General features: G+C 32.7%; 21 protein-coding genes, 2 long non-coding RNA genes and 1 other non-coding gene across 41 annotated transcripts; 15 read left to right on the top strand and 9 right to left on the bottom strand.

Annotated features, from left to right (window-relative positions):
• Nucleotides 1-8,122: 8,122 nt before the first annotated feature.
• LOC135843386 (uncharacterized protein K02A2.6-like) lies at nt 8,123-12,504 on the top strand. Its single transcript, XM_065361253.1, has one exon. It carries the CDS (start codon nt 8,617-8,619, stop codon nt 12,502-12,504), a length of 3,888 nt encoding a protein of 1,295 aa, XP_065217325.1. The 5' UTR covers nt 8,123-8,616.
• A 29,991-nt stretch (nt 12,505-42,495) lies between these two features.
• Nucleotides 42,496-45,631, bottom strand: LOC135844306 (uncharacterized). 2 transcript variants are annotated; one of them, XR_010558494.1, is made up of 4 exons: nt 44,089-45,631; nt 43,902-43,979; nt 43,549-43,723; nt 42,496-43,324 (listed from the first exon to the last, which is right to left on the bottom strand). It is a non-coding gene; the product is annotated as an uncharacterized LOC135844306 (long non-coding RNA). The 2 variants fall into 2 exon arrangements; XR_010558493.1 differs by having other exon boundaries at nt 42,496-43,723.
• Nucleotides 45,632-47,109: 1,478 nt separating this feature from the next.
• LOC135844009 (uncharacterized) lies at nt 47,110-68,575 on the bottom strand. Its single transcript, XM_065362079.1, has 3 exons — nt 68,341-68,575; nt 48,836-48,948; nt 47,110-47,935 (listed from the first exon to the last, which is right to left on the bottom strand). Exons 2-3 carry the CDS (start codon nt 48,922-48,924, stop codon nt 47,689-47,691), a joined length of 336 nt encoding a protein of 111 aa, XP_065218151.1. The 5' UTR covers nt 48,925-48,948; nt 68,341-68,575; the 3' UTR covers nt 47,110-47,688.
• Nucleotides 68,576-69,900: 1,325 nt separating this feature from the next.
• On the bottom strand, nt 69,901-72,070 carry LOC135844180 (uncharacterized). The gene is made up of 3 exons (XM_065362322.1): nt 71,701-72,070; nt 71,073-71,127; nt 69,901-70,388 (listed from the first exon to the last, which is right to left on the bottom strand). Exons 1-3 carry the CDS (start codon nt 71,752-71,754, stop codon nt 70,189-70,191), a joined length of 309 nt encoding a protein of 102 aa, XP_065218394.1. The 5' UTR covers nt 71,755-72,070; the 3' UTR covers nt 69,901-70,188.
• Nucleotides 72,071-74,174: 2,104 nt separating this feature from the next.
• Nucleotides 74,175-78,885, bottom strand: LOC135843434 (uncharacterized). Of its 5 annotated transcripts, none has more exons than XM_065361319.1 (8): nt 78,411-78,885; nt 78,256-78,311; nt 77,977-78,173; nt 76,927-77,129; nt 76,769-76,824; nt 76,515-76,694; nt 74,563-74,862; nt 74,175-74,469 (listed from the first exon to the last, which is right to left on the bottom strand). In XM_065361319.1, exons 6-8 carry the CDS (start codon nt 76,669-76,671, stop codon nt 74,420-74,422), a joined length of 507 nt encoding a protein of 168 aa, XP_065217391.1. In that variant the 5' UTR covers nt 76,672-76,694; nt 76,769-76,824; nt 76,927-77,129; nt 77,977-78,173; nt 78,256-78,311; nt 78,411-78,885; the 3' UTR covers nt 74,175-74,419. The 5 variants fall into 5 exon arrangements, with proteins under 5 accessions (XP_065217391.1, XP_065217389.1, XP_065217388.1 ...); XM_065361317.1 differs by having other exon boundaries at nt 74,554-74,862; nt 78,407-78,872; XM_065361316.1 differs by having other exon boundaries at nt 74,554-74,862; nt 76,927-77,854; nt 78,411-78,872.
• A 2,274-nt stretch (nt 78,886-81,159) lies between these two features.
• On the top strand, nt 81,160-82,545 carry LOC135843431 (transcriptional regulator ATRX homolog). Its single transcript, XM_065361313.1, has 3 exons — nt 81,160-81,307; nt 81,442-81,543; nt 81,759-82,545. Exons 1-3 carry the CDS (start codon nt 81,294-81,296, stop codon nt 82,471-82,473), a joined length of 831 nt encoding a protein of 276 aa, XP_065217385.1. The 5' UTR covers nt 81,160-81,293; the 3' UTR covers nt 82,474-82,545.
• On the bottom strand, nt 82,496-84,655 carry LOC135843432 (protein CREG1-like). Its single transcript, XM_065361314.1, has 5 exons — nt 84,143-84,655; nt 83,882-84,039; nt 83,077-83,196; nt 82,901-82,991; nt 82,496-82,808 (listed from the first exon to the last, which is right to left on the bottom strand). The coding sequence occupies exons 1-5, from the start codon at nt 84,285-84,287 to the stop codon at nt 82,636-82,638; spliced, it is 687 nt and encodes a 228-aa protein (XP_065217386.1). The 5' UTR covers nt 84,288-84,655; the 3' UTR covers nt 82,496-82,635.
• A 172-nt stretch (nt 84,656-84,827) lies between these two features.
• Nucleotides 84,828-90,659, bottom strand: LOC135843429 (pyruvate kinase-like). 3 transcript variants are annotated; one of them, XR_010558317.1, is made up of 11 exons: nt 89,993-90,165; nt 89,824-89,923; nt 89,530-89,753; nt 89,222-89,408; nt 88,936-89,145; nt 88,679-88,860; nt 88,039-88,284; nt 87,710-87,932; nt 87,484-87,640; nt 85,190-85,295; nt 84,828-84,987 (listed from the first exon to the last, which is right to left on the bottom strand). XR_010558317.1 is itself a non-coding variant. In XM_065361310.1 (10 exons), exons 1-10 carry the CDS (start codon nt 90,077-90,079, stop codon nt 84,960-84,962), a joined length of 1,644 nt encoding a protein of 547 aa, XP_065217382.1. In that variant the 5' UTR covers nt 90,080-90,164; the 3' UTR covers nt 84,828-84,959. The 3 variants fall into 3 exon arrangements, 2 of the variants coding, with proteins under 2 accessions (XP_065217382.1, XP_065217383.1); XM_065361310.1 differs by lacking the exon at nt 85,190-85,295 and having other exon boundaries at nt 89,993-90,164; XM_065361311.1 differs by lacking the exons at nt 84,828-84,987; nt 85,190-85,295; nt 89,993-90,165 and adding an exon at nt 90,499-90,659 and having other exon boundaries at nt 86,378-87,640.
• Nucleotides 90,660-93,236: 2,577 nt separating this feature from the next.
• Nucleotides 93,237-95,909, top strand: LOC135843430 (WD40 repeat-containing protein SMU1-like). Its single transcript, XM_065361312.1, has 11 exons — nt 93,237-93,462; nt 93,597-93,663; nt 93,744-93,887; nt 93,953-94,067; nt 94,146-94,334; nt 94,422-94,651; nt 94,732-94,955; nt 95,032-95,133; nt 95,199-95,382; nt 95,472-95,624; nt 95,720-95,909. The coding sequence occupies exons 1-11, from the start codon at nt 93,437-93,439 to the stop codon at nt 95,816-95,818; spliced, it is 1,533 nt and encodes a 510-aa protein (XP_065217384.1). The 5' UTR covers nt 93,237-93,436; the 3' UTR covers nt 95,819-95,909.
• Nucleotides 95,910-96,332: 423 nt separating this feature from the next.
• Nucleotides 96,333-117,103, top strand: LOC135843428 (uncharacterized). The gene is made up of 12 exons (XM_065361309.1): nt 96,333-96,527; nt 96,648-96,765; nt 97,928-98,084; nt 108,627-108,814; nt 108,916-109,036; nt 109,134-109,384; nt 111,613-111,726; nt 113,216-113,376; nt 113,857-114,062; nt 114,159-114,396; nt 114,707-115,096; nt 115,177-117,103. Exons 3-12 carry the CDS (start codon nt 97,945-97,947, stop codon nt 115,273-115,275), a joined length of 1,908 nt encoding a protein of 635 aa, XP_065217381.1. The 5' UTR covers nt 96,333-96,527; nt 96,648-96,765; nt 97,928-97,944; the 3' UTR covers nt 115,276-117,103.
• Nucleotides 117,104-120,319: 3,216 nt separating this feature from the next.
• Nucleotides 120,320-124,847, top strand: LOC135845852 (invertebrate-type lysozyme 3-like). The gene is made up of 4 exons (XM_065364700.1): nt 120,320-120,569; nt 120,654-120,848; nt 120,963-121,036; nt 124,587-124,847. The coding sequence occupies exons 1-4, from the start codon at nt 120,503-120,505 to the stop codon at nt 124,752-124,754; spliced, it is 504 nt and encodes a 167-aa protein (XP_065220772.1). The 5' UTR covers nt 120,320-120,502; the 3' UTR covers nt 124,755-124,847.
• Nucleotides 124,848-125,555: 708 nt separating this feature from the next.
• Nucleotides 125,556-129,668, top strand: LOC135845853 (uncharacterized). Its single transcript, XM_065364701.1, has 5 exons — nt 125,556-125,774; nt 126,581-126,769; nt 126,866-126,939; nt 129,018-129,174; nt 129,259-129,668. Coding segments are annotated over exons 1-5 (489 nt in total). The 5' UTR covers nt 125,556-125,707; the 3' UTR covers nt 129,261-129,668.
• LOC135845854 (uncharacterized) lies at nt 129,050-139,081 on the bottom strand. The gene is made up of 5 exons (XR_010558846.1): nt 138,586-139,081; nt 137,335-137,636; nt 137,038-137,218; nt 136,459-136,726; nt 129,050-130,224 (listed from the first exon to the last, which is right to left on the bottom strand). It is a non-coding gene; the product is annotated as an uncharacterized LOC135845854 (long non-coding RNA).
• LOC135845851 (putative fatty acyl-CoA reductase CG5065) lies at nt 131,914-137,910 on the top strand. Its single transcript, XM_065364698.1, has 8 exons — nt 131,914-132,160; nt 132,286-132,534; nt 132,664-132,809; nt 136,304-136,413; nt 136,544-136,742; nt 137,067-137,306; nt 137,395-137,661; nt 137,744-137,910. The coding sequence occupies exons 1-8, from the start codon at nt 131,963-131,965 to the stop codon at nt 137,823-137,825; spliced, it is 1,491 nt and encodes a 496-aa protein (XP_065220770.1). The 5' UTR covers nt 131,914-131,962; the 3' UTR covers nt 137,826-137,910.
• A 19-nt stretch (nt 139,082-139,100) lies between the features above and the next one.
• On the top strand, nt 139,101-145,450 carry LOC135845850 (putative fatty acyl-CoA reductase CG5065). Its single transcript, XM_065364697.1, has 8 exons — nt 139,101-139,548; nt 139,638-139,886; nt 142,612-142,757; nt 142,834-142,943; nt 143,481-143,676; nt 143,781-144,023; nt 144,106-144,366; nt 144,446-145,450. The coding sequence occupies exons 1-8, from the start codon at nt 139,351-139,353 to the stop codon at nt 144,561-144,563; spliced, it is 1,521 nt and encodes a 506-aa protein (XP_065220769.1). The 5' UTR covers nt 139,101-139,350; the 3' UTR covers nt 144,564-145,450.
• Nucleotides 145,451-148,743: 3,293 nt separating this feature from the next.
• Nucleotides 148,744-154,265, top strand: LOC135842730 (putative fatty acyl-CoA reductase CG5065). 3 transcript variants are annotated; one of them, XR_010558176.1, is made up of 10 exons: nt 148,744-149,155; nt 149,243-149,491; nt 150,162-150,307; nt 150,458-150,567; nt 151,005-151,200; nt 151,288-151,530; nt 151,626-151,886; nt 151,976-152,126; nt 153,016-153,156; nt 153,673-154,265. XR_010558176.1 is itself a non-coding variant. In XM_065360326.1 (9 exons), exons 1-8 carry the CDS (start codon nt 148,958-148,960, stop codon nt 152,082-152,084), a joined length of 1,512 nt encoding a protein of 503 aa, XP_065216398.1. In that variant the 5' UTR covers nt 148,744-148,957; the 3' UTR covers nt 152,085-152,126; nt 153,016-153,206. The 3 variants fall into 3 exon arrangements, 2 of the variants coding, with proteins under 2 accessions (XP_065216398.1, XP_065216397.1); XM_065360326.1 differs by lacking the exon at nt 153,673-154,265 and having other exon boundaries at nt 153,016-153,206; XM_065360325.1 differs by lacking the exons at nt 153,016-153,156; nt 153,673-154,265 and having other exon boundaries at nt 151,976-152,256.
• On the top strand, nt 153,731-153,841 carry LOC135846136 (U6atac minor spliceosomal RNA). Its single transcript, XR_010558913.1, has one exon. It is a non-coding gene; the product is annotated as a U6atac minor spliceosomal RNA (small nuclear RNA).
• A 429-nt stretch (nt 154,266-154,694) lies between the features above and the next one.
• LOC135842729 (putative fatty acyl-CoA reductase CG5065) lies at nt 154,695-160,641 on the top strand. Of its 2 annotated transcripts, XR_010558175.1 has the most exons (9): nt 154,695-155,176; nt 157,677-157,925; nt 158,141-158,286; nt 158,419-158,528; nt 159,175-159,373; nt 159,467-159,709; nt 159,800-160,060; nt 160,210-160,380; nt 160,459-160,641. XR_010558175.1 is itself a non-coding variant. In XM_065360323.1 (8 exons), exons 1-8 carry the CDS (start codon nt 154,979-154,981, stop codon nt 160,328-160,330), a joined length of 1,527 nt encoding a protein of 508 aa, XP_065216395.1. In that variant the 5' UTR covers nt 154,695-154,978; the 3' UTR covers nt 160,331-160,641. The 2 variants fall into 2 exon arrangements, 1 of the variants encoding a protein (XP_065216395.1); XM_065360323.1 differs by having other exon boundaries at nt 160,210-160,641.
• Nucleotides 160,642-163,227: 2,586 nt separating this feature from the next.
• Nucleotides 163,228-169,005, top strand: LOC135842731 (putative fatty acyl-CoA reductase CG5065). The gene is made up of 8 exons (XM_065360327.1): nt 163,228-163,601; nt 163,674-163,922; nt 167,080-167,225; nt 167,312-167,421; nt 167,505-167,700; nt 167,805-168,047; nt 168,135-168,395; nt 168,511-169,005. The coding sequence occupies exons 1-8, from the start codon at nt 163,404-163,406 to the stop codon at nt 168,614-168,616; spliced, it is 1,509 nt and encodes a 502-aa protein (XP_065216399.1). The 5' UTR covers nt 163,228-163,403; the 3' UTR covers nt 168,617-169,005.
• Nucleotides 169,006-170,566: 1,561 nt separating this feature from the next.
• LOC135845190 (fatty acyl-CoA reductase wat-like) lies at nt 170,567-177,043 on the top strand. The gene is made up of 11 exons (XM_065363656.1): nt 170,567-171,479; nt 172,433-172,569; nt 173,086-173,179; nt 174,350-174,598; nt 174,888-175,036; nt 175,152-175,261; nt 175,406-175,584; nt 175,650-175,878; nt 176,000-176,126; nt 176,228-176,485; nt 176,669-177,043. Exons 2-11 carry the CDS (start codon nt 172,445-172,447, stop codon nt 176,745-176,747), a joined length of 1,599 nt encoding a protein of 532 aa, XP_065219728.1. The 5' UTR covers nt 170,567-171,479; nt 172,433-172,444; the 3' UTR covers nt 176,748-177,043.
• Nucleotides 177,044-180,555: 3,512 nt separating this feature from the next.
• Nucleotides 180,556-183,578, bottom strand: LOC135846004 (uncharacterized). The gene is made up of 4 exons (XM_065364924.1): nt 183,251-183,578; nt 183,028-183,164; nt 182,786-182,932; nt 180,556-182,680 (listed from the first exon to the last, which is right to left on the bottom strand). Exons 1-4 carry the CDS (start codon nt 183,423-183,425, stop codon nt 180,671-180,673), a joined length of 2,469 nt encoding a protein of 822 aa, XP_065220996.1. The 5' UTR covers nt 183,426-183,578; the 3' UTR covers nt 180,556-180,670.
• Nucleotides 183,579-193,587: 10,009 nt separating this feature from the next.
• LOC135846005 (fatty acyl-CoA reductase wat-like) lies at nt 193,588-210,821 on the top strand. 5 transcript variants are annotated; one of them, XM_065364928.1, is made up of 11 exons: nt 193,588-193,829; nt 200,702-200,831; nt 200,939-201,032; nt 204,100-204,348; nt 204,462-204,610; nt 205,078-205,187; nt 205,572-205,764; nt 209,445-209,604; nt 209,907-210,031; nt 210,156-210,413; nt 210,532-210,821. In XM_065364928.1, the coding sequence occupies exons 1-11, from the start codon at nt 193,808-193,810 to the stop codon at nt 210,620-210,622; spliced, it is 1,581 nt and encodes a 526-aa protein (XP_065221000.1). In that variant the 5' UTR covers nt 193,588-193,807; the 3' UTR covers nt 210,623-210,821. The 5 variants fall into 5 exon arrangements, with proteins under 5 accessions (XP_065221000.1, XP_065220997.1, XP_065221002.1 ...); XM_065364925.1 differs by lacking the exon at nt 193,588-193,829 and adding an exon at nt 195,399-195,441; XM_065364930.1 differs by lacking the exon at nt 193,588-193,829 and adding an exon at nt 199,488-199,744.
• Nucleotides 210,822-213,276: 2,455 nt separating this feature from the next.
• Nucleotides 213,277-229,362, top strand: LOC135844718 (uncharacterized). Of its 2 annotated transcripts, none has more exons than XM_065363040.1 (7): nt 213,277-213,460; nt 213,849-214,004; nt 225,117-225,179; nt 225,333-225,717; nt 225,810-225,925; nt 226,014-226,180; nt 228,273-229,362. In XM_065363040.1, the coding sequence occupies exons 2-7, from the start codon at nt 213,849-213,851 to the stop codon at nt 228,577-228,579; spliced, it is 1,194 nt and encodes a 397-aa protein (XP_065219112.1). In that variant the 5' UTR covers nt 213,277-213,460; the 3' UTR covers nt 228,580-229,362. The 2 variants fall into 2 exon arrangements, with proteins under 2 accessions (XP_065219112.1, XP_065219111.1); XM_065363039.1 differs by having other exon boundaries at nt 225,789-225,925.
• On the bottom strand, nt 228,902-262,810 carry LOC135844717 (fatty acyl-CoA reductase wat-like). Of its 3 annotated transcripts, none has more exons than XM_065363038.1 (11): nt 262,677-262,810; nt 255,000-255,133; nt 254,633-254,726; nt 249,298-249,546; nt 233,022-233,170; nt 232,390-232,499; nt 231,971-232,160; nt 231,476-231,671; nt 231,238-231,362; nt 229,676-229,933; nt 228,902-229,574 (listed from the first exon to the last, which is right to left on the bottom strand). In XM_065363038.1, exons 2-11 carry the CDS (start codon nt 255,128-255,130, stop codon nt 229,478-229,480), a joined length of 1,599 nt encoding a protein of 532 aa, XP_065219110.1. In that variant the 5' UTR covers nt 255,131-255,133; nt 262,677-262,810; the 3' UTR covers nt 228,902-229,477. The 3 variants fall into 3 exon arrangements, with proteins under 3 accessions (XP_065219110.1, XP_065219108.1, XP_065219109.1); XM_065363036.1 differs by lacking the exon at nt 262,677-262,810 and adding an exon at nt 258,281-258,425; XM_065363037.1 differs by lacking the exon at nt 262,677-262,810 and adding an exon at nt 258,063-258,265.
• Between the last annotated feature and the right edge of the window lie 595 nt (nt 262,811-263,405).

Below are 263,405 nucleotides of genomic sequence, written 5' to 3'. Positions count from 1 at the left end.
AATCTCAATTTTCGTAAAAGTTCCCCTAAATATGTATGCAAACAAATACCAGAGAATGCTCAAATATTCAAAAATATATGCAGGTTTCTCCACTGAAATATGCTAAAATAAATGCAATTTGGTCAAAAATAAGCAAAATAATTTCAAAATGATGTTGGGTTCATTCGTCAGGAAATTTCAATTAATAATATATTTCAATTTGACCAGATTTTTTTAAAAATAAGAATTGAGGAAAATTTGAATACCAATACCTATTTAAAAATTTGTCAAAAATCGATAAGGAGAAATTCAGTTCCTAAAATTTGACCTGGTAGAATATTTTTGGATATACGTATGTACTTTTTCAATTTTTCTCGGCTTGGTTCTAAAATGATCCCTTCTTTATGTTTATTGTTTAGTAATTTCAATTTCGTTAAAGAAAAATGTTTGATATTTTATTAAAATTGAAATACATATCAAAATACATATGTATCAAATTGTGCTTTTCTGACATCGCCAGAAGAACCAAAAAAATTGAATAAAAGTAGCTACATATAAGTATTCAAAACAAATTTTTTTTATTATTATATTGTTTAAACAGTCAGATTAGGTATCGAGAAAAAAACAAATGAAAAACCCAAATGAAAAAACATAAAAATTAACGATCTTCAGTCTATTTTTAATGTTGATGCTGAAGAAGTAAATTATTAAGTCATCATTCATTGCACAATCGCTTTAAAAAATGGAGACAGACAAGACTTTAATCACAATTTAGAATTTCTCCACGAGGACCGTAAAAATGCAGTTTATTGCACTTACCTGTACGTATAGTTGCCTATGTCAAATCAATGAAGGATTTATAGCGGATTAGCCACGTTCCGAATTACATCTTTGCCATGTAATGGCATCAGCCTCGTGTCACAGAACCATGGGATTGGTATCTCTATCACCTACCAAGGGTTGAGATTTAAAAATTCAAATTTTAATTTCAGAAATCGATATATTATATAAGTGAGTGTTCGTCTTTTCATTATTTTTCAATAATCTGAATAAAAGTCATTAAGAGATGAAAATTTTGCAAAAAATCAGTTTTATTGATGAAAGTTTTTTTTAGAATATCTCACCTTTTTTTTCTCAATGAGACTTTTTTATCGCAAACTCGTCTAAAGCCTGAAAACGTGATAATAAATATTAAAACGACTGGAGAAGTACAACACCCCAACACTCCCTAAGGGTAAAGTACCCATCTAAATCAATTTTTTTCCACTCGAGTCACTTAATTAAACGAAGGCGAGTGCCACGATATTCGCACATTCAACTCTGAACTAAAGTCCTGTCTAAATAAATACGTTGATGAAGTCATTGAAAATGTTTCCAGCGGTCACTCGACCCCTTTTTAATTAGTCTATTTCAAAATCGTATAAACAAGGTGTAGCGCCTACTCCGTTTTAAACAGAATAGAAATTTTAACCCGACAAATAAACAATTCGTGCTCGTCACAATATCGCAACATTTTTTAATTAAGTAAAATAGGTATAGGCAGTTTATAGGTGTATTAGAATTATTTATTGAAAAAATTATGTAAGTACCTGGGTATCTGAAATAATTAAGCCTAATCAAAGTAGAAGATTAATAAAAAAATTTATACCTATCTTCAACTTCCGTGTTCTTCGAAAGATTTCCGGAAATTTGCTATTGTCACTTTTAGTTCAAGAAATTTCTCTAAGCTATGCATGATTCGTTTACTCCAAAATTATTAACCAACTCGCAACACCTCCCTACTCTTTAAAATCAGCTTCCTTTCTGGATTCTACAAGTGGGTATTTCCAAATTTATAAAATAAAAAAGTGTTCTCAAAACACATTTCGTACATTCTAAAATCAAAATAAAACTCAGCCTTTAAGGGAAGAAAATCCTGGCTAAATTTAAGCAAAGAATGAGGTTATGTACTCGTATCGAATACGAAACACATTTAATTGATAAAAAAAAAGTAAACTCCCATAAATCACTCAAAGATGGTTAAAATCCATTAAGCACCGTACACTGGTTGGCTGCTTAAGAGGTTACTGATAAAAACCATGACGCAGCTTTAAAGCTCAAAAAAAAAGAAGGAAAAAAGTACGAGTAGGTATAAATAGGAAAACTGACTTTTTTAATAATTGTCAAAGGAAAAATTTTAATTTCAAAATACATCCGATTTGTTATTTTAGGTTAACGAACCTTTTAATCTTATACCATTGGCGGTTTTTAGTAGCAACGTCGATGTGTATATATTTTTGAAAGCAAACTAATGCAGGCTTCTCGTTTATTGACACACGTATAACCGAAAACACTTCTGCCTGTTTAAAATTCCATATATTTGCCACGACCATCCTAATACAAGCTTATAAATAAAAGAGAAAAAAATTTTAAAATTAATTTCGAATCTGCTTGTTGCTCATAATCTGGGTAACTTGCCTTTATATTATTATTATATGTACAAGTAAGTACATCGATACACTTGCGCGTGCATTCTAATTTAATTCCATCGGTGTTTTTCAACTTGAAATTGTACGATAAGAAATTTTCAATCGGCATTTTTTCTCATTCAAAAATAGGCCGGATTTACATCGATGTTCACGCGACGACAAAATGTAAACAAGAATGGAATTTCTTTAAATAAATTAAACCAATGTATATACTTTCGCAGCGTTAGAAAAAAATAAATAAAAACGGCTTCTGGCATTCGGCATTTGCAAACGATTTCCAACTTTATACATGCAAATATTTTTCACCCTTACGTAACATTCAATAAAACGTTGTAAATCCAACTTTAAACAATAATAAATACTTTATTTTAGCTCAAGTTAGAGTAATCTGTTTTGATACGCACGACTTCTTCCATTTGTCGCGACCAAGTTCAGCAAATAAGTAAACATTCTCTTCGAGTGTAAAATTTGATTTTTACGATTTCCAAAAACTCCATAAGTACCTAACTACTGTTTGCTGCGAGCTGCGATACCTATAATAGGTATTTACCTACGGTTGCAATTCATTAGAACGTTTCATGGTTTACGACAAAAATTATATGTGAAACGAGTCTCCAGGGATGATTACAATTTGAACAAGAATGCAATGAAAGTATTTTCTTAAGTATAGCGAACATTCGTGTGTGAAATAAAATAAATCAGAAAAAACGAAACACACACTAGTACGGTTTGTTTGGTTCTTGTTTCATAAATTGGTAATACATACATAGGTACCTAGTTCAAATAGGTAGATGATAGTGATTTCGTGGTATAATGCTGACATTTTCTATAATGTAATAATAGTACCACAAATTATCATAAAAATTGTGTACGTAAGTGGTACGTTTGTGAAATGATGCAAAAACTGCAATAAAAAAAAAAACAGATTTGAAAATTTAATAAAATTACTGAAGTATTTTGATATAGGGGGGACGAGCGAGACTACCTAAAGTGATATAGGGGGGAACCTATACCTATGGGGGTTAAATTTAGAAATATTCCTTAGGCGGGGAATATTTGCCAATACCTAGATAGCTCAGACGGGTGGTAGTTTGTCTAATCTGCCCTATACATCATTTAAAAGAATATAAGGTAAAGTGGGGTAATTCCGATGGCAAAATTCAAAATTTTAGCAATTTCTCATTTTTTGGATTTCCTGTACATTTTGGGGCAAAAATGAAGTAACAACTTTATTCCTACATCCTTCAGCTACACATTGACTATATTGAAGAGTGATTTGTGTAAAGGCTTCATACATATAATTGAAGAGTGATATTCCAAAACTCGCTTTGTCCATTTTCACAACTTTTCAGGAGAGAGGAAAAACAGTTTCCCTTTAAACGGGTAAATTGGCTTTTTAGGCGAGCTTAGCACTTTATTTGGGTGAATTTATGATGTAGGAGTGTAGGTATACATTTCATCCACTAAATACTGCTGAAAAAAATTTCAATAACAATGGACAAAGCGCGTTTTGAAACATTTTTTTTTTTTTTAATTTTTAGTGAATTGGCTATTTAGGTGCGTTTAACACCTCATTTTCGTAGGTTGATGATGTAGGAATGTGAGTTAATACTTCATCTACCAGGTACCACTGAAACCCCAACTTTGATAAAAATGGACAAAGCGAGTTTTGGAATATCACTCTTCAATTGAAAAAACATTTTGGAAGGTTGAGTTATCAGAATTACCCTAAAAATGGGGTAATTCCGATAACGAATTTTATAAGGAAAGGAATTCTCCCAGGGTAATTTTGAGCCAGTGATGTTGAAATATACCATTTATTGCATATTTAGGTTTTTATTTCATGTAAATTGAATCATTAGAACAAAAATTAAAATTTTTTTACAAATAGGCATTTTTGAGGCATAATTTTTGAAAACTAGACCAACTAGAGAAAAATGCCCCGTTTTGAGGATTTTCTTTGATAATTTCGACCCCCTAAACATATAATACATCAAAACAGAGAAAAAAACATTGCAAGACAATTTTGCTTGGGCTATCGGAATTACCCCGCGGCATGAAAATTGATCTACATGTTTAATAATTCAATGCCACCAAACAAATAATTATAAAAGCAAAATCAAAAGAGGTACTGACACTTTAACACGTATTCATCAAATATCAGCTTCTAAACAGAATTTTCCAACAAGTTTTGAACGATAAAATCGAGTTTCAAAAGTGCACTGTTTCTTGCAGCAAAGGATTTGGGCATTCAGATTTTGAACACTGCACAGACTCGACAAAACAGAGCAGATGAACCATCTGATCATTAATGGGTGTAGGTTAGCACTAAAACTACCTACTTTCTTCATCATTTGTGGCAAAATGTGTTTTGCAACAAAGCTAGGGCTTGCTATCGGAATTACCCCATATCGGAATTACCCCACTTTACCTTACGTAATAAACAAGACACTTTGATGCTTACTAAGTATATTTACAATTTTGTACATAAATTCATCGAATACTCCATAAGCTAAGATTTTGACAGAGAGTAAGAAACCGGATGAATTTAAACATAAGAATGACCTTCACATATTTACGAGATGTGAGTCATTGTGAATAAAGACAATAATCCTAATTACAAGATTTTACCCTAAAAGACACAACAGTTAGGATAGGCGATAATAGACACATGGTAATATATACACGAGAATAATCACATAAATGAAATGTTTACGCAAAAAGCACATGATTTTGGTCACCATAGAGTTCGACACCATAGTCTGCACTTCTATGGGAAAAAAAGGCTTAATAATAAACGAAGTAGGTGCAAGCACCACTTACTTGAACTGTACACGTTTTCCATCTCTTCTATAGCCCACCTAATACTTAAGGGCGTCGATGGAACTTAACTAAAAGATACACTTGTATCACTTTGCGCAATGAGGATATGCCCGGGTGCATTCCCCAATCACCAAACAGGTACACTTGTTATTAATCGATGGAAGATCGATTAATCTAAAATTATTCAGTAGTATTAACCATGCGCGAGATGGCGTTAAATGAAAAGAAGTCATACCATGGCTTATCCCATAAGGGATCGCGTCCATGGTATTATTTAGTTAACACTGACTCAAGAACCGACTATTGCGAATATCCGAAAAAGAGTACCTAATTCTTGGATGCGAAGATCAGTATTATAAAAGCAGCGTAAAATGGTCAATCTCCCACCCCCAAATGTAGTGGACCAATCAGGCACTTGCTAAGTACATTTACTTACACATAAATTGTAGAATTTATGTGACTTTCCTTATTTATGCCCAAAATCCCTATCTTGGGCTATAAATGTCAAAGGCGCCGCGAACCCTTTAATAGAAGGGTGCGCAGCCCTATATGCGCGAGTACATCGCAACTGAATATGTACTTAGCCTATTTCTAAAGTATTTCAGACGTTACCAATATTTTCAATATAAGGGGTTCATAATATAAGCACTACCTTTGGCAGTGGGGGCAATCCGCCCTCTCACAATTTCAAATGCAGAAATTGCCACAAAATATTAAATTAAGCTTTAAAAAAAAAAAAAAAAACAAAAAAAAAAAAAACTTAAAAATGAGTAGTAGGTATTTGGTAAAATAGATGACACAAGATTGAAAAATTCAGAAAAAATTGTACAATATCTATTTATAAATTTGACGATGATAAGTAATGTTCGTGTATTCTTCAAAATTCTATCTTTGAAAATTTTTTCTATAAATTTTTGCCAAGAAATGATGAAATACATAAATTATAATTATGAGAAGTTACACGAAAATCACACAAAAAATATACGTAGAGGTCTTGTCAAATAGAATGAAACTGACATGAAAATCACTCAAAGTTGAGAAAAAAGCGCAAAACATCATTCAAATTCTATAAAATAATGAAAAATAAAATCCCCAAAATACGAAAAATTTTATGAGAAAAAATTTATCAAAATTTTGCGAACAATTGATGATAAAAAAAAATCAAAAAATATAAATAGGTAATGCAAGATTTTCAAAAATCAACAGTAAGATACTAAAATTATTAAATGTGAACAATTAAAATTAGGTAGTTCAGAATTTTGACTGTTCAGAACTGGTCTGATCCAATCATTCCCCCCCCCCCCAATGGAATTCACCAAAAAATCATTTAAAAAATTGAAAATTTTGCAAGTAAAATAATGCGAATTGGGTACCTAACCTACCTAGTACAAGAGTCGCTTCGATCAAAATGAAGATATGGTTAGTGCGAAGTAATCAACTTTTTCCTCGTCAATGTAAGTGATAGGGCCATATATCCTGAAAAATTATCCCCAAGTACGGGGGTTTGTCGTGTTTACTATATAGTGACAGAAGCGTATATATATAGCAAAAAGTTCAATATTTTCGCAGAAGGGTATTTTTTTCTCCCTAAAGTAAATTGTATGGGATCATGTTCGTTATGTTTGATCGGACAGGGCAATTTTTCCAGTAACATCTTTTTAAACGGAAAATCCCGTCCTTTTTTCGATGATGGGTTTTCGCCGAAAAAAAAAACACATACACACATTTCCGGATGACCCAAAATTTCATTATCTGTTGACGTTTGGTAATTTCCTCTACTTTCTCAATAACTTGGATATACGATTAGAAAGGCCGAAGAAGAAGAAAAAAATTATTATCGAGTGATCATCATAGGCTTTATCGTTTCTTTAAATGTCAACTGTGAAAATTAATCGAATGAGGACTGAAAAACATGCCGATGCCGCAAATACGTCGTAGGTAGGTAGGTAAATAATGTAGAATCTTATACGTTTTTGATAGTGTGCGAATTTTCATTAATCTCATTCCTAGTACCTCTACCTACCTACTATAAGAGGTATCATTCACCCGTATTATGTCGTACGACTTTTATTGCTTCAATATCAAAAGAATCTGTGCGTCTTTTTTTTTAATGTTTCATCAATACCTTTACCTACCCATCATTTTATCTTAGGTGTTTGGTTCGGATTTGTGATGGGTGAAAAATAAGGAAATTTAATCAAATTTCGAGAAAAAGAATTCTTTTAAAATTCAACTATATGACACCTAAAAGCAGTTTTTCATTAATAATCCTTACTTTTATTTGAGAATATAAGTTTTCGTGATCTGTTTATGTAATCGTTTTCATTGTACTCGCGAAATACTTGAGAAATTTCCAACAATTGATTTTTTTATCAGGAAATTCAAATTTTCGCGTTCGATTGGAAAAATTAATTATGAATGAAAGAAAACTGACCTGGAAATGGAAAAATATAATGGTATGAAATTTTTTATAGGAATTGTCATTTTTTTTTTTTTGTTATTTTTTTCAAAGGAAATTGGAAGTCTTTCGATATAAGTTCGAGTCAAATAAAAGAATATTATGTACTTTTCAGCAAGTAAACTTCGAAGCCAATGGGTTGCAAAATCAATACACTATTCCATGTTTTGACACTGATACGGTCAGTGTCAATATAGTAGCAATGATGATGGTGTGAAAATAGGTAGGTACATAGGTAGAGAGGTACTGAATTAATGAAGAGCACGTCTCGGACGTGCGCGCGATCCGTTGTCCGGCGAATGATAATAATAGTAATGATTCCAAAATTGTATTCATTCGAGATATGATTTGGATTTTGAAATTAAGTTTTATCGTAGTTAAACTGGATGTGAAAGCAATCTGTCACCTGGTCCACGCCGCCATCAGCAGCTGCTTATTATCAGACTGTTCGGTTCCGGCTGATTTTAGAGGAGTTGCGCCTGCCATACCTAAGAGTAAGAACCCCTACAGCTGCCTTACAACGCTCATTATTTCGTCATTTATTCGACAATTCGACATGAATTTTTTTTAATGCACTTTGACCGTTATGTTGTCTGAGTTGGATAAAAAATTTATGGGAAAGGTAGACCATTTTTTTTTTTGGTCAATAGGTATTCAAAGGTGTGATAGCGCATTTAGGCGCTATTCGTTACGGCAACACTGCCGTACCTCGTTATCGTCAGTTTAGATGATATTTCATCAGATTATGTTTACGTTCGAATAGTTTAAAATGTACGAATGCGTTCGCGTGTTATTTTATTATTTTTTAATGAATAAATATGAATAATCGACGATCTTTTATTGAGTTATAATATTGGCGCAGTCGGTAGTGTAGTTCGCGACGTAATTATGGATGCCCAGACGGCTGCAGCGATTCTACAATCGCTCACCGAACAGAGCAAAGCTCTAACAAATGCTGTGGCAAGATTAGCCGAATCTTCCGTTACCACCAGCGATGTTTTGAACACCACTACGTCCGGTGGCAGCAATTCTTCAGCTCCGATCGTCCGACTAGACAAGTATGATGAACAAAACGAAAGCTTCGAGAATTTTATCTCTAGACTAGAAGTGTATTTCAACGCTTATCATACGGCAACCGACAAGAAAGCTTCAACCTTGTTGAACTCACTGTCACCGAAGATGTTCGCTTTGGTAAAGAATCTAGTCTATCCAGAGGACATTAAAACGGCATCATACGCTACCTTGAAAAAACTCATCGAAGATAAGGTCTGCCCTAAACGACTGAAAATTCTAGCTCGACACGCGTTCTTAAACCGCAAGCAACGTGAAGGTGAATCTGTATCCGACTACATCACCGAGCTGAGAAAATTAGCTGTTGACTGTAAGTACGCCAACGAATTTTTAAACGAAATGCTACGCGATGTATTCGTCAGTGGACTACGTTCAAAACCTATCCTTGATCGTCTTTTCGAAGAAGATGATATTCCGCTTGACAAAACCTTGAGTATCGCTCAAGCGATTGAACGTGCGTTAGCTAGTACCAACGAAATTCTCTCACCGGCAGTATCCGATGCTCCAGTTCACAAGTTACAAAATCAAAACCAGAACCGCAGTCGTTTCAAGAAGAAAACGTATTCGTGTGACAACGGTGGTCAATTTCAAAGTGCGACAACTACTCAGTGTATTCGTTGTGGTTTGAATAATCATACTGCGGCTAATTGTATGAAGAAGAATTTACGTTGTAATTTCTGCAAAGCTCAAGGTCACGTCGCCGAAGTTTGTTTTAAAAAGAAACGCGCCGCTGAAACGAAACCAGCCAACGAGTCTACGTCTACGAAAACAAACTCCAACGCCAAACCGAAAGGTGTGAAATCTGTTTCGAAGTACAACGACGTTAGCGACGACGACGATTACAACGTTTTGACCTTACCTGTTCGAACTGTTCATTCGTGCTCCGTGCAAGATGACGAGTCTCCAGTTATGATCAACGTTAAAATCAACGATAATCCAACCGAAATGGAAGTAGATTGCGGTAGTCTTCGTTCGATTATGAGTAAATCGATTTTCTGCAGTCTTGGTGGCAATTTATCTACGTTACAGCCGACCAACGACGTTTTCAAAGACTATACCGGGCACGTCTTTCATCCAATCGGTGTCGCTCGTGTTCCAGTTAAATACAACGACAAATCTACGAAGCTGACTCTCCACATTATCAACGAAAACTTACCTGCTCTTCTTGGTCGAGATGGTATGCGAGAGTTGGAAATTTATCTCAGCAATATTCATTCCGTTCAGCGCTCCGATCTACCTACACCAGTGGCCCAACGATTAGAAGCCCTGTTAGAGAAGTATTCGTGCGTTTTTGAGCCCACCATCGGTGAAATTAAAGACCACGTCGAATCGTTACACTTCAAACCAGACGCTGAACCGAAATTCCTGAAAGCTCGACCCGTACCGATCGCTCTACGGTCCAAAATTGAGGACGAGTTAGATCGTTTAGTCGCCAACGGAGTTCTCAAAAAAGTTGAAACCAGCGAATGGGCTTCGCCGATCGTACCAGTCGTTAAAAAGAACGCTGTTCGCATTACAGGCGATTATAGTGGAACCGTTAATCCACAAATATTCATCAACCAATACCCGTTTCCTGGCTACGACGAAATTACAACGCAAATGTCCAACGAAGAAGGCTCCGAAGTCCACTCGTCAGTACTCGATGTTTATTCGGCATTTCTGCACATGCCAACTGACGAAAAGACAAGCGACGCTCTCGTTATCAACACGCACCGCGGACTGTATCGCCCGAAACGCATTTTCTTCAGCGTGGGCTCAGCTCCGGCAAAGTTCCAAAAATGGATGGATGGAAAATTCCGCCGTAAAGGTCGCGTAGTTGTGCACGACGATATTCATCTCTCAGCAGCCAGCATCGAAGAACATTTTCGTCTGTTGGAAGACACTCTTCGAATCTGCAAAGAAGCTAATTTACGCTTGAACCGTTCGAAATGCCGTTTCTTTGAACGCAAAGTAAAGTTTGTTGGATACACGATCGACGCGAATGGAGTTCACGAGACCGACGATAAAGTTTTAGCAGTTCTCAACGTTCCTGCACCCACCAACCCAACAGAGGTGAAATCGTTTCTTGGTCTCGTCGGTTTTTACTCGAAGTTTGTCCCTCATCTGGCGACAATAGCAGCTCCGTTACATCGTTTAACTCGTCAAAGCGAAGATTTCATCTGGACAGATGAATGCGAACAAAGTTTCCAGCACGTCAAACAAGAAATCGCATCAGAACGTGTACTCACTCGCTACGATCCGAAAAAACCAATCGTTGCGATTAAATGGGCCGTCACGAAGTTTTTCAACTATCTGTACGGACAACGGTTCGTTTTATACACAGATTCAGAGCCCTTGACTCATATTTTTGGGCCTCACCGAAAGAAGTTGCCAGCGCTTAGCGCTACTCGTATGATGCATTACGCATTATACCTTCAACAGTTCGTTTTCGATATCAAGTACAGACGCTCAGAGAAGAACGGTAACGCCGATGCCCTCTCCAGATTACCTCTTCCTACTTCATCCGACGATCTGTTCGCGAGCAAAGACGACATCGCAGTTTTCCATGTCTCACAGATGGACAAATTACCTGTTACGAAACGCGAACTTGCGAAAGCTACGGTTAAAGATCCGGAAACACGTTCCATTCTCGATGGTCTACGCGCAGGAAAAATCTACAATTCGCCTTACACCTGTGAAGGTGACGTTTTATTCATGGGTATGCGCGTCTACGTTCCGTCTGCTCTGCGCTCATCGGTTCTTCAAGAACTTCATAAAGGCCACATCGGCGCATCGAAAATGAAATCGCTCGCTCGATCTCACTTATATTGGCCTAAAATCGACAAAGACATCGAAAACATCACGAAGAAATGCCAATCTTGCGTCGAAAACGCAAGTGACCCGAAGAAGACTTCTCATTATTCGTGGGAACCAGCGTCCGCGCCTATGGAGCGCGTTCATATTGATTTTGCAACCATCAACGGTAAAATTCTATTTTTGATCGTTGATGCATTCTCGAAGTGGGTCGAAGTCGATATCGTCCCCTCTACGTCATCGAAGTCTGCGATATCAAGCTTGGAATCGTTTTTCACCACGTTTGGTATTGCTCAAACAGTAGTCTCCGATAACGGAACAGCGTTTACAAGTTCCGAGTTCAAGGAATTCGCAGAGAATGTCGGTTTCTGCCATAAAACGAGTGCTCCGTTTCACCCAGCAACCAATGGCCAAGTCGAACGTTTTGTGGCCACTGTAAAAAATTCGTTGAAAAGGTTGCCTGGCACCGACTTGCAGCAGAAGCTGAACGAAGCGTTATTTGCGATCCGCCGAGCTCCGCATACAACAACGGGAATTTCTCCAGCCAAACGTTTCTTGGGCCGTGAGCTAAATTCTCCGTTAAATTTATCCGCCGTTGCCAAGGCAAAGTCGAAGCCAACGCCGATCTCTCGACCTCCAGTCTCGTTTTCCGAGGGGGAAAGAGTAGCGGCTCGTAATTATTCTCGTCACCAAGGGAAAAAGTGGCTGATTGGAAAAATCGTCAGTAAAGACGGCGAAGTTAATTACACGGTATCTGTTAACGATTCGCTTCATCGATTTCATGTCGACCAACTGAGAAAGATCGATCAAAACATATCGCCGACAGGAATCGTTCCTATATTTTTCCCAGCCGAACAAAGCGAGTCGCCGGAACCTCCACAAGATCCAGGAGAATCGCCGGTACCTCAGTGAGAACCTAGAGAACCGCCGAAATCGCCACCGCCTGTCGTCAGAAGATCAAAGCCGCCTGTCGTCAGAAAATCGAAGCCGTCTGTCATCAGGAAATCATCGCGATCTCGACGCCAGCCTAATCGATTAAACCTCTAGTTCTCAAGAGGGGGAAGATGTGATAGCGCATTTAGGCGCTATTCGTTACGGCAACACTGCCGTACCTCGTTATCGTCAGTTTAGATGATATTTCGGTACCACCTCTTGTGTTAGAATGGCCAAGTATTAGAATGGTCAAGTTGTAGAAAAAGAGGGAAAAAAAGGGAAAAATATTTTTGTTGCCAACCCACTTTGTTTGGAGAAGAAAATTTCGTAAAATAATTAAAATGAAAAGTAAAGCCCATGTATTAGAATGGTCAAGTTGTAGAATAGTCAAAAGTAGTAGAATAGTCAAGTATTAGAATGGTCAAGTATTTGAAAAATAGGGGGAAAAGAGCAATCTGTTATAAGAGGATGAGGAAGTGGTACTTAGACTTACTACTTTTTTGGATAATAGGGTACAAGGGTAGCTGTTTTCAGGGTTGGGGGGCGTTGTGTCCGCTCACCTCGGCTTTGCCTCGGTTGCGCGGGTCGCTTTGTTGTTCATACTATGTCTGTTAACTTCCCTCGGCCTTCGGCCTCGGTGAGTACAGTTTTTTAGAAACTACCGCAGGTACTGTCTACATACACGGTAATGTCCAGCCTCCGTCTGAACTCACCAAGGGGAGTAATGCTCATCGAATGAAATATAAATTTTAAACGGCTCGGCTTCGCCTCGCCTAATTCTCACATTCTCCGAGTCCATCCTGATATTTGTATTTTCTAACACTTGTCCATTCTAATACTTAACTATTCTACAACTTGACCATTCTAATACTTGGGCTTTACTTTTCATTTTAATTTACAAAATTTTCTTCTCCAAACAAAGTGGGTTGGCAACAAAAATATTTTTCCCTTTTTTCCCCTCTTTTTCTACCACTTGACCATTCTAATACTTGTCCATTCTAACACATGAGGTGGTCTCGATATTTCATCAGATTATGTTTACGTTCGAATAGTTTAAAATGTACGAATGCGTTCGCGTGTTATTTTATTATTTTTTAATGAATAAATATGAATAATCGACGATCTTTTATTGAGTTATAATAAAAGGGTAGGTGAACGAGGTGCATTTGTTAGTGTTTTTATTGAGTTTTGACTAATTAAATGGCTCAGCTTGTTGAACTTTACACTTTTAGAAAATAATTCAACATTTTGCCACACTTTCATTTTGACTTTTTGAATTTCGTTTTTTGCCAATTTCTTAGCGACTTTTGGCGTCAACATTATCTATAGGTACCTAATATCTACCTGTGTCTATTCCAGTTACAGGTACAACGATGCAAGTACAGGTAGGTACATACTAATTTCAAAGCAAGTTGTTAATATCAAATTAACCTCAGCATAACATTAAATGAGAAGCAAAACAGCAAGATTGTAAAGTTATGTAGGTAAATTAAGTTCAGGATTATTTTATCATCGTCGACCAACGTTATAAGAAGTAAATATTTCATTATCAGATATGAAACCAGAGAGAAGGAAAACTTATTGGAAACTCATAAACTGTTTAACCATAAGTAAGTGATATTCAGATTGAGTAGAGTGGATTTTCTCTATTGATTTGTGCATTCGTACAAACAATAGCTGCGTTGGCAATAATACTAATTCCAATTTTCCACTTTATGTCGAAGTGCTAATTTTCCGCTGGTTACAAGTTTTAGTGTGATATTTCATCTCCTTGTAGTGTGAAATAGATTTTCTCGTTCTTTTAATTAGTGTTTTGGATTGTTCAACTTTACGTTAATTTCATTAGTTGAATTTTATTATCGTTATAAGATTCAAATCTTACAGTAAATCTTGATTTTATTTCGGATATTTTGCCCATAGGCCTATAGGCAAAGTTGATTAAGGAAAACGAAAACCGTGATGAGGGGAGAAGAAATATAATAGTGTTTTAAGTCGATATTTTTTAGGCTAAGGGTTTAAAAAAAAACACATTTTAAAGCAGGAATGTTTTTTTCATACAAAACAACAAATTGTTTTTGAAGAATACTTTTTCATAAGTTCACAAAGTTTAGTGAGAAAAGCACCCATTTAATATCTACATTTGGGCAAAAAAATTCTCAATTTTTTTGATATTTTAGAGCTGGAATGGTTTTTTTATACAAAACAACAAATTGTATTGTTTTAAAGAATACTTCTTTATAAGTTCATAAAGTTCAGTAAAAGAGAAGCACCCACTTAATATCTACATTAATTTGGGAAAAAAAATTCTTAATTTTTTTGATATAATTTCTTAAATTTCTGATACTTTTTAAAAATTTCACACACTTGAAATATTTAAAATTTTTTTTTAAACTTAATGTTTTTGAAAAAATTTGCTTAAATGATAAGAAGTAAAACAAATTGAATTAAAATTAGTTTTTTTTTGTTTTCTGTGAAAAAATAATTTTTTCCATGTTTTTTCTGATTTTTTTTCAGTTTTTTGAACAACAATTTTTAATGCATAAATATTCCAACCTTCTAAGATTTTTTTTTTTTAATTTTGCTAAAATGACAATATAACAAATTGAATTGGAATTGATATTTTTTTTAATGTTTATACTTTTTCTGAGTGTTTTTCCTGATTTTCTCGCAATTTTTTGAAGTAGGTACCTATATATTTTTTGGTGTAGGAAAATTCAACATTGGATGATTTGAAACACTCAAAAATATATTTTTAAATGTTGGACGTTCATTTTAGAGTGATCTCCAATAAATGGCATAGAAAGCAGCAAGAAATAGGGAGGTCTTCTTTGACTTCTTTCTAGATATAAAAATTTTTGGAAGGCGAATCTCAATGACGTAAAGTAGGTATACGAAGTTCCAATTTCAATTTTACTAAGCAATTAATGACAACACACCACAAGTGGGAAAATTTTTGGCATATTATACCTACTTTTTTTTCAAAAGACTGTCAATTTAAAAAAAAAAAAAACGTTTTTTGGGGTAAAAATTTTCAAAGAAAAGTTTTAGATTTTTTATCACTGTAAAATTTTTGCATACAAATATTTTTAAAACAATGTCTCTTATCAGGGGTAACATCCATAACATTAGAAAAATTCTGATGTGAGTTTAACAAAGCGAAATCAAAAGACCATACTTACAAAAAACTCTACCAAAATTTCAAATACTAAAGTGTATTTTTCAATTTTTAGTAATTTTTTGAAAATTTCTAGGTCAAAAATACGAAAAAAAATCAAATTTCATCAAATTAACCTAGAAAGGTAAAATTTGATATGTACTAACCCTGGTTTCAAAGTTACACGCCATTTTCATGTCGAAAATGAAGTACAGACTGAAGTTCAGATTTCTTTGCGATTGGTACGAGTACCTGACAGTAAATTTTTAAAATTTTAAATCATGAAATCGTTGGAAAAATTCACAGTTCCAAAACCAAGAGAGACCTAATCAGTCAAGTGGGTCACTATAGAACAAGCACCAATCGAGAAGTTACATAATTTGGGCAGTTCTAATGACACTTTTTGAGGATCTACAGTTTATCAAAATATAGCTGGAGGCTCCTAATCGGCTGTAAACCAACTTCAATCGACTCGACTACGTGTTGGAATTAAGGTATAAACTTATAAAGTCAATTTTAGATTTCGAACTTCACTGGGCACAATTTCTCAAGTTTCGAAAATTTTCTGGAGATTTCAAAACTGCTCGAAACGGTTCAGAACTATCTTCAATCCATTTCTAGTCGTTGATAAGATTTTTTGTGGAGGAAGAGTAGGAAGGGAGAGGGAGGAGGGGGGGGGGTCAAAAGCAAAAATTCTGAAAATTCAAATAATATATTAAATTAAGCTGGTACTTATAGCAAGACCAAAAACTTCGGAAAGTGAAATTTTGAAAAGTAAAACAACAAGCACCCCCAGACCAAACAGATTTCAATCACTGAATTTCATTTCTTAATTTTTGGCGAATTTGAAAAAATCAAAAATTGCCTTGTTTTTATGAAATAAGTAGGTACCTACCTAACGAATTGAAATTTGATCAAATTAAGATAAAAGGCTGGAATTGGTAAAATTTTGATTTTTTTCGCATTTTCCCCTAAAACATTTTCAAAAATTCGTCCAAAATCAGAAAATGCACTTCAGCACCCAAAAATTTGACTCGTGATGTGTTTTAGCAATCTTTCGATTGGTCTTTTGTCTGATTCAATAATTTTTCTGTTGCAGAAAAAAATAAGGGCTTATTGTTATAAAAAAATGAATCACGCTCTATTGGAGGGAAATTTGTACCTACTTGAATTTTCCCCAAAACCTCTTGTTTTGTTTTTGTTTGTTTTCGTTTTTAAAGAAAAGAAATCCCACATCTCTTCAAAAAGATGCATTTTGGGAACTAGAATTTAATTTGAAACCACAGTAAGGTAAAACATGAATAATTATCATTTATCATAAAAGAAATTGGACTCGGCTCGTCGTATCATTTTCTTGGTACGATACATACATATGTACCGATAGGTAAGCTACTCATGTACCTACTCGTGACATGCACATTGCAACTGCAAAAAATCTATACTCACGCCTCACTTCACCCTAAACCCACACAGTATAGGGCACCTAACATAGTAATACGACGAATTGTACGAGTAGGTAGTCTTGTATTCTATAAATCGAGGCTGAAAACTATCGTACGCATTAGTCGAATCGAAATTTTCACCGATTCAGTAAACTAAGCCATTTACTATTTTCACCGCGAACACCTAATCGGTTTATCCGTAGGAATTTTGATCTTTTAAACCGATGGCCCGATAAACGCCACGACAACAAATTGTTAAACCCGAACAAACAAAACGAGCTCCGTTTATACACTTTACCGCAAGATTTTAAATATCGATTTGTGACTTATCTTTATTGATATCTATAGCCAAGAAGCTATTATATAGTTATTTATCAAGATAATTATCAACAAATGTTGTACCCATCACAGCTGTCTCTTTTATAAAAGCAATCTCAATCTTCATCTATAATATAGTACGTATTAATGGCGTAGGCTAGAAAATTTTTCAAATTATTTTATAGCATTAGTAGGTACCTAGATATATAGGGAGCCTAGCATTAAAAAAATTTTAAAACAATAAAAATAAGATAGTTATTCCGATAATAGTTTATTGTTTTCTAACACCTTAACGTTTAGACGATGTATTCGGTTCGGATAATTTATCGTACATCGTTGTTCCGTGTTAACCTCGTGTAAATTCGACTCGAAACAAATTTTACTTTGAAATTTTCAAAATGTTTTACAACTCGTAAATTACTCTTCTGTTGTGTACCTACCTACTCGTCTTCGCGGAATAGTTAGCAATACTCGTGAGAATAATCATTTAGCTTGTATTACTTCGCCTTTACGCGAACTCTGGGCGCAATCACGTCCAATCATCGAAAGCCTTTAACTTTTATCTACTTTGCGGTATCTAAGGTACAACTTGAAAGTTAGCTACTCAAACAGTCGGCCACAGAATCCGCCAACACGTTAAAAAAAGAAATCAGATTAACGTTGCAATTTACACTTAAACGTGTGTTAAAAACTTGTTTGAAAAAATCTCAATAGCGGAGATGCAAATTTATGCTCGCAAAATAGAGCGCCCGTGATTGCAAAAATGTTATCGTTTTCTGTCAGCCATTATACAAACAAATAAAAAAATATTTGTTAGATTTTTTTTTTCATTTTATTATCTCATCGATGTAAATTTTTCTGCTTCGGGATGCAACTTTATAGGTATTCATCTCCATCTTGACAAAACTTCTACTTGAAAAAACATCCATTATTTCAATATTAATTACAAACTTGCCAAATTAAAAGCGAAAAAATGTAAATGTCTTGCGAATCGTGAAACGTCGTAAAATATTATGCAGTTTTATTTGACCGCGGCTCAGTCGTGCGAATCAATTTTTCTAAACGAACTGGTTCTCTCGATACAATTCAATCTGTGTTCATATAATTTGAAAACATTCGATATGCTTTTTCTTACATACTTTACAAGCAGATACCCAGTTAGGTAGGTACGTAGTGGACCAACTACTCGTTTTTTAAATTTGTTTTTCCATAAAATCAATTAGAATTTTACAATGTATTAAAAGCTTAGATATGGAATGACATTTATGCGTATTTTTTTTTAGGAATACTCGCGTTTAAAAACCAATTACTAGTTTTTTCTATGACATCGTTTATCAAAAACTAGATTTTAATGACGATAACTAAAATCTAAATAAAACAGGTTACTTACGAGGCCTGTTGCGGAGACTTGAAAACGAAATGAAATGATTTATTGTTGCAAAGCAGCTCATCTTTTTTTGTTTTTTTGAAAATTGTTGTTTTTCTTAGAAATCAAATTATGATAGGAACGTCTGCTTTCATAATACCTATGTATGGTACGTTTGTAAATACCTAATTTATTAATTTTTTTCAATACCAACTTACTACCTTATGAGCATATTTATTCAATTTTTTTGCGTTCTTTATGGCTAAACGAATCAGGCGAAAACCCTCGGGAAAGATAGGTACCTACCTAATTTTCAAAGGCTCTCGCAATTTTTTTGAAAAAGTTGAAAACTCACTTGGTGACTTCTGGTGATAGATTCACAAGAAGTCACCAGGATTCACCAAGGAGACACCAAACACTCAAAAAAAATTTCAAAGGCTCTTGTGATTTTTTCAACACATATTCGCCTTTAAAAAAGTTGGAAACTCACTCGGAGACTTCTGGTGAATCTATCACCAGAAGTCACCAAGGAGTCACCAGACGCTCAAACAAAGTTTCAAAGGCTCTAAGGACATTCTCGTGATTTTTTTCAACATAAATTCACTTATAAAAAAGTTGAAGAATCACATGGTGACTTCTGGTCAATCTGTCACCAGGATTCACCAAGTCGAGTCACCAGACACTCAATCTTTTCAAAGGCTCTGAGGACATTCTCGTGATTCTTTCAACATAAATTCACCTTTAAGAAAGTTGAAGAATCACAAGGTGACTTCTGATGAATCTGTCACCAGAAGTCACCAGGGTTCACCAAGGAGTCACCAGACACTCAAGCAAATTTTCAAACGCTCTGAGGACATTCTCGTGATTTTTTCAACATAAATTCACCTTTAAAAATGTTGAAAACTCACTTGGTGATTTCTACCATGATTCACCATGAAGTCACCAGGTATTCAGAAAAAAAATTCTAGATTCACCAGAACACAGAAAAGTCATATATTGTATCCTGGTGACTTTTTGGAGCCAGATTAACCAATCAGAGATCATTTTTGAGTGATTTTGTACACATGGTGACTTCTGGTGAATCTTGGTGACTGATTCACCAAGATTCACCAGAAGTCACCAGGATTCACCAAACATAGAAAAGTCATATTTTATACCCTGGTGATTTTTTGGAGCATGATTAACCAAGCAGTGACCACTTCTGAGCGATTTTGTACAGCTGGTGACTTCTGGTAAATCTTTGTGACTGATTCACCTAAAGTTACCAGAATTCACCAGAACATAGAAAAGTCATATACCTATGTATTATATCCTGGTGACTTTTTGGAGCCAGATTCACCAAGCTGTGACCACATTTGAGCGATTTTTTACACCTGCTGACTTCTGGTGAATTTTGGTGACTGATTCACCAGAATTCACCAGAACATAAAAAAGTCATGTATTTTATATCCTGGTGACTTTTTGTAACCAGATTAACGAAGCAGTGGCCATATTTGAGCGATTTTGTACACCTGGTGATTTCTGGTGAATCTTAGTGACTGATTCACCAGAATTCACCAGAACATAGAAAAGTCATATATTACATCCTGGTGACTTTTTGTAGCCAGATTAACCAAGCAGTGGCCATATTTGAGCGATTTTGTACACCTGGTGACTTCTGGTGAATATTGGTGACTGATTCACCAGAAGTCATCAGGATTCACCAGAACACAGAAAATTCATATTTTATACCCAGGTGACCTTTTGGAGACAGAATCACCAAGCTATGACCACTTTTGAGCGATTTTTTACACCTGGTGACTTCTGGTGAATCTTGGTGACTGATTCGCCAGAAGTCATCAGAAATTCAGAATTCACCCGAACATAGAAAAGTCATATATTATGTCCTGGATTCCTGGTGACTTTTTGGAGCCAGATTAACCAAGCAGTGGCCATTTTTGAGTGATTTCTGATTTTGTACACATGGTGACTTCTGGTGAATCAGTCACCATGACTCACCAGAAGTCACCAGAATTCATCTGGATATTGTGGTGATTTTTTTATCTTAATGTTACCTTTAAAAAAGTCGAGAACTCACTCGGTGACTTCTGGTGAATCTGTCACCAGAAGTCACCAGGATTCACCAAGGAGTCATCAGACACTCAAACAAATTTTCAAAGGCTCTGAGGACATTCTCGTGATTTTTTCAACATAAATTCACCTTTAAAAAAGTCGAGAACTCACTCGGTGACTTGTCACCAGAAGTCACCAGGATTCACCAAGAAGTCATCTGGTATTTAAAAAAAATATTCTAGGTTCAGGAGGTTATTGTGGTGGTTTTTTCATCATATAAAGCCACCTTTAAAAAAGTCGATAACTCACTCGGTGACTTTTAGTGTATCTATCACCAGAAGTCACCGGGATTCACCAAGGAGATACCAGACACTCAAAAAAATTTTCAAAGGCTCTTGTGATTTTTTCAACATAGATTCACTTGAATGTGTCATCAGAAGTCACCAGAGTTCACCAATGAGTCACTAGATGTTCAAACAAAATATCTGGGGTCAGGAGGATATTGTGGTGATTTTTTTCATCATAGAGCCACTCACTTGGCAAGTCACCAGGATTTACCAAGGAGTCACCAGACACTCATAAAAATGTTCAAAAGCTCTCGTGATTGTTTCAACATAAATTCACTTTTAAAAAGCTTTACAGTCATTAAAGATTACCAAAAATTCATAAAATTAGGTACCTATGTATAGCGAAATTTTCGAGAAAAAAGGTGTGTAAAAAAATGCCAAAAACGTGTCAAGATGATTTAAAATACAATATCACAAAATTTAAATGAAATGTGCAAGAAATGCATGAAAAAGTGTTGAAAACATGTTAAAAGAGGAGAGGAAATTGGAGAACATTATTTTTAGAAAAGTAATTAGCTCTGATCAAATCAAACGTATACCTACTTTTTGTACCTACAGCATGTTAGGTACCTATGTAATCAAAAATACCTTTGAAAAAGGAAAGTACGTTTCGAATTTTTTTAGCCAATCCCCCTCCCCACGTTACCCATTCACAGTTTTTATGCGCTGGAATCTGATAGGTACCTATTTAGATGGGAATGAACTTTCTTACTTGAATTTGAAAATTGCATCTTAAAGGGATACAAGATGAAGGTGAGGTGGCACTGGCAAAGAGACCGTCGAAAAACGCTGCGAGCAATTAATTTTCAAAAAAGCAATTAAAATAATAATTTCTTTGTACATATACTTCGAAGAAATCCGCAATCGATACAATAGGTAAATTATAACTCGTCCTTAAGCAATAAATTTAAATTGAAAAGAGTGAAAACTGGGAAATTATAAACACAAAAGCTATACTATGTAATTGCGAGATAGGAGATTCATTTTTTATTGAAATAGTTTTTCTAAAAACATCGACCTTTTTAGTCGTACAAATAGGTACCTACAGTAGATGAGTAAGTACCTATCTGTAATTCTACTCATTCCATGACCTTGCAATACCTTTACTTCTTTTGATCTATAGGTATATGTATAAGCTTAAACCTAGTACCTACTAAAAATCTGTAAAAATGTCCAAACTGGATATTTTTTGTTCGATAAATTTATTGGTCACTTAGATACGCCTGAATAACATTCACGTACGAGCGAATTTATTTTTCTTAAGCAATACGTACGAGACTTGGCGACAAAAAAAAATCCACCGGTGTTACACTACCTACCCACCTACGTGTAATTCACCATTTCGAATTTGGCCAGCAACATAAGACGTCTTCGGGTTCGCCTAAACGTTGTACATTGATATGGTGTTTTGATGCGTTCGAGTGGCTCTTGAAAGTGCAGTCAAGTATGGTAAATAATAGCGGTTTGTCCATTTTGACGCACTCACTGAGACAAATTTTTCCCTTTCAAGTGTGGCTTTTAATTTTCACTTCTCGCGACGGTATAATTTCAATGTTAAACGTTTACAAAGACCACACAGTGCAGATTTTTATTCCATTCATATATCCTGCATTCTTAATATTGACAAAAGTGTGCGACACAACAGAAGGCGTGATTCGGGCTTGATCTAAAATACGACGTGTTATGGAATTCGTGGAGGGCGGGGGAGGGGGCTAGAATTGTTCGTAAACCGGTATGCTGCGATGAGGCGGATTTTAAATCATTTTTGGTCGAGATGTAGACGTTATATGAGTCTGGTCGAGATATATTTTCGACAATAATAAAGGTGAAACATTTTGCATTATTTTTCATATAGGGAAAGGACAATTCGAGCACTTGATATCATATAGAATAAAGGGACATATAAATCCTGTCCTACAATGAATCGATTTTCAGCCGGATCAATTCTTTTTTATGTATTTAAATTGATAGAATCGTGCGTACAAATCTTGCATATACCTACATCGAGGTCCTGCATAGCCTATTGTGGACCAGTTGCATCGATTTTATCGAAATTAAGTTCAGCAAAAAAAAACTTTATTCTTAATTTAGGGACTTTATAGGTTGGAGGGGATGAGTCTACCTACCTACTTACTTATATGTCTACGAAGAATTCAGCATTAGAAAAAAAATCTTCGATCTCAAATTTCAACGTTGTAATAAATTATAGATTTATTGTCATCGTCCATCTTCGCCTCGCAGACTATAAGAAAAAAAATCATCACCAGCATTAAATGAATCACTTCTAAAAAAATAATATGTAATAATTAGGGCTAGGATTTTTATGCAAATGCTTGTCTGAATGCACTGCAGTAGATACCGCATAACAATGTTTCTTTTGCGATTCATGCATTTTTAAGCCGAATTGCAAAATTTTTTAGCGCATAATTTTGCTTTTTTAGACCATAAACGCTTAAAACTGCTTATTTTCAGCAAAAAATGGCCAATAACCGCTTTTTTTAGCGCTTTTTCGAGTACTTTAGCGCATATTTCGAAGAAAAACGACAAAAAATCGTTCTAAAAACTCGAATTTTCGTTGTTTTGTCAAAAAAAATCACTTTCAAACCATTTTAGTTGAAAAAAAAAATGAAAACATTTTGATGATTTTGATCTTTGATTTTGCAAACGAACGTTTGAATTTTGAATCAGTTAGTTTTTATTTACCTAAATCTTGTAATCTGACACTTGTAGGTACATTTAATGTTTTTGTTCAAAAAGTAAATCTAAAATAAATGATTTTTGCTATTTTTCTGATTTAAATAATTCAGTTTAAACTTGATAGGGAATCCAATAGGATTTTTGCATTCTGCTTAAAAATACCTGCATTTTGATATGCCACATGATGCACTTACAAACCGCTTATTTTCGCTTTTTCAGATTTTTTGGCGCATAATTTTGCTTTTTTTGGCCATTTTAACTGCTTTTTTTAAGCGCTTAAAACTGTTTTTTTAGCGCATAAAAATCCTAGCCCTAGTAATAATTAAGAAAAAATTCCTCGAAAAAACCAACGTTCATTTTTAATAATTAAACGCGGGATTACACGACGAAGGAAAATTGCTCCAAAATCATTTATTAAAAATGCATTAAAAACACACGCCGAATAACTTGACCTGTCCTGTCGTTTTGGAACAAGTTTGTATAGTTTTAAAGTTAATAAAACGCCACCTTGTCTTGTATTCTGATAATACCTTGGCCAAAGTTATACCTTTACGTATTAAACTACTTAATTAAAACGAAAATACAATCTTGTCTGTTGAATCGAAATCTATGCATAATTTTCTCCTTCCGAGCAAGATGTTTTAAAACCAATAAGTAACCTGGAATCATACGCATTTCAACATGTAATCGGTTATTCTACTAGGTTTTAGTTTTATGACTGAAATTCAAGATCTTTACAGAAAGAAAAAATAATAATACCCAACAATGGGGTAGAAATTCATACGGAAGATGGTTTTCTTTCAATAAAGGTGGTCTGAAAAAGTTGAAATGCTATCAAGGTACATTTCATATAAGATGTAATCAACATTAGTAACGCTGTGATGGCGTATCATCGTCGTCTGTCGTATGGAATACCAAAAGTATACCTACCTATAAGATGAAAACAGACATTTTTTCATCACTAGAGAGTATGAGATGTCTTCCCTACCTTCACATTATTACGTCTTATTATGAGGATGATTTTTTGTTTTTTTTTTCACAAGTTTTTTTTAGTATGTATACCAAAAATTTTAATATTAGGTAAGTATATTTTTTATTATTCGTCATTATCATCAGGAAAACATAAGGCTAAGTCGAACGGAACAGCCGACAAGATGTAAAGGTGTACCTACCATGTACCTTTTAAATCCTTTGAAAATCCTCGAAAGAATATTGACGATTGTTAAACATACAGCGAATGATTTTGTATCCGAAATATTATAACTAGCACCTGTACGAGGCACGTTCGTCGTTCACCCTTTCGATACTATACAATACTTTTGTATTTATCACGTGCTACCTTTTTATGCATTCAAAATCGATTCATTGATGTAAGGTATAGAATAAAGATACATGTAGATTAGTAAGAACGCGGTTTTTCAATTGAGCAGTCAAAGGAGACCGAGTTCAGCCCTGTAACTGTATAGGTAAGAATAAAATGCATAAAATAAGTAGCGAAACTCTTCCACCGAATATAATACCTATAGCCTACTACCACTATCTACGTTTTTAGAGCTAGATCTAGATCATCAGTTAGCAACTGTACGAACATGTGGAGTTTCTGGAACGTAGAATTCATCTGCACAAGATGAAGACTGAAAAGTTGAATTTTTTCATTTTTCAACTCGATTTGCAAATTAGCATTTGCATGGACCTTAGGCTGGACCAGTGGACCTACCTGTTACAATGTATATAGCGTAATTAATTGACCAAAAAATAACATTCTGTGAGGTCGAACACCTCACATGCAGCGGTTTCTAGATTACCAAGTAATTTATTAAGACGCATGATACGATTAATGCTCTTAATAAGTGTATAAAATTATTTTGAGATGGATATACTTAGTATAGGTAGGTACTATACAAACTTGAAAAATAACTTATCAACCTTTCTACCACTACCAGTCACCGCCGAAGTCATTATATTGAGATATGTGTTGCAAATGAATTGGAATCAACATTTACATAACAAAATCTTTAAAATATAAGGATTATAAAACCGTTGCTGAGACAACAAACGAAAGAATCAGCTGTACGAAATGGTCAACAAGATGTTTTTGTGCGAAATTTTTAAACAACTCGGGTGGAATTTGAATTTATTTACATGAATAATCACTTACATAGTACACCGTGTCGTTTGGTAATTAGTTCAACTGTCATAGCTTCATAAGATTCGGTTAATCTTTTAGCATCCTTTCTTCTGGATAAAAGGAATCCGGAAAAACACAAAGGTTACAAAAATGCAAAAATATTAACGTCGCCAAAATTTGTTCCCAGTTCAATTTTAAAATGAGGAGAAACATGAAAAAATTCAAGAAATACCGCAGTCGATCAATGGTCCTATCAACCTATCGTGTTTTTTCTTTCAAATTAGTTATGCACTTTTTTCATAACGTTAGATTAACAGCTGGGATTTGCTGTCATAAGGGAGGGAGGGGGTCGGTTTTTAATTTGAAATAAAGCTATGTATAAAAATATTTCCTCAATTTTGAAGGTATTATAGGGGAGGGGGGGTCAACATTTTATTTGGTTCAGTCTTTTTTAGAATAGGTATACCGACAAAAAAAATACCTACTAGCTACCCACCTACCTATTTTTAATTCAAATAAAATATTGTGGTGATTTTTAAACAGAGATGTAATTGTCAACAGGCTCAGGAAAATAAAATACCGTCTTAATAAATTAGATAGGTACCTACTAGAAATAAGTTTTTATTGGTTATGAAACCCTTCGAAGAAATGAAATGAGTCACCTTATAAAAATTAGGACCATAAAACTAATTCTTACTTTAGGTTGCAGATACTACAATGTAAATTTTAAACATATTTTGCAAAAGTAGAACGTGTAATGTTTCCATGGTTGGGAGATACTTATCCGTCAAATACAGTAGGCACCTATTTTGACTTGGATATGTTTTTTGAGCAGAGGGGAGGGGGTCTGTCCAAAATTTTCTTCATTCTGACTCACGCAGCGCTGACTTTTGAAAACTTGGAAAAAAATTATGGTAGTCAATTCTTCACAGTGACTGACATTTAAAAGTTTGGGACTAATAATGTGCGATAAACCCCGTCATTACTTATGCAAAACTTTTATACCTAAACAAAAATGAACAATTTCAGGTACCTACCTATTTTAATATCGTGTCATATTCTCTGGTATCTTGATACAGTAAGTCCCGCTTATTAGAATTGTGGATAATAGAATAATTCGGTTAATGGAATGGAATGTGCTGGGACTGAACGTTTGTAAGACTTTTAAAAACTTGAAGAAAAAAATGTATCAATTTGCAGTGCTTACAGCATTTAGGTAGGTAAAACTGATTTTGCAATATTTGATCTGACTTTTAAGAACAGAGAAAATTGCATTCAATTTCAACAGACATTACGTTAGACTTTTGAAAACTTGAAAAAATTAATAATTTTTGGAATTTTTACATTTGTTGAAGTGGATTTTTAGAAAAGTAAGTCTGACTTTCAAGAACTCTAACCTAAATGATTACTAAATTGCTGAGAGGCCCGACAGGTAAACAAACAATCTTGAGAAGCCAGACAGACGACCTTGAGAGACCAGACAGAAAGGCCAATGACCTTAAGTGGCCAGACAGGATGACAGACGACCTAGATAAGCCAGACAGATGGGTTAATGACCTTGAGAGACTAGACAGGACGACAGACAACGACTTTGGGAGGCCAGACAGATGAGTTAATGACCTTAAGTGGCCAGACAGGATGACAGACAACCTAGATAAGCGAGACAGACAGGTTAATGACCTTGAGAGACCAGACAGGAAGGTAGACGACGACTTTGGGGGGCAGACAGATGAGTCAATGACCTTAAGTGGCTAGACAGGATGACAGACGACCTAGAATAAGCCAGACAGACGGGTTAATGACCTTGAGAGACCAGACAGGAAGACAGACGACGACTTTGGGAGGTCAGACAGATGAGTCAACGACCTTAAGAGGACAGACAGGCACACAGACGTTCTTGGGAGGCTCCTACCGGCTACCATGTCTAGACAGGTAGGTCAGTGACCTTGATAGTCCAAACACACGGTCCAATGACTTGAAGAAGTCAGACATGAGAAGGCAATGGACTGAAAACCTGATCCTAATTTTCAAATTTTTTTTTGCTTTTAAAAATTTGGAAAACATTTTAGAAAAATGTTGACCTTATTGTTAGGCCAAACTCAGCCCCGGGTATAATATTTTTTATGAATCTCGCGAACTTGGAACAAAATTCAGATGAATTTCTTGACATTATGTTGGACGTTTAAAAAGTTTGAAAAAGTTGATCTCTTCGACATTTTGGGTAGGTGTAGGTACCTAACATTGGAGTGGATCTTTTAGATGTGAAACTTTCAAAAATGGCATTTTGGCATTTTATTATATTAGACTTTTAAAAACTTGAAAAAAGTAGCAGAGTTCCAATGAAATTTTATCTGAATTTTGACAGCTTGTGAAAAAATCTAAATACCTAATGCTAAGAATAGGCTATGAAAGACTATCAAAAACGACGTTTTCATATTGAGCACAAAACATAATCCACGATTTAAAATCTTCCTTGAAGAGGAGACTTTAAGCCCTTTTTTTATTTTTAAAAAAATCTACTGATAAAACTCAATCTCAAATATGTTTTTTTTTAAATTGTTGGATAGGTCTAATTGTCGGTATAATGTGCGTTCGTTGCTTAGTTTAGAATAGGTATAGATTATTCATCTCTTTATTATAAGTGTAAGTAGGTATGTACTTACCTAGGTTCCGTAATAATTGAAACGTTAAATACTAAAATGAGAACACCATTCCCTTAACCAGTGATTAAAGTATCGATTAAACCATAAATAACGAATAAATAATAAGGGTTGAGAACTCGATAGAGCGGTATATTCGTATGTGCTTTATAATTCTTCGATACTAATTAATCTTAGATGTGGTATAATTATAAACATCACAACGAATAATAAAATGCGATCGATTTATGTATAAATCTGAATCTATAGTTTTGTTATCATTTACCCACCTATCAATGGATGTGAAAATGAACCACCCAACATGTGTGAGATAGATTTTATTCCAGCCAGACGATAATATAGACGGTATGGTTGCAGACAAGTAGGATGATAGGTAACAACATACCTATTTACCTAACATTAACACTCGAGTGCATGAAAGCAACAAGTTCGTCACTTGTTGCTTTTACATTTTATTACAGTTGTCAGTGTTGTGCTTTATAATGAACTTGTAATGAATGAAAATAAACTTTATACATATAACTCAAAAAAGCAAACAGAACGAATGTAATGAATCCTCGTGCAGTTGATTAGACTACCAGCTATTTGTGAATATAAAAAGCTTGTTAACAAGCACTTAAAATACGCGTTGCACTTTTACGATACCAACCTACGATATGTTTGAAGTGCATTTTAATGCAACGATATCTTCTCGAATGCATTCGAGATAGGTATACCATCTGAAATAAGAGCTTATTTAGTATGTTTATTTACATTTAATATAGACGGTCAGGTATAAAAATGACTATTTATGATCCACTACAATAATAAATTTTGACTTTATGTGTGATATAATTTCGCTGAATGCGATTATAAACTATACTTAATTGGGCGGAACTGGTAAGATGTGTACCTGTTGAATAACAGCATACAAATGTTTATCACATAGTAGCCATCGGGATATAATTCAAGGTGATGACAAACAGTGATACAAACAAGCGCGGCACTGTAACATACATAGCAGCAATACGAATACACGCATGCGAACATGCTATAAAAATCCCTTTGGGTACCTTTTCAAAATATTAATTTAGCTATAAATTTTACCATCGATGTATGAATCAAATTTTAATAGGAGTAAGTGATCGGAAACACGACGAATTTATTGCTATAGCTTCGTCTTATACCTACTTAATTTTCATCTTTCATCAAGATCGTGGGCATTTTAGGTAGGTATAACGTGGTTTAAGGGTTTTTTGTGAGGTGTTGTTCGATCCTTTGATGTATGTTTTGATTGTGCGAATGTATATATTGTGAATGGAGTGAATTTATATGCCGAATGTTATAATATAAATTATGATCGAACACCTACTACATCATTTTTTCTGTTTGTATTTTGGCTAGAAGGAAAAAAATGGCCTGTAGGTAGTTGAAAGGAAAAATGTTTGGATCTTAGATACCTACACTCGTGTGAAAAAAATGTAGTAATGAAGTATTGAAAAAATCTCGAAAAGAATTAGTAGCGAACTTTAATGGATACTTTTGGGGTTTTTGAGACTATAAAAAAAAATTATTTTTTTTACAAACTTACATTTTATTTTGAAAATTTTTGATCAAATATTTGCAATTTTCGAACCTTATTTTGTTATTTCAAGCACTTTTTACAGTATTTTAATTTGAATTTCACGATATTTCATCAGTTCCCATTCATTTTCAACTGTTTTCATATCATTTTTTAAAAAATGTTCAAGCATTTTTCGCAGAATTCGTCTTAATGTCTCCGATTTTCAGGTAATTTTATAACTCATATTCGTATTAAAAAAAAAAAAAAAAAAAAAAAAAAAAAAAAATAGAAAATAAGTAAGTAGCTACGAAGTCTAAAAAATTTTATCCTGCAGGAGATTAATTCATCACGTTACTCGTTTAAAATTCTAAACTAACCAAGTCACCATACATTACATGAATATAAGAGAACCACCACGCCCCATCTATTACAGTAAATCAGTCGCAATGCACCCGAATGTGAATTATTACGCATTATTACGGCTGTTTTATGTCATCGTATGGTCTTTTTAAAGAGCCTCAAACAATTTAATTTAATATCGGCACTATATAACTTATAAAAATAATAGTTTATAGTTTTATGGCGTGATAGAGAAATTCAAATGCGCCGGTAAAACCTGATCACGTAACCACCTAAGAATTACTATAAGGTCAAGCGAGGATTGCAGCCACTCGCCAGCTCATCCCGAACACTAAAGGCGGGTTACTTCCCTAAAAAACGATTACATTAAGTTTATATTTTATTAAAAAGTAACTTCATTACCCCTGATCTACATACAAAATTATAGTGGAAATTCAAATCCAGTTTTTTATTACCAAAATATAATTTATAGCTTAATTAAAACGAAAATCTGTTGATTCTCTGCATCTCCTGGTCGCGTAACCGCGTGCTAACCTCATCTAAACTCCTTTATATAAAATATAGGTATTTTTTATATTATTTATTCCCGAAGAAAAAATTTTTTTAACCGCGTAGTGGATTAATTTTTTACTGTTAATTTGGAATTGCATTTTGCTCGCTATATCGAATATAAATTTCACACCATTTTACTGAATATTTTATCTTAATCTGTTATGTTAATTTTTACGCGTCATTTGCATCGAGGAGCAATTAAAAATTTAACTTTTGCTAATTTTTCGAATATTTTGTCTCCGGCGTATATTAAATATTTTAATTTTTGTTTATTTAAATTCTCTTTCGTTGGGTGGATTAAATATGAGGTTGTAATTACATTTTTTCCTATTTTATTATTGATATAGAAAAATAACTCGAATGAGATTCGGTATTCGAAAAATTTCACTGCATTCTGGTTATTACTAAGGGTTTTTAACTTATTGATTCTTGAAATTAAAGATCCGAGATAACGTGTTTGGAAAATTCGTCCTTTTTAGATGAATTTGCTCAGATGAAAGTATAAAACTAGGCTATTGCGATAAACCTAAAGAAGTACATAGGTATGAAGCTATAGTTTCGATTACATGTTCTCCTTGTTAAGATGAGAAAATCAGCCCACACCTCGGATTTTCTAAACATTCCCAACTACCTATCTATGTTAAATCTGAAAATTTCGGACTTTTAGGGCCAGAAAAAATAGTACATACTATGAACATACTTGGTGTCTCAATAAATCCTTCAAACAGGTCGAAGATAAGCCACAACTTGATTTTTACCAGCCCAAGTTTTTTTCTACACCTTCTAGAGAAATGTTATGGAAAAATTAAAAATCTCGATGGAGGCTCCAGAATGGTCAGAAATAGTGGAATTCCATTCATCAGAATTGATATCACTTTCAGGACTAATTTCCATCATTTTTAACCCGTCAATTTTTAATTTTCAAAAATTTGTCAAAAATCGAAAAATCAATTTTTTTTTAATGAGCCATACAGCAACTTATCGGCTAGAGGCTCGTATTTACGAGTGAAAATCTTAAAATTAGGTTATACAATATACACAGGAAATAAAGTTATTCGTAGGTGGACACCTCGAGAGGTTCCCATTTCAGGTGCATTACCTATTTAGTGCATTTTTTAAAATTTTTTGGTGAATTTTATAAAATCGAATTACATCAAAAATGTGAAAAAATCAAAATTTTACTCAATTTACCTACTCGTAGAATGCTAAAATTTGGTATGCACCCAATGTCGGCTATGTCTGACTTCCTAAGTCGATTGAAAACGGGTTCTAAGCTACTAGTATTTTGAGCAATTCTATATACCTAGTCTCCAACAGATCTTTAAATGTTGAGATTTAATCAAAATTTTACCAAAAAAAAAAAAAAAACTCATTACTTACCTAGAAAACGGCTGAACTGATTTCGATGAAACTTGAAATAGTTGAAATTTCACAAAGCCTCCACCATTCCTAAGTCGATCTGTTCTCAGTGAATTGTTCGTGACATCGAGAGAGTATTAATCACTATCAATTCATTTAAGGGAATCATTCATGAACGAATTGATTAATTTTTTGAAAGAACCATTCGCGAACGAATTGATCTATTCTTCAATTTATAAATCAATTCGTTTGCGAAGGATTCGCCAAAAATGATTTAAATCTTTCGCAAATGATTCACCAAAAATGATTTAAATCTTTCGCAAATGATTCACCAAAAATTATTCAATTCGTTCGTGAATGATTCACCAAAAATTATTCAATTCGTTCGTGAATGATTCATAAAAAAATCAAGTAAATGTATCGATTCGTTCGTGAATGATTCACAAACAAAAATTAAGTAAATGAATCGATTCGTTCGCGAACGAGTCACTTATACGAATCAATTCGTTCGTGAATGATTCACCAAAAATTATTCAATTCGTTCACGAATGATTCACCAAAAATTATTCAAATCGTTCGCGACTGATTCACCAAAAATTATTCAATTCGTTTCTGAATGATTCATAAAAAATTATTCAATTCGTTCGCGAATGATTCACCAAAAATTATTCAATTCGTTCGTGAATGATTCACCAAAAATTATTCAATTCGTTCGTGAATGATTCACCAAAAATTATTCAAATCGTTCGCGAATGATTCACCAAAAATTATTCAATTCGTTCGTGAATGATTCATAAAAAATCAAGTAAATGTATCGATTCGTTCGCGAATGATTCACCAAAAATTATTCAATTCATTCGTGAATAATTCACCAAAAAGTATTCAATTCGTTCGTGAATGATTCACAAACAAAAATTAAGTAAATGAATCGATTCGTTCGCGAACGAGTCACCTATACAAATCAAATCGTTCGCGAACGATTCATCAAAAAAGATTCAATTCGTTCGTGAATGATTCACCAAAAAGTATTCAATTTGTTCGTGAATGATTCACAAACAAAAATTAAGTAAATGAATCGATTCGTTCGCGAACGAGTCACTTATACAAATCAAATCGTTCGCGAATGATTCATTAAAAATTATTCAATTCGTTTGCGAATGATTCACTAAAAAATTCAATTTGTTCGCGAATGATTCATCAACTGTTAATCAATTCGTACGCGAGTGATTCACCTAGAAATCAATCAATTTGTTCAATCGCCAATCGGTTGTGAATGATTCGATTCAATTCGATTCACTTCGCTTGAATACAGATCAATTCCTATACAATAGTTTCACAAAAGCCAAATCAATCGCAAATTAATTGATTCGCCAAGCAATCAATCAATTTATTCAATCAACAATCGTTCGTGGATGATTCGATTCGATTATGCACAGATCAATTGCTGTACAAATGTATCAAAAAAAGTGACTCGATTTGTTCGTAAAAGATTTGCATTTGAAAAACGGTCTTCTCACGCATAATGCATTATTTTTTTCTACTTTGAGTTTTATTGGTATAATTTTTTGAAAATTTTTGTTTTCTTTGTGCTCATGGATGATTTATCCTCAACCTAAGGCTATAATAATTACTTCCTCAAAAGTCTTCTGATAAAAAAAAAAAAAAACAAAAAAAAAGAAAATTCGGCTCAAACAGCCAGCCACTGCACTTTTTCTCTCTGTACCAAAAGGCTATTTGAATTTATTATTTATTCCGGCAATTCTCGTAACTTACGAAAATCCGCATATTAGTCTGTCATAAAGAATATTGCGATTTACATTACCGGTATGCTAATATTTAGCTTTCGGCTAATAAATCCGATTCAATTATTAGCAAAAATTTATTTTAAAAAAATTCATTCAATAATAATTAAATATGTACCTAGGTAGTATAGGTACCTACTTATACGCATCGTACAAATTCTTCAACTTATATTAAAATTAAGAAGGAGCCCTTTGTTTTTGGTGTTCGCATGTTAATCTGATCCCTTTGAAAATTAAAATTAAGGTACGATAGGCAGACAGTAGTTCTAGACACCTCCTTTAATTGATTGACTAACACTCGGAGTTAGTGGTCACTGATGTTACATGATCGTTTTAAAAATGGTTACATGTGGACTCATTGGAAATAAAATTATAAGGTTAGAAAGGTGTTAAATGCTAATCAAAAACGAACGTATATATTTTTTGAAACCTTTAGAACGTGTAATTTTTCTGATTTTAAACACGGTTTGATGGGTGTGACTACTTTTTACCGCATTAAGTATACCTAGACTAACGTGTAATGTAGGTAGGTACTGGGGAATGAATTACTGTGTAGCAGTGCTAGAAAACATACATAAAACCGTCTGTCTGAGATACCGCGTTTTGTGTTTCAACTCGGTGAACTACATTTTAAAGTCTGAATAAGTAGAAAAGAAAATTATTTAATTAGGTGAGAATAAACAGATACTAATTTCATGAGGCTGGCGGAGCAACAAACAAAAAGATAAAGTAATAATGTAAACGTTTCTCCAAGTACTGTAATTTTTCAAATTGTAGGTCTTCAAATGCCTACATAGCCTGGGTGCCATTAAAATTAGTTATGTTTAGAGTTTGCGCGTCGAGAACCTAATACAAAATATCGAATCTAATCTTCTTAGAAAAAAAAAATTCATCTAAAATGGGACGGTTTTGAAAAAATTCCCAATAGGTAGGTACTTTAAAAACCAACTGTATTAACGTTGTCTTCAGCCTATAACCCTTTTCATCTTGCTAATATACATAATACGTTGTTTAAAATCGTATTCTGAATATGAAGATGTCAGTCCACCCACAGTTCTTCATTGTTTAACAAATAGACAGAGGAATAATATGTTTATTTGGTACCTATTCCAAAGGCGATTGAAAAGTTTCGCTCCAAGTTTCGGTAGGTAAATATTTAACGAGAAGTGGTATGGATAAGTAATACGTACCTACTACCTACGGTACCTACATTGGTAAAATGAGATATTTATTTAAGAATTCAATATTATTAGTGCTCATTAAAATGACGTATTTCTTATTAACAGATACAATAGGAAACATCCACAGTTCAGGGTATACTGACAAGACGATACGATGTAATGATAGACGAAGACAAATCGAGAAAGCCTCAAGGTACGATGAAAAAATATTATTCTTCGTGCTTTATCGTTTCTTTTTTTGGTAATTTTTTTACCTCAACTCGCGCGTGTGGTCAGGTTTTGTTGAAATTTCCATAAACGATTTAAAATAATAAAAAACCTACCCACCTCACGGGTACGAAAACTTTACCTAAGTACAGGTATTGATCAAGGAGAAAGAAACGTTACAATTTTGAACGAAAATTTGATGAATTATAATATATTAGGAATACCTACATAGGTTCGTGTAAAATGCGTTTAGTTGATATATTTTGAGAAAACAGTATCACCCTGAAGCATGCATCAGTTTGTAGGTAGGTACTTGGCTTCTTATTCTGTTACTGTAGGTACGTGACATGATTGCTTTATCAACTCGTATGGAGAAGAAGCTTGTTCCTTGTTCTTCAGTGTCGCAAACTCGTGTGCTTTATTGTCATTTTGAACGAATTACCTAACTATAAACTTGATGTAAGGACAATATAAAAAACATCATAGAAATTAAAATTCTATATACTTTGCAATTTCATAAATATTGAATTTATAATCACGTTTAATTTTTTTCAACTACCAGTATTGATTTTTGAAAAAAAATTACTTATTATTCTATCATCTTGTAGGAGGATACGTGAATACCATATAAATAAAAAAAAAGCACACGTTTCAGACTATACAGTATTTATCATAGTCTTATGGCTATTTCTTCGGTGTAATAATTTAATAATGCTCAGCTGCGTATTGTGGGTAATTTGAATACCACTCGAGAACAATAGAAAATTAATGAATGGCCAAATTAAACGCGAATAATATCTACCTATATCGTTGGATTTCCTAAAATATGTATTAGCGAGCTAATTATGATTTTTCTCAAAAATTAGTGAGGTATACGTAGTGATCAATGGAACAAATTACCATAATCATTTTCACACAGAGATGAGTATATACCCTACCTATTGGTGTATAAAGTTTACAGTTAAAAGAAAGTTCCAATGTGATATTTGCGAGATCGAATTTTTTCCGAAATTATGACGTGCTTGGAAAATAAAAACTTTTCTCTTTATAATTCTTGTGAAATCTACTCACATAGTCCAACTAATTTCAGGAAATTGTATGACTTGTGTAGTAAATAACTTATCTTAGAAAGACACCTACCCATGTACCTACCTATATTACCTTGTGTTGTGCATCCTACTTATCATGTACCAACTCGAACTTGCAGGTAAATTATTCATACAAACATATACTTACTTATACTATGAAAATTAGCTACTCGTACCTACCTACTCCCTCGATATTTTCAAACCACCTACACTTTTTCTTTTGACGAAATAAAGATTACTTAGGTATATGTATTACATAATGATGAAAATGTCGATGAAAGCTGAAAAGAGCATCGAGCATTGAAAATTAGGTATTTTTTATTCACGTTTTGTAAAATTTTGGAGACCGTGATTTATTCGCGTAGGTAGTTTCCTTTTCCTGTGGGTTTTCATTCGTCACCAACCCAAAGTACTGCAACACTTTTGGAATCTTCTAGAGTTCTAGCATGCTAAAAATCTAATTAAAAATAATATGAAAATTGAGAAGTTTCGATCATGAGGTTTTTGTTGTCGCTAAATGCATTTTTAGTGTCCAATGATTCGACCCTATTCTCAAAATTGGATTCCGGAAGGTGGGAAATATTTCAAAATTGGAAAATTTCGATATGAATATTTAAATAGATATAGATTTTTAAGGTCATTGTATCTGTCTTTAGTGTCCAATTTGACCCTAAACTTCAAATTGAGGTTCTGAAAACGGGTGAAACGATCTAAATTTGAATTTTTTAAAATGTGGGTTTATAGTTGATATGGATTTTTGGAGACACCAAATTGATTTTGTTTCCAGAGTCTAATTTCATTTCAGGCTCCTAATTCGGTTACAGAAACATGAGTGAAATTTTCCATCGATGGTAATTCTCCAAAATAGAACCATTTTTGAGACAGAGATGCCGGAAATGGTTCAATAATATAGCTTTGTGAATCCCTTACCCCCTCCCCCCACCACCACAAATGAAAACCTCGAGAACATTATAAAATCTTCATAATTATTTTTATGGAGGTTTTTCTCATCCTACTGCTCAAAATAATTGAGATTTGAAATTTTGGGTTCCTAAAATCGACCACTCTCTAAAATGCTCAAAATGAAGCCCAAAATACGCAGAAATCAACATTAATATTTTATGTCCTTTTTGGATGTCAAAATTACAATGTAGGAGCAACCATACACGAGATATTGATGAGAAATTTGTTAAATTCGCTTACAATTGACCCAAAAATGTATTAATCTATTTCATTTGTTGGAATTTTCAATTTTATCAACGTGAGTTTTGACTTCGTTGATATTTTTCTTTTATTTGTTTTTTTGGTGAGGAAATCTAAAAAAAATATTTAAATATTTTTAAAAATTTTTAATAGATTTTGTTTTGAATTGTTTATTTTAGTTTTTTATGGATTTAATTTTATTCTACAATCATTTTTTTAATTGGTATTTTGTATGATTTGCTTCACAATCTTAACTAGTCATTCATAAAAAAAAAAGCAATGATTGATTGGGCAATTTGAGCTGGTTGAGGTGAGATAAGAGATCCAAAATGTTTAAATGTTATGAAAATTCTGAAAAAATTATATTTTATTAACAAAACGAAAAAATTTACTGCATCTTTCAGGCTCGTAGTTCAAGTTTTATTTGATGGGGTTTTAAGCCGATAAAATCTTTGCTGTTTTTAATAATGTTATGAAAAATTATGAATTATTAATTGATCGTGACAAATATTTCAATGTGCTAGGTACTTAGACTTACTCATTGTTCAACTTTTTTCAAACCTTTTCTGATCAAAATGCTCAAAAATTGTTTTTCTTTCAACATTTAACAAAATTTTTTATTTTTTATTATTTTTTTGCAAAAGTTTATCTTTAATAATTTTGAAACAATAAGTAACCTAACCACCAGAAAACCTTAAAATTTTGACATTTTTCTAGTGAATTGTTGCATTTCTAAAATGTGAAGTGAAATTTTGTGGCTTATTTTTCTCAGCCTATAACTGTCAGATGGTGAAAAATATATGTATCCTTTTTTTTTCGTTTTTTCAATTTTTTTATCAACATTTTTTTTTTTAAAATAATTTTTCATAGCAAGGAGAATTTTTAAAAAGAACCTCAGTGATGTTTTTCATTTTCTACCCTTGGATTCCAAAAAACCTCAATTTGAACAGACATAAGTGGTCATGTTGAAGGTATTTCCCCTTCTCCCTCTTCCAAAGATTTTGTAGTAAAATATTGCCATTAATTAACTGAAATTTCGTGAATTGAAGTTTATACAATTTTTTTGTATGGAGTTTCAATTTTGTTTCTCGATTTCTTCAATATTTTTATGTTTGTTGAGCTTATATATTTCTTGTAGTGGGCAGATTGGCAGACATTCCATGAGATAACTAATTAACTACTAACATAAATTAGGGAATTTGACATCCTTTGATTACCTACTAGGTACCTAGATTATCTATATGTTACATTATGTTATGACTCGAAAAATAATTCCAGTGTAACTGTGCTGTAAAATACAAACATTATTAGGTAGGTACATAGACATACATACAAATATGTGTGTAGCCTATTTTCAGTAAAAAAAAATATCATAAATTATTTTCACGTTATTAAAATTGGATTAGACCTGGACAATTAATAGGAAAAAGCATGAAAATCATACAAAATTTTTATTCGGGTAGCATTTTATAATTTATGTGCGTGCTTGATTCACGGAATCTCATAATGTCTTACGGTTCACTTTAATTACAACATTTTAACCGAACTGTGTAATCCTCTACCTACGAAAGGATACAAGAATAAGGTTGTATATGTCACGGTTTGTTTTATACGAACATTTGTTTTATATTTTGTGTTTTTTTCTCTCTCGATTCCTGCGGTATACATAGTATGTAGATACATTTATCATGTTACGTACAAAGGTTTTTAGTTTTTAGTCTCCACAGATGGGTAGGTATAAGGTAATTTTTACACGGTTTTTTGGATGAATTTTTTCGTTCAATTAGCTTTGATTATAAAGCATGCATTAGGGAGCATGATGTCCTATCATAATATAGGTGTAAAATACAGTCGCCAAATGTTTTTGAGAGAAAAAAAAGTATTTTTGATAAAAATTTATCTGTCATACGAAAGATCGTTAATCATGAAAAAAAAAAAAGACTACATACAAATACCTGTCTTTCACTTTAAAAGATGTTGAAAGATTTTCTTTTTTTATTGAGAACTATGTACCATAAGACTTACCGATCGTCTTCGATACACCCATACTATACGTATTAATGTTGTGATATATTGCGCACGTTTTGTTGGTATTTTACAATATGCGGCGAAAAAACACGAAATTCGGCTATTTATTTTGTGTACTCGGGCTAGTGTGCAATAACGGACGATGGTCATAATTTCAACGGCTTAAATCTATTCTTCTATTCTAGACGTTTGTTGAAACGCGTTAGATTGGAAATACACGCTTAGATGGGGATTGGGGGTTTTCATACGCGACGATCTTATGTAGGTATTGACGGAATCCACACAATTCATTTATGCCTAGATGGTCTTCATCAGGTATGAAATTAGTTTCTAGAAATCATATCAAAATGTAAGGGGGAAAAATCTATAAGGAATGGTTCCTAGATTCGATAGGATAAATGTAAGTAATGTTGAGAAACATGTGCACTTCAGCTAGTTACTTACTTACGTAATTTTGGATACTAAATTCATCTATGGCTGGAGTAAATATTTTGTTGTGTAGATTTTACGACCATTGATTCACGATTTTTTTTTTTTTTTGAATGCGAGTAAAACATTTTTGTATCTATGTACCTTTTTATTGGTTGGAAATATGTAAATGTTTAATAGGTACCTAATGTTATAAAATTGAGTAAGATTTTTCGCACTAAAAAAATACGGGCTGAGGAAATCACCTTCAGCTAGAAGTTGCAAAATATCATCGTAAAATCGCCAATTGGTCAAATTAGTGATTTTTGGTAAAAGATTTTGCATGTTTATGGAAATATTTTACTAGAAAAGAAACAATAAACGTTTGATAAAAACGTGAGAATTATTTTAGTGTAAATTCAAATACATATACAGGGTGTCCCTTTCAACGCCTATAAAAAACAAAAACTATTAAATAGATTATTCATCTCAACCTATGAAGGGGTACCAATTTTCAAAATTTTTAAGAAACCAAAGCTCCAATATGCATTTTGGTGAAATTATCCAAGACAAACAACAATAAGTAATTCCTCAGTAAAAAAAAAAAAAAAAAAAAATGATACACCTAATACTGTACCTAAGTTGAACGAGTTGCAGTATATAGACCTACCTACAAATGATCAGTGGCCTGGTACTAGCTGTACGACCAAAGATAGGTAATATTTTGTATTATTCGAATACATTGGATTGGATGTATCACGCACCAAAATGATAAAGAAGTTCATATATTAAAATGGGGGCTACTTCAATGATGTCAATATAGCTCTCGATATTATATAGTTTCCGCTTTAGTACTATTAGTTCATATTGAAATAATTTATCGTCCTGAAGGATTTAATATACGCTAATATTATAATGACTGTAATAATTTTAAAATATAGAATTTCTCCGTTACGTGCGTCTAGTTATCTATAAATGAATAATACATTCGGACCGCTATCTTTAGCTGTCATCGTACCGCCAAAATGTTTATTACATAATTACCGGTTGTCAGGTCCCGACCAGCTATACCATATAATAAATCACACCCTTATTATGGAGCAATGTACCCTCTTAAGGTTTTATTAAAAATTCTTCGGTGGTTATATTGTACGAGAGCATGCATGAATTTAAGACAGTAAAGTGTGAAAATGATAGATCACTGGTCACACATGTTGAATATTTTTTATCGTTCGCTCATTCGTTCGTTGAGTCGTGTAGGTACCTACTTATAGTTTACTGGGGTATTTTTTTTTCTATGTGGGTACATTTTGACGAACAAATGCTCGAGATTGCTTAATGGAGATGAACTTTCTGGTCGAGAAGAGTGGGAAAGTTTGAAATTAGAGAGTTTTAAGAGTTTTATACATATGTATATTTTTTCACTATACCTACTCTATTAGTTCTGTATTTTTTCGTTTTTTCCAATAATTGGATAGCTAAACTTTTTTTTTGAAAAATTTTAATTTTACTAAACAATTTAAAAAAATTGTATGTAGGTTCATTTTAAGCAAGTAGTACACACTCAAAATGTCTCAAAGGGGCTGAAACTGTGAAAAAACTGCTACTGCTCAAAGTAGAAATTCTAACATTTTTCAAAACATCACGACGATTTAATTTGAAAATTTCAGTAAAAATTTGTCATTTCTCAAACTCATAATTTCAGTAAATATGCAATATTATGACATTTGATTGGTAATTGATATTTTTATGGTGAAAAAATTGAATGATATTATTATTCTTTTTTTCGTCGAGTTTTTCATAGTTTTCTTAAAAAACAGGCAAAGGAATTGTATCAAAAATAAATTGTTGCCTAATTAATAATCTTTTTCAAGATGTGATCTAGGATTTCAAATTTTGAAGTTTTGAATTGGATTTTTGAATTTTCTTCTGCCTTCCAAGTGGTTTCTATTTTTTTTTTTTTTTTTTTTTTAATTGTTTAGGTACCCAGGTAGGCACATAAGTATTTATATTTTTTCTCCTATTCGTTCAGGTTCAAGTACTATTTTTTAAAAATTGTTAATGCACACAAATAATTATTGAAAAAGAGATAAAATATATTATGCATTCTGTAGGTATGTTCTATTCAACTTTATTTCTTAATCAACAAAAATAGTCGTCGATTTCATAGGTATTCCATCATTTCAGTCATGCCAAGGAATAGCATATGTTTCTCTAATAATTTCTATCACATCGTTCTACCTGATTGATTCCCAATCTGGAATAATTTTTCCACCGAATCTGAATCGGATTTGGATCCCGTTTTCTCACCTTTAAAACAAAAGAAGTGAAAAAAATTTAAATGCATAAAATATTCCAGTCCGTCAGGGTGCTTATGCTCTCATCAAATGGGCGTTTTCCTAGGTTGATTTTAAATTCAGCCTGCAGTAAAGATGGAAAAATTGTTCGACACCAGGTTTAATTGAGATTTATTTTACTATAATGTGTATTCTGTCGTTAGTCTACGTTCACGCAACAAAATACTGCAGGCGAAATGGTTGATGAATCTTCATGGGAGTCGTATTAATTGAAATTTTTACTCTGTAACAGTATCTAAAACAGATAAGGAAACGTTACAGTAAATACATCGATTACGATTTAATGCACCGATAAAAGTTACCTCTCTGTGGTATTTCTCTTGTGCCATTCTTAATGTTTAATCATCAACTAAAACAGCCTAAGTAGTAATTAAAACTATAGCGCGAGATGGTTCGAGCTAAATGAATACTAAAATGCCTTTAATAAGTTTCAAATTAATGGAACTAGTTTCGGAAAATGGTTTATTAGATCGTAGATATGATTTAATTAATGGATCTTAGGTACCTACCTATACTTTAAGGTAGTGTACTCCTTGGATGAAAGAACCTGTTGAAAAAAAAAATAAGTTCGTTCGATGCAATTGTACCCATAGTAATGTCGAATTTACTTTTTAATTAAACTGGAATTATTATCTATGTAATTGATGTCGGTAGATACTAGAAGTTATTTGTAAAAAATTAAGAAAAAAAATTGTTTATTAAATGTCACGGCCTCATGGCCTATGACCATGTACACGTGAGGTTAATTTTTACCATTACAAAAATACTTACTGATCTATACAGGGACCTATTCCATTGAGAAGGAATATTACTAAACGGTTGTACGAGTAGATAAGCTACCTTGCTTGAACAATCTCTAGACTCAGCATAGATTGAGAGGTATAATGATTTATGTTCATCACGTATTTAGTAGCTTGTCGTGATTGAGTTAATGGTCGTTAGTAACCTATAGGAGATTTAAGAACCGAGCTTTATAATCGAAACCTAACTATTATTGCAATTTAATTATTCCTAGTTGGCATCCTTATGATTATCTTGTCGCAATAATTTTTATATCGTTCGGCGCGGTACCCATTTCACATTAATGCATAGATAGGATAGGTAACTATAGCATTATTAGTTACCTGATCGGAGATAATGAGCGTGTTTTCAAAAGCCATTCCGAACAACGTAATAAGGAGAAGTTGCCTGATATTTGAAGTCTGTAAAAAAAATTCATTATTAGGTAGGTAAATTTTTTTTTTTTTTGGAAAAATTACTGGAAATAAATTTATGTAGCCTGATGTGTAGGCACATAGATTTTTTTCTTACTTTTCTTAGACTTGATAAAGGTAAAGATGAATCCACATCAGTGTAAATACTCGTATCTTCGTTTTAATAACTCTCTCGAGTATTTATTTTTATTCCATGTGAACCCTGAATGGAGCACAGAGCATGTAAAACATAACATTGAAAAATAAAACAATGTGAACTCTTATTGAAATTATTCATGATAAATAAATCTTGAATAATTTTCATACCATGAGAAAAATCATTAAACTTGATTTACATGAATCTTGTAGGTATAACGTAGAATTCCTGGTAGTATTAAGATTTAAAAAAATATTCTCACGATCTTCAGAAACTTGCCTATTTTCTTAAAAAATATTAAAATTAAAACCAACGAAAATATTACGTTACCCATAAGCCTATACTATTTGCATTACAAAAATATAATGCTCCTATTCAGCTGGAATGTTGAAATTTAAATCATACGTATGTAGGTAGGTATAGGCAGATTAGATTCGTAATTTGTCAAAAGAAATAATTTACTATGGAAAGTGTTTTCAGTTAAAAACTACCAAACTATTAAAAAGACAATTTTATTTTTATGAATTTGTCAATTTAAAATAGGTACGCAGCATCTAGATCCAATCTTGACTATCTTTTCTGCACGATGAAACCAATACAAATATTTAAATTTAATCATAAAATGACACCTCAATGTTCATTTTAGTCCATATCTTTGTATCATAATTATACTGAAAATCGTTTCTAAAGACTCATTAGAAATCGATTTTTTTTTCTTTCATCTGATGTGTTTATTGAATGCTGCGAGTAAATTCGACTCATTAGTCTGACCAGTTTTTTTTTCTTGCCATTTTATGGAGAATCGATTAAGATATGATTTTTAATATGAACTTTCATTCGCTGCAGTAGATAAATCAACGCAAAACTAGATAAAAAGCCTACCGGAGAGATGTTTATAGAAAGATTTATAGTTTGTAGATGAAATGATAATTTGATGATCGATTTTTTTTTTAGATTTTTCGCTCGTTAAAATTGAACCAATCGTAAACTGCGCATTGATTTATTAACGTTTTGATAATTAAATGTTTGTTTTTTATTTTTTCATCTATTTTTTTTAGAACTCAAGTGTCCCGTAAAACGTTTACCAGAATTAATATTTCAGACAAATCAATAATCAAGAGCAACAGAGCGACAAAAACTTATATGAAGGCTGACGGGTGTCCTAAAACTATTTCAGCGTGTTCAGTGAAATTTCTTGAATGAATTAAGAATTTTTTAGAATTTTTTGCTCGGTCTTTAGCAATGCTTTTAGAACCCTCCTTTTCACTGTCTATCTTGAAAAAAAAATGCAAAAAAATGTAAATTATTTCAATTTTGACACAGATGTTCAAATTAAAAAAATATTTGTTTAGGTAGGTTCGAGTACCTATAGTAAATCACTTTCTGCAAAATATGATAAGAAGATCAAAGAAAAAAGTTTTCAATTAATCATGAAAAAAATTAAAATTTTCTACCGTTTTCTTAATAAAAAAAAAAACAAAACAAAAAACAAACAAAAACAAGAAAAACTCATCAACAACAACAACAGTCGATTTTGAAAACGATTCAGAATAGGAAACACTTGCAGTAAGAAACTTGAAATTTTGGTTTCGATGTTTTGTGTTCCAGGATTCTTAAAATTCCATTTTTTTCCCCCATCACTTAATGTTTCTTTTGAAGTTTGACCATTCAATATTGCAAAAAAGTGAGGGAAGAGTTACCGGTTACCTGAGTTCATTAAAAAGGTGCATAATTTTCACCCAAATTGTACATAGGAAATTTTTTTTTTCAATTCAGATATCACAAAATGATGTCATGTGGTACCCATTTTAAAAATTTTGAAAATTTCAACACCCCTCTCATCCTTTTTGCAGATTTTACAAAAAACAATTTGAAAAAGCAAACGAATCTTGATCGTTTTTTCATAATTTCAAAAAAGTAAATACAAAATGCAGCAGGCTCAAATCATGCTTTAAAAAATAAGAAATTTTGCCTTCACTTGCAAAAATTAAAACTGACAGAAATAATTTAGAAATTGAAAAAAAATGACATCAAACATAGTAGTTCTAAAAGTAATAAGTAATACTGATAAAATTATGTAATATTTCATCAAAATAATATCAAAAAAATACTAAAAAAAAAATTGTATTCTGATAGGATTTTTAAAAAATTCGAAAAAAATTGAAACAAAATGAGAAAACTTGAAAAATTAGAAAAAACTCAGATGTCCTTTCCCTACAGAAATATTGAAACTGTAGAAGAGGGAAACGATTTAAAAGATTTAAAAAAATCAAAAAAAAGTATGTACATTCCATACTAATGTGACAAAATAGAGAAATATTTTGTTGAAATATCAACAAAAAAAAGTAGAGCACAATATTTTTCAAATATTAAAAAAATATCAAAAAATTAAAACCAAACAAAAAATGTTTAAGAAATTGAAAATGATTAGATATTATTTGAAAAAGTTATAAGCAAGTAATTCATCTCTGAGATCAAAATATGTTAGAGAATTGAAAAAATTAAAAACGACACCAAAAAAAGTGAAAAAAATATTTAAGAATTTTTGGAATTGTAATATTAGCAATTATTTTTACGAAATATCGAAAAAACAGCTCAATCATGGATAGTTTTAAAAAATTGAGATAGGTATAATTTCAAAATAAATACTACGCCCGAAAATATCAATTTTTGTCACAAATTATTTTTATTATAATATTTTATTAATAATGTTGGTTTTTCGAATTCTGTTATTAAAATTTTGGAACAGAAGAGAAGGAAGATGAGATCTTATTAATTTTTTTGGTACTTAGAAACTTTTAGAACCACTAACCTTCTGAATTATCTATTTCAGTTTAGGCCTTTATGTATACAAATCAGTGTGATAGATCTGGATAGATATCTCATGGAACACCATGTATAGGTTTATACCTAACAAGTTTTGTGAGTGTTCGATTTTTTTTTCAGATAGACATGAAACTCGCGACAAAATATTGCAAATCATTAAAAGAACGATTAATTAATATATATTAATGCGCATAGGTATATAACATATTCAAGATTTTAAATCTATACAAACTACATAAACATACTTATAACGATCCGATGGACAATCCTTTCATACAGTAATATAAGTATACCTACCTATGAAATTATGCTGATTAAATTCGTACATTTGTTTCGATTTCGTCTTCGGTATTTAATTAAAATTCGATTTACGAGAATATAATTATAATGTAGATATAAACGAACTCAAATTCAAATATAAAAAAATAATAATACATAATAAAACAAATAACGAAATTTTCGTAGCAATAATTCGCTCAAAGGAGGCAAAACGGGGACGTCAAATAAAAAAGTATACATAATAAAAATTAAAAGAGACTAGAACTAATATTGGCACTATGACGTTAACATTGAGATAAAAAATATTTGGTATAACTTATGGATCAACGAATCAGTTCTGATTTATGACACCTTTATTCTCATTCACCTGACGCGAAACATCATTGAAAGTTTTCAGTTGGTTGGATCTCCTCACAGTACAATGTCATGTGACTAGATTGTGCTCGAATATATGATTTAGGAATTCTGTACAGATTCGGCAGCGGGTACCCTTACATGAGGAGCGTAACGTAAATCATTACCTCTAAAATAACTTAAACTAACGCTTCTGGGTACTGCGCTTATATTGATAGGAATAAATTGTTGCATTGCTCTTAGGGCTCGTATCTTGGCTAATTCTTCTTTGGTTACTACTCGTTGTCCGAAATGTTCCGCTGGTATTGGTCGAGCGTTATTTGGTTCCAGTGGATTTCTAGACCTAGATCTGAATATATAATTTGATTAGTATTCATATATAGGTAAAAGGTATCTATCGAACCTTTAAAATAATACGTCATTAAGTTGTTTGGTATTTGCCACCGAGAAGCTATTTGTCACCCTGAAGCCTATGTCTACAAGATCTATACAAACAGGTGTTCACCGAACACCGAAAGGGTTGATAAGGTTTGGTTTGGAGGTTTCAATGAGTTTTTTTTAAAAAGTTTTTATGACATCCCGAGGAAAGATTTGCATCTTTTTTATACCCTTAAAAATTTCAATATTTCTTCGAGTAATGCGATAGATAGATATCATTTTCGTCGTACTACTAGCGCGAAGGGTAGGTATTTTTTTCAATAAGTGCAATCGAACGTGTAATCAAACAGGTGAAGTTGATTCTTTGTCATTCTTGTGCCGAGTTGTAACACTACTTACGTATATAGGCTTTGGGTAAGGATACAGATAGGTATATATTTTACTCGCTCAACAGATACGAAAGCACTCGAAAAAATATCCGTCGATATGAATACATTTTAGCTATACAAGTGAGGTGCTTTTAAACCTTTAAATAAATGTGGTTTTTTATGCGGCTTTTTACGTCAATTGGTATCAGTTTAATGGTCCATAAAAGATTTACTCGGAGTTCGCATACAAGGTATACCGCATTCGCAGGTATACGTACGAGGTTTGATTAAATGAAATGTAGGTATTCGTTGAGTTCATTAACGAAGTGATTGATTTCTCGGCTAAAATTGAATAATTAAAAAATATCGAACCGAATGCCCATTGCCCACCATGGTCGTGCGTATTACATATGTTTTGTTAGATGTAGGTATAGGTATGTGTAAGGTATACAGATAGCATTTCTCAGAAGCCATTTATTATTATTAAAAATAAATAAACTTACGCGTCGATGATAGGTCTCAAGCAAGCAGGTGGCAAAGGAAGATATTCGACATGTGTAGCGCTGATGGCTTCTGGCAATGAAGGTATCATTGTACGACTAGATTCCGTTCCTTTCTGCACACAAAATAAACGAAATAGGCTATACGTAAGTATTTTCAGACAATTTGTCCCACAAAGGTGTATTTTAATTATGCAAGTATTCTAGAGTCGTCGAATGTAGAAACTCTTTTATTTATACACAGAGTAGATAGGTAGTAGATCTATCTACCATCAAGTGTGAGTACAATGCTAGAGCAGGTAGGTTGGAATAAATATTGAAATTTTAAGTATTTCACGTGCCGTTATGTTCGTAAAATTTATTGGCGAATAAAAATATAAACGAATACTTTGTAAGTACTATGCTTTATTTTTGATTTTTGTTTCGTTTGAGTTATTTGCTTGCAAATAGTGAATTGCAAAATTCTATCTGCCATTGAAATTTATGAATTTTAAAGTTTGGCTTTTTTGTGCTCTCAAGTCATTTAGTACAAAGCTTGCGAAATGAGATGAATTTGCATTTATTTTTCATATACTTGGGTAAGATAATTGGACATATCATTGTTATGTATTTCTTGTAGTCGTATAACATTCCAAGGAAAATTGCCGGTGGATATACTATAAAACGTTCCGCGATACCTACATGTTTCTTCATACTTAAGATCTTTTTTGGATATTTTTTACGTTTTTGACCCAATTTACGATTTAAAAAAATAAAACTGCTGTGTGGACATTTTTTTTGTACAAAAGATTGGAATAAGAATAAAACACATTTACCTGAGGTACCTATTTTAATCACAAGATAATTATGACTCATTAAAAAAATTATTGGGGAAAAAATAGTCAATGAAGGTGTGTTTTTCAATTTTTGATTTGAAATATCTCACAAGGGAAGTAAGTATCCCCACCACCACAAAACTTTTTGAACCATGACAAGATGGAATAGATGGAGGACCTCAAATTACACCACTGCACCGGTCAAAATTTTAAGTGCTAAAATTCATTTTTCAATTTTTTGCGAATTTTCTAAAAAAATGTTTGTAAGTTTGAGCCAAAAAAGGGAAAATCCATATTGTCACCAGAGTAACATAGAAAACTGAAATTTGAAGCATACTTAATTCTAGACCTAAAAAATTGATTGAAAATTGGTTCGAATCGTTTCGAGCAATGTTGAACTTCTGGAGCCTCCAGTAGATTTTTGAAACTAGAAATTTCCACAAAATTTTACCAAATGGAATCGAAAAGCCGAAATTCACTCTGCACTGCTATTCTAAGACGCTATTGAGTCAACTGCAAGTGCTTTCAAGTCCTTTTGGACTGATTGGAGTAATTTGAACAGATTTTATGACGTTTTCAGAAAAACTGTTCCCAAAAAACAAGTCGTTGGAGGCTCCAAAACGACCTGCAGTCGACTTAATATCGCGTTGAAATTTGACTGCAAAGTAAATTTCGGTTTTCAAACTTTATTTGGTAAAGTTTTATAGAAATTTCAACTTTTAAATCTGTTGGCGGCTCCAGGAATTACTAAAAAGTCGCTGGAGGCTCCAAAACGACCCGAAACTAGCTGCAATCGACTTGATAGCTCGTTGAAATGAGAGTAAACTGTGAATTTCAACTGTCTAATTTCATTGGGTAAAATTTTATAAAAATTTCAAAATCTGCTGGAACCTCCAGAAAATATCAAAAAGTCGCTGGAGGTTCCAAAACGATTAGAAACCATATGCAGTCCACTTGAAAAACTTGTTTAAATAAGATTGTATGGCGAGTTTCGATTTTCCAAATTATTTGTGTAAATTTAGAGTTTCAAAAATCTGCTGAAGACTCCAGGAATTTCTAAAGAATTGCCCGAGGCTCCAAACGACTTGAAACCACCTGCAATCGACTTGATAGCTTGTTGAAATGAGTGGATTTCGACTTTTAAATTTTATTGGATAAAATTCTATGAAAATTTCAAGTTTCAAAATCTGCTGGAAGCTCCAGGAATTTCTAAAAAGTCGCTGGAGGTTACGAAACGACTTGAAACCACCTGCAATCAACTTAATTAGCTCGTTAAAATGAGAATGTAGAGCGAGTTTCGATTTTTTAGTTTATTTATGGAAATCTCGAGTTTCAAAAATCTGCTGGAGGCTCCAGAAAATTCCAAAAAATCACTGGACACTCCAAAACGACCTGAAACTACTTGCAATCGACTTGATAGCTTGTTAAAATGAGAGTACAAGGTGAATTTCGACATCACTACATTTTATTGGATAAAATTCTATGAAAATTCCAAGTTTCAAAATCTGCTGGAGGCTCCAGGAATTTCTAAAAAATCGGTGGAGATTACAAAACGACTTGAAACCACCTGTAATCAACTTAATTAGCTTGTTGAAATGAGAATGTTGAGCGAGTTTCAATTTTTCAATTTATTTATGGAAATCTCGAGTTTCAAAAATCCGCTGGGGCTCCAGGGCAGGGATTTCTAAAAAATTGCTGAAGGCTCCAAAACGATTTGAAACCACCTGCTATCGACTTGATAGCTTGTTGAAATGAGAGTACAAAGGTCAATTTCGATTTCTAAATTTTATTCGGATAAAATTCTATGAAAATTTCAAGTTTCAAAATCTGCTGGAGGCTCCAGGAATTTCTAAAAGGCCTCTGAAGGTTCCAAAACGACCTGAAACCCCCAGCAGTCGACTGAATCAGCTTGTTGAAACGAGAATGTAAGGCGAGTTTCAATTTTCTAAATTCTTTAATGGAAATTTCAAATTACAAAAATTCGCTGGAGACTCCAAAATCAACTTTAGCACGTATATTTGGACAGTTTTTATGGCACTTTTTGAAAATTTGGAATCCCCAAAATACGGCTGGGGCCCCAAAATGGCTTAAAACTACCTCCCAGTCGATTCAGCTTGTTGAAATTTGAGAATGAAGTACAAGTAAATGTTAGCTGTTCAACTTCAATTGGTAAAATTTTGTGGGAATTTAAACTTTCAAAAATTTTCTGAAGGCTCCAGAATTCTCCAAAATGGTTCAAAATTTTTCCAGTCTATTTGTGATGTTGAAAATTGAGCACATACCAAATTTCAGCTCTCTTAAGTCAATTTGGTAAATTTTTAAATTTTTTTTAGCCTAATTTTATTTTTAAAAATTTGCCAAAAATTGAAATGCTCTTTCAATTATGCTTTGTCTGGTTCAAAAAATTTCTTTCAGTTGGGATGCCTCCCTAGTTACTCGTAGCTCTATTAAATTTCAAAATTTTTCATTGACAATGGATTCCTCATACTCAGTCCCCTTCCCTGCACAACACTCCATTTTTATACCTAATTATTCCAATTTCACAATACCTACGATAAGATCATTATGCATAGCTTACGATTGAAAAATCTTTCGTATTCACAATTTTACATCCAGTAATTAGTCAAAGGCGAAAGTGACTGATCACTACCTAGTTTTACATGGAAGCGGCTCCTTTGATGTGAATTCCACGCCGATTGAGTTATTTTCAAATCGGCCTGGAGATATCGATAGATATGAGAGTGTACAATGACATAATGAATGCTGACAACGCTGCAGGTTCTCAGTACGTGGTTATGATTTCTTATAAAAGCGTCTATTTTTTTTATTTTTTGGTTATCATCCTCGGTTCTTCTTATTTCAAATATTAGTTACGCTAGATGCGTTTAAACCGTAGCGTGAAATTTATGGCATAACAAAATATAATCAGCGAATAAAAAAAGTAAATAAATGATTTTTCTCAGATTTATACCATTTTGCCGTTTCAGCTCATAGTGGGCCAAATTATAGCCATTTTTACAGCTGGAAAGTGGAAACTGCATACGAGATGTGTACTGACAATTGGTTAATTAGCCGGTAGATTTGCTAAGTAGGTACACATTTACCCGCATACCTATACTCATACATCTGCTTTTGTAGATCTCTGTCAAGCTTCCAAATATGAAAAGTTGATTACTTATTTTCCGTTAATATCTATTTACTTTTTTATTAACAGGGTTATTTTTTCATCTTTTAGTTTATCGTCACGTAATCGTAATAAAACGGTAGATCTATAATACGATCGAACGTATCTACCCATTTCCTGATGCTGGCTCTTTTTTTTTTCATCACAGCCTATAGTTAGGTTAGAGCTCTATATATTCAGATATATGGAATATGGCCACATATGTATCGAACATTACATAACACAGTATATCGGTATGTTACCATTTCAAAAGAACGTTTCCGCTTCACTTATTCATGTGGTTTGCCAAAAGAATAGATTTTCGGTAGCCCGCCGGCCGCCAGCATGCAATCGCTACAATGCATTTGCAACTTTGATAGCGAAATAAATTATACAAACCGAAACGATAGATATACCTACATTTGTAATAATAGAAAATGCATTTTTAACGAATCCTGCGGTTTTTCGAGTTTATTTTTACCCTGCTTCGGTTACCACACGTCGTCGTATTCCTATATATAGGTAAGGTATATTAAGTTTACTCGAATAGTTCGCCTAAAAGCTATATTAGCTTATCCATGATACCAATGCTGATGGTTTATTTAGACTCGCGAATCTGACAAGTGGAAATTTTCAGATTTACTTACGCATATGAATTAAAATCGAAAGATTGGAAGTAATGCCTCTTGCCTTGAGTTGTTTCTCGAGTTCGTTTTGTTGTGAAGAGAAGAGAATCGATGGGAAGGGGGAAGACGAGGAGGACAAAAACTGAAAATTGGCAGATTATTTTTCGAATCTGGCTGAATTTTTTTCTAGTGTCTTTACTGTCTGTTTAGCCCTCGGTAGTGACAAAATTGAATGGGCAAGTATTGAAAGGTCGAATCAAACAAATAAATTATTGATACGATTTAAACATTTGTAGGTAACCTCAAATTAGTAAAAACCAACAGATCACACCATATTTTTACGATTTTAATTTTTTTTTTTTCAAAATTAAGGACACAAGTTAAAAGGAATAATGTACTGAAGCGTTGATTATGAACTCGAAGGATATTCGAACTAAACACTCTTGAAAACCTTATGATGAATGATGCATCACACAGCATATTTCATTTTTTGGTCGTCATGATTATTTAATTTTACCAAACTGTCGAAGAAAACTCGTAAAAAATTTGAGTGAATTTTAATGAGTTGAGAGTTGATACATTTGGTTTGAGTCATGCATTTTTAAAGTACATATTCTGAAATCAAAGTTTTAGCTACTTGAAATGATTTTTTGGAGATTTAAAAAAAAGTTGAACGTACAAGGGATGTCTGGAAAGTCAGGTAAGGTGCACCGGGGTAAGTCCGAATTCCTGCTCTAGCGCCTCGCCTAGAGGTTTGCACATTCCGAAGCGCTACCCAGCAATGACTTGAGGGTACTACCCCTTCTTTACCATGACATAAAAATTTTTGAAATTCAATTTGATTTCACATGTTTTTGGTTCAATTGTATTTTGTTGTTGTTTTGAATTTGCTTTCAAATACAGATTTTCCGTCTTTTAGTTTTTCGCATATAGGGGACCCTGCCTTAAGATGATGCAATTTTTTTTCTGAAGCCTGGTACTCCTAAAGTATCCAACCAAAATGGACAAAAATTTGATGGAAGGTCCCTCAGACTATCTACTACTTACCACCAGAAACGTAAAACTTATTCCAGTTTGCATACTTTTTTACCGGTTCTCAGAAAAAAAAATGAAACCGAAATCTACTTTTTCTGTAAAACTGTAAAAAGACCCATGTTATGGTCAAAATTGCCAAAAGATTATTTTTTTTTGACAAAATTACAAAAAAAAAGTTTTTATCACCAAAACCTTTTTTTTTTGTTAAAATTTCCAAAAACTTTTTCTTATTGTTAAAATTGCTGGAATGTCTATATTTATGTACCTAGTTTGCCACTATAATCCCGAAAAGAACTTGGTTTTCTTGTCATAGCCTACCAAAATTTTTTTGGCAAAATTGTAAAAAATAGTACTTATCTGCTCACTTTTCCATCAAAAATTCTAAGGAAGACTCGTTTTTAGTCAAAATTGTGTAAAAGTTTTTTGTTTTATGAGTAATATAGTCACTTTGAAATCTAATGCTGATCATAATAAAAATATGTGTTTTTCCTATAAAATTTTGATTTTGATTTTTTAAATAAATATAAGCCTCCAAATTAATGCCTCCCCCCCCCCCTCTCAAAACTTTCTACATACATAGTTGAAATAGAAATTATTGGTGGTTATCTTAGCAAACTATAGTTAACTATCTAAAGGAAATCATGACAAAAGTTTCAGTAAAATCGAAGACTCAAATTTCACAATTCAGTCTGTAATCATTTTCTCTACTTCTCTGCACTCCCCTTCATGAAAGAGAAATCACTTCAATATCAATTTAAAATCCTAAGTCTCCTCGCTGCCTCGCAGTTGGTAATTTCATTTGAAGCCTCATTTTTAAAATTCTCAATTAATGTACAAAAAAACGTCTATTAAGCCATAAAAAATATCCTCATTAAAGTCATAACCGAAAAAAAAACACCACAGACGAGTACAATGATCCGAACGAGTTGTTCGAAAAACAAATAAAACAACAGGTTAATCCAATAATAGAGAAACCATCAAAGAAGCAAGAGGTAACATCTATCTATACAGCCAAGAATGAAATACGAATAATTTCATTCGAGTAATACGACACAGCTTTTCAAAACCTATAATCCGTAATACGATTTAAAGAAGGGGAAAAAAATAAAACAAAAAAGGGTTCGTGGAAACCTTGACACTGGGAGTTTGTAATGGGCTTAATTTGTCGTTAATTGGTACACGCAGGTATATAAACAGAACAAATAGACGCTCGCAGTCGCAGCGAGCTGCGGACATAAAACAGCTTACTGGAAAATTAAAAATCGCCTCGAGTGGTCCTATGGTCGTAATTTGCCATCAAAAGTCTTTGTTAATCAAGTCAAAATTGATGATCGACGTCAAATATATAAATAGGTACTAAAAATTCTCATTTTATATTCATCCGATCCAATTGTTCATACGGACCATTCGACAAGAATTTTCCTCAACTTCTCTCTTCAAATATAGGAAGAAAAAAACAGGTACAAATTAAACGATTCCTCTGTTTTATGCTGTGCACTACGTCAACGGCGGCGTCTCACGATTAATTTATGGTCTAATGATTTTCGGTTGCTTTGCGGTCGGCAATACAAAGTGTACGTGATGTCCTCGATGGAAAATACTAAACTTCCAATGGTGTAGTATTTATAAAATATCATCTTCTATTAGGTATAGGTATACAATAACATTATCCGATGAGAGTTTTTAAAAACGTTTAAACTAAATTGCCCGTAACAGATTATGTTTGTTTCTTTGGCTCGTTTTTCCAACCACCCTCCACGTCTTTTTCATGATCTAGTCGATTTTTTAAACGCTTTAACAAAATAGTGTACCTATAATACCTAATGTGAAATGCATCTGGGCTTGTATCTATCTATCTGTACTTTGTGTACCTTACCTACTCGTATGAGAATAATGAATTTTTTGTGTTTTGATTTATTGTTTGGATGGAAGGAACGTGATGTAAGAGGTGTTTACCTGTTGCGCCCTTATTAAAAGTACAGAACTACCAACCTACCATTTCCTCATGAAGCGAGAAAATGTTGAAGTGTCCCATTGTGAAGTATATCTACATAGGAACGCTTTTGAATTAGGTATCCAATTAAAAATTTTGTCATATTTTCTCACCTAATTGATAAATAAGTATTGCTGAGGAGCTTCGAATTCATGGTGTCGTTTTCAGCTTCCAATGCACCTGTAGGTATTACATGAATTCAAAAAATTTGATGTTCAAGTCTATTTCCCTCTTTTTGGAACAGAATTAGTTACAATTTCAGATTCAAATTTCAAAGTTGAAATAAAATTCAGAAAAGATTTTTTTAGAAAACTTTAAGCTGATTTTGGCATTTTCCTTCTCTCTGATTTGGGGCTCTTAAAATCAAGATTGGACGTTCCCTATGATTTTCTAGAAGGCAGAATTTGATGAGAGTATTTGATTTTTTTTTTTAAATCAGCTTCCTAGTTATCACATGTAGAAAAATAAGGAAAAAATGTAAAAAAATCAACAATTTTCTGTTTATAATAATTTTGAAACTTGCACGAATGGTTGTAGCGAGTGTAAAAACATCTCCCCTAATCCGGATTTTCTCCATTTCAAGTCATTCTGGATCTGGAGCCTCCACCGAGATTTTAGAATTTTATAGCATTTTAATACAACTTCTCCAGAAGGCGTGAAAATCAATTTGGGTACCTAAAAATAAAGTTGTGCTTATTCTCGACATACTTAACAAGTTTCAAATTATTTCTCACATTTTCAGAAAAAATTTTAAAATTCTGGGGAAATTGAAAAACGTGTTGGAGGTTTTAAAAATTCGGTTCGGCGAGTTGATGAATACGTATTCAGGACTGTTTTCAGTGATAACTGGAAAATGCTGTTCCAAAAAACACCCTTGACTTAAAAGAGTCCGCCCAAAAATCTACTCCCAATGTGTTTCTAAATTAATCTCAACGTCTTCTAGAGAAATTTTAAAATTCTGCAGGAATTGAAATAATTACTTTGAAGGCTCCAGAAAGTCGGTTCGAAAAGTTGATATTCTATGATTCTCATTTTCATCATTTTTGCAATTTATTTGAAAAATTAAAAAAAAAATAGAACCAGGACTTTTTTATAGGTAATTTATTTTCGACCAATTATTTTTCAAAATGGGTTTTCAAAAACCTATGAAGAGGGGAGAGAGGGGCCCTAGGCGAGACTTGGGTGACCTCGAATCGATCGATGATATAGTTTTTAAGCTCTTTTGGAGCCTCCTTCAGCAGATTTTCAGGTTGCCCAGTTTTGGAAAAATTGTCCTAAAAGGAACCAAAATGAAATTCAGTAGGTAGGACTGGCGATTTAAAAACTTTGAGAAAATAGCCAACAACTTATAACTTTTTTTCGATTTTTTGAAATGGACAAAAATGACTATAAAACAATTGGCACCGTGCGTTTGAAAATATTTCCCCACTTTCAGGAACGATACCTTTCAATATTTCGACATAATTAAAGCGAAATTCTTGCGAAGAAGAAATTTTCAAAACACGAATTTTTCATCAGACTTGATCAATAATTTTTTTTTACCAATATGATTGTTAGGTTTTAGAGAATGCTAGTACTTATTTCTTCAATTTTGAAAAAAAATCTCAATTTTCATTGGTTTGATTTACCTATCTAATTCACTTTTCAGGTCCAACTTCAAAGTACTTCCCCAGTTCCCAATTTTGAAGGAAAAAAATTGGTAGGTATCAGATATTATAATTTATTTACGAGTTCAGATTTATTGATTTAAAGTCAAACATTCCAGTAGGTACCTATTCTATATTGTGAAATATCTGAAATAGTACACCTTGATTGGGATGAAGCTAGAGGCGGTTTCGTGATTCGGATTTAGAGAAATCGAACTCTCAACGATTGATATCTCATTTTTCAGAACATTTTCAAACATTTTAATGTTTATACGTACTTTGCTTCATGTACCTGTTTGCTTATAAGAAGTCTGCAGATTTGCTTTGGGCTCGAGTCTTTTATTAAGAAGTAATTCCTATACATATATATAGGTATGCGTTTTAAATTCGACGTTCTGTCATCGATAATAAATTTCAACCTGATTATAAACTAGGTACCTTTAATAATTTCGAAATTTTACTTCTCGAAGGAATTACACTAATCTTTATATGTTTTTGTAATAAGTACATTTCATGCTGACCAAAAACAGGTGTGAAAAAAAGCGCAGTTCGTTGTATAGAAATTTGGTAACTGCAAATTAAAAAAATTTCAATATTCGAGTTACGAGTAAATATTAACGTTTACATTTTCAATTGCCTATAATTCCTACGTAGGCTAATCTTGAAATATTAAAGCCATACTTCAAACAAGCTTTCGTATCTTGAAAAAGTGAAAAAAAAAACATTCTTCAGCGTTTGGTCCAACTCCAAAGGGGGAGAAATGACTGCAGCGCGAGAAAAGCTGATACGTAAACAAAATAAATAGTCTTCTATCATATTAATAATAATTTTCATATTTTACAAATTCTTCGCATTAAAATATTATTGTGTATGTCTTGCGTTGTAGACTTTCAAGTTAGCGTCTTCGACACGAATCGGATTAAATCGAAACGATATAATATGGTCTGTGTATTGACTTCCTAGATTAGTACAGGGTGAGAAATCGAATCGTGTTTTATAAAATAAGATATCATAGTGGGTAATTTATCATCGCATTTGTATTAACGTTGGTCAGTTTATGTTACAGATAAAGTACGAGTATTAAGATTGGCTCGATTCGGTAGGTACATGCCACAAAACAGGGAATTTTAATTTCCTATTTTCCATACTACGTATAAGACGTATTTATTGTGCAGTTGCAGAGCAGGGTAGGCTTAAGCTACCAAGGTACCTATACCCATCTAATGTAAATTGCAAATAGTACAATTATTCCATAATCACTTTGCTTGAAACTTGAAATTGAAATATGCGAGTACCTACCTACGTACATATATGTACCTACCCTTTTTTATACCAAAATAAAATAATTTGTGAAAATTTGAAATCATTTAGTTCATGTTTACTCGAGTTACAGCATGTACAAATTTTGACCATACAAAAATACGTAAACCAAGACGTATTTTTTCGGATATTGATATGATTTTCGATAAAAATTCAAAAATCATCTAAAATATCTACTCGTGAATTTTTTTATTTTATTTATTATTCTCTCGTTGCTACGTAGATAAATATAAAATATTATAAAACAAGCTAGGATTTACCTCACCAGAAACAAGGTGCAAATTGCACACTCTGGCAACACGTTTTTTCGCTTTAAAATGTAACAGGTAACAGGTGCTTTTGTCATGTTGTTTCTCACACACAATAACACCTAACACGCGTTAATTCGTTTAATATTTCGCCATACCTATCTAATGTATAACATTTTCTATGTTGATAGTGCCGTTTCTAATGCGTAAAATAATAACCGCGAATGAATTCGCCTAAATTTTCATATCACCTTTGATGAAAAAAAAAACACACGTTGTAAAAAAAGAAGAATATTGGCCCTACTTTTCTTCTTCCGCAGATGCACGTTGCAGATTAACCGTAATATTTCATCGAAACAAGATTGCAAGTATTTTGTGCTGATAATTGGTGCAGTCTGTTGCTTCCTCTTTCTACCTTTTTGTTTGGAATATACAGATGGATTTTTTTTTTTTTTAATGAACGTAGGTCGATGCTGAAATCGGAGAAATAATAAAGGTTTACGAATTATTGATGATGAAGGCCGTTCTTCGGAATGATTTTGATGTGATTATGTCATTGCTCTTGTGACAGTCGTTTTGTACAGGATTATTTTTTTGATTTTTTTTTTTTAAATTTATTACTGCTGCGATTAAGGTAGGTATGATAAGTCTCGTAAAACAATAGCTCTGATGACTTGATTTACAAACTGGAAGGATAAATTAACCTTTTTTTATCTTTTTTTGTAACTTTAATACCTGGTAATTAAAAGAGTAAGAACATGATATTCGATACGATTTATTATCACTTTGATTTCTCCAAAGGTGGAAGGAACCAATAAAAGAAGTATCTCAACCTGTGTAGGTACGACGTAGTAGGTATTTTGTTTTCGAAGTACGAGAAATGAAAAATGATTGTGGCTGGTTGAATTAATTCCAGCTTAACTATATAGATTAGTCTAGCATATGACAATAGGAGTAATTGCCCCCGCTGATCCGAAGGGACAACTTTTTTCTTAAAGGGGTCATCCTAAGGAACATTTTAAAGCAAATTTGCCCAAAAAAAAGTTGGCCTTACTTACAAAATGGCGGCCATTTTGATTGACAGGTCAGCCGAAATCGCAGATTTTGCGTTTCAACATAGGATTTGCTCGAAATTTTTCAAACCTCACAAAGGTAGATCGAAAGATCATGCAAAATTTCATCACCTGTCAAAATTTCAAGTGCTAAAGTGCGTTTTTCGATTTTTGGTGAATTTTTGAAAATCTAATTTAGGCCAAAAATGAGGGAAAAAATCAAAATTTTACCAAATTGACCAAGAAAGCTAAAATTTGGGATATACCCTATTTTCGACATGCCAAATAGATTGGAAACGGTTTCAACCCGTTTTGAGCAGTTCTGGAGCCTCTAGCATATTTTTGAAACTCGAAATTCTCACAAAATTCCATCAAATTGGAATTGTAAAGCTGAAATTTATTCTAAAAACTAATTTCAATACGCTACGAAGTACTGCAGGTGAATTTCAAGTCGTTTTGGAGCCTTTAGCGACTTTTTGAAAATTCCTGAAACCTCCAGCAGATTTTTGAAACTTTGAATTTTCACAAAATTTCATGAAATGGAGATGGAAAACTAAAATTTACTCTACATTCCAATTTTAACACCCTCTGAAGACGACTTCAGGTGGGTTCAAGTCATTTTAGAGCCTCCAGCGACTTTTTTGAAAATTACTGGAGCCTCCATTAGATTTTTGAAACTTGAAATTCCCGCAACAGTAATTTATCAAATGGAGTTGGCGCAAGCTGAAATTTACTTCGCAGACTACATGGTGAATTCAAATGGTTTTGAAGCTTCCAGCAGGAAGTTTCAATTTTCCAAAAAAACGCCATACAACCTTTCAAAAAATCGCTGGAGGCTCCAAAAAGACTTGAAATCCACCAGCAGTCAACTTCGCAGCGTATTGAAATTTGTTTGCAGAATGAATTTCGACTCTCCATCTCAGTTTGATGAAATTTTGGGGAAATTTCAAGTTTCAAAAATCTACTGGAGGCTCCAGTAATTTTCAAAAAAGTCGCTGGAGGCTCTAAAATGACTTGAACCCACCTTCTGTCATCTACCTATAACTTTGAATGGTGCGTATCAAGAACTCGTTGATCATATTATAAGCAATTACCATAAAATTTCAGGAGAATCAGTACAAAAAAGACCTATTTTTACCAACGAATTATGGTCAAAAAATCACATTTGAACTTCCAAACCTGGAATTTCAAATTCATTTTGGGCTTTTTCAGGGAAATCGAAAAAAAAATTTGAAAAAAATTTGAAAACTCGCTGAAAACTTTGTAGAATAGCGCGGTTTACCATTTAAATAAATAAATTCTGCTTGTGGAATGTCGTTTTCAAAATTTCAATTTTTTTTTTTTTTGGAATTATGGATTTGTCAATTAGAAATTCATCCTCAGAATTTTACTATCCAATACAACAGAGAGAGGTCCCAATCAAAATTGGAGACATTCAAGTTCATTTTTCGCCTTTTCACAGCAATTTGAAATTTTTAGAGAAAATAAAAACCTTGTTGAAGGCTCTGGAAAGACAGAAAAGTTATTTACCTCGTGAAAAAATTTAAAATTCACGATTTTTTGAAAATTTATAGAATTTTTAATAGTCTGTTATAATTTTTAAAAATCAACTTCACGCTGATATTTTGGTTACGAAAGTTGCTGCAGAGCATTCTCTTTCCATCTAGCTTGGTCGAAGTGAGTAATTCAGTAGAGGGTGGGGGGAGGGATTCTTCACAGACAGAAAAATGGTGTACACATTTTACTCCTAAAACTCCAAAAGAAACTGAGTTACGTCTCCAGCTGTGAAATTCGCGAAATGCTTTTCTCCTTTTTCCTTTCTAAATAAATAGGGAGAGACTTGAATTTGGATTTTCAAAATTTTGCCAATACCTACCTCGACCTTTTACCACTACTGTTTTGAAACTATTTCAAATTTTTTCAAACATTTTTTTGTATAGGAAATATGCCATGATTGTCATGTGTCTGGATAATATTTTCTTCAATTAAATAGCGAGGTAGGTAGCTTAAATGGTTGAATATCGATCGAATATAGGTAGAATATTACACCGTGTGAAATAGTGTATCAATACAAAATTAGTCACACATCGAATAAAATTGATCACTAACGCGATCTGGTTGTACATAAAAAGTTAAAAACCATTACCTATAGAAATTACACCATAAAATCATGGTATTGTACCCGTAGAATAAAATCTAATAGATTTTAAATTTCATAAAGTAACATTTTAATCCCCTAAGTGAAACTGACTTCGAAATTTCTCACTATTACGTACAATACTTAGACGTCGATGTGTCGGTGCGTTATTAATGCATAGTTCCTGCAATGCTAAAAAGCAGCAAGATGCTCCTTCGAGACCTATAAAGTCGCCTCATACCTCTGTGTCTGTATGGTGTATCTGTATACCATACCTTACCTAAGCTATACATCAAGACCAAGACGAAAACAGCAGATTGAAGAATATTAAAAGTGAAACAGTCTTAACAATAGTGACATGCGGAACAGGTAAATATAAAGGAAATCGATAAAATAGGACTGCACATGCCTAGAAAGAATGTAACCTAATAAATTATCTCCACCCAAAAACATTCGATTTTTGTCAACACCAAAAACCCAAACACTTTACAACTTTGGCTTTGAAAATATTTTGATAAAAAACACCGCGTGCTCGGTATAGTATTTTGGACTTTGAAGATGTTGTTTTTTTAGATGACATAAGAGTAGGTATATAGCCTACATGGGACGATACAAGCTGATTTGTAATTATTCAGGCGGTTCTGGTTCATTTGGTAATTTTTAAATCGAATAAGGTATTTCTTTTCTCAACTTTCGAATCTTTGTGTAAACAACCAAATGAGTTTTTAAAATGTTTTTAAATAGGTATCTACTATTTCGCATTATTATTATTATTATTACCACGCCTCACAAAAAACCTCAGTTCTCAGACGATTTCCAGTAACTTGATTATTAAAGGAAACGGATTAAGTTTTATGTTTCTATTCTGTACGTGTACCTACCTAGGTAACTAATATCAAGTGCAGAGTTTACGACACTACGTCTTCTCGAGGTACCTATAATAATGCACAAAAGGTGCTGTAGACTATAGGTAAGAAATTTTTACGGCTTCGTTTCACTTTTTCGTAATGATGTCATCGGGTCATTATCAAGATTCAATTTTCTCATTGCTTACCTACCTATTGTTTAGCATCATGGAGCATAATTTACCAAGAATTATACTTATTATAATTAGCATATGTAGACGCGTACCTACCTACCTACTACGTAGGCTAGATAAATATTTAGCGGGAGATGAAAAACTTAGCGTTAACCTGCCTTCGAGTTAATGCAGAGTTCTTTCCAATTTTCCCTAAAAAAAATCAATTTCTAAAAAGTTTTCTACTCGTATTTACACTCTATTTTTTCAGGTTGAAGGTGAATTATGAGTACGTTGGCCTTGAAAAAATATTGTCAGGTCTCAAATCCTATCCAGAGAACGTTTACGAACTCCACAAATTTCAATTGAGCTAAAATTTGGTACACTGGGACTGGGAGAACATGTCACTCTTGCCCTGGATTGCAATAGATCACAATAAAAAATGATCTGGATCACGAATTATGGATCATTTAGAATTTTCAAACGGAACACGAATCGTGGATCACAGTCGAGGAAAATACATACCTAATCCGGATTAGAGATCACGTGACATCAAAGCCCTAAAATGAGCATTACATGTAAGGGGAAGGAACAAAATTGGAATTTTTTAACATTTCAAAATAGGTATCAAAATAATATGGATTTTTAACAGCACAGAGTTTATTTTTGAAGGCAATTTTCAAACCCAAAATAAGCTTCAAAGGTGTTTTCATTCTTGGCTTCGTAATTTCGAAAATTTTGAAATGATCAGCGGTTACGAATCACTTTCTTGAAGCCACGGATCATGAATCGTGGATCACGAATCAAGCTGCGAAGAATAATGATCCGGATCACGGATTTTCTAAAAGTGATTCGAATCCTTAGTTTCAAATGATCCATTGCAACTCGACCGATCTCGCCTCAAAAACTAAATTTTCAGCTGTCGAATGATTTACCAAAAGTTGAGTAAATGAATCGATTCGTTCGCGAACAAATTCATCAATTATTCTTCAATTTAGGAATCAACTCGTACGCGAATGATTCACCAAAAGCTATTCAATTTGTTCGTAAATGATTCACTACAAATTGAGTAGATGAATCGATTCGTTCGCGACGAACCAGTCACTTATACGAATCAATTCGTTCGCGAATGATTCACCAGTAATGATTCAACTTTTTTGTGAATAATTTACCAAAAGTTGAGTAAATAAATCGATTCTTTCGCGAACGAAACGAATGATTCACCAAAAATTATTCAATTCGTTCGTAAATGATTCACCAAAAATCAAATAGATGAATCAATTCGTTCGCGAATGATTCGCCAAATATGATTCAGTTTTTTCGTGAATGATTCGCCAAACGTTGAGTAAACAGATCGATTCGTTCGCGAACAAATTCGTCAATTCCTCAATTTAGGAATCAATTCGTTCGCGAATGATTGAACAAAAATTATTCAACTCGTTCGCGAACGATTTACCAAAATTATTCAATTCGTTCGTGAATAATTCGCCAAAAATCAAGTAAATGAATCAATTCGTTCACGAACGAGTCACTTATACGAATCAATTCGTTCGCGAATGATTCAACAGTAATGATTCAACTTTTTCGTGAATAATTTTCCAAAAGTTGAGTAAATAAATCGATTCTTTCCCGAACGAAACGAATGATTCGCCAAAAATTATTCAATTCGTTCGTAAATTATTCACCAAAAATTAAATAGATAAATCGATTTGTTCGCGAACGAGTTACTTATCCGAATCAATTCGTTCGCGAATGATTCACCAAAATGTAGCTAATTTTTCCATTTTTGACGAATTTTGAAAAATATTTATTTATTTATTTTTGAAATTAAAAAATGATTGGCATACGAGATATGTAATGAGAAATTTTCCACATTATTTTCAAATATTGCATAAAAACTGTCCATAGAGGGGTTTATAAATATTTTACAGCATCGTGCATCGATGAAAATTTTTTCGACAGCGATTTTCTTTTCAATAGCGTTAATAGAAGTGAAAACCCCTTGAAATTGATAATTATCATAAACCCAGAAAAAATAAAGACGTTGGAGTCGAAAATTCAGCAGGACGTTTGATCAGCAAAAGCATTCATACCACAGCCATTTCCAAAAAAGTTGGATCAAGTTTTTTTAATTCTTGAACGTCTTGAGTATTAGGTACCTATACCTTATGAATGATAAAAAAAAGATTTTCTGTTTTTCCTCACCCCCCCCCCCCTCCACCTCTCACTTAAAAAAAGGTAGTCAAAATAATTATCAATGATACAACTAGATATTTTCAAATTGATTTTCCAAGTCTTGACAGAGAGACAAGATTACCTCGACGAGAAAGGAAGAAGGTTTTGGGAGGCAGCTGCCCCTCAGCACTTCGCCGAAGTTATGAAATTGCAGGAAATATACAAAAAGTTGGTAAAATACAGTAAGTAGGTAAAAGTAAAGTAATGGAACATTCAATAGGTTGGAATTTTGCAAAATTTTAGGGGAGAAAAAATCGTCTCCTTAAAAAATTGATGTAGGTAGTAGGTACCTAATTGTTTTCCCTGCCTACTTCTTGGATGATCACGAATTTTCGAAAGTTCTTGCCTTCGGTTCGGTCAGGCTAATTTTCTTTTCTGTTTCAAAATCGAAATTTTTGAAAAAATTTTATTAAAAAATATTGACTGAAGAAGATTAATTTCAAACATCAAAAACTATTTTTTTCACCTTCCGAATTATAAATTTTCTAACGCGTTTGACCTTGCTTGGTTCGAGCTAATTTGAATTCGACTAGGTACATCAAATTCACAAGAAAATTTCAAAAAGGCCTTACTCAAATCAACACATTTTCTGAAAGATGTAGAAACTGGAAGCTCAATTGCAAAATTCGAGTTGAAAATTCCTAAAATGCATTGAATTAGATGAGGCATTGAACTTCCCTATGTTTTTCAAAGATCTCCAAACACCGAAGAAATCATTAATTCTGACTAATTGGCAATTGTCCATCTCCATTATTATAGAGTACGAAGGTTATCTATCTCTTGAGAACATTTGTACCTATTGATTGTGAGATTAATTTATTTGCGAACATTTTTCTCTGCTTATAGATTAGGCATTTCCAGCATCGACTAAGAACTCAGTATAGGTAATAGGTATAGGTAGGTATGATTCATCACCAGTGAACTTTGGTAACAACTCGAGAAATCATCTTTTGCTTCATATGTATCATATATACGATACGGGAAATCGAAATCATTTCAAATCTTGGGATAGAATCCAGCTCGAGTGAGATAAAAATCAGTAAGTATCTGCTCTCTCTCTCTCTCTCTGTACTGTACAGGGAATAAGACAAAGAACCAGTAGATATTTCTATAAACACACATACGAGTACTACATGGAATTGTTGGTACCGTTAGATTTTTGAAAGCATGATGTGTTGATAAATGAAAAATGATAAGATATGCTGGTAACCACACCGAAGGTTTAGTACTCTAGAGGTCTCATTTGTCCAATATACAGTTAGGTACATGGAATAAAACTTCGCTTTAATGTCGTCGAATATTCGATAATTCCCCGTGATATAATATTTATAGAGGATAAACTAATTGATTTTTTTTTCTTTTTTACATTATGTAACCCCACATTTATACGTCTTACCTACCAATGTGTATAGGGTAATGTTTTTTTTTTCTTTTCTAAAATCTGTACCTATCTGACTTATATAATCACATCCTTCTATTTGAAATATGGAAGTGTATACGCCATATACGGGTATCACACTTCATCTTAACGACAAATTAACGAGTACGAGTTGGTAGTTCAGTTCTCATCTTTTAAAAAATTATTCAAATTGAATAAAATACTCGTCGTAGTAGTAATTATGATGATGTATCTTGAATCATCTGGGCCTTCGTTTCAATTATAGGCTAATGTGAATAATTAAATTAGCTTGTGAGCATTTTATCGTTGAAAGCTAGAGATGGAAGTGATGGGTGTACCTACATCAATTATTCATTCGGTTTTAGTTTATAGAATTTTTAGATCTATTTTTTTCTCTGTTCAAACTTCAAAACATAAATATCTACGTAATTTGTCGTACGTTGTGTACATAGGTATAGGAAGCCGATTAATAGAGGAAACTCTGCACTCCGATCAAAAATAAACGATGTAAGATTATAAATAAAACTCATTGAGTCAACAGAGTTCGAAATCAAAGGATTCGAATATTCAATGATCAGTTACCTATGTAGTTACTAATAATTATGATGCCCATCAACGTTAGCTTCATGCTTCATTCTATCAAACTTTGAGCTTATTTCTAAATCTAGTGCAAATCTGACTCAGAAAGCCATCATAATCACACTACAATTTTGTAATAATAGTTACAATACATTCCGGCCCTCGAGAATCAACAAATCCACCCCACAACAAACACAATCACCCCATAAACATATGGAAAAATACGCAAAATGAAAACTTACCTAATTACGAGATCGTCCGAGTAAAAAAACTGCGAAAAAAAACTGCTTAAAAACAACACTACAAACACAACAAACACACAGAACGTAGAACGTTTATCTATCTATGCGTCACTGTCTTTAGCCCTTTTGCTGCAGAAGCCAAACACTGATATCGGAAGCTGGCTGGTAACTTATGAATTACGAATGTGTTTAATTGCAGCAGGGTGAGGAGAATGGAGGACTAAGTAACTACTAGGGGTCTTACCATGCTATAGCGAAGTATTAAACAGCTGTCATGACGCTAGGGTAGGCGAGGGGGGCTCGAGGGGAGATTGTTTCTATTTGTAACTGCGCCGGTCTCTTTTGGCGTGCTTATCATATGGCCGCCGATTCCGGTCTCTCTTGCCCCCTTTTTCCAAGATAGATGTACCACTGTGCGCGTGCATGCATGTGTCTATAGTTTTAGTTATGCCTTGTGCCTTGCTCTCTCAAACAACAGCTGTATTTATCAGCACACCCTTGTTCTGTTGTGGCTCGTATATTGTACTTCATCTGGCTTTGGAATACCGTACAGTGTGCTTCTGATGATTAACATAATTGTACGTAATTGATTTAGGCCTGTACGGATATGTTAACACGAGTCATACTGATATGTTTTAATTAATAGTACCTACGTACATCTATTACCTATCTGCCTACATGTGCTCGTAGCGCCGATAATGGCCATGTTTTTACCATATTCCTACAGGTAAAGCTGTTGAAAGCTACAAGTTGACGAACTTTTATATCAGGCTGTTTTGATTTTGACCTATCAACGTATCTAGATCTATCTTATGCACCATTCGAGCCCTAAACATGATTAAGGTATTCGTCATTCGAATTCAACATTACAAGTTTTTGGATAGATAGGATACTCCAAAGGTGGTCCTACTATGCATAAAACTGACTAAGTAAAGGTGTTAAATCATCGTTTTAGTCTTGACAGCTTTTAAAAAAGACAAAAAACTACCAATTTGGGTAAAACCGGTTCCTCGCTCAGCTACGTGATGAGTCGACGAGCGTACAGAATCCCTTCTATTGTTACATACGAGAGATAGAGAACGAGATACTCTCGCCTATCGCCAAAATTATCACCATATTTACATTATGTACCAGAAATGGTTTTAAAATTTACAGATTGCTTTTACTTCGGAGAATTTCTGAAGCAAAAAATTCACGTTCAAAGATAAATAATTTTTGAATCTCTTTGTACCAAATAGACTGAAAGATAAACATTTCCGCATGGACTATAATTTACCTACAGCTATGTTACAGCAGCTGTTGTACAATTCTTATTTCTTACCCTTCATTAGTACTAGCTAGGTCTAGGTCTACATTTCTACATACTTATTTTCTTCGATGTGTAAACAAGATTCGTCTTAAGGTGCGAATTTATACAGCATGTAAAGAGAAGACATCCCGGGGCGAAGGTTCATTTCATCTTTCACGAAATCGACGTCAATCCTACACTGTCTCTGCCCCTTTTCAGCTGTTTACAACGTTATAGGCTTTTATGCGAAGTTTTCAAAAAAAAATCCAAAGTTGGAAAAATGTACATATAAAATGTATTAAATACAAAAATTTACATAAATCAAAGTCTTATACAATAACACAGCAATCGACATAATAATTATACAACAATTTTTTGTATCAAAAGAGTCTATGATACTTTTTTTTTCAATTTATACGACATCTGAACAATGAGCATTTTGCAACCCTGAGGGCTAATTGAAATTACATTTAAAATATAGTACCTACTAATCATAATTTAAAGAAGAAGAAAAAAAAATAAAAAATAACAAGAAATAAGTAGTACTCAGACTAGAGCCCCTAAGACGATGGTAACGTTTGTGAAATTTCTGAATTTCTCACTTGTAAAGCTTCATTAACAAATTTTTGCTGGTAATGTGCAAGATGCGTTCTTAAACCAATAATAGCTGGGTGGTCATCTGAATAATTTTCTACATCTTTGAGATAGTTAACTGCTTCTTCCATGCAATCTATGTAGCCTGCTATTAATTCTGCCATTCCTATGCAACAAAACGTTTTTATTTTTTTAAAGTGAGATTTTAGGTTTTCCAAAACGTTTAGGAAAATATAAAAGGTATACTTAATCGGGGTAGTTTTTAATAATTATACCATCTTATTACACGAAATTTTAAATAGGTAGTAGACAGAACCAACTAAGCACCTATCAATTAATTTTGGATATGTAATTAATAGGTAGGTAGGTAGGTAGGTACCTGTGATTTTTTTTTTAAAATCAAAGTTTTTCATATGATTAGGTAGGTACCTTAATTTAAAAAATTGAAATTTAATCAATATGATCCAGTCAAAAATGTGTTATGACAATTTTCAACAGTTATATGCCGAGTACTATACCCTTTTATGTACCTAAACATAATCATAATCTATAAGATTTGGATATCAATTTGCTTTCATGTAATATTTATTCATCTAGATACTGTTTTATCGTTGATTTTCCTCCAAAATCTTTTATTGATTTCACTGATACTTAATTAAAAAATTGAACCAAAAATGAAACCCCACTATTGGTGATAATGATTTTAATATAGCTGTTGTTTTGTAGATATGTAATTTAAAGATTGTTCAATTTTAATTTTTAAAATAAAAATCATGATTTGGGATTTCTTATCAGGCAGATAAATACTACTCGTAAAAAAAAAATAATAATACTAAAATAATTTTCTTACCGTATATGTCGATTTGTGAATTTTCCAAATTTTCTTCGTTGTTCTGTAAAATCATCTAGAAAAAAAAAACAAAAAAATGGAATAAGATTTTCACCTTTGTGAGAATTTTTGAACTACATAGTAAAGTATTTTTATTTAGTAAGAATTACCTACTTTAGTTAGGTATATAGAAGCCTATTTTTTCAACAAAAAGAAAATGAAAAAAAAAATCAAGCCAATTTCGTCAGAAATTCAAGTTCTAAAGACCCAAATGAATCTATTCTGCAATTAAAATAGAGAACTTAGAACACCTTGACAATTGCGAACCATTTGAAAATTTGAAATAATTAAATCTGAAGTAAATGTGTAGAACGCCCTTACTATACTGATATTGACGATTTGACAAGTAGCTAATCCTGATAAAGATAATTTAACAGTTTTTATTCATGTAAATAGGTACTTCAGTTTATTTATTTAATTTCAAACTGCGTGTGACAGATTAATTGTAATCAAAATTTAGATACCCAATACCGATGTATTTTTATTCCCATCCCAGGTATTTTTTGTAGCCAACAAATAGGTAGATTGGATTATCAAATCAAGACAAATAAAAGATTACAAATACCTAGATGGATAGGTTTACACTTACATGAGTTTCTGTCAATTTTTCTTGTACAAAACATGGTGCCAATTGTCCTTGCATATCGTCTTGGATTTTTTCACTGTATAAGTAGGTAATGTCGAAGCGAAAGATTCACAAGCACATCACAATTTTCGATCACAACGAAAAGAAATAAGTTATTTTTAAAAAATTTAATCACTGATGATAATTCTTTCAAAAAAATATTAAAATCGAAAATCGTTAAAAAGTTTCAAAATATACGAAGGTATCACTGAACATGCACAACCTCAAACATTTACAAGCGAATCGATACTAAAATAGAGTTATTCGGATTGCTCTGCAAGATCACTAGACATTCTTCTGTAGGCACAGGTAATAATACTGAACCCACGTGATACTCCAAGAAATGTTTAACAAAATCATCTATACGTGAAACAGGTTTCTTGTTCGGTGGAAGGAGAAAGTCTTTCAACGTGCATCATTTCCCCCTGTTGATTAAAACACCGCAACTCTAAGTACCTGAGAATATTAGAATGGTAATACTAATAATTATTTTCAAACAGATAGGTAATAATATTGTGATTGTTTTGTTTTTAATGGCTTCATCGCTCACTTACTCGATGAATTTATTTTTTGATTGACAGTCATTCATCAAAAATTGATCAAGGTTTTCATTAAGAGGAGCTGATAATTGTTTTTATAAATATATGCATTACGTAGTTCTAGCCTCTAGCTGTTGGTAATTTTGATTTTGTTTTCTAAATTGAAAAAAAAAATGATCTTACGTTGCTCCTCTGCCGGCCACAAATACCTATCTAATAGACATCTATACACCCATTATACACCTATTGGATATTTTTTTCTGCCATAGTTCTTCAGGGCGAATCATTTCTTACAATTGATTATTTGAGGATGAGGTTAGCGAGGGAATTTTTGGATACTTACTTATCTAACAATGAGAAGTTGATTATGTAGTACTTACTTCAGGTAAAGTTGTCATGAGAAGCAATTTTGTTGATCGTGGTAAATAATTGATATCAAAAAATAGGTACTTGACCATGAGTAATAAGTGATGCAGATATGTATACAGAAATTTAAATTTAAATCAACCAATCAATGAACAAAGAGATTACACTTTTACTCGTCTTTCATGCTTTATTCCAATCCATGATGTTTGAGGTAAAATCTTACGATTGAATTTAATGTAGGTAGAGGTAGGTACATAACTACCTTCAAGGTAGAACTACCTATCAAGTAACTTAATAGAAAGAACATTTTTAATGGAAATGCTGACACAGGATTTTTTCCAATTCTAAAAAATGCTCCAAAAGCACCTACCTACCTAGAATGACTAATATGATTATGATCAAATTTGATTCTCCAAGTTGGACAGAATAAATACCTATCTATACTCAAGTGTAAAAAGACGTTGATATCATTTTCAGTATTTTCAAATCTTAGTGAAACGTTGGAATGGAAGTGTTTTCAGGATTTATCAATTGGCATAAGTATTTTAATGCATGCATGGTGATATCGATCAGTCAAATTTCCATAAATAAAATACCTAATTGCTATGTTAGCACATTTCATTAAATTTACTTGAAACATGAAACGACCTAAAGACGAAAAATCGGAAATATACCCATTCGATAATGACGTCGTTTTCGATTCACCTACTGTTTTCTCAGCGATCAGCAAATGAGTGCCTTATTTTGTTCATCTTGTTTTTTCGTTTTTTAAATTTTAGAAAAGTCAAACTTAAACTGTGAACTTGGAGGTTTAAAATTTTGAATTTGAATATTAAATTACACGAAGGTGTAGATGCAAAATGACAAAATCCGCGTGTACCTACATTTTCCAAGTGAAAATTTTACAGATGAATGATTATAAATGAACATAAAATTAAATAATATGATATTTCAATGCAACGTCTTATTTCACAGAGAATAATAAATGAAATAGAAATAAGTCTTCAAATTTGAAAACATGATTGAAAATGAAAGCGATTGACTAAAATAATATTGAGTAAAGACGAAGAGAGTATAACGTTGTCGATGAGTCGATATGTATTTCATTCATTCTAAATTATAATTCTGAGGCACATTTTACAAATGAAATTCGACGTCGTTTTCGTTCGCCTTTATGTATTTCACACACCCCCCCCCCCCCCCCAAATGAATATTGCACGCAAAGTTGGATTTTGGGTCTTTAAATTATCTTAAATTATTAAATCACGAATGGGATGAGAAATAGATCTGATACTCTTTCCAAATGGAATATCGACAATTTAGAAAGAACCAGAGAATTGATTACTCGATTAATAGAAGGCGGTTGATCGTTATCAATAGATTCATTTCGCAGCTAGCATTTAAAAATTTCATTGTTTTGAGCATTGAATCTTCCAACGGAGTAAATTTCTTGCTTCAATAGCTCGATGGTGAACTCTTCGATATAATCGAAAGGAATTCACAAATACGAAATCACTTCAAGGAACAAACAAATCACACAACATTTTACATTATTATATTTAGAAAAGCTCTGAATAACTTATAATATACACGTTTAATCCGATATTATTCGCATTCGATGAAAGCTTGATATCATTTATATCATGGTACGAGAATTGTGAGACCGAAGTTTGATATTGAGAAAGGCTAGAACTTACAATATACACGTTATTCTGATTATTATTTACACTCGATGACAGCTTGATATAATTGATAACTTGGTACGAGAACTGAGAGACTCAAGTTTGCCTGGTAACGACTTCCAACGTAGTGTTGTTGTATTGCGGAACTGCAAACAAGACATTTTTTCACCAAGTCGTAGGGAAGTATTTTTTTGAGTTCATGCGTTACAAAATGAACTTTAAAAACTCACTTTTCTGACCTAAACGTTCAATAAAACGGCTACATTCCAAAAATCGGTGTTCTGGGTCGTCGATAGTGAGTAATGCTCCTTTAATTGCGGTCAGGTAATTATCCAATTTGGTTGCTTCAGCACTTCTCTCAGGTTTCACACGATTTTTTTCATCATCGTCATCTTTTCTGGCATACCATGCGCTGGCAAACGTAGCAAAAGGCAAAAGAAGAATTCCGAAACTCGTCATCCAATCTAGTTTCCAATCTAATTTGACGGTGTCCGATTTACTTTTCGATGGATCAGGACATTTCTCAGTCATATCACTTTCTATAAATAAGGCAATACAAATGATAATAAAAACGTTGAAACGCACCAAATCCATTTTGAATCGTTGATTTCTTCTAAAGTTCAATTCAACTTAATATTTCTAACACTACACGTAATTCTTTTTCAATTAAAACAATATTCTCCAATTATCAATGGTTTTGTTTGGCAATGTATCGTGAATACGCTTTGAATAAATGTGCAGTATTCATTTAGGTTATCACAAGGTAACGATTATCCGAATGATACACAGTTAAAATCAAAAGGCTAAAAAAAATTAATAATCATTTGTATCCCGTCGATAATTCGAAGAAACGAAAACGAAACCTTAGGATAGAGCACTTTGAATTTTCAACAACCAGTTATGACCTGAATAATCTGATTGTGAAAAAATACGCTCACTGAACGTCTAAAGTTGTCACCGTTAAAAATCAGAAATGAAATTCTTGATTTTTCAGTTTTTGGGAAAATCATGGTAATTGATTGAATACGATAATTGATAATTTTATAGTAGGTAAACAAAATTGAACATTTTAGTTTTTGACTTGCATCGAGTTCATCGTTGAATTGGAACAAAACCAAAAATCGATGATTAATTTTTTTTGATCATGCAGCAGCATCTAGGAAAGTGGCCTAATATTCAAAAGTTGAAAAATTCGACAGCTGTCAGCTACCTACACCAAAATTCGTATTTCGGAGACTTATCTATAGCTTTTGAAAATAATACAGAAAAATCAAATTTGTTTAGGTTTAAATGGAAATGATACGTCGAATTTAAGGTCCTCAGAAATATGGATTTCAATACACCAGAAACCAGGGGCGGATGGGGCACTTTAAAGTTACTGGGATTTGGCGCCGGGGCTGATGCGATGCCAGTTTTTTGGGGGCGATGATTGGGGGAGGGGGATGTGCGACGAAGGAATAAAATCACGTGTACTTTTTTTTTGATTCGTCAACTTTTGAGGGGGGAAACGCAAAAAGTTACTGACTTTTGTTAGAAATTGAAATGAGTGCATTAGATTTATTTATTGAATTAAATTAGAATTTGTATGCTGAATTAAGTCAACCGAAGTATGTATTCGTAAAAGGATGAACAAAATTTTGAAAAATTTAGAGTTTTAAGACTGAAAAATAATGTACTTGCACCCTACACTAAATTGAGCCAAATAAGTTGAATAAAATATGTAGGTATGAAAAAATTTTGGAAAATCCAAACTTGAAAGGTGTAAAAAATGTTATTTTCGTTACTGAACGTGCAAACTTTGAGGCAGATATCATCTTGGGTCCCATTTTCAAAGGAAAACAAATTGGCCCGAGCGAAGCGAGGGCGAAAGCTTTTGAAAATTCTCATTTCGAGATACCTAAAAACGTTTTGGTTTTTTAAATTTTAGAATTAGAATGTTTTTTTAGGAAGTTAATTTTGAAAAAGAAAAAAGAACAAGTTCGAGCTAGGGCGAAAGCTCTTGAAAATTTGTATTTCGAGGAGAGGCATAAAAATTACGTCGGAAGCGAAATCTCACGATGAAACCCAAATAAGGCCTAATTCATGAAGAAATTACCTACATATATATCTCTCAAACTATGGCAAGACATTAGTGTTCCACGATGATAATTCATATACAAGACAAAGAGATAAAAAATAGGGCTAAAATTACCATCAGTTGGACATCGCATAGACAAGTCCGTAATATGCTGATAACATACGTTACTGAATTTCTCATCTTTTCGTGCATTGAGAGCAAGCTTCTTAATTCCGAACATTCGAGGACTGGTTGGATGGCAGCAATCAACTGGTGTCAAGCCGTAGCTCATCCAACATCAAAACTGGGTTACTCCTACAGTCAAGAATACAAATTCAGAATGTTTTATTGTGCTGAGCCAAGACGTGTTATTGGAAATATTTACTTACTTTTACTTATTATAGCTCGCCTTTTAATTAGCTTTTCCCGCTATGATGGCGTCTATCTGTTATGAAAACAAAAAATATAATGATACTACTACACATACATACTACTGATTGATCGTATTCCTTAAACTTTTGAGCATAGCGTAAAGATAATAACATACATGAATAATTGCAGAGCTGAACGTTTGTGTTGTCCGTTGGCATGGCGACGGTGAAAGAGTTTTTCATGAGGTTTTGTTTTGAAAAGATACTCCTCGAGTCTTTTTCTTCGCACATCGCAGTTTGATGATTTTTTTTGAGACAATTGAGAAACTTGCATGACCGCATGTGACCATTAAGGCGAAGGCTTGGACATCGACATCCCCTACAGAAAATTTAAGGAGATGAAACTTTTATTCCTAAAATCGCATTTCATGCTTCCCAATCAATGATGTTTTATAGGTAAAATCAAAATCTTAATTAAACTCAATGTAGGTACAGGTAGGTAGCTACGTAGTACGTACCTCCAATTAGAATTACCAAGTAACTTAATACATACGAGTAGATTGAACATTTCTAATACATAGAAAGTGCTAACATAGGAATATTTTCCAATTATAAAAAAATAATGCTCCAAAAGCACCTACATAAAATAGCTAATTCTAGGTACAGAAATTATTAAACCATAAGGCGAGATAAGTATTTTCATCAATTGAAAAAGATAGAAATACATCCGATGCTATTTCCAAATGGAATATTGAAGAATTAGAATAAGAACTAATGAATCCAATCCATCAATATTCCATTTGGAAACTTTAATAAAACGCGGTTAATGGGTAATCAATAGATTCACTTCGCAGCTAGCATTCAAGATATTTGCAGTGTTTTGAGCAATGAATCTTCCATCGGAAGAATTTCCTTGCTTCAGTAGCTCGATGGTGAACTCTTTGGTCCTTTTTACTGAAGCAGGGAAATTCTTCAACTGGTTGCTCTAATTAGCGATCGCCAGAACATCTCGGTCTTTGAAATGCAGCATTCATCCAGTCATCACGATATAATCAAAAGGATAATCACTTCAAAAAAAGTCCCACGATGAAATCCCAATAAGGCCTAATTCACGAAGAAATTACATACATATAATATATACATATATAGCTCTCAACCTATGGCAAGACATTACTGTTACACGACGATAATTCATATACAAGAAAGTAGAACTAAAAATTATTTACCATCAGTTGGGCATTGCATGGACTATGGACGACTCCGTGATCTGCTGATAAGTGATAACATACGTTACTGAATTTCTTATCTTTTCGTGAATTGAGAACAAGCTTCATACTTTCAAACATTCGAGGACTGGTTAGATGGCAATAATCAACTGATCTGTTGAACTAGCTCATGTAACATCAAAACCGGGTTACTCGACCTAAAATTAAAAATACAAATGCAGAATGTTTAATTAATTGTGCTGAGTGCTGAGCCAGGAGTTGTTAGAAATATTTACTTACTTTTACTTATACTAGCTCGCCTTTTAATTAGCTTTTCCCGCGACAGTAACGTTTATCTGTTATGGAAACAAAAAAATGTAATAATACTGCGACTGATTGATCGCATTCCTTAAACGTTCGAGTATACAGTAGCGTAAAGATAATAACATACATACACGAATAATAATTGCAGAGCTGAAAGTTTGTGTTGGCTGTTAGCATGGCGATGTTGAAAGAGCTTTTCATGAGCTTTTGTTTTGAAAAGATACTCCTCAAGTCTTCTTCTTCGCACATCACAGTTTGATGATTTTTTTTTGAGAACGAAACTCGCATGACCGCATGTGACCGTCAAGGCAAAGGCTTGGACATCGACATCCCCCACAGAAAACTTAAAACATTTTTGGAATACGCATTACACAAACCACAAACCTCATTATTTTAATCCTTTCGATTTCCGGGAAAGAGAAAAGAAAGAAAGAACCAAAGGACCAAAACTCCAGAACCTGATAAAGTGATTGAAAAAATAACAAATTCCGTTCGAATGCAACGTTCGAATGCGCTATTGGCTAGTGTCAAGTGGTCCGGCTACCAATGAAAACGCTTGAAATATTATCGACCAATCATGGTCTATACACTCTTATCACAGCTATCACAGCATGTTTACATGTTTGTGTTGTGTTTACCGCTATTTTAATTTTGAAATTTTAAATTTTGACTGATGATTTTGAGTTTTGAACTTTTGACGAATGTAATTTATAATTTATCTATCTCGCTATGAATTCAGAAAAGCATTCCGATGTGTTTTCGTGTACGTTATGTTTTAAGCAGTTCAGACACTTGAGAAATGTAAAGGAGCATGAAAAAATATGTCAGTCAGAATCAAATCACGATGGTCAATCTCATCGTAACGGTGTAATATGTCCGGACTGCAATCAAGTTTTTGGTCGTTTGGATTCTCTTCGAATTCATGTTGAAGAATCGCATGAAATACCTCAAGAAGTTGAAAGTCTTCATTTCGAATCTAAAAATGGTTCGTTGAGCTAATGAACTTTAATTTGATACTTTGTAATTTGATCTTTTTGCATGTGTACTGTTTTGCTGTTGATACACACCATTTTAAACAAATAATGTGATGTGTACCTAGAATTTGAAAAATGGAAAAAGAAAATAGAAAAGGAAAACCTCTGCTTTTATTCCACCAAGAGATCAATAAAGTCTGCCGGTGTGAAACGGAATTATCTATACTGCCATCGAACCGGATTCTTCAAAAGTAGATCTAAAGGTCATCGGCGTATTAAAAGTCAGGGATCAAATAAACTTGACGCGACTTGTACTTCTGCGATGGTAAAGAAACTAAGTTTAATTAGTGTGTGTGATGTGAAATCAAATATTACTTCGTTTTTTCATCTTTTAGGTTGTTACAGAGCTGCCAAGAGATGAAATTGAAGTCGTTTTTCATAAAACACATTTCGGGCATGGTACGAATTAGGGAAGATGCGGTTTCACTCGAGAAGAACGTTCATTTATCATAGGTACTTACTTCAATCATCGATGACTTAATCAATGATTAATTTTTCAACGTCGATGTATCCCTCCTTATCATAAATCATCGCATTTGCATTATTGTGGATGATTTTTGGGTCACATCATTACGAATAATTTCTTTCCAACCGTTTAAATGTCTTTCTTCGCATTGAGAGATTTATTCAGTTCGGCAAAATTATCATTTTTGGCTACACCAATGGGTAAAGGTGTATGGAATTTATGGAGGATTGGATCCAGATACGTGGAAAGCTGTTAATAACAATCCTGAAAATACCACAACGTGAGTTCATTTAGGGTCTCTCAAATAAAATTAAATGAAGCCAGTTAAATATCTACAGGTTATTTGGTTTCTTTTTCAGAAGTCCGGTCACAGCTTTATCTCCAGAAATTCATTACGAAAGAATGATGAATTTATTTAATAAAAATAGCTACTGTTGTAGAACGATTTCAGAAGCTGAGAAATCTATTAGCAAAGCTTCTCAGGTATATAAATATACTCAATTAAGATACCCTAACAAGTGACGTGTGATGAATCACAACATTACACGTATGTTTTAAAGTAGCCATAAAGATAGAATTATTACGTAGCTATTTGTACGTCCTGTACGAAATTTTTTTAATTAGCAAATTTTGTCATAATTTTATCTTACTTACGATCAAAATTATAAAATCGTAGGTAAATTTTGACGTACCTAATTACCTCATTTCTGTCAACATTGAATAATACATTGTAGGTGTACTTAGTACATATTTGATAATTTACGCAAGTATCTGTGTTTTTTTTTTCAGAATACCGAAGAACGCAGTATAATTAATATTTTGATCAATCCGTATACAGACAGAAAGCCTCGGAATTTTACTGGGCTCACAGAATCAAAATTATAATTTCTTCAAAGGCTATATTTCTAATGGTAATGGGAGGGTAAATAATTTTAGCCAATATTTTTATCAATTATTCATGATTTTCGCATTTGTTATACTAAATTGCAATGGGAAATTTGTAATTTTGTTTTGTTATTCGTTATTAATTAATTATAAAATATCGAAAGTTCGCTGTGTTTGCGATTATTCGTTTCATGCTAAATGACTTATTAAATCCATAACTATCGATTTTGAAAAGATTAAAAAAATACTAAAAATAGTTTCAAACTACATGAAGTATCTTCGAAGTATCAATCAAGTGAAGGGCAACAATGCAATAATCATTTTAATAAAATATTACATTCCGTCTCTATCTGGCGTCTTATATGTTAAGGTATCTAGCTACCTATGAGTATTCATTTTAATTCTTGCACATTACTTACGAAATCGTGTTTTACGCCGAAAAATTTATTTTTTCTCATTTTGTCATTTAAGCTTCTGTCAACTTGATTATCTAACGTGTTGAATTAGTATTGTTTAATCTTATCTCCTCGTATGACAATAACAGGTACAAGTATTTAATATCTAAGTGAATCGCAAAACTAGCGTCTTTATTTTGTGTATTCTCGTGGTGAAAGTTCGTTGTTCTCAAGATGAATTTCAAGTGGTAAGTTTTCAATTTTTCTTTGTTAAATTCAATTTATTTTTCCGTTTTTATATGACTTTTTTACGTGCACTATTTTATGTGAACTAGATTTTTAGAACATTTTTTTCTAATACCAACTTATACTTTGTGTTTAGGGTTGTACTGTTCTGTTTGGTGACTTTTGTAGTCTTCGCAGAGAGCAAAAAATACGATAAAAAATCCAAAGATAAAAATCAAGTGGAAACTAAGAAAAACAAGTGAGTGTTAATTTTCAAGTTTGAGTATTAAATAGGTAGCTGGTTGCATTATTGATTTAAAAAGGTACTTTAAATTTCGCTTATCGCGAGTATTTGAATTAATTTGTGTTGATTTTAAAACAATGCAACACTCGATAGGTACCAACCAATAGTTCATTTGCCTTGTGGATACATTTTTGTGTGCATGATTTTATCTTTTGTTCTTTATCTTACAGAGAATACGTTCAAAAAAAAGACACGAGTAAAGATTCTACAAAAATTAATGAAGTTCCAGTTCAAAGTAAACAAACCAAAGAAAATTACAATAAAAAATCGCAACAACAAGAAAGCAAATCAAAACAATACGTAAAAGAAGAGAAGAATCAAAATAACAAAAAATTCAAAAGGGAAGTAAAAGAAGAAAACGCATTGAAGGAAGAGAAAGTAGAAACCTCGAACAACAATGAAAATGTCATAAGTGAGGCTGTACAGCCAGAACCGGTTGAAAGTAAACAGACCAAAGAAAATTACAATAAAAAATCGAAACAACAGGAAAGCAAATCAAAACAATACGTAAAAGAAGAGAAGAATCAAAATAACAAAAAATTCAAAAGGGAAGTAAAAGAAGAAAAAGCACCGCAGGAAGAGAAAGTAGAAACCTCGAACGGCAATGGAAATGTCATAAGTGAGCTTGTGAACGAGGAACCTCTCCAGAAACCCATTGAAACTGTTCAAGAAGAGCCCGTTCCAGAAAAAAAGAAATCCAAAAAAGATGCGCAAAAAAAATCAAAGAACAGTGTAAAATCTGAAAAAGTTGAGCAAAAACCAGAAAAACACCAGAATTGTCCGGTCAAAGAGGAGACTGAGCAACATGTTCAGAGCGAATCGTGTTGGAAAAATGGTGAAAATCCAGTCCTTGAAGATCCCGAGATCGTAAAAGAATCTGCGTAATTTTTTGATGAACATAAATAGGTAAAAATGTAATTTTTTTATTTATTCAGTAAAAAATATTCAAATCGAAAATCTACTTAATTTTATTACACCTAAATCATTAATTCACTATCCTAAATCGTAAATGTAAGTACAAAGGAGATGGCGCACTTGAAAAAAAAATTAATTTAAAATTTGTACATTTCTAAGATAATGGACGTTTTCTGTGAAATTGCTTACATATTTCGTACAATTTTTTGTGAAATATTCCGAAACCGAAGGAAATTTGCGACCTCCGAACATATCAACTACAGCAATTTTCGTTATCTCCATTTTGGCAAAAATCCATTTATGAGCTATAACATTAAAAGATTAACGTATTAAAACAAATTCCTTGAAATTTGTGATTAATTTTTACAGTATTGAGAAAATAGGTATTTTAACTTACTTAGAACAAAGTGGTACCACGTTTTCATTACAGGATGCCTACTCCATAAAACGTCCTTTGCAATGTCGATTTCTTTTGACTTTTTTTCCAACTAAAATTAATAATTAAAAATTGACAGTTTTGATATCATTTTTATTGGATTCGTGATTTGAAAAATATTCAAAATAGGTACTCACAAATACAAAATTTCCATCGAGAATTACTTGAGCACAACGAGGGTCTTGAGTATCATATTTCTTCATTTGACAGTAATGAGTTTGGGCTAAACTCATTACAACTGAGCAATTATTACTTTTCTGTAAGTAGATAAATGTTTTATTGAAAAAAACATTAATAAGTTTACGAAATGTTGTCTGAAGAATAATAGCAATGCCCTCGAATTGAAAAGTTATTGCTGCGTCAGCATTTGAGTATCTTAGTCCATAAAAAATATTCGTTTAAGAATAGGTAGGTACTTGATGTTTTACATTTGAAACGATCCGAGCTCGTACAAAATTTATATATTTTATTGCTTTGTGTATTGAACTGCGATAAGTAATGATCGAATTGTATGTAAAAAATAAAAATAACAACAGAGCGAAAAATAGTAATCAATCAACGAAGAAGGCAACGAAAAGAAAGATCAATTGATCAATCATATAGGTTTCGACCATTCGGTAAATTTCATCTTCTGCAGTGTAAAACCCTCCTACGTAGGTATCAACAAGAAAAAAATTGTCATTGTCATTTTGTCAATGTCACCATACCTGTACCTGACAATGACAGAATCATAAATTAAAAAGTTTTTATATATACAATACGAGATTCTTGGAATGGTTAATTTTCTACGGAAGTTCACCTGTGTCAAAATGGAACCGAAAAATAACGTAGGTATAGTAGGTACAGGTAGTTAAACACTGAATTCGTTATCATTTCTCGAAAATCCTCCTCTTTAATTTTGTGAGATAAATGGTATTAACTGATTTGTTACATTATACTCACAAGTAAGTCTTGAATAGTGAGATCTAAAGGAGAAACCATAAAGTATACGATGCCAGAGCTGTTACCCGCTGTACCGTCACTTATGGAATATATTCTTGATAAAGGAGATCCTAACGTTGATCCGTCATTCTTAGAAATATATGCCAAGGAACACCAGTCTAAAAAATCACATAGGTACATGAACTCTCATCATGTTTAATTCATTTTACCGGATAATCTTCCACACAGACGATCAAGTTATTATATTACATCCCAACCTACCTGAATTATGAACAACAAATCTAGCCATGCAAACAGCATCATCAGCTGGTGGAACCACATCATTGTTCTTCACAATACTAATTTCCAATACACATCGTACAAAAATAAATAAACAGGCGAACACAAACAACCTCGCGTAAAACATTTTCGATCGTGATTCGCGTAAATTTCATTCATAAATTAAAATCGCGTACGAGTTGCTGGTTTGAAAATAAGGAAAAAAGTGATTTTCAAAACAAACCGAACACCGTTCTGCACTAAACGAAGGTATAAAATGATAATGAGATGATCAGTACGATAGGTTCAAGGCGGTGAATACGATTAATTTAACTGAAACTTGTTGATACACATCTTGCTCTGTTTTAATTTTAATTGCCCTTTAAATACAAATTCAGGACAATGGAAACGTTATGTTACTCACGTAGGAGAAAAAATATTTTATTTCCATTGATGTATTTATAAATAAACGAATTTATCACCAGACTACCATACACAACACTCGCAAAAGAGTAATCGGAAACACGTGGTGGAAATACTACAACTTTCTTCGTATCATCGTGGTAGGTACCGAAAATGACGTAGTGATTTTAGTCTACTAGGACTTTCTCTAAATTCATCATTTAAAAATTTAAAATCTGGATTAAAAAATCGATTAAGTAAATTAATGGTAAAAAAATGTGATATCTTCGACGAATAATAATTATATTCTCTTCTTTTTATACAATCTTCTGGTACAGAAACAAAATTTATACAAATTACAAGCAAGAAATCCAATAACTTCTGAATAGGTACAACTTTTAAAAATTCCTCAATATCTTCAATGCGTTAAGATCTGATCAGCCAATCTGTAATGATAAACTTCAATTACACATTTAATCATAAATTAATTAAAACTGGAATAAAAATAAATTGAGTAGGTATTAATGAAAATGATTTTGAAAACCCACGAACACAAAAAAGACACACAAACATGTATGTACCATTATTAGCTTACATTTTCACCAATGATTTTAAATTTTCAGGTAGTAGCAATAAAATCAACTATACCTTGAAACCGTTTAATAAGTTAAGTTTTTCGATGTATGTAATTTCCGATTCCATTATGAACTTATGTATTCATTCAGTCTGTAATTAGTCACACAGAGCCTGAGGCCTATCATGGAATGAAAAAATTGGTCAATAAGTGTTACATTTTTCAATATTACGATTAGAAAGGTAAAATCAATTTGGTGATGATGAATCGAATGAACTTGGAAAAATGATATTTTCGCTTTAGCATTCCTCCTCTATTTTCGCCATATGAAGCATATGTGACCGTCCGCGATAAAACCGACCATCCGTCGCACCGTCGCAAAAAAATCGAAAATTTTTTTTCGCGAATTTTTGTTCCCTAGACCATTTGAGGCCCAAAAATAGGCGAAAAAACGTTTTTGATTTTTTGCGACGGATGGTCGGTTTTTTCGCGGACGGTCACATATGATAAAGATATGAAAATTGAAAAAAAAATGAATACCCAAAATGAATTAAATTTCCATTAAATTAAATTAATTTTAGCATCAAGCTGTAATTTATCGAATTGCAGATGTTCTATTTTAAAAAGGAAATGAACTATAAAGATGAATTCTCGCTGAAAAATTTTTTCGGTGATGATATCATTTGGTTATCAGATGCGCAATATCTCGCTATCAACAGGAAAAATGAAATGTTTCATTAATTTCCATGACATGAAGACGAATGACAGATTTGTTTTAAAATATGTATGTACACGTTTGCATAGATTTGATCAACGAATCATTCCCGTTTAGGACTCATTTTCAAATTTTGAATATTTGATCTCAATTCTCCTGCTCTACCACCCACAACCACAATTTCAACTCGTTTACCTACTAAATACATTGAAGCCCAACACCAATTTTAGAGCACTAAAACAAACAAAAAATTCGCATCAAAATAATTACTTCTTAGATGTCTTACTCGTAAATTGTCAATTCGAGAAGTCATCATCTCAGTGAAAATCTTTAGATCGGATCTTGCACAAGCAGCGTCTCATATTGAATAATTTGCCTCCATTTAATAAAAATTATCACATAATCGATAATTAGAATTATTTGTACCACAATGATAAATGTTAATCCCATTAAGATTATTACGATATACCAACACTACATTTACAATGAATACACCTTCCATCGCTTGCAATAAATAATGCAACCCACTTCCAATAAAAATTCGCTATTCTTGTCAAAATTATATTTCATCAACTTACAACACACATACACACCAATAATAGTCGTGTCAAGCTTATCTTAAAAAGGAACTACGTTCATAAATAAAAAGGAATTACTCAATAATCACAAAGGTTTATGTTTTTCGTCCTGAAGGGTTAACTTAATCAAGAATTTACTTCGTAACGGAATTATACTGATTTTATTTCATTATACTCTGCAGTTAATCGTTTCGTTTAAAGAAAACATTTTTTCTAAGAGAGAAAATTTTCAACGCTACCACATTCACATACAACTTAACGCTTAATTTACAAACAACATTGGTTAAATTCGAATTTTTTCAAGCCGACACCGAACAGAATGTTAGCACACAAGTCACCGTAACGAGGAATGTCAAATAAATCACAAAAGACAATCAAATTTTATCACTATGACGGATTACGAATATGGTTAATGGTTATGAAAAAAAATTAGCAACGTCGATTTGACTAGATTTTGATAAAATATTCGTTTTTTTTCGCTGAGTATCTCAATGCGTAGGAAGGTATTGTATTACAGAATGCGAATAAAAAAAGATAAGCTGTTGTTAGTGTTGTTGTCGAAAATCCCTCAAAAGTTGTTAGTAGATCCCACAAGCACTTAAAAATGTGAAAAAAAAAATCGGTTAGAATATTTATTACAGTAACGTACGTATTTATATCGTAAATTGATCTGATATTCATATTTTCGAAGGAAAAAAAAGGTACGTAGGTAAGTAATACCCGAACTAAAAATATTAAAATTTACGTAGTCATTTGCAATGACTTAAAAACTAAATGATATAATTTTAAATGATGTATTAAAGCATTAAAAAAATTGATAGATAAAATACTAGTCACAGTAAATTTAAAATACCACTGGGAAAAATACTTTTCAACGAAATTCATTCGGCGCTGGGCGCCAATACAGAGTTTTAAATTTATCGAATACTTTTCAAATACTGTCAAAAGAAACAAAAAAAAAGAGAAAAAAAACAAAAAAGATATCTTTGACCACGAGCCCATTTTGCAAGCGACAACATAGAAAAAACACCATCGTATTATTCCCGTTTAGTTATCAGCTTTATCTCCTACGTACACTACGCGCATTGTGTTGGTAAATCCTGATCCTTGGCGCCATCCGGTGACCACAACGATCGGGTCTTGGGCTTTAATGAAACCTCGGCAGGTACCGAATTGGATACCGTATTGTACTCGGCAATCGACATCCTTGAGCCAGTCAGATTGTTGAGGAGCTGTAAATCATACTTGGAATTAGGAAATCGTTTAGAGAAGTGATTAAAAAGTACTCGAGTAACTCATACCATCGTAGTATAACGGAAGGATAGCCCGATGCAAATGGCTTTGCCGAGCTACTTGCTGGTACCTTGTAACTGCGATGATGGGACAGCTGGGTCTGTATTTCGAGATCAGATGAGCCGATCTGCCGGATGTGGTGATCACAATGATGGCGGCAGCGTTGCATTTGTGAGCCGCTTCGACAGCTGCGATGGCTACAGCGTGAGTAGCGTCGGTAGGTGTTTCAACCTATGAAAATGAATCGAATTGATAAAAAAAAGTCTCAAGAGGTATAAAATAAATCTGAGGTACTAGTGGTCAAGTTTGAGAAGTCCATCGTCGACTGTCAACTTACTTTACTGCACAGCTCGTTGAATAATTGATTATGCCAAATAGCAGCTTCGGCTTCTTTGCAAATATTAGCCATGGTTTGCACACACTGAATTGGATATTCTCCTTTAGCAGTTTCTCCGGATAACATGACGCAGTCAGCGCCATCCAAAATTGCGTTCGCAACGTCAGAAGATTCGGCTCTCGTAGCTCTCGGCTTTTTCACCATGGATTCCAACATTTGCGTAGCGCAAATTACCGGTTTACCAGCCTAAATTTTTCGATAAAATTAATTATAAATCATATATAACGTAAAGGTCAACGATGTACGATTTATTCCGAGAAGAATTTCATTAAAGTGATTATTCGAGCCCCTCATATCCTCACACGCATAATATTAGCACGTAATTTAATGAAGCATTTAACCGTAGACTAATTTCGTTCTCTTATCTGAGATATTAATACGTCGAGTCTCAGGTCTGTACAAAACAGATAAACAAAATTATTACTATTACACGTAATACTCTCCACTCGACATATAATACTAGCCAACCAGACTCTACAGATGACACTAATACGAAAATGACATTTTCGAGCACCACTTCAAAGAAAACTTTCCTCGGAATGCATACAATTGTGACATGAAATTCATTCTGCGAGCTTACTCTGTTGCATTTGGCGATAATGGATTTCTGAGCCAGAAATACTTTTTCGGGTGGAATTTCGATACCCATATCTCCTCGAGCGACCATAATACCATCGGAAGCTTCAATAATTGAGTCGATATTCTTAATACCTTGATGGTTTTCGATTTTTGGAATAATTTTAATTTTTTTACCATCTTCACCTACGAAGAAACAAATCATTGCATTAAAAAAATAAATTAACTCAACGGTGTAAAATGAAATGGTATCAAAATTACCTAGAATTTTTCTAATTGCTTCAACACCGGCAGCATCACGAATAAATGAAGCGAAAACCATATCAACACCTTGTTCAACGCCAAATCTTAAATCTTTGGTATCTTTTTCCGATACGGCAGGTAAATCGACAGGTACGCCGGGTAAATTGATACCTTTACGGCTTCCCAACATACCACCATTTTCAATGGTGCATTTCAAATAATCAGCACCTAAAATTAAATCGCTTCAGTGATCTAGTTTTATATTTTATATAAAAAATTAAAAATTTACGCTTTCTCTTCTTACCAACTTCTTCTACAATCAGAGACATTAAACCGTCATCAACGAATACTCGATTGCCTTTCTTGATAACATTGACAATATTAACGTAATCTACGTAGACTTTATCGACGTTTCCTTTTTCGTAATAACTTTTATCGGTTGTCAGTATGATAGAATTTCCTTTTTTCAATTCGATTTCAGCACTTGCTCCCTACACAGGTCACAAAAATTTCCTTTTTTCAATTCGATTTCAGCACTTGCTCCCTACACAGGTCACAAATTAATAAACATAATAAATAATCTACTCGTCCGAGAGTTCGTCTCATACTTACACCTTCTAAAAGTCCGGTACGAATTTCTGGTCCTTTCGTATCCAAAGCAATACCCAAAGAGCAAGGTATACCGATTTTTTTACCATAATTAACAGCAGCTTGTCGGGCATTAGCAATAGTTCCGGCGTGATATTCGTACGAACCGTGAGAGAAATTCAAACGAGCTATGTTCATTCCGGCATCGATCATATCTTCCAATTTCTCAACAGCTTGAGAAACAGGTCCTGTATAAAAACGCGTAATTAGTGGTGATCTGTTCGTACATCGAAAAACAATAATGATCTGGATACGTACCAATCGTGCAAATGATACCAGACAGACGCACAAATGACGTTTTGGAATCGATATCCAAAGCGCACATGTGGTCGAGATGAGATGTATACACTGCCATTGCCTGAAATTTCCAAATAAAACATTACAATACGGAAGTAATCAGTAGTAAAATAAATCTAATGTATGGTACCTTAGTCATTGAGAACATGTTTATGCTTCTTTTTAACACAGAAGCGTACCTAACAGTAACAGAATGTGATCGGATGATTATAGACATTGATACTTATCGATTTTATAAACAAAACAAATTTCAAAAACTACTCTCGGTACTTCGATCATCTTCTTACAATGACATTTGGTTTAAAATAGAAATTTTGGATCAAAGCCAGTCTTGAGCTTTGATTTTGTGCTGAACCAAAAGGAAAACAGCAACTAATACGCATTTTTATCATGCTAATGGCTTGGGCTAGAAAACTAATTCTAGGTTTCATTATGTACATTAATTAATTTTCGATGACCAATAACAAGATAGAAATTCAGCTTCCGTCGTGCATTGGTAAGATAATTTAGAAAATCTGTTACAAATCGCAAATACACGATGAATTCTAATTTATTTAATCGATTGAAGATAGCACGAGGATGAAACCGATAGAAACATGATAAAACTACTAGGTGAAAATTAACTAGTATACTTACGATGTTCACGTTGAAACTTCTTCAGTACTAGGAGACGACAACAGGTAATATCTGCGACAGACAAAATGTGACTATTTAGTACAGAAATTCGTCTAAAATATGTTTCTGTCTTCAAATAATTCAATGTGACATTCAATTCACTTTGGGTTTGTTCTTTTTTATCTAAAAAATAACCCTTTCTTCCCCCCGCGACCATTGACGTAATTACCGGTACTCAGTGCTGCCACCTGAGCATTTCAATAAAATGATGATTTTCAATTTTTATTTTTCATTCAAAAAGATCGAAAAAGATTGAATAATTATTCATTCGCAATTTATTGAAAATTTGATTTAAAAATGCCAAAATGGTGAGAAATTTGATAGCTGATTGGTTCAGGTTATTTAATATGTATTCAATTACAACTTATTGCGTTTCTTTGTCTCTGTTAGCAGCAAAAGTGTTACTATCTTATCATCCATCAATAATTTAATTTAGATTTCACGAATAATTGAATAAATGAACGTTTTTCATTATTTAAATTGTAGCCACTAGTCTTAGCTTACTTTTGAAACAATAACAATAGTAATAGTAATACCCTCAAAGGTATTCATTTTCTCTTCACGTTCTAAATAATTCATTGTGTAGAAAAAGTGGTAGGTAGGTATTTTTTGTTGCAATTATAATTATGTATTTATAAAGATTTTAAAGATCACGTTTTGGTTTTTTCGTTCCTAATCTCCTGTTTGCTGAGCCAATTGATGTCAGTTGATGATTTTTTTCAATTACTTACCTAGTCTAGTGGTGTTGAAACTTTGTCAAAATCAAAAACAGACTTTTTCTGTTCAGTCAGTGATCATAGTAGGTTTCCTTCAGTGTGTTTTTCTTTTTTTTTCTCAACGTGTTTAAATAATTCGTTTTTCTTATGAATAACTTTTTTTGCAAATCGCCATTCGCCAAATCTCCAGCTAAATCGATGAAAGAGGATTTTACGTGCAAGAAACTCGTGCAGCTACCGGGAGCACCAAGTTTTCAGCTCAATGCTAATTGCTAATTTATTGAAATCGAAACGTTTCAATCCATTCAACTTTCAAGTGTTTAGTGTCTTATATATGCCTTTTCAAAACCCCTGATTTTTTAAATAAAAATTCAGTTTTTCAAAATGTTTGATTCAGTACAATTTTTTACCAATAATTTTAAATTGGAGAAAAAATCTGTAAAAAAATTTTTTGGTCATTTTTTTTCCAACATGAAAGATACAAGAACTAAATTATACACCTTCCTTTATTTGCTCATTTACTTATTTTGCCATAGATTTGAGGAAACCTTAGTCAGCCTCAATAGTCAATAATGAGCGCATGATACTTATTATGTAGAAATTAGAAAATTTCAGACGCTGCTAACTAATTGAAAAAAAATTGAATTTCTCGTCTGGATTGCAAAGGTATTTCTGTTTCTAAGTATTTTATAAGTTGTCCTAAATAAAGTTGATTACTCTCGTTGTCTTTTATTAACCATGCAGCAAGTTGTAAGTCAAGCTTTCATTTGAAAAAAAATTGAATTTAAATAGGTATGCTTATTTTTTACATCACTTCGTACATATTTTTGTTTACTTAAGATTACCTATCTTTTGTTGAAAAAAAAATCGAAGAAAAATGAAATGTAAACAATAATATCGAGTATGACAATTTGACATAACAAACTTGTTTTTAACTTTTACTGTATATGTTTGTAGCTAATTTGTAATAGATTATTCAAAAACAATTTCACAATTGTTGATGTTGTAAAAAATTTCAGACTTTTCGAAATTTTATTGTTGAAGACCTGAAGACTGTTCCACAATGACCGGACCGGACCGGAGAAGTGATTAATTTTGGTGCTGGACTAGCAAAATTAGTAAATTACCCTGAGAAGTGAAAATTTTATTTTGTGGATTAAAAATTGATTTCCCATTTTCTTTTCTAATGTTCTTCATTCTTTCTTATTTTATTGTAAATTTTTTTTCGAGTTTTTTCCTCGTCTACTCATAAATTTGAATGTAATACGAGTATTATAGGTAATACATGGTAATAGGGGTACAGTGAAACTGAAATCAAGGGTTAAGTAATAAACGTTATAAGAATTTTATACATTGTTATAAATTTGTATGATTGTTTGATTTTATTAAAAGCATTTAATTTTTTGTTGTCTTCTATAATTTTTCTAGTTCGTTTATTTAAATTACGATGATCAAAAACTCCAATATTTAGTTGTATGAAAATTGAAAACCATACCTTTGTAATCGGAGAAAAAAACTTGCTTGTGTACGGTAGGTACATACAAATTGTACATGATGTACCATTGTACCTACTTACATTATTGGAGGGGGTGAGAATTTTATTTTTTTAATTTCTAAGTATCGTTTATATTGTAATTTGTGTATTTTAAAATTTTTTAGACTGACAGACAGAGTAGGTGTTGAAAATTTCTATTCTATATAATTTTTAATTGTCAATTCAATAATGGAAGAATATTATCATATTAACTGTTGACGTTGACGATGCTTGGTGAGTTGGTGCAAAGAAATAAAAATAATTAAAAATTAAAAGTACCAAAAAATATGCGATTTTTAATTCAGTTTTTCTCCCGCATAATCGCGCTAAATCCAGGCTAAATCGCCCAAGTTAGCCAAGTTCAAAAGAATAATCAATGTGGTAATTCTCACTGTAATTTCTGTAAACTTGAAACACCAAAAGACCAACACTTCGATCTCAAAATTCAACAAACAAAATTCGGTGTTTTCATGTTTTGCTTTAGCTTTTTTTTGATGCAAAAGTGCAAAAGTTTTAGATTTCTGAAGAAACTTTATAAATTCTTCAGTTGAAAAAGAACTCATCCATGGATGATTATTAGCTGAAATTTGTCGTTCCGTTATGAAGAATTATATCAATTTGTAACCTGCTTCGCTGAAGAAGAACTATCATGTCTATTGAAATAGAGTCGGCCGAGTAAGTCTCGTCACCCTTACATATTTTACATTGATCCCTTTTTTCGGTTTCACTGAACATAAGTTTCAATCCTTCATCAAACCATATGGACTATGAATAATAAATACTCTTCGTAACTGTCTATGTGTTTCTAGCGTTGTTCGGTTGATTCAACAATACCTCAAGGAATCAAACTTGATGAAAACTTTGCAATGCCTGCAAGTAAGTTGCTTCATGGAACTATCTCGGTGGTTTTTCTCTACCAAGTTCTCATACATATTTTGTTCCAATTCCTTTTTCAGGAGGAAACCGGCGTTACATTGAATACTGTCGATAGCGTAGAAAGTTTCGTCGCCGATATCAACAATGGACACTGGGATACAGTCTTGAAAGCTATACAATCTCTGAAACTTCCTGATAACAAACTTATCGACTTATATGAACAGGTTACCCATCAGAACGGTTTATTTGTTTCGCTAAACGCACGTACCAATGATGAATTTATCTTTAGGTTGTATTAGAACTGATCGAATTACGTGAGCTCGGAGCTGCTCGGTCTCTACTTCGTCAAACTGATCCTATGATCGTTATGAAACAACAAGAACCAGAACGATATATCCATCTAGGTAGTTCAATTTTTATACGTATCATACTTCTTCGATGATCAATATCAGAATGATATGTCGATTTTCCTTTTTTAATAGAAAATTTACTCGCGAGATCATTTTTCGATCCTAGAGAAGCGTATCCCGAAGGTACATCGAAAGAAAAACGTAGAATGGCGATTGCTACCGCATTAGCTGGCGAAGTATCCGTAGTACCATCTTCGAGATTATTAGCTCTTTTAGGACAAGCGTTGAAATGGCAGCAGCATCAAGGACTTTTACCACCGGGTAACTTACCGAACTACTTAATCATTACTTAGTTCAATTGCACCAGTGTATTTGGAAGATTTTGATCTGACACCGTCACTTTTTTAGGAACAACTATCGATTTGTTTCGTGGTAAAGCTGCTATTCGTGACTTAGAAGAAGAAAAATATCCGACTATGCTTTCCAAAGAAATCAAACTTGGTAAAAAGACGTACGCAGAATGCGCAGCATTTTCTCCCGATGGTCAGTTTTTAGTCACTGGAACCGTTGATGGATTCATTGAAGTATGGAATTTTACGACTGGCAAAATCAGAAAAGATTTGAAATATCAAGCTCAAGTAATTACCTACGAATTTTATTTCACTCGTAATTTATTGAATCTGAAATGTATTTCTTGATTCATTTTGATGATTAACAGGAAAGTTTTATGATGATGGAAGAAGCAGTTCTGTCTTTAGCATTTAGTCGTGACAGTGAAATGTTAGCGTCTGGTGCTCAAAACGGTAAAGTCGTCATCTGGAAACTTCTGACTGGGCAATGTCTAAGACGTATAGAAAAAGCTCATTCTATGGGAGTTACGTGCTTACAATTCTCTAAAGATAATAGCCAAGTATTGTCTGCCTCATTCGATAATACATTAAGGTAAATGTTTTGATTTTTGTGATGTGAGATTTTATCTCTCTGAAACGAAATCTCAATTGTTTCATATCTTTCGCAGAATACACGGTCTTAAATCTGGAAAAACGCTGAAAGAATTCCGTGGCCATCAATCATTCGTTAACGACGCAGTCTTTTCTGTCGATGGACATAATATTCTAAGGTGGTCATAGTTAATTTTTTTATTCGTTCGTATTTTATGCAATTAACACGAAGGTAAATTTGCAGTGCATCGAGTGACGGTACCGTGAAAATTTGGAATCTGAAATCAACCGAATGTGTTAGCACCTATAAAGCTTTAGGTGCCGGAGACGTAGCTGTTAATTCTATTCATCCTCTTCCTAAAAATCCTGAACATTTTATAGTCTCTAATAAAACCAATACCGTAATTATCATGAATATGCAAGGCCAGGTAAGCGATGCTATTTCACTATTTATGTTCGTATTCTTTTGTATCACATTTCAGTGTACGGATATATAATGCGTCTGATCTTATTTCAGATCGTGCGATCGTTTTCAAGTGGTAAAAGAGAAGGTGGTGATTTTGTCTGTTGTACGATATCTCCTAGAGGAGAATGGATCTATTGTGTCGGTCAAGATTTTGTATTATATTGTTTTTCCATTACTTCTGGAAAATTGGAACGTACTTTGAATGTGAGTGTTTTGTACTCTGTGATGTATTCGATTTCATTTCGATCATTCATATATCGTCTAAATTTTTATTCTTCGCTTATGTTTTCTTATCGTAGGTTCACGAAAAAGATGTGATTGGCGTTACACATCATCCTCATCAGAATTTACTTTGTACTTATAGCGAAGATGGTTTACTCAGATTATGGAAGCCGTAATTTTCATGAATATTGACCTATTATTGTTTTTGTACATTAAAGTCACTGTGTATTCTTTACTAGAATTGTAAATACATAATTTTTTACAATTTATAGATGATTATTATGGAACGTGAAGTTTTTTTCTCCAGTCAGTGCTGCGTAAAGGAAAATTTTGTAATAGCGTGTCCTGTGATTTGAAATATTGACTCCATTTTTTAGCAATTCAAATTACTCAATGTTCTTCGGTATTTGAGTAAAAATTTTCCATCAATGAGTTGAGTCAAAAAGCCAGTACCTAAATTTTTTACTCAACAGATTGAAATGGAAAACGAGAACTTAATAAATTGAAAACGATCAGCGCATTTTTCAATCATCAATGAACATTCGCTAATACCCGCACTACTCTCAAATAGGAAACTTGAAGCTGAAATTAGTAAAGTAACGCTACAAATGGCGAATTTTCGTACTCGAAGCAGTCGAAGTCCGAACAATAGCATACCTGGTTAGTAACTGGCACGTTTTCGCATCGGTTTTCGCGCATTCTCATCTCTACTTCCAGTTTTCTCCCCGTCTTACCGATTATCATTCAAATTCGAGAATCCGCTAGATTCGTAAACGTAAAGACCACACCGTCAGTTTCACAGTGAACTCGTGTTGTTTATGTCTTGCGGCGTGTTATGTTTTCATGTGAGATGAGCGATTTTTTATCGATTCACTTTTCGAATAGGTATATTTTCTGAGAATATACTCTCAGCTGTGTTATGTGTTCATTTTCAATACTCATATTTTCGGCGATGTGTTTGAAAATAAAATCAGGAAGTCATTGTGCTATTCTTCAATATTTCAGTTCCACCGCAAGATGAGCAGATGAGTGTTTTAAGAGCACATTTGTGTTGAAATGTTCTATAGAGTGAAGACGCCGTGCCGGAAAATTCATCGCGTTATTGTCAAATAATTGAAATTTGGTAATTAGTTCTATTCCGTTTTTTAACACTATATTTTTATTCAAGATGTGTATCCGAATGGTATCTAATCTCTGTAAAGGAAATCAAAAAACATGCTGTGGGGTGTTTCTAATATATTTTAAATTTACCATGCAGTAGATTAGATTAAACGGCCTCCTACATAACTCAGATACATCTATTTTCCGAGTTGGTAGGTTATAACTCAACTTCAACTACCTATTCATATACCCAGAAAATTTCATTTCAGTGTTCTTAAATTTAACTCATTTTCTTTTCTATTGAATATGAAAATCACTCTTTAGAAGAGTAACAAGGAACAACCGAGTATACTGAGATGTTAAGAGTTTTATGTTTAAAATAAAAATGGTAAATAAGAGTCGTTTATTGATAAGTACTTCCGTAGCGTCCATTATTTTGAAAAATTTTAAATCTTTATTAATAGGAAATAGTTTGAAAATAAAATATAATTGACCACAAACTAATATTTTTAAATTTTAAAATCAACGTGAAATCTTGTATCATAGATAAAGATAACTGATAACTCTTCTTTATATATTATGATGTGTTGAAATTTCTAATATATATTTTTTTTAAATATTACAATGGGTAAGTACTAAGTACCTATTTTTTACTTGAAAATATTGTGTTTTTTTTTATGAGTCGGATTGCAAATTTGCCCATAGTGATATCTCATCGGATTCGGATTGCTAGATAGATTTTAAAAATTTCACCAACGCATTTCCATTTTATTAGGTACCTGTAATGGGCATTACGTAGGTAGAGGTACATAAAAATAGTGTAAATGGATTACCTATTTAAGCTTACATTCATGAGATTGTACTATGTAGGTACAGGTAGTGTAGGTACGATAATGTATCGTATATCTTTTAATTCGAGTACTATGCTTTGCGATATCAAAACGTAAAAAACACGTTTTGCTGGCAATGAAGTCTACCAGTAAACCATGCTTTTTGATAGGTATCTATAGCGAAGTATTTTCCTATTCAACGTTCACGAACCAAGCTCTTAAAATTTAAAACTTGGTTTCGGATTGTACCTACCCCAATAAAAGACATAAAATAAGTAGATTCAATTTTGTTGAAAAGCTACGATAATGTCAAATTCACTACACTGATGTTACTTATTTATTTTCACTTTTCAGGAAAAAACTTGCTCAAAATGATGATGAGGTTCATTTTTCTGAGATCAGTTCGAGTGCAGAGATTTCTATTCGTATCGTTATTCGGTTTCATCGTCGCTTACTACGTATGCAGTTTTTACTTATGGGATTATGGATTAGACCTAGAAACCATTACCGAGTAAGTTGATAGTTATTTAGCTATAGCTATTGTGCTTTGTGAATTTTACTCAAACTACCCATTACCTATTTACATTGGTAGATTGAAACATACCAATTACGAGTATTTCTGCTGTATCTACTATCTACACCTTCATCCTTATTATATTTTTCAAGCAAATGACGTGTCTTTGCTGAATATTCATATTATGATTATTTTTTTAAGCAATTACGACTTGTTTCACGATTACAATTAAGTAATCTTAATTAATCGAGTTGTGCGTTTGTTTGAAAAAAAACTACCTACTGATTTTGAAAGAGTTCAGAAACTGGTCGTTAATTTGGAGCGTTCATTTTGAAACCAACGCTAAGTTGAAACGAAAACTCGATACGGATTTTTATTACTTGGGTACTGGGTGATCTGAAAATGACGCTACTTATTTTTTTTCACTGATTTTCTCAAATCCTTTAGCATCTGTCCACTTATCAAACATTTACATACCTCTTGGTTACAGTGGTGTAGAAAATGGAAAGGGAAGGAGGGGAAGAGATCTCTCCGAATGCACAAATTCGGAGTTACGTAATTATTTTCAAATCTGACTAGTGAAAATAAAGTTTTAATTAAAAATTGAAAATCGTTCAAGTAGGTAGAGCTTCATAATTATGTAGTTTTTGCTTGATATATCTCTATTGCAGAATTTATCTAAAAAAACAAAAAATGAGCACGAACCAATCAAATCGCCAATCTATTTTATAGGTGAATATTTTTATGATCTAAAATGTTGTCTTTCTTTTTTCTTTTTTTTGTTTTTTTTTCTTGCAAAACCCTTAGTTTTTTTTCAAAAACAATCGATTCAAGTTGAACTTCTCAACTTCAGGTCAAAAATAGGTATTTTCGATTCCATGTTCAAAATTTTCTATTTCATTTCAAGTTTTTCAATTTTACCATCTGTTTTTCGGTTAATTTAGGGCTACAGAATTTTTTCATTTCATTTTCACTTGATTTTATTTACAGAGGTTACGTTACGATTGTATTTTCAATTTTTATTTTTGATTAATATTTTTAAAATTTTCAATTTTCTTTAGTTTTTATGAAGTGCTTTGTGTTTTAATTCAATAATTCAGAATTTTCAATTTAATTTTCAGTTTTAAATCATACGTATTATCAATTTTTGATTTTATTTTAGGTTTTTCATTCATAACTGTCAGAAGTTTCAATTTCATTTTCAGTTTGTTATTCACAGTTATAGAAACTTAGCCAAATTTGGGGTTCTCTTGGGAGCTAAAATTGACCCCTGCAGTTTGGAGGGTCAAAGTTGAAAATTACAGAAAGGTCATTTTTTTGGAGAAGCATAATTTGGCCCCAAATTGATGAAAATGGTCCAAATTCATACTATTGGTGAGTATTGCCATTGTAAACAACATATCCAAATTTCAGATTCCTGGGCCATCCCCACCCCATGTAAGGTGGAAAAACCCTGATTTTGAGCCTATTTTGACCCCACCTCACTCTTAAAATTAACCTAAGGCGTCCCAATGTCCAGCATACAATGGGATGGTACCACTTGAGTGTCTTTAGCGGGTTTCAACCTTCTAACCCTATTTGACCCCTCTCCAGGGTTAAAAAAAGTGGATTTTTTTGGTCATTTTGCATGTTTTTTGACCTTAAGAAATCCTACAGCCCCTCTAAATTGACCTGGAGGGTCCAGATGTTCACAGTACATCGAGGGAATGTACCAAAAGTGCCTTTTGCAGGTTTCAGCCTTCCAAACCCATTTGACCTCTCTCCAGGATGAGAAATTTGGATTTTTCAGCTATTTTCAAGTTGTTTTTTTTTTCAACTTTTAGAACACCCTGTAGCTCCTTCAAATAGGTCCAGTGTCTATATTCACAGTGTTTTCAATTCTATTTTCGGTTTTTGATTACCTAACTAGGATTTTAGAGTTTTCGATTTTTTTTTTTAGTTTGATTTGGAACATTTTCAATTTTATTATAAATTTTAAATATTATCCGTAGAGTTTCATTGGTGAACTGTACTCCATTGTTTTCGACTTGGCATCTAACGTTTAGAGTTTTCTATTTCAGTTTTAGTTTTTCAATTTTATTATCAGTTTTAAATTTTATTTTCATTTTCAGTAGGTTTTTTTCGCAAAATTTTCGATTCGATTTTCGATTTTTCATTACATTTTTCAGAGTTTTCAATCTTCTCTTTAATTTTTAGTTTTGTTTTAAAATTTTCTACATTTTCCGAATTTTCAAATTTCATCTCATGTTTTATAAGTATCTTATTCCAGAAGTTTTCAATTTTACTTCGTGTTTTTGATTTAATATTCAAAATTATCATTTCATTTTCAGTTTGAAATGTTATTTGGACCTTTATTTTATTTTTTTGTTAAATTTAAAGACTTTAGAATAGAATCTTCTTTTCATTTTCTTGTAGTCAGTTCATCACAAGATGTTATGATTAAGAAGGTCCCAAAACTTTTAGGTACGTACTCGACTGAAAATTTTTGACCGGTCAAAATAAACTTATACTTACTGATGACAGTAGGAATTTTTTTAGAACCGGGTGTATATAGAATTAGAAATTTTGATATCCTTTGGAATCCCTATCATAAAAATCCGAACACTATTTGAATCATCACTTTATAGCTGTTTCCAATCAAAAATTAATTCGATCATTCAAAACGTTTTGGGCAGACTGGGCACTGTGAGAATTTTCAGAGTCGATCTCGAAGGAAAAGGTTAGAGATCTTGAAAAAGACTATGGAGGTCGTATAATTTTTACATACTTTTCGAATTTTTCACAAATAAATTTAGGAAAAGTTGAGAACTGAATTCCGTGTTGATAATTTTTGTGTGTGTGTTTTTGGTGTAAATTTCGGAGTGTGAGGATTAGAAGGGTGAAATTAAGATGCTGAGTCGAATTTCGAAGTACCTAACATACTCGTATAGGTTCTATCATGATGGTATCTTTGATTATTATTATTGTTTTGGTTGGAATTTCTCACCTTTTGATGAATCTTTTGAAAGAAGGAAGAAACATTTCCATAGTTTGTCAGCATTTAGACGAAAATAATTCGTAAAATTTTTGTTTGTCCTACTCAACATTTTGAGAGATGTGCCACCTAAGATGATCACATGTTCTATGCATCTTGAGGGGATTGACACTTCTCGTTACGAAAATCTGGCACGTTGCCATTTGTCATTTAGCGCAGACATGTATTTCGCTAGGATAAAGATAAAATGTACCTATGTTAAGTAGGTAAGGTAGAAATTGCTGCATCGTGTTTCTACGTTAACAAAAACTAGTTCCTTGCTAATTTTGAATGTAAATTTGCAAAGCATTAAAACTTAAAATAATTAACGTTCGAAATATAGTGATTATTTCGAAAGAAGTCATCCGAAAATTGAGTTATCTACTTTAGGATCACCCGGTGTATCTGTATACCCTTCCGTAAAGTAATGTGCATTGTTAAAACTGAATGCAAGTTAACCAGCTAATTAATGATAATTACCGTGCGTGTTTTTGACTTGATAAATTCACGTAAACTGTTCTATACGCGATGTCTACTGTCTAGGTATAATATGACAAATTATATCCCGTCATTCTAGTATACCTACAAAGTTTTAGCTGATTTCCCAAATGAAAAGTAAAAAAATGAAAATCGTCATTTTCAATGTACGAGCTCTGTTTACAATAGACGTACACGAAACATCAAAAATGACGATTAGGCGGTTATATTCGTAAAAATATAGGTACGAAATAAAACAAAAAAAAAACAAATCTTCAACATGTGGATCACATTCAACAAAACGATAAGGAATACAACATTTTATGTGGGATTTAAAACCAACTCGCATAAAATAATCCATAAAATACTCATTCGTATTATAATTTTTACCATCATCCTTGGTGGATTTTTTGCCACATACGTGTAAAACCTTACTAGTGTAGATATCAGTTTAACGATTTTCTTATAGCTTTCTATACAAAGTACCACTTTCTTTTTTTTCCCCCAACCGGCGACATGAAAAAGATAAAGGATTTATTATAACGCGAGGATTAAATTATTAATAGATTCAGAAACGCAGGGACGATATTTTTCAAGCTGAATCGCGTGTATGTATTGCTTTACTATTAGGTTGTAAAAGTCATCCTACGCTAATTTCCTTAAATATTTAAGAACTTATGTCAAAACGAATCGTGCTATTGATCCATAAATAACACGTTATGTGTGCTGATACCCTTACCCTATTTGTCGCCAAACATCGCCGATATTCTTCCATGTAAAGCAGTCATCTTCATGGGTCGGTCTACCTCTACCTGCCAATGTTTATTTATGCAATTTGTAGCCTATCGATTTGTCTCGACTAAAATAGCGCCATGCCAGGTTATTGAAATTGGCAAAAATCGATTTTTAGTACCAAGTTGAGAGAATCTGTTATATGTGACCGTGCATATTAAAACAGACCTTAAGCCAAAAAACTGTTTTTGAGAAAAATGGGTTTAAAGTTTTTGGATTATTTTTTTGCGAGGGGGGCTCCGCGGCTACCCTCGTAACATTCGGGTTGTCCAGGTGGTGGCAGAGATTCCAAAGTTGCTAACAATTATTCTTGTGTAAGTTGAAACCAACCTAACAGAAAAAAGTTTTTATGCATGAAAATGTTGTGCAAGTTAAAAGCGACCTAACGGAAAAACATAAATGTTTTGCAAACGCAGCCAACAAACATGCATGTTTAAGGTACTAAACATGCTCCATTGTTCTTGAGACCAACTTTTTTGAAAAATTCAGCATTTTTTACATAAGAATCCGTATTTAACTCAAAAGTGAAAAAAAAGTCGTAAGGTCTGTTTTAATATGCACGGTCACATATGCTTCTGTTTGATATCTAGTCTTAATTAATCGCAGCGTTCATCGCCCGACGCCCTGTTATCGAAATTGATCATTTTTTTACCACATATTTCTGATGAGTGACGAGTTATTTTTGAAAAGTGATAAAAAATTCATCATCTCGAACTCGTAACAGAAATGAATTCGATGTATCAAAATGATTGAAATGAGTAATGCTGAGAACATTTTTACAAATTACAAAAAACATGATGTAATTTAATGAAAATGAGTAAAAAAAATTAAATATGTAACTGTCCACCAATTGACATTATTTTCACTTCGAGCCAGAAAATTCAGTTTTTTTTTGATTTTTGAAGGTTTTGAATCCATGCACCTTTGAAGGAGGTTATCTAATATCTAAGTACTTACTGAGAATGTCACTGAAAAAATGAAAATGCCAGTTTTCCTGAAAAGATGATTGAAAAAAGTCCCAAAGTTTTCTAAAATGATCCCTGATCATGTTTCGAAGATCTGATCGAGATACTTTTGCAAATATTGACATTTCGCCCCATTTAAATGAATTGAAGGGTGAGGTGAGGCAGTGATTTGAAAATTTTATTACGAGGGTTTCGGCATCATAAAGACCATGTTATAGTGGGGATGAGGGGGAGCGGAGATGCCTAACCTGCCCAATATTATTTTTCACTGGTACCTATCTAATAGACCTTTGAGTTTGAGTAAGAATTATGAATTACCTTACCTACTCAATTTGATTCAACGCAGTTTTTCGAGTGTTTCTTCGTGTGATTGAGTATACTTTTGTCCTTTGGTATTGGTACGTAGTTAGTACTAGTACATACATTATTCTTATTAAAGTTGAAGTTATTTTCGTCGTGCCTTACACTGCCTATGGGTTTATTATTGTCGTCTTCAAGTACACGTACCTATTATTAGGATACGTAGGTAGGTATTGAACACAGAACGGTTTCGTTTCTCTTCCATATACTCGATTATACGTACGACCCATGTATTATATTTTTCAGAAGGTATTATTGTTTGGTCGTTTGAATGTAGAATTCTTTGTTAGCCATTTTCAATAATTACTTATTGTTTGAAAATCTATTCAAAAATGAAAAAATTCATCATGCATGGTAAAAAAAAATTCAAGCTGTTAAATAACAAGCATGCAATTGAAAAGAAATTCTTCATTCGAATCGAGCGTAGTACAACTTATTTTTACTCTTTTTTTTTTTTGCAACACATAAATTGTTGCCGCGTTGATAATAGATTTGTTAGATATCGGTGCATATTTTTGCGATAATAAGTAAATGTTGGCAGAAGTCCAGCGAGTCGTTTTTGTTTTTGTAAAGGAAGTGTCATAAAATAGGGAGTTGAAAGTGCGGTAGATTGTATTCTTTATTTTAAAATCTACTGTAAGTGGGCGATACGAGTACATACTTGGCCCTGTTTCGTCGAAAACAAAAAAAAAGTCGCAATATTATTTTTGGCTATTGTTTTTCAAAATTTTCATGTGAGGTAGGTTAGTAATTAACAGATTTTTTTTCAAAATTTCAAATTTTAGATTTAAAATTCGCGTTTTGATATCTTGGAAAAATATAGAGGATATGATTATGTAACGAATCTTGTAACAATAACGTAGGTAGAGGATCGATTACATAAAGTGAAAATTACAAACCCTACGTAAATCTTGATAAATGTATTCCAATTCGTAGAATTTTTCACATTGAAAGCGAATCAATTTTTGCCATTTTAATGATCAATTAAGCTAATTGAAAAAGATATTGATATTTCCATCGGACCTACGTAGGTGGCTAGGTACCGATATCATTTTGCAGCTTACTTAACTAGGTAGCTGATTTTTTCGACCGTGTCCCCCCCCCAAAAAAAAATTTCATTTGATATGCACCTCTAATCAATTTTACTGATAACTGACGTGCATTTTTAATTGGAAAAATTGCAAACATGCAAACATACTTAGTTATCTAATTGTTCATGTTACGTGCTTTGCATGAAAAAAATCTTTCGTTTACTGGAATTGATGAATTTCAAATTCATAACTAGCTATCCGTGTTTAGTTCAGATAAGAAACATGTGAAAAAATACGCTAATTTTCACGAAATCAGAATAAATTTGTAGAAAATAAAGATATAAGTAAGTAAAGTTAAGACGAATTGTGACTCACAAGGCACAACATTCAGTTCATCAAGCGATAGATTAGATATAAATTCGTCAAAAGATCAACAGCAGAATATTTCATCATATTTTGAACTTAATCTTTTTCTGCGCAGTTTTTTAATCAGGTACATACAACGAGGTGATTATTCATTTATTTATTGAATTTTGTAATGGCGAAATGTTATAAAGGTCGAGGTTCTTTAAAATCATTTGGCTAAATTGAAGTTGAAGGAGCTATAAGTACTCATTTTTTTTTAAATTCTAATAAGTACAAATCTTGAGGCCATAATCTTCGCCTCTTGGCATAACTTTTGGTGTCAAACAGGAAAGGTTCTCATTCAAAATCACGAATCTATTTTTGTAATTGCAGGAGTTACAACCAATCGAAAATTTTAGATTTTTTTAAAAAATCCGTATAGAATTTTTTCCATTATTGGAAAAGCACATCTAGGGCATCAGTCGCCTAATTCTGCTTGAAAGGGTGGGGACGTAACACAAGGGGTTTTCAAGATCCAAAAAAAAAATGGTTTCATGACCAAACTATTGTAGAAAGCTGATTTTTGAATTTATGATGTAAGTTTTCGTTCCTCCCCATTCCCTTCACTCCCTTTTAAAAATTTGGACATCCACGAATTTTGAACGAGGTCTACTCTACCTAAATCCTTCAATACAACTTCAAATCAAACCAAAGTACCAAAGGAGGAGTCCCGATAAGGCCACTTTTTGGGCCCCGCACCGTTATCGACTCGACCACTCTTAAAATGTTGTAATAAATATCCCAAATACGAATCCGTGGTTAGTTAACCGAAAATGACCATTTTTTGGGCTCCAGGGGTTCCCAAAGTTGCGAATAAAAAAAGAATTTTATGAACCACTGAATATTATTTTCAAAACCTTTTTCAGCGTTTTGATTTTTGGAAAATTTTGGAACCACCATTTTGGACCTACCCCTTTAAGCCCCGCTAAAGAGCTGCTCACAGTTTATTAGTATCTGAAAGACCTCCATCCTACCAAATTGTGAGCTCAATAAAATTTTGCGCTGGTACTCAAAAATCCAATCTTCCAATTTTTCGTAATTTCGATGTTTTGGGAACCCCTGGAAAATTAGAAACCTGCAATTTGCGCCAAACGTAACGTTTTGAAGTATATATTCAATATTCTAGATGAAAAAGTTGAATAAAGCTCCCTGTATATTCGTAATTTTGAACCCTTTTTTAGAGCCCCCCACTTTAGGCACCCCTGAAAAAGGCGTTGAAGCATATTTTTTCAAATGAATTGAAGAATTTCCATTTGAAACACACCAGCAAGCGCGTCCTAAAATTCTTTTTTTATTCGCAATTTTGGGAACCCCTGGAGCCCAAAAAATGGTCATTTTCGGTTAACTCACCACGGATTCGTATTTGGGATATTTATTACAACATTTTAAGAGTGGTCGAGTCGATAACTGTGCGGGGCCCAAAAAGTGGCCTTATCGGGACTCCTTTTTTGACTCAAGTTCGTTGAAATGTTTTCATGGTTGTGATGACCTGATGTTGAGGTACATAGTTTGTAATAAATTGAAAATGAAGAAAAAATGCCTGATATCCTTAAATTGATGAAAATGGACTTCTGGGATCTCGAAATGGATATTGTGACTGGTCCAGTAATTTAAAGAAAAGATAATAATTTACCTAGCACTAGCATAGCTCTATAAATTTATTTCATGTTGAAAAATTCCTGAAATTTTTACAAACTTCTTCACTCAATTTATTAAATTCTTGTGTGAAATTTATCAAATGGGAATTCCGTCCCACCTTTAGCAGGTGGTTGGGAGAAAGAACTAATTAAAAAACCGAAGAAAAAAATCAATTACTAAATTGAATAGGGAATAATTTTTACTCAATATATCCATAAAATGAAATCTGCTCCTCATTTCCCTTCAAAAATCTATCACTTTCAACAATAAAGGAAACTGAGCTTTGCAACTAGGTACCTAGACCTACCTATTTTTCTTTCAATTTTATTCTACAATATTTATCATTTTTTTTCCAAAATTCATTGTATGAAATTTTTTCAATGAACTGAAAATTGTCGATTGGAATGCCCAATTTATGTCAAATATTCAATTTTAAGGCCTCTTTTTACTATTTAGTATTATAGGAGGTGGATAGCGAAAAAAAAAGCTTGAAGATTTTAATAAAATTCAGTGGAGAACAAAAATTGACAATTTTTTGCATGTTTTATCAAAATTTTGTATCTTTTTATGTTTTGATATTTTTGACTCGATTATTGTTGCGAAATATTTGAGGAAAAAAAGCAGTGAAAAAATGTCAAAATTCAAACCTGCAACAAAAATATTCAAATCATTGAAAAAAAGTTCATTTTTGACAAAATTAAAACTATAAAAATTGTCTTCCAATTTCAATTTTTTTTGAAAATTTTCCGGTTAAAAATTTGACTTTGTTATTTTTTGTGGGTGTAGGAAGGGGGTGGAGCGATGGGAGATCTTTATGAAAATTGGGTTGAAAAAAGTAATGAGAAAGTAGTGATTTTTTCATAAAAATTCCATTAGATACCATGTTTATCCAAAAATAGGTATGCGATTTGCAATTTTTTAACTGCTCAGTATAACACTAAAAGTGGTTTTGAATTTTTATGGCAGTAGCCTAGACTAGATTGACGCAGGAATTTCTCTTTATTGTGCACCCATATCTGCTCTCCAGAGGTACCTACCTCCGAAGTCAATTTTTTTTCCAAATGACTTTCAACTCAAAATACGGAGTCTCCATCTGAATGTGGCCGAAATCCTTCAACATTTTTTACTCGCAATCCACTCTAATTCACGTTTTCTGACCTGATCTATTTTTACTCGTCCAACAATATAAAACACTTCGATCGAATAAAAAGTAACTCAAGTAACTCAGACTTGAAATGGCGAATAACCATCGCCTATATAGGTAGGATACTTAACCATAATCAATTTAGTTGACTCGTAAAATACTCGTATATCTGGGTACTCGTCTTTTACTTAATTACGTCCTTGAGCACAGCAGCAAAAATGTACCCACTTTATTTCATATCGCGCGCGCCTCATGAACAAAAAAAAAAAAAAAGATTCATTAAATAATTTCCTTTGTAAGTATGTGACTTTCATCAAAATGAATTTCAAGAGAGTATAGAATGAACTTATTTCATATACCACGTCGAGTATCGGTGTTGGAAATTTCAAATTATATTCGCGTACAATCGCAGGAAAGCTTTTCCGCCAGCACGAACGTGATGAAAATGTAATATCGCGACGAGCAAAAGCTCATCACAGTAATTTTATGTTTTAACGTTGACACGATTATAGAAATTTTAGAGCTAATATGCTAATAAATTAGTAGCCGAGTTGGTACCCAGTTAATTTAAATATTAGGTACCTTATCTAAGCATTTCGAGTAAAAAAAAACCAACGAGACACCTACCTAGGCTATATCTACCTACGTAGAATTTTTCATTAAATTCAAATTAACATTCCAAATTTTATTTTGCATTTTATGTTTTTTTTTCAGTTATGAAGATCAGGTTTGTCATCAACCGAAACTTGATATAAATAATTCGGAAATAATGAAATTCATGGAATACCAGCCACCTCTGAAATGTAGTGACGATGAAGACTGGGTACAAATCGAAGGTAGCACTGTCAAAATAACAGAAGCTGCGAAAAAAAAATACGGCGACGTGAAATGCAAATTTGTTGGTAAAAACTTGGCAATACCTATTATAATTAATCGTTGAGAGTATACTACGTTTTAAGAGCTACCTATTAAAGGTTAAAATTTTCACTATGCTTTTATACAGACATCATGCGTTCCAGCGACTTTGGTACATTTTTGGGTCACGAAACGACTACTCATACGGAGCACGATTTGGAAGAAAGTGATTTTTTCCGGGTCTATTGCCAAACTCAATCTGGCAAAAAGTACGAACCACAAACATACATATATAGTCGAAAAGGGTTTCGATTTAATTATAATTTACGACCGAAGTGATCGACTAATGCGAGTATGATTCCACAGATGGGAAAATAGAATGGCCGGCGCACGTTTGGATAACGATATTTTAGAACGAGTCGGATGGGAATATGTACCTAAGGATGGATTAAAACTTAACGTATTAATGTTCGGTTTCGATTCCATGTCCAGAATGACATTTATGAGGAAATTGCCCAAAAGTTACAGTAAACTGAAATCTCTGGGTGCAATAGTATTAGAAGGGTATAATATTATCGGAGATGGTACACCTCAAGCTCTTATTCCTATATTAACAGGTATGTAAGAGTAAGCATTTTATGTATTTTGTTGTTTTTGGAGTTTGAAAGTGATTTGAAGCATTTTGGAAAAAATTTTCTTATTCAAAAATCATGCATTTTTCTGGTGATTGGCAGAGAATTTTTTCCAATGATGAATGAATATTGAATACCTACTGGAAAATTAAAATAGGTGTTTTTTCAACTTACGAGTAAAAATGTTTTTGGTAATTTATGCATTTTTTTTTACTGTCAATTTCATGACTCAAATTTCAAAAGTTTAGATGCAAGTAATACATACCTAATTACTTATACTTTTAAGTCGAGAAACTTTATCAAAATTAGTTTGATATCAAATACCCTGATTTCATCAGAATGCATCATGAATTTGTTCTAAAAAATCAATTGAGAGTAGAGCTTTGAAAAATTGAAGAAAAAATTATTAGTGGAAAAAAATTACAATTCTGATTGACGATTGTGATCAAAATTCACTCCCTGGCTCAATTCTCATACTTCACCTTCTATGAAAAAATTTTGTGGAAATGGTCTTTTAGAAATTCTTTCAACTAAAAATATCTGTACCGATTGTTATTTTTGACTTAAATCTTTTTTCAGCTGCAGGGGTTAAAATACCTTACATTTTCTGAAGTTTTTCTCTTTAAATTTTCTCGTTTTTCGAGAAAATTTTTTTTGATTGAATTCTTACAAAAATTGACATAAAATGCCTTGGAGTAAGTAGTACTTTTCATGAGATTGACATCATCGGGATTTGAAGTTTTTCTCCTTTTCTTGCCTAAAGGGGAAAGGAAGATATTTTTGTGCTCAATCTTGTTGGGGGGGGGGGCGTTTAATTCTTAAATAACAATAATTTCCAAAGGTGATTTTAATGTCAAATTTTCTTTTTCACCTTTTCCCCTCGTTTTTTTGTATAGGTAACTGAAAAAAAACTTTTGTAATCGAAATAACGTCCAAAAATAAACCATTAGACCAAATTTTTGGTGCTGAATTTCAATTTTTGATTTTTGTCAAATTTTAAAAAATTCAAATCGACTTATTTTTTATACAAAAGTCGAAAATTGATCAAATTGAAGTAGAAGGCTAAAATTTAGTTTTTCCTCATTTTCGATTATCAGGATCAATTGGTAAGGCTTTCGTGCCGTTTTTTTGGAGCCTCCAGCAATTTTTGAGCTTTTTCAAGTCTCGAAGAAGTTGTCATAAAAAAAGGCAAAAATGAAATTCAACGTCTGTGAATTCGAATTGTGTATCCTTTTCACGAACTGTTTGACCAATTTATTAACAATAAATTATAAAAATCTGTTTCTTCGGGTTCAAACCCAGATTTTTTCCAGCAATTGCATACTTTCGATAAAAATTTAAAATTTCTCTTTTACAAACATGTCAATAAAACCAATTGGAATTTAGTTTGCTCTCTATTTACGAACTTAAGAACAAATTGATGATGATTCTAAAGCATTCTGCAGCTTCCAGCGAATTTCTAAATTTTTCAGTTTTTGAAAAAGTTCAAGCTATAGGTACCTACTTGTATTTTGGAGCCTCCAGTGATTTCTGGAGTTTTCCGGTCTTGGAGAAACTGTCATAGAAAAGGCAAAACTGAAGTTCAGCAACTGTAAGCTCGGATATATCGTATTTTTGAACTTTATTTCGATTAGTTTGTGCAAAAATTTTGAAAATCCGCTTTTACCAGCTCAAGTCTAAAATTTTCTCCAGCGATTAACTACAGATCTGCTTTTGAAAAAAGTGTAAAATTCTTCGTCTACGAATGCGTTAATAGAGAAAGCTTAAATTTGATTTACTTATAGCCTGCTTCAGACCTTCGAAATCATTGATAGTCGTTTTGAGCCGTTCTGAAGCTCCAAAGATTTTTGGATTTTCCAGCTCCAGAAAAGTTGCCATAAAATATACCAATTTAATCCTTTCGATCGACTTTGTGCAAATTTTTCAAAATTGTCTCATCCAGTTAAAATTTTAAAATTTTCTCCAAGGTCTCTGGTCTATTGAAAAAAAAAATGAAAAACTCTTTGTTTACGAATCAACTTTTTTTTGCAGTTCTTCATAGTTCATTTTGTTTCTGAAATAGCACCGACTCAATTTTTGAATTTTTCCAGAATTTAAATAAATCTTTCCTTGGTGAATTTGTTTGGCTTCCAATCACTAAATTTCAAGAATTTTCTTTATGTATATTGTATACTTACCTATTAATTAATTATTAATAACATTTTTTTTCACAGGGAAAACCGAGTTAGAAATGCCAGACACCAGAAAACGAATGGGCTCGAAAGCATCGCACGTAAATGTTTATCCTTTCATATGGAACGATTTCAGGAAATTTGGTTACGTAACTGGTAAATTTGTTTTCAGTCTTTCGTTTTCATACGGTAGTTATCATCGTAATATTAATAATTGATACAGTGACCTTGAAACTTGCATAAATTATCACGTTTTTCGGCCAAGAGTTCAGGTTTTTAAAACTGATACGCCAATTACGAATAGGTAATGCAGTATTTGTATAGGTAAATTTTGTTAGTAATGGCGATTAGATGTACATATAGCAGTGTAGGTACGTAGAAAGAAAACTGCTATTGACCTATTTTCATGGGAAAGACTGCAGAGTTATGATGTGGGTGGCTAACTGGCTATAATTTATCGTATAGTGAAGGAAGTGACGAGATACGATTACGATTAGATAAGTCAATTCGTGAAATGGAGTCGGATCGACAGATTTTCAGAGCAATGGAGAACTGAATAAACTTCGATTCTTTTTAGAATGATGAAATAAATATGATAACATTTTTATTATCAGCTAAAACAGTCAAATTCTTCAAAAAAGAGAAGACATAACGAAATGAAAAAAGATTTCTCAGATTATATAGGTACCTAATACCTATCTTTTCGAAGTGAGTGAAGCAATTAGGAGGAAAGAAAACCTTGGTTGTGACCTTCATTCGTTTATTTTTGAGACTTCTTTGTACCTGGTTTGGTTCACTTCCCCATTCAAATTAATTTAGTACGAGTATGTTCGAGGCTGAAATTGTACTTAATTTCAGAAAAGCCCCAAATTTGAAAACCGTTTCCCCTCTGTCCATTTCTTATCGAGTGAGCGATTTTTTTCTGTATTTTCAGAAGATAGGTACACATTTTAGAATACCTATTTGATTTAGAAAATTACATAGGAGTACAAGGCTCAATCAACTGCGTAAAATTGTAATATTGGAAATACATACATCAGAAACCTAGACCTACAAATTTATCTATGCGATGTTTTATTGTAGTTTATACACAATGAATGGTGAACTTGATACCATACCCATCCATAGTTTCTATTCACCGTAGAAAAAATTAAATAAACCCGAGATTTTTTATACTGATATCTGTTTTCTTTGCATTTCTTATTTATTTTGAGGTAATGGTGGATATTTGTAGATATCTACTGAATTTCGTGTACAAAAATTTGTAGGTGTCTATAATTGTGTTGGTATATTTGCGAATTGTGATGGGTGATGGGTCCGTACTTGATGTTTTTGCTTCACTGCTTCGAGCAACCCAAATTATGCGTTTGTTTATTCGGTTGCTTGGATTCTGCCTTATAAGTGGGAGTTGTAAATTAAAATAGGTACTTGAGGCTATTCGGTTTTTTGAAAATTTCATTCAAATTTTCCCTTCGAAAAAAAATGTATTATTCATTTACTTACGTAGGTGTCGAGGCAATTGAATTAATTTTTTCAGTTAATTTAAGTATGGAAAAGTATACGTTGTTCATTGGATAGGTATTAGGTAATGAAACTTTATGTCCCTAAATATATCTACATTTATTTGTATTGTATGGATTTTCAGGTTACATGGAAGATATGCCTAATGCTGGTGTGTTTACGTATAGACTGAAAGGGTTCCATTCTGAACCCACAGATCATTATATGCGAACGTGGTATGTCGATTCACAAGACCATTTCAGAAACAATAAGCCATATTGTATGGGATCCTTGCCAAGACATAAGGTAATTATACATTGATCTATGTGTTTAAATTCTGAAGTAATCATCAATCCAAATAATATTTCGATTGATTTTATTTCGATATACGAATGTCGATGTTTATCGAAAACGAAAATAATAAATCAAATAAAAAGCTCGAAATCAATTTGAAAATAGATAGTTTTTACGCCAAGTTTCTTTTTTCAAGTATTAGCAGGTGGAGAAGGGGGTGGTACACTCTTTTCGTACCACAGATAACATTATTATTGTATCAGAATTTAATTTCCTGTACCACTTTTTTTGTTAGGTAGCAATTTTCAATTTTTTTTGAGATACGTTTTTCCCCCAACAAACTGTAAAAAATATCACATCTGTTTGATCGTTTTTTCTTCTATTTCATTGGCAAAGAAATGAGAAATACGAACACGTCAGTTTGTTAATTCTAAGTACCTACTCATGTACATTGTACACATCTGTCTGTAACTGTATTTTTATATTTTTAAGGTGATGATGGATTATGCCAAACACATATACACGGTTTATCCAAACAAACCTAAATTCATTTTCGGTTTTCACGGTGAACTGTCTCACGATTCTTTCAATTTAATTGGTGCTGCCGATGACGATGTAGTCGAATGGATCGAATGGTTTGAAAAACGTGGATATTTAAATGATACGTTGTTAATTATGATGAGTGATCACGGCCACAGGTATATTTAATTCGAATTACCTAGCCGCTTCTTATTTATAACGCGTTGAACTTCGAAGTCATCATTTTTTTTTTCATTTGTTTTCAACTCACGTAGGTTTGCTGACGTGCGAAATACTCAACAAGGCAAATTAGAAGAACGTTTGCCATTTTTTTCGTTCACGTTTCCATCGTGGTTTAAAAATAAGTATCCGGAGGCTTACAGTAATTTCCGAGATAATGTGCATAGACTGACTACGCCTTTCGATGTTCACAAAACTTTGAAAAATGTACTGAATTTTGAAGGTCCAGGAGTTGGTACATTGGATGAAAGAGGAATTTCTCTTTTTAGAAAGGTACCTATTTTTGCAGCTTTTTTATTTCGTTGTGAAATGATTGATACTTATGCTAATGAAGGAAACTCTGGATCACTAAATTAAGCGTAGACTTATTGATTTCACTCTACAGAGGTTATAATTTTTAAAAATGGTTCAAAAATTGCGTATTAAATAATAAAATTATACGAAAAAATCAAATGCTTAGTTGCCCAATTTTATATCATATCGTAGAAATAGCACCCAGTTGCAAAATTCTAAATTTGTAAAAAAATTGAAAATGAAAAAAATTTCTTTCAAAATTGAACTAATTTTGTAAAAATGATTTCAGATACCAAAACAACGTTCGTGTCGAGATGCTGAAATAGAACCACATTGGTGCGCCTGTTTGGTATGGCAAACTATCGATTTCAATACGAAAATAATTCATAGAGCAGCGAAAGAATTCGTCGAATTTCTCAATCAATACAACTCCCAATTTACGAACCTTTGCAAAAAGTTGGATTTAGATAGTATTCGAGATGCGGCTAAATTATTACCGAATAAACGCGTATTAACTTTCAAAGGATCTCTCGACGTTGACGGCCATTTACCAGATTTAACGAATAAAATTAGAATTACGTCCGATTTGTATCAAATCAGGGTGAAAACTACTCCTGGTAACGGGTTATTCGAATTTTCTTCCATTTACGATAGAACCGACGATCGGTTCATATTTCAGGTTGGTAAAGCGAGTAAAAATTGAGATGTGTGCTAATTGTATAAACATGATTTTGCTGAATTAATGAAATTTTTCGACAGATTCAAGACGTTAGCAGAATCAATAAATACGGCGATGATTCACTTTGCATTTACGATAATCAGGAACAATTAAGAAAATACTGCTATTGTAAGAAATAGTAAGACGTGTAATTTGCGAAGAAAAAAAACTACCTACTTATTTGGCTGTGGTTGAATCAAATTTTATTCGGAGAAAATATCTCTACCATTAATATTAGTTTCGCTTCAAGGTACTTATTTTCATAAAAACTTCGTTAATGATTTTTGAGATACATGCTCGTATTGTAATCAGTAATCTATTTGTACCTAATTTGTTTTGTGATGTCTTATATGTTTACGCTCAGTATTGGTTCTCTTTTCTCTTTTTAATTTAATTTCTAATTGATGAAATTGGCGTTTTCGTTGATAAGTTCCTGTGCCTGAGATATTTCTTATGATGATCAAGGTTACCAAGAGTGTCGCTTAGTAGATGGATAAAAATGCTTTTTTTGTACTACTTTTTCATCTGCCATATTGTAGGTTATTCCTGATTCATAACAAAATTTAGCGGTATAAATTTGAAAAAAAATTACGAGTTATTTGATGTTCCTAGCGTAACACCAAAATGTTACCTACCTACATTTCTTTTGGCATCTCGATTAATTTGTTTTCTCCTCTTTTAATATTATAGTTACTTTTGGTCCTCTGTATAGCTTAGTTTTCAGCCAATCGTGGTATTTACTTATTCGTTAAATCTCAATACAGCTTGAACCATATTGTCTTCCACAAACGAGTATAAAGTTGAAAATCAATATTGATGTGTTCCTTCGAATCACTTACCTAAACCATCCATCTTAATTGTTCTTCGAATATCGTCCTTAAATATATTTTCATTGTACAAAAATACAACGAGATTGGCTGCCATAATCAAGTAACTTATGTATTTTTATTTTTATGGAAATTCTACTTATAATACCTATTCAGTTTTTTATTTGTTTTTATGTCTTATTTTTTAAATTTATTTTTTGTTATTTTACAGCGAAATTTAAATTTATCGAAGCATAGGTATTTAAATTATATTTACGATGAAAACGTTCATTTAGATGATCTCTTAAATTTCATAGGTTTTTTTTTACAAGTTCTGAAGAGTGTTCTCAGTAAGTTTAGGGAAAGATTACCTACACAGCCAACATGCCTTGAATTACCTACTTGATGTGTTTTTTTTGCTCCACTTTAGATTTGCTGGTCTTGGTATTATTCAAAAATACTTACTTACTTTTTTTTAAAAATTGAAATCATTAAATTGGTCCATTTCTTGTTTGAGTCAGTTATAAACTAAGTCATATTTTACTAAGTTCGTTTTGATCTATCTATACTTATGAAAAGAAAATATGGGTTATTATTTCTTTTCTTTTTCTCTTTTCGCGTACTATTATTGTTAAGAAATTGTGCATTGGACTTGGTACAAGGTGGAATAATACCTACTTGCATAATTAAGTCGTATTTAATTACGTAAGTTCTGTGAAAAAATATATATTTTTCTTTTTTGCCCTTACAATTAGAACTTTTGGATTTTTGTACATATTTTTCATGTAATTTGATATTGTGGATACGTTTCGAACAAGTTTTTTTTATTCGTTTTATTTTATATACTCGTACGTCGAACGATGCACGAGCAATATTTCCAGGTTGAATACGATTTGTTTTCATATTATTACAATTACATTCTGGTAGAATAAGTTAAGAGGAGTATGTTAAGTATATTATGGTAAAACAAGACGAAATGCACGAGCATTTAGTAACGTTAATGGGTACGAATTTATAAATCGTCGTGCATACCAAACGTTTTAAATTTCATATTGTGATTTATTTTTTTACTTGAAAGTATTTTTTACTGTAATGAAATACATACGCTAGTCTTGTTTAGAATATATAAACTATTTTGAATAAATTCGTAATGAATTGAAAATTTGCGTTGTTCATTTCATGAAAAGGTGTAGCTATGACAAGGGAACCTCTCTGGATTATTATTTTTTCAGGGTCACACGGAGATCATATTTTGGTGGCGGTGTTTTAAATGCACGATTGAAAAATTGAGACTTCTAGAAGCGTTCTAATTTTTCAAAAAGAGTTAAAACTTGCTTAAACCGCTCAAATGGCAGGTAATAAATCTAGAAAATGTCACGGTCATGTTCCAAAGCCCAATTTTAGTCATTTTCAATTTTCATGCTGTCTATTGTTTGAAATAGAATTTTTATGTGAGCCCAATTTTTTCAAAAAATGCTATAAAAATATCGAAGAATGCATTTTTTGGCTCATTTTAAAAATTGTGGCATACATTTATACACATTTGGGGATTTTGAGTTTTTTAAAAATTTTTTTTTAATTGGGCCCTAAAGTGGGTACATTTTTTTTCATTTGTGTCGAAAGTGTCCCTCAAACACACTGACAATAAATTCCCAGAGTTGTAACTTGTAGCTTCTCAATCGAGCATTTCGAGATTTTAGAGTATTTTTCTTTTTTTTTTTTTGAAAAAAATTAAGCCTATGAAATAAACAGGCACAGGGCCGGATTAAAATGTGCAAATTTACCCCCTCTCCTCCCCATATTAAAGTTTTTTTGTTTTTTTAATATTTGAATAAAAAAAATTACTAGGTTTTTATGTTAAAAGTGGTTCTTAAAACGTATTGAGTGTTTCTTTTGTGATGGCTAATTTCCAAGTCTTCGAAGGATTTCAAAGAATCATAAATTGAATCAAAACCTTAATGAAGGTTCTACATGATCTGAAAATTTTCGAAATTAATCAGGTATCGAACATTGATATTAATCGGGCATCAATTTTTTTCATCCATGTACCTATGTGGCTGAAATAGGTAGTAATCTTCATCGAAAATTTTTCTGAAAAATGAATTTAAATGCCCTTACATATTTTTAAATGATAGCTGAAATTCTCTTTACATTAACAAATCAATTCAGGTAGGTAGCTGAAATTTTTGTTATAAAGGTTTCTCATTTTTCCATTTTTAAATATACACCTGGAATCCTATCTACGCAGTACGCATGCGTAAGTCGAGTTGCCAACTTTAAAAATTTAAGGAGCAAAATTATTACCTTTCACTTTTATGTTCCTAGAGGAAAATGATAAGATCGGTCTAATCCAATCAGGTCTTCGTTATTGGGTCATGATTAAGATCTGAACAGGTTTAATTGGATTTTAGAGAATGTACTGATCTGATCTGGTCTTATCAATGAGGTCTCTCCGATTGGATCTGATCAGGTCTGAAGTCTGAATCAAACTCGTCCGATCACAACTTTGATCAGACAAGCCAGGTTTGATCCTAGGATCCAGAAAATGTCCCGATCTGATCTAATCTGATCCGATTTAATCTGATCTGATTTGATCAGATTTGATCAGATCCAATAATTTTCCATTCTAATTTCGAAAAAAAAAATCATAAATAGGGATAAGTAGATATGATAGAAAAATAAAGCAAGCATTTTTCTCTCTTTAAATTGAATTTTAAAATATTTTTTTTTAGTTTTGAATTTCAAAATAATTTTTTTAAATTTTGAATATCAAAATAATTTTTTTTTTCATTTTGAATTTTAAAATAACTTTTTTTCATTTTGAGTTTTAAGATACCTAATTGAGGAAGTTGACAACCAAATGAAATTATAATTCAGTATCTTTTCAGAATTTTTATCCATGACTTCCTGAGAAATTTTTCGAAGCTTTGACGAAAACAATTTCAAGTCCTCCGTCTTCCCCTCACAATTTTTTGACAACTAAAGAAGTAGTAAATTCAAATTATTCAGGTTTTTTATTTCTATGCAAAAAAACATAGTTTTGTCAATTTTTAAGGATCTTTTTTAATAACTCGATAGCATTAACAAGAATTCTCAGACAAAAACTCGAATGCAAAATTTCCTCCAAGTAAAAAATATATTGTTTGTTGTGTGTTTTGTATTCAAAAATGCTTAACTATAGGTACTTATTAATTCGGTCAAGTCGTCGATTCGCCTCAGCACCTGGACATTCTTACAATTACAAACCTACCAAAAATGATGGCGAAAAATCGAATGGCCATTTTTTTTTTACGAACCAGTACAAACATGTTTTAGTAATTTGCGTCATTCAGCCAAACATCTGGTTTAAATTACTCAGTAGGCAGCCTATAAGTAGGTACCTCCATAAAGAAATTTAACGCAAAATTGTGCATATGAAACAGATGATCGCCATTCGAGTCAAAACATCGACTTCCGAGAACTAACCCGCTGGTAAATAATTTGCGATGACATTCGGTGACCACATGACCTATAATTTATTGCCATTTCTTGACTATAGCACTCTAAGCGTGAGATAAAACGATGCAGATGTGCAATAATTTGGTAAAGTAGCATGCAGTGTGCAAAAAAAAATGCTCGTGTAACTGTAATTAGTTATTACTTACTGAACATTGAAATTATTATTAGGCTATTAAGTAGAAACGTGCTCTAAACATCACACATCAGTCATTTTTTAATACACATATAAATAAGAATCCAGCTACCTATATGTAGCTTGAAAATCAATCGAATAACGGATTTTCTTTTGTCAAATAAGCGAGAATGTCCAAACGTTGATCGAAGGTTGTACTTAACGACCACTTTATGCTAAATCAGCTTTTAAAATCAGGAAACTCGCGAATATTTTATTATTATTACCCAAGAATTAGAAAAGAAGACGCGAGATGTAGGTAAATAATAAAAACACGAATTCAAAAGCAAGTCATTGAACCTGGAAAAAGGAAAGAAAGGGAATTTCGTAACAGTAATTAGTAAAAATTAAATTGAAACTAATAAAGTACCTAATAGGTAAGTATTACAAAGTATACGTGCCTACGTGATGGAAAAGCAACAGGTACAGAACACGTACCTAGACCTACTCAACCCAGCCATAAGAGTTTAATTAGCTTGAAAATTAATCGAATAAAAATATTTAGGCACCTAACTGTCACATCTATTCGACTCATTATAAACTAGATGATAGAGTTTGATCGTAAATTTCGAGCATTCTTTTTCTCAGAATCAGAAATGCACATAAAAAACGGAAAACTTTGGATGAAGTTTATTGGCCTTGGAAACAATGATGATCCGGTTCGCAGACGATACGTGGGCATCATTTAAAAGGACTTGTTTTCTCGCGAACCTTGTTAAGCTAGTCTCATACGCTTCGCACTTATGTTAATATCATTACAAAACGAAGGAAGTGTCTAGTTAAAAGCGCCCATGGAAATAGTTTGAACGAAATTTATCTCTACTTCGGTTTAACACTCGTAGTGGCCAAGTTCCGCAGTTTTTTTTTTTTTTACCGATCCCCAACCCGAAGATGAATAAATTCGGCGCTTTGATTTCGTCTCTTTTCTTGCTCTACGCTTCGTGGAATTTTTCTCAAGGTAAGTGAATTTTTTTTTCACCGTCGAGATACCTACGTATTTTCTTGTCGTGCTCGTGTCATTCGTGAATTTCGCTCATTGTAGCTGCACAAACTCCGCAAATCAAAGTGCCGGCTGATAGCAACTGGTGTTTGGGATGTATTTGCGAAGCCATTTCTGGATGTAATCGATCGTTGCAATGCTCCGGAGATGTTTGCGGATTGTTCCGGATTACTTGGGCTTATTGGGCTGATGCTGGAAAGCCAACGGTCAAGAATGAAGATCCTAATTCTCAATATGGTTTAGTATTATTCTGCCTACTTTGATTTCTCACGAAAATTGAGATCTCTAGTCGCGAGTTTATATTTTGTGGGATGCTTATCTATGATGTGTGTGTTTGTTTTTTTTTTATAGCTTACGCCAACTGCACCAATAATGAAGTATGCGCTGGAACAACTGTCTCGAATTACTTGAGGAAATTCGCCAAAGTAAATTTTCTTTGTTTGTTGCTTTATTTCAAGTTTGTTTTCTTTAAAATGATTTCACCCTATCGAATAATTTGGCCTACAGGATTTCCAGTAATTCCTTTTTCTATATTAGAGTTAGGTGTTGATAGGTAGGTATACAACTGATTGCTTAATTGAAGGAAGCTAATACAATTATTTTAGGAAGAAAGGAGCGATTGAGGTGTGTGTGTACCTACCTACTTATTTGAAATTGAATAAAGGTTTTAGTGAAGAGGGATCGGTTAAGGTTAAAAGTAAGGCGAAGGAATTTAATTGAAAGAAGGAATTAGTAAACGTAACTCAAAAGCTAAAAAGTTTAATTTTTTCATTTCGAAAGGAAATTTACACTGCGTTTTCAAATTGAGGAAATAATTTATAATTCTACCAATTCAAATTTCACCTGAATCCTGATTACTCATCACGTTTCCTAAACAAAGAAAATACTAACTTTATGATGCAGCTTTTTCCCAATTTACCTATTTACTAAAATCATTACTTCATTACTAGCGGGTGGATCATTCATATTCGGCCTTTTTAGAATGGAGGGGGAGGAGGATCCAGAAGTGAAAAATAGAGAAGGTAACATACTTACTACCAGAAACAAAATTTTTGTAGCACACGAATTCCAGACTTTTCATTTGAATCCTGATTACACAAATTGCGGTTGAAGTTGGAAAATTTTCAATTTAAAAAAATCTATTTTTAATTTCAAATCGAAGTTACAGAAATGGGAACAAAAGAAAACTGTTGATAAATTTTTACACAAGAAATTATACCTATATTTTGAGGACATGACTATAAAATATTGTACCTTTTCAATTTTCATCAAAAAATTCACTCCGTTTTTTTTTTTTTTTTTTTTTTTTTTTTAATTCAAAAGAAGACACATACGAGTGAGAAATTACATGGAAATTACTCTCGTGATACTAAACTTTTTTTCATGACGATGTTTAAACTGAAACCATTTACCTAGTTAGGTATACCTACATTTTAAAAACGAAAATTCGAAATAAAACCGAAGAACTTTGAAATTGTTTCATTTCACGAATCAGGAAATTTTAATTATTCCAGATTTACTTATGATCGAAATTTTTTCTCTAACGAAAAACTAAATTTACCTATAAGAAACATATTAATTTTATATTTTATTCAAGTGTTAAGATCAGAATGTTTCATAATTGAAGTAACACTAGAATCCACTTTCGGTCTCATTCGAAGTACAAATGCCCATTTAAACGAATACGGGCAGATTGCAAACTCAAAAAGTTTTCATTAAAATTAGAATATTGTATTTATATTAATTACATATTTCATTCCTGAATACACTAAAAACTAAGTTCACTGAAATGCACTGTGCAGAATTTTTAAAAGTTCACTACCCTATACAATGCAAAACAAGAAGTTAAATGTAATTTTCACCACTTTTTAGCTCGCAAACTTTTCGCAATTTGATACTTACTTCAATTTTTATGAAATTGAACAAAATAATTATGTCGATTTCAGGTCTACTTTTTGGAATATCTCAGCATAATTTTTAACAAAATTGGTAGGTCATGTTCAACAATTGTCATAATCAATTGTTCTGCATTTTTTTTAAAGCCATAGGTATTCTCTTTTTGGTTCTGCTAAATAAGTACAATTTTATTCTGCTAAATCTAATGGAAAATTTTCAAGTTGGCAACAATGAGAGGCAAATTGTGCAAAAAATTGCGTTTTTAAATTAAAAAAAAAATTGTTGTGTGTTGTTTGATAAATATTTTAAATTACCTGAACTTGGAATAATTTTTTTGCCAAGTTGGATAGAAGTGTTGAAAAAATTATTAAATTTTTCATCCTAATAAAAAATAATAGGTATTAATCTTAAAATTTCAAAAATTTTCAAACCTAAACATTTGTAGGAAAAAGATAGTTCTTGTGAGGTGTAGGAGGAGAGATGTCAACTAATGAAACATTCTATATGATAAAAAATGGAAAGTGAAAAAAAATATTCCTTAACAAATCAAAAATGAAAATTGAAAAAAAATGTTGCACTTTGAATAATACACCAGTTTAGTGAAAATTCTCCCTTTAAACATGCGATTTCTCAATTATTTTCATTTTTTTTTTTTTTTTTTTTTTTTTTTGGAAAATTCCATCTGATTTGAACAAGCCAACTTTGCCAAATTTGGAAAAGTTGGTTGCTCTTTTTGCATCGTTGTTTAATCTAAATCTCTCTTTTGGTTTACTCGTATATTTCTTGATGTAGGTACAGGTAGGTCTGATTATTACGAGAAGAAGCATGGTTTATTCCTTGATCGAACATCGTTGTAGAAATTTTGATGGAGTTCTCGTCACACATTTTCTTCTCTTTTTTAGAATTCCCTCTTCACTAAATTGCTACAGTATAGTCTGCTAGTCAATTGAAACTCATAGCGTGTTGAAACGAACATTTACACCGGAATGGATGCCTATCTTAACCTTTGAAGGGTAGCATTTTTTTTTTTTTAATTCAATAGGTAAACTTAATTTTTAGTAGTGAATCTGGTGAAATTATTCAAGACACTGGAAAAAAGTCAAACGTTGATATTTCTTAAACTTTAAAAAAATTAACAAATCAACTTTTAAAAATTTTTACCTGTGAAAAATTTGAAGTGGCCTCTGAAAGGTAACATAATATAACGTAAAAAACTATCTATGCATTGTTTACCAATTTTTTTCTTTGTTCTGGGAGAGCTAGTGCCAAAAATCGATCCCACGACTATTAATATTTTTCGATGATGACTTCAACTTGTATTTAATCTCTGCAAAACAAGGTCATCTTCTCATTTCTCGACCTTTGCATCTTGATTCTTTACAGTTTAGTTCTTTAATTTTAAGTTATATTCTATTTTGTCATGGAAGCTTTTTTTTGCTCACTTGTAATTTCAATTGCGGTGGGCGTAATTCACCGGACACCCTGTGGATATATCAACTTATTATTATCATTTTTCATTTTATAAAAAAATTCATCCTTCAAAATAAGTACTTACTTCGTTATAACTTAAATGAAATATTGACGATACTTTTTATTTTTAAATTTTGAAGTGAACTTTGTTCATCATCATCGGTATAGGTATTCGTTTATTACATCTACCTACGTGACATAAATAAAAAAATCAATCACCTTTCCTCATACATGGTCAACACATCACGGTCATTTACCAAACTGAATAACTATAATGCAATGTGAATTCGAATATAAGTATTCTCTTTGTGTATAAACAATCGCAACAGGATGTTTATATAGCTATTAACTCGATCGAAATAGATATCTTAATTTAAATCAAACAATATGTATAATCTCATACCTAGGATTTGATCAATCTTTCAGTATCTAATAACTAATTAGTTTTTAATCACCATTGTAACTTTGTCTCCAAGTACTTTGGAAAATCCTCATTCGTGAAGTAGGTATCGTAGGTTCTTGAAAACACCCTTTTAGCGAATTGATAGGCAACCGAACGTACATTCACGAATGATGAATCAACACAATGATATTTTCATTTCGTTCCAGGATTGTAACGGAGACGGACAAATCGATTGCTACGATTACGCTGCCATTCATAAATATGGAGGCTACAGCGGATGCACGACGGCTTTAAGCGGAGAATATTACACGAAATTTTCAACCTGCGAAAAGCATCTCCAGACGTTAGGTACCAACCAATCCGGGACACAATGAAGCTTGATATTACGTTACTTTTTTTCAAAAGATCTGATTATTTAGGAACATTTGTAATTTATTTTTATACACATTATAGCAATTTTTACTGGTCGTGATTTTATATGTATACGTTTATGATTTGGATGCTTGCTTGGTGCAGGAAGTTTGGAGTTGACAAAAAGAGTAAAATTTATTAACTATCTTGTTTACGTGTTCCTGTTCTCATAATTCGTTGGTTCTTTTTGATAAAACTAAGTCCTTGAACTTGATCGAAAATTTTTGAACGAATAAACTACTGGGTTGAGGAGAAAGATACGATTTAACTTCTGCGTATATGAGAATGGGATCAATTTACTCGTCGTAGTATTGAGAACGAGAAACTAAAAATTTGAATGCCTATTTTAGGCGAATTTATGATCATCGTCATACCTATTACATTAGATTGAGTTTCAAGTTGAAAAAATTAGAGAAATTTTTCGATTCGATCGAAAACTCTACTCGTACAATACTTAGAAATGATGTTTTACAGAAAGGAAATTCCATTGGCACTCTGTATAGTATTCGCGAGTTGATAGGTACTAATTCCTGTCGCGTATTAATTTCATGCAGTCTTATGCTAATGACCTTGAAATATAAATACATAGATTATTTGCCATCTCCGAGAACATCATTAACGAACTGGTAGCATAATATAAGAAACGGAAAATGGGAAAATACCTGTTTCGAGGATTAAAAAGCTTAAATTCACCATCGATCGTCGAAATGACCGGTGTTTATTTCATTCTAATGTGCTTGTTTGGCATTTACTCGAGTCACGCGTTAATGCATACGAGCCTGTTGCTTTCTTAGATAACCAGTTTTGGCTCAGTTATGCGCAGACGCGGAATTTTTATGTAAACACGTTCAATTCTTCGGTGTTTTGATAAAAAAAAATAATAATAATTTCTTCAGATGTGAAAAATAACGTGAAAATGAAGTGGTACGTTGGTTATGCTGTGTTCCTGGGTTTCTCGTGTGTGGTATTATTTGATACCGCTTGTAAGTAATTGGATTATTTTTTTAGTTTATTTTATCCTATTTATTTAATTAAAGATAGGAACTAATGTTCATTAGTCCCGAAAAGTGATATTTTAATAAGTTGATGTAGGTAGGTGCCTACCAAATTAATCACAAGATACTGTAGTTTTTTTCAGATGGGTATTTCCAAAAGTAATTTTCATCATTCAGTTATAGGAGCTTAATTTAGGTACCTACTTCTTAGTTTCAATGGGTATTAGACACAGAAAAATGAATCTTCTACGTTTGCTCGTATTATGCATTGTGATTGTGATGGTTGCCTAGTCACTAATGCCTTAAAATAAGACTCTAAACAAAGATTATCTCATTGCTCTGTGAGATGCCGAGATGTTGAAATTTGACTAATTTAGGCCACTGTTTCATTTTTACATTTTCAAACTAATGAAACGCTGGTTAGATGGTTGAAAGTAAAAGACTTATTTTAAATATACCATATCTGTAGGTACATACTTATACCTACAAACAAACTTCAAAAAATATGCATACTACAATGTTTTAATACCTACCAACACACACACTCATAAAGTAAGTACAATTGTTGGTATTTACACCGTACAAGTCCAAAGTTCACGACATTGATCCAATTTAGTCTGTTATCACAATCTCTGATACAATATCATATTCATTAAGTATCCGTTTAAGTAAGCACTTACCTGGGAATTTGATTAGGTTGCTGAATCAGCTATAAGTACATACCTATTTACATATTATTATCACGTATTCATTACCTATACAAGGTGGTAATTTTATTTCTCGTGTTTGTATAGACGGTGGTAAAAAATATGTCTCGAATTTGAGCGCCGTTTGTTTGAAATGCTTATGCTATGCGTCCACTCAATGCAACGCTACCGTAGGATGTCAAAAAGGTTACTGCGGATTGTTCTTCATCACGAAAGAATATTGGGCAGAAGCTGGACGACCTACGTTGCCGGATGATGATCCAGATCGTACTAATGGTAACGAATGTGTTCGATGATGCCTATTATCAATTGGGTTATTTTATTTTAAGAAGCTGGCAATCTTTATAATGGAAATTTTACTCTTTTTTACAGCTTTTAGTGATTGCTCGAAAGATTACACTTGCGCATCGACAGCTGTAGAAGGATATATGGCGAAAAATGGATTTGTAAGTGGAGTTGAATTCATTTTCAAAATTAATCTAGGGTGTTGCATTAGGAAATTCAAGTTGTGAGGTAAAAAAATGCAAGGTTTTCGAGAAGTGAGAGACCACTCTGAAAATTTGGATATGATTGAGCACAACCTCCTCTTCTTGAGGGTACCTAGTACTAAAATATGTGTTGCGAAGATTCTGTAAAGGACCAGTTTTTAGCTCATTTTACAAAACTTCATTAATTTTTTTTTACATAAAAACTGAATTCAGTTCTACACACTACACAAGACCTTTCAGAAATTGTTTTTCAATTCAATAATAATGCCAAAATGCAAAAGTACCATTTTTTTGAACAGTTCAATCCATTTCATATTGTTATAAAAACGAAGAAGGGAGTGTAAATTTGAAAACGGTTTATAAAAATTCGTTGCAAGAGGGCCCATGATTGCATCATTGTCGGCCCTGTTCAGCTACATGTAAATTTTCAGTTTTATCGCTCACTTTTTATATATGTACATCATCGAAGGACAAAATGTTTGATTATCAGAATAGGTTAATTTTTATTTTCGCTTGAAATTTGAAGGAGTCTGATTAAAAATTTCTTCAGAATGATCTCAAAAAATGTGAGAAAAATTCGAGCTGTTGAAGTTGGGTATTCAGTCCCTTTTCCCCTCTTCTTCATCTTCCAGAAAAGGTTCAAAATTATACTTGATAGAAATTTTTTAGATTTAAAAAAAATTCTACAATAGGATAAGTACATCTTTTACTGATCTTTTTTCTAGACATTTTTCATTAAATTAAGTCGGTACCTATATCAAAAAAAAAAAAAAAAAAATAGAAAATCAACTCGAGGGACTGAGGGTTAATTCAATTGGAAAAACTTCAATATAGAAAGTCTTGCTTTTTTGGCACAAAACAATCTGCTTCTAAATTTGTCAAAATTGCAAAAAATAATCACTTTTTCTATCAAAATTACCAAAAAGTCTTATTTTAATTTTTTTTCTGTCAAATTTCCAGAAAGTCTCTCTTTTTTCTTGATCAAAATTTGCAAAAAAAAATGTTTTGCCTAAACAAGAAGTCCTAACACTTATACAAAAACTAAAATGGTTCATTTTTTGTCAAAATCTCAAAAACACCTCTTTTTTTCTTGACATAATTTGCCTAAAAATGTTTTGTTTTTCAAGTCAAAATTGCAAAAAATTGCACTTCTTCATCAAAATTGTAGGAAAAATTATTATTTATCAGAGTTGCCGAAAGAACATGATTGTTGAGGAAGTTGGTATCAATTCGGAAAATGTCCGAAAAAAATGTATTCTTGGAAAATAGTCATTCGGAATGATAATAGTTTGAAATAAGGATACCTACCCTGCACATTGGTTTATCTTTGAATATCATACCCTCAAACCGTACGACTTTTTCTTAGAACGAGTTCATTAAAGAAATTGGTAATTTTTTCGAATGAAAAATGATGATTAAGTTCCAAGATTTCAAAGAGCTAAACCTTTATTACTTCGTCAGAGTTGGAGTTCAGATTCTCTGCTATCTGGGTCTCGTTTTTTTTTTTTTTTTTTGTCGAACTCTGAAACGAAGAAGTTTGGGAAAATTTATAAAAACAGTTCACTTTACCTAATCCTTTGTTGGCAGACCCATTTGATAATTTTTTTTTGTAGCATATTTCAGTTTCATTTTTTCTGTTTTCAAAATTACCTCATTTACAAATTACTTACCTACTTTTTATACAGGGTGCCCAGAAATATCGAGTACCCCTAAAAAAGTTTTCCACTAAAATACTTTGGTTGGTCACAGTGAATGATAATAATGATAGCACATGATTGGTTGTTGGACTGGAGAGATAACATTCCACCAATCATATGCATCTATTTCACGTTGCCAACCTATATTTTTAATGAAAAACTTTCTTAGGGGTACTCGATATTTCTGGGCACCATGTACTTAGTTAGGTAGGTAGTTACCTATATTTTTTTAATTAAAAAAAGAAACATTTTTTCAATCATAATTTTTTTGATACGATTTATTCTGGTAATAACCGAAGAAAATTAATTAAATAGGTAATAAATTATAATTGTTTTCAGGATTGTAACAATGACGGTGTCACTGACTGTGATGATTATGCTAGGATTCATTTTCACGGAAAAGATAAGTGTTTGAATTCGATATCAAATTTGAATTTCGGCCGAAGATACGATACCTGTAGACCTGTTACAGATCGTGGGGGTCAACTTGCACTTTGTAAGTATCACGCTGTTTTGATCGATAAACATCAATGAACAATCGTAATTATTTTTTAATCACAATCTGTTTTTGTGTGTTTAGAATTCTTGATCGTGTAATACTAAATAGGCCTCGTAGAGATCAAAAATACGCCCAGATTACTCGAATCGAATGCCATTATTATACTCAGAGATGAATTGAAGAATTTTTTTCTAGATGGTGGAAATGTGGGAATTGCTTTTAGTTTTAGTCAATTTCAAATTTCTGTGTAAAGAAATTTTCTGCATTTTTTCTTAATCTTTCAAACTCAACATTAATACTTAGACTAAGTTATTTTTTTCATTTTTTCTCAAGGGCTTGATCATTTTACGATTGTAGAATTTATAATGAGTAAGATTATTGATTTTTATTCGTTTGTTTATTTTTTTACGTGAACGTGATTTAATATTATTTCATAGAACGAGATTTTTTGTTGCAGCTGTAAAATAAATATACCTATTTTTATAAAAACACATTTTCAAATATTTCTTGGAAGAATTGGTTGGTTTTTTTACTCTTCTTAGATCAACCTGATAATATGAACTTTTCTATTTAAACAAAAAGCTATATGGTGAACATTTTCTACTCCTTTTTTTGTGATCTCTTGATAGACCACCGAGAAGTCAAAATAATGCAGTGTCTATCTTAAACTTCAACTGAAATATTCAATTCAAGTGCCAATCAAATTCCATTTTTTAATCACTAAAATCTGGAATTTTCACTATTCATAAATTTTGTTGAAAAATGTCGAAAAGTATTTGAAAAAATTATTCTATCATCTATGGCCAATGAAAAGATGGATTTACGATGGAAAATTTTCTACTATACTTAATGTTACATCAATTGCAAAAGCAACTCACCGATGATGAATATATGATTTTATTTTGACGACCAATTTTTTTATAATGCGAAATTCAAGAACTCAAACATTTGACCACAGCTTGAAATCTGTTCTTTTTAAAGGTAGGTAAACGTAGGTAGGATCATCTGTATGCATCGGAAGTACAGTTCTTGAACGAGCTTAACAACCTTCAAATTTTACAATGTAAATTAGTAGGTACAGGGTGTTCCAGAATAACCTTTCACATTTGTTTTTCTTATTACTCTGAGAGAAAAATGTTTACAAAAATTCTTTTACAACCAAAATGAAGTAGAAACATGCCGTTTTTAGACCGTATATTTGAGTTTCCATTAAAAATCAAGTTTTAAAAATTTTTTCATCGAGATATTTTCCATCATTTTTGACACATTCAACCGAACATTTTTTCAAATTATTGAACACTTCTCTTCCTATCAGTCTCGACTCACGATTAAGATTACCTAGAAGATGTTTCAGAGTCCTAGATTCATCCTGATACACTTTTGACTTGAGGTAACTCCATAAAAAAAAATCATAGGCTGAAAAATCAGGGGATCGAGGTGGCCTTTAAATTTCTGTGTTCAACGAAATTATTCAATGTCCAAAGTGCTCACGCGCTAAACATATTGTGTTGGTCTCTGAATGATAGGTAGCTCCAACATGTTGGAACCAAGTAAGTAACTCTATTTTATCTGCCTTTCAGTTCAGGAACAAGAAACTTGTTCAACATTTTGCCTTACCCCTCACCATCACTGTTTCATTAAACACACATGGTCCCACTACACCAACTTTAGCCACGCCCAACCAAACAGTCAACTTGATGGCGTGTAGAGGTTTCTCGAGTATTATCAAAAGATTCTCTGTACACTTGAAGCGCACATTCTGTATATTCACTTCACTGTTTAGATAAAAATGAGCTTCGTTACCGATGAGTAAAGAGTGAAGGGGTCCAGGAGTCTTTATTTTTAAAAAAAGACCTTCACAGTAAACGTACACTGTACAGCCATCTACTTCTCCAGGACAAAAAATAACTATTGAAACATAATTCGGCATGCTTTGGCTACCTAGAACCGCCTTTACCATTCCCCTAGCTCCACTTGAACACAGATCAGTGGTTACCAAAATGTGAAAGGTTATTCTGGAACACCCTGTACCTCAGCACAAGTAACGTATTTGCATGACATATTTTTCGAAGATTATCATTAAGTAGTAGAATTTAGCTAATTTATCCACAGAAGTTTCGTATATCTAGGTACATAGTACCTACCTAATATCTACGTAATTTTCAAAAATACAAATGGTAACTATGATGTTTAGGTTGAATAGTTCCATTGCTCGAGTATGAGTAAAGGATTTTTCATTGAAAACGAAATCGAACCGGTTTTTATATTTTATTGTGACCGTGCACAGTTCCCTCAAAAACATATCCTACGTCTGTCTGTTTATACCATTCAACCTCCTAAACTACTAATTCGATTTCGATCATTTTTTTCTCACCTTTGAAAGAAAATATTTTTTAATGCATATAGGTATCGTGATTCAGTTACACAAGTAAACACTCATAGGTCAGCTCAGGTTAAATGATGTACACGTGCAATAACATGAAATGCAACTTTAAAGCAATAAGAAAGAAGTAGGTACTAGGTAGAGGTACCTATACTACCTAGGTATGCGATAACAATCCAGATTTTAATTCAGTTGACATACTAGTGTGATAAGATGATCTTGAGTACTGCAAGGTCGTCTCCCAAGAAATATTTTCCACCAGTTTACAAATATAATGTAGAGGTGTGGGATCGGGGAAATTCATATATATACCCCAGATGTTCAATTTATTCGCATAAAAGCGGTGAATTAAATATTTTTCCTACCTATAAATTTACATTCGTGCGAGAAAAACAAATAAAAATGGAACCAAAACCAATTATACCGGAATTTTATGACTGTAAAAAAGTGCTAATTACTGGAGCGACTGGATTCATTGGAAAAGTGATGATATGGAAATTGTTACAAAGTTGCCCCAATATTGATACGATTTACGTGCTAATTAGGGCAAAATGGGGTAAAAGTGATGAACAAAGATTAGAGGAATTATTCCATTTTCCTGTAAGTTGAATTATATTATCTAAAATTATGCACAATGCACACGTACCTATGATCTATAGGTACCTAATGAATTGCACATTATTGGGAAATCGTTTTAAATTTCAAAAAATCTCTTCGTTTTATAGATTTTTGATAACTTTAAAAAAAATAATCCTGAAATATTGAAAAAAGTGGCCCTCATTCAAGGCGACATGCAACAAAAAGATTTAAACTTATCCGAATCTGATCGACGAAAATTACAAGACGAAATTACGGTGGTATTTCATATCGCAGCTGTGCTGAAAATGAACGCTACATTGAAAGAAGCAGTCGAAATGAATGTCGAAGCGACAATGACCCTTTTGAATATTTGCACGAGTATGAGAAATTTAAAGGTGACGTTTGTATTTAATAGGTATAGGTACTCAAATTCTGTGTATAATACCCAACACGTACATATACCTATGCAGAATAATAACCTCGTAAGCGAATTTTAAATTTAAAATAGGTGCCTCGATTTATAGGTTTTTGTTTACGTTTCTACGACGTATTGTTATTGCGATAAAGATGTAACTGACAACAAAGTGTATCCGGCCAAAAATAGTCCCGATGAAATTATCAAATTGGTTCGGTGCTTGGATTCCGAATTATTGGAGAAAATGACTCCGGAGTAAGTGATATCCTTCTGTTTGGTATGTTGACTTTTGAGGAGTTTAAAATCTCAAAGGAAGCCATTTACCTACTTGGATTTCTAAAAATAACAATTGCTTAATGTTTTTAGTTCCTTTTTCAAAAAATCAATTTGATAAGCATTAGATACAGGGCGTTCTAACTGTTCTAACAGGGTGGATCACTAAAAAAAAAAAAAAAAAAAATGTTGCAAGATTTTGGCCACATTCATTGAGGGGAGATATGGGTCATCCAAGAGGTGACATTATCGAAAAAACATGTGTTTTTCTCTCTTGCCCCTACCCGCAATCTCTTTTGGGAAAACGGCCGGTTTCAAAAGACAAATTTTGAGATTCTGCGTCGACCTAGGCTATTGCCATCAAAATTCAGCACCATCTTTTAAGGTTCTACTAAGCGTTTGAAAATTTGAAAATCGTTTCGAAAATTTTTTCATCCCAAATATTTTGCATTAATTGAGCCAAAACATAGAAAGATATTAATTCTGAAACTGGGGAAATATATATATTTTTTTTTATATTGTTTAAACAGTCACAAGGTATTAGATACAAAGGTGACTTGATATCAGTAAATATACATCTTAAATTAAATCATTGCAGTGGTGCTAATTTTTTGGTAATTATTGTCAATTTTAAAAAACTGAAATTAGCGAAGTTTTTGGTTGTTTTTCTTTGAATTTTCCAATCCTAGAAAAAGGAAAAAATTTGGATTTAAACCAACAGAAGCCGTTTTCAAAAATTTGAGCCTAAATTAAGTCACTCAAGAAAGCTGAATTTCATTTTGGGCTTCTTCATGGCAATTTTCCCAATATCTACTGGAAAACCCAAAAATTCACTAGAGATTCTCGAATGCCTTTACCCTTGACCAATCTATTCATGAGACTGAAAATATCAAATAGAGAACTAACCAAATTCCAGCTTACCATCTCAATCCAATCAGCTTGATATTTTATGGAAAATGGATCAAAAATTTTCAAAAATTCGTCATGTGTCAAAAATATGAAATTCGGAGCTTAAAATTGGAGGTGGAATGGTTTATTTTCCCATTTTTTTTTCAATAGCCTACCTGTTTGTCAAATGCAAAATTTTTTGAAAATTCATAAATTTTTAAAAATTCAAATTGAAGGATATGATATACTGAGCTTAAAAATTTGGAAACTTTTGAGTCGAAATTAAAAAGGTACTACCTATTTGACATTGTTAAGATGGACCATTAAAAAAAATAAAGATCCCAATCAATGTTTTATTAGCAAAATTTTTTGAATTGCAGTCAAGGTTAATATGATAAAATGTAATTTGATCAGTTTGATGGATTGATGACTTAGCACCTGATGCATGAAACATCGTTGTTGTCATTTCCTTATAAGCAGTAGGCCTGTTGGCCTGTCTGCTATGGTGTGGAACTTGTTGAGGATGAGCCTGATGTATCGGTGAGTTTCTTCCTTGGCCTCCCTCTGCATTTTTCCCCGTTGGTGTGTATTGGAGGACCTGTTTCGGTGATCTTGTTTCCTCCATCCTTTCAACATGATTTCTCCAATCATTCCTATACTTTTTTATGACTGGCTTCACACCGAGATCTGCTGTTATTTTCTCAGATAGGATTCTGTCTCTGACAGTCATCCCTTTCCCTGCCATTCTCCTCATGAATTTCATCTCCGCTGCCGTTATTCTTTTTTTATCAGACTTTTTCAGTGCCCATACCTCGCTTCCATAAGTCATCATTAGTATTGCTAGGGTATTACACACCTTAAATCTTGTTTCTTTACACACCTTAAATCTTATTTCTTTACACACCTTACTGGTTCTCAGGGTCCTGTTTATCAATTCAGTGACTCTCAGGAACTTTGCAATCTTTCCTCTTTTCCCTCTTCTGGTGCATATACTCCGATTATTGTAAGAAAGTCTTTTTTCAATCGCATCCTTGCTGATACAATTCTTTCATGCCATATGTTGTATGAGTCAACGTTTTTGCGATGTTTGTTATTTGTATGTGTAACATCACTCCATCTACAGCTCTGGTTTTCTTGTCGACTCTGCTGTAGATAACAATGTAATTTCCAGATTTGAAATGTTCCACTCTTCCACTTCCTTTCTTCTTCGTTTCAGACATGACAGCAAAGTCTATATTTCTGTTGCTTAGAATTTTGTTTATTTCTGCTTCCTTTGCTGCATATCCTCTTACATTCCAGTTTCCAAAGTATTTTCTTTCTTTGGCGTGCATTTTTCTTCTAACTGGTCGCCTTTTACGACAGGCAGAGGGTACCATAAGGATATTCTTGACCCGTACATACACCCAGGGGGGGGGGACGATGAAAATGTAAAAAGTAAAAACATTCAAAAAAACATACAAATCAATAAAAATTACTAAAAAGAAGTAAGTTCAGAAATGTGAGAAAAAGTCTTGGAAGAAGTGTTAGAATAATACAAAAGCACTGAAAAAAAAATTACCAAAAAGTGGGAAAATTATTGAGTCAAATTTACAAAAAGTTAATAAACTCAATGAAAAATTAGGTACCTAAAAAGAATTCAACAATTAGTAGAAATTGCCAAAAATGCACAAAAAAGTGCTGAAAACACTCAGAGAAGCATCAAAATCATTTTTAAAAAAATCACCAAAAAATGTCGACATTTCAATAAAACTTGACAATATTCTGTAAAAAATTGCATAAAACATCGTTTATGCATAGGTATGTACCTCTGCAAACCAAAAAGTGATGAAGTATTCAGTAAAAGGGACTCATCCTATAAGATGGGTGAACGGCCTTTGATCCATAATGGATCGAAAGTGGTCCAAAAAGTCACCCTTGATGTAAAAACTCTCCATACAAATTTTTTGCCACTCACCCCCTGCCCATTCGGAGAAACTGTCCCCTAAACATAAAAAATTCAAAGATTTATTTCTCGGAGGGGGGTTGAGGAAAATTTTTGAAATTTTCACAGATTGTGTACATCATGTAGGGGTACACACAGTAATTTTTTGAAATTTCCCCCCACCATTTTCTTGATTTTTCAGGGGGTTGAAAACTTTGAAGGGGGGGGGGGTGCCATTGCTGAATTTTTTTCAAATCTTGCTCATACCCCAAGGTATAACATATCATTTTCCCCAAGGTCCCAAGAGGGGGGGGGGTGCAACATGGTAAAAAAAATGAAGTTTGAAAAAAAAACGTGTATCACTCGTACTACCGCGCGTTTTGTCAACACTGTTTCACGGCATCACCGTGAGAAAACTTCACCTATCGCGCCCTCTCAAACTTGGATTTTTTGAGAACCCTACTGAAATACCATAATTGCATTCAAAATTTTTTTTGATGAATATTCTCTAGGATGGTGTGGTGAACAACAGAGGTATACCTACAAGGTCTCTTTGCCAAAAATTAGTGAAAAAGTTTTGAAAACATGCTAAAATGTTTTCAAAGCAATCTATAAGCCATTTCGAAGAATCACTGAAAATTACCAAAATTTATGTTTCCTGTTACAGCATAATAAAGCCTCACCCCAACACCTACACATATTCAAAACGACTTGCTGAAAACGTGGTTTCTGATTTTTATCCAAGACTTCCAGTCGTTATAGCGAGACCTTCGACAGGTGAAGTGAATAATGTCACGTCTATTTTTAAATACATATACGTACCTTATCCGACTCCATATTCCGTTTTAGGCACAACTGGAGTCTGTTTCTCCATTTTTTGATTGATGGTTTGTTTTGTTTTATGTAGTAATTTCCAGTCACAAAGAACCGTTTCCCGGCTTCGTCGATAACATGAATGGCGTTGTTGGAATAATGATCGCAGTAGGAAAAGGTGTTCTAAGAAGTATTTATGCAGTTCCAGACTATCCTGCTGATTTAATTCCTGTCGATAACGTATGCAATGGTTTGGTCGCGTTAGCTTGGGAAGTTGCTGAAAATAAAGAAAAGTTTGTATTTACTTTTCTCAGATTCTATTTTCACTCATATCAGTAGGTATAGGTAAACTTACAGGGTGGCTAGAAATATCGGGTACCCCTAAAAAAGTTTTCTAACTAAATACTTCGGTTGGTCACAGTGAATGATAATAATGATAACACATGATTGGCTGTTGGACTGGAGAGATAACATTCCACCAATCATATGCATCTATTTCACGTTGCCAACCTATATTTTTAATGAAAAATTTTCTTAGGGGTACCCGATATTTCTGGCCACCCTGTAGGTATATTACGAGATACCTACCTAACAAATGCATATATTCCGTGTGACAGACAGGATAGTCTTCCAGTGTACAATATTTGCCTATCCAGAGATGAAATACCAACATGGGGCGAGTTGATGAAATTTAGCTACAACGTGTATCTAAAATGTCCACTCAGCATAATTCTATGGTATCCGAGTGTCACCATGAATAAATATAAACCTATTCATATAATTTCAACATTACTATTTCAATGGATACCAGCATATTTGATCGATTTTTTGATGATGCTTTTGGGCTATGAACGAATGTAAGTATCTATTAATTTTTCTTCTCACCTCTATGTAGGTACTAATTTCTCCATCTGAAGCCTCAACAAAAATAAACATTTTTTCCAGCTTGGTTCGCGTTCAAAGAAAAATCGCATTAGGATGCAACCTTCTAACATATTTTTCCAGTCGAGCTTGGCGATTCGACAATAGCAATGTTATACGACTAAGGAATTCCATGAATACATCGGATCAAGCTATTTTCCCCGTAAATCCAAAAGTGATAGACCTTGCTGATCGAGAGTTATTCATGTATAAGTCATTGATTTTCGCCAGAGAATTTATTCTCAAAGAAGATAATGGCAATATACCTAGAAGCATTAGGAATTTGAAAATGTAAGTCATTATTGCTTTCAAATGACCTTGAAAAATGGAAATTACTTGACTATACTTACTAACCGAATGACCTTATTTTCAGATTGTATGTCTTACATTGCGTTGTGAGGATTCTTTTTTATTCGAGTATATTTTGGATGATTTATAAAATTTGTAATTTTTGATCGCAGGCTAATCCATCCACATACAGATTACTTAGTTTAAGTGATTTTTTTAAGCTTTAAAAAATAAATTGCGTTATTTTATGTACATAGCACCTATTTTTCTATTTGTCAATTTTTTGGTAACTGTTTCTCAATTTCGAACCATTTTGTTTTTGAAAAATTGCCCAAGAATGGTCTAAAAATTCGATTGGACCGCTACAATTTTCGGACTCATTTTTTGTAGCCTTAAAAAATCTTGTTTCCTGGAGCTTTTGGGCGCGATTTAGAGTCTGCCCATCTGAAAGGCTACTAATTAGGCCCAACATTTTCAAAAAATCGTTGAAAAATGTGGTTGAGTTGTTACCTGAAACTCGACTTTTCTCTAGAAAAAACGATTCCCAAATTTGTGGCTGCCCAATCGCATTATTGGATCATTTTTAGGAGGTTTTTCGAATGTTTGAACTTTGAAGTCTAAAAAATACCCTTTAATTTCCATGACTGAATTGTTGCTTGATAAGTATATCCTGAGATGATAGTAGACTACCCTGGGAGTCTTCCTAATTTAAAAAAAAAAAAATCGAGTCAAATCAGTTATACATGCACTCTCGTAAAGTTATACTCTGTTAGTTTCCTTACTTATCATTGTTCTATTCCTCGTAAAAATTCCCTAAATAATTCGATAGGTAGGTACAGTAAAATTGACATTTTCATTCAAAACTCTCATGATACAGGAATAGATAGATACTGAAGTAGGTATTAATTAGATAAAACGTATAGGTACCTTATTAGTGATTATAGATATCCTTGAAAAATACGCATTTAAACATTTGAAATAAAAATATTACCGCATGTTTAACAATTAAAACAAAAGAATGCACCAATTTCTCACGTAGGTAGATATATAGATACAAGTCATTAGATAAATCGAGCGCGGTGAATTTTAAATGATGTTTACGAAGCAAATGAGACCTTATTGTGCAAAGAAAAATAACTTATTGTTGGAAAATTACGCGTGTAAATAAACCCACATGTCCTTTGGAAAATATTCCGCTTCATCCCATATTTACCAGATTATTCAACCCGATCAAGCATAGGTACTCAACATTTACAAATATGTAAATACACACAAGACTTTTTCATCGAAATGAATCCTTAATACCTATCTTATGTGGAATAAGGCACGCTGAATAGTATACTACATAGAAAGGCTTCTATAATAATGAATGATTAATTCATGCGTTCGGAAAAAAAAAATCGGCGTCAGAGACGGGGAATACTTAAGGTGAAGGTAACATCCCAACCTTTACATCGTTCACTCAGTAATGGTCGTGTACCTAATGGTTTCTTTTAAAAATACTAATTGGTGATGTGTTAACTAATTAGTTTAGTCTACCGCTATTAAGTTACTACAGTGATTGTGATACCTACCCAGTTGCAACTGCGATATTATACAACACAATTAAATTTTAAACTGCGGTGAAAATTTGTGTACTTTTGTGTTCGGTGTATGCGAGTTTTCTTTTTTTCTTAATTTGTTTTTTAAAAAATGGCCGAAGAATCGCAAGTATCGGCGTTTTACGCGCATAAAAAAATCTTGATTACCGGAGGCAGTGGATTTATGGGTAAAGTGTTAATATGGAAGTTACTGCACAGTTGCCCCGAACTGGACACAATTTACATGCTAATGCGATCGAAATGGGGTAAAAATTCAATATCTCGTAAAGATGACATTTTCAGCTCGCAGGTAATCATCATTGTACAAAGTAAATTATCATAAGTACCTCGAGTACGATGAGTGAGTACTTTGTAGATAATTCAAGATTGTCTCGTCAGATGTTCGATAATCTTAAAAAAGATTATCCCGAGGCACTCGACAAAGTGGTATTGATAACTGGAGATGTTGGAGAGGAAGGGATAGGATTGTCGGATGAAGATCGAGATACCTTGATTAACGAAGTATCCATCATATTCCATAGCGCAGCTGTTTTAAAAATGGATCTAGATTTACGCACAGCTGTTAATGTAAATACTGTGGGAGCCATCAGGATGTTGGATGTGGCTGCGAAAATGAAAAAATTAGAAGTAGGTATTACCAATTCAATTCAAGAGTTTTATTTTTACATGATATATATGATAATTGACGAGTACCCATTAATTTTAAGTTAGGTAACCAATTGCCTCAATCTGCAGATCCCTCGATCGAATTATTATCAGTGATTCTTGTTTACATCTGAGAACATTTGTTTAAATTTCCATTTTTTCAATTTTTGCTCTTAGGTATGTACTTTATGAGAGAGGAGGAGAAATATTGATAATTCACTACCTACTTGCTTGGCATAATTGTTTTGTAAAAAAAAAAAAAAAAAAAAAAGAGCAAAATATTCTTTAAATGGGTTTGCAAATTTTCTTTCAAAATTCATTGCTTATTGATAAAGACAATTGGATTAAAATTAATATGAATAATAAAACTGAAACTGAACTGAAACTAAACAAAAAATAATAATAATTAAATTAAACCGAAAATAAAAACCAAATTAAACCAAAAAAATGAAAGTAAGAAATGAAATTTGAATTAGAAATTGGAATGAAAAATAACAATTGGGTAAAACCAGTAACTAAAATTATAGGTACTTATCCAATTAAACTAAACTAAAGAAAAGTGAGCATTAGGTGAAAAATTGAAAAAATGAAACTTGATAAATTACCCAAATTGGGCCATTATTAACAGTGGAAGATGGAAATCGAATGAAATCAATAACAAAAATGAAACACATGCATCAAGTTGAAAAATTGAAGATTGAATAAAATGAATAATTGAAAATTAAACAAAACAAAAAAATAAAATAAATAAAAATTATTCTAATTATATTTAATTTATTTTTTATTAAAAAAAAAAAAATAAACCAAATAAAATTAAAAGTTTTAGTACCTATGTTTTTCAACATTTTTCAAATATTATTCTAACGATTTTCAATCATTTTTGTTAATTTGTTGTCATCTTAGCAATGATTTTTTTTTTTTTTGTAATTTAGCCCGATTGAACATTTTTTCCTATAAAAAAAGGCGTTTATTAATTTTTTTTTTCTAATTAAAATGTTTAAAGTTGAAAAATGTACATTTTTTAAAAATTCAAATTTTTTAAAACTCTTGAGGACAAAAATTTCATTTCAAAATGATTTTACCTATTTCTTTAAATTATTGAAATCCAAAAAATGAGCAAATTTATTTGTTTAAATCTTTTATAATTATATAGGATAGGTAATAGTATTTTTTCAGTTTAATAGTTCTGGGCAGATTTTTGTATTTTCAAAAATCGAAAAAAGGAACTGGGTGATCAAAATGTTTTACGATAGAATATTTTTGAAGGGGTTTTCGATTAATTTGGAAAAGTAGAAAGCGAGAAAAAGAAACAAAAAGAGAAAGTTTTCAAAGCTTGAAATAAAAATATTGTCAATTTGATTAGATATTGGGACTGAGATTAAATTATAGAAGTACGAGGCGATTGCCTTCTTCCAGTTTAAAACGAATACTCAGATTCTTAATTTCTGCTGATATTTTTATTATTTTTCCTTCTTTTATTCTCAGAAAATTACTCGATTTTTTCAGCAGGTAATTCCCGTAATTTTGTTCGTATTCACGAACAAAGATTACACGAGTAAATTTTTTCTCGTTATTTGAGTTCAAATAATTAAAAATGTGATTTAGTTTTTTTTTTTTTTTTTTTTTTTTTTCAAAAATATCAGAATGTAAAGTAGGTCTAGATTTTTTTTAATGTTTTGACCTATATAGCAGCCTATACCTAATCAGAAATCAATTACTTATTCGATTTCGGGAAAAATTCGAGTACATAGGAAAACCAATGACTCACGAATATAATTTCTTTTTCTGAATTTTGTCAAATCAATTACCTGTCAGTAGAGGGCAATGTGTACAAGTTCAAATTACTCACACGAACTGATATAAAATTCAAAATTACATATTTATGAAGGAAAATTTTGATACGTATGCATTCAAATACCTATGTATTCTGAAATCTGAATCTAAACTTTCTACTTCGTTTGGTGCATTTTTCATTTGTTCGTGAAAAATTTCAGGAATGAATGCATGGTTGCATGTAAATGCATAATATCAAAGTGAGGGTCAAGTGTAGAAGTGTATGTATCCACCGGTTATTTTGTGTATTGGCAAAAACACGAATTGATCAAAGAGTACACGTGTGTTTGATTATTTATTGGTTTCACCCCCCTCCTCCCCGCCCAACAGAGAGGAGAACCAGGAAACTACATATGTATTTTATAGAGGTTTTAATAATACTCGTAGGTATGTACTTGGTTTGATTGGCAACGATCACATCGAAAGTGCATGAATATGAACTAGTTTCTATTGTTTTCGGTCCTTAGCATAATAGTTAGGTAGTTAGGTACCTAATAATGAATTGAAGACTTGAAAAATTAACTTAGAAGAGAGGAGGAGTGAAGCTACATTTGCATTTGCATCGTCATCAGAATAAAAATAAGAGTGAGTCAGAAAGGAGTAAATTTTTGCATTTGAAAATCATTTGTCACACGTGTTCTCGTCTTATTCATTGGATTAGATATATCCATGCACTTTATGATTTTTATTTCAAACATGATAGGTACCTATAGATGTCGTAGCTCTTGTGGGAGGTAGGGAGTAATCTAAGTATGTAGGGGGCGATTAAAATATAGGTAATTAATTTAAGTGAGATATTCCAGCTTATAAATAAATAATTCGTAAAAATAAAATGTTCTCAAGTATTCATGGATTGGTTTTTTAAATTTTATAGGCGTTTGTGTACATTTCTACGGCGTTTTGTTGTTGCGAAAATTTCACAGTGGAAGAAAAAATTTACCCCGCAAAGCACAACCCATACGATATTATAAATCTAACTCAGTGGATGGAACCTGAATTTTTGGAAAAAATCACACCTCAGTAAATATCGTTTCATCTTTATAATATAGATTAAGATTAGTACCTGTCAATCTAAATCATTATGTTTTATTTACAGATTAATTCATCCGTTACCGAATACATACATTTATAGCAAACGACTAACCGAATCCTTACTGCTGGATTACCAATCAAAAGTTCCCCTTATCGTTGCGAGGCCCAGCATAGGTAATTTTTTTTCAACGAATTAGTATGTAGGCAGTTGAGAAAAATCAGCATAAAAGTGCCTATCGTTTGTTTAGCGGTCAAACCTCTATAGGTATTTATAATTTTATTCGAGAAGCTACAAATTGTATAGCATTCACTATACCTTGTCTACAATACACGTAGTTTTGTGATCACTGATCAGACTAATCGTAGGTGACCACGGGTCACAAAGATGACCCTTGACAGTGGCAACGACATTCCATTTCATTTTCAACTTCTATGATACGTTGAAATACTCGTAATACTTTGGAAATTTTAGCCACTGTATCATAAAAGTTTAGAAACTTGAATCAGATTTTCTTGGACAGAAGGACTGAGATTTTGCACAAAATGGCAATTCTTTCTAAAATATCCATACTTTGGGAACCATTGGCTCCGCCCATTGCACAACTGGGCTTTTGAGGGGCTCAAAATTGGATTTTTTTTTCTCCATCCCATATTGTACATCTCTCGAGTAGCTCGGATAATCTTTATCAAACGCAATAATTTTGTTTATAGTGATCCCTTCACACCAAGAACCATTGCCAGGTTGGAATGATAACCTTAATGGGCCTGGAGCATTTTTTGTAATTGGAGGTAAAGGTCTGTTACGTACTACTATGATGAATGGAGATGGAAAAGCCGACCTAGTTCCAGTTGATATATCGATTAATGCTATATTAAGTTTACCCTGGGCTAATCCAAAAGAAAAATTGTAAGTATACTTGCATCAGTTTTTTAATTTACAGATGAGTACCTACTACCTACCTATGTTTATTTGTTTATTATCTGGTTTTATCAACAAAAAACAAATTTCAGATTGGAAGAAATCAGCGTATATAATATCACACAAACAGCACACAAAGACTTAACATGGGGCAAACTGACGAAGCTAGCTGTGAAATGTTTCGATTCATATCCATTTGATAACATCCTTTGGTACCCAAGTTCCGATCCTTTCACCAAAAGCATTCTAGTATACACGATCAAGTGTATTTTTCTACATTATTTACCAGCCTATATCATCGATTTCATTCTAAGGATAATGGGCGAAAAAACTTTGTAAGCTATAATGAAGATGAGATATTGAACTTATACCTACATACCTACCTACTTCCAATAATTGCAATGTGATTTTTCGCAGCATGGTCCGATCCCATGATAAACTCAGACAAGGCGAAAGAGTACTGCGATATTTCACTCAACAGAAATGGGAATTCCGGAATGATCACCTTTTACAATTGGACGAACAATTGAATGAGGTCGATAAGAAAAAATTCATATTCAACATGAGTAGGCAGGGCGATGTTATAGCATACATGAAGAACGCGGTACTCGGATCTAAAATTTATATTTTCAAAGAAGACGTCAAAAACATGGATCGTGCAAAAAGGACTGCGAATATGTAATGGAAATTTCATTTTTCTCATTTCATCAAGACTAGATGCATGTTATTAAATTGATTGGGTGTGTTTGTTTTTCAGAATGTACGCGTTGGACAGAATAGCCTTCATATTTAAATTCTACATCTTATGGAAAATTATCACATTGGTGTTCAATATGTTCTTGAGTGCAATTGAATGGTATCAGAATTCATTCTAAGAAAGAATGAAAGAAAAAACGTATTTTTCCTAGCCAATAATCTACTGTTTCGCATCTCAACAAAACATCTTTTATAGGGGCGAAGAGACCAGGGGGCAGGGGGTTCTATCCTCTCTAGACATTTTGGAAGTTGGCAAAAGTTGGAAATTTTGAGTGGCAAGTTGGCGAGTTGGCAATTTTGAATGTTCAATGATGAAATGACAACTCTGAAATTTTTGTGTAATTCCTGAACAAATTTTCGCCCATGCTCCGCTCAGCTAATATTTTAGACTTCTCTTCATAATTCGGAATTTTAAAAAACTCGCCATCAAATTCACATTATATTTTATCATTTTTCATCTAAGTATACTTAAGAAGGTTCTTTCAATTTTACCAGCTCTTTAATTTTTTTAAAAAAGTAATAGGTATTCCAACAAATCGCAAAGTGTTGAACAAATTACCAATAACTTTTACACGTGTTTAAAGTACATATCATGTTGGGAAGGCATGAAAAAATGCTGCGTTCATCTAATAAACGTAGTAACAAGCTGAGTTGTTGAAAATTGGCATTTTCAAGATTCTTCTCCCCTCCCCTCCTAATAAAATTGGTTTACTACGTCCCTATCCTTTGCGAGTTTAAGACTATGCAAAACGCATGTAATATAATACAATGTACAAAATTATACGTACTTAGTTAGACTTACATTTACTATTAGTACTCAGCAGTTTAAGCATTATTTAGGTATTGAAAATCGCCATACAACCTTTAAAATTGAATACCTATTCCGTTTTAACACTTATTTGACGGTTCTCCTGTACAGTAATTACCTATCTGCAGCTGTTGAACCATTGATGTTATGTTATTGAGATTTTTTATGCATTTTAATAAAATTTTATTTTTTTTGTGATTTTTTTCTTCAATAAGTATACAGGTACATATAAATGTACTTTTATAGTGAAAATGGCCATATATTTTATCCTGGTTCTAGTTGAATGGATTTAAAATATTTTCACAATCATCAATGCAATTAAAAGTGATCAAAAAAGCTTCATCGAATTATATGACTCAAGTTTTAACTCAGTTTTGTTTTTTTGTAATTTTTAGGATTTTTTGCATTAGATGTTTCTAGTTTCAAATCATTTTTCTCTCGAAGATTTGATAGAAACCTGCACGAGATGTCACATATGGCCTGTGTTGGTATTTGGTGATTCGAAACGTGTTTATGCACCTACTAACAAGGGAGGTGCCCCAGGTGACATTCGCCGATTTCAACGATTCTTACATCATTGGATAGAGGAATCTGATGAGAATGATCTCAAAGAGAATTAAATTTTATACAATTTTGTTAGTGTGAAATTTTTCTAGGACCCTCCGTTTGTGTTCTAACGCCTCTGCAAAGTTTAGCTTGTTCTGACTTCCCCTAATTGGGGGAACCCATGGGAAAATTATTTGATGAAATTCAATAAAATTGTATCAAATTTGATCTTATTATTTGATCAAATTGGATGAAAAATGTGATCAAGTTTTGTAGAATTCTATCAAAGTTTATACAATTACTTACATCTGATTAAATCCAGTGGATTTCAACTGTGAATGTAAAGTTTTCTATAATTTCATAAAGATTCATAAAAATTGATAAAGTTTTATGAAGTTAGATGAAATTTGGTAAAGTACGAGTATACACGTGAAGTTTTATTCAATTTTATGAAGATTGGTAAAAATTGATAAAGTTTGGTGTAATAAACACACAAAGTTTTATTTAATTTTATAAAAATTGATGAAAGTTGATAAAGTTTGATGAAATTTGATGTAGTGCAATACAAAAAGTTTGATGTGATTTTATAAAGATTTGTAAAAGCTGATAAAGTAGTATAAAGATTAAAGTTTTATAGAGTTGGATGTTTGTAATGCATTCTTGAAATTTATATAAAACGTGATATTGTTTGATCAACTTTTATAAAATTATATCAAAATTGATCAAAGTGTGCATCACTTAGTTGATTTGTTACACATTTATTTTATCCAATTTTATAGAATTGCATAAAACTAGATAAAAGTTATGAACTTCTGTTTCACTGAAAAATTTCTCTATGACAAAGATATTCATCTTGATCAAGTTTGATCAAATTTAATCAAACTCGACCAGATTTTATAAAATTTGATCAAACAATCCTGAAAATTTTCTAAGTCCAGACCCTGGGAAAGAGAATATAAATTTCCTTAATACCTGAACTCTCATGGAACAGGTTGGTATAGTGGTTAAGAGAACAGATTGTGGTGTGGGAGGGTGAAGGTTCAAACTCAGATGCTGGCAGTGAAATTTTTTGAAATTTTTTTTTCACTTTTTTGATGAAATTTACTACCAGGATCAATCCGGAGTCTTCTGGTTAAATTCAACTGTAGATAGTACTCGAGGAGACGAACAAAAAAAGTTATTATGATAAGTTGCCTATCTTGTAAAATGAAGGGGCTACGTGCTTCGCAAAACCAAGAATTTACCAATTTTGAAAAATTCATCAAAAATAAGAAAATGTTCGAATCATTCAAGTGATGTCCCTAACCCATAGTACTTACTCAAGTGGACGAACAAAAAGTGGTATTATGACCAATTGCCTATCTTCAAAATGGAAGGGGCAAACCTGATTCAAAATTTCCAAATTTCAAGTGCCCCGAATTTGAATTTTGAAATTGTGCTTGTCCCTTCAACTTTTAAGATAGGCAATTGGTCATAATAACATTTTTTGTTCGTCCACTCAAGTACTATGGGTTAGGGGCATCAATAAAATGATTCAAACATCTTATTTTAAAAGAATTTTTCAAAATAGGTAAATTTTAGTTCAAAAATGGGGTAATTTCTTCAATTTGCAGACAGTAAGAAAATGTTTGTATTATTCAAATCGTGCCCCTAACCCATAGTACTTGAGTGGATGAACAAAAAATGTTATCATGACCAATTGCCTATCTTAAAAATTGAAGGGGCAAGCACAATTTCAAAATTCAAATTTGGGGCATTCGAAATTTGGAAGTTTTGAATCAGGTTTGCCCGTTCAATTTTGAAGATAGGCAATTGGTCATAATAACATGTTTTGTTCGTCCACTCGAATACTATGAGTTAGGGGCATCATTTGAATGATTCAAACATTTTCTTATTTTTGATGAATTTTTCAAAATAGGTAAATTTCCGGTTTTGCGGAGCACATAGCACCTTCATTTTACAAGATAGGCAACTTACCATAATAACGTTTTTTGTTCGTCTCCTCGAGTACTATCTACATTTGAATTTAACCAGACGACTCCGGATTCATCCTGGTACACTACTTCACATTTTAAGCGCAAATTACATTTCAACATTAATTAGACCATTTTTACTACTTAATTAATAAATATAATTTTTTAAAACAAAAGAATATGAATTTGATAGAATTTTATCCAAGTGAATCAAATTAAATGAGATTTGATAAAATTTTATAGGTACATTCTGGACATAAAATTCTATAGAAAATTTTTCAGTGTTTTTTATGGAATTTTATAGAATTATTTTTCGTCAGAACAGTTTATATTTTATTCCACTGAGCGAAAGCTACTGTGTCAATCACGCTCAAATTTTCACCATAAGTTAAGAACCCTTATGGAAACCTACATAATAAATTTGATCTATATTGGTTCATTAGAAGGGGAGTAACAGCTGGTCAAAGTTGAAATTGCGAAAAATCATTCTGACTTGCCCCGGTGCACCTTATGTGAAAATCGAAAAATCGCCCTGGAAGGCTCAAATATCAACTTCAGCAGCTGAAAATTTCACCGTGGGCTAGTCTCATCATATGTATTGAAATGCCCAAATACTATGGAAGGGTTCGGTATGTGACCTCCGCCGACTATTTTTGCCCAATTTTTCAAAATTGCTATGAGAAAATCAAAACATTACCCTGGAAGCCCGAAATATCAACTTCAGCAGCTGAAAATTTCGTCGTAGACTATGTTCGATGTCCTATATCTAATGGTGCAAGAATAATTAAAATCGGTGAATGTCACCTGCGGCACCTCCCTTGTAAGTAGGTACCTATCTACACGCGATCAGACTACTATAATTATAAATATTCAACGAGCCGCAATCAACTGATTTATCAGATGGTTTTTTAAGAAAACATCATTTTTAATTAATTCATACGCATACTTAGTTGAAAGAAAACATTTGTCTATAGGTAGGTACTTCAAAATCGAACAAGTTTAATAATCGTGTTAGTAGTGCTTTTGAAATAGTGACAAGGGTAATCGGTACGCATTAAAGCTGTATTGTCACCTACCTACTTAACTTTTTGGCACCTAGTCTAGTACAATAATTTACAATACCTGCGAAAATTCGTAAACTTGTTTTTCGGTCTATTTGTTTGTGACATTTTTCATTCGTGAAAAAATGGCCGAAGATTCGCAAATATCCTCGTTTTACGCCTACAAGAAAATCTTGATCACTGGAGGCACCGGAAGCATGGGTAAAGTTTTGATTTGGAAATTATTGCACAGCTGTCCTAAATTGGACACTGTTTACGTGCTGATTCGACCTAAATATGGCAAAAACCGAATATCCCGTAAATCAGAACTTTTCAGTTCACCGGTAAAGTCTGAAAAAATTGCAAAATACCTACGTGCAAAGTTTTCGGGTTTCCCTCGAATTTGATTGTATAATTCCAAAATGTTCTAGATATTTGAAAATTTCAAAAAGAATAATCCTAAGATACTCGACAAAGTGATATTCGTTTCTGGAGATGTTGGAGAAGAAGGAATGGGACTGTCGAGTAAAGATCGAGAATTGTTGATCGACGAAGTATCTATTGTATTCCATAACGCTGCTATTTTAAAAATGGACGCCGATTTACGTACCGCTGTCAATGTTAATACACTTGGAACTGCAAGGATGTTGGATCTTGCGCAAAAGATGAAAAAACTGGAGGTACCTATTTTTGATATACCTACGTGGAAAATTATTAGAGATTCGTTTTACTTTTCGGAATAAAATTAATCACTCTAATTACTTAGGGGTCAAGTTTACGGCGATCTCAAAATTCGCTCATTTTGGGCTCAAAATCGATCCGAAAATATCTTCCAAAAATTATCGAGATGATATTAAAAGAATCTTTAAGAAATTTCGTTACACCTCACGTGCCATGCCCCTTCTACAATGAACCAATTTTACTTAATTTTTTTAAGAATGTTTTTCAACTCCATAAAAAGTCCATAATTTTCAAATTTGTGGCCCAAAAATCCAAATTTTTAATTACTGAACCAACTCCATTAAAATTTAGAAAAGTGCACCTACCTACATAAATAAATAAAAATTTTGAAAAAAATCAAAGAATAAACTATTTTTGACAACGAAACTAAATTATTCTGATGTACGTACCTAAGTACTTCTTTATTTATTGCGTTTTCTTTCTTTTCCAATCTGAATTTGATATTGGATTATATTGGAAAACGGGACACTTTAATGCTTGGGATCATACTTACCTACCAAATTTAAGCAAAAAACATTAATATATTATGTTAAGTAGGTACCTACTCATGAGAATTGAGTAAGTATTCGTTACATGAAAATAAGTGCACATTATTAAAACAAATTGTAGGCTTTTGTTCACGTTTCTACGGCGTTTTGTTGTTGTGAAAATCTTACAGTTGAAGAAAGAATTTACCCCTCGACGCAAAATCCACTCGATGTCATTGATCTTACTCGGTGGATGGATCCCCAAATGCTGGCTGACTTAACCCCTAAGTATGTAAAACGTATTCTTCGTGCAAATTGATGCCTATATAATATTGTAAAAAATTTTTTTTGCAAGAACTGTGTCCCTAAAATTTTTCTCAAGCATCTTTAATGTACCTATTTGCGTTACTAGTATACGTATATATATTTTTTTTACAGATTAATTTATCCATTACCGAACACTTACATTTACAGCAAGCGACTCACAGAAACGTTACTATTGAATTACGTATCACTTGTTCCTATTATCGTTGCAAGACCTAGCATTGGTAATTTTCATTTAATTTTTTTCAAGCTATAAAACGGTTTGGAGCTAGGTACCGCCTTCAATCGACTTAGTAATCATGTTAAAATTAGGGTATAAAAGTATATTCTACGTAGCTTTCCAACTTCATCGGATAAAATTTTTTGAATACTTATTTCAATTTTCAAAAATCTGCTGGAGGCTCCAGAATGTCTTAAAACGTTTCCAAAATAGTTCCAATCGATTTGGTGAGTCGAAAATAGGGCACATGCCAAATTTCAGTCTTCTGCGAAAATTTGGTAGAATTATGATTTTTTTTTTTTTTCATTATTTTTAGAACATTAATAATTCAAAAATCGAAGAAATTCGCTTTCTGCCACCGAAATTTTAGCTAGCGGTGTATTTGAGCAGTGAGTTGACATCTTCGGTAAAAAAATACTACCTACTGAGTACTGATTACAGTGATCCCAGCCATATCAGAACCATTACCTGGTTGGAATGATACTCTTAATGGGCCAGTGGGTCTTTTCACAGCTAGAGGTACAGGAGTAATGCGAACGTCCATGATGAATATTGATGTGAAAAGTGATGTAATTCCAGTTGACATAACTATCAATAGTCTATTAACTCTACCATGGGCTAATTCGAAAGAAAAATTGTGAGTTTTAAATCACCTACTACTATTCTATACTAGCAAGCCCAAATTTTTGAATCAGCGTCTCTTTACTCATTTTTTTTGTTCTAGATTGAAGGAAATCGCCGTATACAATATCACACAAACAGCATACAATGAAATGGTTTGGAGAGAAATAATACAACTCTTTCAAAATGCACTAGAAAAATACCCGTTTGAAAAAATGCTCTGGTATCCGAGTTCTGACACTTTTCCCAATAATCTTGCAATATATACGATAAAGTGCATTTTCTTTCACTATTTGCCAGCCTACTTAATTGATTTTATTTTGGTATTAATTGGCCAAAAACCTTTGTAAGTTGATAATATTATCAAGTAAGTAAGTAGGTATAAGTTAGTGTCATTTGAATTTAATTTTAATTAGGTGCATTTGCGTTTCGTTTTTGTAGCCTGATTCGCACTCACGATAAGCTCAGACAAGGTGAAAAAGTACTTAGGTATTTTTCCCAGCAGCAGTGGGCATTTTTACATGATAAACTATTGAACATTGAAGGGCTGCTCAACAACGCTGATAATCGTATATTCCCTATTAATATGAACGTCGAACCGGATACCGTAAGATACACGGAAAATGCCACAATCGGTGTCAAAGTTTTTATTTTTAAAGAAGATATGAAAAATCTAGATAATGCAAGAAGAAATGCTACAATGTAGGCTTTCATATTTAATATGAATTTAGTTTTTCCCTTAATTAACTTCTCATTTCAATGCTTACAAATTATGCGTTATCAATTTTCAGAATGTATTTTCTCGATAAGATAATGCTGGTCCTCAAATACTTCGTTATATGGAAAATTTTCATGTTCATGTACAGCTCGGTCTTCTACCCTTTTCAAATGAATCAATGAGAAGCACAGCACTTGGAAAAGTCCGTCTACATAAGAGCTAGTGTAGGTACTAGGTACCTCTACCTAGGTATCACTTTTTAAAAATTATCTAGGTACCTACATAAAAATATTTCTAATGCATTTCAAATAAATTTCATTTCTTGATTTTTAAAATGTCAAATTTTTTTACTTGGATAAAAATAATCGTTCCATCAAAAATCATAAGGTAAGTATTCGGGATGTCCCCAATTCCCCATACAAGGTAACCCCTTTATTCATCAGTAACATTGGCATTTGGCAACTCATCTTGATGTCATGTACGATTGCTTGCCTAATCTCAGGATTGAAAGGATTTGTATAATGTTGGTAATAATAAAAAATTTCAGACAACTACCTACAGGCTACAATCAAAACCATACCTCAACAAGCTCATTAGGTAGTTAATCTTATAAAGTTGCTGTTTGAGTGACCTTTTTTTGGTTTTGAAAGAGGCTCTCCTTTATTTAGGGGAAGTTGCCAAATTGTGAGCAAGTTTTTTTTTTTTACAAATTTCAATCATTTTTAAAAATCAATTTTCTGGTAATTTGGTGACACTATTTTTTTCAATTTTGATTTTTGGGAAATTTAGTTAGTATGTACTTATTTTATTTTTTTAAAAAACAGGTAAGTATATTTTACAGATTTTCAGTTGTTGAAAGCAGCAATTTTGTTAATCAAGTTGATTTTATTGAATTTTCAACAGTTTACTTTTTGCTCTGTTGTGTGTTGTTTTAATTAAATAACCTTTTTTTTTTATCATTATCTTTGCTGTGAATTTCCGAATTTCTCAGTAATTTTATGCAATTTCATCACAACTTTCAAGCACTCTCCTCTATTTTCACACAATTTTTTGAATAGGTAAACTTTTATGTCAATTGAGCCATTTTATGCTTAATTTTATGAAATTTTTCAGATTTATTTTTGGAACGAACAGACCAGGAACAAGATCAAAATTTGATTGTTCTCTCAACAGTGTTCGGTGTTCGTGTCACAACAATCTGATTCTGAAGTCGGACTCTAAATGGCTCAAAAACTAAACCCTCAGCCTAAAGAGGTAATGCAAGTGAGGGAAATATTAAAAATTTAATGCTGTTTAAAATGAGACATTAGATAACGACTCTTATTGCTTTCTTTCATTTTTCTGATTTATTTGAGAATAATCAGAAAAGTGGCAAAAACAGTTCATTTCAATGTTAAACTCAAAATTTGGGCCCCTTAATTTCAAAATTATCTGAGCTTTGTATTTTTCTTATATTCTAGAGACGTTAGTGTGTAGTGTTGATTGAAAAAAAAATATAGCTCTGTAGGTGCCATAGATCGGGCTCAGGACTTTTCCCCGATTTTTCAGGTAGGTGAGTAAGCACCTATTTTTTAGAACAAAATGACTTCCAGTTTTTTACTAAAGACAACTTGTTTTTGTCAAGTTCAAGTTTGTGCTTTAAAATTCTCGGAAACGTTGTGTCCCAGATGATAGGGGAGAAGGGTGCAATCTTACTTACTCTATTTTTATTTATAAATTATATGCCATGCCAGACTACAAACTCAAACTATACCATTTCACTACTCGCAGATAAAGTGTTGCGCACCAGATGATGGTATATATACGCGTTCATTCCAACTGCCAAGTTGTGTTGTATGAAAGGAGAGACGGTTAGCACTCCCCTAGACAAGGATGGAATTACACAAATATTAGCCGAGGCACCTCTACCCGTGCAGGTAGAGTCGGCTATAATTTTTTTTTCAACGTACCTTCGTCATTTTAATCTTGTGTCATAAAATACGTAACTGACATGCGTTCCTCTTTGAAATTTTGTTACTGTTTTCAAGACAATTTTTTTTTTTTTTTGATAATTTACAAACGAGGAGCAATATTCCAAAACGCCCTATGTCCATTTTAAAAAATTAATTTTTAGTCTGGTAAATTGGCTATTTAGGCGGGTTTAAAACTTTATTTGGATGGATTTATGATGTTAGGAGTGTAGCTATACACATTTCATCCACCAGATACCGCTAAAAAAAATTCAATAAAAATGGACAAAGTGCGTTTTAGAACACTTTTTATGTTTAAAAACGCAATTCGAAAAAAATGGACTAAGGGCGTTTTGGAATATCGCTCCTCAAACAGAATATGAATATTAAAACCATATACCACAGAGTACTTATTCCAAAATACATACGAGAAAATAATGCCTAATCTTCTTTCCATCAGTGATAAAGACAATTTATGGAAGGGGGGATGCCATAAAAGGATTTTTATTCCTTTTGATGAAAAGTATACCTACCTTATTACTTAACAGTTAACTGCCTAACATGTTTTGGATAAAATTCAGAAAAAACTCTTCTCATGTTTAGCAGGCGCACTCGCCCTATTTGTTTTGATTTTTAAAATTGATGAAAACTCCAACAGGATGCTATTTTCAATTTAACACGTGTTTTCAAACGAAAGATTATCCGACTAAGATATAAATATTCAGTAAGTTATCAACCAGTTATTGGGTAATCATTAATGAAAAATCAGTGCTAATTAATTCATATGCATGTCTATTGAAGAAAATCGATGTCATCAAAAATCAAGTAAGGTTAAAACAAGTTTCCAATTTTAACATCAGTTTGTTCATTTTATGATTATCGAGTTGGTATAATTAGATAGTAGGTGCTTGGAAAATAGTGTCACCGGTGCATTTATGAGCTATAAGTATAGGTATCTACCTATCGTATCTGTCGAGTTAGAAGTAGCACGAAGGAAAAATTTTGTGTAATAGTCATAAATAGGTAATCTTATAGGCTACCTATCTGATTCAGTGTTTTACAGTGATTGTGAAAATTCGCGCAATTATTTTGACGTTTGTGCACCAACATTTTAATTTTACGAAAAAATGGCCAATGAATCGCAAATATCCTCATTTTACGCGGGCAAGAAGATCCTCATTACAGGAGGCACTGGAACCTTGGGCAAAGTGTTAATATGGAAATTACTGCAAAGTTGCCCCGAAGTGGACTCTGTGTACGTGCTAATGCGTCCTAAACATGGTAAAGACTCGATGTCCCGCAAAGAGGAGCTGTTTAGTTTACCGGTAATGTCAGAAAAATTGGAGTGTAAATTTATCGTTACCTATCTAGTACCTACGTTTAAAAAAAGGAATTAGCACGATAGCAAAAGTGGATGCTACAAAACAATATATCACACGACTTAATGAAAAAACGAACGATATATGAGTTGATTTCCACTATAAAATAAAGAGAACGGAGGAGGTGATTTCCACAAGAAGTTTTAGACAGAGCAAACGACAAAAACGAAGCGATTTCCACAATTAATTGATGATAGAACGCGAACGACAGATGAGGTTATGTTTGCGATTCATAAAATAAATCGAACGTCAAATGCAAGGACGAAACTAAGCATTCTCTTTGGGGGGTGTTGACCAAAACTTTGTTGACTGATATGAGAAAATAATACCAATTTGTAAGTATGATATGAATTAGATGCCTCAAACAGCATTTTTTTCATCTTATAAAAGAAAAATATAGTAGTCCAAGTGTAGCGAGGGCAAAAGGTTTCGAAAATTCCTATTTTTATAAGTGGAAGAAGGATGTTTTTATAGGGAGAAGGTTGATTTTTTGGCTTCAAAATTTCAGAATTTGAATGATTTTTAATTTAAAAATTTCAGATTTGAAAAAAAAGCACCCAAAATTTCGAGTGAAAAAATTTTTTTATCAAGACTAAAAATGTTCAAAAATTGTTGACTTCGTCGAGTCTTGGCAAAGTCGGTAAATTTTCCGACTTCAAAATTTGACAATTTGGGGGGCCTGTTCAAATAATGCAATTTTCATATTAAATACTTATAGGTAGGTAAACAGAAAGAACGACAAACATGAGACAATTTTCGTCAAAAATAAAAATAGAACCTGTTATCGTTAAAGTTAGAATTACTAGGATGGGATGATTCGGATAATCGTGATTACTTAAAAGGGGGGTTACATGAGAAACTACCTAAGGGGGTTGAATTTAGCCTATGTCTCCTAATGTCACTAGACATGGGTATCCGATCCAATATTAACGAAAACAACTAAAGGTTAGAATAATAATGAAATGAACACCTAACATCATTATTCTCGTGCTACTCTTTATTGTATTAAAAGACATCAATCTGATTATAATTAATAACTAATTATAATATGCTCGACCTTCTTGACAATATATCAATCTAGGATCAGTGCCCTAAGATTGTTGCAGATCATGTAGTTCCCAGGAACATCCATACCTATCGAAATAGGCATAGTTAGGCGAAGTAGGTATCAAACAATATACCATCATACGAGGCTGGATCTATGTCCTAGGCTCGAGTATGCATAATAATATCGGTTAATTGTGCTAACTTAAGATTAATTAGTGGAGACACCACCATATAAGTAAAACTTACCAAACACTGCTCACTGTCACACCACCTCTATCCCTTAGCCTACCCCAATAATAGTGGCTGTCGGTGGCTGCTTTACGAAGAGACACACGTATCACACGCTCTACCTTATAGATGTCCGGAATCATCTTAGGTAGCCGCAAAAAGGAGATAATTAGGTAAACGCGAACGATACGAAGAGTAATTGCATTAATTACCCGATCGGCGAATTATTAAACAATTTAGACATAATTACCACGCTTAAAGTGGAATAAACACGAATTAAGTGTCTCATCGGGAGACTTTACGTTAAATTCGACACTATGTGACCACAATGCCACTTGATACCTTACGCTGCAGACGATAGAAAACAAGTGAGGCTCGTGGGCGAATTCTCATACAGAGAAGCCACGATCCTGAAGATCTGAGCTCACCCCTTTTGTACTTGATTGACAGATTTATGTACAAAACGGGTGTATTGTGTAAAGATACACGTACCAAGTGATTTATGTGCATAATATTTATGCACCGATAGTTCCCACGTTACGACGATTCCCCTAACCAGGTAATCTTTCCGAGAATGTCCACCTAGAGGGTGAAGGCATATTACACTATATCAAACCCAAGACGAATGATGCGATTATTTCCACAATGAATGAAAAATAAAACGAACTGGAAACTTGAGAAAACCGAGACGTTTTTGATAATTTTTGTAAAAAAGATCTTATTTAACAAGTTTAACAGAAAACGTGACTTTTTGGACAGTTTTTGCAGAAAAATCAGCACTTTCTTGTCAACTTTGAGAAACAACAAAACTTTTATGCGACCATTTTGGTAAAAAGCAGGATCGACTTTTTTGGCAATTTTAACAAAAGCAGAAAGTTTTTGACGATTTTCAGAAAAAGCAAAATAACTTTCTTGACATTTTAGGCGTGAAAATAGTTTTTATTCGCAATTTTATTCCAAAAGATTAAATTTCCAGCATCCTGTAATTTTGACAAACGACATTAAATTATTTTTTGAACAATGTTGCCAAAAAAAAATTGGACATTCCTGAAAATCTTTCCAAAAACGACATGGCTTGGCAAACGCCTTGTTATCGTTGAAAAATGTGCTAACACCTTTTCACATTCTCGTCATTTCTTTCCAGTCTGATTGTAGTAATTCGATGTTCTAGATTTTTGAAAATTTCAAAACCAATAATCCCAAAGTACTCGACAAAGTGAAATTCATATCCGGAGATGTCGGAGAAGAAGGAATAGGATTGTCGGTTAAAGATCGAGATATGTTAATCGACGAAGTATCTGTTGTATTTCATAGTGCTGCTGTATTGAAAATGGACGCAAATTTACGTACAGCTGTAAATGTGAATACAGTAGGAACAGCGAGGATGTTGGATGTTGCACAACAGATGAAAAGACTAGAGGTACCTACTTACCTACTTATTTATTTCTTTTTTATTGACATCGCTTGAGGTCTGCATTTATTCAACTATTAATTTTGAGTAACACAATTCTATTGAGAAAATTGAAAAAATCAATCGGTGAATTTTATAGAAAAGTAAATTCCAAGTAAGAGAATGTCTTTCATAAAAAATATGAAATTAGTATTGCATACCTACATTTTCACAAAAAAATCTAGGCTTTTGTTCATGTTTCGACGGCATTTTGCTGCTGCGAGAATCATACAGTCGAAGAAAAAATTTACCCCGCGAAGCACAATCCACAAGACATAATTGATCTAACGCAGTGGATGGAACCCGAAGTGTTGGAACAACTAACGTCAAAGTAAAATACATACTTATTTTGAACATTTTGAAAATTAAATTTTACTTATCGTAAAATGAAAAAAAAGGACAATTCCAGTCATCTTTATTGTAGGGTACTATTTAAATAATATATATTTACATGTTTTTGCAGATTAATTCACCCATTGCCCAATACTTACATTTACAGTAAACGATTAACTGAAGCTTTACTTCACAATTACGAATCGAAAGTACCCATTATTGTTGCAAGACCCAGCATTGGTAATTTCCTTCAAGTTTTCTGAGCCTTTTTTTTTTTTTTTTTTTTTTTTTAATATTATTAGGTATTATTTTTAATGATTTAACTTTCAAGTAGGTTAGTATCGACGTGAAAAAATTTTCAAAAATGTTATTTATTAAGAATATAAAAAAGTAATTCCACGTTCAAGTATCAAGTACATACCTATAGTGAGTATTTCTTTTATTTTTCAAAAAAGAAATAACTTTTCTGATTTATGGTAGTTAGAAGAAATTACCAAAAAAAAAAACCACAATTGATAACAATTTCATTTTTTATTACATTCAAAATATAAACATAAGGGAAATATTGATAAATACCCTACCCCTATTTTAGATTCACTTTTACGGGTCAGGGGTAGGTAATAGGTATTTCAGCTTAATGTGTATGAAGTTTCTGTTTCTAAACATCGAGACTCATTCTAAAAGCGATTTTCAAGCACCTTGACGCCGAACTGGGTATGCAAACTATACACCGGCGGTGTGTCCATTGTAGCCTACTTTCAAAAGTAGTCGAATAGGTACATGGGGGTCTGAGTTGATGAGATCCTAATAATTTGATTTTTACGTAGATATACTTACTCTGATGAGCTCATGTTAATGAAATCTGGGTTCAATTTTTGTCTACCAGTGGTACCAGCCATTGAAGAGCCATTGCCCGGATGGAATGATAGTCTTAATGGACCAGTGGGTCTTTTCACAGCTGGAGGTACAGGTATAATGCGCACTTCTTTGACGACCAATGTAAATGTGAAAAGTGACGTAATACCAGTTGACATAGCCATCAATAGCATTTTAACTTTACCATGGGCAAACTCAAAAGAACAATTGTAAGTTTTGGTCATTCCAAGAGTTTGCACCCGAATATAGCTCTCAAGTCTGAATTCCTAAGTTTCATTACTTATGTTATATTTTCGTTCCAGATTAAAGGAAATCAGCGTATATAACATCACGCAAACCGCATATGATGAGATGGTTTGGGGTGAAATAATACAACTATTCCTTAACGCAGTTCAAAAATATCCGTTTGATAAAATGCTGTGGTATCCAAGTTCTGATCCCTTTTCCAATAATATTGTAATATATACGATAAAATGTATATTTCTTCATTATTTGCCAGCCTATCTGATTGATTTTATTCTGTTATTAGTTGGCCAAAAACCTTTGTAAGTTGATAGTAAAGATAGCTAGGTGCTGAGATTCATATATTATTTAAATCGTAAAGTAGGTACATATTAAAGCTTGTTTTTTTTCAGTGTGGTTCGAGTTCACGATAAACTTCGACAGGGTGAAAAAGTTTTGAGATTTTTTACTCAGCAGCAATGGACATTTCTACATGATAAAGTATTACAGATTGAAGGGCTTCTCAATGATGCTGATAAACGTATTTTCCCAATCAATATGAACATCATAATGGATATCCAGAAGTATGCGGAAAATGCTACAATAGGAGTCAAAATTTTCATATTTAAAGAGGATATGAAAAATTTGAATACTGCAAAAAAGAAAGCTACGATGTACGTTGAAGTTTGTATGTAGATACTTACCTGCACTTGTAATCGTATACCTATACCTAAAACTCTATTTTTTGTAATTTAAATTAAAATTGCTCTGGTATAATTTGCACCTACGTTATAGTCATTAATTAATATTTATCAATTTTCAGAATGTATGTTCTCGATAAAATAACACTAGTACTTAAATACTTCATCCTCTGGAAAATTCTCCTGTCTGTGTTCAATGCGGTTTTGCACATATTCCAAGTCAACTTACTAGAAACGAAGTAACTTTAGAAGAAAAAAAAAACTGTGTTTTCAAGTCATATACCTTTCTGTAGGTGTAGAACTATACCTATAGTAGGTAGAGGTATATATACAATATGTGTCATCTCCAGTGTGGTTCTTTAAACAGGTAGGTATAGCCTGTTGGTTGAATATGTCAACATTTCAGACTCATGCATTTCAAATGAATTTCGTCAATTAAGTACCTAGAGTTTATTTCAGAAGTACCATGCTGCGAATTATTGGAACTTTTTTTTAGACTGATAAACTGTCTGTAAAAAAATAAAATAAAAATAAAAAAGTGTTCTGTCATGAAACCAGTAGTTATACTTATTACATTACAAATTGTGTTTGCTTCACACGCCTTAGCAAGATATGTAGTTTCAACCTTGAATCCGCTTAATAATATGGTCAATTTCACAGTTGCATTTGGAAGCCCCCCCCCCCCCAAAAACTTATGTAATCGGGGCCTCAGATTTTGATCAATTTTTTTTTACCAATTTCTTTTGCACCTGGCCCGTTTGCTGAGTTCCAAACAGATTAAATGGGAGACTCAAAATTGGTATAGTTGGAATTTTAAAGCCACGCTGGAAAATGGGTGGGAGCCCGTTTTTCCAGAGATGGTAAAATTCGATTTTACGAGAATTGTTACATCAACGTACAAAATATCTCGTTCCAAAATTTTAATTTGCTCAGGAGAGTATGTAATAATAAAGTCGAGATACGTTGTGATTATTGGCCTCCAGTCGCATAGCGGAAGCTGCTGTTATTACAAAAATGGCAAAATTTTGAGTTTTTCCTCCTAAAAAGTATTTTTTTGGCTTCAATTATTAAACTGAGGTATCGTAAAAAACGTGAACATGAACAGTGAAAAATCATTTAATTGCAAACATTTTCGTGAACTTCATTACCTGTACCTGGAATAAATTTCAACGTTCTAATGTGCCTGTTTAATGATATGTGAATTTGATCAACGAGAGTAAATTCGTGATTTGTGTTTTTTCATAATATATGTAGAATTAAAAAAAAAAAAACTTGGAACAAATAGGTACCTACCTACTTCGTTACCTATTTTTGATAAAAAAAAAACATGCGTTAATCTGCTTGTGGGAAAGATCAATGAGCACATTAAGTACATTAAAAACCGTTTATTGCAGTGTAAAAAGGAGGAAAATGCCCACATTTTTTTTTTATTGAACAAAACCGAAAACACCCACTGATTGAAATAATGTCTGTTTCAAACACAGGTCCTGACTTGGGTCTGAAAACACACACTGATAGAAACAGTATCTGTCTCAGCCACAGTTGTTTTTAATTTTGATTGTTTGGTTTTGGCCAGAATGTGCAGTAGGGTTTTTTGTTGAAATTTTTGGAAATATTAAATTTGAAACTCTCACTATGTGTTTGTCTGAAGCGCAGGTATGGCTCTAAACTGGTTTCAATCAATTTGGTGGGAGGGGGGTTAGGGCAACCTCTGTGAGAGCCAATAAGTATGTACCTGCCTATTTACTCATTTTTTAGAGTCGAGTGCTCGAATATCCTCCCCTTTCCCAGTCTGTTATCTTTTTGAAAATTCGGGGACTGTCACCGAAGGCACAAATCCATAAAATAAGTCGATGTTTGAATTTTTGAATTTTAAATCATAAACGTAGGTAAGTTTAACGAAAAATTAAATTTTCATTGTAAAAGGTCGATGAAAGTACTTTTTTTCTAAATGAATAATTCGTTGAAGAGAAAATTTAATGCTTGTTCATTAATTTGTTCAATTCCATTTTTCAGTCTCAAGACATCCTTTAAATAATACCGGTACTTTTGGCTGCGTAAGATACATTATATAATCAATTATTGTTATTTAAGGATTTATGCCACCAATTAAACAAAAAAAACACTCAGCGAATATAAGTAAACTTTACATTTTTCGAACTTGTATCACAATCACTTATACAGACTTATGTATAAATGATCATTTTCACAGAACATTACATCACCAGTTTATGACCTGCCTCAATAAACGTTTTCTTTGAAGGAGTCAAATCCGAAATTCAACTTCAACGAAGCAATACCACGCGGGTTAGCATTGCAATTTATGTAATCACAACTGATAATTATTCATGTATTATTCAATAAAACTTGCAAGCACATTAGGCTTACCAGTACCATATAAGTAGGTATTAAATGCGTTTACGAATAAAAATTACCTACAATGAAAATCAGATTGTCCTTCGTATGTACTTGCGCTTTTCACTCGAGCTGCGATTGCAAAATAGGAATATTTAGTAGGGCGTTGCTCTGTAAAAGAAGCTTTTTCCTGAAACGTCACGAGATATCTTGCATTTAAATCACTTGAACTTACTTTCCCTTTCACGATTATTCATAAGGAACTATATAGGTATATTATAGTATACTTAATACATACCCACTCCTCACAAAAATGTAATCCCACAACGCCAACTTTTCTAACCTCCCTTTCTCCATCAGTTTCCATGCTTTAGAGTTCAAAAAATATCAACGTTAATAAGTCAATCAGTAAAAATTAAAGGTGTGAAATTTAAAAACAGATTTTTGTATTCGATCACATAAAAATCACGTCATCATCTATCGCATCATTGCCCCATTGATCGTTGTGCTTGACCATATTTTTATCACCTGCAGTTACTAGTTCATTCATAAAAAAAAAAATAATATAGACTGGTAAATTAAGGCAATTAGGTAAGGAGTTGTTTGATTATAAATCTTCATTTGGTAGGTAATTTACAACCACAGCTCAGAACTGCAAGCTCCACATGTCATTGAACTTTATAACTAAACAAGGTGAAGGTAGGTAAGCTTGACCTTTGTTCAGCCTATGGATCTTCAATAATTAGCGATAGTGACGACAAAAGCATGCGATAGGTGGTTTGTTTCGAGGACCTAATCTATGCCTAAAGTTCGGATGTATCAGTTACAATTAGTTCGTTCTACAGTTGCGATGTTATAACATTCGATTTTACCTATCTATCCGTGTACGTTACCATATTCGGCGACCGCGGAAATTCATGTATTTTTTGTGTGTGCGACAAGAGTTTTTATTTTTCTTCCGATGGCCGACGTATCGCAAATATCCACGTTTTATTCGGGTAGAAAAGTCCTCGTCACTGGAGGCACCGGATGCATGGGCAAAGTTTTAATATGGAAATTACTCCAGAGCTGTCCCGAAGTGGACGTAATCTACGTGCTAATACGATATAAACATTCCAAAACCCCGATGGCTCGTAGAGAGGACGTTTTCGGAGCACCGGTAATTAAAAATAAATTACTTTCCAGGTTATTGAAGGGATATTGCACATTTTATTGAGTAATTTTTTTCCAGATTTTTGACAACTTTAAAAATGATAATCCTGAGATTTTGAATAAAGTGGTATTTATATCTGGAGATGTTGGAGAAGAAGGAATAGGATTATCAGATGAAGATCGAGATGTACTGATTGACGACGTCTCCATCGTGTTTCATGGAGCTGCTATCTTGAAAATGGACGCCGATTTGCGTTCAGCAATTAATGTCAATACTGTTGGAACTATTCGAATGCTGGATTTAGCTCAGAAAATGAAAAAATTGGAGGTAGGAGTTTGCCTAATTATTAATTAACAAAGTGCGCTGTAGATATGGTACCTACTAATAAGAGTGGTTTTGATGATTATTTGTCCCTCATGACTCGGAATTTCAATTTTTCAACGGATATATTTGTCAAATAGTTACCATGTGAGATTGTGAGATACTTATGATTTTAAAAATGTGATTCAATCTCAAGACTGAAAATCAATATTAACGAGCTATTTAGAGAAAATTGTGTTATTTTACTTTATTTACTTAGAATTATTGTTTGGAGTTTATGAATTCCAGACTTCCTTTCTTGGACAAGAGCTTGGATCACTCAAAGATCATGTTTTAAAACCCCCTTAATAGGCTCCTAATCAAGATCATGACGGTATCAAAGTTCATTTTTGAATTTTTATTAAATTTTTAGAAAATGTTGAAATTTTAAAAAACCTGTCAATAATCATGGAAAATTTTCAATTTTAATTTTTTCTTTCAAACTAACCTATTTGAATATCCATTCTCAGAAATCTACGGATATGAGACACCGAAGTAGGTTTTTCACCTAGGTACTTATAAAGTAGGCCTTGCTTATCATACCTTTTAAGGTAACAGTTTACAAACTTATAGTATGCTTTGTTCCTTTTATTTTTTATTCCTATTTTTTTTGGAAATTGCAATTTCTAAAAAATATCATTCATTTTTTTATAGTTTAAAAGTGAAAAAATAAACTTCATAAAAGATAAACTCTTTGCATAAAAAAACATTGTTTTTAGTTTTCTCAAAATACAAATTTTTAAAATTTAGGTGGGGAGCAAATAAAAAATGAAAACAGCGTACCTAATGTCATCTGTGGGGTCTACTATACTATCCAACTCATAAACAACCACTTTTTGGCCATTCCAAAACTTTCGCCAGCTGGATGCATGAAAGAAAGGTCAACAGTGAATCTTCATAAATCCAACATGGGTCATTCCACGTCAATTGGACCAAGAAGTGGGTAGGGGTGTTCGGCGATTTTTTTTGAAATTTTTCCTGTAGAAAAAATCAAAATTCGAAAAAAATTCAATTTTTAATTTCAAACATCAAAAAAAGTTTTTTATTCAGTTGTCTTATTTTTACCTCTTTCTGACGTATTTCATAAAAAAGTTGATAAAAATTAGGTACACTCACAACAAAAAATTAAAATTTGTTCAATTTTTGAATCTTTTCGAATTTTGATTTTTTTGTGAGGAGTTCATTTCATCGAGTGAAAGGGTTTTTCAACCTTTTCAACAGATACGTAAAAATAGGGGTCAAATGGGTCAACTTCGCCTATCAAAACTTTTTTTCATGTTTTAAATCAAAAAATCGCATTTTTTCGCAAACTTTAAATTTTTTAAAATCAACTTTGCAACATGTTACCATCCCAATTTTTTAATATGTTGTTCAGCATGAAAAGTTGTCCATAATATATATTTTTTTTTTCAGAATTTTTGAGAGTCGGAACGATATGAAAACTACGTTTTGAAACTTTTTGAGCTAATTTTTTGTACGAAAAAAAGTGGCAACACTGATTTTTACGATATCACCAAATAGCCTCTCAAAATCCCTAACTATTGGAAAATGTTTTATTTTGGTAAGTACACCGGTTATCGAGTAATCCACTGCTGAAATGGATGATATTTTAGGTTCACTGAAAACTTTGAGAACCCCTGGCTGCCTTTATATAAATGGGCTAGAGGGCTGCGATTTGCGCCATTGGTCATCCCTTCAGAAGGTCTTTCCACAGGAAAAATTTCAAAAAAAATCGCCGAACCCCCCTACCTCTTCTTGGTCCAATTAACGTGGAATGACCCACATCTATTTTCAAAATTCTGAAATACTTACAAGGGAACCTTTACAACCCGTCAACTTTGATCAAAACCGAATTTGGAGCTGTCGGAGTAGTAAAATGTAGAGATAATAATCTGAAAATCGGTCGATTTGATTTCTTACATTTTTGAGCCGATCTGGAGCCTCCAGCACAAGTTGATTTTTCTCAAGAAATTTCAAATCGTGTTGTAATTTTTGGCAGCTGGGAATTTCAATCCTGTCGTTAAAAGTTTTGAGTAATTTGTTGTAAAAATTCATAATTTTGGATTTTTTTTTAAATTTGAGCTTTTTGTAGAAAAAAAATTGTTAGCCAAGCCTGAATACACATTTTAAATTTTCTGGAGGCTCCCCAGATCGGCTCGAAAATGTTGAAAATCTAATTGGTGGGTCAGATTTTTATCTGTGTATTATTTACTCATTTTTTTAGAAACAAAAAGTACTTAAAAACATCAAACAATCCGCCAAAAATCGAAAAATAAACTTCGGTGACTCAAAATTTGATTCTGAGGTTGAGGTGACATGTTCTTTCAGTGAGCCAAATTTCAGCTTCATTTCTTTCTTCCTTCCTTCCTTCCTCAACAAATTCTTTTTAAAGTCTGCCAACTTGAAAAATAAAAATCATTTTAATTAAATTTTGAGAAGCGTTACTTTTTAATAGGTTTCTGCTCAATTTCATTTTTTTCTGATTGCTCATTTTTATTCTGTGCCAGGGAAACTCATGAGTAATTTCACCAAGAATTGTTCACCTACCTTTCGCAATAAGTACTCTACCGAACGTCAAATTTTCTAGGTATTAAATCTGCAAAAATGCCAATATTCGATTCTCTGCATATGGAATCACGTTACACATATTAATGACACGAAATTAGCATTCACATAATATAGGTACGCCCTTAATTACTTTGTAAGACTTGATTAGACAGTCTAATTACGTAAATATCAAAAGAAAAAGCACACATTTGGAGAAATTTCATGAATAATTGATAGGTACAATGGCAATCCCTATAGGGCAAGAATTTTATTCACTCGGGTAATTTTTTCTGCAATCGTTAGTATTTGTTCGTCTCATGGAGCTGCTTCCGGCATATTCGCGGAATTCTGAGACAAATAAACGAATTTTTCACGTAGGAATGCCTATTTTATTTAAAAATCCAATTTTCTACAACAAATAATATAATATTTCGTTTTAAACAACATGTTAAAATTTTTCATAAAATTTTTCAAAAAAGAAAAAAAATCATAACCTTAATATAGGTGAAGATTAAAATTGAAATTATGCATTATGGCACGTGCCGTTGTGTAACATGAATACTATACCTATTTGCAGGCATTTGTTCACATCTCTACAGCATTTTGCTGTTGTGAAAATCATGAAGTTGCAGAAAGAATTTATCCTTCGAAGCACAACCCTTACGATGTAATCAATCTGACTCGATGGATGGAACCTGATTTGTTGGATACGATAACACCACGGTTAACTCAATTTCTTACTTTTAAAACAAAATAATAATTGGGGTTAGTTTCCCAAGCCATTACACATTGTTATATTTTTTTCACAGGTTGATTTATCCATTGCCAAACACTTACATTTATAGCAAACGGTTGACAGAATCTTTACTACTAGATTATGAGTCCAAGGTTCCCATTATTGTTGCTAGACCCAGTATTGGTAATACACGTTCATTATTTTAACTATTATTTAAATAATTCGACTGATTTATTAAGACGAGCTGTTTTATTCTTCTCGTAAAGTTATTCCAGCCTATCAAGAACCTTTACCCGGATGGAATGATAACCTTAATGGACCCACGGGACTATTCGTGGCTGGAGGTAGAGGCCTAATGCGTACTTCTATGATGAACATAGACACAAGATCTGATATAATTCCTGTCGATATTGCCATCAACGCTATATTAACTTTACCTTGGGCGAATCCTCAAGAAAAATTGTGAGTCAAGTTCAAGTATAGCATTCGATTTCACTGGTGTTAAGTATAGGTAGGCTTCCTATCCAATTATTTATTGAGGATCATTTATGATGATTTTTTTTTAGAATGAAAGAAATTGGCGTGTATAATATATCGCAAACTGCTTACGATGATATGACATGGCGTGATATACTTCGTTTATTTGATAAGAGTCTTAAAAGTTACCCGCCAAATACAATGTTATGGTATCCAACTTTGAATGGATTCACCAATAATGTGCTGGAGTATACGATCAAAAGCATTTTTATGCATTATATACCCGCTTATATAATTGATTTCATATTGATGTTGATTGGTCAAAAACCATTGTAAGTGGAAAATATCATCAGTGTTTATCATTTCATGATTACCTACTTATTGTTTTTTAAATCTACCAAACCATTGATCTGTTTCAGTTTGGTTCGAGTTCACGATAAACTCCGACAAGGTGAAAAAGTATTGAGGTATTTTTCGCAGCAGCAATGGACATTCTTGCATGACAACATATTGCAAGTGGACAAACTTCTAAGCGATGCTGACAAGCAAATTTTTCCGGTCAATATGAATGTAGTAAAAGATACCCAGATTTATGTGGACAATTCCGTAATTGGGGCGAAACTTTTCATTTTTAAAGAAGACATGAATACTTTGAATAGCGCGAAAAGAACAGCCGCGATGTACGTATAGACGTACATAACTGCTCGTATCTTGAATTTTATATTGCTTTTCATAAATCAATATCTGTGTGTAATATAATAGAGCTGCTATTAATTTATGAATTTGTATTTTCAGAATGTATGTTGTTGATAAATTGGCACTCGTACTAAGGTACTGGATTTTATGGAAGGTGCTCGTGTTCACGTTCAACATAATTTTGGACGCATTTCAAGTGCAATAATGGGAAGAACTTGTGAAGAAAAAAAATACCTACGTTTTTATCATTATGTTAGATATTAAAAGTGAAAGAACTTCTGAGATGAAGTATCTTTTCATGGGGGTCGAATCCATTTTCAAGAATATTGAATAATATGATAGGTACCTAAGTAATGAGGATTTGCAGAAAAATATCTACTCAAAATTAGGTACATCGCAAGAGACCCCCATGACTACTAAACTTGTACTCATTCACCCACCAACTCCTTGTTCATTTTATTTTATTTGTTTATTTATTTTTAGATAGGTATACCTATCTTGAAATTGTTATTGTGTAATAAATGAATAACGTCATGTGAGGTGAACATTTTCGATGCATTTCAAATAAAATTTTGTGCGTAATTACTCTCGTAATGGTATAGTTTTTAATGTATGAACCTATTTGCTTACCTGTTGCTTTCATAATCTGCTAACTGGCTCTGAACGTTTGCTCTGCCATGCCATCTTCACGTTAAAATAAAAAATCATTAGGCTACTTGCGTGATAATAATGCATGTTTAGAAGTGTAGAGTGTGTGCACAATCATTTTGAAAACAAGTTACCATGCTTCAATAGTTGCCCAGTTTTTCATTAGATGTCGTCGATGAGTGTTGTATCATGTTTCGAACTGAACTAGAATAATTACTTACTCTTTCAGCTTAATTTTGTTCGACCAAATTTAACTGAGATCTGAACGAGGCATTTTAAAATTTAATTAGATCGAATCACAGAATGAAATAAACAAGAAGAAGAGGGGATTTAAAAAGCACTTCAATGTAGGGTAGACATTCCAACAGAAAAGAGGGGAGGAGGAGAGCTCATAGTATTTTCACACGTTCAACTCGATCTTGGATATTTCTCGATCACATAAAAAACTTGAGTTTACCTTTGTGCAAAGGCTATTTCCAGCACGAAGTTCACCATTTTTTAAACATTTTTTCACCTCCTATTACGACTAAAAAAAAATTTATTTGTAAATATTTGTAATACCTACTATTTCTTATTGATGAATTTTACACCTTAATTCTAATTTTTATAGTACTTTTTGAATGGGTCAAACCCATCTGAAAGGATTGAAAAGGCATTGTTTGGATAATATTTTTCACCCTACGGAAAGCCATTTTTTGGTTGAAATTTTTTTATCATCGTTTTTGAGAAGTAAGTACCTACTTACTTGTATAGCCTACTTATTTTTAAATTTTGGTTTCATTTTCTTATAATGTGAATTAAAAAAAAATTAGTGTTCATGATACAGAAATTAAAGAAGCGGATAAACGTCTTATTTTCAAGTGCTCCAATTTACCCTGTTCCAGAAGCTTTTCTGTTTTTCACTGAAAACATCTTCAAAACAGAGCTTGTTCCAGAAAAGAACTTATCATCATTCATCATTCTGTTCATCTTTCGCTTTTTTTTCTTTTTTTTTTGAAGAACGTTTAGATTTTTTCAAGAGCGATTTTTTTATGATTTCAATCAGAATATCTCAAAAATAAAGACTCAAGAAATCAAGAAAATAAATCAATCTTTGAGATGGAATAGGTATTTTGTGCGCTATAATTCTAATTTATTCTTTTTATTTTTTCGTAAGATCTTCAAATTTTTTCTATTTCTCATCCTTTCCCCTCTACCCTCCAAGAAATGACTTTCAATTATGAATGAAGAAAGATCACAGAAAAATAATGCTGAGAATAGAGGAAAGGTTACATCGTTGCATGAGCTCCACAGGTCCACTATTTTTTTTTTCGTTGTCATTGTAAAAAAAATTTAATCTAAAAAAAAAAGTTTTCATCATCTGGAGATTTTAACTTACTTGCCAAATTAAAAAATTGTGAGCTATCGAGGTTAAAATTTTTCAAAAAAAGTACCACTTACAATTGAGTTGTAATTTTTCAAAAAAAAAAAAAATTGGTGAATTGATTGGTACGACAAAATGACAAGAATAAAAGTAGGTACCGTGAGTTCTAATTGTCCAATCAACGCTTTCTTCATTTCAGAATTGTATTGCTTTGTAAAAATTCAAGTCCCATCTGCCAAATAGAACAATATTTTATGCGTCCGACTGGGATCAACTTTTTCCAGAGTAATTTTTATCTGCTTTTTGATTTTCTTTCATCCATTTATGCCATTTTTGAGCTATACTTAGATAATTTTGGAAAATTTAAACCTTTCATAGATCTTTCAGTTTTTCGCTCAGCCAGCTGAAATTTTTCATGAGCCACCCTGAAAAATCTTCTCACTTTAAGTACTTAAAAAATGAGCAAAATCGTTAAAAAATCTTGAATTTTTATGATTTTTGTTTTATGTAAATACCTATCACTAACCTAGCAAAGAAGTATTCTAAATTACATTCGTTAGCCAATGACCATTCATTTTTCTTCAGTCATTCACAACAAAACATCGAAATCCATTTATTATAGACATTTGCAAAATTTTTATAATCCCATGAAACTGTTCAAATTAAACTTTCCGTTATCGCCCTCAAATTACTGAATTAGTATACGTAATTCAGTAAATATAATTCACTCGACTTTGGATTCGATTCGCTCGCGTATTTTAATGCACCAATTTATTTTTTTGCAAATACCTGAAAAACATGTTCGAAGCTCATTATGTAGCAGTAAAACTAAACCAAATTATGTATTTACAATGTTATTTTTAATATTTAATTACTTACGCGTATAAGTATTTTTAATTCATTATTAACTTCATTGAACGCACGTTTGATCGAGAGTTGAATTTTTTATTGAGACGTGGTTTTTGTCACTCAAGTCATAAATTTTTTTTGTCATTTGCATTTGGCTACAAAAAATTGATAGAAATTTTTAGGCCTACCTACCTGGCAGATTATTTTGGTAAGATGTTTCAATTTTTAATATTTTGTTTACTGTATAAACAACGTAGGCTATTTTATAGGTACTTGAAGAAAATGTGGTATAACTATAAATATAAATTTAAATTGCGCAATTCGTTTTTTGGAAAATTTTATGTTACCTACTGTACAATTAAGTAGTCGATAATGTGTTTTTACCATACGAGTACAACTTTTAGTATTCAATTCTGTGATGACTTGCATTGCAAAAAACTTTATTTTCATTTTGTTTCGAAAATTTTCCAATCCCTATGAATAGTTATAGATGGGTAACTTGTGGTCATAACTTGGCAAAAGTTATAGGTAATATCATTTCAATCTTCTATTTTAGAATTAAACTTCCTATTTCGTTAGAATTTTCAATTTTTGTAGGTACGTATTTACCTATCTTCAAACACGTACCTTGACGCGAAAATTTTCAATTTTGATTTAAAAAATCTCGTATTACTTTCAAAATGAAATTTCACATATACGTTGGATGATCATAAATAACGTTTTACGAGTAATTTGACGAATGGTACCTGCTACATACTCTTGAAAATAACCGTGGCCTATGACTGAGAATTTACGAACTATAAAACGATTAAATCACTATCCACCTATTCCAAAATAATAATATTTGTTATAAAATTACAAAACGTGCTTTGTTAGTAAACTCAAAACAGGCGAGCGTGTTCAATTTAACTGATACAAAGAGAATTTTTCCATCGTTGTAAAATTATTCAGTTGTGGAAAATTTTTTAGATGTTTTCCCCCTGAAAGAGTGAGTAAGTAATTTATTAACGCGGATACGATGCAGGGTAGGTCTAGGTATACTCGTATATTTACGTGAATCGATCTCAATAACGTACTTATGGGTACCAACAGAAATGAATGATCGTATTTTTATTATAAGTTGACACCTTACGTAAATGATGGTGTTTTTTTTTCAAACAGGCACCATTAACTATGACAATCCAGTACGTACGCGAGATGCAGATGTCCGATGTGGAGAATTTTTACGCTGGTAAAACGATATTCATCACAGGTGTTACTGGTTTCTTGGGACAAGTGTTGCTCTCAAAGTTATTATGGTAAATACAGAATATTCCACGATCGACGCTTCAAAGGATACACATTACACAGCTACATTTTTTCACAGCCAAGTACATACATAAATTTCGTGATGTGAGAACTGATCGTAAATGGGAGATTTATTATTTGGCCAACGATTCGAATATAAATTTTTGATGTGAGCGTCATATGTACTTCGACAGAATCATAAACTTTGTCTTTGCATAAAATTTTATAATCACGAATGAGTAATTACAAATGAACGGAAATCGTGCCAATCATAATGGCTTATGATGAGTGTCATATCTAGTTTTTATAACATTGAAACATTATCTGCTTCAAGACGAGAGTGAGAAACTTGAGTTTTTAATAGTTGCACCGGAATTGAATTATTTTTTTGTTTATCCATTAGATAGGTACCTTGTTGATTTGCATCCGTATTTCTTATTACGTAAACGTAATGTTTACTTACATACTTACAATGGCTGGAAGTACTAATGGTAAACGTTATTGTTATTTATGTGAAATGATTACAGCTCGTGTCCAGATTTTCGGTGCATTTACATTTTAATCAGAGAGAAAAAAGGAAAACTCATTCATGAAAGGTTCAAAGAAATCTTCGATAGCTCGGTAGGCTAACTTCCATGATGCATTTTAAATTTACAATCAAATCGTGGATTAATCTTGATCAATTTTTTAAATTAAAGTCAACATTTTTCAATTAATCTCGTTAACGTACCCCACTTCATTTTTCAGACCCTCAAATAAATCAGGACCAAGGGAAAAGTTTCCCATTTGTGCCCTTTTTCTAAGATACATATTAATTATTATTGGGAACTGTGTTTAAAATGAAAAGGGATAGGCAATGTTTTTGAGCCAGTAGTATGTTCGAAATTTCGTTAAGTTGACTATTACCTACATAAAACTTGAAAACGAATTTGATCCACTTCCAATGCTTTGATACTTAATTCGTCTGATTTAAATTTGAAAAAAAAATAATCAATTTCTGACACTTAAGAATTCATTAGAAGTTTGTACTAATAACTCCGTAAATTATTGGTAATTTTAGGCAACTACGTTGTTAAATTACGGGTAATTTGGGTAAATTACGGGTAATTTTGGGTAAATTACGGGTAATTTTGGGTAAATTACGGGTAATTTTGGGTAAATTACGGGTTATTTTCGTGAATTACGGGTAATTTTGATGAATTATAGATTTTTGATAAATTACAGGTAATTTTGGTAAATTATAGATTTTAGTAAATTAGAAATTACAGGTAATTTTGGTAAATTACAAGTATTTGTGGTAAATTACTGGTAATTTGGGTAAATTACGGGTTATTTTGGTAAATTACAGGTAATTTTGGTAAATTACAGGTAATTTTGGTAAATTACAGGTAACTTTGGTAAATTACAAGTAATTGTGGTAAATTACGGGTAATTTTGATGATTAGCAGGTATTTTAATGAATTATAGATTTTTGATAAATTACAGGTAATTTTGGTAAATTACAGGTAACTTTAGTAAATTACAAGTAATTGTGGTAAATTACAAGTAATTGTGGTAAATTACAGGTAATTTTGGTAAATTACAGGTAATTTTGGTAAAATAGAGTAATTTTTAGGAAATTGCTCGTAATTTAGGTACATATAAAGCATTTGTTAATGATCTCGGAAATCCTCAACGAATTAGTGAATAGGCAATTACTAAAAGTTTACTTACTGTACTAGAGTACTCATACCTACTTCATTTTTTAATAGGTACCTTCTCACTTGACAGTTTTTAAATTCATCTTTACAGATTTTTCGACCTGCGAAAAAACTGAATCCCAATTATGAAACGAAAATAAAGCTGATAAAAGGAGATTGCTGTCAACGTAATTTAGGTGTTTCGGAAGCTGATCAAGTGATTATCGAAAACGAAGTGGAAATAATTTTTCACGCCGCTGCTACCGTTAGATTCGATGCTGTCTTACGAGAAGCTGCATATATTAATATCCGATCCACCAATGCATTACTCAATATAGCAAAAAATATGAAAAATTTGAAAGTTAGTACCTACTTTACTTATACCTATGAATTAAATTTTTACAAACTACATATACGAAACACCTATTCAAACCTATAGACCCATACTAACCTATATATGTAGGTACACGAATGCTTCATTTTCGCAGTTCAGTCACAGTGCATTAAACTTCATTCATAGAAACCACATACACACCTGTGCTTTCTTCTCAGCTCTAATGAGACTATAAATTATTGTATACTCTATGACTGTTCTTATACCTACACTTGCTATTGCTCTAACTCTGGCATTATTTATTGCTTCAATTTAGGCTTTTATGTACGTTTCTACGGCATTTTCAGCGTGTGCCGAAAGAGAATTAATCGAAGAAAAATTCTACGATCCGCCTATAAGAGCTCATAATTTATTAACATTAGTAGAACAACTCAACGACACGATCCTAGACAGAATAACACCAGAGTAAGCTTATTGCTTTGTTTTTATTTTTACGAGTAGAAAAATATTGTCGTCGTTATAATGTGATAAATTTTCCCTACCTAGATTTTGATTTTAATTATTTTTGGTTTACCTACAGATTAATAAAACCTCATCCCAATACGTACATTTATACTAAAATAATCGCTGAAAATTTATGTCGTGATAGAGGTGCTCAGATTCCAATATGTATTTTCAGACCATCAATTAGTAAGTAAGCATTTCAAGTCCCAGTATATTTTTCAGACTTGAAGGTTTTTTTGGGTCTTGAGATCAGTTCTTTGAATTTGATACTCGCAAACGTTTGTACAATACACTTATTTGTGAAACGAATATTTCCTTTTTTGTTTTCAGTTGCTCCTTGTTACAAAGAACCTGCACCTGGATGGATCAATAATTCTTATGGTCCTGTTGGAGCTATCGTTGCTTATGCATTGGGTAGCTTAAAAGTGGCCCGTGCTAATGGATATTATAAAGCTGATATGGTACCTGGCGATTACGTTGTAAATGCTTTGATCGTTTTTCAGCATTTTATTTGAATAAATACTGGTAATTTAGGTTTCAATTACGATTACATAATGTACCTAGGTATATTTAATTTATCATACCGGAGCCATTTTTAAATTTCTCAATAAGTAGGATGTGTGCTTACCTTGGCATTTCATCCGGTTGTGGTTTCAGCGAGAATAAATCGAAATCAGAGGAATGGAAATTTGATGTACCCATAATTAATAACTACAGCAATAGCACTACCAAGTTTACATTTACGTGGGCAAGTTTTATTCACGAATGTGATAAGGCTTTAGAGAAATATCCTTTTCACAATAGTAAGTTTTTAAAACAGGAATACCTTCCTACTTTCGTCTTTTTTCCATTTCATCGGTACCTAGGTAAATTAACCACAATTTTGGCAATATGGATCATTTATTATTTTTCATTTCATTTTAGGTGTAACTTTGCCAATGTTAAAACTGAAAAATAATCCAATTACTTATCGATGTATGACCGCTGTGCTTCATTCGTTTCCAGCTTTTATAATTGACACAATCTTGAATGTTTTGGGTAAAAAACCAAAGTAGGTAAATAATTAGCTCAATTTTCAATCTGACCAACACGTATCGTTAAAACATCCTAATTTCATTACAAATGGTTCATTATGCGTTGAATTTATTGTAGGTTTGGAAAGCTGTATGAAAAAATGCATAAACTTTTCGATCTCCTGACTCATTTTAGTACAAATGAATGGGTTATACCGAGCGATAATGTCAATGAAATGTGGAGAAAATTATCTCAGAAAGATAAAGACACATTTTACTTCAATTTAGATGATTTAAACACAGAAGAATATTTTGGAACTTATATTCGTGGTTTACGTTTGTACATCGCCAATGAAGAAGAACACACTCTAAAAAGTGCTATTAAAAAAAGGAGAATGTGAGTATTTATACCTACCTACCTACCTACCTACCTACCTAGTATTTAGTATACCTTTACCTACTCAGTATATTTCAAGCATGAACATTCTGAATTTTATTTCAATCAGATTCTAAGTAAAAATTTCCTTAGATGTAGGTACTATTTATTTTCTTGAGTTTTATTGTGATATTTTTTTTTTAGATTTCTCATATTGCAGTATTTGATTATCGCGATTGTTATTCTGATATTTTTATATGTGTTGGCATGTTTACTCTTTTAATAAGCAAATTTCCAATTCGTAATAAGATGGACTTCATTTTCGATGCTCGTGGGCATATTCGTTCGCAATGCAAAAATTTCATCGGATTACTCAAGATTTATAATGTATATACCTACCTACTGTGAGTCTGTGAGGAATGAAAAAATTTCCGAAGAGTGTTATTGATGCGTAGTCTTGTCTAGTTACTTACCTAAATTAAATGATGTAGGTCTAGGTACCTGCTTCGTAGACCAACTGTTTTTATTTTATAAATTATTTTTACAAATAAAATAAGTAGGTAACTATACCTATATGTACATGATTGAATTTATTTTAAATCATCACGATATAACACTCTAATATAGGTACGTAATTGATAACTCTGCATAAAAATAGGAGCATAAAAGCGTTTGTTGTTGACTATAGCAACGTGTTTAAAAATTTCCATCGACTTATTCATGGGCTCAACTACATACTTATGCTTATACGAATAAACAGATGAGATAGTAGGCAGCTAAACACTGGCCAGGTCTGAATATGGTAATTGCTCGTCTGCGTCTAGCATTATATTATTAAGGTGAATCATATTAATCACTTACCAGCGTATCATACATACTCGTATAAACGGGGTATCCCTATCCACTCAGTTGAATCAACTTTCTATGATGCTGACGCATTACTTGGAGCAATTAAATCATAAAAAGTACCGAAAATAAAAGTTTCTTCAACTAAGTCCAACGTATGATAGGTAATGACGGATTTCAAGGTAGTTTTGATATTATAAAGAAAAATTAAACGGAAATAAGGATGTTGTAATTTGAATATCGCTCAAGTTTAACTTGCAATAGTATTACCTAGGTACCTACGTAGGTATCTACGTATTTGATTACTATATAAATTTACGTTTTACACGCATCTGTGTACATCACCGTGACTTACTTACCTGCTGTGATTTCCGCAAATTACTTATAGGCGCGTGAAATTTAAGGAACGTAAAAATTAAATCATGATGAGCTTATTACCAAAACTATATACCTACCACATATTGTTAATTATCTACTATCACAGATACTTGTGTAAGTACAAGTACATTTTCGAACAAGGTTATAAGTAATCCGCATCTTTAAATTTCAATTTTTTTCATCGATTCTTCAAAATTTTGGATGGTGTTTGCCAATGCATTTTTCAAATTTTATTACGATTGAAACGCATCGATAATATTTTCAAACTTATTTTCCTCAAAATATATCTAATCTACAAATGATTGAAATCTCATGTGAAGGTGAGGACAGAGGCGATGAGTCAGTTTATATACAATTAACACTGTTTTTTTTTCGAAATCTGTTGGAGCCACACAAAAAATTATTACTAAATGACTTCAGCAAACTCGATAAAAATTCAGACTCAGCTCGAAAAGAAAAAAGGGCAATAATATAATGGCTTGACAGAGAAATATATCGAACGACAGCAAAGTTCAACGACGAAATAAGGTGTTTGCACGACAGTCATAAATTCACAACCGCATAAGTGATTTGAACGACGAATGTAATGGATTTTTAAACGAGGACCAGTAAATAAAAAACCAGTGGTAGTGAAAGACACCATTTAAATCAGTGATTGAGTTCAAACCCAAGTAAAAAACTGGTGGTTGTGACAGACACACCATAAATCAGTAGTAGTGTTCAAACCCAAGTAAAAACCAGTGATAGAGACTGACACCATTTAAATCAGTGGGAGTTTTGAAACCCATGTTAAAAACCTGTGGTATTGACAGACACCATTTAAATCAGCGGGTGTGTTCAAACCCAAGTAAAAAACCAGTGGTAGTGACAGCCACACTTTAAATCAGTGGTAGTGTTCAAACCCAAGTAAAAACTAGTGGTAGAGACAGACACCATTTAAATCAGTGGGTGAGTGCTCTAACACTTCAAACCCAAGTAAAAAACCGATGGTGGTGACAGACACACTTTAAATCAGTACCTAGAGGTGTTCAAACCCAAGTAAAAACTAGTGTTAGAGACAGACACCATTTAAATCAGTGGTAGTGTTCAAACCTAAGTAAAAAAACCAGTGGTAGTAACGGAACTGACGGGCACCATTTAAATCAGTGGTAGTGTTCCAACCCAAGTAAAAAACCAGTGGTAGTGACGGACACCATTTAAATCAGTTGTAGTGTTCAAACCCAAGTACAAACCAGTGGTAGAAACAGACACCATTTAAATCAGTGGGAGTTTTGAAACCCATGTTAAAAACCTGTGGTAGTGACAGACACCATTTAAATCAGTGGTAGTGTTCAGACCCAAGTAAAAAACCAGTGGTAGTGACAGCCACACTTTAAATCAGTGGTAGTGTTCAAACCCAAGTAAAAAACCATCGTCAGTGACAGACACCATTTAAATTAGTGGTAGTGTTCAAAAACCCAAGTAAAAACCAGTGGTAGAGACAGACACCATTTAAATCAGTGGGTGAGTGCTCCAACACTTCAAACCCAAGTAAAAAACCAGTGGTAGTGACGGACACCATTTAAATCAGTTGTAGTGTTCAAACCCAAGTACAAACCAGTGGTAGAAACAGACACCATTTAAATCAGTGGGAGTTATAGACACTGGAACTACAAGATGAACAACTGTGGGCACAGACGTTAGGGGATCTGGTAAAAAGTTATTTCATTCCCCTTACCGCGCCAACACCCACGTCGTCCATTAGGGAAACGACGATCAGCGTCTCTAGCGAGTAAACCACTGAAACTATTACTTCCCCTTGCCGCGCCAACACCCGCGTCGTCTAGTATCCGCCAGTTGGAAAACGACGATCAGCGCTTCTACAGGTACCGTTTGGAGAAACTTTTCACGAAATTTTACGTGATTCCCCTTACCGCTGTGACCTGCAGTTGTTCATCTTGTAGTTCCAGTGTCTATAGTGGGAGTTTTGAAACCCATGTTAAAAACCTGTGGTAGTGACAGACACCATTTAAATCAGTGGTAGTGTTCAGACCCAAGTAAAAAACCAGTGGTAGTGACAGCCACACTTTAAATCAGTGGTAGTGTTCAAACCCAAGTAAAAAACCATCGTCAGTGACAGACACCATTTAAATTAGTGGTAGTGTTCAAAAACCCAAGTAAAAACTAGTGGTAGAGACAGACACCATTTAAATCAGTGGGTGAGTGCTCTAACACTTCAAACCAGTGTTACCGTTTTGGCATACACAAAATTATACGAAATATTATACGAAAATTTTGAAATTATATGATTTTTTCAACTCGTAATTTTCAATAGTGTAGGACCTTTTTTTTTTTTTTTACACACAAAATAATACAAAAAAGGGGTTCAAATTACAAAACTTGAGGTTGAATAATGAGTGAGCAAACTGCTATTTCAAAGTAGGAAAGTAACAAAGTGTGGAAAAAAAGTCCAAAAAAATTGAAAAAATGGTAAAAAATCAAGAAAATTATCACAATTTGCACTGTTTTGTAAAAATTATACGAAAATTTTGAAAATATACGAAATTTTTGGGAGAAATGTCTGAATTATACGGAAATTATACGGAAAGTGAATTATACGCACCATTATACGATTTCTTTAAAATTATACAATTTTTGTATAATTATACGTAAAACGGTAACACTGCTTCAAACCCAAGTAAAAAACCGGTGGTAGTGACAGGGGCGATCTTAACTTCACAGCCGTTGAACACCAAATGTTGCCAAATTTGCTGTTATCATGTGTTTACATTTTTGCGTCATATTTTTATATCAGAAAAGCGAAACAGCTGTAAATGATTAAAATCGAATCACCTAAAAATCTTCACTCATTAGAAAATTGAACTAAATGAAAAGCAACGTCATATTTTATTAATTATTTAACAATCATTTCGGAAATATATAAATTTAACAATTGTTTTGAAAATAATTTCATTTGGTAATTCAAATTTAAAAACTTAACAATCATTTGGTACGTTTTTTCTTATGAGGAGAAGGAAGTGGTAAGAGTTCCAAACCATTTTCTTTTACGATCTCTTTTTTTAAAGCTTCGCTCGCCAACACTACTGAATCATAGCAAACTTGAAGATTATTAGTATCCGGATCTTTTTTAATCAAGTATGTTAAATTTAATAAATCTTTTACAGCTTCTCGTATATTTTTTTTGAGTGTTGAACTTCGTATTGGCAAGTTGGCGTTCGGATCTTGAACCATTTCAGCTTCTGAGTTTTCATTTGTAATTAAAATTCCAAAATTGGTAGGCTGAGGTTGGTCATCAGTATTCACATTAATGATAATATCAGTATCATTTTCGAAATCTTCATCCATTTCTGGCAAATTTATCACCTCCTCAACATGAACATTTTCGGAACTCGAATTCTCCAATGGCAAATCATTTTCTTGGGCAGCGTTTTTAGAGACATCTTTATCCAACGATGAAAATATATTAAACGTTGGATCAATGGTGATGAATGGATTGTCCAGGTAATCTTTGGGTAAATCAGTGAAAGAATGACCAGGAACGTGAAGAAAAATTGCTCCCAAGTGCTTACAAGGAAATTTCCATCTCCGATAATCGTCACAGGTACAGCTTGGTTTTTTGAAGTCAACGCAATACCAAATCGTTTTTTTTTCAGATTTCACCAAAAATTTTCCTTCAGCTACACAATGTATCAGCTTATTGGTCGTGTATGCATTTTTGGCTGAAGCTATACGATCATAGACGTGTTTGATGAAAAATTCAGGTCTTTCAACAAGATAATCAGGTATTTCCTTGTTATAAGTTTTCCATTCAGAATTCAGTCTGGAGTTTATTTTAGAATAGTTTTGACGCGCATCCACGAGAAATTGAGTAATTATGATATCTAAGACTGATGTCATAGATTTGTTGGAGTACTGCTTCAAATAGGAATGCTTAAGGACATGATTCTGGCTTTCTATTCCATTGTTCGTCGTTATTTTAAAAAGAAAATCTGCATTAAAAAATGCTTCAGACCACTTTCGGCGAACGGGGTACCATGTATCCATGAAATACTTCTTGGCTGCTTCATTTTTCAACCAAACCTGACTGGCTTTGAGATCCTCAAAATTCTTTTTGAAATCAGATTCTGTTAATGAACGAGCTAACTTCTTCCACATTGTTTTAAGATGAACGACATCTTGTTTATCCGGAACATTTTTATTCTGCTTCAACCATCGATCCCAACACTGCTCACGATGGAACGCGCAAATAAAAGTAGAGCAATTGAAACACTGTTCAATAGCATTTATCTCAGCTGTACAAAAATCGGTCATGAAGTACTGTACATTCCAATCAGGATTCCAATTTTTCAACATAGTCAGAGCTTCAGCGATGCAAGTCGCATTTTCGTGCTGTATGATAAAGACCGCAGCAACCACATAATTTACGTTCGTTTTAACAACGAGAAAAAACAGCGGCAGTGCATATTTTGTTGTCTTGTACGTAGCATCTAAACAACATACCGACCCATATCTCTTCAGAAGGTGCTTTTGAAACTTATTTTGGTAACAAAACAATAACGTTTGCACAGTTCCGTTTTCATCTTCGCTATATGGTCTAAAGAATATATCATCGTTTTCATCGTGTTTCCATTCATCCATTTTTTGCAGCAATTGATCTTGATCAATTGTACTCCGGTATTTCAGATTGATATGCTTCAGTACGTAATTATAGATCGTTTGTGTTTCTGGGTAGAATGCAGTAGATTCAGATGGAGCTTGTGGGTAATTAGTTTTAACAAAGTTCCTCAACTCTTTCCGGACATATTCTACATTCGTGATGCCAAGGTCCACCAATCGTTGAATTTCATTTTCAAGAGTAGAATCTATACGTAAATTTAGCAGGGCTGTAGCGATGGAATGATTATGCGCTGAAGGAATAGACATGGAAAAGTAATAACGAATTTCTTGTACGACAGCTCCCTTTTTCAAGTTTTCCTCTAGTCGTTGCAGTTCCTACAGTACATAATTAAACAAAATTCAACATTATGTACCTAAAAGTCCAGGAAAGTTGGAACTTGGGAGAAAAGAAGTTGTATTCAGTATTTAAATAATGCGCACTTCTTTCTTCTCACGCCAATGAGTCGTTTGTGAAACATTGTAATCTGGAAAAACCGTAATTTTCAGTATTTTCATTTCCGCTACACAATCCATTTTTTTCGTATTTTGAACATGAAATCGTTGTTTTTTACCAGCTGGATGATCTTTCTAAAATGAGCAGAATGAAATCACTTTTAAAATTTAAATTCCATTACAAGAATATTAATAATATGAATGATTTTGAATAGAGATGGGTAATGTACTTGTTGTTCATCTTGTTTAATTTTGTAGTATTTTTCTCCGTGAGCGCAGTGGAAAATGAATTGGCGATTTTTTTTAAATACATGACCAATATCAATTCTTATCTCTTTATTGTTACAGACGGTGACGAGCTTGCCTTCTTTAAATTGAAAATTAAAAAAAGATTAGTACTGGAAAAGGAAAACTGAGAAAGTATAAAAATAGGATGCTGAATGTATAATTTACCAAGATTTCTCGTATGTCTTACGCTGAAAACATATCCGATTCGTTTTAAAGATTGTAAAAAAATATCAACATCACATTCTGATTCCTTGAAGAAACCACAGACTTTGCTTTCTTGTCTTTCTAAATTGTAAATTTGAATGTTTAAATTGCTTAAAAATTCTATTTCAGGATCCATATTTCAATTTTTTCCAAATTTCCGTTCACCTGTTCTGAAAATAGTCACTTGATACCTGAGCTACGTGAGCTATCAGTTGAACACTGATAAACACACATATCCGGCAACTATGCGTAAAACGTCATTTGGTGTTCAACGGCTGTGAAGTTAAGATCGCCCTAGTGACAGACACACTTTAAATCAGTACCTAGTAGTGTTCGAACTCAAGTAAAAACCAGTATTAGAGACAGGGCTTCAAACCTGAACGTTTTCGGGTACGGGTATTGGGTATGGGTATTAAATTTTTCAGGTTTGGGTACTGGTTTGGGTATGGGTTCGGGTATTTTACCAGAATACCCGAAATGTACCCGATCTATCGGGTATTTGGGATCAAACAGTCATTATGGGGTACGGGTATGGGTTCAGATATTCCTCATTTCATTTTTCGGGTACAGGTACGGGTTTGGCCTTGGGTACAGAAATTATTGGATTTTCGTTTGGGTATTCGGGTATTCGGGTATGGGTATGGGTTTGAAGCCCTGGTTAGAGACAGACACCATTTAAATCAGTGGTAGTGTTCAAACCCAAGTAAAAAACCAGTGGCAGTGACAGACACCATTTAAATCAGTGGGTGAGGGCTCTAACACTTCAAACCCAAGTAAAAAACCAGTAGTAGTGACAAACACACTTTAAATCAGTACCTAGTAGTGTTCGAACCCAAGTAAAAACTAGTGTTAGAGACAGACACCATTTAAATCAGTGGTAGTGTTCAAACCCAAGTAAAAAACCAGTGGTAGTGACAGACACCATTCAAATCAGTAGGTGAGTGTTCTATCACTTCTAACTCAAGTAAGAAACTAGTGGTAGTGACAGACACACTTTGAATCAGTGGTAGTGTTCAAACCCTAGTAAATAACCAGTGGCAGTGACAGACACCATTTAAATCAGTGGTAGTGTTCAAACCCAAGTTATGAGTAAAAAAGCAGTGGTAGAAACAGACACCATTTAAATCAGTGGTAGTGTTCAATTCCATGTAATAAACCAGTGGTAGTGACAGACGCCATTTAAATCAGTGGTAGTGTAGGATGTACCTAAGGCTGAAATTTGCTTCGCAATTGCAGCTCATTTTAGTCATTTTTGATCTCCCGAGTCGATTCATGTTGGTTTCGGATCATTCTGAAGCCTCCAGAAGATTAATGGATCCTCTAGTTCTTGAAAAAACGCTTTAAGTAGGGTGAAAATGAAATTCAGCAGCTACAAATAATTTTGGAATTACTCAATTTTTTTCAAAAATAATCGATACTTGGAAAATTTTGGATTTAAATTAGCGTAATGAAGGTTTTGGAAACATGTACCATGTGCCTAATTCTATCGAAAATAGTTCAAAAATAGCGACTGGAATCTCTAGAAGTTCAGAACGGTTCAAAAGCATTACCACTTCACTCAGGAGGCCGAAAATATAGGACAGAAACTCAATTTTAGTCATTTACCTTTGTCAAATTAATCAAATTTTGATTTTTTTTTCATAAGAAATGAACCAAATTTAAAATTTTTAGAAATTCGTTAAAAAATCGAAAAATGAATTTCATTGCTAGCAATTTTCGCAAGCGATGTAGTTGAAAATTATCTTTAGATTCGCTTGTATATCCGGTTCAAAAATGTTTACGCCAGTTTGCGAACTTATTTCCTGTGTCAGTGCCATTCTAGTCACCCTCTTTTGAAAAACAAAGATTAAATTTTGATAAAAATGTACTTACCTCAAAATTTCCAAATTGTCTCTTCACAAAGTGAGAAACAAGATATTTCTACGCATAAGTAAAATAAATCATTTTCGAAAATTTGAATGCATTTAATAATTAATTTGAAAATTGTTAGACTCTCTCGAAAGTTGCGAGAAGTCCTTCATGGGGGGGGGGGCTTGCAAACAATAAACAACTCGTAGAGTCATAGTCCTTACTCCTTCAATTATTTTCCTCTTGGAAGAAGGGAATATAAGACTGAAATCTTTTTACAGTTGCTATTTTTCTTCGCAAGAACCATTCTCGACATTTTTTTTTTTTACTGGAAACGCTGAAAAATATTCGCATTTACCTAGGTACTTACTATATGACGATTAAAACTATACTCTACATTCTCCAAGAAAATCAAGATTAGTTAATACCGAAAACAAAGCAATGACCCAATTTCACTATTGTATTTCTACATACTCGTATTTCGAAGAATTTCAATAGATGGGTACCTTACCTATCTACTCAAGCAGTTGACTCTGTCACCAGCATCGCTGTATTTCTGTGAATACATATCAAATTATTAAGTGAATCAAGATTTCGTACTTTCCATATTCTTAATATTATTACATCGAATACGCAGAATTCTGTGATCAATAGAGTGGAAAAAAACATCTTGTTTTTTTGGTCCAATTTGCATAAAAGAAACCCGCAGTTATTGCCAATCAACAACTTCCTATGTAGAAGTGAAGGCGGGAGTTTAGGAATGGAGCATTCCTATAATTGATGACAGGGTTCAAAAATTCTATGTTCATCATTTTGAGGTACAAGTAGGTACCTATGCCGGGCATGTATTCAAAATTTGATTCGAACATCTACATTCAATTTTTCATCCTGTTCTCCGTTCCGCTCCTGCCCGCATTTTATTTTTCATTTCTATACCTATAATTATTTAATTCTTTTGAAAACGAAAATATGCAAACAAAGATTTGCAATTTTTGCGATACGAGTACTCTAATGCATCTACTGCGCTTGATAGATATGAGCGGAAATAAAAACCTCCCATAGGATAAAATTGGTATACCCGTCTACGATACACGTGATTTATAACAGATATTATAGGTAGCCAATTCTTCCGGAACAAGTTTTTCTACACCTCGACTAAAAAAACAGTTCTTCGAACGAAGAAAAAATTAGAAAAAACCAACTTATTATCGCTGACTGAGACCATTCATTGAGCAATATGAAGCGTACCTACCTACTTAAATTAAGTCATCGTACTTCGTTAGTCATTAATTTCCCAACCAATTTTCAAAAAATTATCGATAGGTAGTGTTTTCGTTTCAATTCCACAATGGTAAATATGTAATAGACTTTTTCAGAAACACTATTCGTGGTGATTTGATACCTACGTGACTTTACGGAAGATCAAGTTGTACCGGTAGGTAAGCAAGCTAATAGAACTATGAACATTTAATAGGTATAGGTACCTAGACCTACCTAACTAGATATAACATGTATAATGGGTAGACATTTTATCAAGCGACAAATCAATGAACTTGAATATTTATTTTTTATTTACTAAACAAGATCACGACGTTTTTAGGAACTCTATCAGCTATTTTCGTTTCGTCAGAAATACGAAAGACCAGTTATTTTTCGCTGTTTACTGGAGATACGTGATTTTCTTCCCATGCCGATTGCAACTCGCAAGTGAGTAATTTTTAATACATATGTACATACCTAAATATACCTACTCGTATTTGTACTGTAGGTACCTACTATAGTTATTTTTCTATTTAAAATTAGTGTATTATTCTCGTTATAATTCGCGCCGCCACCGATAGAAAACCACGTGTATTTCGTATCTATCAAGCAGCTCTACTGCAGGTATAACCTTGAGCAATAATTAATTAGTCAATAAGTAATAATTGAGGGTATGCGAGATGTATGTTAGATATAGGTAGCTAGGTAATCGTACTCAACGCCTTAGAATTCTTGTCTGCTTGCACGTTGTTTATTTTATTTACATTTTTTTTTTACTAATTAAAGATTGAAAATTCAATGATTATTGAGATCTAAAGTTGATAATTTGCATGTTTAATACTAACCTATACTGTATCGAATAATTATCTGCATTTATTTGTTTTGTTCCATCGGATGAAAATTTTATACTCTCGTACCTACCTTTTCAATTCTAATTATCAAAAAACATCCCCAATACACTGTTCAAGATCACATGAGCTGCCTATACCTTCTCCTTGCAAAATTTTCTTCAAGATTTATGAAAGCTAAGCACGCAAGTAAGCCGATTTAGTTTTATACTCCGGTGACTACCCACCTACATTTTGCCTTGATTTTGGATTTTGGTTCTTAAAATTGCTTACGAACCGTAAGTGGAAAATTTTCTCATTGCGTAATTCAATGCATTCTAAATTTATTTCCAAAAATTGCATGCTTACATAATGCGATACTTGAATCGTTTGATTAACGATTCATTTCAGTTGGCATAAATACGAACCTAGCTATTGTATAATGTTTCAACGATACATTAGATTCATTTATTGAAAAATGATTTATCACAAAAATTTTATTCTCAGCTTAGAGAATAAGTATTGCAGCTTGCAAGGTTACATCATGAATTTTTTTTACAACTTATGCCGAGGAAAAAATACAAGTATTTGCTGAATCAGATTCTTAATAGAAAAATCAAGATGAAAAATTAACCAAAGTGATACTTGTAGGTACCAGAATACCTGGATATCTTGCACGTGCTTCGAAGACAATATAAATTCGATTTCAAATTTTTCATTTATTTGTCATGTCGTGGGTAGCATAAGAGATTTAAAATAGCTAACATAAGTAGGTAGGTATAGGTAGTAAAGTGAAATTTGAAGTGTGACGATGAACAGAGGTACCGAAAACAGCAAATGAACTATGCAAAGCCCTCCCCACTCCAAAAAAACAAAGGTTTTACGCTGTTTTCGGCTATTTTGAACCGATTAATTGGAAACTTGGTGTGAAATAAAGTCAACATACTCGAGTGTAATGACCCTGAATTTCTTCAATTTTTTTTTTTTTAAATCCCTATGATGACCCTAAAATCCACTTTGAATACTGAAAACTTCAAGTCGATGTATAGAGCAGAGTCCAAAATTTGTAGAAAAGCAAAAAAAAAAAAGTGATCTTTACATCTTTCGCCTGCAGGGTGGCAGTTTTCTGGAATTTTTCGACTTGTGGCCGTTGCTCGAAGGTAAAAAAAAATCATTTAAAAACACGGGGTTTCCCGCCTAAAGTGACTAATTTTAGTCGAAAATTTTTTTCCTCTCGATATACATATCATTAGAAACGCCGAACTACACCATCAATCCGAATTTGGACCAAATTCGTAAATTTTTTCTGTTTCACAAATTTTATTTACAAAATTGCGCTATTTTGGGAACCCCTGACTCCCCTTTCGGATGACTTTTATTTCTAAAATTCATGTCTAGACTAACATTCGGACCACATCATGTACGAGGTCTGATCAATGTGTTATTGGACTCGTCGTATAATCTCAGTCTGGAATAATCCTATCGAATTTGTCATAATGTACGAGTATAGTTACCATTGGAAAGAGCAAACCTTCCTCTACAAAATAAGGGTTGAACGAGTTTTCCACATGGAGGGGTTCCCAAACTACAGGCGATCAGAGAGAGATACCTCAGGTGCATTTAGCTGTCTCAAATACGAATCTGTGGTTAGTTGACCGAAAATCAGGAATAAAAAGCCTTAAAATGAAACTTCAGCTTTTGGCTTTTAGCTTGAAATTTCAAAATGGAAACTTTTGGCTTTAGCTTTCGGCTATCTCGATTTTTAAGGCTTGCTTTAGCCAAACTTTCGGCTTCCAATGGCTTTCCCTTATACATTTTCAATTTAACAGCTTTCAACTATATTTCATTCAGCTTTTAGCTTTAAACTTTTGGCTTTAAGCTTTTGACTTTAAACTTTTAGCTGATACACTATCAATTTACAAAAAAAGGGAATAAAAATTAGATCAGGTAGGTACATTGATTTCATTAGTGATAGTGGAGAATATTCATTGCTAGAATTATTTTCCTTTTTTAGTTTTTTTCATTTCACTAAATCACATTAAAATAAAATTGAATGAAATTTTTTCATTTTTTTTGTTTCTTCTGAATTTAGAGAATTCAATTCTGCAAAAAAGCCTTGGAAAAAAGCCAAAAAAATGAAACTTTTGGCTAGCTTTTGGCTTGAAAAAAATGAAACTTGCAAACTTTTAGCTTGTGGCTTAGTGTGAAAATCTGTCCGACTTTAAGCTTTCGGCTAGCTTTTCATCCCTGCCGAAAATGACCATTTTTGGGGCTTCAGGGGTTCCCAAAGTTGTGAATAAAAAAAGAATTTTAGGAATCACTGAGTATTATTTTCAAAAACTTTTTTACTGTAAAATATCTCATTGAACCCGATAAACGTTATGCGAGGTGATTTTTCTATTCTCGACTCTCGGGAGCAGAGATTGGAGGGGGGTTCATTTTTGGAAAATTTTGGAACCACCATTTTGAACCCATCTCTTTGAACACCGCTGAAAAGCTTTATACATTTTATTAATACCTGAAAGACCTCCATCCTATCAAATTTTAAGCTCTATAAAATTTTCCACTGATACTCAAAAATTCAATTTTCCAATTTTTCGTAATTTCAATATTTTAGGAACCCCTGGAAAACTAGAAATCTGCGATTTGCGTCAATCGTAACATTTCCAGGTATATATTCAATTACCTTGATGAAAAATTTTAATTAGACTTCCTCTATATTTGTAATTGAAGACGTCATAGCGAAAAGGACATAGGTACTGTATGTGTGAAAGTTGTATTTTGAGAAAAAACTGTTTGAAAGTTTGAGTGCTTGTGAAGTTTAGAAATATGCATATTTGAACATGGTGACGATTTTTATCTTATTTTCTCACTATCTAACTAAGTATATATGAAATGCTATGTACCACGAAAAATTGGCCAAATTTTTTTTTTGATTTAAAAATGTTTTTGAGCAAATTTTTGGATTTAAACCAAGTAAATAATGGCTGATAACACAAAATCGACCATGAGTTACCCATTATCTCTGAAAAAAGATCACTATGTTGAGTAAAAAAAAAAGACAAGTTTTTGGCCAATTTTTTTTTACCTATTGATTTAAAAATGTTTTTGAGCAAATTTTTGGAATTAAACCAGGTAAATAATGGTTGACAACACAAAATCGACCATGAGTAACCCATTATCTCTGAAAAAGTGAATTTTTAATCCACTTCGCAGTTTTAAAATGGCGATATCTCACTGGTTTTTCGACTTTGTGAAGTGGGGGTGGTCTCATATGATAGAGGAAGGTCTGAAGAATAACAATATAGATTCGTCTCAAAAAGGACATATGCGTCATATATACCTACCCCTTTTTGTTATGACGTCTTCAATTTTAAACCTTTTTTTAGAGTATCCTACATTAGGCACCCCTAAAAAAGGCATCTAGGCACATTATTTTTTCAAAGAAATTGAAGAATTTACATTTAAAACACACTAGCAAGTGCTTGATAATTTTTCATTCGATTTTTCTTGTAACATTCATAATTGAGCTTTTTTGGGTCAAATTCTGAGATTTTACTTCGTTGAAATCGTCAAAACGTTTTTTTCCAAAGAGTAAAAATCTCAGAATTTGATCCAAAATAGCTCAATTTTGAAAGTTACAGAAAACACGGTTGACCATCGGGTGTTCGAATAATACTCACAAGGGAACCCTTGAGGTGTCACACTCCGATTTGAACGGGACCGCGATTTTTGGAAAGAGCATAGTCTATTAAAACCCCCAAAACCAAATTTTCAGCTGCCCACGCTCATTTTTCGATTTTTGGCGAACGTTTGAAAATTCAAAATTGACTGTTTTTGGCGATTTATGCTTTTTCTAAAAAGTACGTACTATCAGTGAAAATGGTCAATATAAATCCCAAAACTAATATTAATTACCCAAATCCAAATTTCACCATTTCCAGCTATTCTGGAGCCTCCAGTGCGATTTTCAATTTCTCCAGAATTTTGAATTTGCTCCAGAAGCCGTGAATATGAAGTTGGGCAGCTAAAAATCGAATTGTGTATTATACTTGACCTCTTTAACAAGTTTATTCACAAATGACTCCGCAGAAGTGGTTTTTTGACAGTTTTTTTCAAAATCAAAAACGGCTCAATAAGCGAAATTCGTGGTTGAAGGGTCGTTTTTAACTCGATACAGCGATTCGCGAAAATTTTAAAAATTTTCTCACAAACGGGAAACTTTTGATTTTTTGGATTTTGTAATTTTGAAAAAAGCTGGTCAAAAACCACTCTTGAGGTGTCACTTTCAAAATCGGCTCAGATGTGGATAAACTCGTTTAACAGGTCGAGTGTTACACAACTCGATTTTTAGCTGCCCAACTTTATATTCACGCCTTCTAGAGCAAAATCAAAATTCTGGAGAAATTGAAAATCGCGCTGGAGGCTACAGAATGGCTGGAAATGGTGAAATTAGGATGGGGGGGGTTAGTTATATGGACAAAATACAGCGATTCACGCGAATTTCAAAAATTTCCACGCAAACGGGAAACTTTTGATTTTTTTAATTTTTTAATTTTGAAAAAAGCTGGTCAAAAAACCACTCTTGAGGTGTCACTCTCAAAATCGGCTCAAATGTGAATAAACTCGTTAAACAGGTCGAGTGTAATACACAGCTCGATTTTTAGCTGCCCAACTGCATATTCATGGCTTCTGGAGCAAATTCAAAATTCTGGAGAAATTGAATAGCGCTGGAGGCTCCAGAATAGCTGGAAATGGATTTGGATTTGGGTAATTAATATTAGTTTTGGGATTTATTTTGACCATTTTTACTGATAGTAACTATGTACTTTTTTTTTAAAAAAAAGCATAAATCGCCAAAAACAGTCAATTTTGAATTTTTAAACGTTCGCCAAAAATCGAAAAATGAGCATGGGCTGCTGAAAATTTGGTTTTGGGGGTTTCAGACTATGCTCTTTCCTGAAATCGCGGTCCCGTTCAAATCGGAGTGTGACACCTCAAGAGGTTCCCTTGTCAGACAGCACCGTGATGCATTAATAACGCTAGATATGAATCGTTTTTCACGTAATAATTCGTATTTCTGCAATAAAAAAGTTCAAGACAGCTTTTCTGCCCGTCAATAAAATTAATCATTTTAATGAAAATTGGATACGTACATCACTGCTGTCTTGGTATTAATCAGCCACCTGGTACTCGTGCATTATCTATTAGGTAGGTTATTGATCAATAGATTTTTGGCATCCTTCAAAACACTTGCTCATGTAAATACGAACTATTGTTTTGTCGATATTTTACCTTCATTGAAGCAGTTAGTAATTACCTACTTCTAACGATCTTATATTTTTTTGTAAATAGGTGCCTATGTTTTTGATTTTACTAATTTCCAATATTTTTTTTTCTGATTTCAGGGTTCATACTTTTAACCAACGCTTTGAAAAATTACTTCTTCCAAATAACTCACATTAAATCAATTACCTACTATTTTTAAAATTCGCCAAAATGGTGGCTTTTTTCGTACTTTTGACTATTTTTAACTTGTTTCAAGACCGTTCGCGCTTTTGGACCTTGATTTTTAAAATTATCGTATTGTTTTTCGCAATTATCGGTTTCATGGAAATTTGTTTATTTTGCAAAAAAATTCGTATGTATTTATTCTATCAAAATTCTGCGTTTGTTTACGTCAAATCAAATTACATAAGCTTATCCTGAGAATATGGAACTTGAAAATACTCGTATTCCATTTCCAATTTGCCAAAAAAAAACAGCAACAACATCTCCATACTTATTATTTAGGCGTTCTTTCTTTGATATTATTTTCGCAAAAATGAATTCGAAGGTCTTCATAGTAGACGTACTTGCTCAGTACTTATCATTTAATTTATTTAATCAAAACCTAGCTAGGTACCGAAAATATTCTGGAAAAAATCCACACCTAATTACCTACACTTTATCCCTGATTCACTAAAATGTTGTATTCCTTAGTCAAAAATTTCGAGTCAATCACGTATGACGTAAGCATTGTAGGTATTTTGGGTATTACTTCGTAAACAGATACATACCTATTTACTGGAAACTGGTACGTAAATCACAGCTATGAACGGCAAAATGGAAACTTTGAAAGCTAATTGAGCAACTATTATTATTATGTATTACTCACCTTCGTTACAACAAAATCTAGTCTAAAATAATTTTCATAATTATAAAATTGACTATGGAACTAGAATTTACGAGTAAAATAATTTTAGAATTAATTCACATATTTTCGTTAACGCGTCACCGAACTCGTATAGGCCTAAGTTATAATTTTTTCTCTTTAAATCGTATCGTCGCGTAGGATATTTTGTATTAGAAATAAGAAATTTGTGTTTTCGTAAATTATATCACTCGAATGTGAGTTCACGTTTCATGCTGACAACGCATGAATTACCTAACCCGAAAGCGATATGTGATTTCCTTTTCTCTCAAACACTGCGGTGTATTCTTCAAGCCGCAAGATTCGCACCTAAATCTTTGAAGCTCGACGTATTGCGTTCCAAATCAATACCAATGAAAGTACAAGTTTTGCTGGATTTCACTATAAACCATGAGGTTGATAACTTCAGCGGGTAAGAATATTTTTATTAATAAAATACCTACTTGGTATAATTACCTGGTGAATTTGTTTCTACGCTTAAGTTTACTTATAGCTAAATATTTGAAGGTCAACTACTCGTACCAGCAGGCCTAGTTCTACGTAAGTAGATTATTCATTCTTTTAAAGAAACAAAATAAGGGAAACGTTCCCTGGAATTTTTGAGGGGAAAATCGTTTCTCAAGACACGAATCTGGGTAAAATATTTTTTTCGAAGACCTATCTATACAGGGTGTCTCATCATGGGTAAAACACTAATTATCGGTTCGAGAATCGATGCTTCCATTTGAATTTTTTACATTTTCTCTTCTTCTTTCAATGGTTAATTTTTTTATGATAATTTCTCGAGCTACTTGAAACTTGAAGCTTCGGTAAAATTTCATTAAATGCATTTCAAAAATGAAAAAATCTGAGTTCGATGAAAAATGCTTGCAAGATCTGAAACTTGCTGAGAAATATGCAAGAGATACCGCACCTATAGTTAATTTTATGGCATGAATGATGCAAGTAATATGTTTACAATTTATTTGGCCTTTTCTTGAAAATAAAGCACCCAAAAATAATTCAAATGTGCTGGATCCGGCACATGTTGGCATAAAATATTATTACGTAGGTAGATAGGTATCTTTGAATATAAACTGTGTAAAAATTCGATTCCTGGTCATTACCCTTCCTCCAGTTCGGATCTACCTCCAGGCGGGTGATTAAGAGCGGTGTGTTTTCGAACGTTGAATCGTATCGCAATTCGTAGGAATCTATACCTACCTATACCTAAGTATGGTAAGCAATCTACATACTCCGACAATTAAATCTTCGATTCGATTCGGGAAATACACAAGTTACGCTACGATACTTCTTAGAAACACAGATTTACGGTATGTTTACGTTGACTTAGGTTATTTTTCCTGGGTATTTTACACGTGACTTATGAATGAGTAGGTAGGCTATGACTATTTAGAAAATATTTCCAAATTTTTTGTTTTTTAATCCTTCGATTTTGTTTATCAATGGAAACATTCGGATGGAATTTAAGTATGTACCTGCTTACCTAATGCACAATTTAATTGAAAGTAAAAAGTATAAGCACCAAGTAAGTAGGTATAATGTACTGTATAGGTAGGTACCTAACCCATGCCCCATTACGATTAAATATCTTATTATCGGTGTCTTCGTAAAGTACATACATCTACATACGAACAAATACAAACGATAATTAAGCGAAATTTGAACATTATTCTAGATAACCAATCAGTCACAATACCTTATAATGATAAAAATTTCAATCGAATACAATTTCAAATGTCGTATTCTTTTTCGAGCGTTTTAATACGCGGTCGCGTTTAATCATTTGAGTGAAATTGTAGATCTGTTTTAGTGTGTTTATCGTACAAATCTAAATGTAGTTATTCGCGTAAGAAATTTTGCAACGAATCATTTTTTAAATCAAGTGTGAAAAAAATATCAATTAGTTCGAATGGATTCTAACAAATTACCTATTGCGTTAAATTATTAATCATCAGAATTATCGTTTCACGGCTCATTTACTCAACTGTTCAGAATGATTAGAATATTTCACGAGTTCGAAGGTAAGACAAAAATGTTTCATATTGAAGAAATGAAAATGTGATTTTTTACCTAATAACTTTCGAGTTGAATTATGTTACAATCTGTAATAGACTCGTCTACACATTGTAAAAGAGAGAACTTTTAAATTAGGAATGTAATTAATTAGGTACTAGGTATAGACAAATGAAAAAACCATTTGCAAGCAACATCTCGAAAGCTGACTTTTCAGCACGCTTTTCAGTTTTCATAGCCAATAATTTGTCGATGGAAACGGTTTTAAACATTTAAAATACCTTATTTTTGAAGGTAGTTGTCAGGAGGAAGGAAAGGAGGGGGAAGGAGAGGAATTTAATGTTAATATTCAAACAATTCATTTTTTAATTTCGTTACTGTGAAATTATGTTCTTGGTGTAACTAGATCCGGTATTCATTAAAATTTTGGTAGAAATCTTTTTTTTTCATACGTAGGTAGGTAGGTACCTATAAAAAAAATACTGGAAGTGAAATATGATTTCATCTTTGCATTATTTTTATTCTTCTCTTTTGTAGGTTATTTTCCATGATTTCCCACACAATATCAGTAATGTAATTGAACTTTCATGGATGAGAACTTCTTATAGTTCGACTTTTTTTCCTGGTTCAATGCTACGAATGGAATTATTGTTTAGTTTTCAAGGTCGTCGATCTTGCATCTTGCACTTCCTTAATCATATTATCAAAGTAACCAGTTGCTCAGATTCAGTTTATTTTTTCTTTTACTTTTTTTTTGTTGATTTTTATCAAATCACCTATCGTTTATGCAGTATGCAACTATGCATGCAGTCGTTTTCTATACATATGTAGTAGTAGACAAACTTGATCCATCTGGAGGTTCAACCTTGCTATTAGTCTAGGTAACTGGCCAAAGTTTCCATCTTGGCTAATGAATGCTAGATTTAGCATAATTTTTTTTTTTTTTTCATCTCTGTCCCAAAATATGCATTCAGCATCTGACATCTTGTTTTACATAATATTTTATTTCTCGTTTAGCTTCTTTAGCATCTAAACTTTTCTTCAAAAAGAGTCTGAAACGTAAAGTGACGAAAAATTGTCGAAAATGACAAAAAATTCATCATGGTAAAAAAAAAATATACACAGCATCATAAAAACTGAAAATCAGCATAAAAATTACTAAATTGGGCAAAAAGAAATGTATAAAATTATAAAGTTAAATGAAAAATGCTTAAAAATTTCTTAAAAATGGTAATTTAAAAAAAAATAGAAAATGCTTAAGAGTTGTTGAAAAATGGGGGTAGCAATTTTGAGAAAAAGCTCACAAAAATATTAAAAATACCTTGCTAAAATGTTGTTAAAATTAAAAATCATGCAGAAAAAAATTGATCAAAATTACAAAGTAATAAATGAAATGAAATTTGGCAAAAATTACATAAATATTTGATTGGTAATTTCATTCAAGCTGCAAAATCAGTATAAAAATGAAAATCACCAAAAATTCATGAAATATCCATGAATTTGAACAAATATTGATTAAAAATTTGTTAAAATTATACAAAAAAAGTTGAGAACATGACTGTAAAAGTTGATGAAAAAGTCTGAAATTTGAAAAAACTTCCACAAAAAGTGTCTGAATTAAGGGGGGGGGGGACATTGGAAATTACAAAAAACTGATGAAAATATTTTCAAAATGAAAAATAAAATTGGTCAAAAATTACATAAAGTATCACAAAAATGGCAAAATTACCAAAAAAATTAGGTACTGAAAATTACCAGAAACTTATGAATACTCGTATCTTCAAGAAGTTGAACAAAACTGCTTGAAAATTTGTTAAAATTATGGAAACCTCGGTAAAAAAGCGCAAAAATTGTAGAACTTCAGATAAATCTCAATAAAAAAATACCTAAAAAATGTTGAAAATTGATTAAACCCTAATTTAATTAAATATTTTTTGAATTACACGCTCCACAGTGGGCTGTGAGCACCCTCAAAACGGGCGTAATTCAAAAACTTATAATGAACCCTAAAAAAATGGTATAATGATACCCTCCCTTATGTTTTTGGGGTCGCAGAATACGAATTTGACAATATTTTTTTTGTAGGGGTGGGGGGTGAGGGGGTTAGGGGAGCGAAAAATTCAAAATTTGACTATAATGATGTGTGATATGTCGAAATGTATGTTTTTGAGGGTGTAGATCACGAATCTGACAGTGTTTTTTTCGTAGGGGTCAATGGTGGGGGCTGAGGGGGTGAAAATGTTTAAAAATTCAAAATTTGACTATAATAATGTGTGATATGTCGAAATGTATGTTTTCGAGGTTGTAGATCACGAATTTGACAATATTTTTTTCGTAGGGGTTAATGGTGGGGGATGAAGGGGGTGAAAAATTCAAATTTTGACCATAATGATGTGTGATATATCGAATTGTATGTTTTTGAGGGTGTAGATCACGAATTTGACAATATTTTTTTCGTAGGGGTGAATGGTGGGGGATGAAGGGGGTAAAAATGGTGAAACATTCAAAATTTGACCATAATAACGTGTGATATGTCAAAATGTACGTTTTCGAGGGTGTAGAAGGGGTGAAGGGTGGGGGATGAAGAATTTTCTATTGGGGAGCCGTCAAAGTCCCTGGAAGAAAAAATTTGTCACATTTCAACGAAATTCACCAAGATTTTTCACTATAATCGACTGTGGAGGTCGCGGGGGCACTTTAGGGCAAAAATGGCAATTAACATCTTGTAATACACTATCTTAAGTATTACCAGCCACTGGAATTTCCCGTGCATCTACGTGCAAAAATTTTTTCTATTGATATTTATGCAGCAGAGTAGGCAAAAAACGGAGTTTCAACGTAAATTATACCTCTATAATTACTTTATAACAACTAAAATCGAGTAAATTGATGAAAATTACTCACTTTTAGTTGAATTATTCATATTCGGTACATTTCGACATATCACACATCATTATAGTCAAATTTTGAATTTTTCACCGTTTTCACCCCCTTCAGCCCCCACCATTGACCCCTATGAAAAAAATATTGTCAGATTCGTGATCTACACCCTCAAAAACATACATTTCGACATATCACACATCATTATAGTCAAATTTTGAATTTTTCGCTCCCCTAACCCCCTCACCCCCCACCCCTACAAAAAAAATATTGTCAAATTCGTATTCTGCGACCCCAAAAACATAAGGGAGGGTATCATTATACCATTTTTTTAGGGTTCATTGTAAGTTTTTGAATTACGCCCGTTTTGAGGGTGCTCACAGCCCACTGTGCGCTCTGCTCAAATTATCTTAAAAACTGTAAAATTTGCATAGAAATTACTAAAAATTGTCAAAAATTGATGAAACCTCGGTAATGTTAAAGAAAAAATTGTCAAAATGTATACTTATTTGAAGTTGAGTAATTACCTTATGAATTATTCTTCTCATCGCTTACGTTGTTTTACAGAAACCATTTTTTCAATTAAATATGTATCTACGCAAACGAAACAACCCTAAGAGTTATGATTCTCCACCTAGTCAACATTGTTTTTCAAAAACTAGATACAATTTTTGTGGAACAAAGCATAGGTATGTTATTTAAAACGAAAAACAAATAAATCATAGAGGTCATAATTCTTCATGTGCTCGTAGGTACCGAACGTTTTTTTTTTTTTTTTTTTTTTTTTTTTTTCAAAAATTCTCCAAATAGAAATTATTAATTATAAATTTGAAAAAATCGCTTCAGACGTACGCCTATTTGTGATTTGAAAACGTACTTATGACAGAATAGCATCGTTCGAAAACTCGGAAGTATCGTATAGGTACCTACTACCTAGGTAGTCTTCATACACTAGATTCCCTTACACGATGTTTTTGCAATAAAAATGAATAAAATGCATTTAAATCATCTAATTCCTACACACGTTAAAAAAAATATATGTATGCCAAGAAATGCACACTGAGAATTTTTTCCAACGATTCGAAGTTGTTTACCTTTCGACTATAAGAAGTATGTTATGTTTACTAACATTTCGAATAGGTACACGAGTACATTACTCGTATAGGTAGGTATTAGGTGGACGATGACATTTGAAGTTAATTTCATGTCTCCATTAATAACACGGACATACTCGTATCGAGTGAAACATAAATATCATTCTGTTCGTAAATCTGAAATGACTAAATTCAAGCGTCCAACTGACGTGATTTTAATTAAAAACAACAATTAGGTGATAAATCACCCATTATCAGTGTATTCGCGGGTGTTAAGTTGGGTACATTTATCGGATATATCGTTTCGGGTGTAACGTTAAGTCGATCTGATAATTCGGTGAGTTGATTAAAAATTTTCTTTTAATTGAAATTTTTCGTATCCACGTGTTTCCAAGTGATACGTAGAATTTTCGCACGTTATGGTTTTACAAATGTGAATGAGATACGTTGTTGCAATATTAAATAAATGAAGTCCAAGAATTATGTAACAGGTAAACTTGCATTTATTTTTTTTTAAATACGTGATGGGGGTTTAAAAATATGATCCTGTGAGGATTGAAATAAATTGAAAAACTGCATCGTAGTGAACATATACGAGTAGGTACCTATTTATTAGTGTGGAAAAATTACTCGAAATTAATAAGAGCATCATTATCGTTGATAATTACGTAAGTTGTTTTCTATTTTTTTTTTTTTTTTTTTGTAGACAGGGTTATTTTAGTTCGAGTAAATTATGAAATAATTTTTTCGACCGACTCGTCCATTTAAACGAATCAGCAGCAGGTAGTTTCCCGGTAGTTCGCGTCATACCATCTTCCCTTTCGGATGATTAACATACGATACGTATTAGTAGACGTAAATAGTAAAATTCCATTCTCCTCAATTCTGCGGTTCAGGTTTATATTGTGCTTTTTCACGGTCTTCTCAGCAGAGTGTGGGTTCCGGGTAGTCCACGGTGGACATACGTACGATCATTGTGAAAATAGTCATTCATCTGTTAGATTTCGCGAACGTTGATTGCGAAAAATTAGCTATATCTTGGGATCAGCTCGCGATTAGATTTTTTTTCTTTTAATTTGGAATCGATTCAATTGTCTAAGGACCGGTTTCATTTAAATATTCGTGTAGTCAAATGGTGGATGTTTTTTTACTTTTTCATTTTAAATATTCCATAACGCGTTAGAAGGACATTTAAATACATCGTGTAATACATTCATTTAAATTCTCGTTCAATTCACGCGTTTAGTTCACACCGAAATCATTGTACTTGACTAAGCTGAATTTTTCCTCGCAGATTTGACAATGTCCGAGGGACAGAAGTTTGTACCCCAGCAAGACGTACTGACTTTTTACAAAGGATCGACTATTTTTGTAACCGGTGTTACGGGGTTTTTAGGGCATGTACTTTTATCAAAGCTTTTATGGTGAGTGAATAATTTTTCAAAGTATAATTATGTACCAAGCTCGTATATAAACGTGGTGATTTATTGGGTGTGTTTTTTTTCTCTTTCTTTCATGTGCTCGTCATTAGTTCGTGCCCGGATATTAAAAAAATTTATATATTGATTAGAGAGAAAAGAGGTAAAGATATATGGACCCGGTTTCAGGAGATTTTCGATCAACCGGTGAGTTTTTCTATTTTATTTATTTTTTAATCGCAGTGATGACGATGATTAAAAATTACGTATAGATAATATGGATTATTTTTTTTAACAAAGTGAATTAGTATAATCTTTTTTTAAAACATACATAGGTACCTACTTAGTGTATGAAAATTAACTTACGTAGAATCTGAAAGCATCTACCTGCTCACGAATTTTACGTAATATATATTAACACTATGTTGCGAATTAACTTTTTTTTTCTTCGGTTTTCGAGTAATACCTACCTCGATCTATTTAAAGAAAATTATATAAGTGATGGACGGAGAAATGAAATAGGGGTACTTGAATCCAATTGTAGGTTATCACTATCTTCAGTCTGTGCAGTTTTTATTGTCGGATTTACGATGCAATTTTTTTAATGAGTATTACTCATGGATAAGGAAAGATTATTCGTAAATACTTTGTGAATGGGTTTTTTACAAATAATTTTGAAATTTTCCTCTATTTTACATTTACTGACTATTTTCAACTTTTTGCTTTCGCCCCCTTTCTTCAAAAAATATGGTTCAATGTGATGAATATTTCTGTGTAGGAGCACAAGAGGAATGAACAAACATGGGTTAATATATTTTAATCGTAGGAATGATTTGTTTAAAATACCATAAGTAGTATGATTTAAAAAAAAAAAAAAAAAAAAAAAAAAACATCAAAATAGTAGTTTAAACAATTCAAAATTATAAAAAAATTTAAATTTAAATTGATAAAGTACCTAAGTAATTGGTATTTTTATTAGTGAATATTAGAAACTTGAATTTTGATGTTAAAAATTCATATACGTAAAAGTCTTTTGAAAACCGGAAACAAATTGTGAATGATACAACTCGTACCTATCTCTTGCAACCTGAAATATTTTGTCAAATAATGATGATCTCAAGGTCATTCCAAAACCAATGAAACTAAAATGTATAAAAATTCGCGAAAAAAGGTGAAGATAAAATTAGCCTTCATAACATTTCAAAGAATTGAAGCATTTGTCGATTTTTGAACATTTAGGTATATCTACTTATTCATGAATCATGATATCGTCGCTGGTACTATTTGATGATCTCAATGCCATTTTCTCGTGTAAATGTTGGTAATATGCAAGAATTATGAAAAAGGAAGGAACCGCTGGCATTTAATCAAACAAATAAATAATTACCTAGCTAATTTTATTAAACAGAAGCCATTTGTATGCAAATTATTGATGTACTTTTTTGAATTAATACGTATGATATTCGTCCTAGTATATGATCTGCGTATCTATCTATCGACCAAGTTTGGTTAAAAGTAATTCTAGTAACACATATTTTAAACATTAGATGCATTTTTGATGCACTTATCTGTCATCGAGTAATTCATTCTTTGAACCCACGGTGACTTTACCTACTTGATATTTTTTTTTTCAAAACCGAGGTTAAAATAGTTATAATATGAATGATTTTAAAACTAACCTACTCCATTCAGGAAGAAAGTTATTTTATTTTTACTCTACTCCTCCCCCCTTCTTATAAAATTATTTCTTGTTATAGAAAATTGATTTTCACCAAGTGCTACCTCAGAGCAAATGGCTCATAACAGAACTACAAGCTCTCAAAACAGGAATTACATAAATAAATTTGAATTTCAAACGTCTATTATTTTTGTTGAGTCTATTGTAACAAAAGATAACTCTGAAAAAATGCCATATTTTTTGAATATCCAATCAGGGAGCTTCAAGTTGAATGAAAATTACTCAAGTAGGTACAAATACCTACCTACTGACAAATAAATCTCTCGAACTGACACCAGTTTAAGGCCATTGCTTGATATTTAGAGAATTTTTGAAAAACGTCATCATGGCTGGTTGTTAATCTTAAAAATTAAAAGGGCAAACACAATTTGGAAAAAAAATTTTCAAAGTTTAAGGCAGGAATCCCTGAAATACATAGATCGATACGAATTTCATTTCAATCCTCTCAGCTCAAAAACAACATATTTGGGGCCTTTCTGAAACCTTTCAGCAAGTTTTTAGTTTTATCCAAAAATTTAAAATTATTCTAGAAAGGCCAACAGTGAACTATATCGTCAGCAGAAACACCCAAAAAGATAAAAGATGACTCTAATCAGCACCAACTGAGCCTATGAGCAATAAAGTTCATTTTCTGACCTTCCCAGGGTGATTTGGAATTCCTCGAAAAAATTTAAAACTTGCTGGGAGGCTTTAGAATGATCTAAAAGTAATTATGTTTCATAATTAGGAGAGTCGAAGTGAAGAAAAATTCTCCAAAAATCTCAAAATGGATTTTGGATCTCAAAATTCTAGTTATATGGTAGTTTCAGAATATTCTCTTTCGATCTAGTTTGGTTTGGTTTTAACCGGAACGAGTCAGAAGTGATTCGGTAAGTTTATAAACATAAATCTAGCGACTCAACAAATTTTTCCCCAACTGTCTTTTTATTTTACAAATCTTGGCTAATCTTCAACTACATCGTTTAAAATTCAGGCAAATAGGTATACTTAAAGTAAATTCTATGATACATTGTTCTGAAATTTGTTTTGTTTTTAAATCTGAATAAACACGTTTCTGTTAATTTTTCGCTCTATTAGCAGCGTTCAAGGACATTGACCTACTATGATTTTTTCCACGAGTACCACCTTAGGTTTAATCTTCAAATGATTAATATGAATCAAATCTAGAACGACTGATTTTTTTGTTCTTCTTAAAAAGTTGTTTAAGTATTTAAATTTTTTTTGTTTTTTTTTTAAACGTTATGCGTTGACTTGTTCAATTTTTTTTTTTTTGAGTAAGTACTTTGAAGTAGTAAACTCTTCAATTTCCACGTTAATAATTTAAAAAAAAAAAATATTTAGAAGCTAAAGAAGTTGTAGATAAGCAGGTAGATATTCTCATTGAAAATTTACGTCGATTGAAGGAGGTAGGGGGAGGGAAAGGCGATATTCTTCAACACCTCAAATCCAAAGAATTCAATCCTAATTTTATGAATAAGCTACGTACGTAAAATATATTTTCAAGTATGCTCAATTTATCAAATCTCTCGTTTGCAGGTTTTCGAAAAAGCCAAAAAATGCTGCCCAGATTACACCTCCATTGTAACGCCGATCAGAGGCGACTGTCTAAAACCAAATTTGGGTATATCCGACACAGACCGAGATCTCCTCCAAGAGGAAGTCAACATCATTTTCCACGTAGCCGCCACTGTACGCTTTGATGCACCGCTACGAGATGCTGTATATATTAATATTCGATCTACCAGTGATTTATTGGACATCGCAAAAGGCATAAAAAACTTACAGGTAAACATTTGGCCACGTAATAAAATAAATTTACGAGTATATTATATAAGTACATGTCCTTCATTTTTCAATACCAGTAGTATAATAAACGTATTAATAAATTAATATTTCAGGTATTCGTTCACGTCTCAACGGCATTTTCCTATTGCGCCGAACACAACACCATTGAGGAAAAAGTATACGAGCCTCCGATGTTCCCTCAAAATATTTTATCAATAGTTGACCATTTGAATGATACGATTTTAGATAGAATCACCCCCAGGTAATTGTTAATCCATTTATTTTATTTTTTTATCGATAATTATCGAGTACTTCCTTGACATGTGTTTGGACCTCAGGGTCACGAAATGTGATTTATTTCATTTTTTCTCAAAGTTGGCGAATTCAACTCATCATATTCCTCTTTAAGATTAAAAATATTCTGTTTTTAAAAAATTAAAAAACACGAAAATATTTCAATTCGGTTGAATGGTAAAGAGCACATTCAAAATAATTTTTCTGTTTTGCTTCTTTTTACCAAAAAAAAAAAAAATGAACTTGATTATAAAATTTTCATTTTATGGTACTTATTTTTGATTTCCTTCTGATAATAAAATTGAGATATACTTACCTGCATTTTGATTCAAGGTCATTCATGAACCAAATCTCTTTGTGTGAGAGATTTGAATTTTTTGCAGTAAATTAAGCAAAAAAATTACTCACTTACAACCTATTTTGAATAATTTGCAGGTTACTGGGACCATATCCAAATACGTACGTTTTAACCAAAGCAATTGCTGAAAGTTTATGTTTGCATAAAAACACCGGCATACCTATAACTGTTTTCCGGCCAGCAATAGGTAAGTAAGTTAATATACACGAGTTTAATACGCAGGTACCCTAAAGGCGCCTATATTTCGCATAAAAGTTGGGTTATTTTCATTACAAATGCTATAAAAGGTGTTACAATAAAATTAATCATACGTGCAAGGTCATCGCACCTATTTCTATAAAATTTTTCCAAGCTGCTAATTGACGAATAATAGAATTGAGAATTCGTTTTATCCTTATTTTTTTTTATCGGTTTTCGTGCAAGTCACGCGATATTCCGAGTAAATCGTGCCAATCGGTGATCAATAAGTCGAATGTTTTTATAATAAATCAGAAAAAATTCACGCGAGCTCCTGTAACATACTAAATTATGATACCTTTTTGAACGATCGAATTTCCTCTATATGTTTCAGTTATATCCACAGCAGAGGAACCAATTCCCGGATGGATTAATAATACGTATGGACCTACTGGCATCGTCGCTGCAGCCGGTATAGGACTTTTAAGAACACTTAACGCTGATAAAAACTGTAAAGCCAATGTTGTACCTTGTGATTACGTTATCAACGCCATGATAGCTGCTGCTTGGTATACGGCTGAAACCTGGTTAGTACTTTGGACAATTTTTTTTTGTTTGATTAAGTGTCGAGAACGGTTTAAGTAATACTTACCTACATCTGAAAATAAATCCCAAAAATTAAGCACGAACATAGATCAGGTGTGAAATTAGAACCATAAATTTTAAGTGGACTTAAATCCACATCAAATTGTTCAATGAGACCGCCGAAGTAATCGGTATAGCCTATACGTGCATATCGTGGGAATTGTAATTAATTAAACCGGTTAATTACCCGTGTATTCTTTTCGAATGGATTTGATTATTAATTTATTTACTAAGCTCGCGGTCGCATTCGCAGCTACAAAAGTGACGCTGGCGTTGACCTTTTCAAGGAGTTCGAAATTTTACGTCTGGACGTACCTACCTACCTGCCTATCTATCTGCATTTAGCATGTGAGATTGGCAAAATTTAAGGATAACGGGTGGCTACTTCATTGCATCTTTGATAATTATAGAAGTGGGAAAAAAAAGAAATAATGTATTTTATTTATGTGCCTGATAAAGTTTTTCTACACGGTTTTTAAATACTCTTAAGATGGAAAAAAACAGTTTTTCTAAATTTTTGCCAACTAAAAACACAGAAAAAAACACGTAGAATATCGTCTATCGTTCGTCTTACTTTTCATTAAAGATTGTAGTCACTATTCAGAATTCACACCAGAACTGTAGGATTGTGAGACAGGGGAAGGGGGATTGAACATTTTGGAAATTCCAGTGACCTAATTACTCGCCGTTTTACCGAAATTGGTTTCTAAAATTATGAAATCGTTGGAAAAATATTCGGTTTTGGAAAAATGCTGTGCTAAAATGCTAAGTTAGTTCGAAAAAGCATTGCATTTTGAACTTTTAAAGTGTTTTGAAATTTTCAAAAGTTGAAAGTTGAAATTGTCAAAAGTTGAAAGTTGAAATTGTCAAAAGTTGAAAGTTGAAATTTTCAAAAGTTGAAAGTTGAAATTTTCAAAAGTTGAAAGTTGAAATTTTCAAAGTTGAAAGTTGAAATTTTCAAAAGTTGAATGTTGAAATTTTTCAAAAGTTGAAAGTTGAAATTTTCAAAAGGTGAAAGTTGAAATGTTCAAAAGTTGAAAGTTTGAAATTTTTCAAAAGGTGAAAGTTGAAATTTTTCAAAAGTTGAAAGTTGAAATGTTCAAAAGTTGAAAGTTTGACATTTTTCAAAAGTTGAAAGTTGAAATTTTCAAAAGTTGAAAGTTGAAATTTTCAAAGTTGAAAGTTGAAATTTTCAAAAGTTGAATGTTGAAATTTTTCAAAAGTTGAAAGTTGAAATTTTCAAAAGGTGAAAGTTGAAATGTTCAAAAGTTGAAAGTTTGAAATTTTTCAAAAGGTGAAAGTTGAAATTTTTCAAAAGTTGAAAGTTGAAATGTTCAAAAGTTGAAAGTTTGACATTTTTCAAAAGTTGAAAGTTGAAATTTTCAAAAGTTGAAAGTTGAAATTTTCAAAAGTTGAAAGTTGAAATTTTCAAAAGTTGAATGTTGAAATTTTTCAAAAGGTGAAAGTTGAAATTTTTCAAAAGTTGAAAGTTGAAATGTTCAAAAGTTAAGTTTGAAATTTTTCAAAAGTTGAAAGTTGAAATTTTCAAAAGTTGAAAGTTGAAATTTTCAAAAGTTGAATGTTGAAATTTTTCAAAAGTTGAAAGTTGAAATTTTTCAAAAGGTGAAAGTTGAAATTTTTCAAAAGTTGAAAGTTGAAATGTTCAAAAGTTGAAAGTTGAAATTTTTCAAAAGTTGAAAATTGAACTTTCAAATTGAAAATCCAAGTTTCAAAATGGGGTTGTAAGTGGGAGCTATACCATAGACGATTTCAATGAAACGTCACAGTGACGTCACTTGACGGACAGCTGTGCTGTGATTGGTCGGTTTCATTATCAACAAACAAATTTGGCCCTCGATTAGCATTAAGTACGTTAAATGGGGAATTTGAAATCTATAAAGAAATGAGGAAAACGCTTGTTAAATTCGGATTCTGCGTTGAAAAAGACCCTAATATCATACAACCTTTCTCATAATTTCTTTATAGATTTTAAATTCCCCATTTAACGTAATGTTAATCGAGGGCCAAAAACGTTGTCAAAAGCGCTTTCGCTACACCATTAGCCAATCACGTTGCAGCTGTCCGTCAAGTGACGTCATTGTGACGTTTCATTGAAATCGTCTATTTAAAATTCCAAAAAAAAAACCATAAATCTACCTTTTGATACTTTTTTGTAAGATTTAATTTTCGAGATGGGATTTTTTAATGGGAGGGGAGCACCCCTCACACAAAATTTTGGCAACACTTTCAAAAAAAATCTGGGGCATGTGATATATCGAATTGTATGTTTTTGGTGACGCTAAACACGAACATGACGTCAGATTTTTGATTGGACCCGATCCATGGCCCCCAGTTGGACTTTTACCTATTTGAGGAGGTTCCGGGGGGCCAGGGGTGAAGTCAATTTAAAAAACCACGTCTATATTCGTGTTCAGCGATGCAAAAACATACTATTTCATGTGTCACACGAATGAACCCATTTTTTCGACTTCTACCCGCTTTGGAGAGGTGCTGGGGGCCGTAGATGAGGTCCAATCAAAAATCGGACGTCATATTCATGTTCAACGTCACCAAAAACATACAATTCGGTATATCACATGCCCCAGATTTTTTTGGAAGTGTTGCCCAAGTTTTAGGGCGGCGGTGCTCCCCCTCCATTAAAAGATCCCATCTCGAAAATTATTGAATATTTCGAAAAAGCATCAAAAGGTAGATTCATGGACATTTTTTCAGAATTTTTAAATGATATAGCTCTCACTTACAGCGCCATTTTGAAATTTGAACTTTCTATTTGAAAGTTCAACTTTCAACTTCTGAAAATTTCAAAACACTTTAAAAGTTCAAAGTTCAATACTCTTTCGAACTATGAAATCAGTTTCGATCAAAGTATCATAGCTTTGGAGTAATGCGCTGCTGAAGTTGAGTACCTCGAGACAATGTGAAAATAATTTAAGCCCCCCCACCCACCCACTCCCTGAGGGGGCTGGGACCAAACTGATCGCAGGTTTCTTACTTATTGGGTGGGTAAACATTGTAAAAAACTTGAGTGAAATCGAAGGACATGACTCAAAAACGTAGGTCGAATTGAGGTGGAATGACCCGTTTGGCGAACTTTCAAAACTCTGTTGAAGGCTCTAGAACTACTCAAAATGGCTCGAAGCCATCTCCAATCAATTCAAGAGGTTGAAAATAGGATACTTATCAAATTTCAGTTTTCTGGCTCAATTTGGTAAAATTTTTATTTTCTGGCATTTTTGGGCCAAAATTTGATTTTAAAAAATTCGCCAAAAATCGAAAAATGCAGCTTTGATACTGAAATGTTGGCTGGTGATGTATTTCTCGTTGCTCTTTCGATTTAGCTTTATGACTGGGATACTTCTCTATCTAAATTCATTAGAATTTTTTCAACATTTTCAGAAAAAAATCACAAATTTATGCCAATTTTTTGTTGTTGAAAATTTCGGCTTGATTACCCATGCATGGAAGAAGAATTCGCAATTTTTCATAATGTTTAAAATACTACTCCTTACCTTACCTTATTACTTTCCAACATCCACCTCACAATCGCAACTCGATTCATTAATTTTTATGCATATGTATTTTGTTTATTTTTTAAATTCAGGAAAACGTTTAAGCAAAACACCTCAGACGAAGACCCTGCTAAAATGCTCCGAGTACCAATATTCAACTACAGTAGCACAGAAACAAACAACTCTCTAACGTGGAAAGCATTCATGGAAGGCAACGAGAAGTTCGAACAAGAAATACCATTTTCATATTCGGTGAGTTATTGAAATTATATAAATCAACGCAGACTTCTGCCTATATACTTCCAAGTATACGCACTAACCATACCTGTGAAAAACTAGGCCAATGTGTTAATTCAAAAAAAAAATCTAAAAAAAAAACGAATTCGTGTTGATTCATAAATTTATAAAATTTCCCGCAGATAGCTGCGTCTCATCGTATACTCGAGCTTTTGCTCGTGAATATACGTTTAATGAAAAGCTATCACGTCAAAGTGACGTAAAACGCTTTTACAGCTGCATGCAGTACGGTAATTGTTTCTGTTTTCGATTTACAGATGTGGGCATATTCGTTAACTTTGAACAAGTATAAATTTGTGCATCAAGTCTATGTGATCTTCCTTCATTTACTACCTGCTTTGATAGTTGATAGTATAGCGGTTTTATGTGGTAAAGAACCAAGGTACACATTATGCTCAGTTTTATGTCCTTTTTTTCTTTTTTTTTTTACATAAACGTCGCGTCATTTTCATAAAATTTTATCCAAGCATGCATATAACAATGATAATTTTCTTTTCCTTGTGCAGATTATGGGAATCGTATCAAAAAGTTCATAAATTAACCAATGTTATTTCATACTTCAGTACAAGACAGTGGATTATACCTCATGAAAATGTGAAAAAGTTATGGAATTGTTTGTCGCCTGGCGATAAACAAATATTTCAGTTTAATCTGGAAAATCTAGACTGGAAAACTTACTTCAAAAATCACGTTTTCGGAATACGTACATACATAATAAAAGATAAGGAAACGACTATTCCGTACGCTTTGAAGAAAAGGAAGAAGTAAGTTGGATTTTATTTTATATCATCGCACGTACTGTAGGTACCTATTTTAATTCACGTACCGAGTACGCGACCATACTTACGTACTAACTTTAATCCCTGTTTGTTTTTCTTTCAGATTAATTTTCACTCATTACGCTGTGATTAGTCTATTTCTTTGTTTAATTAGTTATTTTTGTTTGCGTTTACTTCAAGTTGTGTTTAAATGATACCGATTTATCGCGTATGTATGTGTCTATACTTTGTATTTATGTATAAATTTTTTTTTATTGGCGCTGTCGTGTTCAAATTGATCACATTTTTTACGTAATTTCATTTTAGTTTATTTAATGATGTCTTCGTATTGTTTCTTGTTCTTCTTTTTTTTTTTTTTTTGTTCATAGTAAATGAATAAATGTTTATCATTTACCGTAGCTTTTAATCTGTTAAAGAAATTTTGAAGTCAAATGATTGACGTTGCAGAAGTGACTAAATTTTCCTTCAAAAAAGAGGATGCAGATCATCTGGTTTTGAAGCATACCCTCCTCCTGTGCTCTTTAAATTCATCCAATAGATAAATTGAAGACGGATCATCAGTTTTTTTTCAGAAACTTGATTAGGTATGAAATGTGCTCTTTAATAGATTCGATTCAAAGTTTTGAGCACGATCTTCTCTCTATATTTCACATGAGCTTCCAAGTTTCTTGATAAATTATCATCAGAAATTTTGAAAAAAAAGTGAAAATCTGGAAAAAAGTTTGCAACTTTATAAAATATTATAATATTGAAAAAAAATGATAAAAACTAATTTCAAATGAGGATGACATAAAAATTATTTAAAAAAAACAAGAAAAGGGCAACTAAATATAAAATAACAGTAAAACTAGAATTTGTAAAAAATAAAAACAAAAAAAACACAAAATTCAAGTACCCACATAAAAACCCTGGAAAATGAAGTGGAAATTCATTTAAAAATTGCACAAAATATCAATAAAGCCTATTAATACCAGCATCCAGTAAGAAAATCGACACGATTTTACAATAAAATTGTTGAAAATTAAGTGAAAACTTGAAACTTTGAAAGAATTGTGGTCAAGATTGTATAAAAACATTGCAAAAATTATTTGAGAACTCAAAAAATGGCGAAAAATGGCAGCAAAATTATTTTGATAAAATACTGCTAGAATTTCAGAAAATGTTTTTAAAATTGCTCAAAGCTGTTGGAAAATTAAGAGGATTGGAATGACAATGAAAAAATTGCCTGGAATTATCAAAAAAATAATAAAATTAGGTACTTGAAATGGTTTAAAATGAAAAAAAAGATTGTTAAAATGTCAAAATTGTACGAAAAATTAAAAAATTCTCAACATTTGAAAAAATCAATCTAGAAAATTTATTGAAAGTGAAATGAAAATTATGAAATACGAAAATATTATACCTACAATATTGATTAAAATTTACCAAAATTGACCAGCAAATTTGTTTTAAAAAAATTTAAAAATTAATGAAATGTGATTAAAATTACACAAAATGCTGTAAAATTTGTTCAAAATATTTTTGAAAATACATAGGTACAAAATCAATAAACGTAGGTTAGAATGGACTCAAAAATTGCAGAAAATACTAAAAAGAAAATTTGTGCAAATTTAACAGAAATAGGGCAAGATTTTTGGCTTAAATTGTTCAAAATCTCATTTAAAAAATAACAATGCCATGCTAAAATTTCACAAAATTGAAGGGAAAAATGGTTTTTAGGTACCTACAAGAAAACCATTGAAAATAAAGTAAAAATTAATTGAAAATATTAGGGGAAAAAGCACTAATTATATCCACAGAATTTCCTAAAATGAACTGAAATCTAACATTATTGAGAAGATTGAAAAATTGATGAAATTTTTTGAATTTTTTACTTCATTTCTTCGCATATTAAAAAAATATAAGTACATTTGTGGTTCCTTCGAAAAATTTTCAAAATGTTACAACAAACTTTTTGAAATTTTTCCTCAAACTATTTTTACTTTTTCATTTTTATTTCTTCAATGTTCATATACTTTTTTGTGTTTCACTCTTCTTCTCTCTTTTTTTTTTGTTTCACGAACGTATCTATCTGAGCTTTGTTTTAGCCTTCTTTTGAAAAACTTCCAGCCTTAAAAACATATCCCATCGTGATGAATCAAAATAATATAAAAAAATTTTCAAACATGCCTAAAAAAAAGTTTAAAATGGATTTTTTTGAAGACCTTGAAACATCTTTTAAGTGTCGCCTCCTCCCGCCGCCTCCTCCTTACTCTGTCTCGTCTGATAGGCTCTAAGAGACTGGGCTTTTAAAATGGAAATAAGGCTAAAAATAAACTCGCGAGTGGGTTCCTTCCTACTTCCTACAGCCTACGAGTTATGTAAAAAACAAAAATCAACCCTCAACCCAACCAACGTCATTCCATCACTCATTCATAAAAAAAATATACTCGTACGAGACGATGTTTTGTCAAGAAAAACACGTATTCGGCGGAAATCACCACCTAGAACGGCGAAATATTTGGAATAATTTTGTTCGTCAACCGGAATCCTATAATAACTCGGCCGTACCATTCGATTTACCCCTTTCAGTATATACCTACCTCGTGTAATAAAATCCGCACCAGACGAAATTACCATAGGCTTTTGACGGCTTAGCCGTGGCGAAAGCAATTTGTAGTAATATTTAAGAAAACGTCAAATTCTTTCATATAAAAAAGAAAAAAAAATGAAAAGGCAAAAAAAAACGAACCAAGATTGAATCTAATTTTATTGAACGCAAATGCCGTGTATGGATTTAGTTGTGCGCACGCACATTCTATTAAGCGACGTAAAACGAAACTTTAGCCGGGGGTTGAAATTTCTGCAACTGTGTATCATTTTCGTATAGTTCCCAAAGTCAGTTATACCCTGAAGGTATACTTAAGTAGGTGAAAATGATAACGATTTATCGGTGTTTTTCGTTCGCTAGATGAATTATTTTTTTACTAATCGAGGCTTTTGGTATGCCTCGTATATTATTTATTCGGTAATCGAGCCATAGAAATAGGAAGGTGAGTACTATTGTTTTTATTAAATTGTCTTATCACTTGTCAAACTTTTTGAATGCTCGAACTTGCGAGTTATCAGTTTTTTTTTCTGTGAGAGGAATTTTTTTTTCAATGAATAAAATTGATTATAGTTAGGGATTACATAAATGTGTATTTTTGTGGAAAATTTTAATTTGAAAAATGAAAACACCTACTTACCTGTGGAATTAGCTTGTGAAAATATACTTGAAACGAATTCGATCGTGTAATAAATGTTGCGTTATTTGAAATATCAGGCGTTCGAATACACGTACTTACGCGTCTTGCTGCGTACAAATTGTAAAAAAACATCGCATCGTATCGATTATCATCGAATAATACACGTGTAACTGATCTTCTATTTTATTCACAGATGTCGAAGAAATTATTTATGAAACCTTTGAAAGCTCTAGCTTCACCGGGCATTTATTTATTCGGAAAATACAACCAATACAAACGTGAAAGACAACAATCCAATGTACCCAGTACACCTGCAGAAAATGAATTATCTCAATTAAATACTAAAATTGTAAGTAGGATATTTTCATCCGTAATTAAATTAGGTAGGTAGGTCTTGCGATGATGACTGATGACCAGGGGCAAATCGATCATGGGAGCAGAGGAAGGACTATCCCTGAGAATTTTAAAAGTTGGCCAAAGTTGACAAAATTGGGAAATTTTTTCACAAAATGCATAGGTACCTATTTTGAAACTTTTTTAGATACGTAAAATATCGGATGAGAAATGAAAAAAAGCTTGTACTCTCGCTTCGCTTGGGCAAAAATATTTTCTTGCTCGTTTTCTAAACACTGTTGTTTGAATTTTAATCATCTTTCAATTTTTCCAGTTTTTTATTAAAAATTAAAATATATTCAGGCACAATTGAAAAAAATGTGTACATTTTATCTCAATTCTTCATCGTTGAAAATGGTGCAGTGTTCATTTTATGAAAGTAGTGTGACTCGTTAGACTCTTGGAAAATTTATGATTTTGTAATGTCAAGACCCCCACCCCCTTCCCTCCCAGTAAAATTGGTTCACTTCGTCCCATCTGATGACTATAGAGAAAACAGGAAAATGTCTTCATAATTTTCTGTTATTTGTCGCCAATCGTTCCCTGATATTGATGAGGAAAAATTTCCCCTTCAAGCTGAAATGCACACGACGAACATAATAAATTAAATCACGTTGCCAACTTGGCACCTTGTTTGCGGCTTTTGACGAAGCAGGTATAATTTTATCTTCGAGCTTTTCATAATAAACTCGATTCGTTCTATGTAGTATTGACGAAGTCAACTGGGAAAATAATTAAATTACTGAGGATTAGCTGCAAATCCCTTATATTGAATTTCGCTTCTGTTCATTCGAGGATCTGTAAGTTGATTACAAACTCCGGCTAAGAACGACGGCTGCAAATCTTATTTTGTTTAGAATAAATTCCGCGTAATATTATCGTATTTTCGGAGTAATAAGATTAAATTTCAAAAAATGTAACTTAAATTCTTGGTTATTTTTTTACCCAAAATGGATCGTCAATTCAGAACAATAGATAAAAGAAAATTTTGAAACGGATGAGAAGTCAAAAAAATGATTCTATTTATTATTCTTGAATTTAAGTTTTTTAAAAATTTTTTTGGTTCCCTGGACACACAAGGTGTTGGGGGTTTTCTCAAATACGTAAACATATTTATTACATCTTAAATCTAAGACTAAATCTAAATCTAAACAAAATGTAATATCTTAATTTATCCCTAATCCTAGATCTAAGATGCGGTGGGGGGGGGAGGGGGAAAAGACTGGTTGCCCACCACGACCCTTTACCCCCTAGGTGGTTGCCAAGGGCCCAATCACCCTACCAGACTTCGTTATTCACACATGCCCATCAGGTAGACTGAATCCCCCAACCCGTCTTGGGAAAAGGATTTTAGGGAGGAGAATTTGGTGCCGGGGGGGGGGTCAACAAGTGTTGGTCTCCCCTTTGCATTACACGAGTTTTGGATATGGGAGGACTTTTGAGAGGAGGCCGGTGCACTTGCTAAGGGCTTCACACCAGCCTCTCACATTGCACTTAAGAGTAGGTACACAATACTAGATATGACTAATTAATTTAAGCTGAAAAATTTAGGAAAATAGGTACCTATGATTAGTTAATGTGGTCTGTTTTGCAAATATGTACAGCATTTTAATACAAGAAAGAAACCCACACTAAATTTATTTAAGCTTATGGTTTTGAAAAAAATATATATATTTTCAAGTAGGGCATGCATAAGTTTTGAAAAATCCGTCGACCGTATATAATGGACGAATAATTCAAATCACAGGAAAAGACGGCCACATTTTGGATGCAGAATCTAGCCGTCACATTTTGTCATTTTTTCACCGTTTAATTATTCGTCCATTATATACGGTCGACGGAAAAATCTAACTACCTATAGTTATTTACAGCATGAGGTAATGCATCTTCTTCTTCAGGTCGATGTTTGGTTGGTAGATCAGGATTGAAGCTGTTCCTCCTTTGGGGTGCATACTCTGACAGTAACTGAGTGGTCCTTGAAGCATCTGATGATGGATTGCTTCACTGTTGGCCACGTACTCCAGTTTATCCAGACCTCACTCTAGTCTTAGTACCACTATCTTTTTGATCTTGAGTTGGTTGCATTTGGCAGCAAGTGCTTTCATTGTTGTTACAAAGTCCTTGATTGACGGCTTATTATTGTACTGTTCTATGGTGATGGCGTAAAGGATGTGATTTATTTTCCATCTTTTTTGAGTCCAACTACTTCACCAACCTTAGCACCCCTTGACTACAAAGTGTCCTGGTTGCCAATGGCTCGTTTGAACAGGAGCATAATGCCCTTGGACATCCTGAAGTCTCGGCTGACACAATGGGCCAAGGCAAACTGTGGGTATTGTCTCATCAGATCATCCTCTAATTCCTTCAGGGTGAAGATCCCATTTGATTTGGCCTCTATCTTTCACCAGTTTGAGTGTTGGATTTTCTTTTCTAGTTCCTTCTCAGCTTGTTTGAGAACTTTCTCCCGATTGGGTGGTAGAGTCTCTCTGCACATATGTATTTTGAAGCGAAAGAAACAAAAACATTGCTCTAATATCATTAATTGATTTCCTTTCTTGAAGTTCTATGGTTGCCTGGTTGCCTGATTGAAATTGTGTGTTTTTCAACTGATATGAGCGTTTTTTTTGATTCAAAAATGCTAGCAAACTCTTCGTTTTTTTTTTTTTTGGTCCGCATGCATGTTGTGGATTCCAATGAAGGGAAACATTTTCAAGCCGAATAGAAGAAAATTGAAAAGAATATTTAAATACACCACTAAACCAAATTTAAGGTGCTGAATTTCATTTTTTGATTTTTGGCGAGTTTTTAAAAATTTAAAATTCAAAATACTTATACATAGTCTAATTTAATAAAATTGTTAAAAAGCTAAAATTTGATTCATGTTCTATTTTTGAACCCACAAATCGATTGACGATAGTTTTGAGCTCTTTTACAGCATTCAGCAAATTTTTGAATTTTCTAATTTTTGAAAAAATTTGCCCCCCTAAATTGCCAAAAATGAAATTTCCCAGAGGAAAATTATCGGATTTGATCTACTCTTGCTGTGGAATTCATGACAGAAAATTCGACTAAAAAAAACCACCTAGACACTCGACTATTACTCGGCACTAGTTACTGTATTCATTACATTCGAACAACAAGTATTATATACCTTCGTATAAAGACTCATCAAGGCGCCATTGAGAAAGGAACAAAAAAAAATCAATGCTCGATGAAACCGTTAACATAGTAAAAGAACTTATCTGTCGTGAAAAGCGTATCGTTTTAAACTGTTACTTTTTTAGGGTTAAATTCTGTTTTCCCTCTATACATGTTCTCAGGGAAAAAAAGGTCATTTAGCGTCAACTGATGCGGAATTCGTTGACGTCATTCATACGGACGACGGCGTATTTGGATTTCCAATCAGTTTATGTGACGCTGATTTCTTTCCTAAAAGTGTGTTTGCCTTCTTAACTCGTCGGATGCAGGATTAATTCGTTATTGCAAAAGAATCAAATCAAGAGAACTGCGAAGTGCGAAGTTTTCACACGTTTAAATTAAAACGCATTGTTTTCGGATCGAATATAAAAACGAGCTCGATGGAACGTAAAATCAACTTCATCGAAAGGTATTCGAATGGAAGTTTGAAAATCCATCACCCCCTCATTCTTTCCCTCGGAAGTATACAAAAAGAACACCTCGTTACATGACGATGAAACTGTATCAGAATAAAGCGAGTAATTTACCATAATAATAAATATATTCTAAAAAGTTTGTATTTCTCATCCCTGAAAAATACAAGACGTGGAATTAATGAGAAGAATAGGTAGTGTACGTATAACCTTTGGGTGGTAAAATGTAGTAAAAAAAAATCAAGGAAAACTGCCATCGTTCTCGTGTGTACAGTCGCAATGAAATTTCAATTTCGACACGGTTTAAAAAGTATTGCCTTTCATGAATTAAACATATATAACCTCTGCTGTAGGTACCTTTTGCTGCGTTGAAAAATTACCTTTTCATTATCTTTGACATTATCAAAACCCCAACTCCCTCGTCCCAAGGCCATCCTCTCCAGCGCACCGCGATGTTTTTAATTACATTAAAACCTATGTTAATAAAGTTGCATAATTAATTCGCCCGAAATACTCGACAGCTCAACGATGGAAAGCAGTTTTGCTTTTGTTGCCGAAGCCGAAGCCGACGCCGACGATGCCAAAACCCATGCTCTTTTAATTGAGAAAAGTCTACTTTGTGAAGAGGCAAATTCTCGTCTAGATTGATTGTTAGCTGTTTTTCAATTATAACCAGAATATTCTCGAGAGAATTCTACATACGAGAATCTGGTTGTCGCTTGTGACGAGTACCTCTACCTATACCGTGTGCATGAGCAAAATTACGTACGAGTGGAAATTTTTAATCGAGCCAATTTCCATGCGTGACATTAAGCCATGCGATAAATTTGATAACAGAGGTAAAAAATTGCGAAAAATCTTGTCGTACTTTCAAAAATTTATTAAGCTGGTTACCTACAAATAATGCAAAAATATGCTGTTTTAATGCGTCTTCGTGTTATAAAGTAAGGTTATGGTAAAGGTAGGTGTATCGTAATGTACTTACTCGTAGTTGAATTCAAAAAAACCACCTAGCGTGAATATATAGATATCATTTCAGTAAAATAGGTATAAATAGTAAATACTGCTTATTAGTAGGTGTTTTTCTGTTTTTCTTGCCTTTGGGCTGTATACCAAATGAAGCTATAGAAGTAAACTTTTCTGGATTACTGGCCATTCAATTTTTTCATCAATTTTTAAGCAATTTTGTGGCAATTTTAGAGAATTTCAAGCCCAAAACTTTCAATTTTCCATTACGCCAGGTGACATTTCTTTGAAAATGAGTGCTACCCTATGGTGCACTACACTCTAATGGAAAAATAAGCAAAGCTAATACCTGAGTGACTGAGAGATTTCCAAAATATTTGTTTAAAAAATAAGCACGTGAACTAATGTGAAATAATTAAGTTAGGTAGGTATTGGTAATTCTATATAATTTTCTGAAGGTTGTGTCTTTTCTGGTATAAATCCTATAATTTCAGCTCCAAACTGAAACCTATCAAATGTGTGCTTTTTATGGGTACAGGACACCAATCTACGATAATGACATTATATACGAACCTCATCGCATCAAATAAGCTGAAAATCGTGTTCGAAAATTAATAAAATGAATTGATTTTTCACGTCTGGCAATGTGTACTATGTACACGATGTAATATGTAGTTAAATAGGTACCATTTTTAACGGTCGTTGCTCCTTTGGCGTTAGCTTGTTCAGTGAACCTGTGAACGTAAATGACCGTCGTCGGTTGGTACATTTTTAAATTGGATTCGTATAAATTGGTAGAGTTATCTGCCCACAGACGTTGCGGCGTCATTTTATTGGATCTAGACGAAATGAAATAAAATTTTCAATTGGTTCTATTTAAAATTTGGTGCGTTTGGCCAATGGCCCTTATATATCGTATGTACCTATTTGGTGTAGGTTTATTTTTCGTCGATAGGGCACCATTCTGAGGCAATTACCTACCTTTTTAGGTTGCCTATGGGGTTACATCTTTAAAAGAGCCCAGTGCAAAGATTAATCGTGCAATCCGTCGAGTGAATAATTAATAGACAAATAAGCACCTTTCTCCTACGTAGTGGGGTAGGCCCTTACAAAACCATCAAAAAATTTTGTAATTTTTTCCCATTCAATGAAAAAACTACGGACCTACCTACCTACTTGTCAAAAATACCAAGCAAGTATACGATTAGGTACCTAATTTCACATAAAACAGAATTTCACGGTCAACATTTTGACCATTAGAGAAAAAAAATTCATCAACCGTGTTTGTTATAAAAGAATTTCTCTCCTTCTTTTTGAAGTTGAAGCAAATGAAGCCTTTACACCTACGCATACCAACTTTTACAATGTAATGTAGCACGTCAAAAAATAATTTTAATGAGAAATTCGCGTGCAGTTGATAAGATAACATCGCATAGTGGTAACTCATATAAACAAATCGACCAAATGATAAAAAGGCGTTAATCAAAGGTGAAAATCTTCCATAATGCTTTTCTTATTACCTACCTACCGTTTGCTTTACACGGAAATGAAATGCCACAAATTGCAAATCGCCCATTTCTCGATAAATTACGAATGAGTATATGAAATGTACCTGGTTGTTCGAGAACCTTGGTTATATGCACGAGAAATGCTCGTAAGTATACTCGTAATAACGATATGGTTGTAAAATTCGTTCGTAAAATAATATCAAATGATAATCACCACCTAATCGTTGATCAAATTTGAATCAGCAAGTTTCACAAAACGTTTTCTTTTGAAATTGGATCACTTTCAAATCAAGAATAGATGTTTTTGAAACTTCCACTACCCCGTAAAGTGAACCCTCTTTCCGCATTGTGATAGATTGTGACCACTTTTGAACACGAGTTTTTTCATTTTCAGAATATTTTGAGGGTCAGTGAGGGTTTTAGAGAGATCGAATCAAAAAAATAAGTTGACATTAAGTACATACAGTCGTGCCCGCTTATTGTGGTCGCATTTGTCCGAGGCAAATTGATTCTATTAAACGGGTGATTCTATAAAGCAAACTTTTGAAAAAACACAATTTTCACATAAAAAATTTGCTACAACTGTAGGTACATATGCATACTAAAAAGACTGATTACAATTACAATATTCGCGAATTCGCGATTTAGGTACATAACACATCAAATTTTCAAATTTTCAAATGTTTTGATCTTTTTTCCCAAATTTTTCTCATCTCTTGAGAGAACGTTTTTTTTAATAGGGTGCCATGTACAGCTACTAAGGCTAGGGACACCACAACATTTGTTCCATGATTAAAAACTAGGAAAAAAGGACAAATGCAGGACAATTTCTCAAGCTTCATTAGAATGGAAGGAGGAGGGGTTCAATATGTTATTTTTTCACAGCTTCAGGAAGCACTTCAATTTTTTTTTAAATTCAAAATTTCCATATGTTTAGATTTCCCTCTCTCTCCCCCCAATTTTATCATCATCATTTGAGAGAACATTTTTAAAAATTCATATTTCCAGAACAATATGGGAATAATGAGTAAGAAATTCAAAAAATGTTATTTAAAATTTGAAAAAACAAGCCATTTTCCCAAAAATACCGCAATAATGTCTCACAAAATGATTCTACTAAGTGGGGAGCTTGATTACATTAAACGAGTGATTTTCTGTGTAATTAAGTATAAAAAATCAGGACCGAGTCATTTGAGGGTATTAAGGGTATACTCTACGGAGAGCGTTCTAATTTGACAACTGGTTGAAATATTAAGCCAATTTATTCGTTATTTTCATCGTTCATTCATAAGACTGCGTGTAATCGAGTGAACGAATTTAGTCTTGCTCATGTCCTGCAACCCGCTCCCATCTAAACTTCAGACGGGGATTTCTCTGTGAATTTTCAAAATTCTTCCAATTTTTTTTCACCAATACCTCAATACTGATATTTATTCATCTATGAAATTGAGGGTGTGTAGCCATATTTTCTAATTTTGCTTTTCCAACAGAGATGTGAGAGCATCTAAAGTACCTCCATTCAATTCCCTATTATAGCCATTAAATGTCCTAAATCAAAAATACAGGGTGCGGCAGAGAAACCGAACGTATTTTAAATCGCAATTGCGCCTTCTGTATGCGAGTTAGAGAAACGAACAACCCGGCATTGGAAAGAGAAAAAAAGAACAATTTTTTTAGTATAATAACAAACTATCATGGAGGACTCGTCAGCCGAACAGCGCGCTTATGCGGTTGAGTGCTTTTTTGGAAATAATGATTTTCAGATTTTTACAGTTCGCGAATTTTGAAAATATTCCGCAATTTATCGTAAAAAATCTTTTTTTTTCGAAAAAAATGTAGAGATATTGGGTCAAAAACTTCGTAGAAACTGGCTCTGTGTGTAAAAAATCCTTCTGGTATGCAGAAGTCCGTGAAAACCTCATGGTAATCCGATTTGTTCGTGAAGGGTTAATGAAAAGTCCGAGTTGTTCCGCCTGCATACACGCAAACGCAACCAGGAGATGCCAAAACGAGTTCTCTGGGTTTGAATTGGCGAGGAAGGGTGTACAGGACGGCCCGACGTGCCATACAGCTGACAAAACAATGATTTTGCTTACGTCAGACGTTTGGTAACCAGTTAATTTTGAGTTGTGCCAATCTTGTCTGACTGTCGCGCTTGTCCGATTTTTCAGTTTGTGATTTCTTTTTATGGGGGTATCTGAAGTCGAAGGTGCATGTAATTAAACCACGTGATCTGGAGGAGTTGAAAACTCCGATTAGACATCATTTTAACAATATTCCGATGCCCATGTTGGAAAAAGTGTACAAAAATTTTGTTGCAAGATTTCCAAAATAAGGGTATTCTTTTGACCGATTTTATTAATAAAGCGACTGATCTATCGAAATAAATTTTTTTACCAAAAAAATTGTTCTTTTTTTCTCTTTCCAATGCCGGGTTGTTCGTTTCTCTAACTCACATACATAAGGCGTAATTGCGATTTAAAATACGTTCGGTTTCTCTGCCGCACCCTGTATCTCGACATACCCTCGCTTTTGAATGTTTTTTGAGCAAAATGAATGAAACCCCAGAAAAATCCGTTCAATAGTTTTGGCACAATCCCCGTCCAAAGTTGACCATTTTTCCTCAAAAAATCTTACAGAACAGAACGTGCTCCATAGAGAATAGCCTTAGGACTATCCTCTACCCCCTGTTATCAGTAGTGATTTTTGATGAAAACTACAAACTTTGGTTGGGGATTGTGCGAAAACTATTGGACGGATTTTCATGGGGTTTGGTTTATTTCCTTTATTTTACTCAGAAAACATTCAAAAGCGAGGGTATGTTGAGATATTTTTGATTTATGTCATTTTGTGGCCATCGCCATCATTGGGAATTGAATGGAGGTACTATTGCTGCTCAGATCTCCGTTAGAAAAGCTAAATTAGAAAATATGGCTACATACCCCCACTTTCAATGATAAAGTATTAGCATTGGTGAAAAAAATTGAAAGAATTTTGAAAATTCACTGAGAAATCTCTGCCCAAAGTTCTGATGGGAGTGGGTTTGCGGGACATGAGTATGACTAAATTTGTTCACTCAATTACATGCAATCTTATGAACAAACGATGAAAATAACGAACAAATTGGCTTCATATTCCAAACGTTTTTTGCAGAGGTAGAGAATACCCTTAAACAGGTGATTCTATTAAAAGAGTCCATAATAAGTGGAGTCGACTGGATGTCACACAATCATCATCGTTGTGGTTGCAGTTCCTTTACAGTAGATAGCCAGGAAAACCACAGCTTGGCGTATTAGGAATAAGCAGGACTCGATGGACTGGACAGGAAGTTGCAGAATTCGGGTAGATAAAGATTATGAAAGGATTTTCGCTGGAAAGCCGGCGGAAAGGACAAACATGAACATAGTGTCTGTATACTGACACATACTTACTAGAATCAGCTATAAAATCAGAGTAAAAACTAAGACGTGGTGATTCAAACATATGCACCAACAGCTGAAAGTAGTGCACAGGAAATTAACGAGTTCTGCAGAGACCTTGAAGAAGTAATAAGATGCTCAAAAAACAGCGATGTTGTATTTTTGTGATGGGAGATTTCAACGCCAAAGTCGGTAACAATCATGGTAGCCAAATGCACTGTACAAGCAGGGAGGTACGCACTTGGAGAGCAGAACAAAATAGGACCCGATTTTACGAATCTCATCATCAAAAGTTGTGCATTCTGGATTTTTTTTTCAAATTTTTAAATCTAAGTAAGCTCTAAAATTGAGCAAGCTTTTAGAATCAAGCTTTTAAAAAAAGTCTACTTTGAACAAGTCTTGAAATTTTTGGCAAATATTTTTGAAAATATTCTCAATTATCTCAAAAGTACCATAAGCAGATTTTCTACAAGTCACAAAAGAATTTTGAGCATAAATCAAAGTCCCTAAAACCAAAACCACACAGATTTTTGACATGGAATGTCCCAAATAAATAATAATTTTGTGATCATTATTGCTTGAAAATTAGTGGCTGCTCTTCCAAGACTGAAAAATTGGGGAATAAAAAAGTCCCAAGTCTGGCCACAGTGCAACATCCACCAAATTTTGACCAACTAATTTCTGATTTTTCTTCTAATTCATTTGTCAGAAGTGGGTGATTACTGTTCTTTGAGTTTTTGGGCAGAATAGTTGCCTGGCTTTGCTTTATGTAATAAAATCATTTTCATCTACGTAGGCCTATGTATAAATTCGCAAATTTTCAATAAATTGTTCGCCAAATCAGCAAAATTTTAATTCAATCACGAAAACGTCGATTATTCTATAAAATGCATAGAACCATCACCATCCATCGCGTTTTAAATATTCCTCGTAGGTTGTTAAATAGATAGGATAGGTAAGCATTTTAGTAAATATTTATCGGTTTAAATTCAACCACACGATAAACGATTTATACTTGGGTATTCCATTCGGCTTTTGCTCATAAATAAAACATTTCAAATGCACCGGTGTAATATATGTTGCCTATGCCTGGTTTTTTGGGCGAAATTCTCGCATGAAAAGCTGCAACGCATTAAATAAAAATAAAATCTTGTCGCTTTTACAAATAGAATAAATAATGACTAGCCCTTTTTTTTTTTCTAAATATACTGGAGTACGGATTAAGATTTATGAGACGTAATAAAGCCGACTGACATTTGTACGAGCAAATTGGATTTTATTTTCTCGTCGTAATATCGTCGGTGGCAGAAATACATTGCTGTCAGTTTCAACACCTTTGGCCCTGGTTTCGGCGGCAATATAAGTTATTACCATTCTTCGATTATTCGCAACCACCATCGCAGTCATCAATTTTTTTCACTGCAAACATTAATAAAACCTATCGATTTTGAGTCATCATCGAAACAATTCGCTTGCCTACTACATATAACCTATGTTTAAACGATGCCCAACCATGTTTACCTATACCTACGCGTTTTTAAATAAATTTTTCATTCATTTTCAGGATAAATTGTTAAATAAACTGAATGGAAAACATGCCGAAGTAGCAGCAACGCTGGAAGAGGAGGTATTTATTATTTTGTTAGATTTTTTGTGTACCTACTTGAAATTTCGCCTTTCAAGGTAAAGGTCCGAAACGAGTGACGTTTGCACACCTACCTAGTACCTACTACCCTGAAAATCGTAATACCAGCCAACTTTTCTTACCTTTATTTTACAGTGTGTAATATGTGTAAATGCCAAAGCAGTCATGCAGACGTATCCTTGCGGTCATAAAGTAGTATGTCGCAGATGTTTCGTGAAAACAATCCAGATTGCACTGGCTCAACGAACGTTACCATTACGATGTGTAATATGTAGAGCGAAAATTTTACGATTAAAGCATACCCAGAATAGTAAACTATCGTCTGTACAGACCTTACAATCTCGTTCGTCTTCCTGTTCGACGTCCAAGCAACGACCGTACTCTGAAATGGTTACCAGGAGCTGTTCGCTCGAGGAAAATCCATGGCCTAACGGAACTTCCAAGTATTCTAGATCGTTACCGGGTATTAACGGTGGTGGTAGTTTTAAATACAGGTCTTCCGTCAATAGATCACATTCTGGTGAGTATTTTTCATCATTTTTCAACAACCCAATTCAGCTCATTCATTTATTTTGAATAATTAATTGTTAGCTGTTGTCTACCGTAAACCAGCCAATTCTATGAGAAAATGCTGCAGATCATGTTCGTTGAGTTCTTGTTCGTCGGTAAAAGTTCCAAAGCCTAGACAATCCGTAGAATGTAGCTCTCGAAATATAAATACAGAACAGGTAAACCATTACAAAAGTATTCATTTTTCCTCTGTGTAATGTTTAATCAAGCAGATTTACTTTGACTCGTATTTTTCATCATACACAGCGTTGCAATAAACGAAAAATAGACGAAAATGCTTCCAACGCAAATGTTAAGAAAGAAACACTGGATCGAAAAAAGCCTACGTCGTCTTTATCCAGAGAAGAATTAATACAACAATTTCAACGTGATTTTCACGGAGGTCAATTATCTAGTCGCTCATCTTCCGCCAGGTATTTATTCAATTTTAATATCAAGTATGTACCTACATATGTACATATTTCGAATCGCAATGTACTGCCTTAAATCTGCGAACACTGCAACCTGAAGTTCGCACATGTTGAAAACTTTGACAGGAAAGGAACAATATTTTCCTGTAGGTAATCTATTAAATGAGAAAAAAAAGGCTGAATCCAGAATCCATTAGGAATGAGCAATGGAGTGTTTGCTTAGTAAATTGAATAAAAAACTACAAAATTTACAAAGAAAATTGTAGATGATTTCGAAATAAAATTAATAAATACTGCTAAAATTTCGCAGAGATGATATATCAACTCAAAAATCATTAAAAATGTCGAACAATAGTGAAAGCAATATCGAAATTTCTTTAAATTACATGAAAACAATTAAAAATTCATGAGACTTTAATTTAAAAAAAAAAAAATGAAAGTGTGGAAAGAAATGTGAAAATCTATTGAAATTTATCTACTGGCCGAAAAATGATTTAAAATATTTGATGTGAAGTAAAACTTCATAAAATATAGTGAAACGCTTATGAAATCCTCTAAAATAGACAAAAAACTTGCTCATAAATTGTTGCAACTGTCAGAAAATTGATACCATGCCTAAAACACCACAGTTTTGTAAAATATTGTAAAAATCATCCAAAATATGCTCAAAATTACTTGAAATCATCAGAAAATCTGCAGAATAACGTAGAAGTGTATAAAATTAAAAAAATAAATTACAAAAATTTATAAAGATGTATTATTATTTATTAGTAAGTATTGAAATTGTGCAAATATGAAAAATTATAGCAAATTTTGTACACAAACACACAAAGATAACTTGAAAATAAAGTTAAGATTCAGAAAATGTTGCAAATAATTCAGAAAATGATTGCATTTACTGAAATTAAGTATATTGATGAAAAAAAGTTACCACACAATTAGCTTAATTGACATTAAAAATTAAAATCGTGCAAAATCATGCAATTTCTACGCAATTTTCAAATTATTCTTCCTTTTTTAAAAAGAAATTGTCGATTTAGAAATACCTATACCTACCTAGTTTCCTTTTGTGATGTAATTTTTAATTTGAAAAAATTCTAAAAATTTAAACTATCTATTGGCTCATATTATTAAAAAAAAAAAAAAATAGATCAGAATCTACTCACGTATAGTTGAAGTGGAATCGTTAAATTTGATTCATACCTTACAAGTAATTCAAATTCAATCTTCAAAATGGAATAACTTTTTTAATTCAATTCCAATGACCATAATCTTGTGATTCTAAATAGGCAGCAAAATAGTATTTTAATAATTAAAATGTTCAAAAATTCACTCTTGAAATTTTTAACAATCTGACACAGCTTACTTAAGTGACTTTGCAACATTCAATTTTGATAATTTTCTCTGCTCTTAAGATTTACGAAGTCAATTTTCGAAATTGATGGTTTGGGAAAATTTTAAATTTTGCGAACAGTTCACATTTCTGCGGCAGTACTATATAAAAGGTTTATAGAATTTGCAAATTTTTAAAAATTTAATATTCTTAAAACTTTTGTAATATTCTGAATATTCTGAACGAATTTTTTTTAATCAACAAATTTTTCGAAATTGTCAATTATTGAGAAAATGCAACTTCAATAGTGTTTTTACATTTGTACAAAATCTCATCGACGCAATGCTGCAATAATTTTTCAATCTCACAGTGTGGAAGCACACCAACTCGTGTATACCTCTACCCTTCCACCACCTTGTAAATTTTTTTCAGCCCAAATCAAGCCCATCATGTCAACCTAGGAATGATTTGAATTTGAAAAACGAGGCTGATGCACATACACAGACCTACCTATTTTTTTTATTTATTTTTTTTTCAAGGAAAAACATTAAATTTTTTTCAATAATTTGTGGATTTATGAAGGAAAAATTAAGTAACTTTTTATGCATCCATTTCTTCCAAACAGATTTAATAATGTGATTTACCCTTTGGTTGAAATAGTCGCATACCTATTATGATCCTCAGAGCCTATTTAATCTTAAACATATCGGTTTGTTTCGCTTTGGATAAATAAACCTAAACTAACCAGCCTAATTGTTTCAGAATTAAACCGCCGGCGCCCACTAAACCGTCTCAAACGCCCAAACGCGTCGACACCAATAATAAACCTACCAAGCTAACCGTCCGAGCCGAAGTCACGCATCCGGACAAGAAAAAGAACTGCGACCCCGCACCAGAGAACGGATCCAAATGCCGCGAAAAGATCACCAAAACCAAGGAGAAAAATTCCAAGAGTTGTAAATTCATGAAATTAGACAAAAAAGATAAACTCAAGGGGCAAAACGAAAAAGATACCAAGGCGAGTAAAAAAGAGAAAAAAGTTGACAAGAAAATGGCAAAAGTTAAATGAAAATCTTTTATTGGTTGTCTCTTAAGGCTGTTTTTTTTATTCTCCGTTTCACCCCCTTATTCCTTTCATTATAAGTTACACTTCAAAAAGCTGAACTTTTTACCGCACAAGAGCTTCGTATTAGGCATGTGATATAGATTTTAGATACCATTTTAACTCTTACCCAATAATACCTACCTAAATATTCGTAAAATGAATAAATGCGTTTAATTCGCGCGATACCATTGTAAACCAACGTTTAAGAGAGAAGTTCCTTTGAAAATTAAAAAAAAAAAAAATGAATAAATAAATGAATAAAAAATTTAATATAAAAAACGAATCGTTATTATTTTAAAAAATATATATATTTATAAAAAATATTTCAAATAAACTGTTACCTTAAATTTAAATTTGTATTCTACTTGTATTGTTTTAGAGGATTACTTTTTTCTGCTATAGTATTTCTTATAAATGTTGACCATTATCGAGGTTGTGTTGAAGCAATAATAAATCTAGGATATCTTTTATCATTTTTTGTATGTTTATCTTTCATCGATCATCGATCGCATCGTTGTTGATTTATAAATATAGGTATACAAGTAGGTACATTAGCTATACACAACAATACATCAAATACATACTACACAAACATCATCATATAAATACACTCCGAACTCTCCGAAGAAATACAAATTTAACTGGTACATTTTTATATTAGGGCATATGCACAATGAGTTCATCTCATTTGTTACTCCCTATTTATAAAATGGGAATTAAACGTTGAAATATCTCATTACATAATTATCATTGGTTCAAAATTCAGTCATTTTCAAAAAAAAAAAGGTAGGTGTAGAAATAAATAAATTCCCACCTTTTTGTCTTCTTAAGTTAGTAAATTAAAGTGACGAAAATGCTCGCTTTAATTTGATAGTTTAGGTTTGATTAATATGTTAAACGAGAGGTACAAAGATGAAAAGGTGAACACGGCGATCATCAGGTATTGTGCTATTAAAAACCTGTAAAATGAAAAAGTTTCAAATTAGTTTTGGGATCCACATTATGCAATATGAGAATTGAAATAGTAAAAAGTCCAATTGTATGTAGTATAGGTACAAACCTTCTTCTTCTAATTTGAGCTGCTGGTATGGTGGTGGGATCTTCTTTCAAGATGAACCTTCTGATACCTACGCAATGTATGTACCAATAATGAGCCCAATCTAATTCGTTCATATCGAAACTAAATAATTCTCTATCTTTGCTAGAAAGTCTTTGCCATAAGTTGACTACATTATCGGTCTTCATATCCCATTCCTTTGTGCTGAAGTAGGATAGAACATCTGCTAATTTATGTAGTTTTTGGTATGCGTCCATTAACCTGTAAATTTAAAAAATCTATAAGTAATCTGAATGCTAAGTTACTTAAATTTTTTTTTAGATTATCATTATTATATTACTCGCGAAGGATATTGAACTTTTGGCAAAATTTGTTGTGTTTCGTTTTCGATATTTTTTCCTTTCTTGAAAAACAATTCTTTAAATTTTTTCAGAATAATTTCCTATTCCATTCCTTTTTTTTTCCCCATAAGTCATTAGGTCTATTAATATTAGAAAATAATAATGTCCTTGAATTTTTCAAGTGCATTTAAGAAAATGTTTCAGATCTTTTCTTGATTTGACTTCTTTCTAATTATTCAATTTAAAAACGTTTCAATTCTATAATCTTTTCATTTTTGAGAGTTGTTGAATGTAGAAGAGATTATTTTAGAATAATTTCACTTCAATAATTCAATTGTCTGAGTTTCCATCTGTTCAGTGTTTTTTACCCCAACTTTTCAAAAAAATTGATAGGTAATTTGAAAAAATTGAAAAAAGTAAAAAATGTTGCACTATAATAACACAACCCAAAAATAATAATGTCAAATTTTTTCAAATTCGATTTTTTGACATTTTCGTCCTTTCTTTACATTAAGAACTTTTTCATTTATTTTTTTGAATACGTATTATAATTTTTTTTTGGTTTTTCTTCACTATACACTTAGGTATTGAGATTTTCTGTTCCAACATCGAAAATTTCCTCTATTACTTTTTTTTATTCCATGAAAATGTTCTCAATGTTTTTCTGTATTCCTTCTCGTTTTCAATTTTTAGTGTTATTAATTTTGTTCATTTTTCAAAATTTATTTTACAAAAATGTTATTTAAAAGAAATGTATTATTTTTTTGATATTTCAACTAAATATCACGGATGGTTTTCAGAAATTATTTTTATTAATTTAGGTATTTTTTTAAAATGATAATTTTTTGTCAATTTTGGGTTCTAAAAATGGATTTTGCTCCAAATTGTTCTAAAAATTACATAAAAATATGAAAACTGAGCGAAAACTTTGAAACTGCACATTCGAGTTTCTTTTTTTACGTAAAAAAAATTCTCTTTTTATTTTTAATTTTCATTTTAATTTTTCAACAATTTGTTATTTTCTTACAATAAGTTGTTATCAGAGAAATGCTTCAATTTTTGACATGTCAAATGATTTTTTTCTACTGTAATATTCTACAGCTTTTGAATAAAAAATCGATCAAAATTTCCAATCATTTTCTTAAGAAGAAAATCGATACATATATATGTATTTATTATAAAGCTAAAGGTATTTTTTAAAAAAGTATTAAAATGGATACTTACTTCGGTTCTTTACCGATCAATCTGGCAACATTATCGACAATGAAAGCAGGAAGAAGATGTAAAAAGAAACAACATATTTGATGAACGTATCTATTCTTATTTAAAGTTAAATTATAAGCCCATATCTGAAACCGAAAGAAAAAGAAAAATACAAACATTAAACACCATTTTAATGTTATTATAGGAACCCAAAAGGTGGGTAGATAGAGATACCTATTTCATCTTAACAATCACATACCGATAGAGAAGATGGCATTTTTGGTTCGTGTTTTTCATTCGATTGGCAAAATTCCTTCCAGCTGAAAGGTTTTTCTAATAAATCACAGCTGTAGTTGTAAATAGGGATGTTTTTCGAATCGTCTACTTTTGATTTCAGTGAATCCTCGTTGAATCCATTACCACCATTAGCGTGAATAATTTCGCCATTTCTATTTCTAAACAATTCAACAAGGTAAAAAAAATGATCATCGTGGTTAATAAATTTCCAGCAATTTCAAACGCAGTTAGATCTAATATGTAAATGAAAATTAGCAATGCAATCAGTCGGTGAAAATGTAGGCGCAAGTGTATGCAATCCAGCTACATAAATACATATAAGAAACCCAGCCCAGCCATAATCAAACCCCATTAATGAAATGTACGTCTTATAACCACAATAAAACGTTGTTTTATGGCGCCAATTCCATCCAACTGATTCATCGCCAAGGATTTCCCCATCGTCTAGTATGCTTACTTTGTCGATACGCCCCAGGCAGCAGCTATGGCAGCATTTACCACATAATCACAAGGTACAACATTAGCTTTACAGTTTTGATCCGAATGTAGTGATCTGAGTAATCCTACAGCTGCTGCTGCGACTACGCCAGTTGGTCCGTATACATTGTTGATCCAACCAGGAATAGGTTCCTTGGCTGACGATATGACTAAAAGTTAACAAAACAAGATGAAATTAGATTCATAACGTGTAACATCCTTAGGTACCTATTTTTAAAATTCAATTCGGAGAATACATTTTTTAATCGTGGAAACCAACAAATCAACGTAAGTAAGACGTTCATAAGTACCACTGAGTGCTTTCATAGTGAACACTTTGCTGTTTTTAAATTTTTTTTAAATGGATAGGTATGTAATAAGGTGATACTTTTTATTTACCTATAGCGGGTCTGAAGATGGTTAATGGCAAATTGGCACCTTTAGATCGGCATACTTCTTCGGCCACACATTTCGTAAAAACGTAGGTATTCGGATAAGTACCCAAAAGTCTGAAATTAATAAAATATTTCAAATAAATAAGATTATAGGTAAATTGATGTACCTATTCATCTCAAATTCTCAAGTATAATAGGCAATTTGGCAATATTAAACTCGATTATGCAATCGATTGTAAGAGCTCAATATAATAAAAATTCAAACAACGAGGTCAGTAAATTCGCAGGGACTAAGTCGTAAGGAGGCTTGAATTATATGTAGGAAAATTCCGAATATTTTTTTTAAATTCATCTTCGTAGACTCGCGGTGATTTTATTACGGCCAAGCGATGAAAAAATTCCACTGATGAGTCACGTCTTCAATTTATAAAAATTCACCGAGTAATTCGACTCGAATAAATTTCATTCATCTGTACCATGGCATCTAATGTATTTCGAAGACCACATATCGTTCGGTTATTAATTTACACGCATCGAATTCTAGCTGTCTGGGAGTCTATTGATATGCGATTTATTGCCCTCATTATTAAATTGGGTGCAAGGTTATGGTAAGTACTAAAGATGATAAATTCTTACCCAGGTGTGATCCTTTCTAGAGTTTCGTCGCTCAATTTATCCACAAGCAACATCAAGTTTTCCGACGAAATAGGTGACTCGTATAATTTCTCTTCGATGATCTTCCTATCAGCACAATTGGAAAAAGCAGTTGATACGTGGACGAAAGCCTGCGCAAAAAAAGAACCAATTAAATAGACTATACATCAAAATCCTTGACCTTTGCAATACACGAAACCGGTTCGGTGTTCGGTTCAGAGTAAGTGAATTTTTTCTCAGGGAAAGAAGCCGACTGCAGTACCAATAACCATTTCCTAGTTATCTTTTGGATTCTAGATCGTCGTCGTCGTCGTCGATTCTTCGTCCACAAAGTTCCCTAAGCAAGACCGGTTCGACGAAATTTAAAGGTCAAAACTTCGTAGACATCGTCGCTGACGATAATGTGACCATGATCGTGGCTTTTTTCAAAGCAGATGTGTGCATAACAAAGCGTCTAAGGTCGATTGAGTTGAACTTGCAGGCCTTCTGCAATTCGAATCGATCGAGATCTTAGCTCCAACATTAATGTATGGTAAATAAACCAACGGAATTGAATATGGTTCAATACGTAGATCGTGTATTTTATTTAATGGTTTAGCCATACCTACCTAGCTTATTAAGTCAACCTCCGAATGATAGTGTTTTGGCAACGGAACTACCGAGGTTTTTAATTGACAATTCGGATTCGATACATTATTTATGAACAAATCGTAGTGTTTATATAGCGTGGGTATTTCCGGTCTTTCTCTTTATTTAAGTTCGGGTTTATTTTTTATGCATTTATTTGATTGAAACTATTTGAACGAAAATTATCTTGTATGTATGATTTTTGAAGATCTCCTCCCATCTCGCACCAGTTAGATAACTATAATGAACCGCACATAATTGAAACCAAAATTCCAATTTATATAATGAATCATTCGATTTTCCAAGCTGCGGTAATTATCTAACTGATGATGAGAGAACCTCGTATCCAGGTTTTCTATTATTGAAATAAAATAAAAATAATTAATAATTATTAAAAAAAAAAAAAAAAAAAAGTTGTTTCTTGGAGGGCAAAATTACCTACCAAAATTTTCCATTTTCTGTAAATTTCAATATGGTTTCTAGAGTAATTTTTAGTGCTTTAAATAGGCACTCATAGGTATTTCAAATACAATTCATGGTAGAGTAAAAACGGATAAAATAAAATTAAAAAATGGACATCAACCAAGGAAGACAAATGAGCCAAAAAAAAACTAAACATTGAAATATAACTATTGGAGTCACTTATTCTGACAAGACATTTCAGATTGGAGGAAGAAGATAAATGTCAAAAATCATAAATTTTTACGTCTTAATAATTCATCAGATAGGTAGGTACTAATAAATTAATTTGAAACTTTATAAAAATTCACATCTTGCTAAATATTATGTAGATCATTTCTCGAATTTTATTAGTAGGTGGGTACCTACTTATCATCTGATGGACCAAATTGCATCAAAGTAAATTAATTTTTATTACTTTAGTTCAGTAGAATCACTTTTTGTGAGATTTTATTTTAAAAAATGGATGCATAAGAAACAAGAAGGCTTGTATTGTTTGCAACAACTTTTGGTTTTACTTTAAACAGTTTTCTCGTGTAATTTCAGACCTTTTTACCGACTTTGCCGTGAAACGGAAAAGTAAGGTATTGTATTTGTCATGATGGTTGAGGATTTGGGTGGGGGTGGGTTTTCTTGACGTTTTGGAGTGTGCTGATCACGATAAGACATATGGCGCAAAACGAGATAAGTTTATATATATATTTATATATATGGACCTAAGTATCCTCGACGTCACCGTACATAAACAGTACCTTTTCGTCACCAGGCTTTAAAATGCCTCCGGCGGTGTATTTATAGCATATTCTTAACCAGCACAGTTGTAATAGTGATTATACTCTTTTCCCCACTTGATTTACATGATTTAAGCTTATACAAAAAAAATTTACGAGAATGGTACCAATTTGCCTCCGACTATAAACTGATCTCTTCCGTGACCTTGTGTATTTAAAAAGATATTGACTATACCAAATTGTCACCTGCTGCCTTGCCTAATAGACTGCAACTGCGCTGGCTACGAATACGAAAATATAACACAACTGGAAGCATTTAACAAGCGGTGACCAAAAGGTACTGTTTATATACGGTGACGTCGAGGGTATGTCTGTGTTGATGGAAAAAAATTTTTAAAATCTGTATACAGTAGGTGTATACATGACCTTTTCGTCACCGGACAAAGTTTTGCCCTTTTACGTTTCAGGGGAAAACAAACCGTTTGAACTTGTTATACACAGGGAAACGTCTTCGTCACCGGCAAAACGCCTCCGTCACCGAATTCGGTGATGAAGAGAACGCGTGAGTATATAAAAGGTGACGTAGAGGTACCGTTTGCATATCTATTTATATATAGCCGCATACAGGCAAACTCGTAACGTTTTGTATAAACAGCAATCTCAAGACCCCTCTATAACTTCGTTGCTGTGCATCCGCTCGACGCGTCACCCCATAGGCCTGATAGTACTCGATGTTAGGCCGCGTTATATTCGTTAACTTGATTTTTGGGTGACCTGTGGAGAGGTATCTCATTGCCGAAACATCAATTTTTCAGAAAAGCTTTTTTTTAAAAGTCCCTTACGTCTCTGTTTTTCGCAAATAGCTTTTTAACAAAGCATCCCACAGAAAAATAACCAGCTCTAAGCAGAAAGAAAATTTTATTCTCTACAATTTCCTTCATTGCATTTTTTTCCTAGGATGCATACTTTTCCCATAAAATCACTGTTTAGACTGAAAAACACGAAAATTCGGACCTGTATAATCAACTCTAAATTAAAATTGAGCAGTCAAAAATTTATTTCAGACGATTTTTGACCACGCCATGTGAAAGAGGACATCTTCAACCACCAAAATCACGAAAAAGAACGTAAAAAACGTAAAAAATGATTCTTGGCAATAAACACCTTTTCCTCATGTCCTTGTACATAATACTTAGGCTATGCACTCATTTGAAAATTGAGTCAAAAGAGAAAGTGTATAAACGGCAATCTCACGTCCCTGCTCAAACTTTGCCAGTAGACTCCCCACACCTTGTAGATTCATATGGCACCTCATCGAAAAGTCACGTCCTAAAAAGGTTACGAGTTTGTCAAAACGTTATGAGTTTGCTGGTTAATCTATAAAAAAGTTACGAGTTTACCCCCTAGAATATTTATATATTTATTTATATATCAATTTATGTATAAATTTGTGTCACGCTGAACTCAAAAGCTCCGAACTTTAAGTCGAACCTGATGATGGCAAAATATTGCTTTGATACTGAACTAGAGAAATTTTTAATTTGGTCGAAATCGGTTCAGCCGTTTACGAGATATGAACGTTTAAGTGTGTTTCAACGTTATGGATAAGCAGAAATTTGTGTAAACCCTTATATCTCGCAAACGGCTCACCCCCAACAAACAGATGGGGTGGTTAGGGTGTGTAGGTTGCAGATTGGTACGCCGAAGGTCGGGTGTTCGAATCCCGCGCGAGTCAAGAGGAGAAAATTTTTTGTTGATTTTTTTGTTAATTTTTTTGTTAATTTTATCCGTCCAAAATTTTTTTGCCATAAAAAATCAAAATTTTTCAAAAATTTCTAGTGTAATTTTTGTTTTAACAAAAAACATTAAGTTTTTGGTAAATAGCCAGTAAATTTTGATAATTTTTTTTTTTTTTGTTAATTAATAGTAATTTTTAGTAAATAAAATGATTAGTTATTTTTGGTGAATTACTCGTAATTAAAGTTGGTCGAAAATTTTGGTAAATTGCTTGGGTAATTTTTGGTAAATTGGTAAAGTTTGGTAAATTGGTAAAAACCTTTGACAGTAAATTACTGGGGTAATTAAAATTCGGTAAAAAAATTGGTAAATTAGTGAGGAAATGTCTCGTAAATTACTGAGGTGAATGTTGGTAAATTGCTGGGGTAATTTTTGGTAAAATGGAAAATTGGTAAATTAATGGGTAATGTCTGGTAAATTACTGAGGTAAATGTTAGTAAATTGCTGGGGTAATTTTTGTTAAATTCGTAAATTTTGGTAAAGTGGTAAATTTTGGTAAATTGATAAATTTGGGTAAATTCGTAAATTTTGGTAAATTCGTAAATTTTGGTAAATCGGTAAATTTTGGTAAATTGGTAAATTTTGGTAAATTGATAAACTTTAGTAAATTGGTAAATTTTGGTTAATTGGTAAATTTTAGTAAATTGGTAAATTTTGGTAAATTGGTAAATTTTGGTAAAATGGTAAAATTTTGGTAAATTGATAAATTTTGATAAATTCGTAAATTTTAGTAAATTGGTAAATTTTGGTAAATCGGTAAATTTTGGTAAATCGGTAAATTTTGGTAAATCGGTAAATTTTGGTAAATTGGTAAATATTGGTAAATTGGTAAATTTTGGTAAATTGGTAAATTTTGGTAAATTGGTAAATTTTGGTAAATCGGTAAATTTTGGTAAATAGGTAAATTTCGGTAAATAGGTAAATTTTGGTAAATTGGTAAATTTCGGTAATAATTTTGTTTTTTGTCAACAATTTTCCTGATAAATATTATTCCACTTGTAATATGACGGTTACGTCTTCATAAGTACGCTAATTTTTATTTGAAAATCAATTTCATAAAAGTGTAATATGATGGCTACTTATGATTGACTATTTTATTTTGTCAATGTTTTCGACTTTTCGTATTCATTAAATCGGTAAATTTGGGTACTTCTGCGCATTTTGATAAATTCGCAGTTGACAGTCCCAATAGATAGCGCTGCTACGCGCTGCTACGAGCAATGAAACTAGGATAACATTTTTCATTACATGTATTCTTATGGGAGATTTGCGATTTTCAAAAATTAATTAAAAATCGTGTAATTATTGTAGGAGTGTAATTTTTACTTCAAATGAATGTTTAATTCTTCTACTTTTTGAGAAAATTTATTACAATTTCTTAAACATTGTTTTTCTTGTGAAAAAATTGCTTTGCACTTCCTATGTTTTTCAGCATTTCAGGATACAATAAACAATGCAAATACGTTGTAAATGCGGTGCAATTTTTTTGCAAGAAAAACCATGTTTAAGAGATTGTAATAAATTTTCTCAAAAAGTAGAAGAATTAAACATTCATTTGAAGTAAAAATTACACTCCTACGATAATTACACTATTTTTAATTAATTTTTGAAAATCGCAAATCTCCCATAAGAATACATGTAACGAAAAATTATATCCTAGTTTCGTTGTAGTTCTGTTTCGACCGCTAGATGGCGACTACTTTGCTGTCAAGTGCGAATTGGTAAATTTTTAAGTAATGTCTGGTAAATTACTGAGATAAATGTTGGTAAATTACTGGGGTATATTTAGAGCAAAGTCGGTTGATCTTGCGAACTGCGCAAGATGTTTTTCCTTTAATATACTTTACCTATGCAACTATGGACATAATTTTTAATTTTCAAATTATTTGAGTTCAATTCTTACGTTGGCAAAATAATTTGAATTTTAAAGAAATTTGTTATTATTGTTGAAGTAAAAATTGAATCCGTTCAACATTATGCAGGTAGTGTTTTTTTTTTTTTTGTATTCAAAGTCACGAATTACGCTCCTTTTATTTTTATGAACATTAAGCGGATACCCAATTACACAGCTAGAATTCAGTTCCCCCATATTTTTAAAATTGAATAATTTTTTTTTTAGAAATGATAGACAAATACGTGGGCAGGTCTGCATTCCCCAAACTTGGCAGTTGTTCCTTTTCCGTATCAAAAATACAGTACTTGTATTTTTGATAATTTATTCGTAATCGTATTAAATTAAATTACTCTATAATTTTTGCAAAATACTGAAAGAAGGGAAATAAAGTTGATACCTCCGCGAAATTCAAGGCTATGAAACTTGCACTTTTTCATACATACGTAGGTACCTACGTAGGTACCTACGTAGGTAAGTATAATTATTGCTTAAAAACAAAAATAAGTAATTTAATTTTAAGATTTTTTGATAATGATTGCGTATGTAGAGTAGATACCTATGAAATTAATAGTAGGAGGAGTTTAAAAAAAAAATTATCTGCTCTGAACTGAATATTCGCAGTCCGAGTAGACATAAGTATAGCAACATATTCCAAGGTTGGTACTATATTTTTCATTTTCATAATGAACGAATTATTCTCTTCATAACCTTGACAATAGTTGGATAAATTTCAATTTCATCGAATTATTCTCCAAAATGTATATGTATGTATGTACCATATTTATTTACGAATATTGTTTAATGTTTACCTCTACCTATTCAGGATACCTGAACAAAATCTCTGTTGGACTACCTAATTGATCGTCTGCGTATGATATAACATTGTGTAAACCGGTCAGTGACCTTGACCGCGAAAGTTCGTATATATTTACCTACATGTACCTAAATCCTACACGATACTTGATTACGTAGATAATATCAATACGTAAGTTACTGTATTTTATTGGTGCAATATTCCATCTTTCATTGTCATATTTTACCTAGGAACACAATAAATACGATTTGAGACCAATATCAAAAAACAGGATACATTCACCCCTTTCCCCTCCAACTCAATATTTTTTCATCTAATAAATTATCAGATTAAATCTGAACTTGAGGTTGCCCTTTATTTTCTTAAAATGTTTACTTTGTTAAGTATTATATTTTTTGAGTGAATTTTCAATTCAAACAAACATACAGTGAAAGATGATTTTTTTTTACGCTTACTCCTTTTTTCAGTAATCCCACCCCACTATAATAAGTTATACAGATGAGATCATTTTCTATGAATTTTGATATAAAATTTTCAAGAAAGGTGTAAACGAACTTTTCAGCAGCATCAACTTAATGTAATAACGTTTTGAAATTCTATGTATCTAACAATAAGTATGACTCATCGACAATTGATTAGACGTCTAAATACGGGTATAGATATTTATTTTCAACGTATGTACCAACTAGATAATTAGATATTTTATCGTTTTTACATATGTATATACACGAGATTCCTTCTTTATGTTCGCTGATTGTTAACTCTTGTCTTGTTAGGGATTACCGCAGATCATATTTGACGAAGAAAATAGGAAGGAAAAAAACTCCTTGATTGAAGAATTTGGAAATAACGTAGGAAATTCATCTGAGTAAGAATTAATCATTGTTTTTCGACATGTGTAATTGTGTACGAGTATACAGATGGAAAACTACCAATAGGTATTGGAGTTCAGTGTACGTTAATTTCACAACTTTTAAAATGAGTTGAGTATAGCCAGTATAGGTGAGGTAGCTGCAACTAATCAAGATATATCCAACTGGTACAACAATTTTTTAAACTAGCAAAACTTGATTGAATGGATATGTAGAAATACATCACCAACCAAAATTTCAAGTGCTAAAAAAACATAAATTATTTCGATTTTCGGTGAATTTTTGAAATTAGATTTGAGCTAAAAATGAGAAAAAAATCAAAATTTTACCAGATTGACCTTGAAAGCTGTAATTTAGTATACCCCCTATTGCTGACCTGCCAAATCAAATGAAACCAGTTTCGAAGGGCATATACAATTTGGGCACATTCTCACTCCTGGCATACAAACTGGGCACACTGCTAGAAATCGCCCTCTAATGACACATACAAATTGGGCACATACAAACTGGGCACACTAGAAAAAAAGAACGAAAAGAGCACATACAAACTGGGCACACAGGAAAGAATGAACCTCGCATTTAAAACTTTTATTTAAAAACTTGAATATAAAAAATTTGTCACACCTAACTTGCGCATAAATACGCAAGTAGGTACCTAGTTTAGGTACAGTACTCTAATACGGATAATAGGGATGGATGTAAGTTTAATTTTATGTACCTAACAAGGGAGGTGCCCCAGGTGACATTCACCGATTTCAAAGATTCTTGCACCATTAGATAGAGGACATCAAATTTAGCCTAACCACAATTAATTTTCAGGTGCTGAAGTTGATATTACGATTTTTGAGAGCGATTTTTCGATTTTTCACATCTCGTAAGTATAAATCCGAGTAGCAATTTTGAAAAATTGATCAAAAATAGCCGGCGCAGGTCGCATATCGAAAACTTCCATATTATTTGGGAATTTTAATACATTATGATGATTGATGACACTAACCCACAGTGAAATTTGTTGCTGCTGAAGTTGATATTTTGGCCGTGCAGGGCGATTTTTCGATTTTCACATTGCATATTTTGAAATAAAAATTGGTCAAAAAATATCAACTTCAGCAGCTGAAAATTTCACCACGGGCTAGTCTCATGATAGATATGTATTAAAATGCCCAAATAATACGAGAGGATTTGGTATGCGACCTGGGCCGACGATTTCTGGGCAATTTTTCAAAATTGCCATGTGAAAATCGAAAAATCCCCTGGGATTACTGAAATATCTACTTCAGCAACTGAAAATTTGGGGTTAGGCTATGTCCGATGTCCTCTATTCAATGGTGCAAAAATCGTTGAAATCGGTGAATGTCACCAGGGGCACCTTCCTTGTAAGTATTTGTAAGTACATGAATTAGCAGAGGTACCTACTTTGTTGATGAGTACCTACATATGTACAATTGTACATCTTGGATGAAATCTATCGAGAACATATGTGTGGATACATGTCCTATCTATTTTACCTATTTGATTATTTTCTAGTGTGTCGAAATAGTATGGCTTCTTTTCGATTTCGTTCATTTTTTCTAATGTGCCCAATTTGATGTGTTCCTTTCGATTTCGTTCGCTCATTCTAATGTGCCCAATTTGTATGTGTTCCTTTCGTTCTTTTTTTCTTATGTGCCCAGTTTGTATGTGTCATTACTGACCCCCTGGTGTGCTTGCTTATCTTGTGCCCAAATTGTATATGCCCGTTTCGAACCGTTTCAAGCTGTTTTGAAGCCTTCAGCAGTAAAATTTTTGAAAGTTCAACTTTCCATAAAATTTTACCCAAATGAAATCGGAAAACTAAAATTTACTTTACATTATAAATTTCAACATTCTGAATCAACTAGAGGTGTTTTCAAGCTGTTTTGGAGTTTCCAACAACGTTTTAAGAAATTTTGATTTTTCTCCATTTTTGGTCAAAATTTGATTTAAAAAAAACTCACCAAAAAATCGAAATCTCCGCTTCAGCGCCTGAAATTTTGGTTGATGTTACTCTTTTCGATCTACTCGTAGTTTTACCTGATTCAAAAAATGTATCCCACTTGGGATGCCTTCCTTGACAGCAAGTTGTAAAATATATCTACTCGTGTCTTCTTCAAAACCATTCAAGTCGTGAAGATACATACTTAAAACGAAACTCACACATTCGATGTTTCAAATTCGCTTTTAGCGTCATAAGTTGGAAAACTTGATTTACATACATAGAAAATGACACTTGAAACTACTGAGAAATTTGCAATTTGGACAATTTTCTTTTCATGACAATAGGTAGAGGTACCAACATACGTCATTTCAAACGAAATAACTTCAGCATTCTTTGTTCTAGTATGGTAATTCCCAAAAAACAAGAAAAAATAACGAATACCTACATAATTTGCCCAAAATAAAAATACGATAACAATATTAACCACCAACGGTGTTAATTTGTTTCTTAACACTAGGTACTTACTCTCTTATTCAAGCAATACATTCACACGTAGGTACCTATTTGTACCTATGTAATGAAATTAATAGGTACATATTTTATATCCACCTCAATCAAAAAAACCGTCGAAAAAAATTTCTTTGGTAATTGTGATTTTTAAATTTCAAGGATTGCAATGATCCGAAGTATAATAAGTAGTCCGGTTTATAATTCGGCCAGACTTATTTGTTATTACGAAGATAAACAAATAGTACGAATGAAGTTAGGCATGTGGGTAGCTACAGCAAGGTAGGTACTTCTAAATCGTATTCATATGATCTGGCATCTATCCTATGAAAATTAAGGTACCACAATCTTTGAAAAAAAGGTCAGTTTCGACATAGGTACCGCAATTTAAAAAATTGTAACCTTGGCGGCATAGAAAAAATTTACCTACTACTCGTACATTTGATCGTAATATACTTGACTGTATCATCAGCATATTTACATCAAAAAAGGATGTTTTAGCGTCGAAAATATTTTCACAAATAATTAAAACTGATGTTAATTGAATATTTCCACTACTGCGAAGGAAATGCATTTGACGTCATAATCGCGATACCTATCTGTATTATGTAGTTACAAGATAGCTTAACATGATTCTTATGCTTTAGCAGGAAATTGAAAAAAAAATAATTCTCACTCGGATCATCGGATGTAAAGACGTAAAATAACAATAACGTTTATTCGAATCAACTCGACGAATCAAACATGATGAAGTCGAGCCTTTCAATTTCACTCAATTTTTTAAATGAATTTCCTTTCTCAAAATTGGGAACTTTTAACGGTGTTGAAACTTTATAAAAGGTCTTATTTCCCCCCCCCCGAAAAAGTCGCTTAATCTAAGACTTTAAAGAAGCTTATGGTGGCGAGGGGAGGGTGACCAGAGAGATTGGATTGAAAAAATAAATCCATCATTTGAATTTATCACCTTCAAATGCCATTTTACCAATTTCTTTTTGAATTTTTACAAAATGTGAGAACCTTTCCTGCCCTCAAAAAGTGTTGGAGTGAGAGCCAATTTTGAAAATTGGCTCTCAAAGATATAGAAAAATTCCACCGTTAAAATTTTCTCAGGTTTTTAAACCGTATAGCTTTCAACTTTTGTGCACTTCTACTTATCAAAAGGAGCAGAACTTTGCTCTCAAAAATTCAAATTCAAACTTTTCAAACTTTGATTACTTTAGTTGAACTATAATCTCAATTGAAGTTCAAATTCTCGAGCTCTTCAAGTCTTAATTGCTAGGTTTTTAAACTCCCAAATTATTTTCTTTAAAACTTAACCGCGTGAGAATAATTTTTAATAAGCAGCTGAAAATTCTTTGTGATGTTCCTTCACTGGTAATTTTTTATGAATTTTATAGGGAAGTGCCTGTACTTTTTATTCCTCAAATACCTGGTATAGGCTAATTCATTAGCTGAATCGACTTACGCAATTAAAAAAATTTATAGTTTGTTTTTTCCATTACATTAATTTTTATCCTTTATGATAGGTAGATATACAATTTTTCTTAGGTCAAACTAAACAAAATGTAAATCCGGTATCTGAAAAAAATATTCGGTATTTTTCCATAAACACGCACACCTGGTCCAATATAAATTCAGGTTCAGGTATAGGTAGTTTGAAGACTTTGTGGTGTGCCATGCTATATCATATTATATTCTAGAATTGCACACGAGTCCACTTTTATGTGCAATTAGTTACCATAGGTAACTTCACTCTGCCCGACAACACAACGTACGACGACCTCGTGACATTGACTCAGCATCCAATGGGCGTAATTAATCGTCTGTACGTCTGTACGAAAGAGGCCACTTAATACCACATGCCACACACGACACAAAACATGTTAGGGCTTACGTAGTGAGTCGTAATGCACTCGTAATGGAAACAAAAATTGACCACAAATAAGTAAGAATATCAACATCTGAAAAAATTTTCCAGAAAACTTCCTTCTACATATAACAACAACTATACTCATTACTCACCCATAAAAAAGTACTCTTCCTTTGCCCCTGGGGTAGGTAATCGAATATGTAATACCATTACCAGACCATATAAAGACATGTGACATGTTCGCGCGGTATTTGTAGATAATGTAGATAGGTACATTGTACCTGATGTAAGTTTTTTGTAATGTTTAGGATCGTTAATCCTTGGTATATGTACTTGGTGAATGTAGATTTCCGCGAATTGAACCTGGACACGTAATTAATTTGATATTGGAGTTTCTCACGCACGCCGGAATTTTCTTTCATGTTTGAATTGTAATTATTTTATTACATAATGACGCAGAAATTGGGCAGAGGGATTCTTTGAAATTATGACGATGAGTCTGTTTTTATGTTTTTAACAATGTTGCATATAAAGATTCGACATTTATGTTCAAGCTTAATTTTTCAATTTGATAACGTGATTTTTTTGAACTAGTCATTATCAGCAGCAGACCAATTTTTTCAAAATTCCAGTTACCTACTAAAGTTAGGTACCTATTTAAAAGAAACAAAATTGCAAAAATTGAAATTGTCCAACTCTCGTTTTCTGCTAAAAATTGCAAAAAGTCTTGAATTTCAAAAATTCTCACTGTTTTGCTAAAAACTCTCTTTTTTACCTGAAGTTGCGAAAAATTGTCATTTTCTTTCGTAAATTGACAATGTCTCATTTTTTTTTTTTTGCTAAATATTGCTAAAAAATTTCGAGATTTTGCCAAAAATGTCTAAAAAACTTTGCCTTTACCTGAAATTGTCATGGTTTCGCATTCAGCGAAGAACAGTAAATTCTCGCCATTTGTTAAAAATTCCACAAAGTTTCGTTTTATGCTTTTAAAAAATTCTTAAAATTGTTACTTTTTTGCAAAAAGTTTCAAAAAAATTGACCATTTCCCCTAAATTGCAATAAAAAAAGTCTCGCTGTTTTACCAAAACGTTGCGAAATAATCTCACTTTTTCGCCGATTAATTTTCAAAAAGTTGTGTTTTTTGCTGAAATTGCCAAAGATTGAATTTCAATTGGAATGTTTCGTTTCGCAATTTTTTTTCATGAAGTTCGATTGCAATTTTTTGTATTTTTTTCTGCGTTAACGAAATTTTTTAAAAAACCAAAAAATGGACTTTTGCCATAGGCTGAAGAATAGTTTCAAACAATCACCAATCGATTCAGGTGGTCAAAAAAGGGTATAAATCGTTCAGTTTCCTACCTCGAAATCAAATTTTCATTCTTCATAAGATTTCAGCCAAATTTGAATTTTTTTAAATCTGCCAAAAATTTTCAAAGGAAGTTCAACATTTAAAATGTTTTTTGTGGATGTATTTTCAAATACATACATATGTACTACTGGTACTCTATCGGGGTTTCTAGTCCAGTTTCAAAATTGCTCCGTCAGTCAGATGAGTAGTCATTATTTTCTAGCCCACAAAATTATTTCAAACCTCATCACATTTGGTGACAAATAATTTCCGTCGCTGAAATTTCCGATTGATACCCTATACTTACGTAATTATACGACTAGATTTTACCACAAGAGTCGAAGTTTTTACACAAATAAAAAATTTACAACATTTGAATAGGTACCAACATGAAAAACCAACCACATGAATGACAATTTACCTTCTCTATCTCTCTCTCCCACATTGAAAAAAAAAATGATCAGAATGTGCTTAATAACTGTGAGTATTGTAAGTATGTGACATAGGTTCTTATTTGCAGTAAGTAAGTATCTATAACTATCTATTTTTCATTTTTTTAAATTTCCCATCCACGTATCAACGATATTTCTTTTTCACCCCCCCCCCTCCCATCATGAAGATGGCAGAACCAATGTAATGTACCCACGTATTAATCAAATATTATAAACATACCTAACTCGAGCAAAATTTCCCAAATATTTTTATCGACATCAAATTACAACATTTTTACGCTTGTACTTCGTATATAAAATCACTTTTTTGAAATGGGATATTCAAGAGAATCAAAAATATCCAACTCAAAAAATACCTAAGTAGGTACTCATTTCTAATCTACTAATCGATGAATTTTCGAAACTATTTTCGAATGCATGACGTTTTTCAAGTAAACGTTACATGCATGTTGAAAGACAGTTAGGTGCCTCCTATATCCACCTACATTCCGATGGTAAGCCTAATTTTTACCTCTGAAAAAAGTATTATATTAAACTAACCACGTTGGAATGGTCGAAAAATGTTTCAAGAAAACACCTACATAGGTATTTTAAATATGGTCCATTTCAATGTTTTCCAACAAAAAAAAAAAAGAAAAAAGGAAAAATGCGTGTATCTATAATACAAATTTCACGCAATATTGAAAAAAGAAATACTTTGAATAACATTCAACATGGCCTCAGTGTAAGTAAGTAAATGTGTAGGCAACTAAAATTCCAGACATGCTGCTTCGAAATGGTTTAAATTCAGAATGTTTGGTTATTACTCCTAACTTCATCTACCAATAAGTATAACTCTACTATAATGTTGAATAAAGCAATAAATACAAATTTTCAAAATATGCACCATGAAAACACGATAGGTAGGTACTAGGTAGGTACTCAATGACAGAAAAACTGTCATTGAGATATAGCTGGATACCTTTTTGTGACAACGCATGCACATGCAAATGCACATTAAGTACCTAGTTAAAATTCAGGAAAATTTATTCCATGATATTTTTATGATCTTGAAAATTGATATTTTTCAACGTACCTGTAAATACTTAATTAAATTCAAACTGTGATTATTTTCGTCAAATTTTAAAAATATATATCTCAAAAATTGCATTTTAATCAACTTGCAAAAATAAGATTTACGAGTTAATTTCAAAAAAAGTGATAAAAATTACACTTGTCGGACATCCTGTTGCACGTGCGTAATCTTGTATTACTGTAAGTACCATTTCTCTCTTTTTCGTGCAAAATAATTACCTAAAAATAAAATTATTTTCTCCCAACAGTATCTAGTTTCAAATAAATATGCAAAAATAAAAATTTTTATGCATTTTTATGAGAAAAAAGAAATGGCGATCGTCGACTCAAATGCTCTTAACGAAATAAATACTTACATCTGATGAGAAATACATCTGGCTACCTAATAGAGATACTAATTACTCGTATTTCAGACTTTGGAATAATGAACTTGGATTCAGTTTTTAATTTGTAAGTATTCAAATAGGAGTTGTATTTTCACACTTAAGCCTTGAAAACTTTTTTGAGGATTTTTTCTTTGTATGAAATGATCTCCCTCATCTATTCTTCACCTACTCCCAAAAAATTAATATTAAAATATCAATTTCTGAAACATGTTAGGTTATTATTTTATGGTTTTCAATTTGAAAAAATATATACTCTATATATGATTGCTTCAATGATTGATGTTCCTAAATTGTGAATTCTACATCATCGCCTCTCTCTCCTGCTCGCTTTTGTCTATTCTCACCCATTCCTGGATTAGAATAAGTACCTAAGAATGAACCAATCTAATGCAATCGAATACTTCAGTAACTAGGTATTACTAAAACCAGATTTTAAATCCAACCCATGCTCATTATTAATCCACGAGTATATTATTGTTACACGACACTTTCGTTATCAATTGGCCAAAAAAAAAGCAATACCTGAAGGTCAGACTACCTCGTGTGTTTGTACATTCAATCAAGCTCATAAAAAGTACACACACGTATCTGCACCATAAGAAGCTACGGATACGCTATACCAAGAGTTCCGCAAGAAAAAAAAAACGTAGGTATAAATAAAATGAACCTCGACTCTCTTTCAGCTTCCACAGGTAAACATCCTCATCGCTAAAACAAAACGTCACGAGGCAAACTACACAATAAATATGTAGACGTAGGTACGAGTAGGTATTCTTGCATTTCTATATCATTTACGACATTGATTTTTGTTCTGTTTATTGGGAAGCGATCCTCATCGCATCGAATAAGTAGATAATTATGTATTTGGGAACGAATGGGGGAAAAAAATCGATCCCAATTAAACCATTTTTTTTTTATTATCTAGGTACCTATAACTAGTACATCAGCAGGCTTAATTAAAACAATCAATTTATCTGATTTTATACCAACATTTCCGCCCCCAGTACAATGAAACTATAATTGAATTACTTATGTAACACCATCGAGCTAGATGAGATGAACCCTAGACTAGAACCAGACACGCAAATATGTTGGCTATTCTTAATAATAATAATGAACTTGCATTACCTACACTAATCTTTGTTTAGTTCAATGCGAGCCGGTAAAAAAAGAAGAAAAAACCGCTTGAAGCATTAAATCTTTATACACACACGCAGTTTTGAATCCAAGAAGCCAACGATCGAACTCTTTATCGAGTTCAAATATTATTTATTGTTTTGACTTTACCTAGCTGAAAATAAATAGGGATTGATCAGCGACGACCGACGAGCATTAAAAAACTCATAGATAACTAATAGCTGTCAGTCGGCTATCTTTCCACTGTTCCGCATCGCAATCGGCACCTTATTTATCCCTTGGGCATTTTTATAAATCATGCATACCTATAAGATGGAACCGATGAAACCTTACCTTTAAATTTTTCATATCTACAGCCAAATCCAAGAGATCGCTGGTCGATCGTATATTCATATTGACCGCTTGACGTAAAGGAGCATCGAATCGGACGGTGGCTGCCACATGGAAAACGACGTTGACTTCTTTTTTAATCAATTCTCTATCGACTTCGCTTAATCCTAAACCAGGTTTTATGCAATCTCCAACAATAGGTGTCACCTTCGATAGAATATCCGGGCATTCCGATTTTATTACTTGAAAGACCTGTGGGTATAATTGATTCGTGATTATTTGTGTGTATTTACATAGCTTTTACATCGGTTCAAAGTTAACTACAATATTAAAGTCGACGACAGCGCACCCTCTCGCTTCCACTTCCACCCTGATGTACACATATTTGCAATTTGAAGAAAGGAAAATTCATAAGTTTATGATCGGTACGATTGAAAATTACGAAATGTCCGTTACGATAAATAAATATAAACTAGTTTTGTTTTTTCTACGTACTTTCAGTTTCAGTTTTTCTTATAATTTTGAACGTTAGTAGGTAGAAGTTTAAAAATGGATCATGACTGGATTGGAACTTGGAAGAGAGGGGAAGACGAAAATACATTGATAGGGCATAGGACTAAGGTAAGTGCAGGTAATTACGCCACCCTAAGGTTTGAGGTCATTTAGTGGGGTTAAAATGCATCTTTGGCAAAAATGTGAATGAACCACCTCAAAGTACATCTTATTAGCTACCTTTCACGAAAATTTTTTTTTTCTTACCCCTCCCCCAATACCGCCAATCTCCTCCTGAAAATTTTTTACAAAAGTGGCGTAATTATCAACAGGTGCAGGTAATTACGCCACCACCCCAAAAAACTATTTAAAATCTATGAAAACATTGGTAAAAATCATTTGGCATTTTGGGCATCTTATTGGCTACCTTTCCCTAAAAAAAATGTTTTCCATTACCCCTCCCCCCATCCCACCCCTCCATTTCTGAAAATTATTCACCAAAGTGGTGTATTCATCAACATATGCAGGTAATTCCGCCACTCTCCCCCCCACCACCAAAAAAAATTATTTAAAATTATTGATAAAAACATCGCTAAAAATGATTTTTTAGCATTTTGGTCAAATATTTGAAAGTCCTGAAAGAGTTTTGTTGAAGTGGCGTAATTTTCAACATTGGTACTTTTGTATATTTTTCAACATTTCGATACTTACATTGAGAAATGACAAAAAACTGTTTATCGTATTGAAATCGTCATTAAATTTACTACAGGAAACATATCTTCAAAAATTTTTTTCGACCTTATTACAAATTACAGCACGTTTCCAAACTGTGGTCAATTTAACATGACGTTTTTTTTTTGCATCAAATTTACAAAAAAGCGAGCCACAGATCGGAAAATTATCCGGTCCGGGGATATTTTTGGTTTTCCTACCTTGGCTTTAACAGTACAATCACCTAAAAATCGTCACACGGCGCCATCTACCCGTTTACTATGAGAACTGCGGTAGTGGCGTAATTGCCAACGTGGCGTAATTAATAGCTGCACTTACCTTACTTATTCTTTAAGTACCAGCTCTAGAGAAATGAACTCCTCTTCGTCAGTCTAATTTCATTTCAATAAGTTAGGTGGGTATTGCTTTTTTCAATTTCTCTGTTATTATTTCATCAAAAAATGAAAGTTTTTCTGATTTTTGTTGTTTTTGTTATTGTTTTGTTTTTTATTAAATTTTTAATGTTAAATTAAAAATTTCATTGTACACGTTTTTTTTTCTGTGATCAACTTACTTATTGTACTTAACTGTATTTTGTACTGTATTTAATTTTCCAAGTACCTACCTAACTTTAAATGTGAATTTGTTGAATCATATTGACTTAGATTTTGATTTTTATGCTGAGGGTCTGTTCAACATTTGCGTCCGCAATCTTTGTTACGTATAGGTACTAAAAACTTGAAAAATTTGGTTTAGATATTTTCAATTTTTATAGTAGACTGGTGGGTACTTGATATCTAATTTTACAACATGTTTCGCCTTACTGTCAAGGACTTGAAAAAATTTGCGATAAATTCTTCATCTTTACATTACATAAAATTTCTAAAAAACTTTGGAAAAAATAACCAATTTCTGACAGTTCAAGTCACTAAAAAGTTGATTTAGATATAAATTGTAACTTTGGTAAATTACCGGTAATTTTTGGTAAATTACTGGTCATTTTTGGTAAATTACTGGTCATTTTTGGTAAATTACTGGTCATTTTTGGTAAATTACTGGTAATTTTTGGTAAATTACTGGTCATTTTTGGTAAATTACTGGTCATTTTTGGTAAATTACTGGTCATTTTTGATGAATTACTGGTAAATCTAGCTAGGTAAATTACTGGTAAATTGTGATAAAACTGATCAATTACAGGTAATTTCTGGTAAATTACTGGTAATTTTTTTTTTAGTAAATTACTGACACCTACCTAACTTTTTTCTGGAACATAACTGATAATTTTTTGTTGATAAATTACTGGTAATTTTTGGTAACTTTTGGTAATTTATTGGTGATTTTTAGCAAATTATAATTACTTACTCGTATTTTTTGGTAAACTACCCACAAAAATTTTTTTATTTCGTAAATTACTGGTAATAATGTAAGTAAGCTAAGTAAATGTTGGTGAACAAGTTACCCATTTTTTTACGAGATCCCTAGCTTTCTTGTCATACTGATGTGTTTATAAAATTATGTCTGATATTTAATCCCATCAAACTTTTAAAATTTGGGGGAAAACCCTAATCCTGTAGTATTTTTATCACTTTAAATTATTTCAGTTTTGTTTTTTGAAGAATTTTGGATCTTTCGTAGGTATAAGGTATAGATAGGTATTGTTTTTCACTCTCAAACACATTTTTGTAAATTTGAAATGAAAGTGTTTTAATTTTTTTACAATGGGACAGCTATAGATATGTATCTACATCAGTTTAACAGAGTTTTTGCAATCCGTAGAGCCTTACAATTTTTTAATCATTTCTTATGAGGTTATGCCATTTCACCAACTGTAAACATCCCAATTTCTTCAATTGTACTTAGAATAAGTGGCAGGGTGTGGGGACGAGACACATTTGACATTGTCGATTTCTTCACTTCTAAGTTCATAACACGATCCATTTTTAAAACTTCCTTAAATTGAGTTTTTCAACAATTAGGTACCTAACTATTTATCTATACCTTCGATACTTGATAGGTATAGGCATAAAAAAAATCAAAATTAAATCATACTGAAAGGAAAAGTGGAATACCAGTTGCTAGAACCCATTTTGAAAATTTTTAAACCTAAATCTCTCGTTAACACGAGACCACTACAGTGATGTAATATGTATTTCACTCACTCTTACATGCTTAAGTGCTCATAAAATGTTAAACAATCAACTTAATACCTCTTAATTATGAGTTATCGTAGATATACCTGCGTTTATTCGTACTTAAACGCGAAATTATATGAAATACTGCCCGAGTAGGTATCTAGGTAAGCCTATTAAATCAAAATCTACGTATATAGGTAGGCACCGAAGTATCTACCTACGTAAGAAACCTGACCCTAAAAATTTAAGTTTTAGAAATAAGGTATTTCATCATCAGGTTATCGTGAAGCAAAGAGTCGTAGTTATTTCTACTTGGAATATACCTATACGATAGAATTAATTCGAGTTGATGCCAAAATTGACCACATCGTGGCGTAAAAAAAAATCATGTCGCTAATATTGACCCAAGGTCATCTTTACTCAAACCCTTATTTAATTTGTATGCCAAACCAAACTTAAATACGGAATTTGAGCAAAAATTTTTTGTAATCCTTACGACTGAGATCATTTTACGTTCCGGAAAAAAAGTAAAAAAATAACAAACCATGCGAAATATTGATGGGTTTGGACTCCTGGGGTCCCAAAACGAATTTTGTGATTGGTCCCGCCTCCAATCCCGGAATCATGATAGGCTATACATATAAGTCTTATTTTTCCCTTGTTCAATGAAGGAAAATCAGGCTAACAACACTGCTTACATTTTAATTAAATTGCATACCGTACTTACTATAAAGTACGAGTATGGTGTAGTTGCATACGCGAAGAATTCGGAAGTAGGTACTCATCACAGCCAATTGTAATGCATTCCTCGATGTTTATTTGTCTTAATGTGAATTCAGTCAAGTTCAAGACGTTAAATAATTCAGCGCATTAACCGCGGAAATCCGATCAATTTAAATAAATGAATTGTCTCAGAATTGCACGTAGCAAAGAGGGGGCGAAGCGAATCAACTGGGGGAGGTGGACCTAGCTATTAAAGTTGCCATTTTGAGTGACAAGTTCACCAGTTCGCAATTTTGAACGTCCAAATGATGAGCTGACAACTCTTCTCTTAGTATTTTCGAAATACTCTTCAAAATCAAAATCATCTATATTTCATTATTTTTTCATCTACATCTTTCAATTTTTCCAGCTCGTTCTCCCTCTCCTCTTCCTCCTCCCTCCCTCCCTCTCTCCCTCCAAAATGAGCAATCATTTTACGTTCTTTGATTTTTAAATTCGAGAAATATTGTCTATACCTAATTCGTATGTAATACGTATTAAGTCGATAATATAAATTTCCTCCCATCTCCCTGTGGCGCACTTTTCGAAGCTGCCATCTATTGACAAATAACAAAATAATCTTCAAGTTTTCAAAAAAAAATTTCAAGGAAATTGGTAGATTAACGAAAAACTCAATTTGAGATCATATAATGGGTACACTAAACAACCTTCGTCGATACCTATCTAGTTAAATTGAACAAAAATAGGCTTATTTACCCCCAACAAAATAAATCCACCACGTGTAAAAAAAATGACAACTTTTCATTTTTAACTCATCTCGAAAAAAAAAATACCTAGTAGGTATGTAAAATTTAAATCATTACACGAGTACTGCGTACGAGAAAACAAACATATTAAACGAATGTGGAATGATGAATGGCATCTTGTTAAGCGTTAAAAATATTTCATAAATAGACGAATACTGCGTGCTCTTCGGTAACTCCGTTGAATTTGTAATTGATTTCATTAATTTTATTTTACCTTGAGAAATCATACCGAGTAATCGTAAATTTTATCGTTGTTAAAATACATATGGGTGTTTGTATTCCGGGAGATACATTCGATATACGAATGTGTATTTCAATTTCGATATTGGATTTTTATTATTCTTTAGACGATGAATATAACTGTATAAATTTTCAATCGTACTCGAGAGGGAAAAAACCCACGAGGAGGGTGGTGAAAAATGAATTTAAATCAGGTTTACGTGGTATAGATATGTTGATTGAACTTCCGCTTACCTCATCTTCAATCATTTCCTTGAACCTGTCTATCGCCGTTTTACCTCTTTTTTCTCGTAGTAAGACGTAAATTTTGTTTATATCTGGACATGATCTGGAATTAAAAAAATGTATCATGAGTTAGTTTATCGTATAAATGTAGGTACAGACTTGAAGTACAGTTGGATAATGGAAGATTTTTCCGATTTAGGAAATTTTTATCAATGAGTCAAGAGTAGATAAGGCTATTGCCGCCAAAGATTTCAAGTCGAGACTAAGCAATTAATCAACGGGTTGTTTTTTTTTCGATGAAACATAAGTACATAATTACTTATTAAATACCTACATAGTTATTACATATTATGAATAAGGATTAGGGTTTACTCACCGGAGAAGTTTGGAAAGCAAAACGTGGCCCAAGAAACCGGTTGCTCCGGTTATAAAAACCGACGAATCTTTGAAAAATTCTTGAATCTGTGACATCGAACCTAATTTCGTGTCAATATCCACATTCTCCATCGCCTATGGAAAAAAATGGTCGATATAAAAAAAATATACAATGAACCGAAGATCATTCAACTAGACTTATTATTTTAAGAAAAGTTGAAAAAAGTTCAAAATAATATACAACTCAAAAAAAGTAAAAGGTTTCTGATAACATAAAAAATACAGAAATTAGGGGTAGGAGATAAGGAGAGTGCTTAAAAGCTTGGGAAATATACCCAGTAGGTAGTAGGTATCTACAAAGGTCAGTTACCTATAATAGGTACCAACATAATGCTGTCAAATCAACTTTTCTATTTTTCAAAATAAATATTGGATACGTTGAGGGTGAGGAAAAAGTTCCAAGTACAACTCACGTAAAAATGAAGAATACCCTTTCTTCAAATAGGTAATATTAAGAACCATTAATATTACAGAAAAAATTATAAAATGTTCCATAAAACTGGAAAATTTTGGAAATTGGATAACATTTTGGATGTATTGAGGAAAGTCCGAAATTTTTCTCATAAAAATGTCAAAATGCAAAAACTGTCTGAATTCCCCCCCCCCCCCCACCATAGAGGCTAGAAAATTTAAAGTTTATGTCTCAGATCACTATGATGTCCTCCCCTTCGCCTTACATTTGATTATCTCGAAATTTATTACGTCTCGACATTTCATAACCTTAAGCCTTTTCTTGAGAAAAAGAAACCACTTCAGGAGCTTTTTGAAGAAAATAAAATTCACGGCCTTTTATAAGTTTTGTAACAGTATTTTTCGAAGTCTCTGGTCATTACTGTGTCCTTGATGACTTTTTGCACGAATTTAAGCACGAAAAACCTTTCCAACATAAAAAAACAACCCTCCTCTGGAAAAATCCAGGCCACCTGAACAGAAAAGAAGAAATCCTCATTACCAGACTAAGAATAGGCCACACAAAAATTACACATAACCACCTATACCAAAAAGAACCAAAACCCCCATGCCAATTTTGCAGAAAGAAACCCACATCCATTCAACACATACTTTTCAACTGTCCTCAACTGAAACAAAACAGACTTACACTACAGATAAAAGAAAACCCACCTACTATCCCTGACGAACCCTTTGAAATACAAAAATTCATCTCCCTAATAAAAAAACACCAACCTCACAAACCAAATCTAACCCCCCCCCCCTTTACGGGTGTACTAATCTTGTAATTATAAACACAAAAAAAAACTAAAAAGGGAGAATAATCTTGGACCCAGGTGCAGCTTGTTCTGGGTGGCAAAAATAATTTATAGAATTTTTTTTCAATTCCTTAAGTTAATACAAACAATAAATTTAATTCAATTTTTTTTCAAAAAAAAATTAATAAAATCGAAGACCCAAACCCTCATGCCCAAAAAAGGCATTTTTACAGATATCCATAAATTTTTTTTTTGAAAATAAAAACTGGAGAAAATTTTGAGATACCAAGAACATTAAAATGGTGGAAGAGAATTTTGAAAATTTATACTTAATTCAATGAGAATGGATTTCATTTTAGCCCATTTCAAATTCAAAATTCAAAAATTTCTTGGAAGCTCCAGAGTGGCTTGAAACTGCCACGAATTGATATGGTGGTGGGGAGGGAGGGGGTTGGGATTGGGCTTGGCTATATACCGAATTTCAGCTCATTCCGTCTGTCCACTGTCCAGTCACATTTTTCAGCTTTTGCAACTGGAGATTTTTAGTAAATAATTCAGCTTTAGATATCTTATTGTTGATGCAGGAAGATAATAACCCTAGAGCACTCTGGCAGATGAAATACTATACGATGAATAAAGACGAACTTTCAACAATTTTCGGCGTCTTTTTGCGCCTCTTGGAGATTTAAAATTAGTGTAAAAAGTCAAGAATTCGACGAGACAACTTCCAGCAACATAAGGGATTTTCCTCTTACGATCAAATTCTTTTTCTTCGGTCCTCCTTTCTCTCCTTCATCTTCAAACACATCTCTATAAATCTACTTTGGAAAATAATACGGTAAAATTAAATTTCCCAACATGCCACTAACGTGTTTCAATTTACACGAAGTTGTCGATCTTCAGATCGCCTCGAGTCCAATAACATTACTGCGGACGAATTAATCAAAAACAATAACGTAAGTTCCGCAATCCTGCTGGCAAGTTTGTACTTTGTAGGTACCATTTATGTGACAAAACGTTAAAAAAAATATTTCCTCATATTTATCATATCGCCGAGTTTTTTTTGCCATTGTTACACACGCTCAGTTTTATATGTAGGTATAGCTAAATAATTGACTTTAATCTGCATTGTTGCGTATGGTATAGGTATGTGTGCACTGTCTTACAAATCTTTGGACAGTTCAAGGTTTGATAATTTTTTTCTTCGTTAATTAGAAAACGTGCTGTAGAATATTGCAAAAATATAAAAAAAAGAAAGAATTTAGGTAAGTACGCTTTATTCGATCTTATTCGCAATGTTCGAGTCTGAAAATGTTTAGATAGGTACCTTCTCATTTAATTAATTTTCACACGGTGAGAGTGCAAGAAAGTCTTTCAATATTATCTAATAATTTTACATTTTATAAAATTTTTGTAGAACTAGATTGAATAGTTCTCGTGTGAAGAATATGCAAAATTTTGTTTGGATAACTTCCGAGTCTGCATGTGCACGTAGCACGAAACGAAAGTAGAAGTATTTAATGATTAGGTACGTCTTAATGGAAGCGATTTAGGGTCAACGATTAAAAATGGGCGGATAGATTTCAATTTGTAACACCAATTAGGTATTAATAAATTAAACACACATCTACTGCAGTCAAAGGATCAATAAACCAAAGTAAACCAGCAGACAAAACTAGGTAGGTATCCAAAAATCTATTCCAAAATATCACTTTCACACCAACATTTTTCTCTGAAAAAAAAACCTATCTACCCCCAAAATTGATAAATTCGATCAAAAAATAATAATAACTTACGTCGAAATAAAAATACACTATAAAATCCGAAATAACCAAAAAAAAAGTGGGAAATAAAAATAACAATCACACCGTCGCAATGTATTTAATAATCAAACTACAAACGCGACGATCACACAAAAATCACGATCACAATTTCAAAAACTGCTGCAATCATCAATAGTCTATGAATGGATGATCGAGAATGTTAAACCTTTGATTATATTTCGAGCATTTACCTGTGTGCAGTGCAGCCTACGAAGGTCGTTCTTCATCACCCCACCATCGAGGAAAAAATATCCGCCACCGCAAACGTAAGCACAAGAAGCACATGTTTGGAACACGTTTTGCTCCTCCACTTGTCCATACCCACTCTTAAGAATCTTAAGATAAGTCTACACAGGTATCATCAAATAATAAGCTACATAAGTGTACCGGTCTGCATTATGGTGAGAAAAAGAGATGCCCAGTTTGTCATAGGGATTACCAAAGTTCATCCCCCGGAGCCAGAGAGTCTGAAAATAACCATCTTGAGAGTCTTCTGCGAGTAGCAGTCCGAAGTGGCAGGCTTATGAATATTTAATTCACGAACGTATGAAGAATAAAACGTCACAACACAAGTAAACAATACGCTTCTTTGAGTATCACTGATGAGAACTGGTTTGCTTTGATGTTTGGTGTAGGAAAATAGACGTCTAGATGGGTTTTATTGAAATAACAAGTACCATATTCAAAGAATAGCCGGTGAAAATTTCTCGTAGGTTTTCGCGATGACGTTAAAATCTAATAGCAGATTCGGGTAATTTTCGTACGTATTCTGACGTATTTGTCCATTTTATGATTTTTATTTTTTTATGTCGCCTTCCAATGGAAATATGGAGTAGGTAGTGAAAGAAAATAAAAACAATCCTATCTTTGTAGATGTTCCCTATACCCTATGTTAGGTCGTGTTTTCAATTTAAGTGAAAACTTACTTACGAGTGCAGAGCTGTAGACTTTTTCCGAAGTAAGAAGTAACATTCAAGGTTTATCGTTACGATAGAGGGAAAAAATTCAACATAGATTAACGTTTAAATTATACGAACACGATTAATGAATTAAGACATAAATGCAACTAGTATTCAGTTTTGCAATAAATCATATCTACCAGCTGAAGTCCAAGTACTATTTACCTATCGTCGAGCTCATACTCGTAAATCATTTAATATCATCGAAATCCATCCCAGGTCAGTACAGTGTAGGTACCTACATTAAGTGCAGAAGGCAAATCAGTTCAACGACTGGTGCATCGTACGAGTATCTACCTTGAACCTTTCCAATTTATTTTTTTTAAATATTTTATGTACCTAATACACATTTCCTAGTTTTAAAACACGCGAGAAAAATTATTGTTCGATCTAAATTAATATCCCAACCAGCACAAAAATGTTCAAAGCTGACCCAGAGAAATCAATAAGAGGATCCCAAAATAGGTACACTACCAGCCAAAATTTTTGGGACTGAAATTCATTTTTTCAATTTTTGACGAATTTTTATTAATTAAAGTTTTGGCCAAAAATGGAGAAAAAATTAAAATGTTAATAAATCGACCTATGTAGAAAGCTGAAATTTGGTTCTAACTATATTTTCGACCTCCCGAGTCGATTGGTGATGTTTTCGAGCCATTCTCTAATCTCCAGCGGATTTTTGGTTTCTCCAGTTTCCCGAAAATGCTGTAAAGCTAAGTGAAAACAGATTTCATTCGATCGATTTAGGGCTTATAGGCAGATATTTTGAAAATCTGTTTGTGCCGGTTCAAATCTAACATTTTCTCCAGATGATTGTTTTTGAAAAAATAAAGAAATTAAAATCCACTGGAGGCTCCAGAACATTATAGAATATTTCAAAACTGTGAACAATCGACTCAGGAGGTCGAAAGGGTCCAAACCAAATTTAAGCTTACAAGGTCAGTTTGGTAACATTTCAATTTTTCATCATTTTTAACCCGAATTTGAATTTTTAATAACCTTTAGCATCTGAAATTTATTTTTGATAATTTTCTAATCAATTTTTCATGAATTTTAGGGAATTTTGCATCTTTTTTTTTGTTTTTTTGTTTTTAAATAAATTGTTATTATGTAATTGTAGGAATCATTGATTCATTAATTTATTTTTCTCAATTATTTTTCCTCAACTTTCAGCTATTTTTACATCAATTCTTTAAGAATGGAAAGCCATTTTGTTCTTATTTTGTACATTCTTGGCAATACTTATTTCACAGAACATTGTGCATTTTTAGTGATTTTTGCCATTGTAAATTATTTTCTTTTTTTGATAGATAATTTTTTGCCATTTTTTGAATCATAACTATGCATTTTATGTGCATAATTTTTGTAATATTTTACAAGATATTCTCGTCATTTTTTTCAGTGTTTCAACTATTACAACGATTTTTGCAACAATTTTTGCAAAGCTGTGGATTTTATCATTTTTTTTAATATATGTACTTTATGGACCTACTCTGGTGCAATTTTTGCAAAATTTGATCGTTTTTACTTCACTTTCAAATGTTATCATATGAAGTAAATAAGCAAATATTTCACATTATTTTGAGATATTTCTCAACTATTTCAAATTTTAAATCAATTTTTATGATTTTTATCAACTTTTTTCTTGATTTTTCACTGCGTTTATGTTACCAATTTTATAAATTTTTGCGTCATCAACTCATCATTAACAATTTTCATGAAAATTTAGCATTTTCTAAATTCATACAACTGATGCAATGTTTTATGACACTTTGATTTTTATCAATTTTTCGTGCTTTTTAACAATTTTTGTATGAATTCATATTTACCTAGTGCTGTTTTGATGACTAATAATTTACTTACCTATATTTCATTTTAATAAACTATTTTCGTGTCAATTCAGCAAATTTTTTTCTACATTTTTGGGGATTTTTTGCAGTATTTTACTCATTTTTTTGATACTCAATACTCATTGTATAAAATCTGATAGATCGCCTCAAAAAGACTTGGGAGAAATTTTGCATCCTTCAACATAATCTCTACCCGACATGGGCATCTCGCACTTCCCCAGACTTAGATGTATGAGGTTTTTAAGTCTTTTATAACAAGTTTTCAAACAAAGGTCCTCCAAAAATAAATGTTTCCATTACCTATGAATATTTTTTAGACAATAGTTAACTGTTATTCGATCCCTCCTCACTTTTAAATGGAGGAAGGGGGTAAAGAAAGCATAAAAAACATTGTTTTTGTATTTTTAGTCACAAAAAATTGAGTAGGTACCTAAAAAATTCAGATTAAATTATTTTTTTCTAATAATGTTTTTTTTTCCAAAGTGTTTTACTTTGTAATTTGAGATTATTTTGCAAAATATTGTTGCTGAGATTATTCAGATTTCGAGTCAATATTTTTGCGACCCCCCCCCCTTCCCAAATGCATAAAGGACACAAGTGAGGGGTTCCATGGGAAAGGGGCCTTGGTCGATTTCTTGTGTTTCTGATTTTTACAAATTCTAAGAATGTACGTATATGTACAATTTTTTTTTATTAATTTCACCATATTCATTATAGTAGTGGTCTTCCATGAAAAAAAAACGAATTGGAAAATGATTGCTCATAGAAAAAAATTCTAAGATCATTTATACTTGTAAAAATCAATGGAAAAAAATTGACTAAGTCCCCTTTTCCATGAAGCCCCTCAAGTTCTCTCATCAATGATGAAAACAAATCGGTAGGTAATAGGTATTGATTGAAAAAACATGACTAAACTAGGTATAACAATAAAAGTTTTAAAAATTGTCATCAAATAATCTTCACGAATAAAAATACATTCATTTCTAGGAGAAAGAATCGATTCTGAGGGTCATATATTTTTCATTTCGGTTTTTGTAAACAGGATGAAAAAAATTTCCGCGTTACATTGTTCCTAAAAGCAATTTGTGCAAAATATGTAAGTAGGTAGGTACTAGGTACCTAGTAAGAAAGGTACTGAAGTTACGTACGAATACGTCAGCCACAATAACACATATAATAGAAAAGGTACATATATAACGCATTTATTAGTCGAAAATTTCGCATCGCCGAGAGCAACAGATACAATATTTCAATCATCAAAATTTCCGAGCAATTCGCCAATATTCAAGTGCTAATATTTAATATCATAGGTAGGTACATAATTTCCTACGATATTCAGAACAGTACTCGATACACAAACAGATAGGTAATATTTTGATCGATTCCACTTACCTCTGTAGGTAGGTAAGGTACACATATGTATAGAATACTTCGTAATAAGATCTATAAACGCACGATAAATAAGATAAATGTAGGCATATAGGTACACCATAATGTGTACTTGCACATACGAGGTACCTAATTTTATTCATTACCACAAATTATTCAACCTAGATACAGCTGCCTTCTGCCTTCTCATGCACTCAGCATAGGTACAAATTAGCAGCTAGACTATCTTTAGTTCATTGAAATCTTTACTTCCTCATCCTCATTTTTAAAAAAAATCTATTATCGTTCGAAACAAATTTGAAATCGAAGAATAAAATGAAGCGGAAAAGTATAGGAACGAATACCCAGGTACGTTATATTTTTTAAAAATTGTAATCATCTTCACTTACCAGATGAAGTGGTTCGACCAAAATCGCATTTTATCAGACACATTTCGCACCACATAATTATACAAAACCACGTTGGTCTTTATAGCCACACCATTGAAACACATAACCTGTCAAAAAATTAGCCATATCATGTAAGCAAAGCATTGGTTCAAGTAACATTGCAACGCTTAGTCAGCAATTTTTATCGGTGAGACGGTGACGTTACATTACGATAGGACTGGCCTGGTATTTATAGGTTATTTGTGTACCTACGATGATTTACACTAATTGAACCTATATAAATTAATTAACTTAATTATTTATTCATCGAGCGATACTACAATACACAATGTGTACGAGTACGCCACACATAGACAAAATTGTTACACATTCTTGCAGTTTTTCTACGAATGACTCAGTTTTGTCAACATTTTTTCGCCGCCAAATATCCGTTACCGGTGGCGATGACGTCATTAGATTCAGAACTTCGGGCAAAACACAGTTAGGATCCGGCTGGAGAAGAAAAAACATTTATACAACCGGTCCAGATGTTACGAAGATCGTGAATTTTACGCAAGCAGTATGGTAATAATTCAAACGAGAATTTTAATGTACTTAAACTTATATGCGAAGGTATCATCTATGTTTGTTTGTGGTCTCCTCCTGCTACAGGTGAGATTTGAATTTTGCGTCATTATGGAAGCGGTTTTTTTTTTTTATTAGTTCCAATGGTCAAAGACATCAAATACT

The sequence above is a fragment of the Planococcus citri genome, chromosome 4 (genome assembly GCF_950023065.1).
Source record: "Planococcus citri chromosome 4, ihPlaCitr1.1, whole genome shotgun sequence".
Taxonomy (NCBI): domain Eukaryota; kingdom Metazoa; phylum Arthropoda; class Insecta; order Hemiptera; family Pseudococcidae; genus Planococcus; species Planococcus citri.
This window is presented reverse-complemented; position numbering and strand designations above follow the sequence as displayed.

Excerpts from the sequence above, each read along its gene's own strand:
- LOC135843386 (XM_065361253.1), top strand. The coding sequence starts at position 8,617 with ATGGATGCCCAGACGGCTGCAGCGATTCTACAATCGCTCACCGAACAG.
- LOC135844009 (XM_065362079.1), bottom strand. The coding sequence starts at position 48,924 with ATGATACCTTCATTGCCAGAAGCCATCAGCGCTACACATGTCGAATAT. Across the intron at positions 47,936-48,835 it reads TTGAGACCTATCATCGACGC|ATCTAGGTCTAGAAATCCAC; the intron begins GTAAGTTTATTT and ends TTATATATTCAG.
- LOC135844180 (XM_065362322.1), bottom strand. The coding sequence starts at position 71,754 with ATGCAAGGACAATTGGCACCATGTTTTGTACAAGAAAAATTGACAGAA. Across the intron at positions 71,128-71,700 it reads AAAAATTGACAGAAACTCAT|ATGATTTTACAGAACAACGA; the intron begins GTAAGTGTAAAC and ends TTTTTTTTCTAG. Across the intron at positions 70,389-71,072 it reads TTCACAAATCGACATATACG|GAATGGCAGAATTAATAGCA; the intron begins GTAAGAAAATTA and ends TTTGTTGCATAG.
- LOC135843434 (XM_065361318.1), bottom strand. The coding sequence starts at position 76,671 with ATGAGCTACGGCTTGACACCAGTTGATTGCTGCCATCCAACCAGTCCT. Across the intron at positions 74,863-76,514 it reads TATGCGATGTCCAACTGATG|AAAGTGATATGACTGAGAAA; the intron begins GTAATTTTAGCC and ends CCTTATTTATAG. Across the intron at positions 74,470-74,553 it reads TGAACGTTTAGGTCAGAAAA|TTCCGCAATACAACAACACT; the intron begins GTGAGTTTTTAA and ends TCTTGTTTGCAG.
- LOC135843431 (XM_065361313.1), top strand. Across the intron at positions 81,544-81,758 it reads GTGGAAACTAAGAAAAACAA|AGAATACGTTCAAAAAAAAG; the intron begins GTGAGTGTTAAT and ends TTTATCTTACAG.
- LOC135843432 (XM_065361314.1), bottom strand. The coding sequence starts at position 84,287 with ATGTTTTACGCGAGGTTGTTTGTGTTCGCCTGTTTATTTATTTTTGTA. Across the intron at positions 84,040-84,142 it reads ATTTGTTGTTCATAATTCAG|ACTGGTGTTCCTTGGCATAT; the intron begins GTAGGTTGGGAT and ends GTGATTTTTTAG. Across the intron at positions 83,197-83,881 it reads TCACTATTCAAGACTTACTT|AAAAGTAATAATTGCTCAGT; the intron begins GTGAGTATAATG and ends ATCTACTTACAG.
- LOC135843429 (XM_065361310.1), bottom strand. The coding sequence starts at position 90,079 with ATGTCTATAATCATCCGATCACATTCTGTTACTGTTAGGTACGCTTCT. Across the intron at positions 89,146-89,221 it reads TCTGATTGTAGAAGAAGTTG|GTGCTGATTATTTGAAATGC; the intron begins GTAAGAAGAGAA and ends ATTTAATTTTAG. Across the intron at positions 87,641-87,709 it reads CCTTCCGTTATACTACGATG|CTCCTCAACAATCTGACTGG; the intron begins GTATGAGTTACT and ends TATGATTTACAG.
- LOC135843430 (XM_065361312.1), top strand. The coding sequence starts at position 93,437 with ATGTCTATTGAAATAGAGTCGGCCGA. Across the intron at positions 94,956-95,031 it reads TCATTCGATAATACATTAAG|AATACACGGTCTTAAATCTG; the intron begins GTAAATGTTTTG and ends TATCTTTCGCAG. Across the intron at positions 95,134-95,198 it reads GATGGACATAATATTCTAAG|TGCATCGAGTGACGGTACCG; the intron begins GTGGTCATAGTT and ends GTAAATTTGCAG.
- LOC135843428 (XM_065361309.1), top strand. The coding sequence starts at position 97,945 with ATGATGATGAGGTTCATTTTTCTGAGATCAGTTCGAGTGCAGAGATTT. Across the intron at positions 98,085-108,626 it reads GACCTAGAAACCATTACCGA|TTATGAAGATCAGGTTTGTC; the intron begins GTAAGTTGATAG and ends TTTTTTTTTCAG. Across the intron at positions 109,037-109,133 it reads CAAACTCAATCTGGCAAAAA|ATGGGAAAATAGAATGGCCG; the intron begins GTACGAACCACA and ends ATGATTCCACAG.
- LOC135845852 (XM_065364700.1), top strand. The coding sequence starts at position 120,503 with ATGAATAAATTCGGCGCTTTGATTTCGTCTCTTTTCTTGCTCTACGCT. Across the intron at positions 120,570-120,653 it reads TTCGTGGAATTTTTCTCAAG|CTGCACAAACTCCGCAAATC; the intron begins GTAAGTGAATTT and ends CGCTCATTGTAG. Across the intron at positions 121,037-124,586 it reads ACTTGAGGAAATTCGCCAAA|GATTGTAACGGAGACGGACA; the intron begins GTAAATTTTCTT and ends ATTTCGTTCCAG.
- LOC135845853 (XM_065364701.1), top strand. The coding sequence starts at position 125,708 with ATGAAGTGGTACGTTGGTTATGCTGTGTTCCTGGGTTTCTCGTGTGTG. Across the intron at positions 126,770-126,865 it reads TGATCCAGATCGTACTAATG|CTTTTAGTGATTGCTCGAAA; the intron begins GTAACGAATGTG and ends TCTTTTTTACAG. Across the intron at positions 126,940-129,017 it reads ATATGGCGAAAAATGGATTT|GATTGTAACAATGACGGTGT; the intron begins GTAAGTGGAGTT and ends AATTGTTTTCAG.
- LOC135845851 (XM_065364698.1), top strand. The coding sequence starts at position 131,963 with ATGGAACCAAAACCAATTATACCGGAATTTTATGACTGTAAAAAAGTG. Across the intron at positions 136,743-137,066 it reads GTTGCTGAAAATAAAGAAAA|ACAGGATAGTCTTCCAGTGT; the intron begins GTTTGTATTTAC and ends TCCGTGTGACAG. Across the intron at positions 137,662-137,743 it reads AGCATTAGGAATTTGAAAAT|ATTGTATGTCTTACATTGCG; the intron begins GTAAGTCATTAT and ends CCTTATTTTCAG.
- LOC135845850 (XM_065364697.1), top strand. The coding sequence starts at position 139,351 with ATGGCCGAAGAATCGCAAGTATCGGCGTTTTACGCGCATAAAAAAATC. Across the intron at positions 142,944-143,480 it reads CGTTGCGAGGCCCAGCATAG|TGATCCCTTCACACCAAGAA; the intron begins GTAATTTTTTTT and ends TTTTGTTTATAG. Across the intron at positions 143,677-143,780 it reads GCTAATCCAAAAGAAAAATT|ATTGGAAGAAATCAGCGTAT; the intron begins GTAAGTATACTT and ends AACAAATTTCAG.
- LOC135842730 (XM_065360326.1), top strand. The coding sequence starts at position 148,958 with ATGGCCGAAGATTCGCAAATATCCTCGTTTTACGCCTACAAGAAAATC. Across the intron at positions 149,156-149,242 it reads CAGAACTTTTCAGTTCACCG|ATATTTGAAAATTTCAAAAA; the intron begins GTAAAGTCTGAA and ends AAAATGTTCTAG. Across the intron at positions 151,201-151,287 it reads GCTAATTCGAAAGAAAAATT|ATTGAAGGAAATCGCCGTAT; the intron begins GTGAGTTTTAAA and ends TTTTTGTTCTAG.
- LOC135842729 (XM_065360323.1), top strand. The coding sequence starts at position 154,979 with ATGGCCAATGAATCGCAAATATCCTCATTTTACGCGGGCAAGAAGATC. Across the intron at positions 157,926-158,140 it reads AACAGATGAAAAGACTAGAG|GCTTTTGTTCATGTTTCGAC; the intron begins GTACCTACTTAC and ends AAAAAAATCTAG. Across the intron at positions 159,710-159,799 it reads TTAGTTGGCCAAAAACCTTT|TGTGGTTCGAGTTCACGATA; the intron begins GTAAGTTGATAG and ends GTTTTTTTTCAG.
- LOC135842731 (XM_065360327.1), top strand. The coding sequence starts at position 163,404 with ATGGCCGACGTATCGCAAATATCCACGTTTTATTCGGGTAGAAAAGTC. Across the intron at positions 163,923-167,079 it reads AGAAAATGAAAAAATTGGAG|GCATTTGTTCACATCTCTAC; the intron begins GTAGGAGTTTGC and ends ACCTATTTGCAG. Across the intron at positions 167,701-167,804 it reads GCGAATCCTCAAGAAAAATT|AATGAAAGAAATTGGCGTGT; the intron begins GTGAGTCAAGTT and ends ATTTTTTTTTAG.
- LOC135845190 (XM_065363656.1), top strand. The coding sequence starts at position 172,445 with ATGACAATCCAGTACGTACGCGAGATGCAGATGTCCGATGTGGAGAAT. Across the intron at positions 176,127-176,227 it reads GTTTTGGGTAAAAAACCAAA|GTTTGGAAAGCTGTATGAAA; the intron begins GTAGGTAAATAA and ends AATTTATTGTAG. Across the intron at positions 176,486-176,668 it reads GCTATTAAAAAAAGGAGAAT|ATTTCTCATATTGCAGTATT; the intron begins GTGAGTATTTAT and ends TTTTTTTTTTAG.
- LOC135846004 (XM_065364924.1), bottom strand. The coding sequence starts at position 183,425 with ATGGATCCTGAAATAGAATTTTTAAGCAATTTAAACATTCAAATTTAC. Across the intron at positions 183,165-183,250 it reads AAGACATACGAGAAATCTTG|AAGGCAAGCTCGTCACCGTC; the intron begins GTAAATTATACA and ends TTCAATTTAAAG. Across the intron at positions 182,681-182,785 it reads ATTGGCGTGAGAAGAAAGAA|GAACTGCAACGACTAGAGGA; the intron begins GTGCGCATTATT and ends TATGTACTGTAG.
- LOC135846005 (XM_065364925.1), top strand. The coding sequence starts at position 195,414 with ATGATTAGAATATTTCACGAGTTCGAAG. Across the intron at positions 195,442-200,701 it reads AATATTTCACGAGTTCGAAG|ATTTGACAATGTCCGAGGGA; the intron begins GTAAGACAAAAA and ends TTTTCCTCGCAG. Across the intron at positions 204,349-204,461 it reads AAGGCATAAAAAACTTACAG|GTATTCGTTCACGTCTCAAC; the intron begins GTAAACATTTGG and ends TTAATATTTCAG.
- LOC135844718 (XM_065363039.1), top strand. The coding sequence starts at position 213,849 with ATGTCGAAGAAATTATTTATGAAACCTTTGAAAGCTCTAGCTTCACCG. Across the intron at positions 225,180-225,332 it reads CAGCAACGCTGGAAGAGGAG|TGTGTAATATGTGTAAATGC; the intron begins GTATTTATTATT and ends TTTATTTTACAG. Across the intron at positions 225,926-226,013 it reads GAAATATAAATACAGAACAG|CGTTGCAATAAACGAAAAAT; the intron begins GTAAACCATTAC and ends CATCATACACAG.
- LOC135844717 (XM_065363036.1), bottom strand. The coding sequence starts at position 258,316 with ATGAAGAACGACCTTCGTAGGCTGCACTGCACACAG. Across the intron at positions 255,134-258,280 it reads GTAGGCTGCACTGCACACAG|GCGATGGAGAATGTGGATAT; the intron begins GTAAATGCTCGA and ends TTTTTTCCATAG. Across the intron at positions 233,171-249,297 it reads TAGATATGAAAAATTTAAAG|GCTTTCGTCCACGTATCAAC; the intron begins GTAAGGTTTCAT and ends TTTTTTGCGCAG.